This window comes from Pantherophis guttatus, chromosome 6, assembly GCF_059756535.1.
Source record: "Pantherophis guttatus breed Tessera chromosome 6, ASM5975653v1, whole genome shotgun sequence".
In the NCBI taxonomy this organism is placed as follows: domain Eukaryota; kingdom Metazoa; phylum Chordata; class Lepidosauria; order Squamata; family Colubridae; genus Pantherophis; species Pantherophis guttatus.
The window spans coordinates 70,362,128-70,607,855 of NC_142068.1; the positions used below are offsets into that span (position 1 = coordinate 70,362,128).

A 245,728-nucleotide genomic window follows, 5' to 3' on the forward strand; every position below is an offset into this window, starting at 1 on the left:
TAAAGAGTGTGTCACGTACCATTTAATGCCCAAAGTAAATATGCCAGGTGGTGACTAAGGCCTCAACGGTTACCTGTTTGGCTATATTGCATTGTGCTTTGGTCCAAATAAACATTTCCCCCCCACTTTCTGCAACCTAAAAACTCTTGTCAGGATAAAAACATTTCAGAATGGGGTTCTTTTCACTTTTAATTTTAAAAAGGTGCTGAAGTGCCATCTAGTGGAGGTTTCTTTGTCTTCTAATTTAAACTAAGCCAGAGAGACCCAGACAAAATCATTCAGTCGCAAATTCAATTGCAGAAACAAACATCAGATCTTATTTGATGAATAATCGCTTGAGTTAGAACTCAGGATGAAGCAGGGCCACCAGCTCAGTCTAACAGCTAACTGTGCATAGACGCACTAGCTCAAAATTGGAACTGTTAATTACCTAATACTAATTATTTGCCAAGCTATTATTCAATGCTGATTAACCCCCTCTCTATAGAAAGACAAAAGGCATATTTAAAATGTATTTGTTATTGTTAGTTACGAAGTCGTATCCGACCCATCGCGACCCCATGGACAATGTTCCTCCAGGCCTTCCTGTCCTCTACCATCTGGAGTCCATTTAAGCTCACGCTTCAGTGACTCCATCAAGCCACCTCGTTCTCTGTCGTCCCCTTCTTCTTTTGCCCTCAATCGTTCCCAGCATTAGGCTCTTCTCCAGTGAGTCCTTCCTTCTCATTAGGTGGCCAAAGTATTTGAGTTTCATCTTCAGGACCTGGCCTTCTAAAGAACAGTCAGGGTTGATCTCCTCTAGGACTGACCGGTTTGATCATCTTGCAGTCCAAGGGACTCACAGGAGGCTTCTCCAGCACCATAGTTCAAAGGCCTTCTAAAGAACAGTCAGGGTTGATCTCCTCTAGGACTGACCGGTTTGATCATCTTGCAGTCCAAGGGACTCACAGGAGGCTTCTCCAGCACCATAGTTCAAAGGCCTCAATTCTTTGGCGCTCAGCCTTTATTATGGTCCAACTTTCACAGCCATACATTGCAACTGGGAAAACCATAGCCTTGACTATACACACTTTTGTTGGCAGGGTGATGTCTCTGCTTTTTAGTATTAAAAGTATTAAAATGTATTAAAATGTATGCATAAGCAGAATTGAAAGAGCAAGCTAGAATAAGGCAGAGGGATGGCAACCAACTCAATGGCAAATTCATCTAACAACTGTGGCAAGAAAGGTCAAAAAATGGGACAAAACTCACTGTTGTGGTCCGCCGGTGGCCTGCGGAGCTGGCAGCAAAGTCGGACAGTGAGGAGGCTGATGAGGAACATGGGCCAATCCTGGAGTCTGGGGAAGGCTCAGACGAGGGCTCTGCATCAAAGGCAGAGATGGGGCCAAGGCCATCTGGGAGTTATGTGCGGACTCCAGAGCCTCCAGAGTCGGACATTAGCGAGGCAGAGGAACAGGGGGAGCCTGTTCCCAGTGCGTGCATGCGCAGAGCTGCCAGAAGGCAAGAACAGTTAAAACAAAAGGGTCGACTCGGGAGTAGGGCTTAGAGATGATTGGCCCTCCCATAAGACATAAAAGAGGAGCAAAGGCATGTGGGCTTTTGCAGGAAGCAATTGTTGTTCATGCTGGCCTGTTTCAAGACTGCAGCTCCGTGTTGATTCTGTGTTCCATGTGGCCTTGTAAAGTTAATTGCCAATTAGGCCTTGGCAGCGTGTCAAGGGAGATAAAGGTGGGTGTTTATCAGCCTTATCCCAAAGAACTGTGGCAGACTTCTGTTGGACTCTTTACAACTATTTGGGACTCATCTGTGAATGAACAGATTGAGAATGAACACGCTCTGAATGAGCAGAATTCACAGCTATTGAAATAAAAAGAGGGTTTTTGGGACTCATTGTGTGCTTTTACTGTATCAGGAAGCCTAGGTCAGAACACTCACTGAACAACTTTTTCGCTTAGCAATAACAGAAATTTTGGGCTCAATTGAGGTTTTCAATCCAGGTAAAGGCCCAGGTCCTTATAATGACAGGAATGTTAACAGCAGTAGTTCCCCCAGGACCTATTGTCAAGTTTAACAACTCAAAGTCTAGAAACATGGCTTGTTTAAAAAATCTTTCCAAGGCAAGATCATGAAGATGCTAAGTTCCACAACCAAAGAATATTTGGGAGCATTTATTTATTTGATTTACCTTTTGCTTTTTATTCAGGAGTTTACGGTAGTATCGTAATAGCATATAGAGCACTTCCTCCTATCTTTCTTACAATATCTCTGTGAGATAGGCTGGACTAAGACAGAGTAACCTGCCCAACATCATCCAGTAAGCTTTTGTGATTGTGTGTGTGTATGTATCTTTGAGTCAGTTTTTGAGTCCCTGCAGTTTTTTGGGGGGAAGGTTTTTCAGAAGTGGTTGGTAAGTGCCTCCTTCTTATGGCTGACAGTGATTGACTGGTCCAAGCCTGGCTTTGTGTCTAAAGCAGGGTTAGAACTCCTGATTTCTAAACTAATGTCTTAATCACTACACTAAATTGGCTCTCTTTGTGCTTGAGAATGGACTAAAATCAGATTCACGCCAGTTCTACCCCAACACCTTAATCATTATACCACACAGTTAAAATAGCAGATTCAGACTTGTGTAAAAGGGCTTCTGAAGAGACTACATATTAAAACAAAAAAAGACCATGGACTCTTCAACATATTTTAATTTCCCTTCGCTCATTTTTACAGTAATATCAACAAAATCTACACCATAATTTTGAAAAGTAGCAGTTACCGCATTGATAAGACCTATGAAACAATTCATTACAGGGTTATCCATGAAAATAATATTGCTATTTTTTTTTCATTCGGAGCCGTCGTTTGATGATTTCATGATCGGTTTCCTTTTGATCTTCAAAGATCTAAAAAAAAAAAAATATGAAAAAGTTTTCTATCCGATCAGGTACGCAGATACTACTTGGTCAAAGTGTAAGAATCGGAGCAAATAAAGAAGGAGAAGCTAAACCTCCCAAGTTTACAAGAGCTTTCAAGTTAAAGAGGCCAGCGATCAAGTAACTTTGGTTCTCAAATAACAGCATGATGAAGGCCACAATATCTTATATATTTATTCTTAGGGCACCTTGGTGATGGTTTCAAATCTCACCAGGCTCAAGGTTGACTCAGCCTTCCATCCTTTCAAAGGTAGGTGAAATGAGGACCCAGATTGTGGGGGCAATAAGCTGACTTGGTATAAATATACAAAAGTATGAAGGCTATTGCTTAACGCATTATAAGCCACCCTGAGTCTCCGGAGAAGGGCGGCATATAAATTAAAAGCAAAATAAATAAATAAATAAATAAAATCCTGAGCTGCTCTAGATCTGATGCAAAGTAAAGAAATAATTCAGTGTTCAGTACTTGTCCAATTAGAAGCCAAATGATGTGGGAAAGTCCTTACTATTTTAGAATACAACCTCTTAAGGCTGGTTAGCAATCTGAATTCATGACTCTTAGATGACTAACAACAGACCTTGAATAAAATAATAAAACAAATGGTTTTAGCACCAAATGCTAAGCAATAATGTATTTTGGTTTTCTGCTAAGAATATCCTTAGATCAGGGGTGGGCAACTGTGGTCCTTCTACAACCTGTGGACTTCAACTCCCAGAATTCCTGAGACAGCTTGGCTCAGGAATTCTGGGAGTTGAAGTCCACAGGTTGTAGAAGGGCCACAGTTGCCCACCCCTGCCTCAGATTATGCTTGCTGACTCTCAATATTATCCAAAAAAGATAAAAGATTCCCACTTGGTCAAGGAAAAAAAAATGCCTCAAAATTCTCACCATCTTATTATTTTTAGATAATGTTTATACTTTTATTTATTATCATATGATGGTATTCCCCCATTAAACAAGTTTAACATGTGTAATTGCAATTATTACGGTTTAGCGTTATATGCACACTAGCTTAGGACTTGTTTCAACAAAACATAGTTAAAGACTGAGATAACTGAATTGCTGTGAAACATTAACCTGTGGTTTAATTGGGTGATTATTATCTGTTTTATTTGTACCTTGAACAAACCAGAAACATATCCTCCAGCACAGTTTATAAGACATATCTGGATACTGGAATCAATAAAGCTTCTAAACCAAGATAAAGTATCACTAATCTCACCTAAAGGTAATAAAAACAAGCCGAATCCAAATACAGGTGATGAACTTTGCTTGCTCTTCTCGGCTTTATTTATGATTTAACTGTTTACTTTTAATTTGGATAAAATGCTGCATTCCGGTTGACCCATATCAGGAGATTTTGATTTTGTATTAAATCTTGCAGTTGAGAAGTGGGGCAGGACATAACCTTAAGACTTATTGAATAACTAATATATAACCAATACAACTTATTCAAGCCAAAATAATGACAGCTTGGAAGGCAAGACAGACGTAGGAAATGGTGATTTTGCTGAAATCCTCTTGTTGAGGATAAAGATTAAACCTCTCAACATATGCACATTTACTTTGGACAAACCCACTGGACTGTACAGACTTCAGTTAAGTAGAAGTATATAAAATAAAACTAAAGATAGAGAGAGTGTTAAGGAGAACAGACACGGAATGCAATAGGAAATGCATCTTTCAGTTATATTCCCAGAAGATGGTAGGGATGGGCCAAATAATAATGGAAAAATTAAAAAAATATATCCTAAATCTATGATGTCTCAGTCTATACCAGTGATGGCTAACCTTTTTGCCGTTACATGCCAAAAGCGGAGGGAGCATGGGGGGATTGCGTGCGCACATGCCTACACCCATAATTCAATGGGCCCTGCCCCCGTGCATGTGCACGTGACCCTCCCCCTGCACTCCCCACACTTTTGGCATGCGATGGCATGGTGGGCCTGTTTTTCGCCCTCTGGAGGGCCTCCGGGGGCTGGGGAAGGCCATTTTCGCCCTCCCCAAGCTCCTAGAAAGCATCTGGAGCCTGGGGAAAGCGAAAAACGGGCCTTCCGATCCCACCGGAAGTTGGCAAACGGACCGTTTCCAGCCTCCGGAGGGCCTCCACGGGGGGAGGGGGAGGCCATTTTCACTCTCCCCAGGTTCCTAGAAAGCCTCTGGAGCCTGGGGAGAGCAAAAAACGGGCCTTCCCCACCCCCCTGGAAGCCCTCCGGAGGCCGGAAACAACCTGTTTCCTGACTTCTGGTGGGCCTGGAAGGCCCAAAAATCAGCTGGCTGGTGCACGATTGCGTGCTGGAGCTGAGCTAGGGCAATGCTCGCGTGCCCACCGATATGGCTCGGTGTGCCACCTGTGGCACGCGTGCCATAGGTTCGCCATCACGGGTCTATACAATATACCCGTATCATATTCTAGCATATCTACCCGTCCCCTATTTCTCTGCCTTTCTTTCAGAGAAACCTGTAAAATTGATTTAATATACAGGTAATCCTCAACTTACAACTGTTCATTTAGTAACCGTTCAAAGTTACAACGGCCCTGAAAAAAAGTGATTTATGACCATTTTTCTCATTTACAACTGTTGCAGCATCCCCATGGTTACGTGAGCAAAATTCAGATGCTTGGCAAGTGACTCACATTTATGACCGTTGCGGTGTCCCACGGTCATGTGATCCCCTTTTGCGACCTTCTGACGAGCAAAATCAACGGGGAAGCCAGATTCACTTAACAACCGTGTTACTATCTGAACAAATGCAGTGATTCACTTCACAACTGTGGCAAAATAGGCTGTAAGGTGGGGCAAAACTCATTTTTTTTTTTTTAATTTGATTTATATGCCGCCCTTCTCCAAAGACTCAGGGCGGCTTACAATGTGCTCAGCAATAGCCTTCATCCTTTTGTATATTTTATACAAAGTCAGCTTATTGCCCCCACAACTGGGTCCTCAATTTACCTACCTTAGAAAGGATGGAAGGCTGAGTCAACCTTGATCCTTGGCGAGATTCGAACCCTGCAGTAATTGCAGGCAGCTGGTCTTAATAACCAGCTTAATAACAGGGTGCCTTAAACCCCTGTACTACCAAGGCTCTTTTTAACAAATGTCTCGCTTAGCAACAGAGAGTTTGGGCTCAATTGTGGTCGTAAGTTGAGGACTACCTGTTAGTAGAAAACTCTAACGCATCCCAAACAAAAACATGGAAAATCCTGCCATTCCCCTCATCTTTGACCTAACCTTATTTCTTCTGAGCATCATGAGCTTTTTTTATAACTTTTTTTAATAACATCTTTCCTATAACATCTGTTTCCCTCCCCCCTTCCTCCCCCCCCCCCCAAAAAATTAGGTAGTTTCCAGCTTTCAAAAAAGCTGTACACTCTGAATTGGTCAAAATGCTTTGTGGAATCACTTACTACAGGCCCAGAAAATTCAACAGGAGTAGAAATATTGGTTGAGTGCAGCTTCCGCTTAGCTTTCTTGGGTCTGTCATCATTTTTCTGAACAGTTTCTTCATCAGTAGATTTGGGAGATTTCATTGTTGCCATCAGCTTCTTTGCTGGAAAGGGAACAGTAGGAAACATTTTTTTTTAAATTCAAATCAGTCCAATTCTATCTCATTATTTGTTCTATTTGTATCTAGGCCGGGGGTTTTCAAATTGCATTCTATGAAACTCTAATACATGGAGTTCTCTGAGAGATGCTGGTTTAGACCATCAGTGAATCAAACAGTTTAAAGACTAATCTTTCTCAATTAAATCTCTTCCTTTCTTCTCCTGGAAGTCGTCTTTAAGAAGTCATGATCCATACAACTGAAATTCATTCAACAAACAGGAAAATCTTGAAAGCAATGTTTTGGAACAATGATTTTCAACGTTGGCAACTTTATGACAGGTGGATTTATCCTCCCAGAATTCCCCAGCCAAGGGAGGGAGGTACGGAGGGAGAGGGGGGGAGAGAGGGAAGGAGGGAGGGAGAGAAGGAGAGAGGGAGAGGACAAATTGCCAATACATGGTATAAGTACTCTGCCCCCCTATGTTGAGCATTACTGGTTCACTCACCCAACTGCATTTTCTGCCTTCCTTATGCTTACCCTTATAAATAATTGCATGTACATTTCGTTATGTATATGCAGTCCAGCACATTTTCTTTAATATGCTGTTTATTCTCGGACTTTATTCTCTGACTCATTTTATCCTAAGCAAACTTATGACACAAACAGTGTGACTTTTTGGTGACTTTATAGCAGTTACGTCCAAGTGAGAATTTGAAATGGGATCTTCCTTGTTTTAGTTCAACAATTTATCACACCCTATTTTTAAGCTTTACAGAAGCTTCCAAGAGGCATGCAAAGCTTCTGGATTTAAAATTGTTCAAGCTCAAAACAGACCCCTCTCTCAAACAATCTCAAACCTTCTGGAAGAGTCTAAAGTCAAAATGACACTGTTTTGAATTCAAAATAGGGCTGGCTTTGACACTTCCAGAATTGTCAAAGCAGCATTGGAAGGTTTCCAGTAATTTTGGAACAGCTGATTCAAACTCAAAAGAGAACGTGTTGAACTTGAAATACTTTACTTCTAGTATTCTTCTAGAGGCAATCATTTCAGGAAAGGGAAGCTTTCCAGTTAAAGACCTGTCTCTAAATGAGGTGAGGCCGAAACTAATTAAATTACAGTTTCAATGTCCCTCCAGCAAAGTATTACAAGCAATTTTTTAAAAACCCCAAGAACGCAAGTGATGCCCAAAATGGATTTCTTCAGCTGTGTAGTTTAAATACCAACTGTCCCTTTTAAAATATGCAGTATTTCAGATGGAACAACAGAAATATCTCCTAATTGCCTCATATTAATGGAACAGGCTTCTTGGTTTGGCTGCTTACCTTTAGTTTGTATGATTGTAGGGGAATTCTGCAAGAGATTGCCAAATTTGTATAGGGTTCCACCTGGGGATGCTGTGGATTGTATATTTAATGCATGTTTATTTCTTAAGGAATAATTCTTTCTGAGAGTGGCGTTAGGAGGAGGAGTCTAAAGCAATAGAAAACATTAAAACATATATTTGAAACATTTTATTCAGGAACTAAAGACGTTTGCTAAATTATATTGTCCTTTATAAAAAGTATACCTGCATCAGATTATTACCACGTTTTGAACATTAAATATTGAACTTAGTTCTCACACATATTTCCAATATCTTATACATCTCTACTCAAAAGTATTGGAGTTCCTTTGTGTAGTCCTTGTCTTATTCCTTAGTACCTCTAAGTTGCCTAGATCAGGGGTCTCCAACCTTGGCAATTTTACGACTTGTGAACTTCAACTCCCAGAATTCCTCATCCAGCTTTGCTGGCTGAGGAATTCTGGGAGTTGAAGTCCACAACCTGTCTGAGGAATTCTGGGAGTTGAAGTCCACAAGTCTTAAAGTTGTCAAGGTTGGAGACTCCTGCTTTAAAGCACTTTGCATATGTACTTTGGAGAGGAGAAAAAGAAAATTAGTTGCTAGAAGAAAAGGAAGAGCCCATTACTCTGGCCTAAAGCAAGCTAGCGTCCTTTACAATTTATCTCCTTTTTAACTGCAATATAACAGAACGTGTGGTTCACATAATTGCTCAAATCAGGAATGTATGCAATCTAATAATTAAATTATTATATCATCGAAATAAAGCTACTCTGTGTCAAACTACTGCCACAGCATTATATTATAAAGTTATTAATTCACATACCTTTTTTCCTTGTCTCCTTAATGAATCAGACCACCCATTCATATTAGCTGGCAATTTTACGTTCTTTTCATTTTCATTTTTCAAGGCATCCTTAGAAAGAGAAAGATGTGTTTAGTACTGAGCTACAGTACTGGATTGTTAAAATTCTTTTTAGAGGGAAATAACCAAGACTGCCAATCTTTTCACACATTGGACAGAGTATGTTATCACAGACATTAGCAAAATAACATTTTTTAAAAAGCCAAACACTTATGAGATCTCATGGGAAGGGCATTTACATCTCATTATGCTTTTCCTATGGTTAATCTTAAATTCAAATTAAATCCAAGGCAGTTTTCCACTAATCATGAATTATTCCATCAGGGACAAAGCAATCTGTGATTTTCTAGATGTTATAACCTCTAGGGATTTCAGCAAAGGAAGAGAAATACTGTCAATTTTATTTTGACTGCATTTATAATTCTGTCCTGTTCTGTATTAATTCCATATTGTTTAATCTGAGAACATGAAAAAAAAAACCCATCGTTCTGAATTAAGCTTAACTGTTCTGCCATTTTTATCCACTTTATAAATTATTCTATTATTTTTTCGCAACAAGGAAAGGTTTTTTTGCTTTGTATTAAATTAGTTTTTGCTTTATATTAAACTGGACACCATTCCAATTTTAGAATGAAAGACTCAGGATCAGCCCCAGGTCTCTGGGAGAACCTTCAACAATTTCTCCCTGAACACCATCTGGATTCTGAGGGCTGAGATTTTTCACTAAGTATATCAGAATGGCAGGATTTTGATCTAATATATACAGGCACTTCTTAAGCAAAAATGAATACTTGCAATCAGTGCGCAAGCATTAGTTTGTGCTTCAGACTGAATTTAGAGATTAGCATAATATTTTATTGCCCATTACAGTACATTCGTCATGAATGAGAGAGTGTCTAAATAGGAAACAGGGTGGATAAAAATCAATGATTTTTTAAAAAAAATCAAAAAAATCTTTTTTTTTGGTTTAAATCATATTTTTTTGATTTTTATTGAATTTATTTTAATAAAAAACTTTTGGGGTAAAAATCTATCGTAAGATAGTTTTCTATTTAAGATACATAAATAATTTAGCTTATTCAGCATGAAATGGAGCTTAGTTATGTAGCATGAGGCTGTATATTCTGCAACACTGGGACTATCGGTGAGTCAACAGTGGGTCAAAGGAGTAGCAGAGATGACAGTTGCTCTTTAAAAATTATGATTTAAATCGAGTTGATTAAAATCAAGCCTTTTTACTGGTGATTTAAATCATGATTTAAATTGTGATTTAAATCAACTCAATTTAAATCAAATCCACCCTGATAGGAAGTTAACAAAATCAGTCGCTTTGATTTTCGTGGCCCTCCCTGGGGTCCAAGTAACAATGATTGAGAAGCCTAGTTCTGCTTCAGGGGGTGAGCTCAAAAAAGATTGGATGGATGGATGGATGGATGGATGGATAGATATGGAGGAAGGGAAGGATGGAATGACAGGATAGGATAGGATGGGGAATGGGATGGGATGGGATGGGATAGGATAGGATGGGGAATGGGATGGGATGGGATGGGATGGGATGGGATGGGATGGGATAGAATAGAATAGAATAGAATAGAATAGAATAGAATGGAATGGAATGGAATGGAATGGAATGGAATGGAATGGAATGGAATAGAATAGAATAGAATAGAATAGAATAGAATAGAATAGAATAGAATAGAATAGAATAGAATAGAATAGAATTTTGATATATTTTTTAAATGCCTGCTGGCTGGGACCAACCCGCCTTTGTATTTTGTGCCAGGGGCTAATGAGGAATGAGAAAGACCTGTAAGGGTGGGAACCGTATATAGATTTATTATACATGTGGTGAAGTTCAATTCACTGTTCAAAAACTACCACTTAATTGAGATATTATTGTTGTGGTTATCTTTTATTTTATTAACATTTTCTCTCAATTTCTCTATATCTTGTGTGATATTTGCATACATACAATTTTGGTTTTTCCTCTTTTTATTATTGTATTAAAGCAGTAAATAAATAAAACCTGTTTAAATGAAATTTATTTTCAAACCCACAGGATTAAGATTACCATGTCTCAAAACTATTAATGGATATGAATAAATAATGGCAGATTTCAGTTAGTTAGCAACAATTCTGACCAAAAGATAGATACAGTAAAATCTCAATTCACAGATTCTAATTCAGTGGACTTGATATACTGTGAACAAAATTTTGCTTAAAATTTTACCCTTAAACAATGAACTTAGCTTCCAAAATAGTAGAGATCATTTATAAAAACATGTTACTTGTATCTATTTCCACTTACGCATTTAAGCAAATGCTATAAATTGGCATAAAATGACATGATTTATATTTAATACAAAAATTCAAATATAATGGGTATTCAGTTTACTGGATACCTTTTTCTCTTCAAAATAGTCTGTTAAATTGAAGTTTTACTGTATATTGGAAAAGCAGGTTTGATTACAAGAGATGGTAAGAAATAGTAGATGAAAGATCAACTGTGATAATTGTTATAATATAAATGTGGTATTTGGGTGAAATGTGAAGAAGGATTAAAGCAGCAATCCCCAACCTCTGCGGCTTGGCGGCCCAGCTTGTGGGAATGAGAGGGGAACTAGGCCACACGAGTGGTGGGATGGCGCACATGAACATGTATGCACATCTTGACTTCTACGCACAGCCCGCCACTCACACAAGTTGAGCTGTACATATGTGCACTGGCCCGCTGCACGTGTTCCAAATAGGCCCTGGCCTGGTAGTGGGCCGCGGCCTGGGGGTTGGGAACCTCTGAATTAAAGTATTGTTATCTACTTGTACTTGTTTATTTATTCCGTAAGCTTAAAGAGATTCAGTACCTGATTCACATCAGAAATACCCTTATTTCTAAGTTTGTTTTTCCAGAAACTTGACAGCATATTACTCTTGAAGGAAGCACAGTTCAGAAGAGAAAAGTTATTTTTCCATGCAGTCACCCCTAAGTATTCATATACAAATTTCAAATCTGAAGTTAAACCGTCCCTTTTAGAAATGTGACTTTTGAAAAAAAAATAGTATTAATGGTTAAGAAATGGTTTTAACGTTTGAGGGCACTGATCAAGGTCAGATCTTAGCTACACATTCAGATTACCCTGAGTGGATTTTTCTATTTTTTAGGGGGCAAAGGAGACACGCTTGATGTACAGGCTTGTGTTTCTCACCTAAGATTTAGTCATATACAGATGCCTAGAAAACTAGAGTTACATCTGCAGCTCATATTATTATTATTACTATTACTATTACTATTATTATTATTATTATTATTATTATTATTATTATTATTAATTGAATTTATATACCGCCCTACTCCCGAAGGACTCAGGGCAGTGGACAGCCAAGAGATAAAACACACATATTACAAACGTTAAAAAACCAGTTAAAAATACATTAAATGCTTGGGCCCACAAACAAATTTAAAACACCCCAATTTATAAGACAAATTTAAAACAATTTAAAAGGGAGGTTAGGCCAGACCAGCCTGCTGGTATAAGAATGTTTTGAGGGCCCGGCGGAAAGTGCGCAAATCCAGGATCCTCCGTATCTCCGGCGGGAAATTGAAATTATGGCATTTCAATTCTATCATAACTTCGGGGGCAGCTAGTCATGAAGAACACATTAGTAAAAAAAAACCCGAGACTTGTGATAAATGTTATTTATTTATTTATTTATTTAATGTATTTATATGCCGCCCTTCTCCAGAAGGATTTTCTTGGTGACAATTATTTATTTATTTATTTATTTATTTATTTATTTATTTATTTATTTATTTATTTATTTATTTATTTAATGTATTTTTATGCCGCCCTTCTCCAGAAGGATTCAGGGTGGCGAACACAAGTTAAAAACATGTACAACAAAATCCCATTTTAAACCAAATTAACTAATAAATAATAAAACCCAGAATCAGAGTCAGCCTATTTGCTTAAACAGCCAAGTCTTCAGGCCCCGACGGAAGGAGTGGAGATCAGGAGCCGTCCGGAGCTCAGTAGGCAACTCATTCCAGAGGGTGGGAGCACCCACAGAGAACGCCCTACCCCTGGGTGCCGCCAGACGACATTGGCTCGCCGTCGGAACCCTGAGGAGAACAGCCCTATGCGAGCGAACAGGACGGTGAGAGGCAAGCAGGAGAAGGTCCTGCAAATATCCCAGACCTAAGTCATGTAGGGCCTTATAGGTGAGAACCAGCATCTTGAAGCGGACCCGGAGAACCACTGGTAAAATTAAAGCAAGGTGTAGCCTTATTTTGGCACCAGAGTAATTGCCTACCTAGATCCGTGTTTCTCAACCTTGGCAACTTTAAGACATATGGACTTCAACTCCCAGAATTTCTCATGCTGGCTGGGGAATTCTGGGAGTTGAAGTCCACGCATCTTAAAGTTGCCAAGGTTGAGAAACACTGGCCCAGATTATAAAGATAGAACCAGATGCATCCAATTCCTTAAAAAAAAAAACCACATATAACTGTATAAGCCAAATCTTTAAGAAACCATGTATAATTGTACATTTATAAGGAAGTGTGTCCTATTGTATCCAATGAGACTTATTCTTTGGTTTGGGATTACATCCTTTGGTGATTTAACAATCAACTTTTTAGATTTCTTTCAGAAGTCCTATTTTGAGAACTGTATAAGAAACACACTTAGAATATTTGCTTTCTTCCAAACATGGTACCTCATCCATAGTGCAGCTCTTCCTTTTTCTTGTCCTGGGCACCTTAAGAGTCACCGTAGAAGGACTTCCTTGATGCTTTATTTCCATTTTATTGGGCTGCAAAGGTGAAAACTGAATTTCCATTTCAGATTTTGGAAAGCGACTAATTTGTTCACTCTCAGAAGACACTTCATAAGAATCTAAGACAGCATCTGGTTGGTCCTACAAGTACAATAACATGACATAAAATAGAAAGCAGAAGAAAAAACTATTGCTTTGCCCTTAAAATGAGGAGGAAAACAATAAGGTGAGAAACTGAACAGAAATCTCTTAAGAAAGTGACTCTGTTGCATCCACTATGTCATTGTTCAAATCTTCGCAGTAGGTCTTATAGTGTGATATCAAAAACTTGTCCTATCAAAGGAGAATTCAATGAAGTACAATTTTACTGGAGGATAGAACATTGAAAAGCAACATAGAAGTGCATCAATAAACCTAAAGTGATTTACTCCCAAAAGACCAGTTTTATATGAAAACTAAACATCTTTCAGTGTAGCAAAATCCAAAACCAAGAAGCAGAATGCTTTGGACCTCAAATATATCTAGGATTAAATGCTACTGAGCAAAATGCTACTGTCGCTGGATGGGCCCTTTTTTTAAAAAAAAATATCTTGGAATCATTTTTTGACTCCTGCTAACCGTGTGAACTAATCTCTGCAGTTTTCTTGGCAAGATATTTGGAAATGGTTTGCTATTACCTCTTCCCTAGGGCTGAGAGAGAATGACTGGCCAAGGTTAGCCAGCTGGTTTTTTTCCTAAAGCAGGACAAACTCACAATCTCCTAGTTTCTACCCTGATGCCCTAACCACTACACCAAACAAGATGAGGGGATTACCTGAACATTATCTCCTGAAGATTCCTTGCTAGACTTTTGCAGTAAGGAGCCATTTGACAAGTTGCAACTTGACAAGTTAGTTTGTTTTTCTTTAAGCTGTGGAAGAAAGAATTTCATGGGATTTTAAGATCTGCATTGTTCAGAAATACCACATGATTTTGTTGCCACTAGTGGTGTAACAGGGCAAGATGAGGAACCTGATTTCTACCATAATGGTGACCACATGGTGAAATATCTTCCTAACAGAACAGCACTTAATTGCAACTTTATTTCCTGCTCCAAGTGCCTTGTTTTGTCAATCATATTAATAATATATGCTGCTTTATAGAATTATGGGCTATGTCTGCTTGAGAAAATGGCACCTGAATGTGTCAGGCTATCTGGAAAGAAATAGATTTTTTTTAAAAAAAAAGTTTTACGGCAACTTGAAGTTTGCTGTATGAAAAGAACCAGATAAAGCAACCACTTTCTTCTAATAACTGCAAAAATAGTCTGCATAAGCAACCGGCATGATTGCTAAACTGCACGTGACTTCCCGTATTATGCCAGCCGCATTCAGCAAAATATAAGTCATTTGGGTGATAATATTATTTTTTGTCTTGGGTGGGATAAGGATTGGGAAACTTCTGGAAGACAACGCCTCCATTTCTACTCTTATTCTTCCCCAAACAACCCAAAAAATTGCAGGGCCAACATTTGGCTACTGTGATGCTCAAATGTGGCAACACAATTCTGAACCACTGGAAGAGATCAAAAATGTGAGCAGTTTGCCTCCAAAACTATTTACTTTGTTTTCTCCTCTCCAAAGTCTCCCACTAAAGGAAAAATTAAAACATAAATTCAGCTATACCCTTTTAGTGACATTATATATGACTTCCCCAGTTGATTGCAGGAGTAAATTGGGACCCTCAAAGCAAAAAAATAAATTAAAAAAATGGTGGGCATTGTTTTTCTCTCACACACACACTAACCTACTACTAATAGACTTTAATTCAGGAATTTAACCGATCTAAGAGAGTACAGGCAAAGAACAATTGCTAAAGATCCTAAAGAAAGAAGTGTTGTGCTGATTTAATCCTTTCTAATCCTTCTCTTCCAAACTAAACACAGTTGAAAGTTAACCAGACTAAAGTCTTGTTCAATTTAGAGAAACTGTTCCAATATTGGATTTTTAAGCTCTGGCATGCTTAGCTAAACTTTAACTAATAATTCATTCTGGATCAGAATACAAGTAGTACAAGATCAATATTCCATATTGTATATATGTGAGGGTTCGATCCTCAACGAAGATTTATTTTGCCCATTTCAGAAATAAGCCAGTTTCTGGAAGACAGGAAAAAATTATCTTGATATTTGCAACTGTTAAATTGCCTCCTGATTTGCCTTCCTGCCAATAAGTTCTCTTTTCAATTTATTTATAATAACTCTTTCCCTTTTTGTGCATTACACTTTTTTTGGAAAGGCTTTATGAAACAAAAAGAAAGTTTGCTGCAGGATAAGGAAAATAGAACCACCAGATTCCAGTTTTAATCTTCTAAGGAGTTCCCCTGTAACACCTCTCCTGCGCGAGCTGCACTGGCTCCCGGTGGTCTTCCGGGTGCGCTTCAAGGTTTTGGTTATCACCTTTAAAGCGCTCCATGGCTTAGGGTCTGGTTATCTACGGGACCGCCTACTACCACCAATAGCCTCCCACCGGCCAGTATGCTCCCATAGAGAGGGGCTCCTCCGGATGCCATCGGCCAAACAATGTCGACTGGCGGCCCCTAGGGGGAGAGCCTTCTCTGTGGGGGCACCTACGATCTGGAACGAGTTTCCCCCGGAGATACGGAGGATCCCGGATCTGCGCACCTTCCGTCGTGCACTTAAGACTTTTTTATTTCATCAAGCTGGCCTGGCCTAAATCTTCTCCCCTTTTTAAATGTAAATTTTAATTTGTTTTTAAATTATGGGGTATTTTAAATTTGTTCAGCCAAATTATTTAATTCGTTTTTATTCTATTTTAAATTTTTGTATTTATGTGTTTTATTCTGTGGCTGTTCACCTCCCTGAGTCCTTCGGAATTAGGGTGGTATAGAAATTTAATAAAATAAATAAATAAATAAATAAGGCAGGGGTCTCCAACTGTGGCAACTTTAAGCCTGGCAGACTTCAATTCCCAGAATTCCCCAGCTGGCTGGGGAATTCTGGGAGTTGAAATCCGCCAGGCTTAAAGTTGCCACGGTTGGAGACCCCTGTTCTAAGGCAAGGGTCTCCAACACTAGTCTCCAACCATGGCACTGGGCCATGGCATGCCAGAAACTGGGCCGCACAAACAAGCAAAACCCTCGACTTGCAACAGTTCACTTAGTGACCTTTCAAAGTTACAACGGCACACTGAAAAAAGTGATTTATGACCGTTGCAGCATCCTCATGGTCATGTGATTTACATTTGGATGCTTGACAACTGACTCGCATTTATGACGGTTGCAGTGTCCCAGAGTCATGTCATCCCCTTTTGAGACCTTCTGACAACCGAAGCCAATGAGGAAACCATCTCTGAACAACCGCATTACTAATTTAACAACTGCAGTAACAACTTAACAAACGTGGCAAAACAAGTCGTAAAATGGGACAAAACTCATTTAACAAATTTCTCAGTAATAAAAATTTTGGCCTCAATTGTGGTCGTACGTTGAGGACTACCTATATAGCATACTAAACCAGAGCTGCTCTTAAAGGAATGGAGAACTTCGGGATATAATGAATACAAAGCCAAAATTGCCCCCTTCCTATCTGAGACCCACAATGATAGTAAATCTGCATGCACAAAACTTTCCCTGGGAGTCTATAGAGATTCTTAGTCATCCAGGTCATGGTAGTCCCAAAGGTGCTTTTTCAGGAGGTAACTGGACTTTGTTGTTTTTTCTTTTGAAGACATTTTGCTTCTCATCCAAGAAGCTTCTTCAGCTCTGATAGGATAGTGGGGAATGGAAAGATTTATATTCCTTGCAGACAGCTTGCAGTAATTGGAGGCAGCTGAATGTTAATAACAGGCTATTAGTCTGCTGCGCCACCAGGCTCCTGAATCTCCAAACAGATTACTAGCTGTTTGCAAGGAATATAAATTCTTCCATTCCCCATTTATCCAGTCAGAGCTGAAGAAGCTTCTTGGATGAGAAGTGAAATGTTTTCAAAGGAAAAACAAGAAAGTCCAGTTGCCTCCTGAAAAAGCACCTTTGGGATTACCATGGGATTATTAGGATAGATGTGCTCCCGCCTGCACACTTTGCTTTACCCTAAGTTCTTCTTCAAAATGGAAGAGAAACACACAACTCTTTACCTGAGGGTAAATCGTGCTGGGCTAAGAAGAACTCAAATTGTAAACTACCATTACCTGCAACTGCTTACAGTCACTGGACTCTTCCACCTGATTTTTTTCTGCTCCATTCGAAATCGTCAACACTGCAGAGGCAACATTTCCACATCCAATCTCAGTTAGTTCCTTGGAATCATCATCTCGTAATCCTTCAGCGGTAATTTTGTGCTTCTTTACAGGGTGAAAAAAAAAGACATTGTATATTTAGCTAAATAGATTCAGACAGGATCAATAAGAAGACAATTTAAAATGCAGCGAAGCGTGGATCAATATGGGGATTTCAGTACATTTTCTGTTCAATAGTATTTAATTTAAACATATTCTTTATTCATTGAATCTGCAGCCTGGTTTTCCTTTGGGAATTTAAGATGATATTTATTTATTTTAAAAAATTATATTGCTTCCTATTTGCACATGGCGACTCAAGGCATCTTACAAGGACATAAAAACACAATATAAAAGAAATAAAAATAATAAAAAAGAAAAATAATAACCCCCCCACCCCAGCGACAACACACATTCATAAAAGGTAAAGATAAAGGTCCCCCTCGTACATATGTGCTAGTCATTCCTGACTCTAGGGGGTGGTGCTCATCTCTGTTTCAAAGCTGAACAGCCAGCGCTGTCCGAAGACGTCTCCGTGGTCATGTGGCCAGGCATGACTAAACGCCAAAGGTGCACGGAATGCTGTTACCTTCCCATCAAAGGTGGTCCCTATTTTTCTACTTCCATTTTTTATGTGCTTTCGAACTGCTAGATTGGTAGAAGCTGGGACAATTAACGGGAGCTCACCCCGTTACGCGGCACTAAGGATTCGAACCGCTGAACTTGTGAACTTGTGTCTCGCTGAGCCACCACGTCCCCCCACACACATTCATACTAGCCATTTAATGGGCCCCATCCTGCTCTGGGTTCCCCAGGCCTGCTGGCAGAACCTCGTCTTCAGGTATACGTGCATGGGGATCTCTCCTCATTCTCTCTCAAAATTTCTTTTAAATAAAATATGCCTACTTGGTTATTTGCAATATTTGTAAACTATCCCAATTAGTGGAGATTCTGAGTAGTGCACAACGAAGCAGAATAAGATTCTTTTTCTTTTTTTTTTCTTTTTATTTGATTTATATACCGCCCTACTCCCGAAGGACTCAGGGCGGTGAACAGGCACAAGATAAAACACATAGAATACAAAAATTTAAGAGCAGAAGTAAAATCGAATTAAATCAATTTAGCCCAAGACAAATTTAAAACCCTAGGTTAAGAATAAATTAAAATTTACATTGAAATTTACATTAAAAAGAAAATGGGAGAAGTTAGGCCAGACCAGCCTGGTGAAATAAAAATAAAAATTAAATATAAAATTAAAAAAAAAAAAAGACACAAAGCACACACTCTGCTAGTTCACTTGAGGATGGTCTCTAGCACAAGTCCAAAAGCTAAGAAGACTAAATCTGAAGTCCCAGGGACCGACCCAAACTGAATCCTTATAAAAAGGATACTAATTAATTTAAGTGGTGCTCGTTATAATTCAAGGTCAAAGGCAAATTGAAAGATTTTAATGGTCTCACAGGTTGCCCCGGAGGATGGAGTCAACTGTACTTTCAGGAAATCTGTTACACAGCATGAAGGCTATAAATGAAAAGGCCAGCCACCTGGCTCACATCATCCCCTACACACCGTTTTAGGGAGTGGGGATTGGTAAGAGGCTCTTCCTAAACATTTGGACTGGATGGAGGGTTTAATTCTGGCAAGGCAGCTCTTGACATTCTGTGCTAGGCTATGCTATGGAGGATTTTATCGATAAATGTTATAGATAAAATGGAAGTCAGGTAGAGAGTAAAACAATTCATTTACTGTTCAAATTTACAACACTGAAAACTTGATTTTGGACCAGAGTTTTTGTTGAACTGCAACATTTTAAAGGGAACACTTGAAACTTACACGTTCCCCAATCAATTTTTTGCCAAAAATTTATGTGGCAAATTGGATGCGTTAAGTCACCACAAAACCTAAAATATTAGTTTGGCCTTTAAATGTTCTCCAATTATGTTAAAGGAATCAAAAAAAATATCCACCTAACCCTAGAGAAAAGGCTGTCTGCATTTACATTATTGTTTTAATTGTGAAAGTGTTGATCTTTGAAATCAGTCTGTGTTTAAAAGCTTTGGAAGGCCTTTTGGAAAACCTGCCTATGGGTAATCCTCGATTTACAGCCACAATTGGGACAGGATCATCAATTGTTGAATGAAGCAGTCGTTAAGCAAGATGCTCACGTTGCTGCCGTGCTCAACAACTGCAATCCCAGAACTGCCAGTTGCGGTCATTAAGCAATCTCGCCATTAGGACAGAGTGAAAAAGTTGGCTGCCGGAGAGTTTGAGTTCCACCCAGAGCTGAAATCTTCCCAATAGGCAACTCTTTCAGCCATACCCCAGAAACGAGAGGCTGGCAGTCCTCTTGGCTGGCAGCCACAGCTTGCAACCTTCCTTGTCTTAACTGCTTTCTGGGAAAGCCAGCAAAGAAGATTGCAAATGGAGATCACACGATCATGGTGAGTTTAGCAATTGGTCATAAGGATAATGGTTCTCAATCATCCAGATCTCGATCATGTAATCAGGAGGTGTAGGCAACTTTTCGCAACACTTGGAAGTGCTTTACACATCATAAAGCATCCATCCCAAGGCTACCATTAATTTGAACCATTGTTAAGCAAATGGTTGTAAATCAAGGACTGTCTGTATCAGAATAAATTCATGATTGTCGTTATTATTGGTTGTGGCTGTGACCTGATAGTTCCAAACCAGCCTATGCTGTGGAAGCACTTAGAATTGGGGAGAGAAGAAAGATACAGACTGGTGGTGATTTTGTACCTTCAAAGGTCGCACTAGATTCTTGTGAACTTTCAGTCAGCAACTTTAAATATCAAGAGCTTGGCCTGCAGCCAAAGGATGTGGAGAATGCAGTGCTTAGCTATGTAACCTACAGGGCTCTGTGAAGCTACTGATAATTTCTTAAAAACAACCACAGAAAACACTAACCTTGTGTCAGGGCTGGATTAGAACAAAAATCCCCATTGCTTAACCCACCATCTTATTTATTTCAACATTCGTCCCTTGGTGGCCACCCAGATGTAACTAGGAATTTCTCTCAAGGCCATTCCCCAGAAATTCTTCCTCAGAGAGTCACACAATGCAAGTGTGATTGACATCAGTCCTTCTAGTTGTGCAACCATGTAGGCTATACTCATCTCTGCATAAGGCAGATGTTTCCTAGTATCATGTTAGTTGAAATAGTGTGTCTATTTTCCTGACAATCAATGAGTGTTTTGCCTCCAAAGGTTTCCTTGTGAAGGTAAAGTTGTTCTCCAGGCCCTCCACAACTCCCCAAAAGGCTTCCACAAGACATGCCCTCTGGAATGAGGTTTCCTCCACTACCACCATCCCAAAAAAACCTGGGTGGTTCCCATCCTACTGGCATTTTGGAGGGCCTTGAAGACCTGGCTCGTCAACCAGGCCTTTAGTTAAAATGAGTGTAGCTACTTCCAAGGAATAGATATGTGTTTTGTTGCTGCTCAGTTTTCCCATCTCTCTGCTTTCTGGGTTATCTTCTTTTATTGCTACATTCCTTTATTCTTTTATAATTCTCCTGTTTTCTTATAAGCTGTCACTGGAAGTCAAGTGACGTGTACATCAATTAATCAATGTTGTGAAGTGGCAAAAGGAAGACATGAGTGTTCGTAGAACATGCCAGATGGTCACCACAGCAAGGAAATCAATATGCATGTATGTAGAAATCAACAGGCCTTTGATTACCTTGACAAGAACTTTGTCTTCTTTTTTTTTTAACCACACCTGTGCTCCCATGGTAGGCAAATTGAGAATAGCGGAGAAAAAAGACTTCTGAAGGATAGTTGCAATACTATACAAACCTTCCCAGAAGATTGCGGTATCATCTTTTTCAATTCTTCCATTTCTTTATCTTTCTGTACGTTACTTGAGATTAGAGAACTCAGCTGAACTTCCAGAGCTGCCACCAACTGGTCTCTTTCTACCCGCCATCTTTGAAGGTCATGGTCTTTTTCTGCCACACGGTTTTCCTGGAGAGAAAACAGAGATGATGATGATGGATGTGTTGTGTTTACCATGAATGATTCTTTGTAGTTTACAAACATAAAAACAAAGTAAAATAGAAAAGCCGATTAACAACAGAAACAACCACGAGACATAAAGTGGTAAATAGACATAAAGTGGTAAATATAAGAGTAACCATTCCTCAATGGCCCTTGGGAGCAAATCTGTTTTTAACTCCGGAAGGCCAACAATGAGGTGGGTGTGTCCATAGATATGGTCAAAAACGTTATGATGGTACAATGCAATCAAAGCTTTGACTGCTTTTTAAGTGCAACATACTGTTGTGGCCGCCATCTTGACATTTCTTTTACCATATCCCATGGATACCCTTGGCCAACAATGAGAGTGCTAATGTGTGCTAAATCTAATATAGAAAAGAAGATGTTGAAAAACCTTGGAACTACCTCAGAAAGCATTGCTCAAAACCCTAACTTTTTTCACCTTCCTTATTTGGGGAACCATTGAAAGGTCCATATTGGATAAGTGGAGGATGAATTGAGAGGACTAACTTAAAGCAAAGGAAGGCTGTCTTATATAAATACCTTGGTGCCAACAAATATCGGGATAAAAGACATATAGGTCAAAACCAACATTTTAGATTGCATTCCAAAACGTAACCAAAACAGAAAACCTAAAAGTGTCATATGACTTTTGAGCCTGGAATGTTGATTGCAAGTTGTTTGCAATCATAAGTCAAGGCACCCTGTGACTGCTTCATTCAACGACTGCAATAACGGCACTCCCAATTGTGGCTGTTAAGTGATTGAGTGGGTCATTAAGCAGAGCGAGCTTCAGGGGTTGCGGGAGGCCGCCCTGGCATGATTTGGAAAAAGCACCTTCTGAATGACCGCAAGAATGGCACTCGCTTGCAGGATGACCCAATGCAGCTTTGGTAGGAAAGCCATGTCTCACATCAGCTGGGCATGCCCATAAGCAGCTGCAGAACAACCCAAAAGTAAGGGGATAAGGATGGAGGGGGCAAGGCCTCCGGACTCACTTTACAATTGGTGAGCCAGCTGAGCATCTGAGATAGTGAGAAGAAATAGCGAGTGGGAGCAGTTGCAATGTCCCTGCAGCCCGTCGTAAGGATGGGTGGATTGCCAAAGGCCTGAATTTTGATCACATGAGCATGGGGGCACTGCAACAGCTATAACTTTGGACAAGGGTCATACCTTCATTCAGCACCGTTGAAATTTCATGAATTCATTTCGTGCCAACTGTCATTTCTGTGTAATTTTTAGAGGCAGTCTTGCATTGGGTGCCCAGTTAGAATTTCTTAGAAATTATTATGATCGGTCACAAAGTCAGCCCGATGTTTAGACTATTACAGGCAGTCCTCGACTTAACAACAGTTTGTTTTAAAAGTCTGTAGAGCTTCTCAGTCATCCAGGTCATGGTTGTCCCAAAGGTGCTTTTTCAGGATGCGACTGAACTTTGTTTTTTCTTTGAAGACGTTTTGCTTCTTATCCAAGAAGCTTCTTCAGCTCTGACAGGATACCATTCCCCACTATCCTGTCAGAGCTGAAGAAGATTCTTGGATGAGAAGCGAAACATCTTCAAAGAAAAAACAAGGAAGTCCAGTTGCCTCCTGAAAAAGCACCTTTGGGACAACGGTTTGTTTTGTTTAGTGTCCTTTTGAAGTAACAATGACACTAAAAAAAACCCTGATTTATGATCAGTTTTCACAATCACGACCGTTGCAGCATTCCCATGGTCAATTCAGATGTTTGGCAACTGATTCATATTTATGATGGTTGCAGGGTCCCAGAGTCATGCAATCCCCTTTTGCGACCTTCTGACAAGCAAAGTTGATGGGGAAGCCGGATTCACTTAACAACCGTTTTACTAATTTAACAACTGCAGCGATTCACTTAACAACTGTGGCAAGAAAGGTCATAAAATGGGGCAAAATTCATTTAACAACTGTCTCACTTAGCAGCAGAAATTTTGGGCCTAATTGTGGTCGTTGAGAACTCCCTGTATTGCTCTTGTTGAAGGAGTTTCTAGTTTTTAAAGCTGAAGCATATTATAATGTGTACGTGTGCGTGCGTGATCTTACAGAATTTGTCTAGGCACACATGTATTTTTCAGATATTATATGCTCAACAGTAAGGCACAAGATAAATTGGAAGACATTCATACACAAGTCTTTCTCTTTGATTTTTTTCAGAGATACAAAGAACAAGCAAAAATTCACTTACTGCTTCTGTGAGTTGCTTGGCATAATATTCTTTATCTCCAGCAAATTTTTTCATCTCCTTGTTACGGAGAGTTTCCGCTTCCTTCGCCTGAGTTATAAGGAACGTATTTTCTGCCAGCCACTTCCTATGATCAGTTTCATGCTGTTCTTTGCCTTCCTGTTTTAAAAGGAATCAGAGTTACACCTTTTCTTCTAATGGAACTGAAAATGCTCTAGAGACAAAATCATTGAGATGTGAAAATCTCCGTTCCCACTCTCCAAATTCCTCAAAGCATGCCTGCCTTCCTGTCAAAAGAGCATGTGTTTAAATATCAAATTTACATGTAACACTGAACTCTAGCAGACAAAGGAGTACGTTCTGCGTTTGTGAGCTCTCTCTTCATTTCTCTCATCTTGTTTCATCTGAATTGGAGAAACACAGACTTTGTACAAAGCTAAGGGAGCGTCTCATGAAAACTGTTTCTAATCAAAGAATCACCGGGGGGGGGGGGGGGGGTGTTCCGTTCCTGATCATTATTTGTTGTAAGATCACCTCTTTTGTCAAGAGGCAAGATGGAACTCTAATGGTGTGATTTCAGGTTTGTAGGCCCAACATAGCTAGAAACAAGCAGAATTTTGATTGCACCATTGTACTGCCATCTTGAATTTGTTGACCCCACCCTGCTGTATGTGCCTCCATTCACATGTATAGGGTGCCTATATATTCACTTTTTTGATATACTGGAAAGGGAAACAGGTTTTATTCCATCTCCAATAATATTTGCCTTGAATCGGCTTCTGTTTTCTTTCATGAGCCTGTTCACAGACTGAATAGTTAGCTGAATAAGATTAAAGAGTGGGCATCCCAGTCCTTTTTACCAATTCTGCTCAAAATGGTAGCTTCCTTTTTGCCATTAGCATTGGATTACAATACATTAGTACAAACCAAATAAGCCCTTCACTTTTAGAGCTGACAGCATCTAAGGAAATATGTTTTCCCATATAGTCCTACCCAGGGGTGAAATCTAATTTTTTTTTTTTTGCTAACAGTTCTGAGGGCGTGGCTTGGTGGTCATGTGACCGGGTGGGCATGGCCAACATGATGTCACTCATGTCACTCACTGTTAGAGTCAGGAGCTGCACATTCTGAAGCACATTCTGCCTTTCTGAAGCCCCCAACGCTTTGAGTTTCCCTCTGGCTTGACTGCCTCGGAACCTTCTCTTGCCCTGCTTCTTCATCCCGGAGGGCCGCACATCCTCCCCCCCGCCAATGCTCCGTACAAACCGCCTGCCCCGTTTCTGCAAAGGCAGAGCCTCCCCCTTGCATGGTGATCCAAAGAGGGGAGGGAGATGCTGCAGAAAAAGCCGCCTTCCACCCGGGCCTCCTCCTGCAGCCAAATGCACCCATCCTATCTGCTCAAGCAGCGGCAGGGCCCACGGGAATCATACCTGCCCCTGGGCTGGCTGCTCCATCCCCACCGGTGGCTGGACTATGATGTGCACGGAGCATTGAGCGGCTGTTGGGCTTGTGGCTCTTTGCCGGTGGCCAGCCCAGTGAGGAAGCGCACAGCCTCAGCTTTGCACTTGAGGAAGCGAGGGGGAGTGGCGTGACTGCCCCGCTCAGCCCCGAAAGCTATGCATCCATGGTGCCAGCACCAGCATACCGAGAGAAGCAGAGAAGATCACCGCTTGCAAGCAGACAAGCAGAGGTAACAAGCGTATGCCGCGCCGTGGGAAAAATGAGAGGCCCTGTTGTCCCGCAAAGCCTGCCACTGGTTGAGTGGGGGGGGGGGAAACGGACGAGGAGAGTAGGTCAGGTGAGTCTGGCTGACTCAGGGCTGCTCAGAAGCCACCCCCACCGCTGCCAGAAGTTTAGGTGCCTCGGCTTCAGATCGCTGCCTCCCTCCCTCCCTCCCTCCCACACACAAAAACAGGTTGGAGAGCTCTCTTGCTCGCTCTCCCCAAGTGCCCCATGCACAGCCCATTTAAGGAAAGGGCACGCATGGCTGGGTGCGTTTGGCTGCAAGAGGAGGCGCGAAGCAATGGGGTTCTTTTGTTCACCGCGGTGATGCTTCGGGAGGGCAGGCGGACGTCTGCAGCTGACAACTATAATGAATATGTCCACCTACCCTCCCGAAGCACCATTGCTGCCGTTCGCTTTCATTTTGCGGCAGGAGACGGAAGACAGCGAATGGCGACGGCGCGGCAGTGCTCCAGGAGGGCAGGTGGACGGCTGCAGACAGGCAGGGAGGGAAGGCGATGAGAGCGGCGGCGACAAGAGCAGCGGTGGCGGCCCCTTACAAGCGCAGTGCACGGAGGCGGCGGGACCGGGCAACCGGGCGGGTGGGGGCGGGGCCACCAGAGATAATTGCTACCGGTTCTCTGAACCAGCAGCCGTCATTCATACCGGATCGGCCGAGCTGGTCCAAACCAGGAGCATTTCACCCCTGATCCTACCCAAGAACCTAAGTGTAGTTAGTGGGGAACTGAAATTTGTAAAAATTAGAATCATGCCGTTTTGATCATACTGTTATAAAAATCCTTGGTCTGTCAAGACTACCAATGCCAAGTTTATTAGCTCTTTTTTTTTTTTTTTTTGGAGAAACAAATTAAACAAGCACATGATCTTCACAAGTAGTTTGGCATGAAGTCTCATATTTGCCACTAAATGTGACAGGATCTGATGCATTACCTCTAATTTCTCTTGCAATTGTTTTAATTGTTTGTGAAGCAAGTTGGTGTCTTTTTCACAGCCTTCATTCATGTCCTGTGGCCTCAGATCATTCTTCTGCTCCTTTAGCTCCTGGCATCTTCTCTCCCATTCTTTCAATTCTACAGCAAAACATGTGCATTAGCAAGATGACATACAATTGCAAGAGAGCAAATGAATCCCATTAGCAGCAACTGAAGACAGTCACAATTTGCCTACAAAGATTGCAAGATGAAACTTCAAATGATCAAGAGACTAGATAGGTCAAATTTCCTGGCATGTGAAACAAAGGGTGCAACTTTCATGATTAAATTCTCCCTCAGTTGTTAAATGAAACAGTGCAGTTGATAAGTTATTAACCCGGTTGTTAAGTGAATCTGGCTTTCCCATTGACTTTGCTTGTCAGAAGGTCACAAAAAGTGACCTTGGGACACAGCAACAGTCACAAATATCAACCAGTTGATCACCTGATCATGGGGATGCTGCAAAGGTTGTAACTGTGAAAAATGGGCATAAGTCACTTTTTTCAGTGCCGTTGTCACTTTGAACAGCCACTAAATGAACTGTTGCAACTCGAGGACTACCTATTGTTGAATTCTACATCTCAGCTTCAAAGGTCGCCTGGCATTTGTGTAAGGGAGCATAGGAATAATGCATATTTATTTATTTATTTGTTTGTTTGTTTGTTTGTTTATTATTCATTCATTCATTCATTCACTCATTCATTCATTCATTTGTTCGATTTATATGCCGCCCGTCTCCAGAGACTCAGGGCGGCTTACAATGCGTTAAGCAATAGCCTTCATACTATTGTATATACCTGCTTAGTAGGGCTTTTGCCCCCCCCCCCCCCCAAGCGGTGTTCTTTTTTATACAAAGTCAGCTTATTGCCCCCACAATCCGGGTCCTCATTTTACCTACCTCGAAAGGATGGAAGGCTGAGTCAACCTTGAGCCTGGTGAGATTTGAACTTGCACTAATTGCAGGCAACTGGTGCTACTTAACAGCACTTTAGTCTGCTGCGCCACCAAGGCTCTTTTGTGGCTTACCTGTTTTGTGGCTTACCTGTTTTACATCTTTCATTCTCTGCTAACGTGGCCTGAAGAATTTGATCTTGTTCAGACTGAGTCTGTTCTTGTTCCTCTAAGGTCAGTCTCATGTCGTCAATGGTCTTCTCTTTGCAACGTACATCTAAAGTTTGAAATAAAAATGGCTACTCTTGTAAACCTTCCGTGCAGTCCTTCCAGTGAATTCTTTGGGGAGCAGGGAGAAAATGGCTGTGGGCCTCAGGACCACTTTTCTAACCCGAGTGATTCCCTGCTTCAGCTTCCTGCTCTATGCAGAAAGGAGGCATGCAAATGTGAGGAGCAGGGGTTTTATTGATATAGTACTTCATATCAACACCATATATAGATTAGCAAAATGATAAAATCCAGAGAGAAGAAGCAGAATCATTTAGAACAGTGTTTCTCAACCTTGGTAGCTTGAAGATGGGTGGATTTCAACTCCCAGAATCCCCCTGCCAGCAGCGCTGGCTGGGGGATTCTGGGAGTTGAAGTCCACTCATCTTCAAGCTACCAAGGTTGAGAAACACTGATTTACAACATTCAGAAGCATTGTTACATACCTTCACACGATTTCTGGTACTGCTGTAAAAGGTCCTCCAACTTCTTACTTAGATCATCCTGATTTGGACACAAAAATAAAAACATCAGACATAGACACTAAACATTTTGTAAAAGTTTTTTTAAAAAAAAAACCCATAAAAACTGGGTAATTCTAAAGTCAGAATCACTGTGCTCAGTGGCAGGTAGCAGTCCTAAATACACAGAGCAGTAAACCACATTAAATTCAGTCTGTCTTTGAGTGGATCTCTCTGGACCTTCACTGCCATCACACGCAAAGCACCAACTGCCTTCATTAGAAGATTCGCACACAAAGCCCCGTCTTCACAAGGAGTTTCACACGTAAACATTGATTGCCTTCACTAGGAGCTTCATGCGCAAAACCCTATCTTTACAAGGAGTTTCACATGCAAAGCATGTGTCTTTTGAGCTTCACGCGCAAAACTCCGACTGTCTTCACAAGGAGCTTCACGGCAAAGTACCGACTGTCTTCACTAGGGGTTTACGCACAAAGGACAGACTGCCCTAAAAGAGCCATGTTACTGAAGTCATCTTCAATCCTTCCCCCTACATGTTACCCAAATTGAAACTTTCTGTGGCACCTTCTTAAATTGCTGGATCGTCCGCTGCTTGAGATCCAGCTCTTCAGTTAGCTGGCCTTTGGCTTTCTCAAGTTCATTAACTTTACTCCGCAGCAATTTCTCTTCAGCACGCATGCTGCTCACCTGTAAAAAGATTCAATGGGGATACATTATACCCAGTTGGAGAGAGAGTGCTACTTTCCCCACATATCTGGGTTGCAATTTGAAATACAGAGAAGGAGGGCAAATCAAGCATCGATGTGAGCAGAGAGATGACGTCCAGCAGGAACATGTGTCATCTTTTGAAAGCAGAAAAGGAACATCTAATAGCAAGGAGGAAAAAAAATCTTGATCTGGATAAACTGCAAGGAAAAAAAGGAAAGAGCCAGAAAAATCTGGGAGTTGATAGTTTTGTTACACCAGTGGGAATGGAAATTGCCCAGTGATGTTGGCCTAAAGAGGCTTTGAACAAAACTCAAACAAAAGTTTTGAGGGGGCCTGGTGGCTCAGCAGACTAATAGCATTGTGATTAACACCAGCTGTCTGTAATTATTGTAAGTTCGAATCTCACCAGGCTCAAGGTTGACTCAGCCTTCCATCCTTTCTAAGGTAGGTTAAATGAGGACCCAGTTTGTGGGGGCAATAAGCTGACTTTGTATAAATATATACAAAAGGATGAAGGCTATTGCTTAACGCATTGTAAGCCGCCCTGAGTCTCCGGAGAAGGGCGGCATATAAATCAAATTAAAAAAAAAAAAGATATCCACCACCATCAATAAACTTTCAAACAAGGTTCTCAACTGATGACCATGGAAGGCCAATCTGTTCAGTTTCTTCCTGGAATGCTTCAATTTAATCCAATTTTACATCTTCAAGCATGACTAACCGAATTAGAAGTACAGGCAGTCTTCGACTTAACGACCACAATTGAGCCTAAAATTTCTGTTGCTAAATGAAACATTTGTTAAGTAAGATTTGCCCCATTTTACAATCTTTCTTGCCACAGTTGTTAAGTGAATCATTGCAGTTGTCAAGTTAGCAATGGCGTTGTGAAGCGACTCTGGACTCCCCATTGACTTTGTTTGTCAGGTCAAAAATGGTGATTATGCCACTCTGGGATACGGCAACCGTCATAAATATGAACCAGTTGCTGAGCTGTAATGGTTGTAAGTGTGAAAAAAGGTCATAAGTCACTTTTTTCAGTGCTGTTGTAATTTTGACTGGCCACTAAACGAACTGTTGTAAGTCGAGGACAACCTGTAAGTGCAGAAGACAAAAGTAGAGTTACATACAGAATGACAGAAAAAGAAATTTTTCCCCTCTTTCAGACCTGTCTTTGAACTTGTTCAATCTGCTTTTTGGTATCAGCCAACTTCTCCTTCAAATCTGCATATTCTTCATCTTTCTGCTGGATTTCTGCTTGTAGACGGGAAGAAAGATCAGTACTTTTTGATAGCTCTTCTTTCAATCTGAAAGAGAAACAAACAACAACTGTGCGTGAGTGCGAGAAAGACAGAGTGAAGTTTTTTAGAAATAACTCCCTAAGCGGCAGAGATCTAGTTTAACAAATCAGGAACAGAGCCAAGAGTCAAACGTATTTCAATAGCAAGATACAGGTAAAATGGCTCCATCTCTATTTCTTACCTTGAAAATATTCTTCTCGGATAGGAATGAGCAATTATTTGTGCCTTTTAATTTTTCAGGTTGGTCTTTGCTTCCAAGAGTCCCAGGGCATTTGGGGCCCACTCCAGTACCACAAAGTCATGGCAAGCAGTGACCCTTGCATGGGCCTAAAATATTCATCTCCAATTTTATAAGTTTTGTTAGTTATGTTTCCGGGGGTTATTAAAAAAAAATAGACAGGAGAAACTTAGCATACCTATTTGGTATATGATCAGGAAATAGAACAAAGAAATAATGTTGTTTAAGGATATTTAGGGAAAGCCAAAAAGGATCAGAAAATATATGTAGATTATCTATGAGGTATAAATTGAACTAAAGCTATAGACTATCAACCATGACTAACAATAGTTAGAAAAAACTCACCAAGGACAGTAATTTAGATTTCTATAGAAATCTTCCATTTTTCTCTTTCACAAACACCACCGCTTTTGGATTCCAAGCAGTGTTACATGAGAAGTCCAGCCAAATCAACCAAATTTGCAATTTTGTTATCGCTACTTGTGTTCCATGCAGTTCCATAGAGATCTTCTCGCAGATTCGGTGTCTTTCCAGACAGGTCTGGACATGTTCCTATTGAGAAACAGCTTCTCTAAAATTGCCTAAGCCCGTGATGGCGAACCTATGGCACGCGTGCCACAGGTGGCACATGGAGCCATATCGGTGGGCACGCGAGCGTTGCCCTAGCTCAGCTCCAGCATGCAATCGTGTGCCGGCCAGCTGATTTTCGGGCCTTCCAGGCCCACCAGAAGTCATGAAACAGATTGTTTCCAGCCTTCGGAGGGCCTCCAGTGGGGTAGGGAAGGCCCATTTTTTGCTCTCCCCAGGCTCCAGAGGCTTTCTAGGAGCCTGGGGAGGGTGAAAATGGCCTCCCCCTTCCCCCCCCCGGAGGCCCTCCAGAGGCCGGAAATGGTCCTTTTGCCAACTTCCAGTGGGATCGGAAGGCCCGTTTTTCGCTTTCCCCAGGCTCCAGATGCTTTCTAGGAGCTTGGGGAGGGCGAAAATGGCCTACCCCAGCCCCCGGAGGCCCTCCAGAGGGCGAAAAACAGGCCCACCATGCCATCGCGTGCTAAAAGTTGGGGAGTGCGGGGGGGGGGGGTCCTGTGCACATGCACGGGGGCAGGGCCCATTGAATTATGGGTGTAGGCATGTGCGCACACAATCCCCCCATGCTCCCCTGCTTTTGGCACGTAACGGCAAAAAGGTTAGCCATCACTGGCCTAAGCTGTTCAGGGATTTTAAAGTTAAAACTAGCATCTTAAATTATGCAGATGCAACAACTAGCAACCTTTAACTTTTTTTTTAACATACCTTAGCGGCTAGCTGCCACAATTTGCATTAATGGCTAGACAATGGCCAGAAGCAGAATGCATTAATTTTCTCTTCTAAATACAAACATCCTCCCCCATTCAAAATGTGGCACACTGGTCTCTTTTTCCAGATTAAAGAACATGGCATTTGTCAATCCATTTCTCTAATCTAGCAAGATCTTAACTCTATTTTGTTTCTGTTTTGTAAGGCATTAGCTATTCCATAGAGCTTTATACCCTCTTCAGATCTGGTATGCATCCCCTCACTTCAACATTCAATCATTAACAAAAATATTTTTAAGATTACATGTATCAGAAAACCTATTCAATACCTTCCTCCAGTTGAGGCAAAATCCATTCATGAGTATTATTTGAGCATGAGTTTTGATCTTCTTTTATGCTACTTATTTAATTAGTTTGCTAAGCATGATGTTCTTGTAGAGGGCAGAGGCACCTTCTGGGACAGGAGGAAAAACCACCAACAAGGCACAGTTGGGGGGAAAAAGAGGGTCTGAGCCCAGGTCAAAAATGTAATGTAACGTATTTAGGATTGACTAACATGATTAGGGGACTGGAGGATAAAACATATAAAGAACAGTTGCTGGAACTGGGTATGTCTAGTTTAATGAAAAGAAGGACTCGGGGTGACATGATAGCAGTGTTCCAATATCTCAAGGGCTGCAACAAAGAAGAGGAAGTCAAACTATTCTCCGAAGCACCCGAGGGTAGGACAAGTAGCAATGGGTGGAAACTAATCAAGGAGAGAAGCAACCTAGAACTAAGGAGAAATTTCCTGACAGTGAAAATCAATCAGTGGAACAACTTGCCTCCAGAAGTTGTGAATGCTCAAACACTGGAAGTTTTTAAGAAGAGATTTGTCTAAAATGGTATAGGGTTTCCTGCCTAAGCAGGGGGTTGGACTAGAAGACTCCAAGGTTCCTTCCAATTATTCTGTTCTGTTCTGTTCTGTTCTGTTCTGTTCTGTTCTGTTCTGTTCTGTTCTGTTCTGTTCTATTCTATTCTATTCTATTCTATTCTATTCTATTCTATTCTATTCTATTCTATTCTATTCTATTCTGATAAACCCCTCCTTAGATCACACATGAACAAAAACAGAAGCACGTTTAGACCTGCAAGGTTTTGTTTCTAAAGCTTTACAATAAAGGTAACAGTGATGTACATGGTATTTTTTTTCTTAGCCTGGTCTACTTGGAAGGGCTGCCACTTCTATAGCATTTTGTCCAAAATAAAATATACAACCCATTCCCAAGTTGCTGTTTATTGAGAAGCAACCCCTATTATAGTGCATGCCCCAAAGCTACTGGGGCATGCAAGCAGCTTTGCTGGCTTGTGTTTTGGTCCTTTATCACTATTACTAGTTATTATACTCATTTTGGCCACTTTCATTCGTTTAGGCCACTTTCACGTAAGTTTTAGAAAAGGGTTCAGAGATGACCAGGAGAAATGCGGTTATTTTTCTTGGTCTTTTGACACAGAATCAAGGGAACAGGAAATTGACCAACTTCTATTAAGACAATAGATCAGTCAATGACTTTAATTACGGAAGCCCAGAAGTGGGAGTTCAACTCCTAGAAAACATCCGCTTGAAAATCTATCCTAGATTAAGCATTTCTTGGGAGAAAGGAAACAGTATGTAGATGGTCTAATTTCACCCAATATTTATATTCGTATCCATGTATTATTTAGCAGGAAGATATAATAAAAACTTACTCTTTCGTGACTTGCTTTAACTCTTCTCTCTTCTCTCTTTCAACTTCATTCAATCTCTTCAGGTCTAGAACTTCCACTTTCAGTTGTGATTCCTGATCCATGAATTTTTCTATTTTAGCTTCTGAAAGGCCAAGCTTCTCCTCCACGTCTTGAACGGACTGTCTCATCACTAAAATGGCTGAATCTTTATCTTTCACCGTTTGCTCTAAAGAAACTATTCTGACATCTTTTGTCCTACACTGTTCCAAGAAGTCCTCATTTGTTTTTATTCTCTCAACTGCTCTATTTTCCTCTTCCTTACATTTTTCAGCATAAAAAGCATTTTTCTGCTCTAGGTCCCTCAGCTGATTAAGGAGGGATGTCTTCTCCTGTGCAAACACATCTCTCTGACTTACAGTTTCGCTCAGTTTCAACTTCAGCTGAGAATTCTCTTTATCGGCCTCGGACGTTTTCCTCTGTAACCGTTCAACCTGTTGCATGAGGTCTGCAATGCAACTGCTTTTTTGAGATGAGGCATTAATCATCTGCTGGCTTATTTTCCAGATGCCTTCAATGCTACAATGGAATGAGCTCTTTTGATCAGCATTAATAATACGACTTGGCAAAGGCTCGTCTCTTGACAAGTCAATATCTACCACAGGGCAATGTGACCCTAACCTGTTCAATAAACCCAATTCTGCTTCAAGTGTCTTTACCTGTGATTTTTCTTCTACAGTGATTTGGCTATCTCTTATTTTTTGAAGCAGAATCTGAATTTTCTCCTCCTGACTCTTATTTCTCTCTTTCAGCATAGCTAATTCAAGTGTTGCCTGCTCTTGAATTGTCTGCTGTTGCTGGAGCTCCCTATTCAAGCCAGAAACTCTTTCCTTTTCTAAAGAAAGAGCTTGAGACAATCTAGCAATTTCACTGGAAAATCCCTCCTTCTCGTTTTCCTCTTTTTCTAATTTTTCTCTGAGTGAGGCCCCCTGAACTTCTAGCATTTTAATTTTTTCCTCCAAGGCCACCATGTCTCCCTTTTCCTTCAAAGGGCTGGGTTGTGTTTCATCAGCTTTCTCTGAGACTATGGCATCTTTAGAACTGTGGTGAATGAATCCTACAAAAATTAAAAAGATGAATTTTATTCAACTGTCAACTGCCAACATATTTGTAACAACCTTTTTAAAAAATTGCCCCATGAATAAAGGATCTGAAAATGGTATTTTAGAGATCATTTTTAGTTCCTTGTTTCCTTCAAATCAATTTTTGGAAAACCAGACAGCTGACTTGCCTTACATGTCTAGTCAAGTCTAGTCTATTAACTATCCTTGGGCAACTATTTAAAAAATTGACACTGTTGTGCATTCTAGCTTATCTGCAGTGATAGCACTGCTTGAGGCAGAAGTCTAAGTGAATATACAGTTTAGACACCATAAAACTTCCTGAAGTCTTTATTTCCTTATTTGTTGCTGTCAAAGAAATAAAACATTATATAGTTATTTGATTTTTACATAAAGAGTCGTGGTGGCGGCACAGTGATTAGAATGCAGTACTGCAGGCTCACTGCCAGGAGTTCAATCCTGAATGGCTCAAGGTTGACTCAGCCTTCCGTCCTTCTGAGGTCAGTAAAATGAGGACCCAGATTGTTGGGTGCAATATGTTGACTCTGTAAACCGCTTAGAGAAGTCTGTAAAAGCACTATGAAGCGGTATATACCAGTAAGACTAAGTGTTGTTGCTATTTTTATCTTACTGTAATATACTTTCAAATATATTGTGTTCTCTATAACTTTGGGGGGCGGGGAATTTTATAAAACATTCTACTGGGTTTGCAATTACATTAATAAAAACATTAGCTGCAAAAAATAGCAACTTTAAATCTCTACAGACCAAATGTTAATAGCATAAATTGCAAAAAGGAATCTGTAGTGTTTTTATATAGCAGGGCAATATTGACCCACCAAAAAAATTTCTTCCTACTCAAGGAGAATAATGTGGATAGCCATTCTAGAATAGAATAGAATATAATTTTTTATTGGGCAAGTGTGATTGGACACACAAGGAATTTGTCTTGGTGCATATGCTCTCAGTGTACATAAAGGAAAAGATACATTCATCAAGAATCATAAGGTACAACACTTAATGATAGTCATAGGGTACAAATAAGCAATCAGGAAACAATATCGATATAAATCATAAAGTCCGAAGTAATCACTAGTAATTGAAACCTGAAATTGCTAGTCCAGATATAGCCAAATGGTATTTAGCACACATCTGAAAAGGAATGATGAAGAAAAACATACAAAGGCACATACACACACACAACCATTAGATTGTATTCAATGACAAAATAGAGGGACAAATGTAAGTCTTTCCCCATAACCTTTGTGCTTTCAAAAGATTGATATAGGTAGTCCTTGACTTACAACAGTTCATTTAGTGACCATTCAAAGTTATAACATCTCTGAAAAAAATGATTTATGACCGTTTTTCACACTTAATGACCATTGCAGCATCCCCATGGTCACGTGATCAAAATTCAGATGCTTGGCAACTGATTCATATTTACAACGGTTGCAGTGTCCCGGGGGTGGGGGTGGGAGGCATGCGATTCCCTTTTGCGACCTTCTGACAAGCAAAGTCAATGGGGAAAACCAGATTCACTTAACAACGGTGTCACTAACTTAACAGCTGCAGTGAGTCACTTAGCAATGGTGGCAAGAAAAGTCGTAAAACGGGGCAAAACTCACTTAACAAATGTTTCACTTAGCAACAGAAATTTTGTGCTCAATGTATGTTGAGTCCTTATCATAAGTTCTTGCTTTAGGATTTTTGACACTCTAGACTATCATCTACATGATAGTCTAGAGTAGACCAGTGATTTTCAATCTTTACAAATGTAAGATGTGTGGACTTCAATTCCCAGAATTCCCCAGCCAGTAATAGCTACAGATTTAGGGACTTAAAGTCCATACAACGTATAGTTGCTAAAGTTGAGAAGCACTGATCCAGATAAATGGGGCAGAGATTAGTCAATTCATATACTTGGCATGTACTACAAAGTAATAGGTCTTATTCTGGTGACCTTTAAAGATTCTCTAACAATGATTTTTTTTTGGGGGGGCTGTATGAATTCCAAACCAAAAACATTAACTACCATGTAAATTGCTAACTGGGGGGAAAAAATGGGAAGAATAATTCAGATGGAAAAGATGCAGGATTCTTGCACAGCAAGCCAGCTCTCTTACTAAAGGAAGCATAACGTTTTTAATAGACTCACAAAGATAGGATCTTGGAATTTCCATTGACTAAGTTCATTAGGAGAATCAAAATTACATGCATATGCACAGAGACACACACTTGAGTAGACCCAGCAGATTCACAAAACAGAAGATGGATCACGACATCAATTTGATGAGAATCACACATATATATTTTTGTCTTTTAATGACCCCGTAATCCCTTGCATCGGGGTGGAGTCGGGGCAACTGAATGGAGCAGTGTTTACTGGCCGGATGCCCTTCCTATCGCCAATGCGGAGTCTGCTGCAGATATTTTCTCATTGTGCCCAGAGAGAGAAATATCAGCCACTACCTAGGATTGAACTCAGTCTCCTGATTGTGAGTCGAGAGCTCCACCTCTAGGCCACTGCACCACTCTGATGAGAAACGCACATACTACATGGAAAAGGCGATGTTCCATTTAAAATTGTTTATTTCTGATTTTTACAAAATAAAAATAATAAGAGTTCATGCAAGATGCACATCTGATGTGACAGCCGTCTTCTGGTTTTCAATATTTAATTCTGTACTTTATTAACTTTTCATTTTGATATACAAGTAATTTTTGACCTCAGCAGCCTTTAGGAATATGCAGAAGAGGAAGTGATACCTTGCTTTGAAGGGGGGCCTTCTTCATCCCTTTCTAAATATCGTTTCCTTCTTGAGCCAACGCTTTTCTCCTTGGATTCACTGCCGTTTTCCTCCTCCATCTGCTGTTTTATAGTTGCAATGGCGATCTCCTGCATTAAAATAAAGAAGCCAATATTTTAAGGTCAGAATCATTAACAATTCACCTGCTTTGCCATTTCTAGTTTAAATGAGTCCTACAATAAAGAAGATAAATAGGATTTTTCCCCCTATTGCTACTCACGGACACTGGAATGTAGCATTCCAAACAATGTTTGTCAAGATCACTTATTTTAGATACTCTGCTAAGTTTCACTAACTCCTTACACCTTGGGCGATGAGGTGGCTCAGCAGTTCAGACACTGGACTTGTCGGCTGGAAAGCAAACAGCCCATGTTCGAGACTTAAGCACCGCACGACAGGGTGAACTCCCATTTTCACTCCAGCTCCTGCCAACCTAGCAGTTTGAAAGCATGCAAATGCAACTAGATAAATAGGTACCACTTTGGTGAGTAGGTAACAGCATAACAGCACTCCTTGATGTCATGCTGGCCACATGACTGCAGAAATATCTTTGTACAGCGCTGGCTCAACAGCCTTGAAATGGAGATAAACACTGCCCCCTATGGCCAGCAATGATTAGTGCAGTAAAATTTGCAGGGCCTCCTTTACCTTACCTTATCTTTGGTAGGGTCACCAAAACTATTATTTCTGCATAGAATATTAGTGACACTAATGGATATAGGGACTGAGTAAGTATGATAACTTCTTAGTAATTTGGCAATTGCTCCCTTCCAATACCATAAGAATGTTAGTGCTCTCATCTCAAACTTGATGCGGACAAATAAGAAAAAAAGAACACTTTATTCCCTAGATTGCTCCCTGTTGTGATGCATAGGATCAGATAACTTTTATAGGATCTTATGTGGAAAATAAAAACAGAGTTGGCTGTGGGATCGAGTGTCCCTACGCTCCTATAATGGGTCCCACACAGTGGATCTATATATAACCTCACCTCTCTTCTATAATTCTTTGTCTTTTCATTATCATAAAATATTTTCCTTCAGATTTTATTCATAAAACATAAACACTGTTTCCAATTATCTACTTTGAGGAGCAGGCTCAACTTTAGATAACTGCTTTACATGGTAACACCAAAGATAAACAGAAAGACTGTTCTTCAAAACAGCGGTCACCAACTGGTGGTTCGTGGACCATTGGTGGTCCGCAAGAACATTTTGGTGGTCCGCAGAAAAATTATTTGCATTTTTTTTATATTGCACTAAATCAGGGGTCCTCAAACGACGGCCCCTGGGCCAGATACATGCAATGAACATTTGTGTTGCTGCAGAGAGTCTCCCCCTTCGGAATCTTTTTGTGTGGGTTGGAGGGAGGCAGAAATTCCGACTCGGGGTCTGCTTCAGCCTCCTGGTGTGGGGCTTTGGGTGAAAGCTGGAGGGAAGTGCTGCTGGTGTCAAGGAGCTGGAGGGCCTCGTTCCAGTGGGACTGAATCATGGCCTGGAAATGGCTGACCATCTCAGCCCGCTGAGCCTCCAGGCACCGCTACCTGGCCTTGCATTCGTGCAGGTCTTCCCTCTGCTTGGAAAGCCTATGCTCATAGTCCTGAGTGAGGTGCTTCTGCTAAGCCTCCTTCTCGGACAGATCCAATTTGAACTGAGCTGTTTTACGAACTCTTTCTCGTGGTGGCTGCTTAGCTCCAATAACTGCTTCCTGTTGGGGTCCTAAGGAGCCCGGGTAGGGAGGTGAGGAGTAGCTGGGAGGAGAGGGGTGAGTAGAGGCTGGTGAGGCACCCTTCAATGTGACATCAAGTTGGCCATCGAGTTGGCCAGGCCCACCCAGTCACATGACCACCCAGCTACACCCACCCAGCCGGTCATTAGGCAGATCAAATTAGTGGTCCATGGGATTTAAAATTATGAATGTAGTGGTCCCTGAGGTCCGAAAGGTTGGGGACCCCTGCTTCAAAAGGTATGAGACCTCTCCCTCTCATGGAAGTTGCTCTTTGAAGGTTTAAATCATGTATGCCGGCGGTTCTCGCACCTTTTCTTCACCATGGACCCCCTTTCAATACCTTTTATGGCCACAGATCCCCAAGACCTAACCACCGATGTATGCTATTAGAATGAAATCAAGAGAACATCGACTTGCCTGGGAAAACATTTCTAGGTGTGATCATCAGCCTGTCTCCACACTTCCCACGCTGCTTAAGAAGTTGCTCCCTAAAGCTCCTTATGTTTTAGGAACAGCTTGTATAATGACATGAAAAATGAGGACGCCTACAACAGGGTTTTCTTCCTACACAAGGCTGTGTGCCTTTTTGAATGAGGCCTTAGTTTGGATCATTTTGTTATTGCTTTTAAATCTCTGTACCTCAACGCACATATTTCAATGGGACTGTCTGTCAGGAGCTGCTTCATTGAATTCTTTTAAGTTGTAGTTTGAATCATACTAGTGATAGTATCTATCTGGCTTCTTTGATTTTTTTTTTTCAAACTTCAGGGTTTTCTTCATTGACTCTGGCCTTTATGTACCAAAACTATTTAAGCTTTAGCTTGATTATTACGGCTTCCAATTAACTCTCTGGATTTATTTCATCCAGTACTGATTTAATTAGATTCTATCTAGTCGAAGGTATTCTGAGCAATCTTCACCAGCACAATTCCAAAGCATCAATTTTTTTTCTTCATTACTTTTTTCCTGATGGCTCAGTTGCACAGCTGTACATTACAATTGGGAAAGCCATGACATAAGCAATGTGTAACTTTGGGGACATTCAATTTCTCGGCACATTAATTGTCAGAGATGCCACCTCACGGTCTGACATTAATATTTTGACCATGTTTCTTGCTGATTTTCCCCCAAAACAAATTGTAAGCCGTGCCCTGCTGGATCAGACCCCTGGGCCATCTAGTCCAGCACTCTTTCACACAGTGGGCCAATCAACCCCACAAAGAAACCCAGTTAGTCTTCTAGCAGGTGGCCTTCAGAGGTGGTCACACTGCCATCAAGGCTAAGAGTCACTGATCCCCCTGACCTCCACGAATTGATCCAACTCTTTTCTGAAGCCAGCCAAACTAGTAGCAAGCACCACATTTCATGGTAAGCATCTCTCTAACTTCACCTTCAGGCACAGTTTTTCTTTCATTTGATTTTTTTTTTTCATTTCAGGCTTTTGTTGTTGGTTTCAACTTAAATGATGCCACATATTTCAATCCAAAGTTCTTCAGGCACTTGACTTGCCAAATCAAAGCCATTAAAGCAATTATTTGTGCCTGCCAAAAATAAAGGAATACTGCTGAAGTAATATCTTCTTGGTCAAGTGACTTCGTGTCCTTTAGTTTCAGTTATAACCTATAGAGGTTGTATCCGTCAACTCTCAAAAGGACTCTAGCTGAAGCCATATTTTTTCTTGCTTCTTTCTTAGTTGCCATGCTTATCGGGGTGGGGGTGGGGTGGGGACTTATGGAATGTAGAATGTTTTCCTCCAATGTGCCAGACATAACAACGATAAGGCTCCGAGAACGAAGGCCAGATCAACGTGCCCTAGCAACAGCAGGAGGGAGCGCTAAGAAGTTAATCACTTGCATGGTGGACTAACATGACCCGTGACACCAAGGGGGATGGGCAGTATCTATTCTTTAATTATACCAAAGCTCGGGAATTACCATATTTTTCAGAGTATAAGACGCATCTTAGTTTTGGAGGAGGATATTAGGAGAAAAAAAATCTGCCTACCAGGTATTCATCTGGCTAGCGTCCTTAGTCTGGTCAGCTTCAGCACATTAGTTTGCTGGTTTTGAGCGTGCGCAAGTGCTTTTTATCAGCTTCTAAAGCACAGCTTCTAAAGCACAGCTGATTATCGGAGAGAGAAGCAATGAGAAAAGCAGGGAAACAGAAGATGGCTTCATTCACTAGTGCCTCGTTAGGGCTGAAAAAAAGCTTCTAAAGCACAACTGATTGTCAGAGGGAGCAGCAATGAGAAAGCAGGCAAAGCGGAAGATTCACTCGCTAGCACCTCTTTAGGGCTGAAAAAAGTTTCGAAAAAGCTAAATTCGGCGTTTAAGATGCACCCAAAATTTCAGCCTCTTTTAGGGGGAGGGGGAGTGCATCTTATATTCCGAAAAATACGGTATTCAGTGTTGGTTTCACATTTGACCATGCCAATATGATATGCCCAATAAACAAGATTTTTGGGGAAGCCACGGCCTCAGTCTTTAATTGATTGGTAGCATTACTTGGAACCAAGATAGTATCGGGGGCTCTAACTTTGACACCTTTTTTTGTTAATGATGCCTAGTCTATAGTCTGATGCTTCTTTGAGGTGAAGCGGTACATTGAAGTCTGTCTCAGTTTGCTGGCTCCCAGAATATCAATCTAAAATATTGACATTTCTACCCTGACATCAAATTTGTTGTGGCACATGGATCTGATGTTTCATTTACCAATGGTGTGCATTTGTATCTTTACAGCATCAGTCTTTCCTTTTGGTATGGCCATGTAAACTGACATTTCAACATTGCTCCATCTACAACATAAATGCTCATACTTGGTCTTTGCTTTTTCTCAGTGGCTTTTTGAATACTTTCTGATCTGGAGGGCTCATCTTCTAATCTCATGATGATATCTTAACTGTAAAGTGTCCATTTGGTTTTGGCACACTACTGGAGGGAGTTGGGATTTCCCTCTTCCACAGATCATATTTAGTCTAATCCTTCTTTGTCATGCCTATGGATGACTCCATATTCTGATAAACACTGTTAATGGTGTAGCTCCTTGAGTTACTGAAGAAAATAAGTCTCTTCATCATTATCATTTTCCCCAAAGGAGGATTTATCATAAGGGTGCATGCAAGCTCCCAGTCACATGGCCATTATTAAGGCATTCCTTAAGGTTAATCTGTGAGAAGATGGATAAAGTATTGTTTCTGCTTATGATACAATGGCAATGATCAAGGGGCTGGAACTGAAGAGGCTTTGTTTCATTTTGCAGATGATTTTATAATGTAGAAAAGCCTATTTGGTCAGAGCAATCTTTGGTTTCACTGAATTAGAAAATCTACAAAGAATGAAGCTGACACCCTCAAACTTAAGTCAATTGTGCATCATCTCAGAGCTGTGGTGATGCAGTGGTTAGAATGCAGTACTGCAGGCTATTTCTATTGACTGCCGGCTGCCAGCAAAATCTCACCAGGCTCAAGATTGACTCAGCCTTCCATCCTTCCGAGGTGGGTAAAATGAGACCCCAGATTGTTGGGGGCAACATGTTGACTCTGTAAACTGCTTAGAGGGCTATAAAGCACTGCGAAATGGTATATAAGTCTAAGTGCTACTGCTAAGTGCTATCTCAAGAGCCGGGATGGGATGTATAGACTGCCTCTAGGAGAGCAGACATTTTTTTGTTACATCCAACAGCAAGTCAAACATTACTTTTCTCCCTGCAGTTACATTCCTTACAGGCAAAAAAAAAATCCGCAGGAAACCAAGTAGTAAAAGTAGGTATTCGTCCGCCTCAAGTTGCATACCTTTCAAGAAAATAAACAGCAGGCCCTCTTTGCTTTATCATACACTATCTTCAAAAGTCTTTGTCTTAATAGATTGGAAGCGCAGAGGCTGACTTTTACAAAGAAAATAAAATTCCAAAAGTTGTCTTTGGAGCTCAATTCTAACTGACTTTTGGATTACCTCTAAAAGCTTAGCAAATCTTGACCTTGGCATTAACAGGTGACACAGCTGTGTCATGATCAGGGAGACAGATGAAATACTCACAGAATCTTTTATGGTAGCTTCTAAGTGACCAACCAGAATTTGTAGCTGACTTATTTCTTTGTCCTTTTGTTGCACAGCTTGGCTCAGCTCCTGAATGTGTTTGTTCTGTAGAGCCATTTTCTTAAAAAGAAAGAGAAAAAACCTTGAGAAGAGATGTGTCTGCGCACAGTTGGCAACTTCCAACAAAATATCGTCTCAAGCTGGGTTGTGCTAGCTTCATTAAGTCCTGGTTTAGGAAGTTACAGAAGATTGTCCCAGATCCTCTCCAGATGATCCCTGATGTGAGTTGGAGTTTCCTCCTCAGTTTGAAAGTCTATTTCTCTACAGACCCCTCACATCCTGGACATAAATTGTTTCAACTGCTACCCTCAAAAAGACGCTATAGGGCACTGCACTCCAAAACAACTAGACACAAGGACAGTTTTTTCCCGAATGCCATCACTCTGCTTAACAACTAATTCCCACAACACTGTCAAATAATTTACTAAGACTGTATTACTATTATTCTTCTCTTCCTTACTAATATCTATCTCTTCTCACTTATTATTATAACATGTGCTTTGTATCTTTCAATTTATATTGTTTTTACTTGTTTCCTAGTACAATTTGATAGCTTATTAGTAACCTTGACTATCACTAAGTGTTGTATCTTTTTATTCTTGATGAATGTATTTTATTCTTCTTATGTACACTGAGAGCATATACACCTAAGACAAATTCCTGTGTGTCCAATCACACTTGGCCAATAAAGAATCTTATCCTATCCTATCCTATCCTATCCTATCCTATCCTATCCTATCCTATCCTATCCTATCCTATCCTATCCTATCCTATCCTATCCTCTGTATGCCAATATTCACTGACAAAGTGCCTTCTAAAAACAATTTTTCATTAATGATTTTTCTGAGCTTTTTCTTTTTCTTTTTTTTTTTTTGGCAGGGGTGGGAATGCTGTGGGTGGATGTGAGAAAGAAAGTGAAAGCGATTTTATTGTCTCCCCATTTTTCTCTCTATGGCCCCATCTACTTTTCTTGTTGTGCTTTTTGGGACAAAAGAGGCTACCTTATTTGTTCCTGATTTGAATGTAATGAACAATCTTTACCTCAGTAGCATCTTGAAGGACTTTAGTAGATTCACTCAGTTTATCTTCTTGCATTACCGCTGCTGGAATGTAAGCAGTTTTTAAAATATTTTTTAAGTACCATGAGAAGAATTACTTTGTTTAGAAAACATTTTTTTAATGAAATTTCTTGATACCTTTACTTTTTGTCTTTTTGGTAAATTGGATAACATCCATGTAACATTCAGTACTACTCAATTAAATTGGTTAGGAAATAACTATCTAATCCGCTATTAATGAACAAGCAATCATTTCTGTAGCTTCTTTATAAACAAACCCTTAAGGTAAGTAAAATTATTAACTGGTCAAATGGCAAAGCATTTCCTGCCACACGGCTAGACTCCCCTGTAATTAAAAATCTATTTTTCATTTTTTAATTAAACCCAAAGGATATAATTATACTAGTGCTTATGTTTAACATATCTTTAATATTCATCACTGGTTCATTTTTATTTTCAAACAATGAAGAAATAGACTTAATCTACATAGTGATTTATAGAGCGCTTTTATTGAGTTTTAGAGTTCCTTTGGACCTGGAACCAAATTCATTTCCAGGCCTTGATAGTACGTACAGGCAGTCCTCAATATATGATTACAATAGAGTCCAAAATTTCTGTTGCTAAGTAAGACATTTTTTAAGTGAGTTTTGCCCCATTTTACAACCCTTCTTGCCACAGTTATTAAGTGAATCACTGCAGTAGTTAAGTTAGTAACCCAGTTGTTAAGTGAATTTGGCTTCCCCATTGACTTTGCTTCTCAGAAGGCTGCAAAAGGTCCCTCAGGACGCTGCAACCGTCATAAATAAGAGTCAGTTGCCAAGCGTTTGCATTTTTATCACATGACCATGGGGATGTTGCAACAGCCGTAAATGTGAGAAATGGACATAAATCACTTTTTTCAGTGTCGTTGTAACTTCAAACGGTCACTAAATGAATTTTTGTAAGTTGAGGACTACCAGTACGTATTTTTCAGAGTATAAGACGCACCTTAGTTTTTGGGGAGGAAAATAGGAAAAAAAAAATCTGCCTACCAGGTATTCATCTGGCTAGCGTCCTTAATCTGGTCAGCTTCAGCACATTAGTTTGCTGTTTTTTATCCTCTGCTTGGGGATAAAAAAACAGCTTCTAAAGCACAACTGATCTTTGGAGAGAGAAGCAATGAGACAAGCAGGCAAACCACGGAGAGCTAGCGCCTCGTTGGGGCTGAAAAAAAGCTTCACAGCTGAGAGTTGGAGGGAGCAGGCAAAGAAGGGAAGCGGAGATTGCTAACGGCACCTTAGGGTTGAAAAAAAGTTTCAAAAAAGCTACATTCGGAGTATAAGACGCATCCAAATTTTCAGCCTCTTTTAGGAGGGAAAAAGTGTGTCTTATACTCTGAAAAATACGGTACTGAGGAACGCTAATTTCCCTTTTAAATTGCTAAAAATTAAAGACAAGCTGAAATCACTCCCTCCACACGCATTCCTGGCATGCAAAACTGGCTGCATGCTCCTTCAGATTGCAGCCAATACAAGTAGTCCTCGACTTACAACAGTTCATTTAGTGACCATTCGAAGTTACAACAGCACTGGAAAAAAGTTTACTTATGACCATTTTTCACACTTGGGACCGTTGCAGCATCCTCATGGTCATGTGATTTACATTCGGATGCTTGACAACTGATTCACATTTATGACGGTTGCAGTGTCCCAGGGTTATGTGATTCACCTTTTGCGACCTTCTGACAAGCAAAAGTCAAGCGAGATTCACTTAACCGCCACGTTATTAATTCAACAAGCGCAGTGATTCATTTAACAAATGTGACAAGAAAAGTCATCAAAATAGGGGAAAAACTCACTTTTAAAAAATTATCACTTAGCAACATAAATTCCGGGCTCCATTGTGGACTACCTGTAGTTTTATTGGTTTTTTTTTTTTTTTTTTTTTGCTCTTTGTGTACCTTCATTCCGGCTAAAAAGGTCCTCTCGAGCGTGGGCGAGCTCCGCTGTAATGTCAGCCAATTGCTTTTCAAGTCGCTCAATGGTCAGTTGTGGTTCTTCTAAAGCATCAAGCATGCCAAACGCCACTTCTGCCTGTTGTTTAATATCAGCAACGTTCTGCTGCAGTGACCCCACCATACTGGGAAGGTCAGCCACGCTTCCAGGTTCTCCATCTTCACTTCCCTTCTTGCAAAAAAAAAAAAAAACCCTCAACAACAAAAGACATTTAAAAGCGGGAAGGAAAATAAAGAGGGGTACATAAAACATGCAACTACGTTGAAAGTCTCAGAAGCGCAAATTAACGGCATTATTGAAAAACTCCCAATCTATCTGGGAAAGGGAAAAAAAAGGAAGAAAGGAGAACAGGCCTAGGTTCAGAAATCAAAATTAAGCCATGGCTTGGTTCAAGCATTGCTCGCTGAGAAGAAGCCGAAGATGGCAGCTTCATTGGCCGTATCTCAAAGCTGACAGGCTGACCTAGCAGGAAGAGGTAAATACAGGAAATCCTCGTTTAACGACGTTACTTGAGGCTAGCAACTTTGTCGCTAAACGAGGTGGTTGTAAATCCTGATGTCACATGGCCATGCCAATTTACAGCAGCAGACTCGGCAATTTGTTGCGGTACTTGAGCGAACACGATGTGCTTAAAACACGATGTCACGTAATCCTCATTTCCCATGCACTTTGCCAGTCAGAACCCGAAAGGAAGGTTGCAAATGCCCATCACATGACCACTGCTACCGTCGCAATTGTGAGCCGGTTGCCAAAATCATCGTCGTGCGACCATGAGAATTCTGCATCCTCAAGGACCCACTGTGGCCTTGAGGGTGTTCAGTGCTGTCTTAATTTTGAATCGATCTCTGAACAAGGGGTCATTAGCTGAGGGACTACCTGTTAACACAATTGCTTACGTTTGCTGGAACAAAACTTACCGCTTTTTCGTCTTTTTTTAGCGTCTCTTCTGCTCCTCCTTTGCCATCTGGGAGTGCGATACAGTCCTTCACCAGGTCCTTGTAAATGTTCATCCGCTCTTCACACGTGGTCGCCATTATTTCTTCTTTATAGCTAAAGAACTTCCTTAATGGATCAGGAAGAGAAATAATTCATAGATTTCTTAGAAACAAATCATACCAATCGCACTATACCATTAATTTATGTAAACATAGGATTTTAATTGATGAACGAGGGTTCCAGTATCACACCATCCAATTTGCAGTATGTCTCATACAATCAAATCAAATCAAATCAAATCAAATTTTCCTTATAAACTTCCTATTTCTCCATAAATAGGGTAGAGCAGCAGTCCCCCAATCTTTGGGGCTTGGTGGCCTGACCAGGGGCGGGAGAGGGGGGCAGAGGGGAACCGGGCCACACAAGCAGTGGGCCAGTGTGCGTGCAGCTCAACTTACGTGAACACTAGGCCGGCGCACCTGTGCATGTACATGGCCCCGTGGCAACTAGGCCATGGCCCGGTAGTGGGCTGTAGCCAGGGGGATTGGAGACCCCTGGGCTAGAGAATATATCAGGACATTTCATCTGCCGGATGCCATTTTATGTAATTACATAATCAAAATCTATTACACATTTGGTCCATTTTGTTAAGTACAAGTTTATAATGAGAATGCTATTTATCAGTAGTATACAAGTAAACAACTTTTAAGTGGCAATCTTAAATGTTGAGAAGTATCTAAAACCTTTTTCCAATCCTTGTTTTATCTAAACATTCACAAGGAATAGCTCCATCACTGTTAAGTAATTTGCTGTCTGATTTAAGCAGCCTGATCTTGACAAACTCTGAAACAATATGCACGCACCTTTGTTGTATACTAGAAAATATCCTAAAACTCCCCAGATGTACAAAAAACCCCACCAGAAGACTTACTTGAGGTCACTCTCTTTTGCTCTGAAGTACTGGAAACATTCTTGAGTAACTTCTTCACGAATTTTTAGCTCCATGTACAGTTTAGCTTTCTTTTCCTCTATCAACTTATTCTTCAATTCTTCTATTATATCAAGTAACTTCTAAACAGGAGAACCAGGAATAAATATTATGAGACTTTGTATGTTATGACATGCAAGGTGAGCTTCTGTAGACTTGATGCTATACTCTAGTAATCCTGTCTCTTAGGCAAAAGATGCAGTACAGAATAAGGCAGTCTTCTAGGAAAGATGGACCGCTTCCTAACTCACAGTACAGCCCATATTATCAACATATTACATTCACGGTACAACCCATATTATCAACAGACGTCTCCTGTATAGCTATTCCCCATTTTCTTCTTTACCCATTACAGGTAGTCCTCGGCTTACGACAATTGAGCCCAAAATTTTTGTTGCTAAGTGAAACGTCTGCTTAGTTAATTTTGCCCCATTTTATGACCATTTGTGCCACAGTTGTTAAGTGAATTGCTTAACAACTGCAACAGTTACAAGTGTGAAAAACTGTCATAAGTCACTTTTTTCAGTGCTGTTGTAACTCTGAATGGTCACTAAATGAATAGTTGTAAGTCGAGGATTACCTGTATTATTGATTTAATGTTTCATTCAGGAAATGCCTGTAGTTATCTAACCCTGCAAGAAAGCTTACGTTGGAGGAAGCTGCCTCTTTTCTCCAAGAAAACATGAATGGGTAAAGACAGCCAAATTGCGCTTCCCACACTTCCTCTTGAGTCATATAGCAAAGAGGCACCTGGAGGTGGCTTACAGGCATATAAATTGGGTATCCACGCAGCATCCTACACTGGGTTGCATCCTATTAACATCCCTGGCTCATCTATGGATTGCTAACAATTTAATTGTGAAGCCACCCACTTTAGGACCGGACCTAGTCAAGCTAGAGTAGGAAACTGGGGTCATGCAAGCCAACACTGAATGACGGAATCTTGCAAGCTTGAATGTGCTTCTCCCCCCCCCACTTTATTTTTGTGATAATGAGGGAGGGCCTTATTTGAGATGCTTTCTCGGATACAGTTCTGGCCTAAGTTCTGATTTCTTTTATCCGAGCAGAGTTTTGGTAGTGGCTCTTTCGCTTGGTCTTCAAGGTCATTGGTTCTGACCATTACAGGCAACAATAATTTGCTCAGCACCTAGGCAATCCTGCTGCTTTCCTTCTACAGCAGGGGTGTTAAACTGGATTTCTTGGAGGGCCAGATCAGCACTGTAGTTGTCCTCCGTGAGACGGCCAGGTGGGGGGAAGGAGACGGGACGGCCGGCCTCCTGCAGCATCCTGCTGGCCAAAAGGGGCGTGGGGAGCCCACGAGCGGCCCTGTTTTCACTAGCAGAGGCACCGTGCGCTGGTCCTTTGCTATTTCCAGGCCAGCTCCATGGGCCAGATCTGAGCATCCTTGAGTTTGGCACCCCTGTTCTACAGCATTTCTTTCTAAACTAAAGAACAGGCACTCCAAAAAGACAAATCGGCTGGAATCTCTCAGGATCTGGTTAAAAAATCCAAGATAACAGCCACAATGTGCAATCGAAGCTCATAAAGAAACAGGTGCAGCTTTGATTATACTATCGCAGCCACCACATTGACTTGTTCAATTGCAACCCATGGATACAAAATACACATTACAAAAAAGATATTGAGACTTTGGAAAAAGTGCAAGAAGAGCAACTAAAACGATTAAAGGCCTGGAGATTAAAACATATGAAGGGTGGTTGCAGGACTTGGGTTTGGCTAGTCTAGAGACTGGGGGGGGGGGGGTTGGGGGGGACATGATAGCAGTATTCTTGTATTTGAGAGGTTGCCACAAAGAGGAGGGGGGGTCAACTTATTTACCAAAGCACCTGAGGGCAGGACAAGAAACAATGGATGGAAACTAATCAAGGAGAGAAACAACCTGGAATTAAGGAGAAACTTCCTGACAATGAGGACAATTAAGCAGCGGAACAACTTGGTCTTTAAGAAGAGACTGGACAGTCACTTATCTGAAATGGTGTAGGGTCTCCTGCTTGACAGGGGGTTGGACTAGAAGACCTCCAAGATCCCTTCCAGTTCTATTCAGATGGATGGATACCCCTCTAACTTACTTTCTGCCGGACTCCCTTTTATGTCTAAATTCATTTCTAAAAGCAGCCTGATTTATGATATTCTTTAATTTGCTATCTAACAGGATGGCTTTTATGACATTTTTATATTTCATTTTATTTTTATTTTCGTTGTCAAATTAGAGCGTTGGAAATCAACTTTGAATATAGGTTGTTGTAGAAAAGCAAGCTACAGATATGCAGGATAAACACAAGCTAGATTTGCTTTCAGATATAAAATTCTGCTTTTTGGTTGCTAGGCAAAGGCCCCTTTGAGTCCAGCTCAGTTCCTGTTACTGCCATGGAAGGAACTTGGCTAATAAAGGGAACTATATTAAGCAAGCAGATGATGCAGGCAGAACAAGAGCAAGGTAACCTCAAAGAAAATGTCTTTAATCTTCGAAGTTGGCATAACCACTTTATACCTAAATTAAACAGAACTGGTCCTCATCGACAGCTAAACAGACTGCCTATACTGAATGCATGTAACAATGCAATCTTCTGTAGCTATTGATTATTGATTAGACAAATATTAGTTAAATGTAGTTTATGTTGGAGATATATTGATTTTATTAAATGCCTTTTCTCTTTCTGGAGAAGTGCTCAATGTTTGTCCGTCCCCGTCTCCCCACCCCTCATAATATACCTCGTTGACTCTACTCCCCCTTGTTGGTTGTTCCACTTGGGGTATCTCCCAACATTATTCAGCTACTTCTGTGTAATTTTCTGAGCAAAAATTGACATCAATTTTTCCAGATTTATTTTTTTTGTAATCTTCTCAGTCTAGTCAATGTCCCATATTCTTACTAAATCAGCCAAGGCCAGGATATGACTTTGTTGTTTGAAGGTAATCTATCTTCTTCGCTAGACTGCAAAGAAACGATGTGAAAGGAAGCAGGGTCCATCCATCAATCCTGATAAAATACCCACTCTTAATGAACTGCATTAATTCTAACAGGAACTGATGCACAAGCTTCCTTTCTTCTTCTTCTTCTTCACTACCCCATCCTAATTTTTTATTTTCAATTTATATATTTTTATTTTTCAATTTATATACTGCCCTTCTCCCTGAGGACTCAGGGCGGTGCACAGCCAGAATTAAGAACATGAAATACAAATATTAAAAACAATTAAAATATATATAAATTTGGCCCAAAATTTTAAAATCACAAACCAATTAAAACATTTTAAAAATTTAAAAATTTCTTCCTAAGCCAGCCCGGCTTGCTGGAAAAAGTGGGTTTTAAGGTCACGGCGGAAGGCACTGAGGTCTTGGATTCTCCTTATCTCTGGGGGCAACTGATTCCAGAGGGTAGGTGCCCCCACAGAGAAGGCTCTCCCCTTGGGGGTCACCAGCCTACATTGTTTGGCTGATGGCACCCTGAGGAGGCCCTCTCTGTGGGAGCGCACGGGTCAATGGGAGGTCGTTGGTAGCAGCAGGCGGTCTCGAAGATAGCTAGGCTCTATCTATCTATAGGCCCTATTTTAATTTGCCTTGATGCTATCCATGCTCATTAGAGTGTCTTTTTGGTTGAAGATTGGGACACATGGACACCAGCAGAAGACATACCGTACCTGATATTCTTCTTTTTTGATAATGATATCACTATCTTCACCTTCAAGTTGACTTTCCATCTCATTGGTTGGGTCAGCTTCCTCCTGGTTTTCTTTGGTACCTTCTTCCACCAGCTCTTCTTCATCTTCCATCACATCTTCCAGGGTCCCCTCCCAAAATATAGTTGCTCTTTTCGTGGGTAAATGGACACCATCATCAAGGATACTTTCGGATTCTGATTTGAAGGACAGCTGGTCAACTCTCTCTACTTGGGGAGACTCAGGATCCAGCACAATGACCTATTCAAAGTGGACGTCACAAAATGTGTTTAAAGCCACAATTAACGGAATTGTTTTAGCATTTATGAATATTTTATCCTCATCTTTATCCATTCCCCGCCCCAAAATCATAACTGTTATAGATGCTCACTGCATATGTAAAAAAAAAAAGAAAAAACTCTCCAAAGACACTACAGGTAGTCCTCAACTTATGACCACAATTGAGCCCAAAAATTCTGTTGCTAAGTAAGACATCCGTTAAGTGAATGTTGCTCCATTTTATGAATTTTCTTGCCACATTTGTTAAGTGAATCGCTGTAGTTGTTAAGTTACTACAGGGTTGTGAGGTGAATCTGGCTTCCCCCTTGACTTTGCTTGTCAGAGGGTTGCAAAAGGTGATCACATGACCCCAGGACACTGCAACCGTCATAAATATGAGTCGGTTGCCAAGCACTTGAATTTTCATTATGTGACCACGGGGATACCGCAAGTGTGAAAAACGGTCATAAGTCACTTTTTTCAGTGCGGTTGTAACTTTGAACAGTCACTAAATGAACTGTTGTAAATTCAGGACTGCCCGTACAGTATTTCCACCATATTCCTGTAGGAAAGAAGAAACAGAACGAAACGGAACCTAGCTGCAAAAGCAATATGATTTACGACCATATTGCTTCTTATATATGCGGATGTAATCAGTTTTTGAAATATCGTGAAGATTACACATCCTTGTTTGTTAGATCCATAGCCCTACCTTTCATTTGAGAGTCATTCAAGAGATCCTCATGTCTAACTATCCTCACAAGAATCCGGTGGGGTAAGGAGATTATCCTAAAGTGACCCAGGAAGCTTCCATTGCTGAGGGTGGACTTCAATCTGTTTTGTTCTGGATTTACTTCAGTGGTGAAATGTTTCAAAGTCTGCTACTGGTTTGCTGTTGCGCGTGTGTGTGGTGCACACCAAATGCGCACCACAGGCACTACCGCACAGTGCTGAAAAAGGAGGCTTTTCTAAGGTAAGTAGAACAGCGAAGGGTGGGGAACAGCTATGTCGCGCGATTTAGATTCGCTACAAAGCAGGATTTCCTGCTTTCTAGCGAATAAAAATCACGCGGCACAGCTGATCGTCAGAAATACTGGTTCATCTGAACAGATAGCATTTTTTTTACTACTGGTTCACCCCGATTTACTTCAACACTTGTTTACCACTACCCGGCACTGACCTTTCTACATTTTAAACTGCTAATTAGCACATCTGAGAGATGAAGACAGAGGTAAGGAGGGAGACTTCTGTAATTTTCATTTGAGAATTGCTCTCAAATGAACTAGTTGTTTCCCAGAGGCAGCAACAGATTCATTAAGTATCTGTTAGCTCTAAAAGGAAGGGGAAAAAAACTAGTTTAAACTGCAGTGCAGACCTACTGAAAAATTTTGACTACTTTGCGCTACTGTGAACAAATGAACAGTGGCTTCATTCTTGTCTCCAGTAAAGCTTCTCATCTAGCCAAATCGTACCTCAGAAGCTTCTGTCAAAACTAGCCTAATACTGAATGAAGTTTTAAGTACAGGTCATCCTCGACTTACAACCACAATGAAGCTCCTGCATTTATGTTGCTAAGTGAGAAATTTGTGGAGTTTTGCCCCGTTTTATGATTTTTCTTGTTACCGTTGTTAAGTGAATCACTGCAGCTGTTAAATTAGTAACATGGTTGTGAAGTGAATCTGGCTTCCCTGTTGACTTGGCTTGTCAGAAGGTCGCAAAAGGTGTTCGCATGACCCTGGGACACTGCAACCGTCCTAAATATGAACCAGTTGTCAAGCATCTGAATGTAAATCACATGACCATGGAGATATTGCAATGGTCGTAAGTGTGAAAAATGGTCCTAAGTCACTTTTTTCACTGCTGTTATAACTTCAAATGGTCATTAAACGAGAGCTGTTGTAAATCGAGGACTACCTGTATCCAGAAAGCTGAGATTTATGATCAAATCTCGGTATGAAGTCTGACAACCTGAAAGTTTTGTAACCCAGTAATTTTGTCACAGGCATTCGTTCCCAGCCACTAATCTTTGGCACACATTTACCTTTTGAGCAATTGCAGAGAACTTGAGCACATTGAGAGTTTCATCGTACGCAGAGGGACTCTGGCTGACATTAACTATCATGCAAACTTTTCCTTTCCCGCTGAAGAAACCTTGGAAGAAGTGAGTGAGCTTGCTTTCCCGAAAAGGAATGTGCTGTTGCAGCCTGGAATGAAGCACGAGAATATTTTTTTTAACATTGCAGCAAGGTTTAAAACATATAGAAAGTTAGCTGCAAACTTTTACTTAAAAAATAAGTGCAAAACTTATCCCTACTTATAGGCTTAGGGTTCATCCAACTTTGGTTCTAATGAAATACATGTTTCCTGGTTAAACAAGCAAAAACTAAACTTGAATTCATAAAAGAAAATGAAGATAAATGGTGGACAAAGACAATGGATGGAGTTCTTTCTAAGCAGCTATCCCAGAGTTAAGAGGCTGTGCAGGTAGATGGTGACTGAAACAAGCTTTGTCTGCTATTTTTAATTTAAGATTATTTACTGTATTTTTCGGAGTATAAGACGCACCAGAGTATAAGACGCAGCTTAGTTTTTGGGGAGGAAAATAGGGGGGGAAAACTGCCTACCAGGTATTCATCTGGTTAGCGTCCTTAGTCTAGTCAGCTTCAACACATTAGTTTGCTGGTTTTTTATTCCTTGCTTAGGGATAAAAAACAGCTTCTAAGGCACAGCTGAGAGGAAGCAGCAATGAGAAAAGCAGGCAAAGCACAGGAGGTGAGGGGAGAGATCGCTTCACTGGCTAGCGCCTCGTTAAAACACAGCAGAGAGTCAAGGGAGCAGGCAAAGCTGGGAAGATCGCTCGCTAGTGCCTCTTTAGGGCTGAAAAAAAGCTTCGAAAAAGCTACATTTGGAGTATAAGACGCACCTGAATTTTCAGCCTCTTTTAGGGAAGAAAAACTCCTTAAAATACGTTAGTTTATTGTTAAAGTGGTTTTAAAGCTTGCTACATCAACATAGAGAACTAGCAAGAAGAAAAATAGTCCAAACACACGTAGCCCTGCTATTTAACTTTCAAAATCAAAAGATTACATCTGCTTGGAAACTGTTTTTCTGATAAATAAGAGACCAATAATCTTGCCACAATTAACAAAAGAGTATCTCTAGAAAATCAATATAGAACAGGGGTGGGCAACTATGGCCCTTTTATGACTGGTGGACTTCAACTCCCAGAATTCCTGAGCCAGCCATGCTAGCTCAGGAATTCTGGGAATTGAAGTCCACCAGTCATAAAAGGACCATAGCTGCCCACCTCTGACATAGAAGGAAGATCTTGTGGAAAGGCTGCAGAGGCCTACGGTCAACTAAGATCTGGAAAACAGGTAATCTTTCGACATTTACAGCAAAGGTCAACAACTTTTGAAAAAAATTATTCAAATGATTTAATGACAAGGATTGCAGAGTGGAGAAATCATTACATCAGACAAGACAGAGACTGTTGTTTGTTCCAAAGTAAATTCAGGAAGAGGCGTGACAGTTTTAAGACTTCATGCCTTTCATAACAGAATTTTATTTTCCTGGATAAGCAGACATTGCAACTTTGAACCTCAAAACATATGGTCCTCAGCCTACAATCACAATTGTTAAGTGAAGTGGGCCCAATTTTACAACTTTTTGCCACAGTTGTTAAGCGAATTACTGCAGCTGTTAAGTGATTCAAGTGATTGTTAAATGAATCCAGCTTCCCCCATTGACTTTGCTTGTTTGTTGCAAGCTGGCTGGAAAGGTCACAAATGGTAACCACATGACCCCAGGAAATGGCAACCATTATAAATATATACCAGTTGCCATATGCCCAAATTTTGATCCTGTGACCAGGGGTTTGTTGCCGCAATTGTAAGCGTGAAGACCGGCCTCACTAAATGGGGAACGCATAATTTCTATATTTTTTATAGTCAGAAAGAAAATTAAGAGAAGTCAGGAAGAAGGTAAAAGAAACTTTTCTCTCCTGTTTAGCATTTCTTTTCCCTTTCTATAAATGGGTGGCTGAGATGTCCCAAGCTTTTGCCTATTCTGAAAAAAAAAACACACCCTCCAGTCCTTACTTTGTTTGTTGATTGGATTTCAAGGCACCGATGCATTTGCCTAGAATAAGCAATGAAGTGTTAATGTTTCCGCTCTCTTTTAATCTTTCCCCTTCGTTGCAGGTTCTCGTGCAGCGCTCCGAGCCAGCAAGATCACAGAGAAATAACCTAGAAGAAGAGAATAGCGCACCCATTCAGCACAGACACAGATCGCACGATGGTTTTGAAGAGATGGTGATTTCCTGAAACATTAAGACCGCTTACTCATTGACTTGCATCACACGCATGGTTTCCGAATCAATTTTTAGCATTTTCACGGTAAATATGCTATGGCTGTAAGAGAAAACGAAAATGTTACCTCCAGCATCTCTGGGTGCAAACGGCAGTTTTCTTGCTGGTATGTATCTCAAAAGCCAACAGCTTCAATTCTTACATAAATGTAAAGGATTTCCGTTCTCTAATTTTCTGATACATGTAGTCCTTGCTTAATGACCAGCAATTCCATTGCTAAGTGAAGCAGTCCCATGAGCAAAATATCGCATGACTGCCTCGCTTAGTGATGACAGTCCCGGCAGTCCCATTACAGCTATTAAGTGAGTTAATCACATGACTGTGATTTGTGACCTCCTGCTATTTCCCCATTAGTTTTGCTTGTCAGAAACTGGCTGGGAAGGTCACAAATGGTTGCAACATGACTATGGGAGACTATGACTGTCATAAATATGCAATGATTGCCAAGCACCCAAATCATGATCACATGACTACAGGAACACTGGACAGTCTTTAAGTGTGAGAACTAGTTGTCACTTTTTCAGTACTGTCATAACTTTGAATTGTCACTAAATAAATTGTGGTTAAGCGAGGACTACCTATACTTCTGTTTTCAGGTAAGTTACACCCAGTTTGCTACCAGCCAATAAATAAATTCATCCACTCAGCCAATATTCTGGTTGCAATTGCTTGTCCGTGAAAAGTAACTTCCTTGCTCTTCAGAGCAGATAGATTCCAAAAATCATTCCATTCTAGGGTTCAGTGAGACACAAATCATTCTAGCATCCCAGGATACACTGACATTCCCAGATATGCTCACAACTACAAATTTAGAAGTTTTTACTTTTGATTTTCTGTTGCTTATTCATGGATCCACAGCGTTAATCATTGCACTGATTGCTGGCTGTGACATTCAAAAGCTTGCATGATTCAGTTCCTGGATATCTCTGGACAAGAATATCTGCCTCTCCAATAATATCAGTTTCTTTTTGTATGTCTTTGCCCAGACTTTGCCCACATCTAGGGTTGTGGAAGCATACCTTGCTTGTTCCGTTTGTTTGGGTACAGCATTCTTTTGGGCATTTGAATGGTGCCCTCCTGACATTTCCAAAGACAGCTATTCAAACTATTCAAGTCCTGGAAAGTTGAATGAGGTATTTGCCCCTCTACTAATTGAAATACCATACATACATGAAATAATGGGGGTGGCGTAAGGGTGAACTGTAGCTAATCCGAAAAAAACTATTGTACTTTTATAGTTTTGTTTTCATTATAGTTTGCTGTGTTTTAATCGGAGCTAGAGAGGAAGATTTGTAGGCTGCTAAGAGTTCATTGTGATTGGAGTGGTTTATAAGCTCAATAACAACTTAATAGGTCTTAGCTAAATGGAAGGTTTAAAGATTGTCTGAACCAATCAGCTATTCATAAGGCAAAAACAGGTTGATCTGAAATGAAAATGACAGCTTGTAAGCTCCACCTTGTGGTTGTTTCATAGAAGGAAACATACACAACGAGAATATTTGTGTTGGTAGATCAAGAAACATTATAAACAAGAAGCATTTGGGAGCATTAAGCCTGGATTGGATAAGATTTCCAAATTAAATACAAAGCAGACATTTGTCTGTTCCATACCAAGCATTTCCTGTTTTTACCTTCTACTGGAGTTGGCATTCAGTTTTGTGGAAGCATAGCTCTGATGTCTCAAGCCTACTTTCATAAGTTTATAAGCTTCTTTTGAGTTTGAAACTTGAATCCATTGTAGATCTTTCAAGAAACAAGAGCACTTATTAGTTATGGAACAACAACAAAGCCCTACAAGATATATAACCCTACCAGATAAATGTAATTGGAAAAATAGAATTCAGAAATAGATATCTGATTTAGCAACATTTTGCCTTTGAAATTAAGTGTTACTTCATACATTGGCTAGTTCTAGATTAGACATATATGGGGGATATAAATAAGATTCAAGAACAGGAACTTTCCCCCACATAGCTAACTTCAGAGTCCCCGCGTTGGAACCTCAGGTGTATGTGACTAAAATCTTACACTTTCTAAAGAGGAAATAATTGTGGAGGAAAATTAGCAAGAACACAAGATAGACTTCCATGCCCATCAAGACACCATAAAGGCTCGTGCAAAGAATACTGATGTTACAAAATATATGTCAATCTGCATGAATTTTCTTGGAATCTTCTCTTTGAAATCAAGTTGATCAAAAATTATTACATAAGCAGTGACCTAATAAATGCCAAAGACTTAATCATTGTTAGTAGAGATACTTTTAAGATAATAGCATGCATCTCTGAATTCCTAAATAGCAAGATTTGGTTAAAAAATGCAACAAATTAAATCTACTCATTATATAAAGAAATTCCAAATAAAGTGTTTAAACAAGTGAAGGTAAAAGTCAAAGAATGAAAATACTACCCTGAATCATATTATCCATTTTACAATGACATACATACATACATACATACATACATACATACATACATACATAATTAGATGCATTAGTCAAAGAAAGCCCATCTCATATTGAAAAAGGACAGTATTTGTAAGTTATTGAAATTATGGTCAATTGCTAAACATTTCATTACCTTTTACATAGGAGTAGCCTTTTATGTCCTGGGCCAGGCGCAGCATTTTTCTCCTCTTTTCATTAGATATTGGAAGCAATAAATCATAAATGCACTCATTGTAAATTTCACAGAAAGAGACCCACAGGGAATACTTTACATCTCTCTGCTCTTCCAGGTCAGACTGGTCTGCTTCTTTTTCTGGTTCTTTCTTATCTGGCAAAAGATTGGAATAAGTTATAATGTAAAACTATATTATTCATTAGCGGGCAATTGGTATGGAGGATACAACCACAGCTTGGATGTATCACAGAGTTAGCTCTTAAGACTTTGCTAGCTACAGCAATGATCTCAACAATGTGACAACTAGCAACATTCACTTTTTAAGTAATAATGCTTGATTTGGGTTTAACATGTTATGCAGACCCAGACTTTGTGGTTGGCACAGTACAATATATGCAGAAATTGTTTGGACTTTGTTCACTTCTTTGTCTTGATTCTTCCAATCCCTTGAAGAATGGTCCCATCACACTATTCCAAAGCCAAGATGGCCTTGGTGACACTAGCTGAGCATTATTTGTGAACCCAACCCTCTTCAGTAAACAATGGTTTAGCAAATGAGTATGAACTGCCTAACTTACCTTCACAATTATCTGCTGTTCTACTACTGTTGCTGTGGCAATCTACCTGAAAATTAAGTCAGGAACAAAATTTGGATTACCACAAATATTTTGTCAGAGGTTTCTCTCCATCATCCCTTGTATCTTAATATTCTGCAATAACTAAAAACAAATAAAATCAGATCACAGAGCATTCATCTAATATGTACGGTGTCCGTGAATTGTAATGTAACCCCTGAACATCATCCAAACTGACCAGGGGGGTGGGGGGGTGGGTTATATGCGTTAATCCAACGATCGGGCAATATTCTATTTATTCCTTGTCTTTACATTCCATTAAATATTTCCTTATTGTCAAACACATGATTTTTCTGGCTTTATTCAACTAAAAAGCTGCTTAAAAAGTTTGCTTTGGGGGTTTTTTTTGAGTCACAATACCTCTTTCAGTAGGCGAAGCAATACATTTTTTGCAGATATTTCTTCTCGCACTTCTTCCTTAGACAGATTTCTATAGTCTCTACATCGATGGGGCTTGAGATTCATGTCTGGATACAGTTTGTTTCCAATGCTTTGAAATACCATATCCAGAGTCCTGGGGAGAATGCCTCTATCTTCATCTGTACCTGGTATATAGAATTTAAGAATTCCAAGTTGTTGGAGCAGAGATAAAGAAAGGCTGAACTTTCTGAACTATTGTATTTTTTGGTTTGCTCCAAAAAAGAAGGTGAAAATCTGGGTGCGTCTTATACTCCGAATCTAGCCCCGCCCAGCTTCTCAAACAGAGGTTTCAGAGGCTGAAAAAAGCACCAGAAACAAAGCTTCAGAAAAGTCCCCAAATAGAGCCTCAGAGGCTTTTTTTTTCTGAAGCTCTGTTTCAGAGGCTTGAAAAACTTTTTTCTGAAACTGAGTTTCAGAAGTTTCAAATGCAGAAAAAAAGCAAAAAAAAAAAAAAAAAAAGTAAGGCACAGAGCTCACAACCAAGGAACCTGCTGCTAAAATTCCCCTCTGGGATCAATTCCCTGGGAGTTGAAGTCCACAAGTCTTAAAGCTGCCAAGTTTGAAGACCTCTGCCTTAAGGCTTTAAAATTGCTACAAATGAAATATAGAAAAGTCTGGACTTTTCATCTTCTCAAATCTAAATATCCCCAAAAGTAACAGCTGGAACTGTGTAATTATTGTGTGCCACCAAGAGAACAATAAGCAACCTTAGTTGAAATGTATAGCTTAAATAAATCAGGGTTTTGTCAGATGTACCCCGGTAGGTGTGGGTTTTCCCAGCATTTGTAACACCGTAAGTGAATATTAGCCGACTGTGTCCTCTTAGGAAATCTAACGTAGGCTGCTTCACAGCACCATCGAAGAGTTCTTCTTGTGTTGTTATGGGCCCAAATACCTAAGAAATATACAAGAAAGGTCTTTGAGTTTTCAATTGTAAAAACTGCAGAAAATATGTTGAGTCTTCACTTTTAAAAGCTTTTCTAATTGTTTAATAATTCTGTTAAAACATGCATAACATTTTCATATGACTGATCAGGAAGCTGGACATACCTGGGAAAAAGTAAATTTCTGCACCAATTGCCGCAGGTTTTTTTCACTAAGGCGAAATGTCTTGGAGCCTTTAGGAGCTTTTAATATAATACTTGTTGAGTCAACCACAGAAACACAACCCTATAAGAAAAATTGAGGGGGGGGGGCATCCTTTAGAGCCAGGCAGATAGCATAATTTTAATGAAGTTTTGCTTTTAGCTCTTTTAGCTGAATAATACCTGAGTATCATGTTCTTTTTCCAACTCTAAAATTGGTTTGACCCGAAGGCAAACATGAATTCGTTCTTTGGATTCCAGGCTCTCTCTCTAATTAAAAGAAAAAGTGATAAAAATCTGGTTCGTGTCCAATGATTTTCAAATGCCCCAAACTTACAACTGCAGAGAACATTTTTCCCCTTAGTCAAGCCTTTCCCCACAGTCCTTTCTCTTCATCTCTCTCATACACAGAGAATAAACATTTCACTTATTATAGCAAAGCCTTGTCAGTTCTTCATTATGATAAAGCCCACTAGCTATTCCTAAATGCACCGTATTGATATATTTCATTTTTGTGCAACATGACAGCATGTAAGGTATTACTGTCAGCTGTTTTTAAAAAGGACGTTACATTACTGTCTCAAGATTTTAAGTCTTTTGAATTTAGCTCAAGACTTGACCACTGAAAATGACAAACTTAAATTTAAGGGCAGATGAAGCTCCCAGTTCCACATAATTTCTGGAGTATGTTATTCTACTCCTGATTTTTGCTGCCATATTTTCAAGGTGTATCTTTTGCACCAGCAAAACAGTAACTATGTGCCTTAACAACAACCTTAACAACAAACTTAGCATATGAAGCCCTGAGAATCTACTTAAACAATAATTTAATCCCCTGTAATCCCCTGTAATCTCTATCCAAAGTACCTCGAAGTAACATTGGACTGTATTCTCTCCTATAAGACTTTTTAAAAAATAAAGATTCAAACTGTGTTAAGTTTGCTTAACTGTGTTAAGAGTCTGCTGCCAACAACCGACTAGTTAGATCAAACTGTGGAATCCATACTACCACATTTACTCAAATTTCCTAAGCCATTATTTCCCTAGTTATATAGTTAAGATTTTTCTTTAAAAAATCTTCCTCTCACTGTGAAACAGGATCTTTGACCAAAAAGGAGATCCCGTGTGTGTTAAGAGCCCGTTTCCAGATTATAATAACATCTATTGATTATAATTTTTCTTGGCTGCTGTATATACTGTATATATTGCATCATGTTTGCAATTGATTTTAATTGATTTATGATTTTAACTGATTTATGATTTTTCATCAGCCCAAAATCACTTGTTTGATCTGGGTGGTCATAGAAACTGAATAAATAAATTTCCAGTGTTTATTCTCTTACCTGGCTTATATTGAAAGTTGAAGAAAAATCATTGTATAGATTTTTTTTAACATCAGTAGCATCCAAAGGTCCAGTTATTGGGGATAGTTCAACTGATGAAAGATAGGAAGGTCTGGAAACTGTTTGTTTATCCAGATTTTCATCCATTCTATTAGAATACAAAAAAGAACTTGAAGGTAGTTTCCCAAGGCACTGAAAAGTTGACAATTATAGCATAGATGCAGTTGTGGGTTTCAAAATTTTTTACTACCGGTTCTGTGGGTGTGGCTTGGCTTGGTGGGCGTGGCAGGGGAAGGATACTGTAAAATCTCCATTCCCACCCCACTCCAGGGGAAGGTTACTGCAAAATCCCCATTTCCTCCCAATCAGCTGGGAATTGGGAGGTAGAGAATAGATGGGGGCGGGGCCAGTCAGAATTTTTACTACCAGTTCTCCGAACTACTCAAAATTTCCGCTACAGTTCTCCAGAACTGGTCAGAACCTGCTGAAACCCACCTCTGCATAGATGTATTTTTACTAACAACTCAAGGGGGCAAACACATGCTACACATCTTCCCCCTTATTTTTCCTCACAACAATCCTAATCATTGGCAACACAAAGAGCAGGTATAACAACAATCATTTATTAAACTTCTATGCTGTCCCATTCTGAAAAACAGTGCATAACGTAATGTGCAAAACAAGATTTTGATGGAAAAAGGGATAGAGTGAAACTCACAAGAACTGGAAGGAATATATTCGGAAAACGACTGGCTCATCTTATCAGAAGGCCTTTAAACTGATTTTTTTTAAAAAAGTTTTTTATTTTTTAAACAAACAAACAATACATCATTAATCATTCAATGTATCATCTGAGTACATATTTTGTGTCCTCTTCTTCCTCCTCCATCATTTCTATCATATCTTTATATTTTCATTTAATTTTTTACATTTTCCCCAAAGTTCTTGCATTTATATTAATTCATTTTATATTTATCAATTTTCATCTATATCTCTTCTCTAACCATTGATAAAATTCCCCCCATACTTTAAAATACTCCAATTCTTCCTTTTCTTTAATTACCAATGTTAATTTATTCATTTCTGCACATTCTAATATTTTCTTAATTACTTCTTCTTCTGTTGGGATCTTCTCTGCCTTCCATCTTTGCGGAAATACAATCCTCGCTGCAGTTATGACACGTATATATTTTCTTTACTATATTTCTCTGTTAAGATACCCAAGAGGAATAGTTCAGGTTTTAAGTCAACATGTTGTTGTATCATTTCCTCTACCCATGTTCGAATTTTAACTCAATAATTTCCCACTTCTGGGCATATCCACCACATGATAATATGATCCTGGTATTTGGTAGCATTTCCAACATTTAGCTGATTTATCTTTAAACATTTTTGCCAATTTTTCAGGTGCCATGTGCCATCTATAAAATATTTTATATTGATTTTCCTTATATGCTGTGGTCATTGTTAATTTGTAATTTATTTCCTACAATTGCTGCCATTTATCTAACTCAATTATATATCCAAGATTTTTAGCCCATGCTAACATCGTTTCTTTTACCTGTTCTTCTAACTTAATACTAAGTAAATAATGATATATATTTTAAATCATTTTTTCATCTGTTCCTGTGAGTATCTCATCCAGTTCTGTCATTTTTAAATAAAAACCATATAATTTAACATCTTTTTCATATTGCCTTTAAACTAAAATTGAAGGAGGAGGGGGGCCCAATCTTCAAAAACTTTAGAAACTAATTCCAAGGAAAAATCACTACCAATTATACAAGGAAGTAGGGAGTAAAGAGAAAAAAGAAAAAAAGGAAAAACATAATGAAATAGAGAATGATGGGAAGGATGGAAATCCCAGTTACAAAGTAGGAGATATATGAAGCATACCCAAGACCCATAAAGGACTAAAATGCCTATACTCGAGTGCTCAAAATTTAGGGAACAAACAGGGTGAACTTGAAGTATTAGTACAGGAAGGCAGATACAATATAGTTGCCATTACTGAAACTTGGTGGGATGAAACTCATGACTGAAATGTACTGACAGAAGGATACAAACTATTCAAAAGAAACAGAACTACTGGTAACCAAAGAGGAGGTGGAGTTGCATTATACCCAAAAGATCACTACATCTCTACAGAAATCCACAAAACCAAGGATGAAAACCTCCTAGAATCCATATGGGTCAATATAAAAGGAAAAAAGAATGACATTGCTATAGGCGTACACTACAGACCACCCAACCTAACAGAAGAAACAGATGAACTTTTTGCTAAACAACTGACAAATGTATGTCGGAAACATACCACAGTAGTAATGGGTGACTTTAACTACCCTGGTATCAACTGGGAGACGAACTCTGCAGCTAGTAGGAGATCAAACAGATTCCTAACCAACCTAGCTGACAACTTTGTCATCCAAAAGGTAAGGGAGGGATCTAGAGGAAAAGCTACAGTACACTGGACCTAATTCTCACTAATTGAGAAGAAGTGATAGAAGAAGTTGAAGTTGCCAGAACTTTGGACGAGTGACCACATCATATTGGAATTCAATATAATGCAAACACAAGCAACAGAACATAATCCAGCATCTTAAAACTTTAAAAGGGCTGATTTTAATAAACTCAGAGAGAGCCTAAGAAAAATTCCATGGATGAAAATCCTGAAGAGGAAAACAACTCAAGAAGTGTGGGAAACTGAAAAATATGATAATAAAAGCCCAGCCCAGCATAAGAAAAAGAAATCCAAGAAGAAACCAGCATGGTTGCCCAAAGATCTCTCTGATGATAAACTGAAAGAAAAAAAAAAGGACAAGTACAAAAAAATGGAAAAAGGGAAACATAATTAAGGCAGAGTATCAGGAGATAGCCTGAATCTGCAAAGATGAAGTCAGGAAAGCAATCAGCCTAACATTCTTCTCATCCTTCCGATTACCTGTACCTCTCTCCTCCCACTTATGACTATAACCATGTTGCTTGTATTTTTACAATTTATATTGTTCTGTTTGTTTCCTAGTATGATTTGATTGCTTATTAGTAACCTATGACTATCACTGTGTTGTATCTTATGATTCTTGATGAATGTATTTTTTTCTTTTTTCTCCCCTTTTATGTACACTGAGAGCATATACACCAAATTCCTCATGTCTGTCTGTCTGTCTGTCTGTCTGTCTATCTATCTATCTATCTATCTATCTATCTATCTATTGTCTGTCTGTCTGTCTGTCTGTCTGTCTATCCATCCATCCATCCATCCATCCATCCATCCATCCATCCATCCATCCATTCATCCCTGGGAAGATACTGGAAAAGATCATCTAAAAACAGATCTGCAAACATCTAGAAATAAAGTTATAACTAAAAGGCAGCATGGGTTTGTTAAAAACAGATCATGCCAAACCAATTTTATTTCATTCTTTGACAAAGGGACTAAATTAGTAGACCAGCGAACTGCTGTGGACATAATAAGTATACTTAAACTTCAGCAAGGCATTCAACAAAATAGGTCACAACCTACTTCTGACAAGAGCTTATTTCTGCTGTGCCCATAATGTTGCCTTCATCTCCAGCCCATGAGTGAGACAGGCTTAAGTATCCCTATTCAACTGTGCCAATAGTAATAACTATTAGTTAACTATTAGTTATTACTATTAACTATAGTAATTTACTATTATTTACTATATAGTAATTTACTATTTACTGTAACTAAATAATTAGTTAATGAGCTAATGAGGTTTGCACACTAAGGTCCCTTCCTCATTGCTGAGTGGAAATGCTCGCTACCCACCTCTTACTTGGCAGCACTTTAATAAGAGAGTTGTTGTTGGATGCTACTCAACTCTCAACAACTCTATTATTATTATTTTACATGGCAAATATTCTTTTTAATCATGTGCTTTCCAGCCTCCACGCCATTCCTGTACCTTAACACATTATACCTTATTATTTCACCAGGCGGGCCTGGCCTAATTTTCTCCCTCTTTCATAAAAGATTTTTAATTTTTAAATATCTTTTAGTATTTTATACATTGAATTTTAAAATTGGTTTTAAATAGTTCGGGGTTTTAAATTTGCCGGAGCCAAAATTATTTAATTTGATTTTATTCTACTTTTAAATTTTGTATGGATGTGTTTTATTGTTTGGCTGTGCAGCGCCCTGAGTCCTTCAGGAGTAGGGCGGTATAGAAATCGAATAAAATAAATAAATAAATAAATAAATACATCATTTAGAACTATTTACATTGGCTATTTTTAAAACCAAGATAATTGATCCAACTTTTAAATCTAGAGGTATAAAGTATATCTTCATATGTCTAATTTCCCCACTCTTGTACATCAAAATACCTTGGAGTGTGTCCGTGTAAACACATACACACAATACACATGAATTTTCACTGTGTTTAAGTATACTGCTCAAAAAAAATAAAGGGAACACAAGCAGAAGACATCCAAGATCTGAATGAATGAAATAGCCGTATTAAATACTTTGTTCTTTCCATACAGTAGTTTATACACTGCTCAAACTAAAGGGAACACAAAACTACTGTATGTAACGAACAAAGTATTTAATAAGGCTATTTCATTCATTCAGATCTCGGATGTCTTCTGCTTGTGTTCCCTTTATTTTTTTGAGCAGTGTATTTTTCCCTTTTCTCTCTGTCACATTCGGAAATAACTACAAATTGCAGAACACTTGTAGCTAGATGAAACTAAAGGCTTTTTAAATGCCTGTGAGTCGATACTGCAGAATTCACAAGGTTCAGCATGAACGATATATAAATTTAAGCAGAGGTGAACAATTTGTTTTGCATCCACATTTTGTCCATATCTTACATCTCTTTTTTTTTCTTCTTCCCAAATATCCAGGATTTGTGTTGCATGGCCCAGCCACCATTACATACAGAGTAATCAACAACTCTATTATTAAAGATGTATTTCTCCAACCCCCTTTTTAATACCTACTAAGCATTATTGCACATTCTCTTCAAGACCATAGCGATTAGGAGTAGAGGCATAGAATCAGGGCAGGAATCAGTAGTGGGGGAAAAACGTCTTGTACTATATTGGGTTAGTTTTCTGCCAAGTAAGAGGTGGGTAGAGAGTGTTACTACTTAGCAAAGAGTGAGGGAGCTTAGTTTGCAAACCTCATTAGTTTGGTTTATAAATCGGTTGGCTTATAAGTAACTTTATTGTGCAAAGTTAATGAGTTTGGTTTAGTGGTTAGAAACTCCAGGTTAGAAACTGGAAGGTGAGCAATTTTGGGCCAGCAATGACCTCTTAAGGCCTAGGAAGAATGCAATTATTTCTGAAAATACTTGCCAAAAAAACTGCAGACTCGTCCAGGGACTAGCCATAGACTCGAAGTCCCCCCCAACCCACTCCCCCAAACTGTACAAACTTAAAAGAGTGTTAAATCGGTAATATTATTTATTTATTTATTATTTATTGGTTCGATTTATATGCCACCCTTCTCTGGAGACTCAGGGCAGCTTACAATGCATTAAGCAATAGCCTTCATACTTCTGTATATACCAGTGGTTCTCAACCTTCCTAATGCTGCAACCCTTTAATACAGTTCCTCCTGTTGTGGTGACCCCCAACCATAAAATTATTCCTAAAACCATTGAAAATATGTGTTTTCCAATGGTCTTAGGCGACCCCTGTGAACGGGTCATTCGACCCCCAAAGGGGTCCCGACCCACAGGTTGAGAACCACTGGTATATACCTACTTAGTAGGCTTTCGGGGGCCCCCTAAATGGTGTTCTTTTTTATACAAAGTCAGCTTATTGCCCCCACAAACCGGGTCCTCATTTTACCTACCTCGAAAGGATGGAAGGCTGAGTCAACCTTGAGCCTGGTGAGATTTGAACTTGCAGTAATTGCAGGCAGCTGGTGTTACTTAACAGCACTTTTAGTCTGCTGCGCCACCAAGGCTCTAACAAAGGAATTTATTTCCTCAAAAGAAAATATTCCAAGATTGTAATATGCAAATAGATTATTTTCAAATCGATTATACAATATGGTTTCAAATATTGAAAACAATGCGTGTGTGAACCTAAAGGAGGGCGAGGGAAAAAAAAAAGGATTCAGGAAAAGTTTCGACTCAGTTTTGGACTTCATAAAACTGGACTGAAGGCAGTGAATCCTGGCTGGATCTTTCAGGGAGGCGAAAAAGAGCGTTTCGTTTACTTACTTAACTTCCAGATCTATTGGAGTGACCGGCGAGAAAGAGGATCGAGTCAGGAATCTAGGGTGGGGGCTCCGCGTTCTCCCCACTCTAGAAAGAGGAAATCACGTCCGGGATCCTTTGAGTCCCATTACAATCCACCCCTTTTCCCCTCGAGAAGCCACGATAAAGAAATTCACCGCTGCAATGCAATGCACGCTTCAAACCCGTGCAAAAGTCAGGGGCACAGCAGACACACACACACATACACACCCCTCCCCACTTTCAAAGCCACCGGCTCAGCAAACGCGTCACACTCGCTTTAAGGCACCTGAATCGCGGCTTTTTCAAATCCAGCCGCAAAGGCTGATGGGAGCTAAACGTCTACGCCGAAAAGGATCCTGGGAAGGGTAGTTTTATTTTTCTTTCCCCCCCCCTTTTCCTAAACTGAGGTAGAAGCCTTTGCTTTGCTTCCTCTGCGGTTCGTGGTATATGAACGTATTCGTAGATGAATGCGATGATTTTAAGGACTGGCTTGAAATTATTTTAGACAGTATACATAAGAGAGTGGGGAGAGAAAAAAACCCGGCGTTGGACTTTAACCAGCGCAAGACGCTTGCTTTTACTGAGTGGAATAGTTCGGCGGTTCGAATCCCTAGTACAGATCTTCTGCGAGAACGGGGTTAACTAGATGACCTCAAATGTTCCTTCCAACTCTTTTACTGTTACTTCACACACACACACACACACACACACACACACACACACACACACACACACACACACACATGTTGGTTCTTGCCAGAATTTTCCCCAGAAGGTCTTTGCAAACAGGTGTTTGCATATTTGGAAGTGGTTCCTGGGATTTGCTTCTCAGAGAGGCTTTAATGCAGGGTTAATTGTGAGGCAACCCCATGTTGAAATTTAGAAGCATCTATTCAAAGTAAATATGAGGAAATTGAGGAGAGACAGAAAAAAAAATCCTCCTTATGTACAAGGGGGGTCAGTTCCCATAACATCAAGCAAATGTAGGAAGTTAAAACCCACCCCTCTCCTAGAAAATGAAATATTTTAGGAAATATTAAATATTAACTTCCTGTGCAAATACTATTTATAATATTTATTTATAACTATTATAAATAATATTTATAATAGTTCAAATATTTTCCCTAAAAGGGAGGCAGAAACTCAGCCCCTTCTCCCCACCTTTGTTAATGGGCCATTAAGGCCTGGACCAATCTATTCTACATAACAAAGATCTACCTCCTTTTGACAGAGCCATTTAATTGCCCTTCATTGCATCACCCAACAAAATTCAACCAAACTTAACACACAGACAACCTAAAAAGCAACCAATCAGGATAGGCTTCATATCCCCCAGGAAGTTCAAAGCCAGAGAGGATATAAAACCCAGGGACTTTCAGCATCTCTTCCCTGTTTTCGCCCAAAATCTCCAAGGCATGTGATCTTGTTCTTCAATAAACCTTCTTTCCAAGCAACTACCATGAATCAAGTGTCTTTTTCCCCACTTGGAACTGAACCCAGAAGGATATTTCTTCCAACACAAGCAAGCCCCATCTTGTTTTGTTTCAGTCTTTAACCTTCTCAATAGTAATCTAATAAAATGAACATTGCATCAGAATCCCAGTAGGCGGCTCAAAACATTGGAGAAATTTCACAGATTATAGGTTGGCCAGTAAAGTTGGCAGGTCTTGCTAATGATGTACCAAACTCAACATATTGTATAACCATTGGTACAAACAACACACTCACTTCATCTGTGGAGAACTCAACACACATTTTAAGGAGCCACAGTACCAAAAAAATTTGAACAATCCCACAATAGGTTAAAGCAGGGATCCCCGAACTCTTCTGGTCATCATTCCCATCATGAAGTTTGAGATCTTCATTGATCACCAAACATTGATTATATTGTGTCTCAACCTTGGCAACTTTAAGATGTGTGGACTAACTCCCACAATTTTTCAGCCTGCAGACCGTCTGGAGAATTCTGAATATTGAAGTCCACACATCTTAAACTGGCTAAGGTTGAGAAACACTTATATAAAAATGACCTAAGTACATTAACTAATAGTATTACAAATAATAATTATTTTTGAAAAAATATTCTATCAGTCAATTGCAAAAAGCCACGCTGATTGGTTCTACGGATATACTATACCAATATATTAATGACACCCTAGGTTCTTGGGAATAAGTCAATGAATATGAAGGCCAACACCAGTTAAAAAACTTGGCTGCTGGGATTTCACATTGTTGTGTATACACCAAGGGTCGGCAACCTTAAACACTCAAAGAGCCACAAACGTCCTGACCAGAAGGCCTCCATTCAATTCTGGAGCCGACCAGAAGTCCGACCGGGAGTCCTAACCCTAACCAAAAAGTCTCCTCCTAGCGTGGCATCCTTTTTCCTGTACCTGTCTTAACTGAAAGCCCTATCAATTGTGGACCTGACCGGTGACAGGGAGCTGCAGCAGAGGGATGAAAGAGCTACATGTGGCTCCAGAGCCGCGGGTTGCTGACCCCTGATATACACCAATAATAGAGACAACTCAAGGCCACTAATGCTGGGAGGTGACCATCCAATACTGGGTAAAACTTCACTTTCAGGATTAGGGACTGGCATGGAGCTCTACAGGGGTGGTGCCAGCTACCCCAAAAATGTAATTAACTCCAATCATTTATCAGCCACTCATTGACTGGTCCCCTTTTCACCTCCAATCATTTATTGATCCCTTGGGCAGTCCCATCAACTCTTGGGGCCAATATAGATTACATTTGGGACCCCTGAGTCCTTGAATATTCTTAACTTGAATTTTGCAACTGAAAGTAAAGGAATCAGACACAGCAATGATCTCTGAACGGCATTGATGATTATGACTGCGTAGCAGTGGTGGGTTGCCCTCGGTTCACACCGGTTCTATAGAACCGGTAGTAAAACCGGCCAGAAGCTCCGCCCACTGACCCTGACATCATCAAAACGCTTCTGTGCATGCGCAGAAGAGCACACAAGCGAGCAAAGTGAGCGCGTGTGCACGGCCCCGCTGCGAACCGGTAATAAAGGTAAGTAGAACCCACCCCTGCTGCGTAATTCTTACATCCCGAATTTTATTCCTCACTGCCTGTTATCCTGGATTCATCTTGGGCTACGCTCCATTACTAATCATTCACACAGCAGGGATCTTATTTGTTCCCCTTCGCCATTGTATTTCCTATGTATTTCAAAACGCTTCATTCATTGCCATTTACCAACTTTGTATACTTAAGAAGTTGATCTGACTGTTTTTGCCACCAAAAGTTTTCCACAGGCTTTAATTTCAGGAAGGTAAGGTAACACAAATCAGTATCACACAGCTTCTGCCTTGATATTCATTCTGATTTCCTGTTATAAACATAGGAATTTCCTTTTAATTCTACAGCTGTTTATTTATCGCATTTATATCCCGCCCATGTCTTGTTATAGATAGGATCACACAAGGAAGGGGTAAGCCCTGTTTCTTCTCATAACACTCCTGCCCAGTGGTGAAATCCAATTTTTTTTTTACTACCGGTTCTGTGGGCGTGGTGTGGCTTGGTGGGTGTGGCAGGGAAAGGATACTGCAAAATCTCCATTCCCTCCCCACTCCTGGGGAAGGATATTGCAAAATCTCCATTCTCACCCCACTCTGGGGCCAGCCCAGAGGTGGTATTTGCCGGTTCTCCGAACTGTAGGAAGAAATATCCTTCTGGGTTTAGCTTCAAGTGGGGAAAAAGACACTAGAAACATGGAGACTGCTTGGAAAGATGGTTTAATGGTGGACAGGATCACATGGTTTGAGTTCCTGAACAGAAAGAGCCGAGATGCAGAGAGTCCCTGGGTTTTATGCCCTCTCTGGCTTTGAACTTCCTGGGGCCCCGAAAGAGTATCCTGACTGGTTGTCAGACTCCTGGGGGTGGGGGTCTTAGCCAGCCTTGCTGGCTGATGTAATCTTCCCAGGTGCCATGTGGTGAGTTTCTGTTGCTAGATGGGTCCTATTGTGTTAGTTTCTGTTGCTTGATGGGTCCTATTGTGTTGCAGATGATGGTCCATTGACAAAGATTGAGTTGCTGCCTCCAGCCCATTGACAAAGGGTGGGGGCTGGAAGATGGGAGCTGCTTTGTCTTTAAAATATGCTTCTCTATTTCTCATCCAGGAAAACATAATATTCTGCCTTTTTAATATTTCCCAAAATATTTCATTCCTCTAGGAAAGGGGTGGGTGCTACTTCCTACAGAACTATTCAAAATTTCCACTACTGGTTCTCCAGAACCTGTCAGAACCTGCCGGATTTCACCCCTGCTCCTGCCTCTCTCTCCACCGCCACATACCTCCTGCTGCTAAGGGAAGAATGAATCTGCTCCTTTAGAGAACTTTCCACTTTTCTTCCGGCTTGAAAACTGTGCATTTCCTTTAAGAAAACTGCAAGAGGAGATAGTTCTGTCATCCTCTTCTTTGGTGAGATTCTGTTCAAGATTGTGGATTCCCTGCCAATATCGCCGTGAGAAAAACCATGTGTTTGTGCCCTTCCAGCCTCTGAACTGGAGGGAATGCTTTGGGGGTTCACACAGTTCAATTTCACTTGTTCAAGGGCATGCTTGCATATACAGCTGTTGGACGAAATTTCCTTCTGGGTTCAGTTCCAAGTGGGAAGAATGACACCGGAAACATGGTGGCTGTTTGGAAAGATGGTTTTAATGGTAGACAGGGTCACATTCCTTGATGATGTTGGGTGAAGAAGTGGGGCAGAGAGTGCTCTGGTTTTATGCCCTCTGTTGGGCCCCACCTTAGAGTTTCCTGTTCCTGTACAAGAAATATATCTCATTGGCTGTCAGACTCCCAGGAAGCGGAGGTGGGGGTGGGTCTTAGCTAACTTTGTAGGTTTGCTGGGTGATGTAATCTTCCCAGGTGCCATGTGGTGAGTTTCTGTTGCTAGATGGGTCCTATTATGTCCTGGCCTTTTGTGTTGCAGATGAGCTGGCTCAGATCTTAATGGCCCATTGACAAAGCGGGGGAGGGCTGAGTTTCTGCCTCACTTTTAGGGGAAACATTCTGCCCTTTTAATATTTCCTAAAATATTTCATTTTTCTAGGAGAAGGGTGGGTGCTAACTTCCTACACAGCCATAGTTTCTCCTCCCTTCCAATGCCTGATGGAGTACAGCAAGGTTCCCCAACCCCAGGGCCCTGGCCCCTTCAGAATTGGGATGCACAAGTGGCAGGCGAGGGTGTGAGCAGGCAGCTCCATTTGCATGAACGGCAGGGGCTCTCACTTGCATGTGGAGCTCCATTTGTGCAAGTGGAGGTTGCACACTCCTGCCACTTACACAGAACCATTCTCTCTCTCTCTCTCTCTCTCTCTCTCTCTCTCTCTCTCTCTCTCTCTCTCTCTCTCTCTCTCTCCCTCTCCCTCTCTCCCTCTCTCCCTCTCTCCCTCTCTCCCACCCCACCAAGCTGGAAAGATTGGGGACCGCTGGATTATAGATTCTGAACGAACTGCAATTGGTCTCAGACATCAGAAAGATCCAGTTTGCAATTCATTTTTCCATTCAGGAACTACCATGAGGGTTTTGGTTTCACCAAAATTTCATTTGCACAGAGAACTAGTCAAACAGTGGATCAAAGAATGCCCAAGGGTTTGGGGAAGCTTATCCCTTAGAACTGGCATCCTAAGGGCTTTCCCCTTGGAGTTGGCATCCTAAGGATGCTGATGAAGGCTAAGAAGTAGCAGCTGTCTTTCTTGAAGGGATTGTCAGCCTTGGAAGCCATATTAGGCTGAAAGCTTCAATGCTGCCACCTCTTCATGTGTGGGAAAGTAGGAGGGGGGATTTAGGAGAGGGCAGTAGGTGTGGCGGTTCCCTTGCTGCAGACGAGACACCTGCTCAGCTCGCCTTCCTGCAAGAAAGCAAGCAGTTGATAGGAAAATTCTCCACCAACAGAATTTGGTGGAGAATTTGAATGATTTCAATTTCTCCAGGGCCTTGGTGGCGCAGCAGACTAAAGTACTGTTAAGTAACACCAGCTGCCTGCAATTACTGCAAGTTCGAATCTCACCAAGCTCAAGGTTGACTCAGCCTTCCATCCTTTCGAGGTAGGTAAAATGAGGACCCGGATTGTGGGGGCAATAAGCTGACTTTGCCCCGAAAGCCCTACTAAGCAGGTATATACAAAAGTATGAAGGCTATTGCTTAACGCATTGTAAGCCGCCCTGAGTCTCCGGAGAAGGGCGGCATATAAATCGAACCAATAAATAAATACAATAAATTTACTAGCAGAGCTCTCAGAGGCTGTCAGATCCTGCAAATATCAGATATGGTGCCTGAAGAAAGAATTTGGCTAATGGGAGCCATCTATCCAGCAGGGCCATGCCACATCACAGTGACACAGACAAGTGTTGGCACCAGGGAAAAACACGCTTGGAAGATGCAGGGTCAAATTCAGACCCCGATTTCTGCAAAAACTAATTTCACATGCTTGCATGCTTTTCATGACATCCTTGTTAAAAATTTTAAGAAGATATAAACTAATAGAAACTAATACAAAGTGAGAGGAATAAATGAAGAACTAAAAGTGTTAAAAAAAAATTTTTTTGTTATGCTTTTTGTGATGTCTAACTTTGTGAGGTTTAGGTCTCTGCAAAACAAGGGCAGTAGGCCTAATTGTTGCTGCTAAATTTTAGCAAGGAGCTGTCAGATAAAGACAGGATGCACCCAGCCTAATTTGAAATACAGGGAGTCCTTGATTTATGACCACAACTGACCCCAAAATTTACATTGCTAAGTGAGAAATTTGTTAAGCGAGTTTTGTCCCATTTTACAACCTTTCTTGCCACATTTGTTAAGCGAATCACTGCAGTTTGTTAAATTTGTCACACGGTTGTTAAGTGAATCTGGCTTCCCATTGACTTTGCTTGACAGAAGGTCACAAAAGGGGGTCACATGACCCCAGGATACTGCAACCGTCATAACTATGAGTCAGTTGTCTAGCGTTTGAATTTTGATCATGTGACCATGGGGATACCGCAACGGTCATAAGTCACTTTTTTCAGTTAACGGTCACTAAACGAACTGTTGTAAGTGCAGGACTACCTGTACTGCATTTCCTCCCTCCTAATTGTGAAATATAGCCAATACTTTGGTTTGCGTAGGGCTAACATATGTGGTTGGCTGATTTATGTTGGTTAACAGTAACAGAGTTGGAAGGGACTTTGGAGGTCATCTAATCCAACCCCCTGCTCACCCAGGAGACCTATACGAGGGATTCGAACCGCTGAACTGCCGACCTTTCTAATTGATAAGCTCAACATCTTAGCCACTGAGCCACCTAACTAGGTTTGTTGGGCAAATCCAACCAGACACAGCTTAATATGTTGAGCAAATCCTAGCAAGGCTTAGAAGACATTTGATGGGTTCATTGGGAGCATCACCTCTAAAACCGAACAAAATACTTTTTCTAACTACCCATTAAAAGGCTGCAAATGTTATTCTATGCTTTGGTTTACTTATTTATTGAACAAATTACATATGGCTGGACTCCCACAACATGGTGAGCTCTAAATTAGATCAATGAAACATTTTGAGAAGAATTACATTGTGGTTTGGTGTAAACACAGCCACTAAAGACTTGAGGAAATTCTAACTTACCTTATCTTTTCACAGAGATCTGGCAGTAGGATTCAATACAAAATTACAGTGTTTACCGAAGCAAAGTGGTGATGAGTAAATAATTAAAAAAGGATTCCCATTTAATTGAACTTTTGCTTTAGGCAAGCTGCATTAATTCAGCCTCTTCACCCATATTATCGGAATATAAATATGGACTTGTTACACAGGATTGTTTTAAGGTAATTGCAATGTAAATGCATGTGAAACACTTAGGGCTCCACCCTCTCTCACAGTGCTACAAGAATATTAATATATATTTAGGCTGCACCTACTTCCATGCTGAAATGACAATATGGGAAATATGGGAAAATAAAGTGAGCCTTCTCTCAACATTCTTTGGTAGGGGAGCATCTAATTATACCACTCTCCTGTCTGCCAATGCTGTTCTTGATGTGCTATATTTCACACATAGCCCAACAGTAAATTTTCTCATTAAAATTCTCCCTCTTGACTTGAGCCAATGAAATTCCCATTACAATATTTGTCCATTAAAGTGGAGCCTTGTAGATTAATTTTGTCGGGTAAAGGTAATGCTTGAATCGAGACTGATTGTTAGTGAGTAATATTGTGAAACATTCTTGCCAGAAACCACATTGTTGCTACAAGAGACTCTGAATGAGCCAATTGATTGGACTAAGTCGTATTCAGTGGTGCGTTGCTACCGGTTCTCCCCGGTTCTTGCGAACCGGTAGTGGAAATTTTGAGTAGTTCGGAGAACCAGTAAATACCATCTCTGTCTGGCCCCGCCCCCAATCTATTCACTGCCTCCCGAGTCCCAGCTGATCGGCTAGAAGGAAAAAATCAGGGCTCACTTGACAAAGAAGAGAGAGAGAAAAAAAATAAGACACCTTAGCTTTAAATTGAAAAGCCAAGAAGCCTCCCAACTGATCAGCTAGAACCGATCCGCTCCTTGTAAACCACTCAGTGATGGTAGATTGGCAATTGAGGCCAAGCTGCCTGAAAGTGGTTTCCGATGCTCTCAGTGGTGGCAGAGAGGCAAAAAAATGTTTAAACTCTTGCCGTGGTGCTTCAATGGACTACTCTACAGCTGATCAGCAGTAAAAGGCAGTGTAGTGGTAGACCAGTGCGCTCCAAAAACAAATGAGTAGACCGGAATGCTCCAAGAACAAATGGGTAGACCAGTACGGCTCTGCAAGCAGTTAAAAGCCTGGTAGACCAGTACCTCTGCTAAATCCTAAAGAATTGTTTGTCACATGACCATCAAACTACACCCACAAAATAAGCCACGCCCACAGAACCGGTAGTAGAAAATTTTAGAACCCATCCCTGGTCGTAATGTAGGTTTGGCTTGGCCTCAGCCCTTGTGCTGTATTATGCAAACCCACCTACTGGTAGTTTGTTGAACAAAAATAAAACATGACTTAGTAGTGCATGGCGAACCAGGCTTCCTTGCAGTCATTCTATTTTTCTTGGTAGCCTTTTGATAATTTATCTTCAACTCCTGTAAACTTCAACCAAGCAAGTGAAGGTCTTGATCTCACTGTGTCCATGTCCTTTCCCCATCGTTGTGGCAAGCTGTGGAAACCTATATGGTACACCTATATATATAACCTCACAAGGAAGGCAAAGGCTCAACTAAATATATCTGTTGGAAGAAACAATCCATCTAGTCCAGTTCCAAGCTGGGAATAAAATGGAGACTGCTTAAGAAAGAAAGTTAATTGATGAACAGAAGCACCACACACACAGCATGTGGTTCTGGGACAGCTGATAAAATGGAGTTGAGAGTGGGCGGGCTTTTATACCTTCTTTGGGCTTTGTATTTGAGATTCCTGTTCCTGTGCAAGAACATGTCCTTTAATATTCTAATGGCTGTTGTCAAATTCCTATGGGGTCATGGCTGGCTCTATAGGCAAAAGGGGAAATGCAAATCCTAGTTGTCCCTCTGAGCTAATCTTTGGTTTGCCTAATCATGTTGCTTATCTGAAGTCTCTGTCTGACCCAGTCTTTCTGAATGGATCACCAAATCTGCATTTCTAAAAGCTGGCCTCCTCAGTTTCTGCTAGAGGCAGGGAGACTGGGGCTGGTTTCTGCCTTCCTTAAGATTTTCCCCCATTTTTCCTTTAGGGCAAATATTCTATCCTGCCTTGTTAATATTCGCCAAAATATTTTATTCTCTAGGAGGGTGGGTGGGTGGGTACTGACTTTCTACATATCAATAAACAGAGAGCAAATAGACATAAAAATCAGAAGTAGATGCTTTGCTGACTTTAGTTTTATATTGAATCCTATTGCCAGATCTCTATTAAAATGTGGGCCAGCATCAGTAAGCAGCTGGGCCTTAAAAGTCATGAGGAATATAGGCCATCTCCATCACAGTTAGTACAAAAATAGAAGTGGTGACTAGCTTCTGCCTGGCTGACTCATTCTCTCAGGGAATTAATTAACAAAACTAAGCAACTCTAAAGCTGACAGGTGTTGGTGATTTTTTTCCCTGCATTTTACTAAGACAGCTGTTGCAAGTTGGCATCCTTGGGGCTCACAAATTAGGGCCTAGACTGCTGAGATATGCAAAAATCTTCCTTGTTGATTTGATGGGGGGGGGGAAGGTTCGCTAGACAATTTCTGCCAGTTCTCTCATTCTTTTGTACTCCCCCCCCTCCCCCCGTTGTTCTTAGTGCATTATTTATAAAAAGTCATGTTTTCTGAAGATGTGCTTTTTGCGTTTCTCTTTCTCCAGGCCAGATATCCATTTTTTGACAAGGATTATGGGAGATACATTCACAACTCCTCCTGAAATATTCATTGCTGGTGGTTCTACTCATTTTGTTAGTAGAAGTTAAAAAGGAGCCGATTCTCATTGGCTTCCTTGCCTTTGCTGTCAAAACTGTTCCCATTTCTTTCCTTACTTTTGTTCGCCACAGTCCAATTGTAGCCAGTTTCTCTTTGGGGAAACTATGGTTCCCTTAACTGCCCATCTCCCTCATTACAAGTAGTCCTCGATTTACGACTTGCAATGGAGCCCAATATTTCTGATGCTAATTGAACATTTGGTAAATGATTTTTGTCAAACGTAAGTGAAACTCACACCTGCCCTATACAATTGCAGCTATATGGCTGTCCAGTCTTTTCTTTAAAACCTCCAGTGTTGAAGCACCCACGGCTTCTGAAGGCAAGCTGTTCCACCGGTTAATTGTCCTCATTGTCAGGAAGTTTCTCCTTAATTCCTGGGTGCTTCTCTCCTTGACTAGTTTCCATCCATTGTTTCTTGTCCTGCCCTCTGGTGCTTTGGAAAATAAGTTGTCCCCCTCTTCTTTGTAGCAACCCCTCAAATACTGGAATATTGTTATCATGTCACCCCTAGCCCTTCCTTCTTAGACTGATCTTACCCAATTCCTGCAGCCGTTCTTCGTATGTTTCACAGAGCGACTTTGGGTGGTGTACAAATAAATCATTAAAAACATAAAAACTGAACATAAAAATTGAAAAAAGAAGTAAGAATAGTTAAAAGTTGAAATTAAAAGTTAATTAAAAAGTAGGGGAAGGACCTTCAGGGCACTCTATAGCCCCAGCAGGGGTGCGTTCTACTTAACTTTACTACCGGTTCAAACGAGAAGCTTTTGCGCATGCGCAGATCGCCGATGATGACATCCGGGGCAGGGGGCGGAGCCTCCCTCTGGTTTTACTACCGGTTCTTGCGAACCGGGGGCAACCCACCACTGAGCCCCAGGCTGTGTGCTCTTCAATAAGTCCCAAGTGAGTTGGCAGAGATGCACTGAATACTGTATATACACCCTTCTGCTTGTACAATCTCAGTGGCTTCCAACAATTAAAAGTACAGAATGTGCCATATAACAGTTATGTAAACAAAACTTGAAAGCCAAAATTTAAAATTTATATTATAATAACTAATAAAGCCTTGGTGAAAGCAATGGATATTTATAATTTTCCTAAATACTGAAAGAGTGGAGATGTATTTCACAGTGTGGCAGCCACAATGGAGAAACCCAGTAGCCAAATATTTGACCTGGGCTATCTCAAGGCTGACCTCACTGGAAAATTACATGACCTTTGGCAACTATATGGATCAAACACAGAAATCTTTAAGTGGCCTGCAGGTTTGGAAAAGGATGAGGTACTTCCATGGATCATTATTATTATTAATATTATCAAAAGACTTATCGGCATAGTAGATTACTTTGATAACAACCATAGTAGCAGCTAGAAATAATATCAGTAATTGTTATGTTGCTGCAAAGTTTATAGGCATGGCCAAATTTTATTAATGGCATTAACAGTTTTAGTGAATTTAATTAACAGCTAAACATCAAAACAAAGGATTGCCTCAGCTATTACTTAATTATTGTGTTGGAATAAATGCAGATATTGCAAGCAGCTGGAGCTAACAGCAAAGCTCTACCAGTTGAACTTGTTTACAATTTTTGTTTTACCTTGTCAAGGAATGGCTGCAAGGCATCCAAAACAACTTTGAACATAGCCAGCAAAAATCTCAGCATTGAACTGAGAAGAGGAAAATATTGCCTTGCACTCAGGGATTGTACAGTATATTTGCCTATCTGAATCTTACTGGAAGAACATGCATAAGGACAAACATGGAACATTCCATTAATTGCCTGATGCATGTTGCAGACTTTCTCAATAGGGTTTGGTTAAAACTACTGTGGCAATTAAGTTTGTTAATCTCTTCTCAGATGTCAGTGCCATGAAATTAGGAAAGTTTGCTTGTAGATAAATGTGTATGAACTTGCAAGCTTTTGTGGAATGTTGCACAGCTACTAGAATGATAAATCAACCGATGCAATTGGCAGGGATAATGCTTTTAAATGATTAAAGCTACCTCCTGCAGATTGATTTTTTTTTCTTTTTTAGTAAAATAATACAGAAATCCTATACTGGATTCTTTTTCTGGGCTTGTCCTCGAAACCTTCCTGTTCTTGGATTAAAGTTTCCATTGTCTCCCTGATTTTGTTCAACCTGGTGTGAGGTGGTGATCATTCAGAATATCTGGAGAATAACAGATTAAGATCAACATGAAACATGAGCTGGGTTCACACATTAGGCTAAGCCATAAAATGTTTTTTTGAGATTTTGCTCAATGCTTTATATAGCTTAGCACGCTATGTGAACCTAGACAGTTTATTTAAACTTATTTAAACAATGGTTATGCAAACTATGTTTTTGAACAATATAGAAACTTGGCCATAAAGTTTGCTGTTTAATTCTAAGAATAATTCACCAAAGTATTGGAGTTATGGTAAGGATTCATGGCAAAAATCCCCGAAAAACTGCTTTATAGCTATTAGGAACTTTTTCAAGATTTTGAAATTAATTATAAGAATCCTCCCAATAGGAAAATGCTGTAGTTTTGAAAACTTAAAAAAAAAAAAGGACAAGACTTTGAAAATTGGACACTAGAGGAAACCTGAAGGAACTAAAGATGACAATTAAAGGAGAATTTGACTTATCAATATAGAATGGAGCAAAATCAGTGGTGAAATTCAAATTTTTTTACTACCAGTTCTGTGGGCATGGTTTGGTGGGCGTGGTGTGGCTTGGTGGGCGTGGCTGGGGAAGGATACTGCAAAATCTCCATTCCCATCCCACTCCTGGGGGAAGGATATTGCAAAATCTCCATTCCCTCCCCACTCCTGGGGGAAAGATATTGCAAAATCTCCATTCCCACCCCACTCTGGGGCCAGCCAGAGGTGGTATTTGCCAGTTCTCCGAACTACTCAAAATTTCCGCTACCGGTTCTGCAGAACCTGTCAGAACCTGCTGGATTTCACCCCTGAGCAAAATACTTTAACATCCAATGTAAGGGTATTTATGAATAGTGGACCCAGAAGTTAATTTTAAAAGAGTCTGCCATTACAGATGTTTAAAAGATGTTATGGAACAGGAACAAGTTTTATCCAGTAAGACTGATTGGGAAGTGAGTTTAAAAGTAACAGACCAGAAGAATGATATGGAAACAGATGCTAATTTTGGAGCGACACTGCCCTAGCCAGGAGGAGAAATGAAGTGGGGAATTAATCTGGAATCTCTACGTAGGCACAAGCAGGCAAGGTCCACCAAACCCCATCCATTGAATGCCGTGGAACCTTATTTAGTCTGGCCCACATGCAGACCACCAGTCTGAGAAGATTCCTGTGGAATTATAGAGGGATGGGTGGATGTGGTTAACTCCTTGGGATTGAAATTCCAACTCGTTAATTAAAAGTATGAGGTGATCTATGTATTTAATTGCATTTTATAAGAAATTTTAGGAAATAATAGTGACAAATGAGTAAAGAGTAATTTACAGCAGGTCTGTCAGACTGGCGGCTGTGGGCTGGATGTGTCACACGGCTACGCCCACCCCAGCTCCACAAAGGCAAAAAATGTCACAATACATCACAATACGTCACATGACGTGATCGAGTTTGACACCCGTGATTTATAGTGATGTATTAGAAATATCTCACTAAGAATCTGAAGGGATGGCCAGGGTTCTTGAAGGGACAGCAAATGCTGCTTCCATGTGTCTTCCTAGCCGGTGATTCAGGGGTGAAATCCAGCAGGTTCTAACAGGTTCTGGAGAACCGGTAGCAGAAATTTAGAGTAGTTCGGAGAACTGGCAAATACCACCTCTGGCTGGCCCCAGAGTGGGGTGGGAATGTAGATTTTGCAATATCCTTCCCCCAGGATGGGAGGGAATGGAGATTTGGCAGCAGCCTTCCCCTGCCACGCCCACCAAGCCACGTCCATAGAACCAGTAGGGGAAAATTTTGGATTTCACCCAAATATACTGTATGATATCATTGGATATCATACAGTATATCATATCAAGGCCTGGTTTGCATAACAAATTAATTTAGTAAGTTAAAATTCATCAAATTCACCCAACATTCTGAATAATGCCTGTCACTTAGCGTCCTCAACACACTAAGCAAATCTTGCTGGAAAATCTTAGAGAAAATATGATAGGGTTGCTTTGCTGTAGTTTATTGTTAGTAAAACCGCAGGAGACATATGGTAACACACACAACCTCACACAAACACACCACCTTTTGACTAAGTTTCCAATGTAAACCTAACCCTACAATAATTTTGACTTCCACTGATTAGTACATAATTCATTAACCACTGGGGCTTTTTTATATTCACTTAAGCTTTCGACTGATCAGCTTTATCATAATAATAAGATACAACTTTTTATTTCTTTTCGAACATTTTTAAAAAATTTTATCAAGTGTAGATTTATCTCGTACGTTGCAATAAATCATGTTTCTTTCTTTTTTTTTTTTAATTTGATTTATATGCCGCCCTTCTCCGGAGACTCAGGGCGGCTTACAATGCGTTAAGCAATAGCCTTCATTCTTTTGTATATTTTATACAAAGTCAGCTTATTGCCCCCACAAACTGGGTCCTCATTTCACTCACCTTAGAAAGGATGGAAGGCTGAGTCAACCTTGAGCCTTGGAGAGATTCGAACCAGCAGAAATTGCAGGCAGCTGTGTTAATAACAGGGTGCACTAAACCACTGTACTATCAAGGCTCTCTTTAGGGCTTCCGGTTTGCTGTTCGTCGCTGCCAGACGTTCCTTTGGGATCGTCAGCTTCCACTGCCTGTCAGAGCCGCCTTCACAACGGAATGGCGGCTCGAAAAAACTCTGTTTCCATGAGGATACAGAGATAGAGCCGGCAGGGGTGGGTAGAACTCTCTGCGGAGTCCCAAAAGTTTTTCCTTTACTTTTGGGACGGAGCGGATGAGATGCCCCGCATCTCCAGCCACTGCTCCGGGCTTTGGGAGATCTCTGCTAATGCAGAGCTAGGCGTCAAAAGCAAGCCTGCAAATTTAACAGACTACTCAAAGAAAATGTGAGCTGACCTGTAATACTGAACCACAAGTATTTTACTGATTTTTTAAAAATTACTTAAGAGAGAGGAGGAAAAGAAAGAGGAAAAAAAAGCCTTTTAAAATGGCGTCGGCTGGAGGAGAGGCTGAAAGGGAAAGTCCTTCCGTTTTCTATTACTACAATGTAGCGGAATAAATACCACTGGCTACATTTGTAGACAAAACTTCGCTCCTGTGTCTTTTTCTCTTTTTTTCCCTTGGAGACTTGATATTGTTGTTGATTGGAAAGAAGTCTTTTTTTTTTCTTGCTTTTTTTTTAACAAAGCCTGCCTGGGCGGAAACATGGCACTGAGACTCACAAAGTCATAAACAAGAATGGGGGGGATTCCCCCACCAACAATTTAAAGGAACAAGGTTTAACTCTTCAGTCTCAGAAACCTGATTTTAATATAATAGAATTTTTTTTAGAGGAGATTGAAAGAAGGGAGGAGATTGTGAATCAGCAATTTGAAAAATTTAAGCAGGAAATTAAAGAATTGGTGAAATCTAAGTTTGATTTTTTGGAGAAAAATTTTTCAAAAGTGGCTAATGGTTTTTCAGAATTTATGATACAGTTGGACACAAATACTAATTTACTAGAGTCTAAAATGGAAGAAATTCAAGATAAATTGGACAATAGAATTCAAAAAATTGAAAATGATTTGACAAACATTCAGGATAATAGCTTAGAAGAAAAACCTAAAATGGATGCTGATCAAAAGTCTGGTAATGCAGAAAATCTGCAACAGAAGATTGAAAAAGAGATTTTAATGGTACAATATAATTTCACAGAATATGCGATAAGATTAAGAGGTTTGCAGGAAAATAATAGAGATGATTTAAGGAAAATATCTTCTGAAATTCTAGCAGGGATTCTAAAGGTTCAACCTGAGGAAGTGTTTTGTAGGATTGACAGAGTTTATCGAATAAACTCCTGGATTGCCAAGCAAAGGCAATTGCCTAGAGATGTGGTGATTTATTTTACAGATAAAGAAATTAGGAATAATATCGTGCAAAATTCCTTCAATTCTAATTTGCAATTGTATGGAAGAAAGATTTGGATTTACAAGGAACTCCCACCTAAGATATTGATGGAAAGGAAGAAATTTGGTTTTCTGGTGAATGAGTTAAAAAAGAGAAATATCCCATTTAGGTGGGACGCCCCAGTTGGTATTATAGTCAGATATCAAGGAGAAAGATATCAGCTAAATACTGTTGAAAGAGCGGAAGAATTTTATCAAAATAGGTTGAAAATGAACTTAACATCTTCAGGTATAATACAGGATAAGCAGAAGGAGCTGGAAATAAAGGTAAAATATCGAATTACAGAGACTGTACCAGATGAATTGCCTTTGGATTTATTGGATACCCCAGCTGGACTATCTACAAATTTGAGAGAAGTGGCATCTAACCTTAATGTGATGACTTATCAAGGCAAGGATAAGCATGGAAACCAATTAGGGGATATACAAGGGATAAAAAAGAAATATGAGATACAAAAACAAAACCAACAAGACCAATCTACAAAGCAGAATAAAAACCGACCAGATGATACACAATTTGTAGAAAGGAAACTAGGATGGAAACCAAACCCACAAAAAGAAAAGAAAAAAAGAAATAGGTGGCATAAAAATAGAAATTTCTAAGTCAAGCAACAGTGAAGCCAGTGACTTTAAAATATGAATGATTATGTGTAAACACAGAAGAGGCGACGTATTGGTTAATATCATCCTGAGGATTGTGGCAGATCTCTGCATGGCCGTAATCTGGGGACGTGAAACGAGCCTTAAACTGATGGATTTGAATTATCCACTTTGGAATTTCTTTTTGTGTTGATAAACATATTATATTTATCTTGAATCACAAGGCAAGAGAATTATGCTGGGGCATGCAGAAGATCGGGTTGTTACCCACTACGATGATGGGAATTAATAATCCTGATGAAACCCACAATTATTACTATATGGAATATAATTATAATGTCACTCGGGTGGTTGTTTTTACCTTTATACATATAAGAAGATATTTACTACTGATGGGGGCAGATATGATTGAAGATCCTGAATAAACTGTTGCACCAGCAAGCTATGTTACCCGATTATGGATGTTGGTTTTACCAATCCAGTGGAAAGACCTCAAAGAAGATATTATATGGATTATAAATTTAAAGTCATTGTCTTTTCTTTTTTTTTATTATTTAGATATAATGGAAAATATAGACATATATTTTTAAGTAGTGTGGGCAGTGAATTAAAGATATTAAGAAATGTTGTGTATGGTAATTTTGCATGATAGTGGGTGAATAAGCTAGTTAGTAGATTGATTAGTCTAAGAAAAGGGATTTTTAAGTGATATATTTAGGGGAGTGGAGGAAATGGATAGAGTGGAATAAATGTTAAACTAGATTTTATGGGGAAGGCCGCTTTGAAATGTTATAGTAATATATATAGAAGATTAAACGTTAAAGTAGGAATTATCGTATAGTTTTAAAGTGGAGAAGTTATTCTATAATGTTATAGTATAATGTCTTTTTTTTTCTTTCTTTTCTCTTTTCTGAAATGGATGGATAAAGGGGGATGTTATAATATTAATAATATTTTTAGTAAGTAAAGGTCAATATTTAGAGGAGGGAGTAAGTAATCTGTTATGAATTAGGTTTTTCTTTTGTTATGAAGAAGTCACAGGGGGGGATGGGTGGGGAGGGGGGGTTAGGGAAGGGGAGGGAGAGGGGAAAATAAAAAAGGGGGAAAAATTTGTATTTGAAAACTTTTTCAATAAAAAAAAAAGGCTCTCTTTAACTGGAATGTTTGAATAAGGGTTGGATTTAATTCATTAAACAAAAAAAAAATCCTTCCAAATGAAAATAAGTCATTACATCTCACAATCCCAAAGGCCGGCCAGCCAGTGGTGAAATCTGAACCGGTTTGCTACTGGTTTGCTGGCCGTGCATGCGTGCTGCGTGCTAAACGCATGGTGCATGCACATGTGCAGTGTACAACATACACACGCTGCACGTGTACCAGTGGTGGGTTGCCCTTGGTTCGCACGCATCAAGTATTGATTGATGTTTTCTTTGTGATAACTTCCAAGGTAATGGTTAATCCTTCTCCTCCACCTGCCTCCTCCTCTGCTTAGCAGTTCTTGCTGGGTAGCTGTGCTTATGTCACAGATTGGCAATGAAAAACTAGCTGGACGTACGTGCCAAACATTTCTTGAGTGTTTACTCACGTCTTGTACTCAGTGCAGGGAGGCAGGTGGTAATGTGGCAATGTGCTACTATAGACCTGAATGGCATTGATGTAAGAAATGGATTGATGCAACATGAAATAATGACTGACAGAGGCGGGAGGTTTTCATTGCTTTTAGGTTTTCCCATAAGCAGTGCCCTGTGAACTCTCAAATAGTTGGCAGGAGAAAAATCAAATAAATTATGACGCAGGACAACAGCCTCCTTCTTGCTGGCCATCAAGGACTGCAAACATGAATGCAGTGTGTTACCTTGCTGGGACTCCCATGGTAGATTGTTTAGTCAATATGTATCATGCTATCTGGGCATGTTCATAAAAAAAAAAAAAAAAGAATGTGGCAAATCATTTCTCAGAACAAAGGGGAGTCACGAAATGCTGGAAATATAACCAGACACCAGACATATATTATCACATGTGGTGGACATGTGTGAAAGCAAAGAAATATTGGACAAAAATACATACATGGTTAGAAAAAATGTTAAAACTGCATATAGCCAGAAATATTTTTGTTAGACATAATACCAGAAAAGTACAAGGGGAATTTGTATTTAATGCTACGTTTTGACAGCAGCAAGGATTGTATTTGCACAGTACTGGAAAAATGAGGAAACGCCGAGAGAAGAAGATGTAATTAAAAAAATATTAGATTGTGCAGAAATGGATAGACTGACATTAAAGATAAAAGAAAAAGAAGATACAGAGTGTTTTCGAACATGGGACTTATTTTATAAATGGTTGGATAATAGATGCAGAAATTACGAGCAGGGAAAGTATTATTATGTAAGCAAATTGACCCAGACAATACACTGTTCACAAAGCACTTATGTATGTTAAATGAAAATGTATAAATAAGCTGTTTAAAAAAAGAACAAAGGGGAGTTTTAAAGAGCTAGAGAAGAGAAATTGAAATGCTAACGCAAGAAACGTTGTTGTGATTACAATATAGTACATGTTCTTTAAATTTTTTTTTTATATGGTATAAAACCCTTCCCAGTGAACATCAAACTAAGACCAAACCACAGGTAGTCCTCGACTTACAAGAGTTCATTTAGCGGCCATTCAAAGTTACAACGCCACTGAAAAAAAGTGATTTATGACCGTTTTTCACACTTACGACCATTGCAGCCTCCCCATGGTCACATGATCAAAATTCAGATGCATGGCAACTGGTTCATATTTATGATGGTTGCAATGTCCTGGGGTCACGTGATCAACTTTTGAGACCTTCTGACAAGCAAAGTCAGTGTGGGATTCACATTCGTTTAACAACCATGTTGCTAACTTAACGAACGCAATGATCCACTTGATGATTTGGCAAGAAAAATCATAAAATGGGGCAAAACTTGCTTAACAAATGTTTCACTTAGCAACATAAATTTTGGACTCAGTTGCGGTTGTAGCTTGAAAATTACCTGTAGTAGGAAATGCATGATTAAGAAGGAAAGGATGAATTAGAAATGAAAGTAGCATGCCTGTTTCCAGTGTAATCGTAATAGCAATAGCCAATACCACTTAGACCGCTTCATAGTACTTTACAGCCCTCTCTAAACCGTTTACAGAATCAGCATAGTACAAGGTAAGCTAGTGAATATTGAATTGCCTGTTGTTTTTAAGAAGTAGGAAATATTAAAGAAGGCACATATTTCCACCAATGGTGGACCTGCCGAGAGGCAATGAAATTTTGAAAGAATATTCTGAAGTGGCTCAATGAAATGTTGGGGCAGCATATACAATTGCATCCTGAGGTATTTTTATTAGGGATAAGACCCGAAAATGTTAATAGAATGACATGGTACCTGCTGCTACATATAACAACAGCTGTAAGATTGGCATGGGCCCAATACTGGAAGATGGATGTTAGCCCACCCAAACAAGTAGCATAAAATAATGAATTGTGCAGAATCAGATCGGCTTACTATGATACTGAAAGGACGAGGGGACACAGATTATTATATATCTTGGAGTCAATGGTATAATTGGATGTCAAATCGAGCTGCAAATAGAGGTATTTGATAAGCATGTCACTTGATATATGTAATAGACTTTTGTTTATTACATATACCCTATATATGTAATGGGACAATTTTATTTCCTTCTCGCTTATGATGTAGACTTTATGATGTAGACCGCTATAGATTTAATGTTTGTTGGATGTATAAGATAAAATGAAATGAAATAAATAAGAAGTCAGAAATATCTAAAAAAGAAAGAGTAAAAAAAGAAATGATATTTAATTTAGTGGACAGTACCAGTAGTGATTGATGTCTTTTTAATGCGTAGCATAATCTAGCCACTATATGTATTGGATAAGGCGTTGGTTTAAAGATATTGGTGAGCTGCACAATCAAGTTCAAACTTGACCATGGATTTCATTGTGTGACTTAGCACCAGTCATGATGTCTCTGAACCTGAGGATACGATTAAACTGTAAAACAAGGTGTAAATCAGGGGTGAAATCCAGCAGGTTCTGAAGAACGGCTAGCGGAAATTTTGAGTAGTTCAGAGAACCGGCAAATACCACCTCTGGCTGGCCCCAGAGTGGGGTGGGAATGGGAATTTTGCAATATCCTTCCCCTGCCATGCCCACCAAGCCACGCCCACAGAACTGGTAGGAGAAAAATTTGGATTTCACCCCTGGTGTAAATCCATTACATGTGTTCTTTATTACCAAAAATGCCATTTAGGGGATTCTCCTTGTCTATAGAACATTTTCTTTTTGATTCTAAAATTACAGCGTCTCCCCTTTATTCACGGAAGATACAGTGGTAACAACTGTGATTGCTTCCTTCCCACGTGAGCTGATGCGTTATTTTTGCCCCTAATTCTTATTTTGTTGTGAAACTCCAATTCACCTTGACTCCAGCAAAAATGAAAAATGGTGAGGAACCCTGGAATTAGTAGTTTCACCAAGGTTTAGATGGAAGGCCACAAATTCCTCACTGTTGGTCCAATGGAAAACAGAAGCACTCCAACACTGGAGGTTTTTAGAAGAGATTGAATAACCACCTGTCTGAAATGTTATATAAGATTTCCTGCTTCAGGTTGGACTAGAAGACCTCCGAGGTCCCTTCCAACTCTATTATTCTGTTATTTGTATATGCTGTACACATAACGCAATCTGTGAGTAATTGTACCAGGAAACTGATAGCAAGAGGAGAAATATTTCAGATGGGACATAGCTATTACTTCCTCGCTTTTTTTCTAGAACCTGCAGTTAGCTAACCTACTTGCTTTTTAGATAGGATTGTGTAAGAATAATCTACATGAAATGCCTTGGGAAATATTTTTGATACTTGTGTTCCAAGTATATGTTACATCTGCTAATGCCTGATTCAAAGAGAGTACATCAAGCAATTGAACTGTATTGCAATGATTTCTGAAGGTTTCAAAGCACTGGGTGTAGCCTATTGCTGAGAATATCATCTATTATTAGACTGCCATCTTTAAAATCTTTGGTCTGAAAGGACTTTGGAATTGCTTCAGTTCTTCTTAATCTGACTTTATTAAGAAGGGACTGTTCTTGTTTCAAAAAATCTTGTCAACATCAACACTTCGGATAATGAATGTCATATGAAGGCTGTAAGTGAATAAACTTCAGTTAAGGTAACTGGAAAGTAGAGATGCAACCGAATATTGACAATAATGGAATAACTACATGTAAGTAACATGAACTTTTAAATCAGGACTTGTGAATCTAGAGCTCGTATGTGGTTTCTAGGCATACAGCATTTTTTAAAAATTCCATAATGTCTTTACGATCTTAGTGTTCTTTGGATACTCCAAAGCCTTTATATTGTAATCTGTATCGTAACTGGTTCTTCGTGAAACTGGCATGCTTCTGAATAAGTATTTTACTGTACACTTACAATGTCTTACTCATGGGATTGACTGGGAGCAGAAAAGTATAGGAACAATGTATTTTACTTTAATCCATCCTGTGTTTCCCCACCATTTTTTATTACCACAGAAGGCCACTTCATTTGGGAATTATGGAAGCAACCCCGTGGTGGGATTCAGCCAGTTCGCACCATTTCAGGAGAACCGGTTGTTAACTTTCTGAGCAGTTTGGTGAGCTGAAAGAGATCATTAGGGCAGAGAACCGGTTGTTAAATTATTTGAATCCCACCACTGAAGCAACCTCAACATTTTTGTGTTCTAGACCTTCTAAATATCTAAAAGTAGCTTAGCGTAGTCCAATAAATTCTTTCATTTCAAAGCCATGGAGCAGTAACTTGCCCAAAATAAATTTAACACGGTCAAATCCAACTGTTTGTCAGCCCATCTCTGACCCTTTTCTATTTATCAGTATTTCCAAAAAGCTCTCAAAAGATTTTTGCTTGGTAAGATGGAAAAGAATCTTTTCCTTCAGACCTAAAAAATAACAACATATATAGATTTCCTTTTTGGAACTTTTTTAATTCCGTAAAAGTAGTCAACACAGCAAAGCCCAAGGTGAGTAGACAGAGAGGATGGGTGATTCATTTGTGCTCCTCCCCATGAGGAGACTGCAGAACAGGAATAGCAATTTTGCTTCACCACAGTCCATGACTTTCAAAGGACACTGCATCTGCTAACCTCACTTTTTAATCACTTTTGAATAGTTGCTTATTAACTATTATCAAACTATTAAAGACTTTTGAAATGAGAAGTTTGAAAACACCAGGAGAATTTGCCTTCAGTCCTAAACGTCTATGGAGATTCTCAGTCATCCAGGTCATAGCTGTCCCAAAGGTGAGTTTTTCAAGAGGCAACAGTACTTTCTGGTTTTTCTTTGAAAACATTTCACTTCTCATCCAAGAAGCTCTCTCTCTCAAAAGGGGGGGAGGGATACGACATCATCTGTCTCCAGTCTGCAGCACAATCCTTTCAACAGTTGCAAGAAGTCTGCACACCAATTTACACCACCCAGATAAACCTCTAGGTGACCTTAATGACTCGCTAAAAGAGTGCAAATGACCAGCTGTCTACAAGAGCTATAAATCCTTTCATTCCCCACCATCCAGTCAGAGCTGAAGAAGCTTCTTGGATGAGTGGTTTGACACAGTGGTGGGTTCCTCCCGGTTCGATCCGGTTCGGCCGAGCCGGTAGCGGTGACGATATGACATCACCGAACCGGTTCTCCCCCCCGCCCTCCCACCCCCATGTTATTCTTACCTTTTATTTGGTCCCACCGCCCAATCTATTGCTGCCTCCTGAGTTCCAGCTGATGACTAGAGGGAAAAAAACTGTTTAAACTCTTGCCGCGGGGCTTCAAAGGGTCGTCCTACAGCTGATCAGTGTTAAAAGCAAACAAATGAGTCGGGTCGTAAGTGCGAGGACTGGTCGTAAGTGCGAGGACCTTCCAGAAATGACTCTGACCAGCTAGCCACACCCACCTAGTCACATGACCTCCAAGCCACACCCACAAAATAAGCCACGCCCACAGAACCGGTAGTAAAAAAATTTAGAACCCACTCCTGGTTTGACATCCCAAGGCATAAGACAGTGTTGTCGGAATTAGTTGTTTAGCAGAGTGATAGCATGGGGGGTGGGGAACTGTCTTTGTGTCTAGTTGTTGTGGCGTGCAATGCCCTATTGCAGTGATGGTGCCCAAACCGGAATGTGTGCGCACACTCACCGGAGCACCAGAAACCCGAAGATCAGCTGGCTGGTGTGCGTACACCTGTTTTTTAGCTGGTTTTGCTTGTTTTCTGGGCTGTTTTCAGGCCTTTTTCAGGCTGTTTGGGGCCATTTTTCAGCCCAAAATGGCCTATTTTTTGCCCATTTTCCAGTGCCCATGAAAACCAGCTGGCTGGCGCGCATGAGAGAAGAGCAGCTGGAAATGGCACGCGTGCCCACAGAGAGGGCTCTGCGTGCCACCTCTGGCACATGTGCCACAGGTTCGCCATCACGGCCCTATTGTAATAACCAGATAATTATTGAAATGCACCAGGTAATTATTGTATATACTGATTATACATAAAGATGTCCCCAGTGCACTGGTATTTTCATAGTGTTTCATCAAAACACTTACCAAACCTTCTTTCTACATAAGACAGGTTCTCTCCTATTCAAAATTCTGTGATATTTTCTATTCATTGCTATACCGGTTTTGACATATCTGGAAACAACACCATATGTGTAAGTTGTGAAATGTTTTAACTGCCTTATTTTCATGCAGAAAATAGCAACAACAAACCTGATACTGTTAAAACACCCAAACATTTACCAAATGAAAGTCTTATTTGTGGATTTGGGTGTTTGCAGTTTAATAATACAGGCATTCAAAAAAAAAAACAACACAAAAAAAACCTAGTAAAAACTTGTACTGGAACTGATTTCCTGAAATGACTTTCAGACATATGCAGCAAATTGTGTGTTTGCCACAGAGGAAACAAAATCACTGATGCAAAAGACTACTGCTTCATTGTACAGTGTGTATTATCTGTAGCAGGAGACCAAAATAAATAGGAAACACAAATATAAATTTGGAAAGAGGGACAACAATAAGGATTTGCATGGGCTTTCTACAACTGATATCCAAAACTCTATGTAAAAAAATCCTCAATGGATTTTATATTTACTAAAACAAGTATACATTCATTCATTCCAGGGGTGGGTCCTACTTATCTTTACTACCTGTTCACAATGGGATCGCACGCACGCGCTTGCTTCACTCGTGCACCTTGCTTCTGCACAGATTGCTTCTGATGACGTCAGGGTCAGTGGGCGGAGCCTCCCGCCAGTTTTACTACCGGTTCTATAGAACCGGTCTGAACTGGGGGCAACCCACCACTGATTCATTCCCAAAGAAGTCAAATTAACATAGGAATTAATACAATCAAAAGAAGCAATAAAATAAAATTTACAGTGAGGAGAGGAACCCAATCTTAATGATCACAAGCAACTAAAATACCTAAAATGATCACAAGGATATTAATTGTCCCTATTCATATGAAATATACTATTAGATTAAAAAATATGAAAATATAATAGTCTTGAGAAAATAAAGTGTTTGTCTAAAGCAGGGTTATCAATCAGAAAAATGCTGAAAAGGCTTATATAGAAGGAGTCACTGGATAAGTTAAAGCATTTTTAATAACTTAGCAACATCACACCACAGAATTTATTTATTTTTAATTTGATTTATATGCCGCCCTTCTCCGAAGACTCAGGGCGGCTTACAATGCGCTAAGCAATAGCCTTCATCCTTTTGTATATTTATACAAAGTCAGCTTATTGCCCCCACAACTGGGTCCTCAATTTACCTACCTTAGAAAGGATGGAAGGCTGAGTCAACCTTGAGCCTTGGCGAGATTCGAACCCTGCAGTAATTGCAGGCAGCTGGTCTTAATAACCAGCTTAATAACAGGGTGCCTTAAACCCCTGTTACCAAGGCTCTATTCTTCCTTTATTGACAGAAAGGGAAAAAAAACAATAAATGGCCCATCAATGAGGAAACTGTTTTGGGAAATGTTAAAGATTAGCAACAAACTGACTATTTTTATCTTCCCTGTTTCCCCAGGGAGACATTTATGAAAAATAAAATAAAATAGCCTTTTCCTACTTCAGTTATTACTAAGTTTATCCTATCTTATCCTATGTCTACACTAACTTCTATATCTATGTGTATTGCTTATTCCTAAACAGTTTCCCGAAGGTCCTTTTTCTAAAAGATAACATGACTTCCTTGTTTTTTTCTTTCAAAACATTTCAGTTCTCATCCAAAAACCTTTTTCAGTTCTTACTGACTGCTGGTGAACAGAAGGAGTTGTAGGAAGCCACCCCCTCCCCAGATTAAAATATTCTTTATTCTTAATATTTTAAAAAAAGGCAGGATAGAATATTTTTTCTAAAGGACAAGTAGAGAAAAATCTTAACAAAGGCAGAAAGCAGTCCCAGTTTTCCTGCCATAGAAAAACAGCCTCAAGCAGAAGCTTGAAGAGGCTCCTCTTTAGGAATAGAGATTTTGTATCCATTCAGGAAGACTGGGCCAATCTGTTAATAAGCAAAGAGACTCCAAATAAGCAACACAATTAGGCAAGCCAAAGCTGACAAAATTAGCTCAGACAAACACTGAGGATTTGCATTTCCCCTTTTGCCTGTAGAGCCAGCCATGACCCTCTACATGACCCCATAGGAATCTGGCAACAGCCATTAAAATACTAAAGGACACATTCTTACACATGAACAGGCATCTCAATCACAAAGCCCCAAAGAATGTATATAAAACCCACCTACTTTCAACCCCATTTTGACAGCCACCCCAGAAACATGCTGCTGTCACTACTTTCTGGCTACCAAATAAATACTTTCTTTCTGGCAGCCTGCTTCCATTTTATTTCCAGTGTCTTTCTCCTGGATTGGAACCGGACTGGATTTTTCTTCCAACAGAGATATATTCTTAGCAATCATTTGGTCCTTAGTTCTTTGGGGAGGGGGCAGGTGTCAGTCGTTAGCACTCTTGAGAGTTGTTGAGGCTACTGTGTTATGCCATGCATTTGTGACAACAAGCTCATCAGGACAGGATTCAGCAATCCATCTGCATCTTAAAGGCAAGGTCACTCTTTTGAAGACAGCAAAGTTCACATTCTGGACAGAGAGGACCATTGGTTTGAAAGAGCTCCTCTATGTTAAAATTGAACAGAGCTCTCTCCTCAGAGGGGGAAGGATAAGACAACACAACACCTATCTCCTGTTTACAGCACAGTCCTTTTAGCTGTCCCAAGAAGATTCCCCACCCATTTGCATTCCGATTCAGGTGATTCTGTGGATACAGATAAACCCCCAAGTAGCCTCAAAGACTCCAATGACTGACCTTCAGATGGCTAGCAACCAGATGCCTGCAAAGAATACAGTACAAATCCTTCATTCCCCACCAGTTAGTACTGAAGAAGCTTCTTGGATGAACCCAACCAAGTCCAGTTGCCTTTTGGAAAAAGCACCTTTGGAACAGCCGTGATCCTGGATGACTGAGAATCTCCATGGACATTTCCTAAACAATCTATTCTTCTTTCTTGTTTGAGGTTGCACCAAAGTCTTCAGCCATCCATGCATCCACTTTCAAATTGACTTCTATTGCTGTCAGCTGCTGTTCTAAACTGCTGACAAAACATTGGCATTTCAATTTCTCAGTCTGCACTGGCAAGAGAAAGGAAAGGTGCATCTCTAATTGTTGGCTGGCTTAGAGTTTCTCAGTATTGATATTGGAGTGGTGAGAGCTGCTGCGCTCTGCTTCTCCTTTCAGCTTGTCCACTGCTGGTTTGGAGAAGTCAGTTGTCTGTTCAGCTGATGGTTAATCCACTCCCTTGGCTGCAAAAGCTTCCTTTCTGATCTCCACACAACACAAATCTTCCTCTACACATCCATTCTAGTGCTCTCAGGTTCCAACCCTTTTTTAAAAAACCCTTGAAAATGGTGGGTGTCCTGCTCTTCAGGCTGCCTTAGAGTCCCAGGGCAGAAAACAAAGAGAAGGAAGAACTCATGCTGGCCATTGCAAGGTTTTCCCTCAATACCATCCATTTGGAATGTCAGAAGATCATCAAGATCTGGTTCTTCTGCAAGAGTTCTGCAAGGATGACATGGGTGCATGAAATCTGTGACTCTCGGGACTGATGCATGGTTGCCTAGTGGATTAGTTTTCTATGCAGCATCTTCTTATCTAATTACAAATTTAGAATGAAGCAACATAAGAGCTCCAATAATAGAGGCAAAAAAGAGCGAAAATGTGTTCAAACACTTATTTGCCCCCATAGAATAATACTGGTCAGTCTTTCCATTATATTAATAGTTAGTTCATAAGCAGAGAGTATATAAATATACTTTCTACTACAGTAGAAAGTATGGGATTTGAAATCTTGGACTGATGGTATATATATATATACCATCAGTCCAAGATTTCAAATCCCATACTTTCTACTGTAGTAAAAGTAATATTTTGCCATTGTAGGAAGCCCCCTGTCCCCAGATTAAAATATTCTTTATATACCATCAGTCCAAGATTTCAAATCCCATACTTTCTACTGTAGTAAAAGTAATATTTTGCCATTGTAGGAAGCCCCCTGTCCCCAGATTAAAATATTCTTTATATACCATCAGTCCAAGATTTCAAATCCCATACTTTCTACTGTAGTAAAAGTAATATTTTGCCATTGTAGGAAGCCCCCTGTCCCCAGATTAAAATATTCTTTATATACCATCAGTCCAAGATTTCAAATCCCATACTTTCTACTGTAGTAAAAGTAATATTTTGCCATTGTAGGAAGCCCCCTGTCCCCAGATTAAAATATTCTTTATTCTAAATAATAAAAAGAGGCAGGAGAATAGAATATTTCCTCAAAGGAGAAATGGAGAAAAATCTTAACAAAGGCAGAAAGCAGCCCCAGTCTTCCTGCATAGGAAAAGACTTTGAAACTAAGAAACTTGAAGAGTTTAGGACTTCAGATTTTGTATCCATTCAGAAAGACTGGGCCAATCTATTCATAAACAAAACATCTTCAGCCATAACTGCAGCTGATGGGGTTAAGAATGTACATTCCCCCACCCAAATTCTAAGCAAAGGACAGGACCTTTAGGACATAATAGGATTAACTCTCCACCATTGAAATAGTAAAAGACACAAGGCTCACTACATTGCACAACCCCCTGGAGCATCTCAATCACAAAATCCCAGAACCCTATAAAGATCCATCCACTCACTCACTCAGCCATTTGGCCAGCCATCCCAGAAACATGCTGCTGTCACTGAAGTTTATAAAAACTAAATAAACAGAGACCTTCTTTCCTTGTGGCCAGCCTCCATTGATTTTTTTTTCCTCCTGGCTTGGAACTAGACTGGATTTTTCTTCCTACACTATGATGAGTACAGTCACAATTCTTCATATGATATTTATACTTATTTCGAAATAAAACCTAAGATGACATTCTTCTGTGTAAAAAACTACTTGCAGATGAAAATCCTAAAGTTACAAAGGGAATAGCCAGGTTTTTAACTAAGGCTTTAAAAAAGTTTTTAGTAACCAATCAATGACTTGGGATTTTAAATTATGCAATATGTATTAAATATGTCATTTGCTAAATTGTTTTATCTAAGGCCAACTTTGGATTGCATTTGTAATTTGCTTTTTGGCTCTTTGGGCTGTAAACAAAATCAGTTGATTGATTGATCGCTGCGCATCAAAAGTAATGTTTTCTGATATGGCTGAGCATAAATTGTATCTTATTCAGCACAAATCCCATCACTGTGCTGTGTTGGTACAGCCTCTTCCCCTTTAAGTCACTAGATGTTCTTTTTTAACAAATTCACCAATGGAACAATGAAATTATGGACCTGTTCCTCATTTAATATTTTTTCAATGAAGTGAAATTAATGAGTGTCATCACTTTTCTCTTACTAGAAAAAAAACATTAAAATCACTCATTTTTTTAACCAGTACAGTAGTGAATGCACTAGCCAGAAATGTGTCAAGTACAAGAAGAATCATACTAATGATGTGTCCCACATAGGCTTGGTTACAAAAAAAAACCAAAAAAACCCCAACCCCACAATATTATTGCCAGCTTCCCAACAGCAAGAGGTGCAGTGTACAGTATGCATTATTGCTTAGCCTGATGTATCACCTGTGTCTTGAGTGCACTGTGGGAAAATGGGAAGGATGGGACCACAGTAAAGAGATAAACAAGATTCAGTGGGTCTATGCTTTATAGTGGAAAATCACCAATTGCAAGCGTTCCAGATGGATATATTCTACCACATCTCAGTTTCAAGTTTCAAGTTTATTAGATTTCTATACCGCCCTTCTCCCGAAGGACTCAGGGCGGTGTACAGCCATATTAAAACACATAGATTTATAAAATTTAAAACCAAATTAAAATCAATATATAAAATTGGCCCGCAGATTTAAAACACACATACACCCATAATAAGATTCATATTAGGCCAGTCTGGCTTGCTGGAACAGGAAGGTCTTAAGGGTGCGGCGAAAAGTATGCAGGTCGGGGCTAAGACTGAGCTCTAGGGGCAGCTCATTCCAGAGGGCTGGTGCCCCCACAGAGAAGGCTTTCCCCCTGGGTGTCGCCAGTCGACATTGTTTGGCCAACGGCACCCTGAGGAGCCCCTCTCTGTGGGAGCGTATTGGCCGGTGGGAGGTTGTTGATGGCAGAAGGCGGTCTCGTATATAACCCGGTCCTATGCCATGGAGTTTAAGAAAAGGTGGCCCAGGTGACCTAATGCAGCAAAAACCAAGACAGAGAAAATGGAAAAAATGGTTACAGATGGATGTAAATAGCAATTACCTAGAGTAGATTAGATGGATTTTTGTACCTTAGTAGAATAGTGGAACCTGAACTCATATTGGACATTAATACAATTGAGCACGTCCAGAAATATTTCACAAGAAGAGTCCTCCACTCCTCTGCTCGCAACAAAATACCTTATGCCACCAGACTTGAAATTCTGGGTTTAGAAAATTTAGAACCACGCCGCCTTCGGTATGACCGAAGCATAGCTCAAAAAATCATCTGCTACAATGTCCTACCTGTCAATGACTACTTCAACTTCAACCACAACAATACATGAGCACACAATAGATACAAACTTAAAGTGAACCGCTCCAAACTCAAATGCAGAAAATATGACTTCAATAACAGAGTTGTTAATGCCTGGAATGCTCTACCAGACTCTGTGGTCTCATCCCCAAACCCCCAAAACTTTAACCTAAGACTGTCTACTGTTGACCTCACCCCATTCCTAAGAGAAATTCTTAGGAATTTCTGTAAGGGGCATGCATAAGAGCACCAGCGTGCCTACCGTCCCTATCCTAATGTTCCCTTTAATGCTTATACCTATATATATTATCTAATATGTACTTGACAAAATAAATAAATAAATAAATAAATAAATAAGAATAAGAATTACTCACCATGGGAAAATAGATTAAGAAATTTGCAGAAGTATAAATGCTGATAGAATAGTTATCAGGTAATTTGTAGTTTGTTGGGAGAAATGAATGTTTGCCAAGAGAAGCAAAAATGACCGCATACAAGAGAATTTCTGTCTATTTTGTTATATGGGAGTGAGAGCTGAGTACGCCAAGAGAAATGGAACAGTAGTTAAATCAGTGAGAATTTAAGAAGGGCGTATAAGAGGAGATAATATCAAGAGTATCTGGATGCCAAACACAGAAACCAGTACAGTTTGCCAACGAGTTTCGTTTTAGAGAGAGTGAATGAGAACCATTTGCAAACTATAGGAAGGAAGAGGGAAGGGGTGGAAAAAAAAGGTGGAAAACTGAGAAAGTGGTGGTTGTTTGAAGTTGGTAAGCTTTGGAAAAAGTCTATAGAGATTCTCAGTCATCCAAGTCATGGTTGTCCCAAATGTGTTTTTTCAGGAAACTTCCTTGTTTTTTCTTTGAAGACGTTTCGCTTCTCATCCAAGAAACTTATTCAGCTTTGACTGGATTGTGGGAATGGAAGGATTTTATATTCCTTGCAGACAGCAAGGATATAATTCAAGGATTTATATTCATTTGCATCCTTTTACAGAGTCCTTGAAACACTTGGGTCACCTGAGTAGTGCTCCTGGTTCCTGGAGTCTGCAATTTTTTCCCCCCTGGAAATCTGTGCATCCTTGAAGTGTGTTCATCCCATATTGGATAGCTAAAAATGTATAGAGATTCTCAGTCATCCATGATTGTCCCAAGGGTGCTTTTTCAGGAGGCAATTGGCCTTTCTTGTTTTTTCTTTGAAGACATTTCGATTCTCATCCAAGAAGCTTCTTCAGTTCTGACTGGATGGTGGGGAAGGGTTTTTATTTGAAGCAAAAGATCTTCAAAGGAAAAACAAGAAAGTCCAGTTGCCTCTTTTGGGCTAACCTTTGGAAAGAGAGGGGAGAAATTGAAGGAACAAAAGGTAATCTAGCTGTAAATCAGGGGAAAGGAAGATGGCTTTGCCAGGATAGAAACCTGGATGCCAGGATGGAGATTTACAGTAAATATATTTTTTTTGTTTTCTTTGTTTGTTACATTTCCTTTTCTTTGCTCCTGCCTTTCCTTTGGCTTACAGTTGCCTTCTCCTTTACTAAGTTCCGCCCGGGAACAGCAGCGGGATGCGCATTGGCACATGTGTGGTTTTCTTATCCTGGATAAGCAAAAGACACGGAGTATATAGAGATTCTCAGTCATCCAGGTCATGGTTGTCCCAAAGAAGGTGCTTTTTCAAGACTTTCTTGTTTTTGCTTTTGAAGACATTTCGCTTCTCATCCAAGAAGCTTCTTCAGCTCTGACTGGATGGTGGGGAAGGGAAGGATTTATATTCCTTGCATTTTTCAGGAAGCAACTGCACTTCCTTGGTTTCCCCCCCCCCTTTGGAAGACATTTCGCTTCTCATCCAAGAAGCATCTCAGCTCTGACAAGGATTCCCCTTCATTCCCCACTATCCTTCACTGTCAGAGCTGAAGAAGCTTCTTGGATGAGAAGTGAAACGTCTTCCAAAGGAAAACAAAAAAGTCCAGTTGCCTCCCGAAAAAAGCATCTTTGGGACAACCATGACCTGGATGACTGAGAATCCCCACAGATGTTTAGCGACGCAATTTGGGATGAACACCCTTGGGATGGAGTGGGAGTAGGAATGGATTTCCAAAGGAAAAATTGCAGACTACAGGAACCAGGAGCACTACTCAGGTGACCCTGAGGACACAGATAAACCTCCAAGTGCTTCAACGACCCTCTAAAACAGTGTTTCTCAACCTTGGAAGCTTGAAGATGGGTGGACTTCAACTCCCAGAATCCCCCAGCCAGCAGCGCTGGCTGGGGGATTCTGGGAGTTGAAGTCCACCCATCTTCAAGCTACCAAGGTTGAGAAACACTGCTCTAAAAGGATGCATATTATCAGCTGTCTGCAAGGAATATAAATCCTTCCATTCCCCACTATCCTGTCAGAGCTGAAGAAGCTTCTTGGATGAGAAGCGAAACGTCTTCCAACCAAAGGAAAAAAAAACCCCAAGAAAGTCCATTTGCCTCTGGAAAATGGGGCTCCTTTGGGCCACGGAGCTTTAACCAAGCTGGTTTCACCGAAGCTCCTGGGTGGGTCGGTCGGTTTGCGAGAGCCCGGCTCCTTCTTCTTTCCTCCCGAGAACGAGGCCCTCACAAATCTCCTCAGGCGGGAAGGCGGGCAAAAGCTCCCGCGTGCGGGGTGTGTGTGTGTGTGAGGAAGCCGGTGGTTCACGCCCCAAATTCGGGAAGGAGCCAAGGCGCTCTGCGGCTCTGCTACCGCCCCCCTTCCCAGCAATCCTTCGCCCGGCGTCCCTTCCTCCTCCTGCGGTGGGCAGGACGCCTGCGCTTGGCGCTGCCTCGGGAAGGCGGCGGAGGCAGCGTCCCGGCCGCTGCGGGAGAGCCAGCACGGGGGGCGCCCCGCGGGACTCTGCCCTTCGCCTGCTTCGCGGCGGGGAGAAAGGAGAGACAAAGGACGAGCGGCGGCCTCGGGGTGGCGGCTACAGCTGTTGCCGGCGCCATGGGGGACAGACTACGAGGCCAAGCCGGCGTCTCTTCGGCGGCAGCAGCAGCAGCTTCTCCCACCCGCTCGCTGCACAACGGGCTGCCGCTGCACAACGGCTTCCACCCTCTGGCCGGCAATGGCGAGGCTTCCCACCCGTTGCATTTTCGTCCCGAGCTGCCGCTCTCCAGCCACGACTCGCCGACGAAAAAAAGCAGGGCGCGCCGGAGGATGGATTCGGGCAGAAAGAACAGGCCGCGTAAGTCAAGGCTGTGGGTGGAGGGTCCGATTCGGAGGGGTGCGTTGCAATGGGATCGCAACGCATCGGGAAGGAACCCGCGTGCAAACAAAAAAAAAAAAGGGCCCCTTGCAAGCGAAGAGTTTGCACCGGGCGCATCGCTGCAAGGCGGTTTCCTTCCACCACCACCACCACGACCGGTCTCGGTTGGCGTGGCGCGGCTGTTTCGTTAAAAGGAGGGGGGTGGGTGGGTGGAGAGAAACTTAAATCTGTGAATGAGACCGGCGGGCAGGTTTGCCCTGGCTCACGTGTCTGTGTGCCATCGGAATGTTTCCAAAAGCGTCATTCACGTGATGAAAGAGGCAAGACGAGGGCTTGGCGCAGCGGGAGTTCATTGCGTCCCTCGCTGCAAACGCGAATGTTATTTCGATGCAATAACGAAGAACAACCCCCTCCCCCCCCCAAAAAAAATTCGAGCCGTTGCTATATCTATCTGTCTGTCTGTCTGTCTGTCTGTCTGTCTATCTATCTATCTATCTATCTATCTATCTATCTATCTATCTATCTATCTATCTATCTATCTATCTATCTATCTATCTATCTATCTATCTATCTATCTATCTATCTATCTTATATATACATATTTATTATATATATATAATATTTGCCGGTGATGCCGTTTCTGGCTTCAGGATCTGATCGCGCTTTCCCGTTTCAACTCCCCAGGAGCGGCTCCGGCGTTTCTGACTTGCGACGGGCTGCTTCTTGTTCCGCCGCCCAAACATCAGTTCATTAAATACCGTCTCGGGCTCAGCCAATAGGGGCGCGTTGTCCGGATGCACACCCACTGATCCCACGTAGGCCGGTCCCGGGCTTGACCAATGAGGAGGCTGGGAAAATGTGGGCTGGTCTCGTGTCTCCCTCTTGTTCTGTACAGAGCGCTAAAACAGAGATTTTCTCAGTGTGGATGGGGTTGTATAAATGTGCCCTTGATAAAACGCTTTGCCAGTTTTGGGGATGTAAAAAAAGTCACACTGACTTGTGTGGATTGCCTGCTTCAAGCCAACTGTTCCTTTTAGTAACTCAAAATGAGGCTAATCATTGACAAGAAGCATTGTAAGTAGACGGGACTTGTGTTGTTAAGGCTACCCTTGTTTTCATAATCAGCATGATTTTCTCTGCCATTGGTGGCATCTTTATTAAGGAAAGAGGGAGAGCTTGACTAGATAGCAGGATGCTATCTGAAAATTACTGGGTTTGAATAAAAAAAATTCTCCTACTTGTTCAATTCTATGAAATTCAATATATTTCTCAAAGATCAGTCTCACTAACATGTATTTTGGAGTTATTTGTGTAGATGTAGCAAATTCTTTAATGTTTAGAGCAGTTTAATATAATACTCAAAAATAATAATTAGAAATACAGAATGTTGAGTTTTGTAAATAGATTCTAAAAAGGCTGTGTGCATGCTGCTAAAACAATGACATTCACAACTTGATTCAATTCTTAACTTACTTGGAAGTCAGACCCTGTTTTATTCAATGTGACCCTTGAATCAGTATATTTAGATATAACCGGTGGTGGGATTCAGCCAGTTTGCACCACTTCGGGAGAACCAGTTATTAACTTTCTGAGCAGTTTGGTGAACTGGTTGTTGGAAGAAATTATTAGGGCAGAGAACCGGTTGTTAAATTATTTGAATCCCACCACTGGATATAACTCCACTGAGCAGCAATATATCCTATAGTTTTGATGGCTTTTTTTGGTTGGATTTTGAGAAAGATAAACCATTTTTCCTAAACTAGCTGAACCAGAAAAAATGTTCACTCATTGTTTCATTGAAATGTTTGCCGTGTTATTTTCCCATTATATTCTCTGATAGATTGGGAGGTAAGAATCTTTTCTTACCTTTTACGAGGTAAGAAGATGTTTGTTTTATTTTAAAAGAAAACAGTCCAAAGCTGGATAAAATAGGAAAAGGTTAAAGAAAGCAAAGTACCCATTAAAATGATGCATACATGAAAATTTTTATTTCCATCAGAAGTGTTTCTAGGAACTTTTACATTTATTAGAAATGTCTACAATGTGGTAGATCATAGAAACTTGGTGTAAATCTAATTCACAAATGATTGTATATGGTTGTTGACTTTGATTTTTTTAATTAGTTAATATTGTGGTATGCCATCTGTGGTGATTACTTCTGCACATGACAGAACCCCACTGAAATTAACAGAGCTCTAGCCTTACATAACATTTTTCAAAAAGCATTGCAAGACTTTAAACATGTTCACCTTGGAGTGAGTTCTTTGGAGAAATGTAGCAATGTAAATCTAAGAACCAAAACAAGGATGCAATTCTTGCAATTGCAATTTAGAGCAATTGTTTATTCTGCATCAATTTAATTAGTCATTTCAGTGCCAACTAATTTTTTTGTTATGTTCTAATTTTTATGCACATCCATAATAGTTGTTTGTACTGTTAGTAGCTTGTTTTTCAACTGTTCAAACAATGACAGGCTACATTTACTTTATTTTTCGGACCTTAATGTGCATTATTTTAAAAACCTTAATATTTGTGGCTCTTACATTCAGCTCTCAAATCTTGGTTGCCATTAGGCATCAAAGTTAAAAAGAGCCTTTCTGATATCTCCAGCACTGGAGATGTTTAAGAAGAGATTGGATAACCATTTGTTTAAACTGGTACAGGGTTTCCTGCTTGAGCAGAGGGTTGGACTGGAAGACCTCCAAGGTCCCTTCCAACACTCTCTTATTCTGATTTTATCTTGTACAGTTGCTGGTCATGTTACCTTTAAATCCTGTACTTAAGAATAATAATATGCAGTCTTGATCTTTGTTCTATTATCAGCAAATAGTGTTTGCTTACTGATATTAAACCTGATCTACAGTGAAGACCAATAATAGTATGTGAAGAATATTTTACAAAGAATAGCTTGAAAGCTCCACAGTCAGAACTTTAATTAGGAAAAACATAGATTTAAATTAAACTTTTCTAAGGAGAATAAAATGAATGAGGCGGAGTAAAGAAAAATGGTGATAAAATGTCTAAACTGAGATTCCTAGAAGTTTTGGACTGTTTACATTGAGTAACAAAATAAGGAATTTTCACTGAAGAAGCCGGTGTAAAATACAATACTGAATAATCTGGTTGTTCTGGTTTGGCAAGATTATTTAGAGGTCAGTGTTAAAAAGTGCTTATTAGTTTTGTATGTGAAAGTGTACTTTACAAATTGCATGAGGTAACTTGTGATTGTAGCTTAATAAAGAGAGGACCTGAAACCTGTACTTGGAACTCCAACTTTATTTACTTATCCTTTGCAATATACAAAAGATAGTTATAATTTTTTTTAAGTCAAGAATTGTTCCATTTACATATGTAAAAGTCTCTTCAGGTTTTATTTGGTAATACCATAGAAAGCATCTAACAGAGAGCTAGCTTGGTGAAATAGCTGGACTAGAAACCAGGAGATTATGAGTTCTAATCCTCCCTTAGGCATGAAAGCTGGATAGGTGACTTTGGTCAGTCATTCTAGGTTGGCTAGCCCCACCCTACCCCATAGGGTTGGTGTTGTTGATAATAGTAGGTTGGGAATATTATGTATGCCACTTTGAATTATACAGCAGAAAAGCAGGGTATAAATCTAATAATAACAGACAACTATAGACTGTTGTGGAAATAGTGTTAATTGCAGATTATGAAGGGAATATTATCTTCTGATTTATGCTTAAGAAGTTAAGAAATGCTTGCTTCTGGTGTCAGGACTGAAATGGCCTTGACAGTTGTGTAGGCCAGGTGATTGTTATGGAAAACAAATGCTTTTCCAGGTGATTATGCCCAGCTTCTTAATTCAGATCAAAGTTTGCCCTCTTGGTAGTTTTCTAGGGAATGGTTGCAAGTTAATTATTATAGATGCAATCTGCAGTCAAATGTGTGTCCCAGAGAGGAAAAAGAATGAGTAGCTTCCACATCTTAGAGCCTTATTTTCAATGAACTACTAATCCCTTGCACTGCTCAGTGTTACCCCTCAAGCTTTACGCTCTGTATACAAGAGAATGCCACCACGAATCTAAGGCAAACAAGACTCAGCATCATGTTCCACATTGTGAACCAGAGCAGGGGTCTCCAACCTTGGCAACTTTAAGCCTGGCGGACTTCAACTCCCAGAATTCTTCGCTGGCTGGGGAATTCTGGGAGTTGAAGTCCGCCAGGCTTAAAGTTGCCAAGGTTGGAGACCTCTGAACCAGAGCACTTATGGCTGATGCCTACAAATTGACCATATCTGTTCCAATATAATGTTGGATCTGGATCTATCATGCTTTCCCCCAAAGACATTTTTTGAAAGGACCGCATTGGGACCACTTTTTTTGCTCAACTAAAGAAAATATCACTTTTAAACTTTTATATGGAAAGTTAGTGCTGGTTACTGAGCACAAGACTTCAGCAATTTACTTTAGAAGAATGCTCATTAAATTTTGTTGCAGTTTTGGACATCTGTTTTTCTGGTGTTGTATCCATATATCCAAATTTAATTATTATTTACGGTACGTAAACAATCATGTACTCTGGAGTAAACTTGTGCTGAAATCGGCATCAGAGGTTTGTGGTCTCAGTTACATCTTTTTAAACTATGTTAATTAATTGAAGAACTATCAACTTCTGATTAATTCCAGCTTTGGCTTTCAACACAAGTATTGACATCTATTAGAATTCCCTTTTGCCATGCTACATTAAAATAAACTCCTACCTGTATTTTGAAAAACAAAAAGAATAAAAGCATTAATAAAACATATGTAGTTCATTAGTTTTTGGCAACACTTGGACTTGTCCAAAGGTAGGCTCATAAACTGTTAAAGATTCTCTTGTCTTGTCCATTAATGAACTTTCCTCTATATAGTTCAGCTGTTAGCATTCATCAAGTTAAATGACCCTTGTAATGTTTTGAATTCTTTCTGTTTACTTAGACCTTGTTGTGATAGAGATTGCAAATGTATGTCTGGGCTGTATAATTTCAGATGCAATTATGCTCCTATGATTAAATAGAAGATATTTTTAAGCAGAGAAAACTTGATATTGGGGAAAATATTTTTGTCTAGTCTACCTTTCTTCCTAAACTTCTTTCCTACATATTAGATTGTTTTTTCATAATCAATAATTGCCATCCTATGAATTCTGTCCAACAGTCTTATGCAACACCAGTTAGATCCAGGATTATCATACCAATGTGTGAAGTGAGTCTTAGTCCATCATTTTCTTTGTATTAATAAAACACAATTTGGATTTCTAATATATTCTAGAGTGATGTTGAGCATCATATTTCTGCATTGTGTCAGTTAATACTACTAAATTGTTTTAGATGTAATCGGTTAGAATCTTCACATTACATAATTAATGTTATGCTATCCTGTTTAAATAGTGTAAATGTGTAGAACTGGATTGTCTTGCACCAATACAGGCTTTATATCTGATAAAACAGTACTAGTGTTGAATTTCCTCTCCTCCCATTGCTCAGAGTTGTATTAATATTGTGTAACAAGGTTGGTGCGTTCCAACTAATTCTTCTGAACAAAAGAAAATCAGCTTGATATGTTGCCATCCTAGAGTAACGATTCAGGATTGTGTTAAAATGCAATTAAAATAGTAGGAAACAGTTGCACCTTTTGCTTTATTTTACTGGGAGCGGAAATACTAATTTCTTCATAAAAGGGACACTTTTAAAAAATGATAAATAACAAAGGGGAAGAAATTTCTTTCCGGCTTTAGAAGACTTGCTGTTTTAAAGACTTCTGCCTAGTGCTTTATTTCTTCAGAATAGTGGATAACGGCTTACAACAAGGATTCCCAGATTTTTGATTTTCTGTTATTCCCAAGAGTTAGACAAATGAATTGGAGAATATCAGGTTAGGGTGAACTGAAATAACCCTAACGTCTGGTTTGTTATGAACATAGCTACACGACGGCCAGACATGAAGAAGACAGGAGAAATAAAAATACCAAGACCAGCTTTATCATCCTCTTGTTCATTTTCCTTGGCTCAGATCTGGGTATTACTGCAGTATAATTAGAATTGGTCTCGTGAACTCTGTGGTATTCCTTTTTATTATGTACCTTGTTGAATAATTCCATGTTTGGCTCATTAGGATGGAACTTACCGGTATTTATTTATTCATTCATCAAGTTTATATGGCTGCCTATTTCATGAAAAAGTAATTCTGGGTGGTGTATAACAAAACTCTAAAGCAGTTAACATATAAAAACAATTATTATTATTTTTTAAAAAAATCAGAAAGGCTAAATGAGGACAGCAGATGTTAACAACAATGGAGCTAACTCTTTACCTCATTGGTCCCCTACGGCCCCCAGCTTGATGGTATAATCAGGTTTTAGGGATTTCCAAAAAACCAACAAAGATGGAATCAATCTCACTTCAGGGGGGAGAATAGTCCATTAAAATGGGACCTTCTGGAAGTAGAAATGGAGGAAGAAGTAGTGAAAGGATGCATGATTGCATGGGGTCAAAATATTGGACACAACATAAAACTATCAGACTGGGAGAATATATGGAACAGAAACCACAAACTAACAAAATCAGCAGCATATAAAGAAAATGCATATAAAATGTTCTACAGGTGGCACTTACCCCCTTCGAGATTAGCGAAAATATACCCTAAAATGAGCCCCATATGTTGGAAATGTAAAAAGAAAGAGGGAACATACTACCATATGTGGTGGTCCTGCCCTGAGGCTTGAAAATATTGGCTTAAAATTAAAGATTGGCTACAGGAAATTACTAACAAACAATTAGATTTAGAACCGGAACTCTTCCTATTGGGGATCTTAAATATATATATATATATATATATATATATATATATATATGTATATATGTATATATGTATATATGTATATATGTATATATGTATATATGTATATATGTATATATGTATATATGTATATATGTATATATGTATATATATATATGTGTGTGTGTGTGTGTGTGTGTGTGTTTTTCTTCTAGCCAGGTTTTCCCTACGTAGCTAAGGTTTTTTTGTAGCTCTTTGTAACCTTGGCTACGTAGGGAAAACCTGGCTAGAAGAAAAACACACATAAACCCTACGAAGAAGTAAGAAAATTTATATATATATATATATATATATACATATATATATATATATATATATATATATATATATATATATATATGTATATATATATATATGTATATGTATATATATATGTATATATATGTATATATATATGTATATATATGTATATATGTATATATATGTATATATATATATGAAGAACACAAAATATCTAGTACTACACATATTAACTGCTGCCAGGATTGCCTTCACTCAATGTTGAAAACAGCCATGCCTACCCACAGAGAAACTTGTCATACAAAAGGTCATGAATTGTGCAGGAATTGACAAATTAACGCTGAGTTTAAAAGATAAAGAGGCATCGATATTTTACAATGTGTGGGAACAGTGGTATAACTGGATAGAACGGAGATTAATCTATCTAAGATAGATAGTTATTAAGTACACTGCTCAAAAAAATAAAGGGGACACTTAAACAACACAATGTACAGTATAAGTAATAGATAAAATAAGAACGTAAATACGCACAATTTAATTTTTGTAAATAACACACAAATTACTGTCACAAGAAAAACACCATAAATAGCTGTTGTTGAGTGATATAATTTTTTATGTTTTTAATGTAATAAAAGTTTAATAAAGTGTTTTTAAAAAAATGGGACCTGCTACTTCTGCTTGATCTGATGGGATGGGTAGAGTAATCTGGACGAGTTTATTCTTTGGATAACTCAGCCCCATGCCATGGACGGCTTTGAAGTTCAAAACCAGTACTTTGAATTGGACCCAGGAGTAGAGTAGCAACCAATGGAGCACACATAACTGCCCATGCTACTGCATTATGCACTAGCTGAAGCTCTCAGTACTCTTCAAGGGCAGCCCTATTACAATAGTCCAATTGGGAGGTGAATAGGCATGAGTGACCATGAGCAGAAGCTCCCAATCTAGGAATGTGCACAACTGGTGCACAGATATGAAGTTGTGCAAAGACTAGCCATGACTGCTACTTGTTCTTCATGCCGGAGTCAGGAATCAGGAAGACTTCCAGGTTGTGTAGTAGGTCTGTTTGGGACAGTGCAACTCCACCCAGCACCAAAGATGGCCTAGCCCTAAAACTGGCAAGCCCCAGTTCCTAAGCCACTCAGTCTTGCCAGGGTTCAGCTAAAGCCTATTATTCCTTATTTAGACCCTCATAACCTCCAGGCACTGAGATAGGATGTCCACAGTCTCATTCAAATTGCCAGGTGCAGAGATGTATATTTTATACCTCATCCCATGGCAACTGATGAACTCACCCAATGACCTTATGTAGATACTGAATAAAAGCGAAGAAAGCATTGAACCCTGCAGCATCCTGCACAGTAGGGCCAAGGTGAGATCTCTCTCCACTCCCCCCATTACCAACTAAAATTGACCATGGAGATATGAAGTGAAGTAACCACAAAATGCCACTCACTCCCAGTCTTTTGAGCTGATCCAAAAGGATACCATAGCTGAGGGGTGTCAAACTTGATTTCATTGAGGGCCACATCAGGGTTGTCTTTGACTTTGGGGGGGCAGGGGGGCGTGACCAGCTCAACGTCATTCACGTTGGGCACACCTGTGGTGGACCGAGAGCTCTGCCAGGGAAAATAGGCCCCCGAGCTGTATTTTCACCGGTGAGGCACCGCGGGCCGGTCCTTCACTGTTTCCAGGGCGGCCCCAAGGGGCCAGATCTAAGCCTTGAGTTTGACACCCCTGCCATAGCTGATGGTATAGTTGCAGAGAAATCAAGTAGAGCAAGGGTGGATGCACAACTAGAAAGTTACTTTTATCTCCTAAAATGGGTCTCCAACTTTGAAGGTTTCCATCTGTTTAAGTTTCTAGATAGATAATTTGGTTTCAGTTGAATTTTTTGCTTGGTGCAGCATACCAAATTAATCTCTAGCATTTTTCTCTATTTTTGTTTGCTGCTTACCAAGGACCCTGTGTGTTTTGCCCAAGGCAAAAGACACATCTGGGTTGCAGCCAATTTATCTGTACTCACCAAGCAGTATCTGCCATGCACCTGAATCATTGTAATCTGATTCATGCAGCATTTAGGAGCAATGGATTACTTCACCAAGCAATCTACGTCATGTACTGGATCTAAAATGTAGAGAATATGACCCAACATTAGATTTAAGGTGGACTAAATATTGAACTGGTTATTTATATCTTCCCCTGCTAATATAAATAAACATTTCTCAAGATCTTGAAAGATGGTGGATTCCTTAATATCTTTTTGTTTGGCCTGGTTTCTGATCCTAAGCTACAAGAGTGCAGAAATTGACTCTTTCTTCCTTGTTGAACAAACCAAAACACTGTAGTGTTCTTGAATATTGACTTTGTGCCAGAAAGACAGGTCTCCTATTGCTTTTTAGCTGTTGTGAACCATAAAACTATAAAACATAAGGAGACAAAAGTGAACTCCAGTACAACAGTATTCTGAATTCTCTGGAAAACTTTGACGATGGAAATACAGGTAATCCTTGATTTACAACCATTTGTTTAGTGACTGTTTGAAGTTACTAAAAGTGACTTCAAAAAAGTGGCCGTTTCTCATTCTTATGACTGTTGTGGCGTCTCCATGGTCACGTGATCAAAATTCGGATGCTTGGCAACTGGCTCATATTTATGATGGTTGCAGTGTCCTGGGATCATGTGATCTCCTTTTGTGACCTTCTGAAAAGCAAAGTCAATGGGGACTTAACAAACTTAACAATTGTGTTATTAATTTAAGAACTGCAGTGCTTCGTTTAACAACTGTGGTGAGAAAGGGAACAAAATTCTCTTTAACAATTGTCTCGCTTAGCAGCAGACGTTTTGGGCTCAATTGTGGTTAGAAGTCAAGGACTACTGTAATACTGATCGTCCACATTTTCATAATTCTTCAACTTCAAAGTACATAGTCCTCAGTGTAGGAAAAGGTTTGCTGAATTGAAAGGTCAGGGTATGCTAACATGCTATTAGCAAAGGTGGTAATGCCATGTCCATAAAAAATGAACCAATTAACACAACTGCAATACCACTGTGCAGTTGTCATTTGTGTACCGTAATCTTCTCTGATGTCCTCATGTGGACTTAACAGCTTGTTTGCCCTCTGTAGGTCATTCGTATGGTTTCCTCTCCCTGGGTTCAGATTCCTTTGGCTTGGTTTGGTTTCAAGTTGTATTGTACATAACACAACACTGACATAATGAAGTGTGTTTGCTTATGCTGATGTTAGCATAACAAAATCTGCTTCTTTATGAGATTGGGAGGGGCAAAGCACAAGTAATTTTGTATGCCTATCCCAAGTGAGGGGAAAAAAGTTTGCTTTTTTTTTTTTTTTTAAAAAGAGAGGGGTGGAAACCCTGTTTTATTTCCAGCATTTCCTGAAAAGAAACACACACATTTCTTCCTATAGCATAATGCTTGTTCTCCCAATTACAAAATAAAACCCTGTTTTTCCATGATTGCACAGGGAACGTTATTTAAATGCTCCATTTATTCTGTGAACATTTCTAATATAGTTCCTTACGTGAGGTGGTATCTGTGGGCAGCTTCCATGTCACTTGCCAGGCTCCCTAATTTATAGTGGTGAATTTTCAGTATTTTTGTGTAAATGTGAGCTAAAATGTGATGTTCTTCACATACATCCTAAAACTAGATAGAGCACTCAATGAAACACACAAGTAAAAAAAAACACACATTCTATTTATTCATTTGTATGGAGAACAGATCAAATGTCAGGCCTTATTATGACAAAATACTGAAAATTCAAAAGGCTTCACAAACTTTTAAACACCTCTGTACCTAATTATGTAAAAAGATTATACTGACTAGAAAAGAAAAGCACAGAACATTACCTTCTAGGACAGGGATTTTGAAATTTTTAGGCCACGGAACCTGTTAGATTAAAAAACAAAAGCATTGGATAATGAGGCAAACTTGCAATGATGGAAAATTGGCTTCATTTAAATGATTTTTTTTGGTGTTGCTATTAATACCATAAACCCCATTACATTCTAACATCATTCTTATTTACAAGAATATCTCGGGGGCCCGCATCCATCCTGCATGAATTTTTAAAATATAAAAATAACAACTATTTTCTGCTGAGTCATTTAGGAGAAAAAAAAATAGAGAAGCTATATAATCAGAGCACATCATACACTAAGGTGAATAATTCTTACCAGGTGGTCATCCGGAAATGGATTTCTGTGATTGGGCGTATTTATTAGACAGCATTTTGTGATTTTGTACGTAACGGTTTACATTCTCATCTATTGAGAATGTTGTAGACACTCTCAATCTCAAACCGAGCTAAAACGTTTTTTATTATTGCCCTATTTTGCTTGACTTATAGTTCTCTTCCAAAAGTAATATGGACACAGACTAATGTTTGTCTCATCAGTCTTCTGTAATATAGGTAGTCCTTGCTTAACAACCAAAGTTACAATGGACTAAAAAAGAGTACTTCCGACCCACCCTCAAAGTTACATCTGCCTCCCCCCCCCCCACATACACCATGATCATGTGATCTCATGTCACCTGCTTGGCAACAAATTTGTATTTTTGAGCAAAGCTTTCCGCAGTCACGTAACTGATTTGTGACTGTTTTGGCTGCTTTCTGGCAGAAAATGGCAGCATTGGATCACTTTACGGCCATCACAAAAACAGTTGTAAAATTGAATCAGATTGATTTATGACCAAAATTCCAGACTCAATTTTGGTCTTAACTCAAGGACTACCTCTAAGCTGAAGGTGAATTTTGAAAATCCCAGTGTAATAATTAATTGTGCAGAGGTTGTTGTGAGGTACTGACATTATGCAGTTATTATACATTTCCATCCCCAAGTAGTAGTAGAGATTTTTCACACAAAGCCACAGAATTTCAACAGATTAAAATCAGAATGAGCAACAAGCAACTCCTACACTACACACTTCTTATAAATGCTCCTTTTATGTGGCTTTCAGATATTACATCACTGAAGTTTTGTACTCCTGGTCTAATATGGAGACATGACGTTCGGTTGATTTTCTGCAAAGGACCGGCCCGCGGTGCCTCTGCCAGTGAAAATGGAGCTTGGGAGGGCCCCAGTTGCAGGAAGATCCCCCTGGCCCCGTCTGGGCCACCACAGGTGCCCCCAACAAGTGACGTTGAGCTGGCCACGCCCACCCAGCCCCCCAAGGTCAAACACAACCCTGATGCGGCCCTCAATGAAATCGAGTTTGACACCCCTGTCTTAGAGTAACCATTCCAGTTCTTGACTTTCAATGAATGAGACGTCTGATATGCCCTTACATGGAATTTCAAATTTCTTCAACCTTATGAAATCTTACAAAGTGGATGACAAATATATATTGCACTTTTCATTTTGGTGAATAACTGTTGCAAGATTGTTTTTGTGTGAGCTAGTGAATTCGTGCTTGACTGTATTTTGAAATCCTAATTAACCTTCTAGAAACAGATAACTCTGATTTTTGCATGTATTATGATAAAAGCATATAATTAGTGATATCTACAGCTGAACAAATAGGATTCGGATAAACCTGTAATAAAATTCAGTCTATGGGTTTAATGGGCTGTAATACAGGATTGCTGAGGTCTGTTTGACTTTTGCAGTATTTAATCAAGATATTTTCCCCTGTCATCTGGCCTTGGAATTTTATTTAACATTTAAGAGGTAAGCCCCTTGGTCCAATCCATGATGTTACATACAGTATGTCCTTCAGACCATTGTTTCTCAGAAATTCTAAACAGAAGAAAGGGTATTTTAGCTCTATAGTTGTTGAGAAGGAAAAATGTGTATAATTAATTTTTTTTCTCTTCTGAAGTGGTGAGAAGATCAAGAAAATGTCCAAATTCAAAAAGACACGATTAGAAATAATTACATTTGCTTGTTTTATTGTAAAATGTTTCAGAGTTTTGTTATAGGAAGTAGCATACAAATATTTAAGTGACGTTACAGACTAAATCCTCTTTTACCTATGTTGACTTCTAGATTAGTTTCCAGTTAGGTAGATATCAGCATTTACTGTGTCAAGATAATTATTATGGAAGCATCAACAGAACAGAGAAAAGATAAATCTGTAAAATCTTGAAGATTTTGGCCTGCCAAATTAGCAAGAATGATCCTTTCACAGCTGTGTTTGTTACTGCCACTCTTCCATATTGAAACTCTTATCGATAAAAATTTGGGCCAAGTATAAATTCTTCCAGATTGACCAGAATGTACACTATCAATAATCTGGACTTTGCAAAATTACACAAATTCAATGATTGTAGTATTGTGACATGAAGCTAGGCCTTAGTTTTTATATGAAAACATACTTTAATGTTTTATCAACATAGAAAACATATCATTTTGAATGTGTTTATATCTGTTTGTAGAAAACCACTGATTCCAAAATACAAGATTCCAAGATACAATCCAGTCTTTATATACTCCCTTTTTTGTACAAATAATTTTGTTGCAGACTTTGAAATTTCTGATACCCTGTTTCCCCGAAAATAAGACATCCCCTGATAATAAGACCTATCGGGCTTTTGAGCGCATGCGGTAAAATAAGCCTCTCCCCGAAAATAAGCTCTCCCCGAAAATATTTAAATGCAGGTAAAACAGCAAGAGGAGCCCCATCTTGCTCCATGCACCCCAAAATAATAAGACCTCCCTGAAAATAAGGCCAAGCACTTATTTCGGGGTTCAAAAAAAGTATAAGACAGGGTCTTATTTTCAGGGAAACATGGTACTTCATTCTGTAAATAACTGATGTTTTCTGCAAGACTTTAACTTTGTCTTTCGTTCACCTTTTGCTATCTCTTGTTGACTAAATCCAGTTGATAAGAGGGTATGTTGAACTATGGTTTTGTGTGGCAAAGGGTGAGAAGCCTTCTGCTGAAATCTGCAACTGTCTGTAGTTTGAAGAGGATGTAATAACTTTTGGTTTAGAGTAGGCTAGCTTTAACCCTATCTATTCAGGGGATTAAATCAGTCAATCCTAAAGGAAATGAACTCTGACTGTCCTCTGGAAGGGCAGATACTGAAGCTGAAGCTCAAATACTTTGGCCATCAAATGAGAAGAGAGGACTTGTTAGAAAACACCCTGATGTTGGGAAAGATTGAAGGCTAAAGGAGAAGGGGACGATAGAGGATGAGGTGTCATCGACATAGTGGATATGAGTTTGGGCAGATTCAGGGAGACAGTAGAAGACGGGCGGGGGGGGGGTGCTGGTGTGCTATGGTCCATGGGATTGCGAAGAGTCGGACACAACTTAGTGACTGAATTTTTATGTTAAATTTATATTTACCGACAAAGAAATAAAGGGAGACTAGTAGATCTATTTTAAGCTATTTAGCTCTCGTCAGCTAGCCATACCTTTCTGGGATTCAAACCCCTTTATTTCTTTGTCAGTAAATATAAATTTAACACAAAAATTGTTTGCTGCGAAAGTTCCTGGATTGGGGCTGAAAGGCAAAAGTGGAAGCAGAATGCTCTGTCCCATAATTGGGTAGACCAGGTTGCCCTGATAAAAAACAGTGACTGAACAAATTCAGGAGATTCTTGGGTGATCATACTGTATATATACTTTCCCTAAATGGGAGTTTTAAACCAAAGGTGCAAGTTTTTATTTATTTAATCAAATTTATGTCTGCCCATCTCACCAGAAGTGACTCCGGACAGTGAACAGTGACAACAACAAAAAGCTATACAACACTAAACATGAAACACAGTCATTAAAAAAAGAGTTGGAAAATGTTTTTATTTTTCGATTCGGTGCAAAAAGTGGAAAAACTGGATGCCTTGAAATTATTCACAAACTTTGGATTTTTGCCCATAAGAGAAGATTAAGACTAATTTGTTGCCCTAGGATACCTTGCTGCTTTTTTACTCAATTCTGATTTAAGTGCTACTTAATACCCATTCTCCTATTTCAGCTGGCATTGGGAGCATGGTGCCATTGGAAACCCTGCATTTTCCCCATTTATGTAACAACTGCACACTAGTGTGGGTGCAATGTGCTATTCTGCTGCATGTGGCATAGAGATTAGTGGGTATCAGAACCTTTTCAACTGGGTGATCATAGGAATATATAAAATAAATTGCCTTGTATTCAGTGCGGTATGCCTCCTAGTGAATGCACATAAAATTGCAATTGGGAGTTTTATATATCCTATGGCAGTGATGGCTAACCTTTTTGCCGTCACATGCCAAAAGCGCGGGGAGCGCAGGGGGATAACACGTGCCCGTGCCCACACCCATAATTCAATGCCCCTGTGCCCCACCCCCCACGCATGGACCCCCACGCTCCCACTTTTGGCACGCAATGGCAAAAAGGTTATCGGTGGGCCCGGTAGGGCTGTTTTTCACCCTCCCCAGGCTCCAGAGCCTTTCTAGGAGCCTGGGGAGGACGAAAACATCCTCCCCCACCCGCCCAGAGGCCCCCCTGGAGGCCGGAAACGTCCTGTTTCCCAACTTCCGGTGGGACCGGAAGGCCCGAAAATCAGCTGGCCAGCATGCGCATGCGCACTGGAGCTCAGCTAGGGCAACACTCACGTACCCACAAATATGGCTCCGCATGCCACCTGTGGCATGCATGCCATAGGTTCGCCATCACGGTCCTGTGGGATGTGTGATCATGGATTGATGGTTTTTTGGCCTCCTAGATATAGCACTGACTTTAAGTTACTGTACTTTGGCACTAATTATATACAGTTATTATGTAAGTGGAATGTACAATACTAATGCAAAAATATTTTGATAAGAGGCAGATATTTCCATGTGATTGAATGTGGAGCCATTGCTGCATTCCCCTACAACAGTTGTATTGGGGGTGCCAAAAATAGAAGAACAGGGACTATTTTGGGACTGTTGTTTCCTAATGGACAGAGACTAGGAAAGAGATCACAGAAGTGTGGCTGACTTGTTCCTTTCCTTTTTCCTTTTTAATCATGCTTCAGTAATTTAACAAAAACAAAACAGAATCATTGGTATATTGTTGCTGTGTCAATATTTGTAGAAAGTTAGAAATAAGCTTTGTGATAAATATGTTATTTTATATTTGCATTGATCATTTAAACAAAAGTAGATTTAATTGAACAAATGTGGTACTCCTTGAGCCCTGGCATCTTTAAAAGTTGAATAATGAATATATTCCAAAATAAACATATTGAGATGCTTTGTTGCCTGTAGCATCAAGCAAGAATATTTTCTATGGCCAAATTCCATTAGAATTTGTTCTAATGGAATTTGTTCTCTATGGCCAAATTCCTATTGTTAATTTCAAGATCCAAGCAACTATTTTGTTACCAAAAAGAAGTTATCATAATGCTCATGGACACTTGTTTTTTCAATCAGTAAATCCAATATTTATTTGTATTTTGGTTGTTGATTGTCATTGCATTTGAATATAATAAAAGAAAAGGAGAGATTCCTTTTTCAAGGAGTCTCTGGGAAGGAGCCTTCAATCAAAGTTTAAAAAGGGATTTCTGAACTTTGCTGGTATCGTTGCTGAAAATATGGTGGCAAAAAGCAAGTTGTCACAGTAATATAAAAAGAAGAGAAAAAAAAACCTATTCAGGCAGGCATCCGAAGGAGATAAAACAGGTTATCTTGAGGTCAAGAGAATTATTTCTGGCTGAACATATACTCTGAATTACTTTATAAACAATTAAATGAATCTCTGTACTAAATATGCATGCCATAGGCTGATTCAGTTGCACATTTAATCATTTGACTTGGCTGATAACACTTGTTGCTGTTAAAAGATGGAATAGGCTTTCCAGATATGCATTTGAAATTCCATAATTTCCAGTCCTTTGGAAGCCCATCATTATCGAGATTCTAGAGTAATGGTCTCCACCCTTTCTGGCTTGGCGGACCAGTGGGGGCAGTGGTGGTGGGAGGGGAGAGGGGATGGTTACGCGCACCCCCCCTCCAATGGCCCAGTTCTGAACACCCCAGTTCAGCCTGGGGGTTGGGGACCCCTGATCTAGAGAATACTTGGTTGGGGAAGTTTTGTCTAGGTCAGGGGTCCCCAAACTCCGGTCCATCGACCGGCACCGGTCCGCAGCATGCCAGAAACCTGTCTGCACAAACAAGTAAAGTAAAGTGCAGGCAGCACATGAAACCCCGCCTCCTCTGGTCCACGGAAAAACCTCTCTCCATGGAACTGATTCCTGGTGCATCTTAGTAACTATATATTTTGGCAATAATTTGGTGGTATAATAAAGGCCTTCTAACTATTACATTTAATATCTAAAAATTCCGTGTTTCCCCCAAAATAAGACCCTGTCGTATATTTTTTTGAACCCTCAAATAAGCACTTGGCTTTATTGCCATGAGCTCAAAAGCCCGATTGGGCTTATTATCAGGGGATGTCTTATTTTGGGGGAAACAGGGTATTGTTTAAAGCATTCCTGCAGTAACCTTTATTTCCTTCCTTCCTTTAGCATTCCCATGGTTTGGCATGGACATTGGTGGGACCCTTGTTAAACTGGTATACTTTGAACCAAAAGACATTACCGCTGAAGAAGAGCAGGAAGAAGTGGAAAACCTCAAAAGCATCAGGAAGTATCTGACTTCCAACACAGCCTACGGTAAAACAGGGATCCGAGATGTCCACCTGGAACTGAAAAACTTGACTATGTGCGGACGTAAAGGGAATCTCCATTTCATCCGTTTCCCAAGCTGTGCTATGCACAGGTTCATACAGATGGGCAGCGAAAAAAACTTTTCAAGCTTGCATACCACGCTTTGTGCCACTGGAGGCGGAGCCTACAAGTTTGAGGAAGATTTCCGAATGGTAGGTGAATTTACGTTCAGGAGCATTCCTACTCCCTGTGGTAAAACTGCCAGATCAAATTCAGGGAAGTCCTCTTTATTTTTTAATCACATCAAACCCACTTTTTAGCTTAAACGCATTCATTAAGAGGAACATTTTACTGCATTCTCTAGCGTTTGGCGTTGATACTGTAAGTGGGTATATTTGGCTCAGGCTTCACACATTTAGATGGCAGTGGGGCAGAACGGTGCTATTTTGTCATGTCAGCGTTTGTGCTATACTGAGACTTTTAAAACATTATTATTTGCATTGGAATTGTGGTAAATTTTGTCCCGCTAAACTCTACAGCTATCAATCTTGCAGAAGTGCTGTTTTATAGCAGGCTAAACATCTTTGTTTGCATCTCTTAAAGCAAAATTGGGAAACCTCTCTGTTTCCTGCTTGGTGATTCAGAAGTCACTTGGGTGAGCTTACAAATATGAGCTACATTTTAAGAGTGGAGTTTTTTATTATTATTATTTCTTTTACTTTTGGTTAGGTTGCTATGCTTTTTTTCCCCAGAAACTGAGTCTTATTAACCTGTGTTAAATGATTTATCATGCCTATACAGGTAATCCTGGATTTACCACCACAATGGAGCCCAAAATTTCTGTTATTAAGTGAGATAATTGTTAAGTGAGTTTTGCCCCATTTTACGACCTTTCTTGCCACAGTTCTTAAGTGAATCCCTGCAGGTGATAAGTTTGTAATCCAGCAGTTAAATGAATCTGGCTTCCCCATTGGCTTTGCTTGTCAAAAGGTTGCAAATGTGATCCCATGACCTCGGGATGCAACAACCGTCATAAGTATGAACCAATTGCCAAGCATCTGAATTTTGATCACATAATCATGGGGGATGCTACAAAGGTTGTAACTGTGAAAAATGGTCATAAGTCACTTTTTTCAGTGCCATTGTAACTTTGAATGGTCACTAAATGAACTGTTGTAAGTCGAGGACTACCTGTACTCTCATTTTAGAGAGGATGATAGCTTTTGCCTCTTTCACCTAAGAAAAAAGAATTCCCCTTTGTGGTTGCAAAAGTAAACATTGCTTGTAAGAAAAGCTATTGTACAGGTAGTCCTCGACTTACAACAGTTCATACTTATAACATCAATGAGGAAACCAGATTCACTTAACAACCAAGTTAATAATTTATCAGCTACAGTGATTCAATAACTGAGGTAAGAAAGGTCACAAAATGGGGCAAAACTCCTTTAACAAATGTTTCACTTAACAATAGAAATGTTGGGCTCAATTGTGGTCATAAGTCGAGGACTACCTGTATTTGGGTATTTCTTATACTGGTAGTCCTCAAGTTACGACCACAATTGAGCCCAAAATTTACTAATATATGACTAGTATACAACTATAGAATGTAATACAGGTAGTCTTCAATGTACGACCACAATTGAGCCCAACATTTATGTTGCTAAGTGAGAAATTTGTTAAGTGAGTTTTGCTCCATTTTACGACTTTTCTCGCCACAGTTGTTAAGTGAATCACTGCAGTTCTTAAATTGGTAACATGGTTATTAAGTGAATCTGGTTTCCCCATTGACTTTGCTTGTCAGAAGGTTGTAAAAAGGGGATGACGTGACTCCGGGACCCTGCAACCGTCATAAATACGAGTCAGTCACCAAGTGTCTGAATTTTGATCATGTGACCATGGGGGGGGATGCTGCAATGTTCGTAAGTGTGAAAAACGGCCATAAGACACCCTTTTCAGTGACGTAACTTTGAACGGTCACTAAGTGGACTGTTGTAAGTCGACGACTGCCTGTGTTTGCGTTGAAGTCATCAGTGAGAAATCTCTGGTTCTCCAAACGGTGCTGCTGAGTCCTGCATCTTAACATTCTTCACCTCTGACCAGTCGCTTCCTTTTCTCATTCTGCCTTTTCATTATTGTCCGTGAGATTCCTTGAAACAGGGAATGAAAAGTTACAGTGAGAACTCAACACTGTGTTGAGTTGTGTGCCTTTTGTGGAGTATGCTAACAGTTTACACAGTATTCAGTCAGTGGTGGGTTTCAAAAATTTTTAGTACCGGTTCTGTGGATGTGGCTTGGTGGGCGTGGCAGGGGAAGGATACTGTAAAATCTCCATTCCCACCGCACTCCAGGGGTAGGATATTGTAAAATCTCCATTCCCTCCCCAATCCAGGGGAAGGATACTGCAAAATCCCCATTTCCTCCCGATCAGCTGGGACTTGGGAGGCAGAGAATAGATGGGGGCGGGCCCAGTCAGAATTTTTACTAGCGGTTCTCTGAACTACTCAAAATATCCGCTACCGGTTCCCCAGAAGTGGTCAGAACCTGCTGAAACCCACCTCTGTATTCAACGTGTTTCTCATACTGGCTGTTTGGCTTGAAGCATAAGGTGAGGCAAGGCAGGTAAGGTGAGACATGTATACAGTATATCTTTTGGGGTGGGGTGTAGCATGGGGAATAGGTAACACAAGCACACCCACTTCCTCCCCGCATGGCTGGGTTTCATGCTTCAAGCATTCACAGGCAGCCTTGTTTGAAATAGAATCGCTTAAATCTATCAACACTTTTTTAAAGCTTTTATTAATCGTCTACGAAAACCTTGCCATGGGTTTCAAATGGTCCATAATTCATTACTGGCAATGGAAAGAGCCCTCAACAGTAGGGAATAGTAATAAGAGATGTGTAACTGAAGCCACGTACAGAGTTGTGTTTTTTAAGAAAATCTTTTGCTGAATCTATTATTTGTCATTTGTATTATGCCTTTAAGCTCTGCAGGTAGTCCTCGACTTGAGTCGAGCCCCAAAATTTATGTTGTTAAGTGAGACATTTGTTAAATGAATTTTGCCCCCCTTTTACGCCTCAGTGTTAAGTTAGTAAGTGAACCTCTTAGTAAGCGAACTGCAGTTGATAAAGTTAGTAAGTGAACCTGGCTTCCCCATTGACTTTGCTTGTCAGAAGGTCGCAAAAGGGGATCCCATGACCCTGGGACACTGCAACCGTCATAAGTATGAACTAGTTGCCAAGCATCTGAATTTTGATCACATGATCATGGGCGATGCTGGAAAGGTCGAAACTGTGAAAAACGGTCATTAGTTACTGTTTTCAGTGGTGTCGTAACTTTGAAGGGTCACTAAATGAACTGTTGTAAGTGGAGGACTACCTGTATAAGATGTAAGGGGTAAGAAAAAAGCACAGGAATCTGAAAACAAACCAATTGTGCCTCTTGCTATTTTATTTATTGGTTTTAAATAATTTTTGAAGTATAACCTTCATCTAATGGTAATGTTCCAATCAAGACTGGTAAGTCCTTCTGCTGCTCAGTATAACTTGTATTTAGAAATGCCATGTTTCTAACACAGGTCATTAGGAAAATGGTTAAAAACTTGACTATATAACCCAGGGGTCAGCAACCCGCGGCTCTGGAGCCGCATGTGGCTCTTTCATCCCTCTGCTGCAGCTCCCTGTCGCCGGTCAGCTCCACAATTGGTAGGGCTTTCGGTTAGGACAGGTACAGGAAAAAGGATGCCGTGCTAGGAGGAGACTCTATGGTGGGGGAACCGGACGGACTTCCAGTCGGCTCCAGAATTGAATGGGGGCCTTCTAGTTAGGACCTTTGTGGCTCTTTGAGTGTTTAAGGTTGCCGACCCCTGATATAACCCATTGACCAGATATTGAATTTAGCATATAAAAGAATTAGAAATCTTTTCGATTTTACAGCCCTTAAAAAATTATAATCCAAATTTGGGGAAAAAAATAGTTTCATTTGATGAAATCACGCTGGAGGATTATAACAGAGCTTCCTGAAATGTTGTTAGCTGTAGTTATGTTGAAAATAAATTGTTATGCAACAGCAAATTACAAAATTTGGTTAGGTTTTCACGTTTAACAGACTGCTGATGTTAACCACAACTGCATGTTGTAACTGTCTGTTTCTAAGAAAAGAGCCTTGGTGGCTCAGCAGACTAAAGTGCTGTTAAGTAACACCAGCTGCCTGCAATTACTGCAAATTCAAGTCTCACCAGGCTCAAGGTTGACTCAGCCTTCCATCCTTTCGAGGTAGGTAAAATGAGGACCTGGATTGTGGGGGCAATAAGCTGACTTTGTATAAAAAAGAACACCGCTTGGGGGGGGGCGAAAGCCCTACTAAGCAGGTATATACAAAAGTATGAAGGCTATTGCTTAACGCATTGTAAGCCGCCCTGAGTCTCCGGAGAAGGGCGGCATATAAATCGAACCAATAAATAAATAAATAAATAAATAAGAAATGATTTGAGGATTTTTCTATAATACACACCTTTTTTTAAAAAAAAATAAATCTCATCACTACTTGCAAAACATGTTGTGTAAGTTTTTTTGAAATTATTGATCACAGTTAAAAGTTGAAAAAGAAGAGTACAGGTAGTCCTTGACTTACAACAGTTCATTTAGTGACTGAAATTACAACAGCACTGAAAACAGTGATTTATGACCATTTTTCACACTTATGACTATTGCAGCATCCCCATGGTCATGTGATTTACACTCAGATGCTTGACAACTGATTCACATTTATGATGGTTGCAATGCCCCAGGATGACGTGACCAATTTTTGTGACTTTCTGACAAGCAAAGTTTTTATTTATTTATTTATTTTAATTTATATGCCACCCTTCTCCGGAGACTCAGGGTGGCTTACAATGCGTTAAGCAATAGCCTTCATACTTTTGTATATTTATACAAAGTCAGCTTATTGCCCCCACAAACTGGGTCCTCAGTTTACCTACCTTAGAAAGGATGGAAGGCTGAGTCAACCTTGAGCCTGGGGAGATTCGAACTTGCAGTGATTGCAGGCAGCTGAATGTTAATAACAGGCTACTAGCCAGCTGCGCCACCAGGCCACAAGTTAATGGGGAAGCCAGATTCACTTAACAACGATGTTACAAATTTAAGAACGTCAGTGATTCACCTAACAAATATGGCAAGAAAAGGCATAAAATGGGACAAAACTCATTTCACAAATTTCTCAGTTAGCAAGATAAATTCTGGGCTCAATTGTGATCGTAAGTCGAGGACTATCTGTATGATCCTTCTTTCAAAACATCTTCAATTTTTTTTTCTACTGTGACCTGAATAGTGGGACCTCGTCAAAAAATAATACCACAGAAACCTTTTCTCCTAATTCTCAGAAAGTTAGCACATCCTGACAAGGTAAACACATGCTTGTTGTCAGGCAGACAGCATACTTGGCTTGACACTTCCTGTGTAAATAATTATTTAGTACTCAATGTGTTGATCTATTGGGTAATTCAAATAGTACAAAGTCTTCGACCCTGTTATGTTTTCAACTTTCTGCGGATTTTTCTGCTGCGTTGACGAATGTTCATTTATTAACTTCTCTTCCAGATTGCTGATCTCCAGCTTCATAAGCTAGATGAGTTGGATTGCCTGATCCAAGGTCTTCTGTATGTGGATTCTATCGGCTTCAACGGCCAGCCCGAATGCTATTATTTTGAAAAACCCTCAGACCCTGAGCGGTGTCAGAAAAAGCCTTACTGCCTTGATAACCCCTTTCCTATGTTGCTAGTTAACATAGGCTCTGGAGTCAGCATTTTAGCAGTGTATTCCAAAGACAACTATAAGAGAGTTACGGGGACCAGGTGAATATACTATCTTCTTCAAAGAACTTTTTCCTGATGAAACCTCTCTCAGCTCATTCTAGAGGTGGGAATTGGGATCCCACAACACAGTAGCTGAATCTAAGATTTGCATTTTGGGTGTGGCTTTGGCACGGTGAACAACAATATTCATATTTATTATTTTTTTATTTTTTATTGAATCTGTGTGCAACCCATCTCACTAATACCATCACTCTGAGTAACCTATAATAAAAGAAAGTGCAAAAAGAAAAAAAAACATACATGGATATTAAAGAAAATGTACTTTTGTGGGATAGATGGAATCAACTATTTGGGTTAAGACCCCAGAACTGTTAGCTAATATAATTAAGCAAAGCTTTTAGAGAAATATGACCCCCCCCCCCAAAAAAATCCAAAAATCACTGAAATCAACAACTTGTTATACTTTCATACTCAGTCCCTGAAAAATATATTCTCCCCAAATTTCAAACTGGTTACCTTCCCTAGTCTGTGTATTCCGAGTAGGTGCTTTATAAAACAAGTAAAAATAAAGATTTTTTAAAATTAGATGATGAGGTTGATAGGGAACAGAATCAAATGGCTAGGAGCCAAATAATTTTATTTTAAATTATTTTTATTCAAAACCTGTAAAATTATAAGTAGTATCAGTATTCAGACTAATCTAAAAAAAGATTCCATCAGACACAGTTGTCCAACTTCCCAACTTTTATGATGCTGTATACCCTTTTACCTGTTTATTGTAATCCTTCGTTGGATTAATAGTAAAAAAGAAATAATCTTTTTTCATATGTATTCTTAAATCCAGATGGTTGATTTTAATTATGTTTGCAATGCCAAATTCAGTTTGCTGTTAGTTGTTATTAGCTTGTATCACACAAATTGGATGGACTGCATTGCTCTTTTCCTTTCTTCAAAGCTTTCCTCTTAGCATCCCAGTTTCTATTAGGATTTTTTTACATAGATAGATAGATAGATGATGGATGGATGGATGGATAGATAGATAGATAGATAGTATTGGGGACTGCATGCAGGACATGGGTGTCTATACTCTAAATCATGGTTTTAACACAGGAATTAGTAGTAGTAAGCCATACAGTGGTACCTCAGTTCTCATTGTTAATTAGTTCTGGGAGGCATGATGTTTTAGTACTCAGCGTTCATCCAGGAACCAAAAACAAAAATAGTTTTTGGTTCCGGGCGGTGCGATGAGTACCAATCATTTTTTTCCCATAAGGAATAATGTAGTGAGTCAGAAGGAAGCCAACACCGACAAGTTCTAGCTTGTATGTTGAGTACCAACAAACGATGATAGTAGGATGAAATTTTTGTGTCAAAATGCGTTGAGTACCAAATTTGATGAGTTTCAAAGCAGTTAAGTATCAAGGCACCACTGTATACCAGTGCTGAAAAAGTAACTTTGTGACCAGTTCTCTCATTTAGGACTTTCTCAGTTCTCTAAAGTAAAGCAATAGCAATAGCATTTAGACTTATATACCACTTTACAGTGCTTTACAGCCCTCTCTAAGCGCTTTACAGAGTCAGCATATTGCCCCCAACAATTTGGGTCCTCATCTTAGCCACCTCAGAGGGATGGAAGGCTGAGTCAACCCTGAGCCTGATGAGATTTGAACTGCCAAGTTGCAGGCAGCGGGCAAGCAGCAGAAATAGCCTGCAGTACTGCACTCTAACCACTGCGCCACTATGGTGCATTACAATTTTACTTCAGCTTTCAAAGGAAAGCTGAAGTAAAATTGTAATGTTCCATTTAGTGGCCCAATTGTGATCACTAAATGAGTTCTATATATATGACCTCCAAGAAGAGATTGAAAAGTTCTACTATGAATTAGAAAGTGATTAGAACTTCTTGTGTGATCTGAACTTCAAACTGAGGCATGCAAGTAGAAAAATATAAAAACCAATTTTGATTAGTTTTCAAATAGGAAGTGGATGTATTCCACCTTTTAATGGTTCTGCAAAAGAAATGGTCAAGCTTGCTTTGGTTTTTCTCATCTAATGCTAATCTAGTCTGGAGTTTTTTAGATGTTCCAGATTACCCACAATCTTTTCCATAGGAAATACTGATCAAACTGACAGGAATTTGGACTAGTTGGTCCAAACTAGAGATCAAATTTACTGCTCTGGGTTTAATTGTATGCCTAAAAAAGGCTGTTTTCACTTCTTTAGACTTAAGGAATAGTCCCTCCCAAAATATATAACATTCAGTTCTCTCCTTCCGCCTGAACGATTGTTGGAATAATAGGAACAGAGAAACCCCAACTCTTCTCAAGCATATGAAATGATATTTTTTGCTTTCTAGTCTTGGTGGTGGTACATTCCTGGGTCTGTGTTGTTTGCTGACTGGCTGTGAGACCTTTGAGGAAGCTCTAGAAATGGCAGCTAAAGGAGACAGCACCAATGTTGATAAGCTGGTGAAGGATATTTATGGAGGAGATTATGAACGGTTTGGTCTTCAAGGATCTGCTGTTGCATCAAGGTACGCATGGACAAATCACAACACAAATTCTGTGACTTCTATTTATACGTGTATTGTTCAACAGTAGCATATTGCTTCATGCTACCCTAACTACCATCTCCATCCATTCCATGATTGTCAGGTTTGACAGTGAAGGTTGAGGTGAATAACAAGATGATGACAAAGTGGGCAAGGCCACATGAAGAGGAAAGATGGGATTTGTGGATTGGGGGATAATTTTTCAATGCTTCAATTGTGCATTCTAAACCTCCAGTAAAATGCTAGATTTTTCAGCATGCTCTAGAAGTTACAAGCAAGCATTTTAAAGCTTTAGATCAGGGGTGTCAAACTGGACTGTGTCGCAGGCCAGATCATGACGTATCGTGACTTTTTTGCCTTTGCGGAGCCGAGGTGCGTGTGGCCTCCATGGGCTGTATCCGGTCCGCGGGCTGCTAGTTTGACAAGCCTGCCCTAGATGGTCTACAGCTAATTAACTTCTGTCATCAGGATTGATAAATATAAAATGAAATATAATGGATTTTCACATTGTAAAATGAAATCAGAAAATCAACCAGTATCCTGAAAATACCTAGTAAATTGTATTATGCACAATTCAATTTATCAATGCTATTGCTCAAATTAATTGCCAATCATGCAAGAATGATTTACTGTAGGTCTGGTACACCCACTTTCCAGACTTATTTATCATTCCCCCTACAGCTGAATCATGATTACTGTTATGTGATTTAGAAACCCAATCTGTGTACAATAAACCCAACATATCTTAGCTTTATCTGAGAGGGCTGGAATAAACAAACTTCACCCACATTTGTTCATAAGAAATATACTGGATCAGAGCCAAGGCGCATCTAGTACAATGGCCCTGTTGGTTTTAAAAGAATAAAAGCAAGATAATTGTGACCAAGGGCTATATCCTACTAAAGTTAATCCAATTCCCTTTAGAAACCAGTCAGATTAGTGGCCATCGTATCTTGCAATAGTACATTTCAAAACCTGACAATGCACCGTGAAAAGTAATACTTTTAAAAAATCACAACCTAGATGGCCCCAAGTTCTGTATTCTGGGAATATTTCCCATGTTGCTTTCTTTCTGTCTTGGTCCTCTGTTGAATAACTTTTTTTCTTAAACTGAAGCCCCCCCCCCAATGTTGTAAGCATTCCTTATTTTATGCTCTTTAAATCCTAGATCCTTTTGACTTTTCTGTATTCTCGATTGTTTTCCAATATCCTTTTTAAAAGTTCCTCTCTGAGAATACTAGAAGTTAGCGAGCCAGGACTCAGTTTTACAAAACAATGTTGATTCTTCTGTGGTAACTTTTATATGCTTGATAAAATTATATTTAATGATAGTATTAGCTATAATTGGAATTGATCAGTTCTCTATATTTGTACGTGAGCGTGTGTTTTGCTTCCTGAATGAATGACTCTGTATATCCCAGACAAATTCTTTAAAACATATTTTTAGAAACCTTGGCCTTTCTGAAAAATATAAGAAAGATCACATCCTCTAGTATTATCACACAGTTTCGGCAACATGATGAGCAAAGAAAAGCGAGAGACAATCAGCAAAGAGGATCTGGCAAGAGCAACATTAGTCACCATCACCAATAACATTGGCTCCATTGCTCGGATGTGCGCCTTGAAGGAGGTGAGATCATTTTAATAGCAACCTGTTTTGGGGTTACTAAGAAGATTGGGGTTATTGGTTTATATACCTTCTCCTACCAATGAAAATATTGAACAATCCTTTAAAGCAGGGGTATCACACCTTGGCAACTTTAAGACTTATGGACTTCAACTCCCAGAATTCTTCAGTCAGCATGTCTGACTGAGGAATTCTTGAGAGTTGAAGTTCACAAACCTTAAAGTTGCCAAGGCTGGATACCCCTGCTTTAAAGTATATTATTCCATGATATGAACTGGCTCTACTGTTTTTCTTTTTAAAAAAGACTAAAATGATAGTTTTATATAGATAGTGTGTCTATCTATAAAAGCTATCTCTTCCTAAATTGTTAAGAACTTCACCTAAGTAGAAGGATCACTATTTCTGAGACTTCTTTGAGCCTGTAAGTGGGATTCTGGTTTTGCTCAAGATTTACTTTTCAGATGTGATGTTTAATTTGAAGCCTCCAATATTTATACTAAAAGCATATGGACCCTATTAACTTAATGGTAGTGTTGGGTCATTATTGAGGCAACATATTCAGTATGATTTGCATATGTTGTTTGGTCCAATGGTCTGAATTATTTCCAATCTACATTTTGGAAACTGGTATAACAACAATTAGCAAGAGCTATATATCTTTCAGTTTGTATTTTAGCCATAGCAGAGAAAAAGTACACAATCTTTTAAAGGTAAAGCTAGAAGAATACCTGTTTATGCGAGTGATATAACCTGATTTGATCATGACTATATCAGAGTACTTAAAAGGTTGGGAACCTTCATCATCTGAGGCTGCTTTCCATCCTCCCAAGTCCTCAGATCTTCTTCATTGAGGACTAGCTCAAAACAGGTTTTTCCCTGCTCCTGGTGCCTAGAGGGAGCTTGTCCCCAGGAGCCTGATGATATGTGCAGGAGAGAAGAAATTGGAGCCTGGTTTTCTCCTCAGAGATATCACTAGCATCTGTTATAAGTGTGGTATCGTTGCTAGAATGTTGAACTTGGATGTGGGGGTTTCAGCTATAAAGACCAATAGCTCTTCAAGGAAATGGGCTTGGCATAACCTATCCCAGACAGTGACTGTTAAACCTAAAATAGATACTTTCTACAATTTCAACTTATCTTACTGCTCACTGGTAAAACCTGTCAGCATGCAGGTTCAATATATTGCCTCTCTATGCCATGTTTCAGGTCAAAGATAGTAAGAGAATATATGACAAGAGGAAGGAAAACAATGGCGTATTGTCAAATAGTTCAATGTCTGAATAGGTTAGGTGAAATGCAATTAGTATATCAAACCGAGGACCTGTTTCAGTTGCTTCTATGTATTGGTGACCATAATTTAATATTCCTGAATATTTTACATAGGAATATCAGTGGAAGCCTCTGCAATAATAAGTGGTCCTGAACTTCCTCTTTGCTTTCAGCTTCTTTACAGTGTTGCCTTGTGGCATGGAGTTCAAGCAGCATTGTACAGGGCTATCAAAGCATAGAGAGTTAACTGCAATAGCAACGCAGCTTTATAAATATAAAGAGACATAGGGAGAATTCTTTAGCTTTGAAAGTTGATTATTGTTAATGAAGGCTTGCAAGAACATATGTGAATGGGATTCTTTATATTTCAAACAAATTATTTATTTCTGTTACTATCTAATTTCTTGTCTTACAGCAGAAATTGACTGCAATTTTTAGATATGCGTTCTGGTGATCTGTGAATCCCAGCAAATGTTTGCAAAAGTCTAGAATTCATGAGATTTTTTGCTCATTTAATACAATCTTTTGAATTTTGGCCTTTGAGTTCTGGTCTAACAATTTGCATCTGCTTGCATAATAATCCATGAACAAGTTTAATATAATACTCAGGTTAGCAAATTGGGAGCCTTTTCAAAGAATAGTTTCTGGTTTTGTAGGACAGATGGAATTTTGCTGATTTTGCAGTTGTGGCAGACAGTAGCTTGTTCTTACAATGGTCTGTGATTGATTTGATTTGGTGGTTAAAGTGAGACTGTATAAAATAATGGAGGAGAGTGCAAATGAGCACGTGGCTTGAGCACTGATTTTCCAAAAATATTGGGAGAAATCTAAATTAAGCTTATGCCTTACAATACATAGTTCGAGTCCATAACTGTGAAAATTGTGAGAACCTGTCTGTGCAGCATCTTAATTCTATAGTTACTTCAGTTCAAGAAACATCAACTGTGGTCTGAAGTCAAAGGCACTGTCTTGCATGTTGCAGTTGTTTTTCTAGTGCATCCAAATAATGAATCCACATAGAAATATCTCATTAGACTCATTAGACCAAAAATGGTGACTGATTTCTTAACGTATAATATTAAAATGTTCAGAAATATTAGTAATAACATTCTTATTCTCATTGAGCGTGGGGCCAGCGGTCAGAAACGGTCTGATTGGGACCAGACACATTAATTTGAGCTGCCCAAATTTCAACCAATGTTCTCTATTCTTCAGACAACAAAAGGGAGAGAATTTCCATCTAGCTCCCACAATCTTGATAGAGCTCTCCAGCATGAAGGATCTAGTGCCCGAGCCCGCTGAAGGCCGCTTGCGGCGACAGGGGGGCTGGGGGCTCCCAGCCTCTGGTTGAGCCTCCCTCCCTCGTGTTCAGTGTGAAGGGCTCACGCCCGAGACCTCTGGAGATAGCCGGATGCCATTGGAAGCCTCCCATCGCTGGTTGCAGGCTTCTCTCGGCCTTCAGCGGGCTCAGGCACTAGACCCTTCATGCTGGAGAGCTCTACCAAGATTGTGGGAGCTAGATGGAAATTCTCTTTCCCTTTTGTTGTCTCAAGAATAGAGAACAGCGGTTGAAATTTGGGCAGCTCAAATTAATGTGTCTGGTCCCAATCAGACCGTTCCTGACCGCTGGCCCCACCGCAATCAGAAGGGGTGTTCAGGTAAGACAACGCCCTTTTAAAGAAATCTGAAACAATATTTTTTCTGTTTTTATAGTAATTAAAAATTTAAACCAGGGCTAAATTAAACTGGATCACAAAGGCCCACTTGGTTGACAAGGAAGACAAGCTTAAAATATGCATGATTAACACTAAGCTTTATCATGTTAGCACCTCCAACATTTCAGAGCAAAAATAACTTGCAGTAATTACTAAAAGAGCTGATGCTTGTTTAGCTACAAGCTTGAGTGATAATTAATTTTTCCTTCTTTAAAGGTGAAACTGTATTATCAAAATAAGGATTTCACTGCAGTTGATAGCTCTTTCAAATGTTGGTGAATTTCAGAATAGCTTATTATAGAAGCAGAAGCGAATAAATATATTTTTGATGAGTAAAATACACAAGAGTAAATAGTGATGATCCCAAAAGGTGCTTTTTCAAAAGGCAACTGGACTTTGTTTTTCCTTGAAGACATTTTGCTTCTTATCCAAGAAGCTTCTTCAGTTCTGACTAAATGGTGCAGGGTGGAAGGATTTATTTTCCTTACAATCATCTGGTCGTTAGTGCTCTTTCTGAGAGCCAGAATGTGGACTTGGCTGTCTTTTTTTCCCCTTTGCTTTATGCTGTACAAATTAATATCCTTGCCATGGGTAGCGATGGAACCAGTGGTGGGTTGCTACTGGTTCGCCCCAGTTTGGGCGAACCAATAGTGGCGGCGGCGGGAGGCTCCGCCCACCCTCCCAGACATCATCATCAAAAATGTTTTGCGCATGCGCAGAAGCACCGCGCACTCCCAATAGTGAACCGGTAGCGAAGAAAATTGAAACCCACTACTGGATGGAACTTATTTCTAGGCAGTCTACTCCAACCTGTGCCCCTTTCAGAATTCCTCAATTCTAATGGCCAATTGCAGAAAATATGGATAATTGGGAGTCTTGAAATCTGGAAGACACATAGAGAGAGGAAGGCTATCATAAGGTTTTATGTGTATTTGTGGTGGTGATGGTGGTAGTATATTGAAATTCTAGTAAATGCCTGGATGTTCCTTTCCTTCTTTACTGTCAGCCATTTTCTGGTCGTTTCAGCGATTAGCATCCCTGCCAGCAACAAAATTAACTTTAATGTTCCATGATGAGAACAAAATTATCTCTAGACAGTTTCAATGAATTGCACGGAGTTTCTGTGGTTTGGTAAATTTAGACCTTTACACGATGTTTATAACATTTCTTTAATACTTGGGAAAATACATTACTTCAGTGCTTTAGCTGTCAGGTGCAAGAAACAGACACAGCAAACTGAGCAGAGAAGAGTATTTATTGCTACTTGCCTATTTAAAAGAGTCTCACTGGACTAAATGCACTCTGTTGAAAACAACCAGATAACGACCCAAGGGATTTGGGGGAGAAGGAGTCATGTCTCGTTTACTGACTCCCCCCCTTCATGGAGACCACACTACCCAGATTCTTAACTCCTTCTCCCATTTCAGCTACAGTACATCAACACAGATATGACTAAAAAAATAGTTGTTTTATTTTTATTTGTTTGTTCTAGAGAAATAAACATTTCTCTAGAATGTGCTAAATTACATATTATTTACATGACCCACTATATATAGGGACGAAAATTAAGTGCTTCCTGGATATACATGGCCAGAATCCTTTCCAGAGAACCTATAGCAGAACATTTATCAATGAAAAAATAATCACCCCATGTATGGTTATTTAGAAAGAAATGCTGTTCATTGATATGCTAGAGATTATTTTCTCTGGATTTTTTCTTTTAAAAAGAAGTATGTAACAAACAAACAAATAATGTATTTGCAACGTGTCACTGAATAGAATGAATCTTCAATAAATCTGAAAAAGCAAAATATTGTAACTGTATACATGTCTTTTTGTTGTTGCTTGGTTTGCAGAAAAATATTATTTAGGATCAATTGTGTTATATAACTAAGTTCATCCATTTTGGGTTGTCCGTCTGAGGTCTTACTGTCCAAAACACCAAAGGAATATTGCAACTTTAAGCACTGTTGAACATTTTCCAATGTATAAGGTTGAAAATAAGATACTTTTCACTGCACATAATTCACTTAATTTACTTAAATTTTACAGAATATTGATCGAGTGGTGTTTGTAGGCAACTTCCTGAGAATCAACATGGTTGCCATGAAGGTACTAGCTTATGCCATGGACTATTGGTCAAAGGGACAACTCAAAGCTCTCTTTTTGGAACATGAGGTAAAAATCATTAAAAAAAGAAAGCATTATATTTGTTAATATGGTAATGAATTTATTTATTTATTTATGAAGTTTTTTTGCCTCCTATCTCACTGCAAGGCGACTCTGGGCTGCTTACAACATCAATGAATTCCTGTCATAACTATCATTATTGGTCATTTTCACTCTAAATCAGAGGTGGGGAACAATGGCCTCTTTATGATGTGGACTTCAACTCCCAGAATTCCTGAGCCAGCCAGCCATGCTGGCTCAGGAATTCTGGGAATTGAAGTCCACAAGTCATAAAAGGGCCATCGTTCCCCAGCCCTGCTTTAAATCGTGAATGGAAAAACAAATCAATGTCTGTTGTATAAGGCAATATCTGAATAAGGCATCTGTTTTAGTAAAGTTGTGAGGGCATCTAGGAATATTAGACAAGAAAGAACATCAGGCTTCATCTCATTGGGTCCTTCTGCTGATGAAAGAGTATTTGACCCAGTAGAGACTATAGAAACAAACTCCTATCAGAAAGCAGTAAGGAGGCTGCAATTAATCTGCTTGTTTTAAAACAAGTCCCTTTTCATTCTGTGGGACTTCTGAGTGGATGGGTAGGATTGTATTGCTAATTTTCTGCCTTCCCTTTGTTTAAAATTGTAAGCTGCCCAGAGTTACATTGACATAAAATGGGTGGCCAACAAATTTCAGAAATAAATCAGTAACTGAATTCTATTAGAAGTCCTTACCAGACTAATTATTGATGTATCCTGTACCGCATAGATAGCAGCGGCTTGTTTGTACTAGAACTCTGCAGAATCATGCACAGATGACATTGTGTAGCCGTCTTGGCAGAAGTGTGTTTTGTGCAAGCTCAGTATGCAATAGCCTTGCTAAGCCCTTGAAGGGATGCACTGTTTTGATACTGAGCTTCTCAGCAGACCCACAGAATGACCTTCTGAATGATTTTGCACAGCCCTAGGGTATATGGGGAATTTTAGCTTTACCACACACACTTTTTTTTCCCTGCTTGAATTATTCTGGAGAAAATTATCATTTGCTACATGTTAAACTTGGGAACAAGGTTGTGTTGCTGTTTCGGGTTGAGTGTGTAATGGTCACCGGCAGCAAATTTGCTAAAAAACATGAGAACTGAAATCTTTTAATGAATCAACTAAGATTTTGGTTAAAAATAAGAGGGGATTTTTTTTTTTAAGAATAACCCCTTTGGGTTCTGTATACCTATTTGTCACATCTAATATTTACTAAACAGCTGGGTGTATAGAAATTAGCTAATGCTAATACTTTTCTCTGTGATTTTCTGTATATTCTTTTACAGCCTTAAAAAAAAAAATACTCCCAGTGTTAAATTTGTTAAATATTGCAATAATTTAGTTTGGATTTGTTTTTGCTAACTCCTCCTTTTCAATCATTTTGAAGGGTTATTTTGGTGCTGTGGGGGCTCTTCTAGAACTGCTCAAAATGACTGATGATAAATGAGGAAGCTTCTAGAAGCCGAGGGAACCATCAAAGCTGCTTGAAGGATGACAGCTGCTAGGAAGATGGGAAAGAAGCCATGATGGCTGTCCTACCTGCTGGATTTGTAAATACTGTAATAATTTAAACTTATTTTAGCTGATCTTTTAAATTTAGGGATGGACGTTAACTTCAGACTTTGTACCAGGCATTTTTATGGGGATACAACATTTTTAAGATAAATGAAATGTGCGGTGTGGCCAATTTTTATGGATTGTGTCTAAAAAATAGGCACCGACTAGAAAAAGGACCTAAATTATAAGACACTGGTATTATTATTGTTGTTATTTTCTTCTGGGGTTTACTGATCTAGTGTGATAATGATTCGTTTAGTAATCGCTCTAGGAGATTTTTTTTAAATCTTTCATGACGTTTCATGATCGCTGTTGGTTTCAAATGAAACTGCAAAGCTGGCATTTAGTGTGAACACTAAAATAATGAATCTTGCTGCCTTCATTCTATTAAACTATGTTCATCTCCTTCATAAAGTAACTACTTTGTTTAGCTGTTCATGTCAGCAGTAGTAAATAGTACTTTTAGATGTGTCATCAAATCTACTGAAAAGAAAGAGAATACCTCAATTTTTCTTATATTTACATCTTGTGAAAATTCAGTACTTATTCACTGTCGTTTGAAAATCCTTATTTCTGGTTCCCTTAGCCGAACACATGTGATTATTGAATAAAAGAGGTCAGAGTTGTCTGGAAGGGCAGTAAATGACACGTGTGTGATGATATCACACAAATTATGCAACTTATGCAAATGCATCATGTCATTGCATAAGCCCTTCATTGGTACAGTGACTTCATGACCCATCTGTCTTCCTTTTGATGTCATTGCAACTTGTAATGGATGCTTCTGGATGAGGTATTTAAACATGTTGTGACATTGAATGATCTTTCTCCAGTGGACATAATACCCCTGGATTGCATATTCAAACTGCTGTCTCTGTAAAACTTTTTTATTGCAAAAGAAAAAAAAAGAAAAAAGTTACTATCATATACTGTAACAATCCAGAAATAGGCTTACTTCATCTTCATTTGCGAGAAATCAACTCTGAAGAACAGTAATTTTTATGGTAAATAAATGCACACATTGGAAGTCTTGTTATGCTACATTTTTAATTTATTTAAAATGTCAGATATGTCATTTTTTTTGTCCACTGTTAAAAAGCCACATCGAAATTAGCCAATGATTGGTTGTATTAAAATTATAAACACAGTATTATTTACTGTATTAATCTCTATTTTTTGTTCTGCTATCACATTCTACAGGGGCCATTAAGGGAGAATATAGTTTTACTGAGTAAATATCCTCTAGTAAATTGGATTGTTTGGAATAGATATTTGATTTCTTTACCTTGAAACTTTCAATACATTAAAATACATTCGCTTATCTGCCTGGAATAAAAGTACATTATTACTGTGACGATTTGCATTGTATTTGTGGCCTTCAGTAGAAAGAGTAATTACACTTTTAAATATTGATGTTGGAGAAATTCCTGAGAATTCTAGTGATATAGACAAGAAAACAAACTAATCAAAGCAATACAGAGTTTTCACTCGAGGCACAAATAACCAGGCTTCAAATTAAGCAAAGTGCATAGACTATAGATAGTCCTCAATTTAACAACTATTCATTTAGTGACTATTACAATGGCACAGGGGTGAAATCTACTTACCCTCCTTACTGGTTTGGAAGTGCATGCGCCACGCGTCAACGTGCGCTCGCCGACCCTCTGCACATGCACAAACCCTTCTGCGCATGTGCAGAGGGTAAAAACCAGGTTACTTCCTGGTTTTAATGACGACTGGGCAGGTGGGCGGAGCCTCAAGCTGCTATTACTACCGGTTCTCTGAACCACCAGCCGTCATTGCTACCGATCGGCCAAATCAGGAGCATTTCACCCCTGCAATGGCACTGAAAAAAGTGATTTATGATAATTTTTCACACTTAATAACCATTGCGATATCCCTGTGGTCATGTGATCAAAAATCAGACACTTGGTAACTGGCATGTATTTTTGATGGTTGCAGTGTCCTGGGGAGTCACATGATTACCTTTTGTGATTTGACAAGCAGAGTCAATGGGGAAACTAAATTCACTTAACAGTCATGTTACTAACTTAACAACTGCAGTGATTCACTTAACAATTATGGTAAGAATTTATGATTGTAAAATTGGGCAAAACTCATTCAACAACTGTCTGAGCCACAAAACCTTTGGGCTCAATTGTGGTTGTAAGTCAAGGACTACCTGTATAGTGATGAGGAATAAACCTTTGGAAGACCTGAAGGGACAGTTTGGAGACAGATCATCCTGGAGAAGATCTATCTATGTAGCCACTAAGAGTTAACATTGCTTTTTGTATAATTTTATGAAGGATTATAAGGCAAAAACCTACTACAAAAATACATTTAAAAAATGAAATATTTAGAACGTGAAGAATCCCCTCCTTAACAAAAAAGGGGGAACAAAAAGAAAATATAGGAAACTTCTCCTTCACTCCTCAAAAGTATATTCAACATTAACAGCTTATTGCTGTCTCTTGCAAGGCAACCAAATACTTCCATTCCATACTTCACCCCATTTTCTATAAACTCATCTCTAAGTCTTCAGCTCTCTTTATTAATTGCCAAAGATCCAATAAAATTAAGAGGTAGCATTGCTTGATGGAAATTTATTGATTGGCCTCAAGTGGCTATAGATTTATCCCTTTATCCAGTGGTGGGATTCAGCCAGTTTGCACCACTTTGGGAGAACCGGTTGTTAACTTTCTGAGCAGTTTGGCAAACTGGTTGTTGGAAGAAATCATGGTTTTCTCCCCAAGCTCTGAGATAAATTTTGGTGTGTACATCGGTATGCAATATTTGTTCAGTTTGGGCATGTTTGTTTCCTCCTGGGATTTATTGTGTTCATTTCTGTTAACCGTATTTAGGTATTGAAAATGTTTTTAATCTGCATGCTGCTCATGGTAAATTTTTCATTGGGAAGCCTTACAAATGCAGTTTGTTTTATTTTTGCTTCTTAATATTTTCTCCAGAGAATATAAACACACACACATTTTTCCCATCATTGTTATTCAGGGGCCATTTTGATCACACACTTCACTTCATGATTTACTAGTTCTTAGTTTTTGCTGTCAGAGCTTCAGAGAGAGATATGTGCGTAATCAGCTCAGTGTTTTCATAAAATATTACGAACACATCTGTCTCTCCTAGGAAATGACCATCAGGTTGCTACATGGTTGTCAATTTCCTCCTTTACAAAAACACCTTAAGGTAATTTTTATGACTTGAGCCAAAATATTATTTGACAGAAGAAAATAGTTCTCAACAAGGATTAGGCCTACACCCCGTCTCCAAATTGGGACAGTTTTGCAAGGTCTCAGATCAGAATCTCCTGGTAAGAAAGCTATGTATGTGTTTAATCAGTCAATTTATACAGTCATCCTCCTCAGCACAAAACTTGGGACAACATACATCGTCCATAATGGAAAAAATCAATACAAGCTACATAATAAAATATAAAAATTCAAACGGACGACAGAGAACTGAAAAAGCTTTTTGGATGAGAAGCAAAAGATCTTCAAGGAAAAATAAAGTCCAGTTACCTTTTGAAAAAGCACCTTTGGGACAACCATGACCTGGATGATTGAGGATCTCCATACAATAAGATCCGATTCTTGGGGGGAAAACTTGGTCTCTAAAGCTTTTTGAGAGGCAGGCATGCTAGTTTAATGGGATTGTGGAGGTGTAGGGAATGATATTCTACAGGGTAAAAGCAGCAAGAGAGACAGCAGAGAAGGTACACTGTTGTGAAGGGCCTTCTACAGCAGGAAGAGACATCCAGCTTATCCAGGCACTGGTGGGGGAAAAGGCAGGTTTCTCAGGAAGCCCATTTATATTCCAACCAGGTATCTTGTATTTTTGCCTTCTAGAACTTTAATTTCCATGAGCTCTCCTTGTACTTCGACTTTTTGAAATGGGAAGAAATCCCATCTCCTCCCACAGAAGTCAACATCAGAAGACTTTCTAGCTCTCCCTCCAGAATTAGTGGGAGAGGTACTCACTGTGCTATAGAAAAAAAGATCTTCCATATAACTCCAGGATCCTGCTCTGCTAATAGCTCATGGAATAATAACTCATGCAATATTACCCTCAAAAGATTTAAGAGCATTAATTAGCACATTCAATCTAATATGTTCAGTAAATTAATTGAAATAGTAAAACCCTTCCCAAGTCATCAGTTTTTTTTTCAGATTAATTGGATAATTAGAAAACAATGAAGCTCATTTATAAAAGTCCATTTCATGAATTGTTTCATACGTTTAGTTTTTTGTTATTTTCCATGCTCACTTGCTTACTAATCTTAGTAACTGCATTCGCTACCGTTATTTATTTCCAACTGCCAATTTTGCTGCTTTTGCTGAGTTAGCTGTGGGTGAACTTTCGATATTTGGTAGCAAAATGTTCTGCCAACCTTGTTTTGAATTTTTGAATCAGTCTTTGAATGAAGTTTACTTCTGAGCAGAGGCCCAATTTCCAACTCTGCTTCGATGATTACTACTGATACTGTTACTCTAAATCAGGGATGTCAAACTGGATTTCTTCGAGGGCCGGATCAGCATTGTAGTTGTCCTCTGCGGGCTGGCGGGGGATGGGACGAACGCCTCCTGCAGCACCCTGCCAGCCAAAATAGGGTGTGGGGGCCATGCACACCCCCATGCCCCGTTTTGGCTGGTAGGATGTTGGAGGCCGTCCAGGCTGAAAACAGTGGGGATGGGGAGCTGTGCATGGCCCCCTGCGCCGTTTTCATTAGAAACACCACGGGCCGGTCCTTTTGCTATTTCCAAGCCGGCCCCGTGGGTCAGATCTAAGCACCCTGCAGGCTAGATCTGGCCTGTAGGCCTTGAGTTTGACATCCCTGCTCTATATGTTCTGCAATATGGTTAATAGCAAATGCTAAAGTGGATCATGGGTTGCGTTGGATGAGAAGGCTCTGGAAAGCACAGTGCAGGTCCAGGTCCACCTTACCTGAGCCTCCCAAGGCCTCCTCCACTCCTCGAGGCACCGTGTGCCCCTCAGAGTCCCCACCCCAATGGCCTGCTTCCCACCTCAATGCGTCCCACACCTTCTTCCCTACCCTGTCATCCATCAATCACTTAACTTTTATGGTGGATCTTCTAGAAGCAGCCACTGCACTGCACTGCCTTCCTACACAGCAAAGGCTGCTTGGCTGTGCCCCAGAAGTGGTTGCCAAATTAGGAGAGAATGAATTGTGGCCACTTGGAAATGGTGCTCATTTCCAAGACAAGAGATACTTGGCCTTTTTGAGGTTCTACTGTAACCTCAAACGGTTGCTTAGCAAACAGTCGTAAGTCAACTACTTGTATTATTTTTTTATAAATAACTCAAGATGCTGAACATATACAGTATAATACTTCAAGATCCAATTTGGGACAGTCACCAGGACCAGAGGTTTAGTCTTCTGAGCATTTGGACTCATGCTTGAGCCCATCCTCAGGGAAATTCTCTCTACCAGAGTGTGTGCTTTGGGCTATTCTATGCACCATATTTATGTGATGCCTTCCTATTGATTGATGGTGTATTGATGGCTGGCGATTGGCGGTTGTTTCCTTGTGCTGCCAAGTCCTCGGCTCTTAAGTAACTAAGTAACTATTAAACTAAGTAACAATTTTAATTAGCAATTTTATGATGTTTGTGTGTCTATATTTTTCTTCACTGTACACCGCCTTGAGTCCTACGGGAGAAAGGCGGTATAGAAATATAATAAATAAATGAATAAATAAATAAATAAATTAAGTACCTGATAAGCTGGAGATAAATCAACACTCCTGTTGACTGACAAGAGGCCCTTTCCCAGGCTTCAGTCATTTCCCTGGCTATCTTTGTGCCTGCACGACCAACAATCTTTGTAGCTGCAAAATTGAATGTGCATAATACTCCTTCTTCCTCTTACTTTCCCAATAACAATGACCCTGTGAGGTGAGTTGGGTTGAGTGAGACTGACTGGCCCAAAGTCACCATCAGGCTTTCATGTAGGACTAAAATTCTTGGTTTCTAGCTTGGTGCTTTAACCACTATACCAAATCAGCTCTCTAATTATTAAGGCTATGCATAAAAGGGGTGTTTGGTTTTGTTGGAATTCTGAGCAAAAACTTCCCTTCAAGTTGCTTCTTTTGCTTCTTCCATTGAGAAACAGTGGTTCTTGTGTATTGTCATATACTGTACATCTCATGATTGTCCTGTCATTGATTAATTAGCTTATTTTTTTGTCATTACATATTCATTTGTTTGATAAAATGTTCTAGAATGATTAAGAAGGCTTTCCACATTATACTTTTCATTACGGTATCTCTACTACAAATATACTCAGTTTGATTACTGTAAATTGACCAGCTTAATCAGAAGCAGGTAAATTTTATGTTCCATATTTAAAAGTGATTATATACATACAAATATTTGGATTACTACAATACACACTACATGGGGCTTCCCTTGAAGACCAGCCAGAAGCAGCAACTACCATGTTTCCCCAAAAATAAGACTGGATCTTATATTAATTTTTGCTACAAAAGACGCATTAGGGCTTATTTTCTGGTTAGGTCTTATTTTCGGGGAAATATGGCAGTAAATGCATCCATCTGACTAACGATCGTAAAGGGTTTATTTTTGGGGTAGGGCTTATATTGCAAGCATCCTGAAAAATCATGCTAGGGCTTATTTTCTGGTTGGGTCTTATTTTTGGGTAGTCAGAATGTAGCAGCATGAACAGGATTCACCCAAGTAACTGCACTGTTGCATGAGCTACATTTGCTTCTAGCTACTTTCTAATGGCAGTTCAAGGTGCCTGGTTATCATCTTTAAAAGTCTTATATGGCATAGGGCCAGGTTACTTGCAAGACTGCCTGTCTACCGTGTTACCCTGGAAATAAGACAGGGTCTTATTTTCTTTTGAACCCCGAAATAAAAGCTTGGCCTTATTATTGGGGGGGGGTGTCTTATTTTGGGGGTGGAGGAGGAGGCGAATGTGGGACTGGATGTTCCGTCATCGCTGCTACCTCCCCTCCCTGTTCTTCATGCCGGCCGAGCAGCTGGCCGCTGCTGCCCTGACGTGTCCCGCCACTGGCACTGCCTCATGACTCTGCAAGGCTTATTGTGCCATTGTACGCACGAACAGCAACACTGCCACAAGCTTTATCATACCAGCACAGCTGGCATCCTGCCACTCACGGCTGCCCCAGTATGTCAAACCTCACGGCAGTGCTGCTGTTTGTGAGTGCAAGGGCAATCGAACTCGTGAGAAGTTTTCTTTTACAACGTGTTTCCCTGGACACAACAGCAAGGAATGCCATGGAGCTTGAAAGGTAAGACGCGGGTCCCGCTTCTTGCCTGCCCCACTTGCCATCTCCAAATTGCATCCCTAAAGGAGGCGGGTGGCTAAGCAAGGGGCAGGAGCCCTGCCATGCCCGGTGAGTGGGGGGAAAAGAGACGGCAAGGAGAGCCATGTCTCGCTCCACGCATCTCGCTTCTCCCCCGCCCCACATGTCAGAAATGAGTCTTTGTGAGACTCATCGCACTGCCGCCTCGTGGAGCAGGACTCTGCAAGGCTTGTGCCCTTGCATGCACGAACGGCAGCACTGCTGCAAGGTTTGACATACCGGCTCAGCCACGAGCGGCAGGTTGCCAGCTGTGCCGGTATGATGAAGCTTGCAGCGGTGCTACTGTTTGTGCGTGCAATGGCACAACCATCCTTGCAGAGTCCTGCTCTACGAGGCAGCGGTGGCCAGATGTTCGGCCGGCACGAAGAATAGGGAAGGGAGTGTTTTCCCCCTTTCTCCCCCCCCTCCAGCTTCAAATCAACTTGTTTTGGTTGCACGGCAAGCAACCAGAGGAAATGGCGGGACCGGCTGTGCATGCGTGTAAGTAGTTGGTGGAGGGCTTATTTTAACGCATGTGCTGAAAAGCCTGATTGGGCTAATTATCTGGAGAGGTCTTAGTTTTGGGGAAACACGGTATCTGTCCTACTTTATTATGTAGGGTGGGCATGTTTTATGTCCCCTTCCTTAAATGTTGCCACCTGACGGGACCTTGGACACCTGCCTTCTCAGTGGTCAACTCAGTAGTCCACCCTTTCAGCCTTCCAGAGGGCTGTGAATACTTGGCTCTTCCCCCAAGCATGGGGCTAGATTGGGGGTTGAGTTGTGAGACTGTTCGGTCTGGCACCTGGGGGAAGGCTACCTTTGTTTTTAATTATGTTTTATGGATTGTTCTGAGCTGTCCAGAATCATTGTATGAGATAAGGAGCCATGTAATTCTTGTAAATAATTAAATAAATTTGATGAAATAAAAATCTTTTTCTGCTTTATGAATTAAAATTATTTTTGCTTCATGCTGTGTATTTAGTTTTGATATGGATTGTCACATTAATAAAGAACTGCATACTTTTACAGAATTTCACTGGGAAACATCATTGTTCAAACTTTGTTATATCTCTTCTTAAAATGGGTGCGCTTAAAACTTTGCACACACTCTTTAAAACTTAGAATTTAAAGAGATTCATAATATCTTAAGGGATATTTGCTTTGCACAAGCTGCAGAGACTCTTTTGAGATATGAGAAAATATCCTGACAGCTTAGTTATTTCTTTGCAAAATAAAACTTACTTAGAAAATTATATAACATCATTATTTCACCTTTAAGTTTTGTTAGAGTGTTTTGGAGAAGGGAAGAAACTAAACAGAATTTTTAAGTATTTATGCCGGGAGGAAAATGTCATTATCTATTTTACAGGATGCTCAAATCTCTTACTAACATTCCTTAATTTCCCCAGTAGATGGCAGTGTTAAAATGGAGTTAAAGGTTCCACAGCCAATAGTTTACAAAAGCTATCAAAATATTTTCAAATAATAATAAACATCTGGAGCATCCCTTGAACATCACCAAACAACAAAATCTATCTATTCCAAGTTTTTGGGAAACTCTCAATAAGTGGATAAAGCTGCCAAATCCAGTCTATACATGTGGATGACTGTGCGACCAACCATAATAATGTCACACTTGCTCTTTTCTAAAACACACATATTTTTTAAAAATTCAGAAAATGTATCCAAAACAGAGAAAAAAATATATTTCTTCCTTCTTATGAAATAAAACCAAATGGAAGAAAGACAATTCATTGTAAAATCTGCACCCAGCACTAGCTGAAGCCTAAAAATCAGATTAGAAATATACCATTAGATCAGGGGTGTCAAACTCGATTTCATTGAGGGCTGCATCAGGGTTGTTTGACCTTGGGGGGCTGGGGTGGGTGTGGCCAGGGTGGGTGTGGCCAGTTTGACATCACTCATGTGGGAACCTGTGGTGACCCAAACGCTCTCCCAATGAAAACGGAGCTCGGGGAGAGCCGCGTGTAGCCCTCCCAAGCTCCGTTTTTGCCGGCAGAGGGTTGCAGGAGGCTCTCTCAGCCGAAAATGGAGCTCAGGAGATATGCGTGTGGCTCTCCCGAGCTCCATTTTTGTTGGTAGAGGCATCGTGAGCCAGTCCTTCGTGGTTTCCAGGGCAGCCCCGTGGGCCAGATCTAAGCACCCTGCAGGCCAGATGTTTGACACCCCTGCATTAGATGGACAGTTGCTCAATTTATAAGCTGCCCCTAGAAAGCCCATTAATCAGTGAGTCAATAACTCACCGATCAGTTATCACTGAATTTAAAAAAATCAAATATTATAAAACTTAACATAATACGGTAACTGTGTAAAGAGCACAAAACTCTAAAGGTAAGCAGAGGGCTCAGGGACTAAGGAGATGTATTTTAGAAGATAATTATGGCCTCTGTGGTTGAGACCATATGAAAGGTGAAGTCTTCTGATCTGAATATATCCAAGATATCCATGAAAATATCTCCATGTTCCACTTTTTTTCAGAAGGATGATAGGAGGTTTTTATTTTTAGGGTGGGGGAGAGGACTGCAAGAGATAAAGCCATACCTCTCTCCAACTCTTAGACTGATGGGCCTGAAGTCTTCCAGGGCCACAGCAGTTGTAAGGATCCAACCTAAAGTTTTATTTAAAAAATAATAATAAAGAGAATAGAATCATGTTAAAGATGGCACTGATGTACCTCTCTTGGTAGGACATTCTGTGCTTGAGGCCGTATTGTACAATTTAAAAAGATATTTAGTGCAGACGTTCTCAAGCAGAGCATACGAAAGAAAGAGAAGAGGGGGGGGGGTTATTCTAGAATTAACAGCCAGAGAATGCTGGTTCATTTGGGGTTTCAGGTTTGTTTTGAACATTTACTTCATGATGTTGCAAGTTTAGTAATCTTGATTACCTTAAGGAAAAGTCAGGGAGCAAAACACTTAACTGCTGGGAGCTCTCATTCCTTTGCTTCAGGAATGTGATATCGAGGAGCAGAATAAAGAGTCTGGCAAATCTATATTAATCAGGGAGAAGTTTCCTACATTGTCCCCTGACCCAAAGGCATACTCCAGCTTGAACTCTGAATCAGCAGGCAGCTGGCTGGAACATCTGGTTAGCAATACCGACTTCCACTAAATGAATGCAATGTTCTCTGCCAACCTAATTCAAAGGAACCTGGTGTTCAAAATAGGACAAACACTCCCATGCCAGGTTTCTGTAATATATGCCAAATAAGCATTTTCATTTAGAATGAAGTCCAGCATAAGTAACGTTTTCCCAATATTGGGCTGGTATTAAAAAAATAAGATTTTTGAGCTGGAAAGCCTACCATCTCCAAAAGCATTTCTTTTCTCAGAATAGAATTGGAAAGAAACACACACACACACACACACACACACATTAAGCTTGTTTTCGTTGCCCTGTCCGGCATCGTTCACTGTTATTTCTGCTCACCAACACTAATCTTGAGGATTTGAAGCTTTTGATCCCTATTTAGTGTTTCCAGACTTTTTTTTTTTATGAGTAGCTTTTATTAACAGATTTTACAAAAATTTTAAAAAACGGTATTGAAAAAGAAAGATAGGGGGAAAAACATTATAAAAAAGATAAAATAAAAAGTGGCAACAAAAAAGCAAGAAAAATATATCTAAAGAAGCAGCGTCCACTCTTTGCTGTCGCAATTCCAAACATTACATACCGTTGCCATATTTCCCTAATGCATATCATAGTTGCTCTTCTTCCTATGAACAAAACTTTTTAATCAATAAATTCCAAAATGAGCAGTTCATTTTTATCCATTTTCAGCAAAGAGTCCATACGAGTAGTCATTGACATACCATAATTATGCACATAGGACTGCCCTCCTCCGGGTTCCATCGGCCAGACAGTGTCGGCTGGCGGCCCCCAGGATGAGGGCGTTCTCTGTGGTCGCACTGACCCTCTGGAACGGTTTACCCACTGGGCTCCGGACGGCCCCCGACCTCCATACCTTCCGCGCCGACCTAAAGACATGGCTCTTTCAGCAAATTCCCTGATCTGCCGTGCATTTTAATTTGGGGGATTTGGGGTTTTTAAATCAGATTTTAACATTTTAATTCTATTTATTTTTGGGTTGTTTTATTCTGTGAGCCACTCCGAGTCCCTCGGGAGAAGGGCGGCATATATATATGACAATAAATAAATAAATAAATAATTGAGCTTGCCCAGTATGGTCATATGTCATAATATTTGTACAATGGGCTGGTCACATGACCGATCCAGTTTTAGAATGTTTCCTGCAGCAGTCCTTAAGCAAGCATGGTGGTCATTAAACAAACACCAAGGTCATTAAGCAAACCAGTGCTTCACTATGAATGTGCTTTGGCTGAAAACTGACTTGGATAAGCAAAGTAAATGGGGGAAGCTAGATTCACTTAACAACTGCAGTGATTGCTTAAAACTGTCAAAGAGGACATTAAAAAAGGTGTGTGATTCAACCGCCTTACTTAGACATTCTGATCTCAGTTGTGGTCATAAGTGGAGGACTACTTATACTAGAAAATCCCCAGAATTCTGGAGTCAGGTTGGTCTGGAAGCTACACTCTTTGACTTGGTTGCAATTTTAAATTGTGTGAGACAAGAACATTAGTACAATTGCAGTAAGACCAGAAGGCCCTCAGCAGAGTCAAGACATGAGTGAAGTAACAAAGGTCAAGCAGTATGCTGACATTCAGATGAAGTTGGATTATACAGTTCCTCAGAGGCTTTGTGAGGGCAGCAGGCCAGAATGAAGAGGGAAGGAAAAAGAAGAGAAGAGAAGAGAAGAGAAGAGAAGAGAAGAGAAGAGAAGAGAAGGGAAGGGAAGGGAAGGGAAGGGAAGGGAAGGGAAGGGAAGGGAAGGGAAGGGAGGGAAGGAAGGAAGGAAGGAAGGAAGGAAGGAAGGAAGGAAGGAAGGAAGGAAGGAAGGAAGGAAGGAAGGAAGGAAGGAGAGTATAATGAGAGTAAGGGAGAATCTGAGGGAAGTCCTACCTTAGCACTTGGCCGGGTGCCTTAGCACAGGTATCCCTCCGAAACAAGTCCTGTGTCACGTCCACGATGACCATGTCCACCCCTGGCCACGCCCACCCTGGCCCTCCGAGGTCAAACACAACCCTGATGTGGCCCTCAATGAAATCAAGTTTGACACACCTGGGCTAAACAGAGACAATCAACCACCCCAAAAGGGAACAAAAAGACCCAAGCATCTCTCCACCAGTAATCAGCAACCAGATCAGCATAGATTAACTCGGGGCCAACAACCAAACAAGCAATGCCCCAATCAAGAAACTGCCAAAAAGCCATCAGTAAATGAATCTCTAAGACCGTTTCCACCCACCCACCCAGACAGGCAAGTTGCCAAAATATAAACTGACAGCGAACAGTACTCCTTACTAGTATAGCATTGAACCTGTTGCCTATTTAGGGCAAGAAAACAAGCAAGCTCAGAGAGCACCAAGGACCCCTGATGGGGGTATACTTGAGCGAGGGGAAAACAACAAAGAACAGGCACAGATTTTGTCCCACAGGTTTTGAGTAGTTGTGCTACAGATATTTAAACACTAGAATTCAATTAAGCATACATTTCAGTTCTTCAGGTGGGCCACCGTTAGCCCAATTGAGTTGAGAATAAAGTGGGAGAGGCCACCATAAACACTGAATGCAGCGTTATTTGATTAGGACAGTCAAAAATTCCAAGCAGGAGCAGTCTATCTGAGTACAGGTAGTCCTCGACTTAGGACCACAATTGAGCCCAAAAGTTCTGTTCCTAAGCAAAACAATTAAGTGAATTTTGCCCCCTTTTATGATCTTTTTTTTGGCCATGGTTGTTAAGTGAATCACTGCAGTTGTTAACTCATTTTTTTCAGTGCTGTTGTAACTTTGAACAGTCACTAAATGAACTATTGTAAACAAAGGGATACTGTACTAGTAGTAAGAACTTACTGAAATTATTTTATCTCCTGGGTCAACATACTGCATTTAAACAACACTGAAGCAAAAATAAATATGCTCAGAGACACTTTGTTCCTGGAAAAAGAAGATCAAGCGAAGCGAGAACCTGAAGTGAATGAAAGGTCTGCTTTTTAGCCTGTACAGCTTTGTACAGGTGGTCCTCGATTTACGACCGCAACAGAGCCCAAAATTTAGGTTGCTAAGTGAGATGGTCGTTAAGTGAACTTTGGCCCATTTTGCGACCTTTCTTGCCACACTTGTTGAGTAAATCACTGGTTGTTGAATTTTGATCACCCGACCATGAGGGATGCTGCAATGGTTGTAAGTGTGAAGAACAGTCATAAGTCACTTTTTTCAGCGATATTATAACTGAATGGTCACTAAATGAACTGTTGTAAGTTGAGAACTACCTGTACTGCATTTCCACCATATTCCTGTAGGCCAGGGGTCAGCAACCTGTGGCTCTGGAGCCGCATGTGGCTCTTTCATCCCTCTGAGGCGGCTCCCTGTCACCGGTTGGCTTCACAATTGATAGGGCTTTCGGTTAGGATAGGTAGAGGAAAAAAGGATGCCACGCTAGGAGGAGACTCTATGGTGAGTCTCTATGGACTTCCGGTCGGCTCCAGAATTGAATGGGGGCCTTCCAGTTAGGACCTTTGTGGCTCTTTGAGTGTTTAAGGTTGCCGACCCCTGCTGTAGGCGAAAAGAAAAGGAACCTAACTGCAGAAGAATATGCCCTTCAACAGTGTCAGAGAGTCACAAAAGGGGAGCACATGACCCCAAGGACCCTGCAAGTCATAAATATGAATCGGTTGCCAAGCCTTTGAATTTTGATCATGGGGACCATGGGGGCTCGGTCGTTAAGTGTGAAAACCGGTCACAAGTCACTTTTCTCAGCGATGCTGTCACTTCACCGAACTGTTGTTAAGTCCAGGACGACCTGTCCTCTTATAAATAGATGGTCGCTCTACTATCAGACTTCCTTCCCGGCCCGCCCGCGCAACGATCAGCCCGACCCTGTGGGAACACAAATGCGCAACTGAACGCGATGCAAGAGCCTTTTAGGATCAGTTCGGGAGTTCAGGCTGCAGTTTGTGAACTCAGACGGAGCCTATCAAACGAGCTCCACCCGAAGCCCTAAGGCGCCCTCCTAGGAGCTTCTCCCCAAACGCCCTTTTCGCAATTGGGTTCACCCCCCCCCCCCACCGTCCTTCCCGCCCTCGATCCGGATCCACGCTCGAGTCCCATCTCTGCTATTCTGCAAATCCCTGCCCCCGAATAAGCCTAGCTGGATACAGGGAGGGAGGGAGGGAAGGAAGGAAAGGGCCAGCCCTTCGCACTGTTACTTTGATCCCGCGACCCCAGACGGTCGGCAGCTGCTTCGCAGGCGCCTCCAAGGTGGAGCCTCTTCCTGAGCCTGCCGGTCTCCCCCCCCACACTCCCTTCCCAGCGCAGAGACGGCCGCGCGGCGCTGCCGAAGGCTCGACGGAGCCGCTGCAAACGAGGCTCCGGGTGCGCCTCCCAGGTAGGGCGAAAGTAACGCTTGATGGGGCGCTTCGTAAAAGGCGGGGGAAGGGTCGCTTCTCTCGATACCAGCGGGTTTCTCCTCCCTTCCCCCCTCCCCCGCTTTTAGGATCAGGCAGAAACGCAACAGGTGCAGCATCTCCCAACAGGTGGTCGTGACCGTGAAGGGGACATGCCATGGTGGGGGACGGGGATTGATGGCTCTAACGTGCTGAAGTGTTGAAGGAAGCCAGGCAAAATGATTGATGGGGGTGGGAGTATATATATACAACTGGGATTTGTTTAAGTTGCAAGGGAACTAGAGGAATGCTAGTGGTCTGTTGCAGAGGGAGAAGTGAAAACTTTTCCTCCAGCTTGCCTGCCACACAGTTTTTGCAGAAGTGAGTGCAGGATGGTGGTATGATAGCAATAGCACTTAGACTTATATACCGCTTTACATCCCTTTCTAAGGGGTTTTACAGAGTCAGCATATTGCCCCCAACAATCTGGGTCCACATTTTGCCCGACCTCAGAATAGAATGGAATGGAATGGAATGGAATAGAATAGAATAGAATAGAATAGAATAGAATAGAATAGAATAGAATAGAATAGAATAGAATAGAATAGAATAGAATAGAATAGAATAGAATAGAATTTTTTTATTGGCCAAGTGTGATTGGACACACAAGGAATTTGTCTTGGTGCTCTCAGTGTACCTAAAAGAAAAGATACGTTCATCAAGAATCATAAGGTACAACACTTAATGATAGTCATAGGGTACAAATAAGCAATCAGGAAACAATATCAATATAAATGTAAGGATACAAACAACAAAGTTACAGTCATACAGTCATAAGTGGAAAGAGATGGGTGGTGGGAACGATGAGAAGATTAATAGTAGTGCAGACTTAGTAAATAGTGTTGAGGGAATTATTTAGCAGAGTGATGACGTTCGGGAAAAAACTGGTCTTGTGTCTAGTTGTCTTGGTGTGCAGTGCTCTAAAGCATCGTTTTGAGGATAGGAGTTGAAACAGTTTATGTCCAGGATGTGAGGGGTCTGTAAATATTTTCACAGCCCTCTTTTTGACTCGTGCAGTACACAGGTCCTCAATGGAAGGGAGGTTGATAGCAATTGTTTTCTCTGCAGTTCTAATTATCCTCTGAAGTCTGTGTCTGTCTTGTTGGGTTGCAGAACCGAACCAGACAGTTATAGAGGTGCATATGACAGACCAGGGGTGAAATCCAGCAGGTTCTGACAGGTTTTGGAGAACCGGTAGCAGAAATTTTGAGCAGTTCGGAGAACCAGCAAATACCACCCCTGGCTGGCCCCAGAGTGGGGTGGGAATGGAGATTTTGCAGTATCCTTCCCCCAGGAGTGGGGAAGGAATGGGGATTTTGCAGTATCCTTCCCCTGGAGTGGGATGGGAATGGAGATTTTGCAGTATCCTTCCCCTGGAGTGGGATGGGAATGGAGATTTTGCAGTATCCTTCCCCTGCCATGCCCACCAAGCCACACCCACAGAACCGGTAGTAAAAAAATTTGGATTTCACCACTGTGACAGACTCAATAATTCCTCTGTAGAACTAGATCAGCAGCTCCTTGGGCAGTTTGAGCTTTCTGAGTTGGTGGAGAAAGAACATTCTTTGTTTTGCTTTTTTGACGACGTTTTTGATGTTAGCTGTCCATTTTAGATCTTGAGATATGGTAGAATCTAGAAATTTGAAGGTCTCTACTGTTGATACTGTGTTGTCTAGTATTGTGAGAGGTGGAAGTATGGAAGGGTTTCTCCTAAAGTCTACCACCATTTCTACGGTTTTGAGTGTGTTCATTTTCAGATTGTTCCGGTCGCACCACGAGGCTAGTTGTTCAACCTCCCGTCTGGAAGGATGGAAGGCTGAGTTCAACCTTGAAGCGGTTCAGGATTGAGGGAATTGAATGATAGTTTGAGTAGCTTATGAAGAAGTTTGCTTATGGAGGAGTTGTCTGGCATTCTTACTGGATGGACTGAGTTGCTGGTGCTACAAAGTTAAGATCTGCCTGTGTGAAACCTACAACCAAGGATCCTGGTTAAGGTTGCCAAATCTGATATGCAGCAATCCAGATGAGCCCCAGAAACCATCCTGCTGTGGTAGCCCTTCTCTAAATTTCGAGCCAAAAGGGGCTCTCCCTCATTTTCTGAGACAGTTGGTAAAGCGACTCCATCCAGTGTTGCCAAATTTTATCTCCCAGCTATCCCTCCCTCCTATCTATCAGGTAGGTGATTACAGATTCCTACCCAGTTTATCTTCCTCTTTATCTTTCAAAAGGTCCACTACAATTGGCATTGACTTAGTACAACACTCTAGAGTATGTAAAATGAATCTTCATGGTCTGGTTTGGCAGGTTATGGGAACTGGCATCATTATTTTATCTTATTCTAAAAATGAATCCTGCCATCATAGTTTATTTGGGGGATGTAGTAATTGTGTTTTGTTAGGCCACATTTAGAGTTCTAAGTTACCTAATATGTAGTTAAGAAATAAGCCCTAACCCAAACTTTAGTGTCTGTGTTCAAAGGACTGCAGCAATAAGATAGAGTAGTTGCCATCACTTTTAATCAGCAATAAATCATTTAGAATTAATGAATAAAGACTGGAGGTAGTGTTTCCTTGATTCCTCCTCAAATAAGCTTAGAATAATATGAGATTTGAATCAACTACAATATGTGTCTCAAATATTACACTAGAGGTATGAATAATGTAAAAGATATTTGAGTGACCAGCTTAATCCCTACTCTTATGAAACACTCCTCGAAGGCATAATGTGACTTGTTTGTCTTATGTAATCTATGATTGATCGATTACATTATGATTTACCATTATGTGTGAACTCAACCTGTGTGACTTAATTGGGGAGAATGAGCCTTGATTTTTTTTATTCTGCTTTACATATTAAGATTTTATGCTTGACCCAATAGGATAAGATAAAGCTTGAATTCTAAGTTTATTTTGTTTGTATCCTGCCTTTATTAGCTTTGCCAATAACTCAAGGCATCAAATATGCCTCAAGGCATCCTTCTCCTGTTTTCCCCACAACAACTCTGTGAGGTGAGTTGGGTTGAGAGTGAGTGAATAGCCCAAAGACACACAGCTGGCTTTCATGGTTACGGTGGTACTAAAACTCACAATTTCCTGCCTTAACCTCCAACCAAACTGGTTCTCAGTTTTAATGGGTGGCATGGAACTTGATAATAATTAGTAATATATGGCATATTGTTGCATATTGTTACTCTAGACTCCCCAAAGCCACAATCAACCAAACTCTCAGCTTATTTAGAAGATAATGAGAGTATCTTCTATGGAAGATAGAAGATAGCTTTATATGGAAAGCTGCTGTAGATATTAAGACATAATGCTGAAATGCATCTTCAAAAAAAAAAATCTCATTAGTTCTTCTTGGCTCACTTGGACAATCCTTTCACACATGAACTTGAGGTGATTAAAGAATGGTATAAGATGGATGTACTTTTTCTATTCATGGAAGAAAGATTGCACCTTGGGAATTGGAAGCAAGCGAAACTTTTGTTCAAAATCTCCTCACCTGATACATATGATCTACCCACTGGTGGGACTGCTGGGAATTCATGCTGAAGGATTCTGGGAGTCGAAATCCACACAACTTAAAATTGCTGAGGTTGAGAAACAGTGGTATAGACATAGCTGCTATATTTTGTTCAGAGGGAACTTTCAACAGTACCACAAACTCTCAGTACTTGGGACCTTTAAGCAACATCTTTAAGTTGCGAACTAGTGATAAGAGTTACTGCCCTGAACTAGGGAATGCTCTGGAATGCAAAATAAATAAATAAATAAAAATGGATTGATTATGTGTCAACAAGTTAATATCAACTCTTGATACAAACTTGATTTTAGAGTTTCTCCAGGACAGTCTATGCCCAGACTGGTCCTACAAATTTCCAAACTGTTTACTAGACTTCCTAATCGGCTTTAAGCAAACATGCATTCCTGGATCTCTTTCAAGTAAGGACTTAGTGAGGTTTATTCCCCCAGGAAACATTTGCCTTGACTGCCTTGCTTGACTACAAAAACTAAGGCAGCCTTAGTTTTAGACTGATTTATTAACAATTGTAAGATTTGTTTATGTGTTTGTTTGTTTTTGTGTGTGTGTGTGTGTATGGATGGATGTGAATGAAGAATATCAAGGAAGCTACCCTGGGTTGAGGATGCAATATGATAGAAGCCTTCTTTGTTTATAGTCAAGAATTTGTGCCTCACTCACACTCCCCGCTGACCACCCTTTCCTTCCCCTTCAAGCATTCTTGCTGTCTGAGCAAACTTCAAAGAGAGAACCAGCAGGATGGACGGAAGGCAGGGCCACTTTTGTTTGAAGAAAGGCATGGAGAAGGAGAAATGGTTTTCTGAATGTTGTTCCACACAGAGGAAAGTCAGGACTGGCCTGTAGGAGGATCATAGGCAAGCAAAGGAGGATGGCTCTTCAAATCCTGTCTGTAGTTTGGCCAAAAAAGGAACATTGCTAGGAACAACTTGCAGAGGTCTGCATGAAAAGCTGGGGGAGTATCAATCTTCTTCCTTAAGGCATTTGTCAAAGCGAGAGGCTTCCTTTGCTATTGTTGAGGAGGCGTATTGGGCAGAAAACAGAGCTGAGGCCGGTCTGTGACATATATTTTTATGCAGAAAAGCCCCTGCTGCAGTTAAGAGCATCGTGAAACTGGTAATGGAAAACCTTTTCTTTGCAGCTGTTCTAGTACTGGAGGTTGTCCTCAAGATGGACAAATTAATAACTGACCTTTCAGAGGCCATTGTGCTCTTCATACAATGTTTTCATCTTATCAGTATAATTTCACAAAAATAGGGACAGAACGTACCTTCCTGTAAAGTCAAGGGGCCTATCCAACTGCATTTGTTTGGCTCGCACACAAAAGAGACACCACTTGGGGATTTTGTGTTTGATTTTGAAAGGCTTAGGGCTGACCTTTTCCTGCATTTTAGTTGTGTTAATTAGACTGAAAGACTTGATTTTTTTTCTGGGAAGGCAACAGTTTCCTATATTGCATTAAACCAGGAGTCCTAGAACTGGGTGGCAGAAATTGGGGCAGCAAAGAGATTTAGAAAAATCTAACTCTTTGTTGCCATCTAGTGGTTCTCTGGGTTTTTGTAAGCTAAATTTGTTAGCTCTACATTGAACTAGAAGCAGTAAACATTTCTACAACTGGGGCCTTAGTTTTCCATTTTTAAAATTTGTAGGGGACTCCAATAGCCTCAGAGGGTGTGAATGTTATGTTCATAATGTATTGTTTATATATTATTATGTATTGAATATAGTGTATAGTTGTCAGTTGAAGTTCTCATTCTGGTCCTTTATGGGAGTGGGAAAATACTATCTTCTGATTGGTTGTTTGGCTAATCAGTTCCCTATAAAAGGAGCTGTGTCAGCCAGTAAATTCAGTTGCCTCACAGGCAGTTTTGAATAAAGAGCTGTTAGAAATCACTCTGGCCTCACCTCCATTCTTCGCCTAGACCTTAACAATTATGGGGTTTTTTGTTTGTTTGTTTGTTTGTTCTCTGTATGTGTCCTGGGCAGCTTTTTGATAATGAGGCGATATCAAAAAGTCTATATAATCATTGAAAATGAGACTAAATTGTACTTGTTACATTTTTAAGGTGATTAATTGCTCAGAAAGAAACACAAGTAGAATTATTCTAAAAATTTCATGAGAGCACTTGAGTGACTTTGCTGGTACAAAGATGTTTACTGTAATGATTTGATTGGAATAACAAGCAGGCCGGTGTGGATTACCTTTTGCTACTAGTTCGGTACATTATTTCTTCCCTGCGGAGTCAGTGAAGGAACACTGCCTTTAATGTTGGCAAATTACTCAAACAATGAAATTAATGAAGCCTGACAAGATTAAAGAGCTGCTCTAAAAGTCATTTGCCTTCAATCCACTCTTTGAAATTTCTGAAAATAAGTCCCTGCTTTACAATATTTGCATTCATAATTATTTTATAATCAACTTATTTTGCAAAATTAGTAACAGCTGATGATTTACTGTTGTTATTTAGAGGCTGCTGTGTTCTAAATGCTTAGCCATACCTCCATAAAAGGTGCATTTTTAAATATATAATGCATCCACACACCCATGTTATGACAACACAGTAATATGAGGCTTTGAAAAACATTTTTAATTGATTCTTTCCATCTCCCACCCTCATATTTTGGGAATGTTTCTGGAAATCAACTCTGAATTTTTTTCATTTCCGGGATAAAAGAAATATGCCTATGCAGTTCTGAAAACAATTGCTTTCATAAGTCACAAATGGGGTGTGTTTATTCCCTTGCTTGTTCCAAAATACGCTGTACAAAAATATGATGCAGGATGACTTACAATAAAAAGTGGTCATTTCTATATATAAATGTATAGAAAAGGGATTTGCAAACACTCCAAATGCAACCTGCCAACGTGTCTTGTAATTCTTTCTCAGTTCCAGCTCGATTTTTAAAAAGAAGCTACATTCTTTTGGTGAGAATTGACCTTGCATCACAAAGCAGTCCTGTCCTTTCAGGGGTGTTCTCTGTTTTCTCAAACCACAGAGTGGTTGGGACCCAGAATTTGTGTAGAGGAACTGTGGTGGCGCAGTGGTTAGAATGCAGTACTACAGTATTTCAGGCTAATTCTGCTGACTGCTGGCTGCCACCAGTTTAGCAATTTGAGTCTCACCAGCTCAAAGTTGACTCAGCCTTCCATCCTTCTGAGATCATTAAAATGAAGACCCAGACTGCTGGAGGCAATATGTTGACTCTGTAAACCGCTTAGAAAGGTCTGTAAAGTACTGTGAAGCGGTCTATAAGTCTAACTGATATTGCTTTTGCTATCAATACAGAATGGCTCAAGTTTGAAACATCTAGGACTCTCCAGAACTATAATTTGGGTTTCATGCAATGGTGAAATTCAGCCGGATCTATCCGGATTGCGCGATCCGGTAGGGCCAGTGGCGGGAGGCTCCGCCCACCCTCCCAGATGTCATCACTGACCCTCTGCGCATGTGCAGAAGGCTCTGCACATGTGTGGAGGAGACACGCGCGAGCTCACATTTGCAATCCGGTAGCGAAGATAAGTGCATTTCACCCCTGGTTTCATGGGATATAGGGCAGCAATAGGCTGTAATTATTCTAAAGCTTGCTAGTACATTTATTTGGATATTTCCCACTTTTGGAAATCTGATGCTTATTTTTAAAGTCAAAATTCTTATGCAATTGCCCAATTGGCAATTGCACAAAAACAGAAGAACTTTCTATTTGTGCCTGACATAAATAGTGTGAATCATCTCTCTCTCTCTCTCTCTTTAAGTTAATGAATAGGAAACTCCTGTCTTTGCTGCTTATTTTTCTGGCCTCCTCTATACATGAAAGCTGTGGGAATGTTAAAGAGAAAGCAAGTTTCAACTGTAAGTGTTTTTTTTAATATTATGATTGCACATTGCTGTAGTCATGAGGTAATGGAAGGGATCCAGGGAGTTTTTATTTTATTTATTATTATTTTTTTGTTAAAGTAATGATGGAACAAAGCTAACTGCATTGACCTTAAACGACTTTGCTTCAATTTTTGCTTCACTGCTGAGTGTCTTCCAAACACCCTGCCTTGATTAGTTTCTGGAAACAGATTAGGAAGCAGCAGTGTTCGTTTATGTCCTGCTTCAACTTCTGTACTATGGAAGCTTTGTGTTGTGTGCCTCTGTGAGTCTGCATGTTTGTGTATGTACAGGTAGTCCTCAACTTACAACCACAATTGAACCCAAAATTTATGTAGTTAATTCAGAAATTTGTTTGCCTCATTTTATGACTTTTCTTATTATTTATTATTTTATTTTATTAAATTTTTATACCGCCCTTCTCCTACTGGACTCAGGGCAGTGCACAGCCAAGAATAAAAACATCCCAATACAAAATTTAAATTTTTAAAAAAGAATTAATCAAATTTTGGCCCAAAATTTAAAACCTCCCGACTAAAATCCATTTACAATTAAAAATATCTTGGGGGGGGGGTGTTACGTCAGCCCAGCTTGATGAAATAGAAAAGTTTTGAGGGCACGGCGAAAAGCACGGAGATCTGGTATCCTATGTATCTCCGGGGGCAGGTCGTTCCAGAGGGCAGGTGCTGCCACAGAGAAGGCCCTCCCCCTGGGGGTCGCCAGCCGACATTGCCTGGCTGACGGCACCCTGAGGAGTCCCTGTCTGTGGGAGCGAACTGGCCGGTGGGAGGCTATCGGCGGCAGAAGGCAGTCCCGTAAGTACCCAGGCCCAATGCCATGAATAGATTTGCCGGATTTGTTCAGTGAACCACTGCAGTTGTTAAATTAGTAACACAGTTGTTAAGTGAATCTGCTTTCCACATTGACTTTGCTTGTTAGATGGTTACAAAAAAGATCACATGACTCCAGGACACTGCAACTGTCATAAGTGTGAGTCAATTGTCAAGCATCCAAATGTAAATCTCGTGACCATGAGGATGGTACAACAGTCATAAGTGTGAAAAATGGTCATAAGTCACTTTTTTCAGTGCCAGCGTAACTTTAGTCACTAAATGAGGTATTTCTATTCTATTCTATTCTAGTCTATTCTATTCTAGTCTAGTCTAGTCTAGTCTAGTCTAGTCTAGTCTAGTCTAGTCTAGTCTAGTCTAGTCTAGTCTAGTCTAGTCTAGTCTAGTCATTATCCTTGTTTGATTTTTCAATGTAGTTTGTCCAAAAATCAGCAAAATGCAAGGAATACGTGCCATTCTTCTTGTTGCTCCAATTTCCTACAACGTTGTGTTAAAGTTGTGCTAAAGTTGTGCTAAAGTAACTCAGCCTTGCTTGAGCCTGATGTCATCCAGCTGGAAATTTTTAGAGGTGTAGTCTAAACATATCTAGAAGGCTCCAGGCTAGAAGAAAACCAGGGAAATTTAGGACTGTGTTTTATTAAAGTCATCAAGGACAGAGGCTTCAGACCAAATGTTGAAATATCTTGAGAAATTAACACAAATGAATACAGTCGATGGCAAAGGCAAAATATGGACTCAGTGTTTGTTGTTGACTATTATGGTGTATATAAAATGAATTTTTCATCTTCATCTTCAGACCCATGAAGAATTACCCATTCTTTTCCCATATGGGAAATGGGGCTAGCATAATAAAAGCCAAGCTCATATGTGAACGGGAGGGAGTAGGGTTTCAATCTTCTGGTCCCAGAAATCCTCACGGCTTTGGTCCATCTCTCTGTCTTGAGGATCTACCTTAGTAATTTATGGTTGCAACCACTCTGTTTATTCTGGAAATGTCTTTATGTGACACCGTCCCCTTAACTGAGAATGATGATAATAAAAAGGATGTTTATTAAGGAGAATGAACTCTGTCATGCCAAATTCTGCTCCTTTGACAGAAAAGCTATGATCAAAGAGCTGGAACAAAAGGACAAAAGGACAATTTCTTTCTTTCTTTTTTTTAAAAAAAGAAAGGTGATAAAAAGGTAAATGTAAAATTTATTTTGAGCTTTTCTACCAAAAAGTTGTCACACAAGTCAGTTACAGGAGAATAAAATAAGGCGTTTAAGTTTAACTGAATGACAAATAACCTATTAAAAGAAATCTCTTCTAAAATACTGTGAGACATAGATCTATATCAGAGGTGGGTTTCAGCAGGTTCTGACCAGTTTTGGAGAACCAGTAGCAGAAATTTTGAGTAGTTCGGAGAACCAGTAGTAAAAATTCTGACTGGCCATGCCCCCATCTATTCTCTGCCTCCCAAGTCCCAGCTGAGGGAATGGAGATTTTACAGTATCCTTCCCCTGCCATGCCTACCAAGCCATGCCCACCAAGCTACACCCACCAAGCCACACCCACAGAACTGGTAGTAAAAAAATTTGAAACCCACCACTGATCTATATGGGTAAGATCTGCTGCCCAAAGATCACAAGATCTTAGTTTAATATTTGTTGCTTTGCCTAGCATAGATACAGAAATCTCAGTCAGGTAGTAGACACACATTCAAATTAATGAAATTCTGAGGAAAAAATTCTAGCCGAACTTGCTTACATGAATCTGACATCCTGTCAGAAAATTGTGCAGCCGGATGTTCAAATGGAGTCAGAGACGCTGATAAGAACTTGCAATTTTATATCCTCCTCCTCCTCCTCCATCATTTTAACTCTTTGTCTATCCATGGCAGGATGAAGGCCTCTTCCGCATATTATAAATAAATATATTTACAGTAAATAAGATAGGAAAACAGGAGCATCGTCAGGTAAATCAACATAGCAAAAATATCATGAGGTAAATCCCAGAGAGCACACAGAGGAAAAAGGCGGGAAACAAGGAAACGCCCCCTTTCAACCAATCACAGCTCAGATTTCCTCATGCAGTTGCCAGCTCTCTTCAACTAATTAACTACAACTGTGTGTTCTTACTCATTGTCCAATCCTTCACTGTTCCAGCTATTAAATTTTAAATACCTTAACACGTCCTTTCTGGTTAATATTACTTTTGACTTGCTTGTAACTTTTCTGGAATGTCCCAGCTCACTCTTGGGGGTTAGAGAACAGCCCCACGTATCCTCTGCATCTTCACAATATTCTTTTCCCTGCCGTATTCTTCCTCCTCCTTTTTAATTTAATTATTTTTTTTTTTAATTTTTGATTTATATGCCGCCCTTCTCCGGAGACTCAGGGCGTCTTACAATGCGTTAAGCAATAGCCTTCATACTTTTGCGTATTTTATACAAAGTCAGCTTATTGCCCCCATAAACTGGGTCCTCATTTCACCTACCTTAGAAAGGATGGAAGGCTGAGTCAACCTTGAGCCTTGGAGAGATTAGAACCAGCAGTAATTGCAGGCAGCTGTGTTAATAACAGGGTGCTTAGACCACTGTACCATCAAGGCTCTTTAAAGCTTGGATTGAAAAATGTTAATTTTTTTTCTTTAGAAAGAGAAAAGTCTTAGGGAACTCTATGCTGCATAGACTACTAGAGCTCAGATGGCAAGATCCTACTAGAGGCAGAGGAATGAGACAGGAATATTGACTCCATGTCTGGGAGTTATCATTCTTCTGATGGCTGAATGACATCCTAACTGGAGCTTATCAAACAAGATTGAAATGAAACGATGGGAATCTCAGTTATAATATATGGCATGCTATATTGGTCCAGGTCTTCAGCCCCTCCATCTTTCTTTTGACATTGGTTTTTAATTTCCCCAAACTACCAGGCAGCTTTCTTCAACCAGTGATCATGTTCCATCATGTTTTCTTTTGGGGGGGGGGCTGTTTTCAATTTTCTGCAAACATTTGATCTCCCCAAAGCTTTTTATCTTGTGTGTGGATCGTACTTGTTGACCTCTTAAGCCCATAGCTTGTAGTCGTATCCTGAGGCTGCATTCATAAAACACACATGAAACATATTAACATAACACAAAGCGATGCTTAGTAACTACAATTTATTGGTAAGCCCACAATATTTGATTTGGGGCATGCATACCCCATGTCAACAAACCACACCATGCCTTAGGATTTGTATGGCTAAGTAATGCATTCGAAAATCAATAAAATGGTCCTGAGCTTCAGAGTGTATATGAGAGACCATCTTCTCCTATCTTGATCTGCCCAAATCCCAACAGAATTTTCTCCTCATTGAGATCCAGTCTCATCTTTCTCTGAGAGGTCCTTGGTGCTCTCTGAGCTTAGTTGTTTTCTTGCAAGGTAACATCATCAGTGTTAAGTTTTCTTGGTTTCAGCAGATCTGTTAATACCTGGCTTTTCCTCCTAGCATAGGAGGAAGACCTGTTGCAAGGTGAGGGTTGTAATCTGAGAAGTGCATGACTTCATATTTTTGGTTTATTATTTTGATGTTTCCATGTGGTTTAGATCATGAATGGGTTTATTAGTTTTTGGGTTTGAGGGGTAATGCTGGTCTTTATTGTTAGCCATCCAAAATTTTAGAACATCTCAATACATATCCTCAACAAGGTTTTGGCCACAGCAAGAACTTGTCTTTTCCATTACCATACTTTTTTTAAATGAAAGATTCTAAATTACTTATGGAAACTGACATGTTGTAAGTCCTCTCTCCATAAATTCTTCATGCTGAGCAATATTGTGTCCTTCACGTGCAAAACACAGTCATTAAATATTGCATTGATGACTTGATGCCCATCTTGAATGGGGCTGCAAAAATCCCATCAACAACCAGGTGTCATGGAGTTAACATTACTTCCTGCCATTTAATAGCTTTCCAGTTTCTGCAGCCTAGATCTGATAGTCTAACCCCTGCACAATTTCTTGTGTGTTACATTTCAGCCCATCAAGATAGCAGCATTAACTAATTTTGGCTAATCTTGAAAGCTGAGCTGAGTTGTTTTTTTTAGTGATTGCATGGGAGACTGGAAATAGTAGGAGTAGACATTAGATGGAAAGTCATCAAAACATCCTGGAAGAAATCAAAGCCAATCGCTTCCATGTTGGTGCCAAGAAAATTACACAAACTGTTCATAAATGCAGCAAGAGACAAACTTGTCTGATTCAATATTTTTTTCTATTTATGGGAATATTGCTGTGAAAAGTTAAATAATTGTATTGCAGTATCCTTTACAATGCCACACAGGTCATGCTACTGCCTCTGAAGTGTGATGCCAGCAGTCCTGGAAGTTTATGAAACTATTGTGGTTTAGCATCTGGTTAGGACATAGTTAGGATGCTGGGCTGATGATTGGCAGATTCGTGTTCAAGACCCAGTTGCTGCTGTGTGGTGGAGTGAGCTCTTGTCACTTGCTCCAGCTCCTGCCAACCTAGCAGTTCACAAGAGAGCAACTGTGAGTAGATAAATGGTTACAATTTTGGTGGGCAACTTAATGGGGACAGAAAAGGCACCCCTAATTGGGTGTCCCTCAGTCCACTGTGATGTTACTAGTTTAAGGTGACCAGATTTTAACATTGGTAAAGAGGGACATTGTGGGCGTGGCTTATTTTGTGGGCGTGGCTAGCTGGTCATGTGACTGGGTGGGCGTGGCTAGCTGGTCATGTGACCGGGTGGCCATGGCTATGTATATAGGGTAAGGTGAACAGATTTTAACATTGGTAAAAAGGACACCATTGTGGGCGTGGCTTATTGTGTGGGTGTGGCTTGGAGGCCATGTGACTGGGTGGGTGTGGCTACCTGGTCATGTGACCGGGTGGCCATGGCTATGTATATAGGGACTACTCAGAGGGCTGAAAAGTCATTTCTGACAGGTCCTCACACTTTTGACTGGTCCTCACACTTATGACCATCCTCACATTTATGCCCGTGCAGCATTCTTAACAACCATGTCACTCATTTCACAACTGCTTCTCTTCAACAAGGTGACAAGATAGGGCAAAAATGTAAAATGTGAGGACAGTCGTAAGTTCGAGGACTGGTCAAAAGTGTGAGGACCAGTCAAAAATAACTTTTTCAGCCCTCTGAGTAGTCCATATGCACAAAAGGACTAACCAGAGGGCTGAAAAAAGTCATTTCTGACAGGTCCTCGCACTTTTGACTGGTCCTCACACTTATGACCATCCTCACATTTATGCCCGTGCAGCATTCTTAACAACCATGTCACTCATTTCACAACTGCTTCTCTTCAACATGGTGACAAGATAGGGCAAAAATGTAAAATGTGAGGACAGTCGTAAGTTCGAGGACTGGTCAAAAGTGTGAGGACCAGTCAAAAATAACTTTTTCAGCCCTCTGAGTAGTCCATATGCACAAAAGGACTAACCAGAGAGCTGAAAAAAGTCATTTCTGACAGGTCCTCGCACTTTTGACTGGTCCTCACACTTATGACCATCCTCACATTTATGCCCATGCAGCATTCTTAACAACCATGTCACTCATTTCACAACTGCTTCTCTTCACCATGATGACAAGATAGGGCAAAAATGTAAAATGTGAGGACAGTCATAAGTTTGAGGACTGGTCAAAAGTGTGAGGACCAGTCAAAAATAACTTTTTCAGCCCTCTGAGTAGTCCATATGCATTAAAGGATTACAGCAATAGAGAGGGATGAAGGAATGGAAATTAGAGTAGGAGTGAGGGTAAGAGAGGGAGGAAGAGAGGAGGAGAAAGAGAAAGAAAGAGGAAGTAGGGAGGAGAAAAAGAGGGTGGGGGGAAGAGAAAGTAAGAAGGAAAGAAAAGAGAGAGGTGGTAGGTTTGAGGAGAAAGATTGCTGTACAATAAAAAAGATGAAAGGGAAGAAAGCCAACCCCAAGCAAATATAAAGATATTAAGATAAAGAATGAATTGTTAAACTTTAAAGAATAAAAGAGAACAAATATGAATAAATAGCAATAATTAGAAACACACATACAAACATACAATGTATTTTCTTTGAACAGAATATTTGGCTGGTTCACAAATTTAAACAGCGTTTAGTCATTTCAATTAAATTTACAATTTCTATATTTCCTTTTTGCTATATTTATTCCTCATCTATTTTTTAAAAAAACCAATATTACCCTTCATCCTCATCTCTAATCTTAATCAAATTCAATTTTTCCCTTCTATTCTATATTATACCCCTTCCCATTGTCATCTATTTTTATATCCATCCTCACATTGTTTAATTATGTAATTATGTAATACAGTTGTTTAATACAAATTCAACATTTTAATATAAATCAATTAGTTATAAAACTATCTTTTTTGTATATTAATCAATATGAACATGAATATTCCAATTATTTCCATGCAATCCAATTTCTTACAAATCAATTAATTATATTTACCAATAATAATAAACCAAATAATTTCTCCCATATATTCCTCCGAACAACTTAACCATTTCTGCTTTCAACACAATATACAATTAATAGTATCTCAATTATTACAATTCCCTAGTTAAATACAGCTTTTTTTCCTTTGTGTTTTAAAATCTTGAACTCTCCTCCTAAATTTCCCATTGTTTGCAGTTTTTCACCTACCTTTTTTGGGGAGGAAAAATAAAAATAAAAATAAATCTCTCTCTGCCTCATTTTGTCACGCTGCACCAAAGACCCTGGTTTCGGTTTCGTTTCTGAAGCTTAGCTAGGGGGAAAAAAAACTGCTTTACACTGATTGCCTGTAGGGCGGCCCTTTGAAGCCCCGGGCAAGAGTTTAAACAGTTTTTTTTTCTTCTAGCCATCAGCTGGGGCTCAAGAAAAATCGGGACTTTTTTGAAACGCCGCGGGATGCGGGACAAATTGCTCAAAAGCGGGACTGTCCCGCCAAAAGCGGGACGTCTGGTCACCTTATTAGTTGATCCTTTCACCATGAAAGCGTTTTGGTGCTTCTGATAAGGATGAATAGCAGTTGTTCTGTGATGGTGATAAAGTTCCTTCTAAGATGAACATAGAACCTGCCAGGGTTAATGTCTGCTTGTAAAGATTAATTATTGAATAAATGTAGGATATTTCTGATGATTTTGAAATAAGAATGTAAAGACAGACGTAATGGTCTATAAGAAACACTTCATAATACACAACAAATTCTTTAAGACCAACCAAAATGTCATAAGATAGGAAACAAATGTACAGTAAGTTTTTCAGAGCTTTTTACCTGGCTGCATATTAAGGAGAATGAAGTCTGCCTGTGATTGCATATAATTCAGAGCTACAGCTTGTTTTATGTATTGTCTGTTAGGTTTGTCAGTACCAAATAAAACATTTCATTTCAGTCACTCTGTTCCTTCAAGATAAAGCTAACTTCCTTGTTCCTTCTCTTCTTCCTCCTCCTCCTCCTCCTTGACATCTGTCTTGAGAGTCAGTTTAAAAGAACTTAAAGCTTTGCTTTTCACCATTGGCAATGACAGTGAAAGCATTATCCAAACATGTTTTTTGGAACTCTTGAAATTAGAAATGGTAACTTTCCAATATTTGCATTGCCCTCTTTGTTTTCCTCCAGATTTGATAATTGAATACCTTTAAGATTCGTTATCATTCCAGGACAATTTGAGTGATCTGTTTCATCCTGTCTTTATGAAAAGAGCCACGGTCAGAAGCTTGTTGCTTTCCATCATATCAGAAAAGGACTAACATATTTAGGAAACTTTTGAAAAATTTCATCAGAGTGGGATTATTGCAGACAGTGACAATTATGTGGCAGACAAGATGTTAGGCTTACTAACATTACTCTGTTTCTTTCCTGTTAGATATGTTTCTCCTCCTACAAACCCCTAACTTATTTGTCTTCTAATATAATACAAATTACTTGAAAGTTTAACATATTTTGTGTTTTCTGAACGTCATTCATCTTACTTTTTTTAATTTGCCACTTTTAGTGTTCAACTTGATATGAAGCAGTTAAATTGAATAAAACACATAGTAATATTTTCCTGAGAACTGCATTATGAGCACATAAGCTATGTGCAGTAAGGCACTTCACTGACATTCAGCTTTAGTTTTTTAGTGGCATGATGGGTGGATTAAATGGCAAATGGCAGTAGGTGCCATCATGGAGAAAAACTATGTGTTTGCTAAAAGTTGATACTGACTTGATGGCACATGTCAATTAATACAGTGGTTCGCAACCTTTTCTTTACTATGGGCTTCCTTTAAATACCTTTTGTGGCCACAGACCATGGCCACAGACTCCCAAAACTTAACTCAAATTTTAAATCATAACATTTCTTCAAGCCATCACAGAACTCCTGTGATGACATCACACCCCGCAGAGGTCTTCAGACCCCAGTGATTTATTAATCACTGAATTAATAAATCTATACATTCAAGTCTCAATTTAAAAACTACAGTACTGTTACTGATTCTAAATTATACTTGAAGATAACAAAATTGTAATAAACTTTAAAAAATATATATATTGAGAAACAGCATGACAGGCTGAAAAAGGAAACCCAGAATAATCATCCATAAAAATACACCATAAATACTATTGCACAGTAAAATAAATTTTCCATTGCAAAACAGGATTTCAAGTGGGAATCAGACAGAGGCAAGGGCGAAGAAGGCAATGAAATCCCTTGGATGTAGTTTGAATTTTTCCAGGTAACCTGAGATGGGAATCTGATGAGACAATAAAGTTGACACTGGTGACACTTTATCGAAGGGAAAGTTGGGCTTTAAAAAAAAAAACTGGGTAGAAAAGAATATTGACACCTTTAAACCCTGAGATTGGAGAAGACTCCTGAGAATACTGTGGACAGTGAAACAAACAAACGAACGGATCATTGAACAAATTAACCCAGAGTTCTCACTCAAGGCCCAAAGAACCAGGTTCAAAGCAATGGTGAAATCAATTTTTTTTTTACTACCGGTTCTGTGCGCATGGCTTGGTGGGTGTGGCAGGGGAAGGATACTGCAAAATCCCCATTCCCTCCCCACTCCTGGGGGAAGGCTATTGCAAAATCTCCATTCCCACACTACTCTGGGGCCAGCCAGAGGTGGTATTTGCTGGTTCTCCGAACTACTCAAAATTTCCACTACTGGTTCTCCAGAACCTGTCAGAACCTGCTGGATTTCACCCCTGGTTCAAAGTATTATATTTCAGACGTATTGTGCAAAGGCCAAGCTCTGTTGAGCATCTCTATTGCTGGGAAAGGTGGAAGGAAAGAAGAAGAAGAGGATGACCAGCAGCAAAGTGGATTGACTTAGTTACAATGGCAACAATTGCACCATTAGAAGACCTGAAGGGTCAGATTGTCATGGAAAAAGATTATGTGATTGTTAAGATTCAACAGCAATTTTATGGCACATAATCATATATCAATTGTACGAATCTTCTTTGACCCTCCCCCCCCAAATTTCTAAAAATATTTTCTTTTTTTGCCAAATAAAAAAACAAAGCTAATATATCCACAGTTATCATGTTGTATAAAAATATGTAAAATATTGATAAATGACTAGTATACAACTATAGAATGTAATACAGGTAGCCTTCAATGTACAACCACAATTGAATCCAAAATTTATGTTGCTACGGGAGAAATTTGTTAAGTGAGTTTTGCCCCATTTTATGGCTTTCTCTTGCCACATTTGTTAAGTGAATCACTGCACTTCTTAAATTAGCAACACAGTTGTTAATTGAATCTAGCTTCCCCATTGACTTTGCTTTTGAGAGGGTCACAAAAGGGGATTATGCGGTTCTATGGGCGTGGCTTGGTGGGCATGGCTTGGTGGGCATAGCTTGGTAGGTGTGGCAGAGGCAGGATACTGCAAAATCCCCATTACCTCCCCACTCCTAGGGGAAGGATGTTGCAAAATCTCCATTCCCACCTCACTCTGGGGCCAGCCAGAGGTGGTATTTGCTGGTTCTCCAAACTACTCAAAATTTCCGCTACCGGTTTTCCAGAACCTGTTAGAACCTGCTGGATTTCACCCCTGGTTTTAAGTGTGAACAACGGTCATAAGTCACTTTTTTCAGGGCTGTTGTAACTTCAAACGGTCACTAAATGAACTGTTGTAAGATGAGGACTACCTGTATAGGCACGATAAGAGGTGTGCTAATTGGTTTGTTTATCTACCTACAGCTGTCAGGTTATTTAAGGGAAGAGTTTGATTTGTAATAGGAGAAAGCAAGACTAAAAATCTGATTTCTTTTCAGATATTTGCCCCTCTGTTTTGATTTTCAGCCATTGTTTGGTCAGTAGACCTACTCAAGGATTCTCACAATTTCCTCATCACTCATCCAACGTATCTGTCCAAATGAAGCTGCTGGCATAGACTTACCTCTTTTAGTCCAATTTTCAATGGAAGGATTTCACATAGGCGTGTCATTCATAAACATGGCAAAGGTGCAATACCACAGCGTTAGGCTTGTGTGGTCTCATATAATCTGAATCATCCAGCACATGTGCCCACAAATGTCTGTGCAAGTGGGCGTCTTGAAAGAGTTGAATAAGTTCTTGAAACAGGATATTTATAAAGCCCTGCCTAAGTGATAAGTGAGGATCATGTTACTCCAGTATTGCAGGGATGGGCATGGCAGCTCTGTTTCGTTCCCAAACTGATTTATTTTTCCCAAAGTCAGATAATACAAGTAGTCCTCGACTTAAAACAATTTGCTTAATGATAGTTTGAAGTTAGGACACTGAAAAAAGTGACTTAGGACCGCTTTTCACACTTTCATCCGGGGTGGGTTCTAATTTTTTTTACTATCGGTTCTGTGGGCGTGGCTTATTTTGTGGGCGTGGCTTGATGGTCATGTGACAATTCTGTAGGATTTAGCAGAGGTACTGGTCTACCAGGCTTTTAACTGCTTGCAGAGCTATACCGGTCTACCCATTTATTTTTGCAGGCATGTCATATCGTCACCGCTACCAGCTTGGCGGAACCGGGCCAAACCGGGAGGAACCCACCACTGTTATGACCTTTGCAGCATCCCCATGGTCATGTGATCAAAATTCAAATGCTTGGCAACTGACTCATATTTGTGACAGTTGCTGTATCCTGGGGTCATGTAATCTCCTTTTGCGACCTTCTGATAAGCAAAGTCAATGGGGAAACCATTGATTCACTTAGCAACTGTGTTACAAACTTAACGACTGCAGTAATTCACTTAACAGCTGTGGCAAGAAAGTTCGTAAAAGGGGAAAAAACTCACTTTAACAAATGTTGGGCTCAATTGTGGTCGTAAGTGAAGGACTACCTGTGTGAACAAAAAAGGAAGGCTATGAGCTTTATACTGGCCTGGGACAGGTTCTCCTGCTACCTTTCTCCTCAGCATTGCATATGGGTAAGAAGCAACCAAACATCAGTAATAAATAAAAGATTCCAGTTCCCAGCATTCATAGGAGAAAGTTATACCAATGTATAAAATTATTGGCTTAATTTTTTTGAGCCTCGGGTTACATGGAAACCATGATATGCAATTAGCTCATGACTCAGATAAAAATTTGCCAGGAATCCTGAAGTAGTGTAGCACACCCTTGTTTGCCTCTGTTGCAAGTTTCTTATTGGCAACTGTTGGCTGTTAAGTTGATATACCCACAAAAGAACATCGTTGACGATTCAGACTTGTAAGTAAAAACAGAAGGAAAAGAAGGAGACTTCATCATTCTTTTGTTCTTCTCTGTCCTGCCTTCTGGAAAAAGAAGAAATGACTGAGAATGATCTTTAACACATAATGTTGATGTTTAATGCTGTTGGAATAAATCTGAATGAATTTTGGACTGGAAGTATTGGGTTCTCTTCAGGGTGGATAAAAATCAATGATTTTTTTAAAAAAATCAAAAAAATCAGATTTTTTTGATTTAAATCGGATTTTTTTGATTTAAATCGGATTTTTTTGATTTTTATCGAATTTATTTTAATAAAAAACTTTTGGGGTAAAAATCTATCGTAAGATAGTTTTCTATTTAAGATACATAAATAATTTAGTTTATTCAGCATGAAATGGAGCTTAGTTATGTAGCATGAGGCTGTATATTCTGCAACACTGGGACTATCGGTGAGTCAACAGTGGGTCAAAGGAGTAGCAGAGATGACAGTTGCTCTTTAAAAATTATGATTTAAATCGAGTTGATTTAAATCAAGCCTTTTTACTAGTGATTTAAATTGTGATTTAAATCAACTCAATTTAAATCAAATCCACCCTGGTTCTCTTTCTGGCTGGGTCCTTCCTTGAACAAAGTTTGGGTTCACACATCACCCTATGCCAGTTTTAAAACCTATTAAAATGACCAGGTCATGCTTGGGTGACTTTACACCAGCGTTGAAATCCAAATTTTTCTACTACCGGTTCTGTGGGTGTAGCTTGGTGGGTGTGGTGTGGCTTGGTGGGCGTGGCTTGGTGGGCGTGGCAGGGGAAGTATACTGCAAAATTCCCATTCCCATTCCACTCTGGGGCCAGCCAGAGGTAGTATTTGCCTGTTCTCCAAACTACTCAAAATTTCCGCTACGGGTTCTCTGAACCGCTTAAAATTTCCACTACTGGTTCTCCAGAACTTGTCAGAACCTGCTGGATTTCACCCCTGCTTTACACAGCACATAGAAGTAACTCATGGATTCTGTTAAGCCAAGAAACTACACTAGGACCGAATGCAACGTGTCTACCAGCCCCAAATCTGATAAGTGTAACAAACCAATTTCAAATGATGGCTATCATTCCTTTGCTTATTTTACAAAACCACCGTTGATATTGTTCTTAAGAGAAACCATCGTTCATTGAACAGGGCAGATATTCTGAAAGAGAAAAGAGGTTGGAGCACACAAACATGTCTCCTGCACATACTATTAAGAAGAATTAGATTTACCTGTGACCCAGGCCAGTATACTGACCTTTTCCATGTGATGGAAGATAAGAAAATATCTGTTGAGCAACCTGTGGTCTTCAGGACGTTATTCAACTAAAATTTCTAGCTTCCTCACTATTAGCATGCTGGCTGTGGGTGCTGGGAATTGTAGCCAGAAACGGCTGGAAATTCACAGATTCATGCTTTTCTTTCCCCATATGCTTATTTTGCCTCTAGCATTATCATGATGAACCGATTGTTTATTCTGAATGGAATCCTCTCACTTGATTTCCCATTATTGCTTATAATGCTGGAATTATTGAAATGAGGGGAATAAGTGATTTAACAATAATAAACAAACTGGAAATTGAGATAATACTAATGATCAATTTTAGTCACCTTTCCCAATCATTTAGACTTCCAGTGGCTCTGCGTTCCCTGAATGGATGCTCCTTTAGGAGCTCCAGCCCCGTGATTCCATTTGCCACTAGAACAGCGAAAATCAGCTGTTCTAGCGGCTCGAAACTCTCCCCCAGGGAAAAAGGGTGAGAGAAGAGCAGAAGGGTCTAGGTAGAGCTCCCCTAGACCCCCAGGCTTTTTTTTTTTAAGCCTGGGGTTTGCAGGGTGAGAGCTCCCTGAAAGCCCGTCAGTGCTCTGGATCCGGGATGATTCTGTTCTAAGCAGAACAAGGGGTCGCGACCACACCAGCAGCGCAATTTTAAGGACTAAGAAAATTCGAACCTGGATGCTGGCAGAGCAAATCAGGAGAACAGAAAATGCAAGTATTAAACTTTAACTCTGTTTAAAAGAAAAAGGAAAAAAGATGGTGCTTAAGGGCGTTTAAAACGAAACTTACAAGTGAAAGTGATCGTTAAAGCTGCAACATTGTAAAAGCTACTGGATTACGCGGCAAGAAAAAGATTTAAAGTGCTAGTGAAATGAAAAAGACTATAGTATTGACCTTAACTACTTTATACTTCTAAATTGTGTGGAAAATTATTGGATTTATTGACCTGATAGCTGAACAAACTTAAACTGGGAATTGAAATATGACTGACATCAAGGATGGAGGATTATTATTATATGAGCCAGCAAATTCACAAGTTGTGACTGTAGAGGTTTTACAAGAACTTTTAAATTTCTATACTTCTGCTATACTGGAATCAGTTGAAAGGACTATTCAAAATTATAATCTGGAGAACAAAAATGATTTGCTGGCTGGAAAAGAGGAAGAAAATCAAACTAACTTGTCTTTGGAGCAGGGAAAAGAGACTGTCAGGAACACAATGGAAGTTACCACATTGAAAACAGAGGTTTTGGCAGAGGCTTCTATGCAGTTAATTGAAAAGCAGCAAATAGACTCTTTCCTGCAGACTGATAAACTTTATCATGACAATTCTTGGTTTTATAGACAGAATCAACTTTTAAGAGAGAAAGTGACTGATTATATAAGCAGGGAGAGTCGAAATGGAGGTTTCAAAATGAAGGAGATAACTTTTAGGAGAGAGCGATCTTCAAAGATGCATCAGTCTCAAATCTGCATTCAAAATTTTTTGAAAATAAAAGCAGGGGGAGGAGCAATGCTGAAGGAGAAAGTATTATTGAAGATGAAGGATTGGAAAAAATATAGAAAGAAAGGGAGAATTGAAGATTAATTTCTTTTGGGGAGGATTTTAATAATAAATTTGAAAAGCCTAAGTTTCATTTTTAAACAGTTTAAAAAGCAAACTAAAATGTTACAAAAGGAACCCAAACACTGATTTTTGATCATGTGCTAACCACTGGCTGAAGATATGTATTGTGACCTAGGGTTCCTGAGTCATTACAAGACACAATTAGTCCCAAATAAACCTATTTTATTGTAACAGCTAAGAATTATGTTCATTCCCAGCTGTGTCCCAATTAGTTGCAAAACAAGTCCTTTGGAAGAAGTCCTTTGGGATAATCACCAGCCTTTAACTTCTTTGATACCCTGCCAAAGGCCTTACTTGGCAAAGCCCCACGAAGTTCAGAAACAAACAAGAGATGCCGACTGGAAACAGAGTTAGCAATGTTGCTTTCCTGCAAAAGGCCCAAGTGCCTTTGTTTCTCTTTTAAGCCTTATGGGAGGGGCCAATCATCTTCTGGCCTTATTCCTGAGTCGTCCCTTTTGCTTTAGCTGCTCTTGCCTTCTGGCAGCTCTGCGCATGCTTGCACTAGGAACAGTCTCCTCCAGTTCCTCTGCCTCTCTGCTGTCCAGCTCTGGAGGCTCCGGAGTCCATGCATCACTCCCAGATGGCCCTGGCCCCATCTCTGCCTCCGATGCAGAGCCCTTGTCCAGGCCTTCCCTAGACTCCAGGACTGGCCCATGTTCCTCCCCAGCCTCCTCACTGTCAGATTCTGCTGCCAGCTCCACAGGCTGCTGGCAGACCACAACAATATGCAAGAATTCTCTAAAAGGCGCCCTACCCCTAAGAGAAAAAGGAATTGGAACAGTATACCCCCAAGAACATTAAGATGAATGACAAAACCTTCTTTAAAAATAAAGCAGGAAATGGCAAGCAAGACCTTTGATGTTTGTGTAACAAGAGCATTAATTCATTAAACGCGATTTGTTTTAGACTCTACTAGAAAGCTGGAGGCTATGAGTTCTAGTCTCTCCTTAGCCATGAAAGCAAGCTGGGTGACTTTGGGCCAGTTGCTCTCCCTTAGCCCAACCACCTCACAGGGTTGTTTTTATGGGGACAATAGGAGGAGGAAGTTTTATTAGATAAATTGACTGCCTTGTTGTTTGTAAAAATAATAAAGAGGGGATTGCAAATTAAATAAATAAAATTACCAGTGTGTTAAGGGAGTGGAAAAATGCAGAGATATGTCATCAGTTGGTTTTTTCTTTCCTGTTGGATTGTAAAGCAGAGCTGGCCTTTTCGGAAGAACTAGTTGCACTGAGACTACTTGATGATGGGTAAAATTTTGTCATCCATTTTTGGAGGAAAGTTTAAGGATTGGCAGTAAATAGAGGCATTTTGGAGATCAGCAACGGAGACAGATTTCATGCCGAGGTTGTTTTCTGCCAGTCTGAGAATGGGTGGAAAGCACTTCAACTTGCCCGCAGGGAAGGGATCAATGTTATTGAAGTTTGACTGGCAGTTGTCATGCATTCCACATACAGAGAGCTATATGAGCAACCTCTGTGAAAAGAGCCACTTGTAGATTTTCTCCACTTTATGTAAGATCTGAGATCATTCAGTGCTAGAAATTGCAGTTGTGGAATGTCCTCACCTCTTCTCAAGGGACAAAAAATCCTGGTCCTTTTGGAGAGTCAATGCCATCCTTCACATGTTCTGAGTATTTGTCTTGGTCCATGACCCTTCTTTTGCCCTGAAATTGGCACAACCCTTGATATAGATAGATAGATAGATAGATAGATAGATAGATAGATAGATAGATAGATAGATCTTGTTTTGCTTATAACAAAATATTTGTATATTTGTTTTCGTAGACTTTCACGGGTACAGGTATGCAAGTCTTGGCGTATTCAGGTCTTTTCCCATGTAAGATTGAGAGTATCGTGGCGACGTTTCGACGAGGTCCCACTCGTCATCTTCAGGCTGGTGTCTTCGGCTTCGTGCCTGTGCGAGCAAAGCTTTGCTCGCATAGGCACGAAGCCGAAAACACCAGCCTGAAGATGACGAGTGGGACCTCGTCAAAACGTCGCCAAGATACTCTCAATCTTACACGGGAAAAGACCTGAATGCGCCAAGACTTACACAGATTATGTACTATAGAAAGTGTGACTAGCCAACAGGATCAAGTGACATGCATATCCTGAGAACAGACTGCCTCCAATAATAAACTGAATTTCATCAGTTTAGCCTTCCTTGCTAAGCAGATTTATTAAGCTAATCCAGCATAGTTTTTCACATATGAATACATGCAAACTGTTAAACACACTAAAGTGATTATGTGATAATAGATTATTGGCATTCTGCAAGCAGTGAAGTATGGTGAAGTTTCTGGGGTGCCAGCTGAGGCTGTCTGAGCCTGCTGATCCAAATCTGTATTTCCAAGAGGGGTGAGAAGTTGATTGATTTGTTTAATTTAATAGACTATATTAATATGATAAAAGTTGGATTGCTATTCACTGCTTACCTTCAATTAGTACTTGTTCTGACAAGCTTTTTGTGGTGTCCCAGATAAAATTGATTCACATGGATCAATAGTTTTGCATACTTAGGCAAAAAATATCTTGCCTTATCATTGCAAAATCATCAAAACAGGCTTTCACAGACCCAGAGAATGTGATGCCTAAAGGGATATGTTTTATTTGATTTCTCTTCTTTCTCTTCTACCATGTCGTTCATCTCCTTTGCTCCAAATTATCTGGAGTCTGATATGAAGCAATTGTACTATAGTGCATTGACTAACCATGATCACAGGAAGCCTTGATTCACACACTTCACTAAGCCCTAGTGAGGAAAAAGGAATTGATTTCAACTTACAATATAGAAATCATCTGTCAAATTATGGCTTAATAAACTTTTCCATGATTTTAATCAACTTTTATTTTTCAATGAATCTTGCCTTAGTGTCATGTGTGAATCAAAACACAACCTCTAGGTTGCTAGGATGATCATGGTTTCAAATCTTAAATGCGTGTTGGAATAGCCCTTGCTAATATGTTATTTTTGTTCTTGGAACACATTTTTATAAGAATTGGGTGTGTGGATCTTTGATAAGTGGCTATTACATGTAAATGTGGAAAGAAACTTATAGGTTGCCAAGTTAGTTGATAATCCATTTCCAAAATTATTTTGAGCGTGTAATTCATGGATGACTGCATAATCAAAACTGCATCCTTTGTTGTTCATTTCTTTATAAATCCTCTTTAAAAATAGCAATCTTGTATTTATTTCTTTACAGAAGTATCCTTCCATCTCTTTGCTTTGATCTGCAGATGAAGACCTATCTTGGCAGTTTCCAATTCTTTGAGGTAAAATGTTTGCTTTATTCCTTCTTTTACTAATGTTGCAACATGAAATACTGTATAGAAGCTTTAGAAGCTGAGCACTAATGTATTATGGTTTCTAGCAGATTCTACAAAACACATCACAATGTTCAGCTAGCTAGCTGTAGCTCACTCAATATAGGCAGTTCTCAATTGAGCCCAAAATTTCTGTTGCCAAGTGAAACATTTGTTAAGTGAATTTTGCCCCATTTTACTACCTTTATCGCCACAGTTGTTAAGTGAATCACTGCAGTTTTTAGGCTAATAACACGGTTGTTATGTGAATCTGGTTTCCCCATTTATTTTGCTTGTCAGAAGGTTGCAGAAGCTGATCACATGACCTCAAGGCATTGCAGATACGTCATAAATACGAGTCAGTTGCCAAACATCTGACTTTTGATCACGTGGCCACAGGGATACTGCAAAAGTCGTAAATGTGAAAAATGGTCATAAGTCACTTTTTTTTAGGGCCGTTTGAACATTATTAAATGAACTGTTGTAAATCGAGGACTACCTTACAATATTTAAGGCTGGCCTTTTCTAGCATGGGGTCATCCAGCTGTCTGTGAGTATAGTGACTACAAGACCCAACAACACAAAGTCCCTTGAGGTCTGGGAGTTAAAGCACCAAATTGAAGAAGAATATTATCAGTAGTTTGGAAATATTATGACATGATTAATTTTATTTTTATAATCTAGCACCTAAGTTCTCATAATGGTCATTCATAATGGATATCATTTTTAACCTTCAGAAAACCTTTAGAAATTAACCACAAATTTTATTTTTGATGAAAAGCTTTGACAACTTCAGGATAAATAGAAGAGAATCCTGCATAGGAATTACACAGAGAATTGTCACACTTAACAGTAATTTTCAAGCAAGGTGATCTCATAACTTGGTTAATAGGAATTCTGTCAGTGTTATGATTTGTTCTTGCATTGTTGAATCCACCATCCAATCAAATCTTATAATTATCGTGAAAAGTTTGTCAATATCTTTCAAATAGAAGGTCTCCAACCCAACCACTCTTCAAACATTCTTAAGCATTCTCACCTCAGTGATGATAGTCAAGAGAAGGTAAAAATCAATATGTGACTTGGCTACATACTTGGCATTGCCCATTACCAAAATACCTATTAAGTTAAAAATTCCAGAAAGGACTGGTTGGACTCTTATCAGGTTCACAAGGAAACTCTTGATGTTAAGTTTATCCCAAAGGTGCTTTTTCAAAAGGCAACTGGACTTTGTTTTTCCTTGAAGACATTTCATTTATCAGCTTCTTCAGAAGAAGCTTCTTGGAATGAGAAGTGAAATGTCTTTAAGGAAAAACAAAGTCCAGTTGCCTTTGAAAAAGTATCTTTGGGAAAATCACATAAACTTAAAATCAAGAGTTTCTTCGTGAACTTGATAAGATCTGGATGACTGAGAATCTCCATAGACATTTGTATGATTTTATTCCTAGAACATGAATCTCACTATGGATATATCTGATCTGATACATAATGAGTATTTTTTTGGGGGGGGAAAAATCAGATTTTCTTGCCTCACGTTCAAGTGCTTTTAGTTCAGAAAAGGTGGTGAAATTTAGATCTCTCCCTAGGCAGGTCCTGTTCTCTGACCTGGAAGTTTCTCCCCTTTCATCCCAGATATATTGGAGAAATATTTGGTTGCTATTTAAGATTAATTCTAACATAGATTGTGTGGGAAGAAAGTTGAGCATTCTAATTCCACCAAATTTTTACTGCTATCAACATTGACGTTAAAGTCCATCTTCTTTCGTTTAATAATCTGAAACAGAAAAAACTCCACACCAAAATATGAATGTATGATTCCTATTCAGAGTTATGTATAGTGATGGCAAATTTGTTTTAAATACATCAACCCAATATCTGTAATCTATCAACATTGACAATATCTTTCCATTACTCTTGTCAACTGGAGCTAAGAAAGAGAGATCTTGGTAGCTGGCAGTATTCTAAGATCAGATAAGATCAGTAGCCAGTGAATGTTAGGCTGTCTAACTGTCAATTAAGACAATATCTGTCTTGGTTGTAACTAGGGCCTAAAGTAGCTCTTTGGATTTTGACCGAAAACATTTCTGAAGACTCTGAAGTACTCGTAAAGCCATTCCTAGATTGGAGCTTTGCAGTGCTCTCTTCAAGTAGGTGTTCTTTCTAAACCTGAGCTGCTAATTTCTGAAAGAAATAGAAGAGAAGAAAATTCTTTATTGGCCAAGTGTGATTGGACAGACAAGAAATTTGTCTCTGGTGCACAAGCTCTCAGCCTGTACATACAAGCGACAAGTGATAAATCATTATCATAATCATAAAATGCAATAGTCATAAATCATAAGATGTAACACTCAGTGATAGTCATAGGATGCTAAATAAGCAATCAACATAAATAATTCTAGGATGCTAAATAAAACAATATAAATCATAAGATACAAGCAACAAATTTACACTCATAAGAAGATAAAGACATAGGTAATAGGAAAGATGAAAAGAAAATAGTAATATACAATCCTACTAGGTAGTTTGACAGTGTTGTGGGAATTGTCAAGGCGGGAATCAGCTGCCTTGAGTCTTCGGAGAAGGGCGGCATACAAGTTGAACAAACAAACAAACAAACAAACAAACAAATAAATAAATAGTTTAGCAGAGTGATGCATGGGGGAAAAATTGTCCTTGTGTCTACCGGTAGTTGTTTTGGCATGCAGTGCCCTGTATTAGGGTCATCTTGAGGGAAGAAGCTGAAACAGTTTATGTCCAGGATGTGAGGGGTCTGTAGATATGATGTGAAAGCTTGTACTTATCCATTTTTACATTCTGAAATGTATCTGTGAAAAATAATTTCTGGGTATGATAACAACTCTTACGGTTTAGAGTCTGGAAACAGAAACAGATCTTTGCACACGTATCCTTTTATGTGCGTTCACATATTATCATGCTTTCAATTTCTCCGTCCCCATCCCATTCCCGGAGGTTCTTGGATCTTTAAAACATGGGAGGACAAAATATGGGCTTCATTTTTTGCAACCCTCCAAAAAATCATGCTAACAAATACCGAAGTGATAAAACACAAGTTTTTAAAATATAGCAGTAGTTCAATAGAAATGGTTGAACTGTGGTTGTTTCATTTGTTCCGTATCAAAGAGCATCCTGCATTTCTGACCTTTAGGGAACAGTTAAAAATCACAGATACCACCTAGAAAAAAAGTTCCCCTTTCTCTTTTGTTTTGCAGTTGCCTTGAGCTAATACACAGATTAATCTTACTTTTGTTTGCGTACTCATCTTGTTAATTAACACCAAAGGGAAATGCCTGACTTAAAGATGATTAAGGTGTGTCTTCTTTCACTGGGTTTGATACAATGAGATTTCCAAATGACCAAAGAACTTAGTACTTGCAGTGCATTAATATAAGGCTAATACATTTATAGTGGCATTCTATGGAATGGCACCAATTTCTCCAGATGCGTGAAAGGTAATACTAAATTCCTGACGTATGTGGTTGAACGGATTGTAAACACTGAGCTCAAATAGGAATAAAATGTAGAAAGGATTCTGTCAGCTTTCTCTCATGAGTCACAGTCATTCAGAAAACACTTGGTTGGTGCCAAGGTAGACATGTAGGCACTAGTGAGCTGACTAACTCAGTGAGAGTTAATAATAACAACAAAAGTGTTTGCATGAACTGAAGATGAATATGGTTGATAAACAAATTCATTTCAACCATTTCAGATTGAAATCTGTCGGTGACGTCCTTTATTCCTTTGTCTAAGTTCAGTAACAGAGTTTCCTGGAAAGTTGCACTGTCTTTCTTGCGGGATGCTAAAATAATTCTTAATACTGGATTTGCGACGAGTTCTGCAGGAGCATAGTTTTACTCATCAGACTGGCCTTTTTGCTTTTACATAGTTTGTTGAGAAAGTAAAATTATTGGAGAAACATCTGATGAAAATGTTTAAATTTTAGCAGGTGAATCCATCTAAATTGCAGCACCGAATTCCTGGCTTTGGTTCCATGTCATGGATTTGGTAGTACGCACTAGGTCTGTAAACTTCAATTGGATAAAAGACTCCATCATCTTTTGAAAGGACACGACAGGGTCTAGCTTGCAAGAGAGGGCCATGTTTCATAAATATATTTAATTAAACAAATTATTTAATAACCAAATATTATTAAGACACATTTGTACTGACCTTTCCCTCCCCAATTCTTAAATCACATTAATGCAAATATTTCTTTTCTTTCTCCATGATGCTGATTTGGTTATTGTCCACTTGGGTATGCTGTTGAAGGATGGGATATTTACAAACATAAAAGAATCTTAGCTAGGAATTTGATTATGCAAATATGTATGACATGTCATATGCATAGCAGATGTATTCATAGCAAAGCTATATTAATAGCGAGTTAAAGAGGTTTAGGGCCACAAGTTTATGGAGTTGATAAAAATCATTTGTTTGGGGGGAAGTTTTCATATCAGGGCTGAGAATTCTTGGACATGAAACAGCCTACTTCCATCCTGGTTGTCCTTCAAATTTATTGGGACCATAGCTCTCTGGATACTACCTAGGAATTCTGGTTGCAAAAGGTTGGCGCAGTCCATGTAAAAATACCATAGGATCTGGATCTGGTTTCTCTATTATACTTTGAATGAAACATGATTCACCATAACTTGAAAAAACAAATCATATAACTTGGAAAACAAGCTGTTTTCCAAGACTTGTCTTCTCCCTCAAGGCAAGATTATGTTGTAGAAGGGAAAGTACATGGGCCCTCTATTGGTTAACCACCTGCTACTATTAAAAAAATATATGTCAATGCCTAGGGCTAAGATGATTTGTTTGCTTTCTTTCCAGGGAGATGTACATTGTGCAAATGTAGGTAGTAAACAGCCATGATTCGGTGCATCTCTGGCTAAAAAGGAATGTAGGAACTGTCCTAACAAAATTCTACAAAGAACTCTATCCAGTTCTGTGATATCTCTTTATTTCAGCCAATGGTAGATCGTGAGTTCAAGTCCCGCCTTAGCCACGAAAGCCATCTGTGTGACCTTGGACAAGTCACTCTCTCTCAGCCCAACTCACCACTCAGCATTGTTGGTGTGAGGAAAATAGGAGAAAGATGTGTTGGATATGATTGCTGCCTTGAGTTATTTGTAAAAAACAAAACAAAACAAAGGCATGAGATCCCTACCTGAAACTTTGCCCAGAAATGGCCCAAAACCCAATAATATCCAGAAAGATGGAATCACACTGAAAAAAGCAGTGGCATTCTGGGGATGTTGTTGTCTTTTTCAATTGTTAACTCCAGGAGGATACTGAACAAGGAGGTTTTTAAGTAAGTTTCTTGACAGATTTTCTCCTCAAACTCCCTTCCCCTATCCCAACCTGGAAGAAATGTCAGGAAAATAATTGGAAATATGTTCTTCTGAATGCAAGTTGAAGCTTAAAAGGTAAAGATAAAGGTTCCCCTCGCACATAAGTGTTAATCGTTCCTGACTCTAGGGGACGGTGCTCATCTTCATTTCAAAGCCTAAGAGCCAGCGCTGTCCGAAGACGTCTCTGTGGTCATGTGGTCGGCATAACTAAAATGCCAAAAGCGCACGGAACGCTGTTACCTTCCCACCAAAGGTGGTCCCTATTTTTCTATTTGCATTTTTTACATGCTTTCAAACTGCTAGGTTAGCAGAAGCTGGGACAAGTAAGAGGAGCTCACCCCATTACGCGGCACTAAGGATTCGAACTGCTGAACTGCCGACCTTTCTATCGACAAGCTCAGTGTCTTAGCCACTGAGCCACCGTGTCCCTTAAGATGAAGCTTATTTCCCTTTAAACTATTGTCAGAGTAATGGCTAAGATTATTTCCATGAAGTTTGCGTCATCATCTGTTCATTTGGGAATCTGTTCAGTTGGGCAGGTTGGGCAGCCAATAGTTGCTTTGAAAATTATAGGGCTTCTGGATCAAATGAACAATAAACAGCAAAGAGTGGGCATTTTCTTTACTGCCCTCTGCTGGTCATCTGGATTTTTGCAGCCCTGATCCAGAAGGTAAACTTAAAAGTAACTGCTTCAAAGCAAGTAATGGTGTTTCCGACATGTCAACATTTCTATGCATTTTAATCTTCAAAATCCTGTTAACATGCCTTGCTTTCTCCCCTAACAAATGGGTAGTAAATTGCATGTATTAGCATGTCTATCCAACTGGTTTTTATTTATCAAAAATTGCAAATGTGTATATTTAATCCAAAATCTATGGAGATTCTCAGTCATCCAGGTCATGGTTGCCCCAGAGGTGCTTTTTCAAGAGGCAACTGGACTTTCTGGTTTTTCTTTGAAGATGTTTCTCTTCTCATCCAAGAAGCTCCATGTTGTTTCCAGCATCTTTCTCCCAGCTTGGAACTGGACCAGATGGATTTTCCTTTCAACAGGGGAAGCCAGATTCACTTAACAATTGTTAAGTGCAGGGATTCACTTAACAATTGTGGCAGGAAAGGTCATAAAATGGGGCGAAACTCGCTTAACACCTGTCTCGCTTAGCAATCAAAATTTGGGGCTCCGGTGTGGTCAAGGACTACCTGTAATTGCTTTAATAGTTTTGTGGACCTATAACTTTCCACATACTCCGCTTTTTTTTCTTTATGTCTACATTGAATGAAGAATGATTGGTTCAGAGTCATCCAATGAGCTGCATGGCTATGGGAGGAACCTGAAACTATGTCTTCCCAAGTAGACGCCAGCCATACAACCATTATACCATTATAATTTCTTCGCAACTACCTGTATTCCATACCAGGATAGTTTTAAAAGAGGAAAGGCTTCCTTTGAGTTGAGCTTAACTGCTGTGACATCATGGACATGAGTTTTTCTTGGCAACAAGAAGGGTGTGCCATTGTCATTTTTCAGGGTATTTGTTTGGCTTTCCAGCATAACCTACTTTCCTGGAAGTCTCTGAGCCAACTCTCATCAGGCCCAATCAGTCAAGGTTGTCCAGGTCCTGCCCCCTGTATAGAGGTATTGTGGCCCATACACGGTCTGTGCAGCTAGTAGTTGATTCAGACACCGAGGTGTCTGGTGTGGTGCTGCGCCAGCAGCCTGTGCAGCTGGCACTCGAGTCAGACAATGAGGAGGCTGGAGAAGACGTGGTGCCAGAGGCGGGAATTCAGCCAGGGCCTTCAGAACCTCCAGAAGCTCCCTTAAATGAAGAGGACAAAGAGGAGGAGCCTCTTCTCGATGCATGGGCGTGCAGAACTGCCAAAAGGCAGGAGTGGCTCCTCAGGAGGGGGTCTCCTCGAGAGTAAGGCTTGGGGCTAATTGGCCACTCCCTTAGCCTATTTAAGGAGGAACGCCGACAGAAGCAATTTGCAGGGAACAACTTAGTTCACATACCTTCATGTCTTATCTTGCTTATCTTATCAGCTTCCTGCAAATTGCTTCTGGGCATTCTGCCAACCACAGTAAGCTTTCAGTTATTATTCTTTGAATTCTTGGCGGCTGTTTAATGCAGTTAATTAACAGCCGTTGTTGTAAAAGACTGATTTATTTAGTAAACCAAGGTTCGAATGGACTTTGTGTGTGCTGCGTTCTTTGGGGTCCGTAGCTGGGGCAGAACAAGAAGTATGGTTAATACTGTGTTCATACCAAAATGTTGCAGAAGGCTAAATGTACATTAACAAAGGAATTGTGTCTAAGAGTAATGTATAAAATGTCAAGATTCTGCAAAAGCTAATCCTTCCAAGAACTGATGTTGATTATGATTTTTTTTAAAAAAAATATTTACTTCTTTTTTTAAAAACCTTTTAGTGATACACACAAACGTTGTGTAGGTTGATGGACTGCAACAGGTAGTCTGTGGTTGTCTTAGCAGTGTCATTAGAGGCTTTGCCAACTCCACTGGAGGCAAGAGTGCCATGAGATTCCCCCACCCCCACCCCACAGCATGAATATATTATCAAATTAAATTGCTATCAGCTAGTCCTTGAGTGGGGTGAAAACTGGTCAAAATGTTTACATTTTTAAGAAAGGTAAAAAGGTAAAGGAGTCCCTGCGGATTTTATTCTGCTGGTCATTGCTGACTATAGTGGACAGTGCTCATCTCCATTTCAAGGCCATTGAGCCGGTACTGTCTGAAGTCATTTTCATGGACATGTGGTCAGCATGATATCAGGGAGCAAGAGTCATTCTGTCCCAAAGAACCTATATTTGCCAGGATGCCCTACCCAGTTTGGCTTGCCACAGAAGCCATATAGGCTAACTTTGCTGGCACTCCACAGTACAGGTAGTCCTCAACGTACGACCACAATCGAGCCCAAATTTTCTGTTGCTAAGTGAGACAGCTGTAAAGTGAATTTTGCCCTATTTTACGACTTTCCTTGCCACATTTGTTAAAGCGAATCAATGCAATTGTTAAGTTAAAAACAGAGTTGTTAAATGAATCTGCTTTCTCCGTTGACTTCGCTTGTCAGAAGTTCGCAAAAGGAGATTACATGATCCTGGGACACTGCAACTGTCATAAATGTGAGTCAGTTGCCAAGCATCTGAATTTTGATCATGTGACCATGGGGATGCTGCATTGGTCATAAGTGTGAAAAATGGTCGTAAGTAATTTTTTTCAATGCCATTTAACTTCGAACTGTCATTAAATGAACTGTTGTAAGTTGAGGACTATCTGTACTCAAGGACAAAGTACCCTCATATTTAAGTCAGTTGTCACTTACCAGTGTCGCGGTAAGGTCAGTTCTCCAGAAATGCAAATGGGAAAAAAAAGAGCTTAGTTTCTAAACATTTTTTTTAGGTTTTTAATTTTCAAGTTGAGTTGGATGCTTTCCTCAGTGATTCAGCAAATGGTTGGCCATTTCAAGGAGAAATTTGGTAGCTCTGCTGCTGACCTTCCGTTCACACTGCTATCTCTGCTTGTAAATTGCTGAGGAAAAATGCCTGAAAAACCTATTATGTGTTGAAACCTCGACAGAGTCAAGATAAAATTAGATAAATGTCTTGCATCATATCTATTTTCATTCCGTTCCACCCCTCAAAGGAAGCAGCTGCACTGTATAAATGCTTCCCTATGATAAGACAAGATTAATTTGTCCTATTTCAGACAAATTGCAAAATGTCAAATTGAATTGCTTTCCCCTCAAACTGCACACTCAGATTGGATCATTGGATGTGCCTTCTTCGATTCTCACATTTGTAACTGGAATTGAATCAGGGCTGGTTTATAAACCAGGAAATTTCGGGAAGTTAACTGCCTACACCCATGTATACTCAGAGGAATTTTCCACAAGAATGTCCATCCAAATGAAGTAAGGGCTGGTGTCTTCCAGTCAAAGCACCCCTCCAAATGATTTGTATGGCCCTAGCAATCCCTAGCATTTCTCATTATTCTAGAACAGGGGTATCAAACTCAAGGCCCGTGGCCAGATCTGGCCTGTGGGATTGCCCTGGAAATAGTGGACCAACCCACGGTGCCTCTGCCAGCAAAAACAGAGCTTGGGAGGGCTTTCCCGCCTGCCTGTGGCCCTCCCTAGCTCCATTTTCATTGGCAGAGGAACAGAGCTTGTGAGGGCCACATGTGTCCCCCGCCACCCCTGAGGTCCCTTTTTACTGGCAGACGGTTGTAGGAGGTTGTCGCAGCTGAAAACGGAGCCCGGGAGCTCATTTTCACTGGCAGAGCATTCGGGCCCCCACAGGTGTCCCCAACACAAGTGATATCATGATGGCCACGCCAAGCCTGGCCACACCCCTTTGACCCCAGCCCCCCGAGGTCAAACACTAACCTGATGCGGCCCTCAATGAAATTGTGTTTGACACCCCTCTTCTAGAAATAGTCTAGAAATCTCATGCCAGCTTCTGAGCCACTCACCCTTGTTTTCTTTTTGGCAGAAAATTGTACTATAGAAATGTGACCATTTTGCCACCTTATGCCACCTTACGTTCATGGAGAGCTTTGAGGGCTGCAAATGGTGGTGGGGGAGGGGCTAGGAAGCATCAGAGTAAATCCATGTTGTCCAGCCAATATCAAGCATATTTCAAAATACTAGCATTAAGGGATCTTCTGTGTAGTATCCAAGAATCCAGTCAAACATTTACAGTTGATTTCTTTTTTTAATGGGTGGTAGCTCCGATGTGGCAAAGGCCATAATGTAAATAGAATAGAATAGAATTCTTTATTGGCCAAGTGTGATTGGACACACAAGGAATTTGTCTTTGGCGTGTAAGCTCTCAGTGTACATAAAAGCTATAAGTGATAAATCATGATCATAGTCATCATAAAAATACATTCATCATAAATCTTAAGATACAACATTTAATGATAGTCATAGGATACTAGATAAGCAATCAACGTAAATCATACTAGGAGACTAAACAAAACAATATAAGTCATAAAGATAGAAGCAACAAAATTATAGTCATAACTTTCAAATTAATTACCAACATATGGCCTGGTTTTGTGGGAAGCTCTTATAATGTGTTGGACAATCCTAGTATGTACTTGGTAATTATGATGTAAGACCGTCTTCGATCAGTGCTAATTAGAGATGTTGACCTGCAAATTTCTCTTAAGTTACTTTTGATTGTTTACAGAGAAACCGGTCTCAGCCTAGATGGTATCAGATGACATTTGATGGGTCAGCCTCTGATTCTTGTCAGCGTGAATACTGTGTGTGCAATAGCTAATTAGACTGCAGCTGGGCCATTTTAAGTTCCTCTCCAAGAAAAACTGAAACACATACCAGACAGTTTTTTTCTGAAATCTTAATTTAATTCAGAAGGTTGCAGGGAAGGGGTGGAAGCTATATAACTTTCAACGGTTTTGTGAGCTATTAAGATAAATGGCCTAAAAGGATTTTCTGCATTTGCTGAGTCCATGGGGGTGATTAAAAAAAAGGGCACTCAAAGCCCCGCCCCTTTTTGGCTGCCATCTTACCTTTTTGGGATTCCCCTCCCCCTCCCATTGCGGACACCTCTGAGCTTCCAAAGGAAAATTCTGAAAGAATGGACACCAGGCTTCAAGTCTGCCAAGGATGGTATTCTTTGCTTCAGACATTGTTTCTCTTGTTCTAAGATATATTTTAGTTATTGTTAGCAGATGAATTGAGGAGAATTTTAATCAGTTTATCATACCTTTTCCTGGAAAATTCTGGGGAATGCAATATTGTGAGTGTTTGAGAATATATTCTGACCTGCTCCCCTTTCTCTACCAATTTCTTTGTATACATGATGTACAATGACAATAAAGGCTATTATTATTATTCTTTAGCGGTAAGAAGTAATCATAGCATCAATCAGATTACATCTATACAGCATGCTAACCTGGAAAATATCATTTTTGTTTCCAGTGTAGGTCATGGAATTGCTGGGGGTTATGATCTGGAGATTAGAAGCTGATGATACCCAGATTTATTTGTCCATATTTTCTTCAGATAATGGCCAAGTTCCCCAAATGCCTTTCTGCAGGCAGGAATGGACTAGATGAGAGATAACAAAAGGACATCGAATCCAAGTAACACGGTGTCTCTTGTGAACAACTTCAAAGATGTGGTAGATCTCTCTGTTCTGAATGGACTTGAAGGAGGAGGTATGCATTTTTTTAAATGTTTGTGGATCCAGAACTCTAGATCAAAGCAATGGACTGGAATACCTTTGATCAGCTTTTCTGGTATGTCAACAGCATTCCTTTCTGGAAGATAATAACCATAAAACTATGATGCATGTGCTGCCATCTTCCAGGGTAGACTATAGTAATGAGATTTACATGGGGCAACAGAATAACAGAATTGGAAGGGATTTTGGAGGTCTTCTAGTCCCTCCCCCATCCCCCGCTCAACATTTGTCTCTTATCTGGAAACTTCAACTGATAACAAAAGGTTGGTTTTAGGAAGGATGCAAAGAGATCATATGATCCCTATGCTTAAAGTCCTGGTCATTATTTTAAAAATCCTCTATTACTTAATTTCAGGTTATTTAGCACATAGACTTATATACCGCTTCACAGTGTTTTACAGCCCTCTCTAAACGGTTTACAGAGTCAGCATATTGCCCCCAACAATCTGGGTCCTCATTTTATAAACTTCGGAAGGATGGAAGGCTGAGTCAACCTTAAGCAGGTCAGGATCAAACTCCTGGCAGTGGGCAGAATCAGCCTGCAATACTGCATTCTAACCACTGCGCCACCACAGCTGTTTTAAGAAAAGATATGAACTTCCCTGTTTACTGAGAGTATTTGTGGACCACAGTTATGATTACCTGAAGCTCATCTGACAATGACTAGAACTCATCCTTCTCTGTTGCCATCCAAGCTCATCTGAAAAGCTGAGAGACATAATAGTTTCATTAGCTTTTAAATTAGCCATTGGAACCCCTATTTCATGCAGGCTTTTAGATCGTTTTAACTCTTGATTTTAATTTTTTTTTTTTTTACTTACTTGCATTTTTCACTGTCATTAAAATTGTGACCTTAATTTGTTTTTTGTAAACCACTGAGGTTCTTCAGTAGTTGATATTATGTCAATTTAGATCAATCAGTAAAATCAGACATTTTAGATCACTGGGTGGGATTCTTGATTTATCTAGATATCTATTTATCTAGATTTATCTATCATCTTCCAACAATGTGTAGAATTTATATCTTGCAATCCTTGGAGCTAGAAGTACACCTTAACCTTTGAGAAATGCTTTTTTTTTAGAGAACAAAAATGGCTGCCTTTAATTTTTTTTTTCTTTGTTCTCCTTGTTTCAGATGTCGAATAATCCTTGTAACAGGTAGTATTCCCTGTACATTCTGCCTTCAACTGGCAGTCATCTTTTTAAACTAACTTTACCTCAGTTTAAAAAGCGGTAATTCCTCATCGAACTATGGCTGCGGCAAAGAAACGTTCAAGTACCTCCCCTCCCGATGGCGGATGGGGATGGATGATTGTGATTGGCTGCTTCCTTGTTACGATCTGCACTCGAGCTGTGACCAGGTAAACCTTGGGGTTCATGAAACTTTGCTCTATTTTACTAATCTTGTCCTTTGCTTCAAAGTTGAGGGTGAGGATTTCTAACGACCGGGATGAAAACAAAGAGAAGTGGACAGCTTGTGGGTTCTTTATTTGTAGGAATATCTTTACATTTCTGCTGGTCAGCTCTCCTTGTAGTTTAATTGAAACGTTATCATGCAGATGTAAGTTTTGAACTGCAGTTTCTGCTGCCTTTAGCCAGGGTTCACGAGAACGATCAATTATTGATTTCACGGTCTCCAGCTCTACTTGGAATTTGTTAATTTGAGCTTTCATTGTATTCATATAATTTCATGAAACGAGGATGCGATGTTTAAATCCAGAGCGGGAATATTTTAACTATTATGCCAGTATCTTTATGAACCTAATTGTCTCATAATTTACCATAAGATTACCTTACAACCATAGAATAATTTACCATAAAGCCAGTTTGGTCCAGTGGCTAAGACACCAGGCTAGAAACCAAGACCCTGTAAGTTCTAGTCCTGCCTTAGACATCTGGGTGATGTCTAGCCATCTGGGTGACTTTGGGCCAATCACTCTCTCTCAGCCTAATTCACCTCCCAGGGTTGTTGTGGGGAAAATAGGAGGAGGAAAGCGTATTATGTAGATTTGCTGCCTTGAGATATTTATACAAATAATAAAGGCGGGATAAAAATAAATAAATGAAATAAAAAATAGGGTTACACATTGATTGTAATTTATCTACCGTTTGGGTGGAATTGACTAATCTTGAGGATTCTGAGCCACAGATTGAATTAAGGTTGACCATACTGGAGGCATTTCATCTTGATTTCCAAGAATCTCAGCAACAGGTACAGTTTCATCTTGAGGACAGACATCAAGAGTAATTCTTCTAGAGGGAAAGATCTGGTTATTTCCTCCTCAGCTTTTTTAAGCCTTCATTTTATGAAGCATAATTAACATTTCTCTCAAAAAGCATACAAGGCACTTATCAAAGCAAAAAAAAAAAAGCAGAACAGTAGAAGAGGTTCACTTTTACTCCACCAAATTCACTCCAAGTAAAGTACATTAAGGTGGGAGAGGAGAGGATTGAACAAAGAGCATCTCAGATCTACATACTATCAAACCTCAAACATTTATTCTGTTTAAGTTTCTTATCTTGTCCTTGGCATGAAAAATCTGGATATTCTCTGTCCTTGGCTATTAATGTATTTTTCAGAGTATAAGACGCTCCCGACTATAAGAGTCACCTACCCTTTTTGGTGAGGAAAACAAGAAAAAGAAATCTGCCTCTGCTTCCCAGCAATTTTGCCTTGTTGCAGCAAATAGCAAATAGCCTGCTTTACTTTCATTTTCGTTTTCAGCATAGCTTGATTAGCACAAGAAAAAAAAATCTGCTCCCAACAATTTACCTCCTTGCAGCAAGTAGCAGAGGCCCGCGCAAAACAACTAAGAGCAAAACAGTTGAGAGTTGGGAGGCTGATCCAATCAACTTGTGCTAATTAGGCTGTGCTAATTAGCACATATATTACATGTATGATAACATTTATTATCAGACCTTCCAAGTAGACCATAGTAGGAATCCAATACCATTTATTACTTTTTTGCTGTAAATTATAGTAATGGAATCTGAATGGGCTTCCTCCATCTCTCCCTTTATCTTTGTGTGAATTAGGGAAGATAGTTCTATGCTCTCATTACTTCTTGTCTCTGGCTCAAACTCTTTTATCTGACCATTGCCTTGATGATGGCTCTTCCTCCTGTTCTTCAAGGCGATTCTGTCTTTCCTTCTACTGAAATGACCGGTGTAATTGATTATTGTCAGTGATGTACTGTATACAAACCAGAACCTATCTGCAGATCTAACCTGGGTGAGGGAATACACTTGGTAGATTGAAGATGGAAGATCATCCTCAGTGTTTCCTGAGTAGCAGGGAGCGTAAGGTTCTTTTTCTCTCTTCTTTGTATTATACTCTTTGTACAAACTGTATTTTATTGCTTCTTAATTATATATTTTCTGAGTTGTATTCTATTATTTTTTCTTGCTTCTCATACCGCCATGGAATAAAGTTTAATTATCCATACTATTGTACTTACTGCTGCCAAATGTGAAAATACTTGTAGCTGAAACACTATACAGTGCTCAGAATCAAGCAGTTAAGACTATGACTGATTCCTTTGCTTTTCAGTTTCCAAGTACTTTTCCTATACTGGTAACAATATTGTTTAGTGTCTGGTTACTATTCCACTTGAACACAATAACTACTGTGACTATAATTATTTTCACATGACTACTGGGTAATGTTGCGAGGGTAAACATTATCTGTCAAGATCCCAAACCCAAATAAATCAGAACTCTGAGGCTGAGGTTTTCCTCCAAGAACTTCTTCATTGGGTACATCATATCCGCACGATCAAATGGAAAACCAACTCTAAATGTTTCCCGTGGTTTCAGTGTAATTAAAATAGGAAATAACTCCCTCCCCAAAAGTCACAGGTCATGTTGACCAATTAGGTTAATTGGTGGGCTTTCCAGGGACTCCTTCCCCGTCTCTATCCACCATTGTAGAAATGACCTTGGTTACCACGAGAAAGTTCTGTGTTTTGTCCAGCAACGTATTTCATCCTCCCCCCTCCCCCTTCTGTGTGGCAACTGAAGAATAGAAAAATGGCTTCTGCCAGGTTCAATTCGAAGTTGACAGTATTATTATAGAACTTACCACTCCAGTGTAAATTCCTCCAAATTGGAAAAACAATGATGAAGTCTAAACTGTGACAATTGCTGTTTTTTAAAAAAAATATATTCTCCAATCCATAACACGTGTAACTTTTAATTTGTCAAATGGCAGGATTGGCACTTCCTGAATATGGAAGATGAATTCCTTTGCCATTTGTATTCCTCACGTTACTCCGGTCAAATTTTGACTTTATCTGTTCTTTTCTTATCATAGCTCTCCATTCATATTAATTGATTCCATTTATTTATTTTGTATAATTATAACATTGAAAACAAGGCCTCAACCTCTGTCTTCCCTGCTAATGACAGAAATCTCCCAGCATTGTATAGTTTCATCATTATAAGCACTTCCTCGATTTACAACCATAATTAAGCCTGGCAATTTCAATTGTTAAGTGGGTCATCATTTCACTGACTTGATTTTACAACATTTTTTTTGTGATGGCAGTTAAGCAAATCTGGTTGTAAAACAAACATGGCAGTCGTAAAGTGAATCCATTGTTCAACTACTGGGTATTTTTTGCCGAAAACCAGAAGTAACCCTTGTTCTTAAATTTACATACGCTTGTTCAATCTGTGTGAAAATAATTGCATTTAGAGATATGTTTGTTGCTGCTGTTATCTCAAGATGATGATTGATATGGAGGCTGGATTTGCAGATATTGTACACTGCAAGATTTGTATGCTGAAGAAACCATCTCCATATCGTTAAACATGCATATCTTTTTAGAGATTTTGGCTTAGTTCTAGAATTAATAGATCTTCGGTCAATTTCTATCTAAACTTTCACTCTGATGGTACCGTATCCGATGATAAGTTTTCTTTTTTTCCTTTCCTCAGATGTATCTCAATATTTTTTGTGGAATTCCAGACTTATTTTGCACAAGATTATGCCCGGACAGCTTGGATCCATTCCATTGTAGACTGTGCTACTATGTTGTGTGGCAAGTATTTATGTACTGTACAGTATTACATCAGTGGTGGGTTGCAACCGGTTCTCCCTGGTTTTTGCGAACCGGTAGTAGAAATTTAAATTCCACCTCTGCCTGGCCCCGCCCCAATCTATTTGCTGCCTCCCGAGTCCCAGCTGATTGGCTAGAAGGAAAAAAACTGTTTAAACTCTTGCCACGACACTTCAAAGGGCCGCCCTACAGCTGATCAGTGGTAAAAGGCAGTGTGGTGGTAGACCAGTGCACTCCATAAACAAATAGGTAGACTGGAATGCTCCAAAAAGAAATGGGTAGACCGGTGCGCTCCAAAAACGAATAAGTAGACCGGAATGCTCCAAAAACAAATGGGCAGACCGGTACGGCTCTGCAAGCAGTTAAAAGCCTGGTAGACCAGTACCACTGCTAAATCCTAAAGAATTGTCACATGACCATCAGACCACGCCCACAAAATAAGCCACGCCCACAGAACCGGTAGTAAAAAATTTTAGAACCCACCCCTGTATTACATGGCATATGATGCAATCCGCCATCCAGTAACACTTATATTTCTGCTGTTTTGTATTATGTATAACCTCCTTATGCTTAGTCCCAAATAACTAGAACCAAATAGACCCAGCTCTTGATTTAATCTTTCCTAACTCAGTGTTTTAGACTTCAATTCCCAGAATTGTTAATTGGAAATTTGGGGAATTGCAGTTGGAAAAGGCTAAAGCAAAATGAATTATTGTGGACCTGAGAGAAACCTACCTCCTTGACTTACATCCATTCATTTAGTGGCTTTTCAAAGTTACAACAGCATTGAAAAAAGTGACTTGTGACCGTTTTTCACATTTATGACTGTTGTAGCATCCCCATAGTCACATGATCAAAATCGGGATGCTTGGCAACTGGTTCATATTTATGACAGTTGCAGGGGTCTGCTTCTGATAGGCAAAGTCAATGGGGAAGCCAGATTCATTTAACAATCATGTTAGCAACTTAACAACTGCAGGGATTCACTTAACAACTGAGGCAGGAAGGGTCACAAAATGGAGCAAAACTCACTTAACATCTGTCTCGCTTAGCAATGGAAATGTTGGGCTCAACTGTGATCGTAAATCGAGAACTACTTCTACTTGCTTTATGAATTACAGTTAGAACTTGTCTTTCCTCCAGGAATTCAGTTTTTGTGTACCTATAACTGTCTACACACACTATTTTTTTCTTTATTTTTACATTGAATGAAGAATGATTGGTTCAGAGTCACCAAATGAGCTGCATGGCTATGGGGCAATGGTGAAATTCAAAAAAATTTCCCTACCGGTTCTGTGAGCATGGCTTGGTGGGTGTGGCTTGGTAGTCATGTGACTGGGTGGTCATGGCTTGGTGGTCATGTGACTGGGAAAACCAACTATCCCACTTTATACAAAAATAACACAAAAGCTACACAACTGACTCACACACAGTGCAAAAGCAGCTGGACTTCACACAAAATGGCCCCTGCAACAAGCAGGAACCTCACAGAGTCACAGAGAGCTCAAAAACAAACTATCACACTTTACACAAAAATACCAGTTCGGGCAATAGGTAGTAAAAAAAATGCTTTAAAAAGTAAAAAAAAAAGTTCTAACCATCGAGCGGCACAACTGATTGTCACAGCTGATTGTCAGTTTTTACTTTTTTTAAAGCATTTTTTACTACCTATTCGCCCGAACCGGTGGTAAAAAAATGCTAAAAAAAAGTTCAGACGATCAGCTGTGCTGTGCGATTGTTGGAACTTTAAAAAAAAATTTAAAGCATTTTTTTTACTACTGGTTCCGGCGAACCAGTAGCGTTTTTACTACCGGTTTGGGAGAACCACTCCGAACCAGTAGCATTTCATCCCTGCTATGGAGGAACTTGAATCTGTGTATCCCCAGATAGACTCCAGCTATACAACCATTATGCCCACCTGGGATAGGTTTCTATGAGTCACTTTGTCTATGTGAAACTAAAGCTTTGCCAGTATTCTCCAATCATCTTGAAATTAAACTTCTGAAAGGTGCTCTTTTTAAAATTTATTTAATATTAAACATAAGAATTATATTTCTCTGCCCATTTGAATTTTATGGAAAAGAGATCCTCCTCCTCTTGGAGGAACAAAAAAAAAATTGTTTAAAAATTCCAGCAGAAGGTAAAGGGGACAGTTAAAGTAAATGAAGCTTTGGCACGGCTTTAAATGAAATAATTTTTTTTCTGGTATGAAAGTGGCACAGTGGTTAGAATGCAGTACTGCAGGCCACTTCTGCTGGCTGCCTGCAATTCGGCAGTTCAATTCTGACCGCCTCAAAGTTGACTCAGCCTTCCATCCTTCCGGGGTCAATAAAATGGGGACCCAGATTGTTGGGGGCAATATGCTGACGCTGTAAACTGCTTAGAGAGAGCCGTAAAGCACTGTAAAATGGTATATAAGTCTAAGTCCTATTGCTATTTCTTTTCATTTCAAGCTCCTCTTGGGAGTTTCATCAGCAATCATGTCTCTAGCCAAGTGGGAATCATGCTTGGAGGACTCCTTGCATCTGCTGGATTTATCTTGAGTTCCTTTGCCACCACCTTGGAGCATCTTTACCTTTCCTTGGGCATTCTTACAGGTATTTTTTCTGGCACGGATATAATTGTTTACACATGCATTAATGAGAGTTGTTGTTCTATTATCTGCAGTATACAATGCATGGGAGTGTAATCCTGTGCATGAATTTAGGATACAATCAAACTGCATTCAGCAGAATTTACACTTGAATTTATTTATTTAGGATTACAGCTTGATCAGGGGTCCCCAATCCCCAGTCTGTGGACCGCCAGCAGTCCGCAGCATGCTAGAAACTGGGCCACACAAACAAGCAAAGCCCCATCCGCGGAATGCAGGCAGTACGCAAAACCATGCCCCCTCTGATCCATAGAAAAACCTCTCTCCACTGAACCGGTCCCTGGTGCCCTAAAGGTTGGGGGCCACGTCATTAGATATTTGAATTAGGCTACTGTAATTTCCCTGTTACAGTTTGGGAATTGAGTAAGAGAGAATGTTTATACAAAGCCAACCAGTGGGAGTTACCTTCAAGAAAATTATTTTAGATATTTAAAATCTTAAACTTATAAAATTAGCTGTAGTCGTATCATGTTTTTGTCATTTAGCCTAGTGATCAAAAAGTAATGGCACAGTTGTAATTTTACTCTTCAAAGCTTTTTTTTGCTGGTTGATTGCAAAAAAAAAAAAAATGGTATTTGACTTGACATCCAAGAAAGAATTTAAAGAGAAAAGAGATTTTATAGATACTTTGAACAAAACCAGCAAAGGAATATAAAGAAACTTGGACTGGAACTAAAATTAGGTCTGGAAAATAATACTCACATTTGAGTCGTGACAAAATCTTAATTTTGGAATTTAAAATTTAGGTTTGCTGTTTTTCATCTGGGTATATGTGAAGGCTTAACATTTAATGGTTATATATTTACTATATTTACTTGTGGCAGACTGTATTGTCCAGAGTCTCGTTCCCAATGAATTGAGTCCTTCCTTTTAAAAACAGAACAAAACTAAAGTTTCCCATTGTTCTCTCCCAATTCAAAATGAACATTTCCCAATAGAAATGTTTACGCTAAAATTGCTGACTTATTCAAGCCTGCATTGTAGCTGTAGTGATGTGAGCTTACTGCTTAGACCCCTGCTATCTAATAACAATTTTGCAGAAATATTGCACTGAAATGCTGCCAAGAGCCTGTTTATACAAGGAACAAAAATCCTGTGTTATGATGGATATTTGATGTGTTGGGCCAACACCTCTCCATCAACCTTGGTTGGGAGCATTGTCTGTAAATGCATCTGTTCTTTTTATTGATGACATTCTAAAATATCCATAGAGCAGCGGTCCCCAACTTTTGTGTCTTGCCAGCCTGGCTGGAGAGGAAGGGGAGAGGGGAACCAGTCCGTGTGAGCGGCAGGCTGAGGTGCACACATATGTACACGCATCTCAATTTGTGTAAGTTGAGCTGTGCATGTGTATGCATGCACCAGCTCGCCACACATGCAGCCCGGTTCTGTATAGGACACGGCCCAGTAGTGAGCCGTGACCCGGGATTTTTAACGGGATTTATTATGAGAAACGAAGTATTTATGGAACCCAAAGCTTGCTTGCTTGCTTCCTTCCTTCCTTGCTTGCTTACTTGATTGAATTTATATTGCCGCCTATTTGGCCATGGCGACTCAAGGCGGATTACAGAATATAAAACCGTATTTAAAACAATAAAAACTAACAAAAAGAATCAAATAAATTAATATAGTACAATATAACAAAATCACATTTAGATGTATTAATGATTGGTATCTTAGATGAACCAATTAATAGACGATAGATGGAATAGTAGGTTTCAACTGTGATGTATAAGTTGGAGGTTTAGCCTTAGGTATAGTAAACCAAAAGAAAACATACTGCCTTCCTGCTGGTTTTTAAGATTTAATGTTGGCAAAACTACTAGTTCACTCTTCTATTTCAACTCAGTTGTCATAAAGATATTTTAAAAGGCAGATTAATACAAAATGAGGACCCGGATTGTGGGGGCAATAAGCTGACTTTGTATAAATGTACAAAAAGTATGAAGGCTATTTCTTAACGCATTGTAAGCCACCCTGAGTCTCCGGAGAAGGGCGACATATAAATCAAATCAAAAATAAATAAAAAAATAGGAAGGATAATTTTTGAGAAACTTAACAGATTTGTACAGTGTTTCACTACTCATTCCCTCTTGATTGCTGCAGTTAATCTATCTTCTGAATGTTGTGTATGTGTGTGTCATTCTCTTTTCAGGATTGGGGTTTGCTCTTTCGTATTCTCCAGCCGTAGCAATGGTGGGCAACTATTTTCACAAGAGAAAAGCCCTGGCCTATGGAATCGCCATGTCAGGCTGCGGCATTGGGACCTTCATCCTGGCTCCTGTGGTCCAGCTTCTGATTGAGCATTTTTCCTGGCGCGGCGCCTTGCTCATCCTGGGCGGTTTTGTTTTGAACCTCTGTGTCTGTGGTGCCTTAATGAGGCCAATTGCTGGAAAAGAGGACCAGAAGAACATGCTGGAATTCTCTGAGCTTGAGCTGGAAGCGCCAAAGCCAGACTTCAAGCAGTGGTCTTTCTGTTCCCCCGTGATCAAGCTATGGTCTCACAAGTGGGTGTGCCGCTGCTCGCAGCAGGAGTACAACTTCGTACTGACCCCAGACTTTGTGGTGCTTGCAGTGTCCATCTTATTCATGGCTTACGGCTGTAGTCCACTTTTTGTTTACCTGGTGCCTTACTCGTTAAGTGTCGGAGTCAGCCACCAACAGGCGGCTTTTCTCATGTCTATCCTCGGAGTCATTGACATCATTGGCAATATTACTTTTGGATGGCTGACGGATCAAAGGTAAGAGGGCTGTGCAGGAGAAGGAGATGGTTCAAGGCAATAAGCACTTGGATGCTCTCCTTGCGTGCCAGGAGCTGTTTGCAGAAGACATTTCTTTGTGATGCAGCCTTTGTATTATTCTCAGATCCAACCTATAGTCGTCCCCAACTGCTCTCTCCTTCTAATGTAAATGTTTCCCATCTTCTAAAAGAACCCTGAGGGTTTGAATGCTCTGTGAAGCATGTCTGCACAGTGACCTGTCACTCAGACAGCTTAAAAATTGATTTAACACCTCATCCCAGTCACCCAGCTACCCTCACCCATGCTTTAAGGGGCATGATCTGTGATGGTCTCGCTTACAACCTGATGCAGTTACTGTATTTTTCAGAGTATAAGATGCACTTCCCCTCCCTAAAAGTGGGTGAAAATTTGGGTGCATCTTATACACCGAATGTAGCCCCGCCCACCCACCAGCCCCCACCCTTTGGCCTCTGCCTCCCAGCAATTTGCCTCCTTGCAGCAAACAGCCTGTTTCAAGTTTCAGCTTCAGCACAGCCTGATTAGCACAAGCAGCTGATTGTCAGTTGGATCGGCCTCCCAACCATCAGCTGTTTCAGGCTGCAGGGATTGCCATTGCCTATTGCCACATCTGTGTGCCCCATTTTTGGCCTCCTCTGTTTGCTGCAAGGAGGCAAATTGCTGGGAGGCAGAAGCAGATTTTTTTCTTGTGCTAATCAGGCTGTTCTGAAACTGAAACTGAAACAGGCTGTTTGCTGCAAGGAGGCAAATTGCTGGGAGGCAGAGGCAGAGGCAGATTATTTTTCTTGTTTCCTCCCTAAAAAAGGTAGGTGCATCTTATAGTCCGGGGCATCTTATACTCCGAAAAATACAGTAATTCCTTTTTGTTTTTCTTTGCTCTCATACTATTATTTTTCTTTGAAGGCTCAAACCATCCTTTTGATGGGTGTGGGCTTTATGTGTGCATATAGTCCACAGCCAGGGCTGAAATGTGGAATAAGAGAAGCTGCAGTTTTCCCACAAATCAAATGTTCCCTTTGTCAAAGTAGGAATCACAGTTTCCTGAATTAATGATCACATAAGGCTCTGCATTTGGTTTCCCTTCCAAACAGTAGCCATAAGTCAATCAGCCGTTGGAACAGAATGCATTCAGTAGGAAGAAGGAAGTCAACCCTTTGCAATGACATTTCCACATTTAGTTGGCAAACTGTAGGCAGTGACCATCACTGATGATGGTACCTAATTTGAATAATGAAACATCTGCAAGAGAACAACCAAGCTCAGAGACCTCCAAGGACCACCTCTCATTTCGATCTTGAGCTACAAACATTTTTTAAAATCCTCATTAACCAAGTGTAAAACAGGACATTAGAGATAAGCCTAATGTGTTTGTGGGATATCAGAACTCTCTCTCAAGCATGACCACAAGAGTCTTGTTAGTGCTAGGCTTTTTATGAACTTAGCATTTACAGACCTGTAAATTGTTTTTACTAGAATACTTTGGTTCTTTTAAACTTTCCTGTGAGCCTCTTTTGAAGCCTTTTAGACTGCAAAAAGGGATACCAAACATTTTGTTTCAGCCTTCCCTAGCCTGGTGCCCTCATGATAAAATAAGAGATTAAATGTAATATTCTTAGTCAGCACTGATAGTTGGAATTCTGAAAATTGCCGACCCAATACTAATCGGACAGGTTCTAGATTTGGGAATGCTACACAATGAAACCCATTAAATTTATAAAGGAAAAATGAAAGATCAAGCAGCAGCTAGGGAGGAAAGTAGGCAGAACAGGAAAGGGACAGAATTTTTCCATGATTTTTTTTCTGGAAGAATGGCAGCATTTCCACAAGCTACCAGACTGATTTTTCCCCCCAAATCAGTTATAATTCTGATTTTATTTTATCCCAGAAAGGAATAAAGCAAATGGATAATGTTTAATTTCTAAAAATAGATGCTACAATTTAGTGAGTGGCATGATGGCCTAGGCCTAGAGTGAAGATGCTTACCTCCCACTCGGAAGGTTGAGAGTTCAATCCTAGGCAGCGACAGATGTTTATCAGGGAACAAAAAGAAACTATCTGTTGCGAACTCTGCGTAGGTGTCAGGAAGGGCATCCGGACAGTAAACATTCAGTTCCATTCAGTTGCCCTCACTCCACCCCAATAAAAGAGTTGTAAAAAGAAAAAAGACACTGCAATTTGTGTTAGAGTATAACCTGAAAAGCAGCTGTTGCTTTTTATTTGAATGAAATGATAGCTAGCCTGTCAGAAGAAAAAAAAATCTGTGTAAGCCAAACATAGGAAAAAAGAATAAAAGGTGGAACCACAAGACCATCAAGGACTCCCCCTCCCACCCCTTTGAAGAAAGAGGTTCTCATTACAACTAACTCTCTCCTTTCTTTTCTTGACTCTTCCCTCTCAGGTGTTTGAAGAAGTACCGTTATGTTTGCTACCTCTTTGCAGTGGCAATGGATGGTCTCTGTTGCCTCTTCCTTCCGGTTCTCCAAAGCTTTCCACTCCTGTTGCCTTTCTCTTTCACCTTTGGCTATTTTGACGGAGCCTACATCACTCTAATTCCTGTGGTGACAGCAGATGTTGTGGGGACTGCTTCCTTATCCTCCGCCCTTGGAATTATTTACTTCCTTCATGCAGTCCCTTACCTGGTCAGCCCACCTGTTGCAGGTCAGTATAGAGGAGTGAATCAGAATAATATACAGATCTGTTTATATACACCTGTTGAATATGGTTTCATTCAGTTCTGTCAACCGTATCTCTCCTGGATTAAAACCGTCGGTTTATCTCCATCAGTGCATCTTCAATCACCACTAGAGCTGTCTAAATCCATTTTAGCCATTTCATCTGCCAACCATCCCCTTCATGTGCAAGCTTTCTCTTCCCAATAAACTCCAATGAAAGAAAACTGCGAGGCTTGAGTTTCCTCAAAGTTACATTTTATTAGAGATGTCATATTGGCACATCTGGGAAAACCCGAATCTGAAAGTTTTCAGGATTTCTCCACCCAAAGAAAAGTTCAAGTCCCTGTCCAACACCCACAAGTCCATCACATGATCCAACCAGAGACACTGTCCCACCTGGAGATGCCTCCTAGCTCCAGCCTTCCAGGTGCAGGGCAAATTGTCCTTGACTTCTTGAGAAAGAAATGTTATTATGACTATATATCACCCATACTCAACACAATCCCCCCTCCCAGTTTCCCACAGTAGTAAACGTGGCAGGTCTGAAGGCCTAATACAAAAGATGGCTCCAGGGCTGACACCCTCTTTCCTAATCCGACATCTGCTATTCTGCCATTCTTCAGTGAGCACCCAGTTGAATGAGAATTATACCTATACCATTTTGGACAAATGGCTGTCCAATCTCTCCTGAAAAACCTCAAGTGATGGAGCACCTACAACTTCTTAAGACAATACATTCCACTGGTTAATTGTTCTCACTCTCAGGAATTTTCTCCTTAGTTCTAGGTTGGTTCTCTCCTTGATTAGTTTCTATCCGTTGCTTCTTGTCCTCATGAGACGTAGTCAATACAGCTATCTAACTGCAAAACAGATTCCCAGTCAAGGTGCTGAGATACTGCCATATAAACTATGGCATGGAAGAAAGCCCAGCTTTGATTACAATACACGAGAATATTTGGTTCTAAGGTTTTCCCCGTGTCCCATAAAAAGAAGAGAATCAAACTGAATTACAGATGTGAGGATGGAGTGCTGGTTGGATATTTGCTGCATACAAGAATTGTTGATCTCACCACCCAAATTATTCAAATATGCAGCATTGCTTATTTTGATGAGAGGGAAAACCCAAATAACCTTGAAAGGTCAGATCTTGTTGCACATGTCGAGATGAGCAAAGAAGGAATCAAGGTCAAGGTGATCTGTGCCTGAAGTTAGATGGTAGTCAGAGCCAGAAGGAGAAACTGAACGCTGCAGGCATCCAGAGAGACTCAACAAAGGGGATCCACTCCTAAGGCCTTGCCAAGAGAGAGCAAATGAAAGAGCCCAGCTAATGGGAAGGCATGTCATCTTCTGAATGTAAGGAATGAAGAAAAACTTGAGAAGAAAAGATTAAAGCACTCCATAAGGATCACAGGTACAAGCTCCTACCCAAAGTCAGAAGGACAAGGCAGGAAACTGCCACATTAATTGGAATCCTATGTAGAACGAGGATTATACCGGTAGCATCCGAGAGCCTGAGGCAGTTATATAATATATGAAATGTGATTATCATTCTGCACACCTAGATTTCAAACTGCCAGCCAACAAGTGCCCCAGACTCAGGGGTGAAATGCTCCCGGTTCGGACCGGATCACCCGATCCGGTAGCGATGAAGGCGGGTGGTTCGGAGAACCGGTAGCAAAAATCCCTGCCCCCCGCCCATGCCCAGCTGAGCCGCACAATCATCAGAAGCTTTTTTTTTTTTACTTTTAAAAGCATTTTTTCTACAACCGAAAAAAATGCTTTTAAAAGTAAAAAAAAAAGCCTCTGATGATCGCGCGGCTCAGCTTGGATCGTCAAAGGCTTTTAAAAGGAGAAAAGCCTTTGCTGATTAGGCAACTCAGCTTGGATCGTCAGAGGCATTTAAAAGAAAAAAACCCTTTTTTAAAAAAAGAAATTGGCCATGCCCACCCAGTCACATTACCCCCACCACCGCCAAGCCATGTCCACAGAACCGATAGTAACAAATTTTAGATTTCACCACTGCCCAGACTATCTCTTGGACAGAGAACAGGTGGTAAGACCACAAGTGGACAGAGTTCCTGTAGACAGGTGTGTGTACAGGATGGGTGGGTGGGGGAATCAATTGAACAAGTAGAAAGAAGCCAGTTCTGTTTCAGTGAACAATATTTGTATATGCAGGACAGGTGTGTCACAGGTTGTGAGGCTGCATCAATAGACTTTGGGATTGATGAACCAAAGCCAACAGTGTTATTGAAGACAATCAGGATGTGTCCAACTCTCCAGATGGAGAAGACTGAATCTAAAAATAAAGCACGTGGAGACAACATAACACTATGTTTGAGTTGGTCAAGAAAAGGGAGCATTGCCCCTTGGAAAACCTACTGGACTGACAACCTTTCATCAAAACATTTTGAGATATGATGGGAGCCCTGCAGGATGACCATGATCAGCACATCAGCCAACGAGAAGCAGTGCTTCAGACAGGACATCAGTTCTGCCAGTGGTCTAGTACCTCACAATCTACTGTCCACAAGGAAGAATGTCTTCCAGATCTCTTCCTTATCTCTCTTTTTGATTCCTCTTCTCCAAGATTGCTGATCCCCAGCAAATAGATTATTTCGTTGAACAAGCACTATAATGCGTCTTTTTAAAGGGGAAAAGCTTGTCTACTTCAATATCCCCATCTACAATCTTCATTGGTTGTTAGTCAGTTTCTGAATGCAGTTCAAAGGGCTAATGTGATTAACCATTTGAGGCTCCCTCCGAACACAAATCCTTCATTTTGCTCCGTTTTTCAGAGTTTGTTGTTTCAGGTTCCCACCCTGTTTAGAATCCAGGAGGCAGATGTTCTCTATTGTGGATCCACAATTAGGCAAGATCAGCCTCTCAAGGTCAGATGGGCCACTGGCTTTTTAGAAATATGGTCAACTATTTGTCTTACATTGGATCTTTAGAGATTTAGGCTGTTGGGCTGCCTGGTTTGGTGTCCAGATTGGTTCATTGTGTTACATATATATTTATTTTTGGTTTTCTAGCTAGTAAGGTAGATTGTAGTGATTGACTGATTTTACTTTATTGCTCTTATTGTAAATCGTTCAGAATCTTGGAACGGTGGGATAAAAATGTAACACTGTTAAGTTAAAAAAGTAAAAATTAATGTGTTTTGGTATAGGCAAGTGCTGTATTGGTTAGAACAGTGATGAAAAATGGATATCCAGTCAGGATTCAGATCTGAGTATGGGATGGAAACACATTGGTCATACTCATGGATGATCACTGGCATGGGATATTGTGCATCCATCCTTGCCCTTCTTGACCTCTCAGTGACTTTCAGTAACATCAACCATGGTGTACTTCAGAGATTGGGGGTGGGGAATACGGTGGATCACTTCCTTTCCTGATGGTCGATTCAAGTTGATGATGATTGGGGTGGAGAGATCCTGTCCTTTGCCCCTATTATGTGGGGTACCACAGGATTCAATGCTTTCTCCTCTCCTTTTTAATATCTTACATGAGGCAACTTGGTCAGTCTATACATCCCCCACGAGTGAGATATCATTAGAATGTTGTACATCTCTATCCCCCATTGAATTAAGTGATGCCATGAATGACTTATCCCATATTTTGGGGGACTAAGAAGGAAAAATTTCTTTCCATTTTCAACTATGTAAAGTCAACTTGAAAGGATACACCACAATTCCATCTTTGATTTTCACCAACATACTGAGAGAGTTTGGAAGGCATTCTGAACATCACCGAAGGACCTTTGTGGAGCTCATGAATCTCTGAAGCTGCCTATATGAATATATTAAGGGAATCTTTAAAATAATACACAACTGACTGTATGTATAAATGAACACACATGAAATAATAGATCCCAAAACAGATTGATGCCCAGTTCTTTGGACAAAATCAATCAAAAGTGTGATTTTTCATAAACTCAACACTAGAGGGCAGAGTGTTCTTATCTCTTCTCCAGCCGCCTGGAAAATATGGGAAAGGAATTATATGCACTATCGTTGCTCTTCTGTCAGCAGTACTTTAAGGACTTTGATGAATTTGAAATATGACGAACAGTTTTATTACTTACTACCATAGTTTGGCTCTGTTTCACCCTTTCATTGCCAAGGTCATTTTCTGTTTTCTGAATCTATGAACTCCTTTTTAAAAAAAAAGTGGAACAATCTAGAGCAGGGATCCTCAAACTTTTTAAACAGGGGGCCGATTCACAGTCCCACAGACTATTGGGGAGGCCAGACTGGGTGGGTGGGCGTGGCTAGGTGGTCATGTGACTGGGTGGTCATGGCTAGGTAGTCATGTGACTGGGTGGCCGTGGCCAATTTAACAGTCCATTTTTTTGCCTTTCTCCTTCCTACACTCCTGTTTAAATTGTTTTCAAAGACTTTTAATTTAAAGCAGTACTTTACCATCCCAGAGCTGCTTTTCAAGGCTGCACTGCGAGATCACCCCTCAGCTGGCCGACATGGTGAGGGACGGGGCAAGGGGCGGGGCTTAATCACACCACTCCGCGGGCCGGATACTTTGCATTGGCGGGCCATATCTGGTCCGTAGTTTGAGGATGCCTGATCTAGACCAGTCTATCTCCAAATTGTTAAAGTAGTCAAGTCTTTTTTAATGGCTTAAAAAGCTGCTTCAAAGCTGTTCCTGGTTGTCTCTATTTGTTTCTGTGTGCACCACCACTTCGCTTCATTCCCCCCTGCCCCAGGACTTGAAAGCCACACAAGTCTGGAAGAAGACCCATCCCCATTTTTTATTATAAAAGAGGAGAAGGGATTTTGTATGTCTCCTTTCTTCATAATCTTTTTTTAATGTTCTGTCCAGGCTTGCTGTACTGTATGCCTTCTTTTCTTCCAAAAAGGAAATTGCGCCAAGGCCCTGAAACATTGCCAAGATAATCAGAAGTATGCATCACACTTAAATTATGTTGAATCAGCAGGTCCTTTCCTGCTGTTTATGTTATATAAGAAAGCATTTAGACACAGGGAGCAGAATCGGCAGACTTTTCAGGTACCAATCAGCCGTTTCCAGAAAAGCATGCTCCTTGTGCACATGGTGCACTGATGAAGGATGCTGGGATTTGTAGTCCTAACGAGACATCGACGAGAAGGGTCAGCAGAAGCTGTGGAAGAGGTAAGGTTTAAAACCAGCAAGATGGAGGACAGACCTTGTGATGGATTCTCCATTTGAAAGGATATACTGCAATCCCATCTCTGCTTGGCACCAGCAGATCTGCAAAAGGACTGGCTCTACATCACAATGCTATGTCCCCCATTCTGCCCACTTAAACATGGACACCACTGAGAACGGTTGCTTTTTTTTCACCCACACGCATCACCTTATATGCAGCATCTTATACTGGGTGATTTGATCCCAATTTCTAGAAAATTCAACACTAATAAAGCTCTGCAGGAGAATAAATAGCCTGACTAGGTGGCTCAGTGGTGGTTTGAATCCCTAGTACAGGTCTCCTGCGTGAGCAGGGGGTTGGACTAGATGACCTCCAAGGTCCCTTCCAACTCTGTTACTGTTAACTGTTAGCTATTGGGCCATCTTAGTTTCCCATCTTGGGAAAGTCCAATACGCCTAACATAACCATCTGCCTTTGCAGCTGAAGGTTTATTCCCTCCTGCTCCAGAGAGATTTTGTCTCTTATGAATGTGAAGAAATCTGGTGGAATGGAGAAGTGAAATATTTTGATTCTGCAAGGATCACCACCTGGTGGCGCAGCAGACTAAAGTGCTGTTAACTAGCAGCAGCTGCCTCCAATTACTGCAAGTTCAAATCTCACCAGGCTCAAGGTTGACTCAGCCTTCCATCCTTTTGAGGTAGGTAAAATGAGGACCCGGATTGTGGGGGCAATAAACTGACTTTGTATAAAAAAAGAACACCGCTTAGGGGGGGCCAAAAGCCCTACTAAGCAGGTATATACAAAAGTATGAAGGCTATTGCTTAACGCATTGTAAGCCGCCCTGAGTCTCCGGAGAAGAGCGGCATATAAATCGACCCAATAAATAAATAAATAAATAAATAAATAAATAAATAAATAAATTCAGTCATTAATTTAAGCTCTTCATAAGGCTGCTCAGCTTGCAAAAATGAGGGTTGGGGGGGACAGCAATAAAAGTAGAATATAATAAGTCCCACTGAAAGGGAAACAAAAGTCCCAACAACATAACATTCTTTTTGGGGGAGCCCCAGAATATACCATACTTTGCAGGACATGCTCATCAATACTCTGGCCCCAACATCCAAGAGAATATCCATCTTAAGTGCCTCTTAAAGAGTAACAGGATCTAAGCCAGTTGAATGGATGTGTAACTATCCTTTGAATTTGAATGGATGTGTCATTTAATAACCTAGGATAGAGTTTTGTTGCAAGGGTAAACGGTAAGGAAACTTATATTTTCAAGAGCTGCTGGCATGCTAGCCATGAGCCATGGTGGTGCAGTGTTTAGAACGCGGAATGCAGACTAACTCTGCTCACTGCCAGGAGTTTGATCCTGACTGGCTCAAGGTTGACTCAGCCTTCCATCCTTCCAAAGTTGGTAAAACGAGGAACCAGATTGTTGGGGGGGTTGTATGCTGACTTTGCAAACCGCTTAGAGAAGGCTGTGAAGTGTTGTTAAGTCTAAGTGCTATTATTATTTGTACGTCATGGATTCTAGCGTAAACTGTAAGCGTATTTCCATTGTATAAACCCAGCTAACTGATTGCCAATGAGCCCTGATCCACAAAAGTATGTGAACTAATCCAAATATGTGAATTAATCTTTTGTGTTCCCTACAGGTTGGCTTGTGGATACAACTGGCAACTACACTGCATCTTTCCTGCTTTGTGGGTTTTCTATGGTACTCAGTTCGACACTGTTGTGCTGCGCACGACTGGCCAAGATCACACCCACGTCCCCAGGACCAGGGAGCAGAGACACTCGGGCCAAACAAGAAAGTTGGACAAATGGAACCATAGTTTATCTGGTAACTGGAGAACTGGATCAAAGAGATGAAGAACTGTTGGCTGGGGAGCCAAACAGCCACAGCAAAAGATGACAGATGTGCCAACACTCCCCTTTTGCCTAAAACAGATGTTGCTAAGTCTGCTACACAGTTGTTGTTGTTTTTCTCCAATAGAGGGAGGGAGGAATCACAGAATTTTCATTCAGAAACGTTCTGTCTTCCTAGCAAATTAAAAAGCCTGTAGTGAACAAAGGCTTCAGTGATCATGATGATTTTGTAAATTGTGATGGGATTCCAGTACTGTAGTGTGAAGCAAATGAACTCAAAGTTAGAAACAACTTGTATTCACAGGGAAAGGAAAGAAAAGACACTGAAACAGGATGCAGAAATGGTTCAAATGATGTGGTGCAGTTAAGCTCTCTAATGTCATTTTTTAGATCTCTAAAAATTCTGTCGAGATGCCTCAGCATTGTTTGCAAGGAACTGTTATGAAGATCCATGTTTGACAGTGTGACCTGCCTCCTTTTTGTTGAAAAAAAAAACAAAACAAGCCTTTTACCTAGATTTGGATATGCAGATTGAAAACGGACATTGGAAGGCTGAAGCATCTCAGAGGTTTCCTTTGCAAAGCATCTGAAAATAATTTGTACTAGTGTGACAACATTGGAATGGAAGATCATTCAAGCAATTTGGTACCCCATGGGCGAATCTATGAATCTAAGTTCCCCCTGGGCCTGAGCAGCCCTGGAATTCTGCTGCAATGATTTATTTCTGTTCAAAATTCACTTTCCTGTCTCGAAGTCACAGAGTTGACTGTCTTTTATGTGGTTCATAGAGGCATGGATGCTGGCTTGTGCAATAATGTCCAGAACACAGCTACCATATTACTGCTCTTGCTGGGGAAACATAAGTTAGTAATAAATTTACACCACTTTTATTGGCAAGAAAAGTCTGTAATACTCACATATATTTTATATGGTGATTGGGATTGACTTTTATCTGAGTGTGGTTGTTTTAATTCTTGCTTTATATATAAAGAGGTTTATAGTAGAATGTATATGTATGTGTGTGCATATATCATGTACATATACTCACACCTACACAGTTAGCAGCTCAAAGTTTGATTGTGATAGGGTATTTTTTTTTTAATTTGATTTATATGCCGCCCTTCTCCAGAGACTCAGGGTGGCATTCAATGCGTTAAGCAATAGCCTTCATACTTTTGTATATTTATACAAAGTCAGCTTATTGCCCCCACAAACTGGGTCCTCAATTTACCCACCTTAGAAAGGATGGAAGGCTGAGTCGACCTTGAGCCTGGTGAGATTCGAACTTACAGTAATTGCAGACAGCTGGTGTTAATCACAATGCTATCAGTCTGCTGAGCCATCAAAAATTAATTCATTGGGTAATTAATTAGTTGGACAATTAATAACTCCTGGATGAGTTACTTGTCTAAACTACCTGGAAGAAACTACAAAAATCTTCAGACATGTGATATATTAGAGTCCTCCATGTGCTTAACACAGAAAAACAAGCAGTGTCCATTCCAATAGAAACCGATTCTGCTCCAGATTTTACCTTCAGCGTGGAAAAGTTTAGTTTCAGTTTCCACTGAAGGCTGGGGATTTCTTAAGTTTCCTTTTCTTCTCACCAGGCTATGCAAACTAATGGATCTCTTTGTTTTAAGAGAAAAAACAAAACAAAAAACAAAGCAGTCAGTAATTTTGTAGGAAAAAGAAACCCAGTTGCTTTCCATTCCACACCTCATACCAGAACTGCAATCATAAGGTAAGGAATTACTAAAAGTGTGTGGGTGGGTGGGCGTTGTTACATTTCTGGCTTTGATTGTTCATCACAACAGATACAGAATAACAGAGTTGGAAGGGACCTTGTAGGTCATTTAGTCCAACCCTCTGCTCAAGCAGGAGACCCTATACTTAGTGTGTCAAACTCACAGCCCGCGGGCCGGATGCGTGATGCGCTGGCCATGCCCACCCCCAATTTAGTGAAGGGGAAAAAATTATGATAGGTCACGGGACGACAATGTGACACCGTGAATTTTACACTCCTGCCCTATAAAATTTCTGACATGTGACTGTCCAGTCTCTTCTTGAAAACCTCCAATGATGAAGCACCCACAACATCTGAAGCAGTGGTGAAATGCTCCCGGATCGGGCCAGAGCGCCCGGTCCGGTAACGATCTTGGCTGGTGGTTCAGCGATCTGGTAGCGATGATGGAGAAAAACTCTGCCCACCCGTCCGGGTGTCATTACTTCCTGGTTTTAACCAGGAAGTAATGTGTTTTTTTACCTTCTGCACATGCGCAGAAGGTTTTGTGCATGTGCAGGTCTGTGCGCACACATGCATGCGTGCACAAGCGAAGCGTGCGCACACATGCGTGCATGCACAAGCGAAGCGTGCGCACCCACAGCACATGCGCTTCCAAACTGGTAAGGAAGGTAAGTGGATTTCACACCTGGTCTGAAGGCAAGCTGTTCCATTGGTTGATTCTTCTCACTGCCAGAAAATTTCTCTTTATTTCCAGGCTGAATCTTAATTATCAGTTTCCATTCATTGTCTGTCAAGATCCATCTGGATCTTGAGCCTATCATCTATGGCAGGGGTGTCAAACTGGTGGCCTGTGGGCTGGATGTGTCATGCACAGGCCATGCCCACCCCAGCTCTATGAAGGGGGAAAAAAAATCACAATATGTCACATGATGGCAACAATGTCGCAAGTTTGACACCCATGATCTAGGGCAGTGATGGCTAACCTTTTTGCCGTCACGTGCCAAAAGTGGAGGTTACGCGGGGGGGGGTCGCATATGTGTGTGCCCACACCCACAATTCAATGCGCCCCATCACCCCCCGCACCTGCATGTGCGACCACCCCATACTCCCCCTGTTTTTGGCACGTGATGGCCTGGTGGGCCCGGTAGGCCCGTTTTTCGCCCTCCCCAGGCTCCAGAGGCTTTCTAGGAGTGAAAACGGCCTTCCCCACCTGCCTGGAGGCCCTCTGGAGGCCGGAAATGGCCCATTTGCCAACTTCCAGTGTGCCCGGAAGGCCCGAAAATCATTTGGCCTGCGTGCTCATGTGCACTGCAGTTGACCTAGCGCAATGCTTTCGTGCCCACCGATATGGCTCTGTGTGCCACCTGTGGCACGCGTGCCATAGGTTTGCCATCACGGATCTAGGGTGTTGGCTCTTCCTTCCAATTTAATATCATCTGCAAATTTGGCAAGTTCCCCTTCTATTCCCTCATCTAAGTCATTTATGAAGATATTGAAGAGTACTGGGCCTAAGATGGAACCTTGTGCTACCTCACTGCTTACTTCCCTACATGTAGATGTAGTACCATTAAGGGCTACTTGTCGAGTACGATTTGTCAACCAGTTACAAATCCATTTGGTGGTGATGCTGTCCATCCTACATTTTTCTAGCTTACCAAGAAGTAGGTTGTGGTCTACTTTGTCAAATGCCTTGTGAAGTCTAAGTATACTATGTCCACAGCATTTTGCTGGTCTACTAATTTAGTCACTTTGTCAAATAATGAAATAAGATTGGCTTGGCATGATCTGTTTTTAACAAACCCGTGCTGGCTTCTCGTTATAACTTTATTTGTTTCTAGATGTTCACATATCTGTTTTTGGATTATCTTTTCGAGTATCTTCCCAGGTATTGATGTTAAGCTGGTTAGCCTGTAGTTTCAGGCTTAGCTGAGCCTGCAGCCGTACTCCAGGCATCACTAGCGCTTTGAACTTCTAACCTATTGCATCATCTTCCTTTAAGTTGCAACATCACCAATACCGATTCAGACTAAAGAATGCTCACAAAAATTAACATGACTTAAATCACCACCACCACCACAATCACAAGGGATCGAGTGGTTGCACAAGTAGCTAAGCTCCCCCTCCCTGGCAGCTGGTCTTCATGGACTGCCAGTGGTCTTCTGTCATTCATCATCGTTCCAAATCACGATGATGCCATGCAACAAAATGTATATCGGTGATGACAGGCACCAGCATTGCCTTCAGTACTTGTATCACAACACTGCACAACTACATAATAGGAGAATCTGTGCTGCCATTGTACTCTTAAAATTGGTCTTCCTTTCAAATCTTGCATGCATGCAAGAACACCAAATGATGATGTTTCATCTTTTCCTGACCAAAACTCCTTGTGGAGCATATTCTTCATCACAAATTTCCATAATTTAAAATTTGGGACTGTTTAAAAGGAGTCATTTTTACAAAAGCACGTGGCCTTTAAAATCAGTCAGAGACCGCGGATCTGTACATGTGGGGCCGAGAACAGGAAGACCCATTCCAGTGAAACTCCCTGCCAGATCTACCGCACAGGATTCTTGTGGGATCTAATAAAGTTAAATCTCACATCAGCTGCCTTGAAGTCTGGCACAAAAGATGAGATGCAAATCCAACACGTATAATAAAAATAAATCTATGAGCATATCAAAAGAGCCATCTGAAGAAGAATGTAAAGTTTAAATTTAATTTAAATTCAATGTGCTGGAAGAAATTTAGGGCCAGATTTCCCAGAGGAATTAAATTTGAATCAATATCAGTTTCCAAGAGGTAGCGTTTATTGAGTGGCCACGGTTCCAAAATAAGGTGTGTCAAAAAGTTTAGAGACCTGTTACACATTTTTTCATGCACATGTGCACAACTACCTGTTTTACAATCCTTTGGATATATAGACAATCAACCCTCTTCCTAAGCCTCCTTTTTCCAAGGTCTTCTGTTTTCCTGTCTCCATTAGGCCTAATAAGAGATTTCTGGGCAAGCATTTAACAGAATAACAGAATTGGAAGGTACCTTGGAGGCAGTGGTGGGATTCAAATAATTTAACAACCGGTTCTCTGCCCTAATGATTTCTTCCAACAACCAGTTCACCAAACTGCTCAGAAAGTTAACAACCGGTTCTCCTGAATTGGTCTGAACTGGTCTACTGAATCCCACCACCGCTTGGAGGTCTTCTAGTCTAACCCTCTGCTCAAGCAGGAGACTTCATACTATTTCAGATGCGTGGCTACTAGTCTCTTTTTAAAAGCCTCCAGTAATGGAGCATCCACAACTGCTGAAGGCAAGCTGTTCCACTGGTTTATTGTTCTCACTGTCAGGAAATTGCTGATTAGTTCTAGGTTGGTTCTCTCCATGGTTAGTTTCTAGCTATTGCTTCTTGTTTTGCCTTCTGGTGCCTTGGCAAATAGGTTGACTACAGTGGTGAAATTCAAATTTTTTTTACTACCGGTTAATGGTTCTGTGGGCGTGGCTTGGTGGGCGTGGTATGGCTTGGTGGGCGTGGCAGGGGAAAGATACTGCAAAATCTCCATTCCACCCCACACTGGGGCCAGCCAGAGGTGGTATTTGCCGGTTGTCCAAACTACTCAAAATTTCCGCTACCGGAAATTCTCCATAACCTGTCAGAACCTGCTGGATTTCATCCCTGGTTGATTCCCTTTTCTTTATGGCAATCCCTCATATATTGAAACACTGCTATCATATCACCCCAGTCCTTTTTTTTAACTAGACATACCCAATTCCTGCAACCGTTCATATGTTTTAGCCTTCAGCCCCTTAATCATCTTTGTTGCTCTTCTCTGGACTTTCCCCAACATCTTTTTTTATATTGCGGTGACCAAAACTGGATGCAGTATTCCAAGTGTGGTCTTACCGAGGCCTTATACAGCGGTATCACCACTTCACGTGATCTTGATTCTACCTCTCTACTAATGCAGCCTAGGATTGCGTTGGCTTTTTTAGTGGCTGCAACACACTGCTGGCTCATATTTAATTGATTGTCCACTAGGACTGTAAGATCCCCCTCACAGTTAGTACTATTGAGCCAGGTTTCACCTAATCTGTACCTATACATTTGTTTTTTCTTGCCTAAGTGTAAAACTTTACTTTTCTCTACACTGAATTTCATTTTGTTAAATAGGGCCCAGTGTTCAAGTCTGTCAAGATCCATCTGGATCTTGAGCCTATCTTCTGGGGTGCTGGTATTCCTGCTAGCTTGATGTTGTCTGCAAATTTGATGAATTCTGTTCCCTCATCTAATTCATTTATGAAGATATTGAGTACTAGGCTTAAGACAGACCCTTGGGGTATCCCACTACTACACTTCCCTCCATGTAGATGTAGTTCCATTAAGGGCTACATATTGAGTGTGGTTTGTCAGCCAGTTACAAATCCATCTGGTGGAATGCCATCTATCCCACCTTTTTCTAGTTTACTAAGAAGTAGGTTGCGGTCTACTTTGTCAAATGCCTTACTGAAATCCAAGTATATTTTATTGACAGCATTTCGCTGGTCCACTAATTTAGTCACTTTGTCAAAGAATGAAATAAGATTGGTTTGGCATGATCTGGTCTTGACAAACCCATGCTGGCTTCTGCTTATAAATTTGCTTGCTTCTAGGCGTTGTTTGATTACAGTAGTGTAGGGAAACAATAATATAGAATATAAAATACTGATATACTAGATTTAGTAAAAGCTTGTTATTCTGTAATCATTAGGTTCCTGTAACATATATATTGTGCTTTTGTATCACATATATTATTCCTTTCTATTTGTATCTCCTGTTACAAACATATTGTCATTAGGCCTCTGAAATGTATCTGGTATTTGTCAAACGTATGTCCCTGCCATTTGACCTGCTCATATCAATCTCTTTCTGTGCCACCTAAAAACATGGTATGTATCTGTTGGAACTCCAGCCATCAACAAAGGGGTAATTTACATCTCAATCCTAATTTATGCCTGATCTGGATAAGATCTGGTCTTCAGGAGCCAGGGGCTAAGTGGCCAATTAAGTAAACAAAGATAAGACTAATTGGAAGTTTAGATTCCTTTGCAGGGCAACAAAGAATACACAAACATAAATTAAGGGGCCAGAATTGGGGATCTAACTGATGCTTTAAAGGTATAAAACGTGGTTACATCTTCTCTGAAGATGTGAACCCTCCCATATACATATCTCTTTGTATGTGTTTGGAATGGTTTTACCCAGCCTTTTGTCTTTGATCAAAGATTAAATGTTGATTCTTATTCAAGCCTCCGTTTAAGTCTTTCTTTTTGGTTCACTGAGAGCTTAAGCGTATAGCCGGACCTTACAGTAGTATTAGTAGAGTAACAGTTAAGTGTTATACCTCTGGGTGGTGTACAAGTATGGCTTTAAATCTAACCTTAAGACATGGAAAGTCATTAAGAGACATAATCCACCTCCCAGGAACAGCTTGGGGAGGGGGCGGAATGTAGAAGAGAGAACTGCCTGGAAGAAAAGCAGAATAGAAATCTTAAGATTTCTGGAGCCATCCAAAAGGTTATTTAGATTATGCACCCTCAAAAAAAGAAACATCTTCAGCCATATTCCCAGATGTGCAATGCAATGCAGTGTGTGTCCCCACCCCCACCCCATGTACTTAAGACAGAAAAATGCAAGCAGCGTCCATTCCTTGAACTAAGAGAGTGTCGTGTATTAAGCTAGACCAGACTTATTCGCCAATCTTGACGTTATTTACCCCAAACCATGAAAAGCCAGCCTGTCCTGTCCGTGATCCCCTTAAACAGCGATTAACAATGACGGAAATCAGAAGAAATGGAAATCGATTCCGCTCCAGACTTTACTTTCAGCAGGGCAAAAATTAGTTTCGTTTCTCCCAAGTTCACTGGATCGCCTAAGTTTCGTTTTTCCTTTCTTTCTTTCTGAGCAGACGGGAGGCCGTGTGGAGCAACCGATCCTCTCCTGTTCCCTCTCCTCTTTCTGAAATTTAAAGAAAACCGGGATCGTCATTCCTTTAAGAAAAGGAGATTCCGTCGTTTTTTCCCCTTCCCACGCCTGATAATAAAACTGCAATCATGAGGTAAGGAAACGGATAATAATAGAGGGACATTATTTCTTCTTCTTCTTCTTCTTCTTCTTCTTCTTCTTCTTCTTCTTCTTCTTCTTCTTCTTCTTCTTCTTCTTCTTCTTCTTCTTCTTCTTCTTCTTCTTCTTCTTCTTCTTCTTCTTCTTCTTCTTCTTCGGATAATAATAGAGGGACATTTCTTCTTCTTCAATGGATAATAATAGAGGGACATTTCTTCTTCAATGGATAATAATAGAGGGACATTTCTTCTTCTTCTTCTTCTTCTTCTTCTTCTTCTTCTTCTTCTTCTTCTTCTTCTTCTTCTTCTTCTTCTTCTTCTTCGGATAATAATAGAGGGACATTTCTTCTTCAATGGATAATAATAGAGGGACATTTCTTCTTCAATGGATAATAATAGAGGGACATTTCTTCTTCTTCTTCTTCTTCTTCTTCTTCTTCTTCTTCTTCTTCTTCTTCTTCTTCTTCTTCTTCTTCTTCTTCTTCTTCTTCTTCTTCTTCTTCGGATAATAATAGAGGGACATTTCTTCTTCAATGGATAATAATAGAGGGACATTTCTTCTTCAATGGATAATAATAGAGGGACATTTCTTCTTCTTCTTCTTCTTCTTCTTCTTCTTCTTCTTCTTCTTCTTCTTCTTCTTCTTCTTCTTCTTCTTCTTCTTCTTCTTCTTCTTCTTCTTCTTCTTCTTCTTCTTCTTCTTCTTCTTCCTCCTCCTCCTCCTCCTCCTCCTCCTCCTCCTCCTCCTCTGTTAGTTCCCTGTCAGTTAAAGAATTCTGACTGGGGGGGGGGGTTTTCCAAAAAGAGAACTTTCTCTGCCGTTGCTCCCCCCCCACCCTGTGAGGTGGGCCCCCATTCTTCTGGCCTTCCAGAAAGGTGTACATGCATGGCTCTGCAGCCTTGCTTGGCACTCGCATAGGAACATGCAATGGGATTGGCTAGTGCCCTGAAAGTCATCTTCACCCTTCTCTTTTAATTAACTCTTTAATGTTGAATTTTAATCATCTTTGCCTTTTAAAAATTTGTTTCATCTGTATACTGCCCAAGAGTCCCTCTGTGAGGATGACGGGCAGTTTTAAAATTTGTTCTTAATTGTTGATGGAGAATGGGAAAAAAGGTAAGAGGAATTAATAACAGTGTGTACCTTAATATGTTGTACCTTCGTGGTTACCTTATAAATTAGGTGTGTTAATGAAATCCTGAATACACAGGAAAAAATACTGGGGGAGAGGATTGTGACTATGCAGGCAACTACCATCTTTTTGAAGTTGCTTTTGACCTAAAATCTCAACTCAACAGTCTAAACCGCATTCATGGCAACAACCACAACAATACTCACATTCACATATTCAGACTTTTGAGTTTTGAAATACTGATGGGAAAGTATTTTACCAAGAAGACAACAGATGTTTTGTGGGTAAAGATAATTATAGGTAATTTTAAAAAATACTATAATTGACCTGGAAAATTTTATACTTTATAAAGAAATTACTTCCTCTTTATACGAGTATATTCAATTTTAATAATTTATTGCCTTCTTTTAAAATACAACAAATGGTACCTTCTTCCCATATTTTATCTCCTATCTATAAACAAATCCTCAGAGCAGAGGTGGGGAATGATGGCCCCTTCATGACTTGTGGACTTCAACTCCCAGAATGTCACTGCGTTTTTTTTATTTACCAGCTGAGCTCTCATTTCTGGACTATCAGACTTTCCGTAGCTTGCCAAGAATCCTTATCAGTAAGCTAAACTGCGCATGTCCAACCCACATTTTTTCACTCACCTCCCTTTTGTTCTCTTGCCAGAAGTCCGACTGCTGAAAAGCAGCTGGCATGAACTTTTATTCAAAATGTAACTTATTAGATCAGTTAGGTGTTTTATTTTCTTTATAACAAATAAATGAGTTTTCTTAGAAAATATCTTTGGGTTTTGTTTTCTTAAAGTATACTTGCAAGGAAAGGTCTCGATCCGCCCCTCGTAATCAGGTGCGATTATCCCAAAAGCAGAATGGGATTAATCAACGCCCTGACACAGAATTCCCGAGTCAGCCATAAAAGGGCCATTGTTCCCACCCCTGCCTTAAAGCCTTGTCATTTCAACCTGATCAGCAAAGTCCCTTGAGGGTTACCAGAGATACCCATATTTCTATTTTAACAATGATCAAATAAATCAGCTTTGAATTCCTTTTACAACCTTGAAATAATGCCCTAAATTTTGATTTCATTTTTTTTGTCCCTTCACACAAAGTTCTTCATTTCAACAAGCCCCTTTTGGAAAACCAATATAGGAAATTTTCCAGAACATTCCATTTGTTTGTTTGCATATTCTTTCTTATTAAGACATTAGCCAGTCCTTTTTCCATATCGTTCTTGTAGCGGATGTATCACTTTTAAATACACTTCCAGATCAGTCACAATCTTGTCAGATAAAACTTGTTCCCCCTTCCTTAACAACTTTTAAACAGAGTCTATCTATATAGGCAGACATCTTAAAGTTAATGTCTGGGTCCATTGTTCAAAGATACCTTTCAATATATGTCCAGTGTTAAAATACTTTGCTTAATTCTGTGTAAGTCAAATTTAAGTGTTCTTCTCCTTTAATTATAAACTATAATTTCTTCGAGTTTCCTCTAGTGTCCAAACTTCAAAGTCTCATCTACGCTCTTTTAAACAATTCAAAACAAAATCATTTTCTTACGGGAAGGATTGTTATAATTAATTTCAGAATTGTATATTAAATCAAATACAATCAAAGTTCTAATAATCTTTGGCTCTTTATTCCCCAAATGTGCATTTTTAAAAAGTTTTTAAACTTGCACTTAATATTTCTTCCACTAAGGATTGAAGGAAACTCACCGGGTACTTTCTGACTTGTGGAACCAAAGGTTCCTAATAGCTAAAAAGTGGTTAACAGGCAATTCCCAAAAGTTTTTAGAAAAATAAGTATGCATACCCAATGTCTTTAAAGGCGCAAACTGGATTTGAGAAAGATGGCTTGTCTTCCAGTACTCTAAACAGTTAAAGACTGATGTTTTGCAGTCTCATTAGAAAAGCATCTGTCTGGAGCACTTTGTGGATGATCTCCAGTGCTCTATTTTTCTGTTCTCAGGCTCTTTATTTCACAGTGCTAAAAACACAGGCATCTTCAGATTAACATTTCTTCTCTGAAAGACCAATACTGCAAATACTACCGTATTTTCCGGCATACAAGATGACTGGGCATATAAGACGACCCCCAACTTTTCCTGTTAAAATATAGGGTTTGGGCTATACTCGCCATATAAGACTACCCCTCTTCCAACGCACACCAAATAAAAATTAAAAAACATCAACTGGCTCACCCACAATGTAAAAGCTGCTGTGCTAGACCCAAAATGGCCCCTGCAACAAGCAGGAACCTCACACAGCCACAAAAAGCCCAAAAAACCAACTTTCACACTTTACACACACAAAATTCCACATACAGCTTTGTGAGATTTTGTGTGTTTGTGTAGTTAGAGTGAAACACTACAGAAATACACTAAATCTCAGAAAGCTGCACAAATATTATTTTATTTTATTTTTATTTTTATATGAAAGCTAAATTTAAAACTTCCTAAACTTTAAATGGCTAGGTCTAAAAAAGAACAACTAAAAAAACCCCCAATTAACTATTTTTTTTAAAGCTCCCAAAGGGGGAAAAAACTTACCCAATAGAACAGGGGTCTCCAACCTTGGCAACTTTAAGACTTGTAGACTTCAACTCCCAGAATTCCTCAGCCAGCTTTGCTTTGCTGGCTGAGGAATTCTGGGAGTTGAAGTCCACAACTCCCTGCCTGCTTGATTGCAAGCAGGGAGTTGCTTGCTGATGGAATGGATTCAGGCAAGCGAAGCAAGGCAAGCGTTGCAACTAGCAGCTAAGGTAAGCATGCTGGAGGGGGGAAAAGTTTTTTCCTTTTAAATGGCTCTGGCAATCACAGCTGAGTTGCCTGATTAGCAGGCAACTCAGCTGGGATGGTCAGAGCTTGACTCGTCAGAGCCATTTAAGGCTCGTCAGAGCCTTTCGGGCTGGTCTGCTTGGTTACAGGAGAACGACACCCGGCGTATAAGACGACCCCCGACTTTTGAGAAGATTTTCATGTGTTAAAAAGTCGTCTTATACGCTGGAAAATACGGTACTAATTGCTCTCTACCAGTATATTTAACTAATATTTAAAAAGTATAAAAATCCATCACTAAATTCAGTTTATTTTTTAAAGAAAATCTCCCATTATCACAGATAATAGGACTGTTTCTTATTTTCATAATGTAAATGTCTCTCATTCTCTTTCCTTTTCCAGTCCCCTCTCCCAGGAAGGTTTAAAGGAGATTCTCCAACAACTTGAATGCCATTTTACATGGGAGTTGCAGAAAGAGCATATTGATCCTGATGAATTGGAGGAAAGAATTGCTGAGCAGATCCAGTTCTTAACCAGCAAATCCAAAGTTCGAAATTACAACCTTCTTGCCTATGTGAAATTCCTGAACGACAAGAAGGACGAAGCCCTGGAAAACCTGCAGAAAGCTGAAGAGGCTGTGCCCATAGAATACCCTGAGGATGTTGAAAAGAGAAGCCTGGTCACCTGGGGCAACTATGCCTGGGTGCACTACCACATGGGCAACCTTACTGAATCCCAAGCCTACGTGGAGAAGGTAGAAAACACCTGCAAGCAACTTGGAAGTGAATTTCCTTATAAGATGGAGCTCCCACAGATCTTCTGTGAAAAGGGTTGGGCTCTCCTCAAATTTGGAGCCAGGTATTATGAAAAGGCCAAGGAGAACTTTGAAAAAGCCTGGGATAAAGAACCTGAAAACCCAGAATTTAATTCAGGCTATGCAATTACAGTATACCGCCTGGAAGATTATTATGCAAAAAAATGTTCTGGAAAAGGCTCTTCACTGGAACCTTTGAGGCTTGCAGAAAAACTGAATCCCAATGACATGTTTGTGACTCCTCTCCTTGCATTAAAGTTACAGGAAACAAACAGAGTGAAGGAAGGAGAAAAATACATTAAGGAAGTGCTTGGAAAACATCCTGACGTTCCATATGTATTAAGGTATGCTGCCAAATTTTACAGAAAGAAAGGAGACATAGAGACATCATTGCAACATTTGAAGAAAGCATTAAGCTTGACTCCGAACTCTGCATTCCTGCACCATCAAATTGGAATATGCTATAGAATACAGTACTTTGTCCTGAAAAAAAAAGTGTCCAAGGACCAATTCCAGTCTGTTCTAAAGCAGTATGAACTGATGAAACTTTGCATTTTTCATTTCCAAAAAGTGGTGGAGCGTAAAACCAAGTTTGTCTATGCTTATATTGACCTTGCTAACATGTATGCCGAAAAAAAACAGCTACGGGAAGCGGATGAAACCTTTCAGAAAGTGTTTGCCATCAGCAACCTAACTGCTACAGAGAAGCAGCAGCTCCATTTTAATTATGGACGTTTTCAGGAACGTCATAGAAAATCAGATGTGAACGCTATGAAACAGTACCTGCAAGGGCTGAAAATTGAAAACAATTCGTTTGAACAAAAGAACTGTGAAAGAAGCTTGAATAAATTGGTAGATAAGACAGTTAAGAAAGGTCTAATATGTGTTGAGTTATTTGAAAGCTTAGGATTCACCTTCCAACGCCTTGGATTAAAAGAAAAAGCCATTGAAGCCTACGAATCAGCCCTGAAAATGGATCTTGGGAATGAAGAGTATCTGAGTGCAGTTATGAACTTGAAGCTTTCCTTGGAAAGCTAAATGTTTGCTATGTTTGGAAAGCATGTGGTTTCCAAATATTTTCACCTTTGTGTTTCATGCCATGTCAAAAACCCAAACTTTTACAGCATTTACAGTTGCCTTGAGCTAGAGTACTTACATCTCTGCTGTGTGTGTGTGTGTTTTTTTTTAGAAGAATATTAGCTTCTAATAAGGCCTTCTTAGAATACTAAAACTCAAAACATTAAACTGAACAGCAAGCAAGATTAAAAAAAGAATCAATGTATATATGGGGTGGAAGTGGCATCTTACGATGATGCTGTGTGGCTTCAAGTCCTTGCAGAAGCTGCAATGACTCTGTGCATGTATCCAATTTACCACTGAGCCATGGTGGCGCAGTGGTTAGAAGTCACTTTTGCAGTGCCTTCTAACTGTCCGCCAGCACTTTGATTCTCACTGGCTCAAGGTTGACTCAGCCTTCCATCCTTCCACAGTGGGTAACATGAGGACCCAGAGCGTTGGGGACAATTCGCTTACTCTGTAAACCACTTAGAGAGGGCTGCAAAGCACTGTGAAGTGATGTATATAAGTCTTAAGTGCTATTGCTATGTCATCTGCTTCAATTGTGAAGAGAGGCAATGGGGCAGTTCTGCTTCTGTTAGAAAGGGAAGGGCTCCTGTCATGTCATGATTTAGCTTTGGGGATGGGACAACACTTAAATATTATCAAACTAAAACATTGCATAGGCTAATCTGCAGGCAACCTCAGTCTTATGTTTATCCTGCAGTTCTATATATTAATTGGTTCCCTAGGCAAAGAAATTTCAGTCCCAATACATCTGCAGGGTTAGACTTTCCTTTGTCAGGACAAAGTAGTGGTTTGTGGTTTGTGACATAGATAGAAATACAACTTAGCAGCAAAAGCTAAAATTTTCAGTATAAGAGCTAAAATTTACCTAGTATATGGAATTTGACAACTACTCATTCTCCATGCTCTTATGACTGATACTGCAGCATTGGAAAGATAAAGGTATGGCCACATTCACTCAACAGATTGAAGAGCTGTCCTCTATGAGTGGATTGCCTATAGGTATACTGTGTGTGGACAAGCATAATGTACTCTGTGACACATTTATACTCAGTTATAGATGCGTATTAAATATATATGTCTTGAATAATATATTTTTTGCTCTTTTGTATTTTTTAACCTCTTAAAGTAATCTGTTACTTTTCTTTGATAATGTAGCTTACTGCTATCATAATTACCTTTGTAAATACCAAATAAATTGGCCTTACAGGTCTCTTATGGCTATTTAAAAAAAAAAAAGGGGGGGGGGAAATACAGTAATTTTTTTATTTTTTATTTTGGCTTTTATCCTGCACAGTGATCTGTGAAATATCTGGCTCTGCTGAATAAAAGTAAAATATCCTGACCTTTGCATTCTTCAAGGTATCACCTGCAGAAAGTTGTAATTGCTGTAACTAAAAAGTAAATAATCTGGACAATAGCTTTAGGGAAACTCCTGTTTAATTGCTGGGTTGTTCATAAATGAAGATGCTATCACAAATAATTGAGGTAGCTGGCCCAAGTTCAATTTAATTCAAGTTCAGTTCCCAGTTACTTTATTAATCATGTGGTTTTCTTTGAAACTGAGGAAGTAATCTGCCATTGGTACTTCTGGAATGCTATTTGACTTCTGAGTCTAGCCTAGTCAGGAAGCTAATGAGAGTAGCCTCCCATTCAAATACCAACCAAATCTTGTTTTATCATTTTGGGATTAACCAAAGCCAGCCACAGATCTTCGTCTGATTGATGATTTCCTTAGCAAAGACATCACAATTGAATACGGGTGTGTACATTTTTTATTTATTAACCACATTAGTCAAAATTATCTTGTTTCTCATTGCAAAAAATCTGAAGTAGTTTATAATAAAATTCATTAAAAATGAGAGGGGAGGAGGGTTGGTGGATGGAGAAAACCATCCTACAAAGAAAAGAGTTATATATCTACTCTGTTGGTGTTGGATCTGGCAAATTGCAAAGGGGAAGTCATTTTACAGGGTGGCAGCATAGCAAATCATGAAGAGAATGGCAGTTCAGTTGGCGGTGTTTGTGTGTGTGTTTGCTTCATGTTACTAGAACAGAATATTCCTAAAGTGAATGTTTGGTACTAAGTTAAGACCGTTAAAAAAATACACAGGTATAACATGCATCATTCAGGTGTACAACAGTTGTACCAGCATTTTTAAAACATGTCTTATTTGCAGTTTTCACATCATACATATTTTGTGGACTGTGTATTGATTGGGTGAAATCTTTTTAAAATAACGCTAACAATAATAATGCAAATAAGTATGTGTAATCCTAATCTTCCAACTTCAACAATACTATTCTCTCTTTATAATTCTTTTATCATTTTCCCCATTAATTCATTTAAACATAGGTAACATTTCTTTGCGCCATGTATTTGTTATCCCCTACTAAATTACTAATATTTAATATTTTAAAAATTACTCATTATTCCACCATAATTTCAATATTCCAAATGTGTAGGATTACTAATAAAGCCAAATATTAACAATATTATTATTATTATTATTATTATTATTATTATTATTATTATTATTATTATTATTTGAATTTGAATTTGAATTTGAATTTGAATTTGAATTTGAATTTGTATACTGCCCTACTCCCGAAGGACTCAGGGCGGTGAACAGCCAGATAAAATACATATAATACAAATATTAAAAAAGCATTAAAATACAATTAAATAATTTGGCCTGGAAAATGAAATTTAAAACACCCCAAATTCTTAAGACAAATTTAAAATTAAAGAATTTTAAAAGTTTAAAAGAGAGGTTAGGCCAGGCCGGCCTGCTGGAAAAGAAATGTTTTGATGGCACGGCGAAAAGCGTGCAGGTCCGGGATCCTCCGTATCTCCGGGGGGAGCTCGTTCCAGATGGCGGGTACCCCCACAGAGAAGGCTCTCCCCCTGGGGGCCGCCAGTCGACATTGGCCGACGGCACCCTGAGGAGCCCCTCTCTATGGGAGTGTACTGGTCGGTGAGAGGCTACTGGTGGCAGAAGGCGGTCTCGTAAATACCTCGGTCCTAAGCCATGGAGCGCTCTAAAGGTGGTAACCAAAACCTTGAAGCGCACCCGAAAGACCACTGGGAGGCAGTGCAGCTCGCGCAGGAAGGGGGTCACATGGGAGCACCCCGTCGCTCCCATAACCACCCGCACGGCTGCATTCTAGACCAGCTGGAGCCTCCGGGTGCTCCTCAAGGAATCCTGCAAGTGTATCTCAAAATCCCCACAATTTCTAATCTGTAATATTTTAAATTCACAATATACTTTAACACACTATTAATGTTGATAATACAATTAGATTACCTAATCCTAAATTTCCATCTACTAAACTTAACTTATTTTTAGTTATAGTAAGTTGTATTATCTGTTAATATATATACTACTATTTTCTCTATTTGTATTTTTCTATTTTATTATTTTATTTTCTCATTATCCATCATCTCTTAACCTTTTTGAAATTCCATCATTTATTGACTTTTTAGTCAGCCTTTTATCTCTCTCTCTCTCTCGGAATCTTGTAGCTCTTTTTGATAGATTTGCGCCTACTGAACATTCCCTTTGGGTGCCCTTTGTTTCTTTCTCCTGTATTATTTGAACACCCATCCACAAGACTTCCTCTTTTTTTTTAAGAAAAGAGATTTTTCTTTTTTTCCTCTAAACCTTTCCTTTTTTTAAAAGAGATTTTTCTTTTTCCTGTCTGTTCTATTGTAAACTTTTAAGGAGTTATTTAATTCAGGGGTCTCCAACTTTTTGGACCTCAGGGACCACCAAGTTCATAATTTTAAATCCTGCGGACCACTAATACGAATCCAGCACGCCACTTGCTGAAGCGCTGGACTCCCAGTGATGGGATGGGATCCTTCAGGCACTCTCCCTCCTCTCTCCCTCCCTCCCTCCCTCCCTCCCTCCCTCCCCCCCTCTCTCTCCCACTCATTTTCTTTCATTTTCTCTCTTTCATTCTCTCTCTCTCTTTGTCTCTCATTCTCATTCTCTGATTCTGTCTCTCATTCTGATTCTTATTCTCTGTCTCTTTCTCATTCTCTCATTCTGTCTCTCATTCTCATTCTCTCTTTCTTTCTCATTCTCTTCTGTCTCTTTCACTCTCCCCCTCTCTCTGTCTCATCTCTCTCCCCCTTTCTTTCTTTCTCTCTCCCACTCTCATTCTCTCTCTTTCATTCTCTCTCTGATTCTCTTTCTTTCTCTCATCTCATGGGCCAGCCAGTGTCTTGAGGCTGAGAGGAAGTCAAGCGTCTCCCTGAGAGATTGAGGTACATGGAGCACCAACAAGGGCCAGAAGAAATGCTTTGCTCCCACTCTGGAATATGGAGCAAATCTCCATCCCCCCCCTTCCCTTCTCAGGCCAGGTGAGGAGTGACTGGAAAGGGAGGGCAAGGGGCGGGAATAGCCACTGGTGGGTTCAGCTGACAGAAAGGTACAGCAGGGGGAAGAAACAGCCCGGGGTTCCCGCCACCCATTACTTTGGCCTGCCTGCACTGCAACCCCCCCTTGCACCTCATTCCAGCCAGTGAGGGCTGCGCTACAAAGTTGCAAGTTGCATGAATCTCCCTCTACAACGAAGATTTACAGCCCCACCATGAGTTGCCTGGCCAGTCTCATATTCCAGAGCTCTAGTCACAGGACTGGCCATTGCTCATCCCAGAGCAGCTCCTTCACCTGGGTGCACCAGAGACCACCAAAATTTTCTTGCGGACCACCATGTCCGCAGACCACCGGTTGGTGACCACCGATCTAATTGATTCCTACTTATTAATCCTTTATCTTTTAGCTTCTTGCATCTCATTTTGATTTTCCCCTTCTACTGCTTCTTATTTCTCATCTATTTCCTGAATATAGTGTTGCTCTTTCCCCACCAATTGTTGAGTGACTTCTACATTCATTTCTGTGTCTTTAAACAATCCCCTTGTCTCCTTATTGTTCTTTATAGTTTCAGGCACACTTTTTAACATCAAGAATATTTCTTCGTATGCCTCTATCATCCCCTGTAAATCCATTTTATAACAATTTAATAAAAATTACTCAGTATATTTCTATAGTTCCAACGTCTCAATATTTAAAAGCTCCTATTTAATAAGATTTCATTAATCCCATAATTATACCTCCAAAACCCCTATGATCTTTAAAATTCTTTAGTGCTTTACAGCCTTACAATTTTCCAATTATATATCTTCCCAATTATCCAAATTTTAAAGTCTTATCTAACTTTCCTTCTTTTCTTCTATCACCTTTCTTCTTTTGTCTTGTAGAATGCTCTGTTAAATAACATTAATAGTCCAAATCCAAATTAATTCACTAGATTCCTCCAATCTTTCAGATCCATAATCCTATAGCAAATTTTAATAAAGCTTAGTTATTTGCAAGTTAGTTCCTTTTAGAAATCTTCAGAAGAGAAAAAACCCCTCAGTATTCTCAAAATATCCAAGTTGTCTTCTAACAGGAGTTGTTTCCTAAAGTCAAGGTCAGGCCACCTTCCAGATGTTGTTACTTCTATTCTGTGTATTAGACTTTGTGTGTATTGGGTTCACTTTCACTGAGTATACTGCGGCTATGGTGCTGTAGTACTTCTCTTCTTCCAGTAGATGGCTCTCTTGTTCCCAAATCCAACATTAAACAATCTGTCAAAAACAGCTGATTATCAGATAAATCCAGGGGGTTTAGAAATACAAGTAAACAGGACAGTTTCTCCTGAAAATCACCTTTCAAAATGTTAAGTTTTTTTCAGACTTTCTGTATTTTAAAGCTTCCATTGGGCTTCTTTCACCTCTTGATTTTCAGTTTGTTTTTTTTTCTCTGTGTATTTAATCGCTGCTTTCTTAGGCTTGGAGGTTATCTTTTAAAATTCTTGTACTTAAATCAGGTCTCTAGAGTAAAAGTTGGGAATTATCTCACCCAGTTTCAATGCTCGTGTCCATGATCTGCTCCAGCAGAAATCTTGCAGTCCCGGTCTCAGCTTTGTGACTGCCAAAAATGGCCATTGTCCCTGCTTCCGTTCCGGAGAGCTTGGTTCAACCTAATGAGGAAATTGCGAGATCCTCGTGGTCAGCGAAGCACCTCTCCTTCCTTCACCACCCCTACAAAGTGGCTATGACCCTGTAGGGTCTCCTGACAGCAGCTACTGGTTGGATTTTGCAGGGCTTGGCGGAGCCCACTATTTTCCAGCCATTCTTGCCACGACGTCAACCGGAAGTCACATTCCATATTCATGGAGCAGGTTTAGAATAGATGTTCTTGGCTCTGAATGAGTGTACCTTTGAGGTTCCTTGAAGGAAAGAGTGTCAGGGTTCCAAGTAACACCCCCAAAAAAGAAAACTTTGAGGCTTGATTTTCCTCAAAGTTACATCTTATTAGAGATGTTATATTGACACATCTGGGAAAACCTGAATCTGAAAGTTTCCAGGTTTTCCCCACCCAAAGAAAAGTTCAAGTCCCTACCCAACACCCGGAAGTCCATCACATGATCCAATCAGACATTGTCCCAACTGGAGATGCCTCCCAGCTCCAGCCTTCCAGGTGCAGGGCAAGTTGTCCTTGACTTCTTGAGAAAGGAATGTTACTATGACTATATATCAGCCATACTCCACACAATCCCCCGTCCCAGTTTTCCACAGTAGTAAACATGGCAGATCTGAAGGCCTAACACAAAAGATGGCTTCTAGGCCTGATGAAGAGGTTGTAGTAAGACCTGAGCTCCCTTGTGTAGTTTTTGCAGCCACAATTGTGGAATTTCTCCCACAGGGTTAGATACCAGCATCGCTCCCCAAACTAGAATATCCAGATCTGGGTGCTAATTTATTGCTTGTTTTCCTTGTTGGTGGCCTGTCTTCTTCAGAATCATGGAGAAGGGCCTTTATTTCTCTACCAAAACCACTACTTGATGAAAGGCTGGTTTGCAGGAAAATGTTGACAAGGAAGAGATAATCTGATGGATCTGGTCAGGGGCCCATTACTCAAATGGCCATCTGTGGTCAGATCAATTGTTATTATCTTCAGTCAATTGACAAGTTTCTCACAGGAAAGCTCTAGGGAGGATCCTTGAGGTGTGTATGATATTATTATACTTCAGGTATCATAAACAAGCTTGTAATCTCTTGTAGGAAATTAATTGAGTGGTTTGGATTTCTCTCTCCATCCCTATGGGTAGCTAGGAATAAGGACACTATGGCAGCGGTGAAATCTGGCCAGATCTATCTGGCTCGTGCGAACCGGTAGGGCCTGTGGTGGGAGCTCCACCTACCTGCCAGGACGTCATTATGTCCCATTTTTGACCCACTGCATGCGCAGAAGAGGCGCGCGCACGCTCACATTTCCGAACCAGTAGCGAAGGTAAGTGCATTTCACTGCTGCATTATGGTTCATTTTTCAACATAGCTACAAGACTTTGATGCTACTTGTGTTTATTTTTTTATCTAAGGTGAAGGAACAAAAGTCTTTTCGTGAGACTTAATGTAAGATTAGGAGAAATCTGCTGAAAACCGTAACATTGGTTGCATATGTGGACAATTTTGAAAAAGAGAACTCCACACCTTTTTAAGAAGATGCAGTGACAGTTTGGTGCAGTAGTTGAAGGTGCTGTATTAAAAGTGGGAACCATAAGTTATAGACTTTAGACATGAGGTCTGCTTTGAGTCAGTCATTCTCTCTCAGCTCTAGAAAGAAGGTCCTGGCAAGCCACTTCTGAAAATGTTGCCAAGAAAACTGCAGGAACTTGTTCTAGCGGTCTCCAGGAATCAGGGCTGTCTTAATGGACCATAAAAATAACAATGGCATCAATGCTCGTGAATCATAAGCACCACATAGAATCTCTACACCAGGCAGTGAATAGAAACTTTCCTGGAGGTATAGGGGACTTAGTCTTAAGAGTTTTGTTTCTGATTTCTGTTTAGACATTTGATCGTCCTCTGAAGAATAGGTTGGCGTTTATGGAGCTTCACAAACCCAGTTTAGTAGCAAGCACATCTTGCTTTTTTTGTATCAAGCAAAATTCCAAAATCTTCGCATCGAACATCTGTTGTATATGTATGTAACTGCTGGAACATCTGTAGTTCTTTCTGGCTGGACAAATTTTATACTTAAGCTTTCCTAACTCTTAAGTAGCTACTGGTAGAAGTTCTAGAAGTACAGATGTTTTCCTAGAATTCATTTCTTTTGGGCAATTAATTGTGACATATTTATAAGTTAAGCCTATTGAGGAATATAAATGTATAAATAGACAGTAAAACTACTGGGCAATGGGTGACCTGAATACTCCTGAGGAAGGCTGGTGCAGATGATCACATATTAGGCCTCTGTGACAAATTTGCAAGGCATTTGGGGAAGAAAATTGCTTATATTCACATATGTTGGCTGGGCAGATCCATTAAGAGATGACAGAAGCATTCATTGGAGGTGGTTTGGCCTTGTCAATCCTGAGCAATCTCTGTGGCAACTGGTTTGCTGCCACATTGGATTTCTCACTTGTCAGGGAGGTATAGAGATTGCGAAAGGGCAGTGAATAATGTGCCCTTGGGTAAAGGAGTGCTCCCATCCACCTTGAAGGAAACAGAAGTGCATCTTTTCCAACTGGGTGGGATATCTAGCAGCTTATCTTCTCACTTTCAATGAAGGTTGTTAAGCTTGCAGTTATGGAGAGGAACAGGCGAAGTGGACTGTCTAGGACTATGTTCTTTTCAGATTGGTTTCAAGATTTCATGGGTTGACCTTGTGGATACCCTGTAGGTGGCCAGCATACTTCCTGATCCTGCTGGATCGCCTGGCTTCCTTCAGTACTATCATTAATGGTAATCCTGGACTTTCTGTGAGACAGCTTTGATCCTTGATGCACTTGCATGTCCTCATGCAGAATAAATCTTCAAAATTAGGAAGGGAGCCTGAGTTTTTAATGTTGGAAATGCAGATTAAATGGTAACCAGGAGGACCTTTGCAAAGCTCCATCTTGTGCATTTGTGGTCACCATTCTCCAACTTGGAGGTCTATTGCTGGTCACTAAATTAACAGATCATTTCAATTCACTCTACATGGTGCTGCCCTTGAAGACCATTCAGAAGCTACAATTGATCAGGAAGGCAGTGATCGGAGTACTAATGAGCACATCACAATTTCCCCTTGTTATCCCACAGTTTTGTAAGTCCAGCTGGTTGCCAGTGGACTTCCAGGTTAACTTCAGAGTGCTGAACTTTAAAGCTCTACATGGCTTTAACTTTAAAGCCTCACATGGTGCAGGATCATAATGAAAAGACTACATCAATCTTTTCAGGTAGGCAAGATCAGGAAACTGCATAGGTTTGACTTGAACTGCACTTTATGGAGATACAGCAACAAAATCCTGAAACCCAGATTGAGTTCACCTCTCTTATACCCCATAGAATTAGGGTAGAGTCAATCTGAACCTCTTTCACTGTTTCCTGGGGTTAAAACATGGTTTATTTAATCATCTGTGCCTATTTTCTCCAGGGTCATGTCCATGGTTCTCTAATCTATTGACAGAAACTGGTCTCTCTTCATCTCCTTGTATTTTTTTCAAGCCAGCTTCTCTCTTATCACTGGTAGGGTTTCAGTGATCCTTGGGTTTATTTATCCAAAATATACTAAAATATAGATAGGGCAGCTCACTAATGATCATTTTTTGTACTCTCTAATTCAGGGGTGTCAAACTCAAGGCTCGTGGGCTGGGATGCATCATTGCTAGCCCTGCCCCTGCCTGGTTTAGCAAAGGGGAAAAAATCCCAATACATCACATGATGCCACTGTGACAATGCAAGCTTGACACCCTTTCTCTGGTTGAGGAGTTGGAAGGAAGATCTGATGATCTCATCATTCTGAGGTCCATGGCAAATCCCAATCTTGTTCTTTAAAGACAGAAAGGTCAGCAAGATATAAAACATCATCTTCATACATTTACCATGCTTTAAAAACCCTTTATATTCCTCTCCCTCCCGAAAGAAGGATTAGTATAGCAATTTGTATGGAAGCCAAGGTAGCACTGAGATGTGGGTTAGAGCAATGAGCACAATCTGGAGGTCATTAGAATTTTCCGTTCCCATGTAGACTACCTACAAATAATTGGGCTGCCTAATTAAAAGGAAGAGAAGGACATGTATTCCCATTGGCGCCGCTTGCCTTCCTATGCAGGAAAACCAGCTGCACAAGTAAAATAAATATTTTGGTATTACATCAATTATCTGAACATTAAAATATCTTTTTAAAGTTTTTGACATTCCTTTCAGATAGAGGCAAGAGGATGTAGGAGGAGCAGGTCTATATAATAATTATGTTGGTTAATATAATTATGGTTATGGGAGCGGCGTGGCGCTCCCATGTGACCCTCCCTCCTGCGCGAGCTGCACTGGTTTCCGGTGGTCTTCCAGGTGCACTTCAAGGTTTTGGTTACCACCTTTAGAGCACTCCATGGCATCGGACTGGGGTATTTACGAGACCCCTTCTGCTACCAATAGCCTCTCACCGACCAGTACGCTCCCATAGAGAGGGGCTTCTCAGGGTGCCGTCGGCCAAACAGTGTCGACTGGCAGCCCCCAGGGGGAGAGCCTTCTCTGTGGGGGCACCTACCATCTGGAACGAGCTCCCCCCAGAGATACGGAGGATCCCGGATCTGTGCACGTTTCGTTGTGCTCTCAAAACATTTTTATTTCAGCAGGCTGGCCTGGCCTAACTCTCCCTTTTAAAATTTTAAATCATTTAATCTGCTTTACAAATTGGGTGTTTTAAAATTGTTTTCGGCCAAAATATTTAATAATTTTAATGGACTTTTAATGTTTGTATTATCCGTATTTTATCTTGGCTGTTCACCGCCCTGAGTCCTCCGGGAGTAGGGCGGTATAGAAATTTGATAAATAAATAAATAAATAAATGTTTCTAAAAAAATTAGGTGTACTTTTAATGGCTACAGATCAAGTCACAGATTGGGAAGAAACCAAAGTCTGGCTGTGTTCTATAACATGATATGCAATGTTTGTTTTCTCAAAATACACGAAGCTTCAAAATATCCATCATCATCACTATTTTCACCGTCGTCATCATCACCACAGACTCATGAGTCTACAAACACATAAATTGCTATAAAGCATTATTGCTGAACAACAACAATCATAGTAATAAATTAATATGTTTCCTTCATTAATGTGCCTTTCTATAAACATGTTTTTCTCCCATCATTTTTTCTTCAAGGTTGTTTAAAGTCCTGTGCTTATAATGCTTCTATTGTCTGCTTTGGTTTTGCATGATTAGCTGCTCATTCTTCTATAGATGCTTGGTTTCATTGCTTTTCAGTATAACTTCCTTTATTAGGGAGTCATTATCAACCTTAAAAACTACTTTTATGATAACAGTTATAGTAACAGAATCTTATACAATGGTACCTCAGTACCATTTATTTTATCTTGAATTTATATACCGCACCTTCTCCCGAGGGACTCAGGGCGATGTACAGCCAGATAAAAACATAGAAAATAAACCTTAAAAAACAATTAAAAGGATATAAATTAATTTGGCCCCAATTTAAGATAACAAACCAATTAAAAATTTAAAAAAATTAAAAAATATGTTAAGCCAGCCCGGCTTGCTGAAAGAAGAAAGTTTTAAGGGCACGGCGGAAGGCACCGAGGTCTTGGATCCTCCTTATCTCAGGAGGCAGCTGATTCCAGAGGGTAGGTGCCCCCACAGAGAAGGCCCTCCCCCTGGGGTCACCAGCCTACATTGTTTGGCTGATGGCACCCGAGGAGGCCCTCTCTGTGGGAGCGCACAGGTCGGTGGGAAGTCGTCAGTAGCAGCAGGCGGTCTCGAAGATAACTAGGTCCTATGCCATGGAACGCTTTAAAGGTGGTAACCAACACCTTGAAGCACTCCACGCACTCGTGGAGTTTCCATCGGCTCTTTCTTGAACTCAAAAGAACCAAGATGGAGCAATCTTGAATTTCTTTCCCACCTGTCTTCCGATCGAAGTTGACATTTACTTAACTGTACCTGTATTCCTCCTTCAAGGTTATCTCCATATTCCTCTACGAATATGCATAACTTCTAGATCCCACAAGGTGGCACTGCCTAATAGAGCATGCCAGACCAGAGATAACAGTCACATAAGATAAGAGAAGACAGAAACAGACAGAGATAAAGTTTAAAGGAAATTAGTTCTAGCAATGAGGAGGATGTGGGGGAGATAAAATGATTAACTCAGCCCTGAGAAAATAGTGTGAGAAAAAGTGTCAGAACATCCCCACATTGACTTTTGTCCTTTAAAAAGAGACAGTGGAAGCTTTGGATTCCGGCAGGGGAGGAAGGATGGGGGGTAGGTAAAAAGTCACTATTGGTTTCTGACTCTCACACGTCAATGTGAATTGTTAGGATAAGTTCAGCACAGTGATGGGATTCAAATTTTTTTACTACTGGTTCTGTGCGTGCTTAGTGGCCGTGGCATGGCATGGCTTGGTGGCCGTGGCAGGGGAAGTGTTAGGGTGTGTGTAAAAAGTGTTTGTTGCTTGTGCAACGAGCAGAGCAGAAACACACAGGGAAGGAGATAGACGTGCAGCTCGTGTGAGAAAAATACTTTATATACAAGATAATAAGCAGTCTCGGTGTAGGTAAAACAGTCCAAGGTCATAAACAGTAATATCAGTCCAGTAAGTATCTTCCCTTACCAAAGCAAACAGACTTTAGTAACTCTTGGTATACAGTACCATATAACAATTCAGTCTAACACCAATCAGCAGAAAGATGCAGGAAGCAACAGGAACAATCAGGAACAACGAACGCTTCTCTGCGCTGCTTATTTATGCACTGTAGTCTAATTACAGGGTTCAGCAAACCCTGATTACGTGGCTCAGTTGTTTCTTAAAGAAACAGATATATTGCCTGACCAACAAGTTAGGAGTAAGCTATAAGCTGAACCTAACAGGAAGGATACTGTAAAATCCCCATTCCCAACCCACTCCAGGGGAAGGATACTGTAAAATCTCCATTCCCTATTTGCCTGTATCTAAGGTTACAATAAACCTCCTAATTGTCTGAAGCACACACCGTCTTGGTGCTTACACTATCCTTGCACAAAACTTTGATATTTTGGTTTGCTTATCTGATTAATAAACATCATCATCTGATTATGGACTCCCTTGTCTACCAGGAACATCAAGAAATGACACTGGATTACCAGGAGTAAACAAAAGATTTAAAAGGGCTAAGATGATTACAATTTTTTCTTAAAGTGTAAAATATATTTATGAAATTAACAAAATAGGCTGGTGGATGCTTAGAAGACTCCTTTTAAATTTCAAAAGCAATGAAATATTAAATCCTGCAGGAATGATTTAAAGATCAAGAACATGCAGAGAAAAGAAGAAGGAATATAAAGTTGGCCTATTTGACTAGAAATAAACGATTTGTTTGATTTTTTGGTAATTCGTAATGGACCTTCTGTTGAACATTGATTATGATGAGTGAATGAAAGATTTCTGGATTACGTATAAATAAAAGTTAGGCTATGGGGACAAAAGTTTGTTTATTTGTAACTTTAAAGGTAGATGAAAAATTACTAAACACGTAGTCCTTGACTTACAACAGTTCATTTAGTGATCGTTCAAACTTATAACTGTACTGAAAAAAATGACTTATGACAGTTTTTCACATTTATGATCATTGCAGCATCCCTGTGGTCATGTGATCAAAACTCTTGACTCTTAGCAACTGACTCATATTTATGACAGCTGCTGTGTCCCAGGGTCATGGGATCACATTTTTCAACTGTCTGACAAGCAAAGTCAATGGGGAAACCAGATTCACTTTACGACCGTGTTACTAACTTAACAACTGCAGGGATTCATTAACAACCGTGGCCAGAAAAGTCATAAAATGAGGCAAAACTCACTTAACAAATGTTTCATTTAGCAACAGAAATTGTGGGTTTGATTGTGGCCATAAGTCGAGGACAACCTGTATTAGCTTATGCCCAGTGTTATGAAAGTTGGAAGCCACTTTATTTGTTTAAATATTTATTAAATTTAGAAACCAGTCATGATCTCCCTCACAAAGGGACTGGGCGATGTACAAATAAAACATTAGAATATAAAAACTGTATATAAAATTTAAAAGGAGGCAAAGATTGCTAACATTCAATATTAAAAGTTAATTTAAAAGTGGTGCGGGAGCCTTCAAAGCTAACCAGCTCCATAGCTATGTGCTTCTCTATGAATCCCAAGCAAGACAGCAGCATTATTAATATCATCTTTATTAACCTTTTTCTTTTCTTCTTTCTTCTTTTCTTTTTTTCTGAACCTTTGGGACACTTTTTTTCTAGTTTAGTTCATGTTAGTTTTTACTATGTTTATTAAAATCTCTATAAAATTATAACAAAAACAATATGCGTTGAACTAAGGAGCTCTAGTTACAATCCCAACCATAAATATGATGGTACTGCAGGGCTTTGCAATTCCAACTCAATCAATAATTTGCATCAATATCAGTGGTAAACTTCAAATTTTATTACTACCGGTTCTGTGGGCGTGGCTTGGTGGGCGTGGTGAGGCTTGATGGGCATGGCAGGGGAAGGATACTGCAAAATCTCCATTCCTACCCCACTCTGGGGCCAGTCAGAGGTGGTATTTGCCAGTTCTCCAAATTACTCAAAATTTCGACTACCGGTTCTCCAGAACCTGTCGGAACTGCTGAATTTCACCCCTGATCAATATCGAAGGCTGTTTAGAGAATATCACAAGCTACGTATGATTTGGAAATTCTGGCTTTGCAGCAAGAACTATCCTTACAATTTTCAGAATCCATTACAATAATCTGCAACGCTGACAGTCTCTGAACAAAAGGGCAGTCTATGATATAATTTCGGGAGTTCTCAAAGCATGTTCTTAATTTTTTTTAATTCCATGTAATATAAATGTTTCTTACAAGCATAGCATTTCCTTTGTTGAGATGACATCTAGCTTAAAATGAACTGATTAATTTGTGAGCTCTTCACCTCAGGAATCTTGTTTTTTATTGCTATCCAACCCAGACCACCGTATCCAAAGGTGTGTGGGGCACGGGGTGGGGGCAAGATGAAACTTGGAATTTCACTGTGCAAGTTCTATCCATTTTGTACATGTACTGATGAGCCTCGTGGTTTCTGGAACTCACTGAATAACAAGTCACAAGATGTTCCCTGTAGAAAACCAACAGGAGAAGATTAGGCAAAAACGTTTACATTGCTGTTTATTGGATTCATATCCTACCTGGTGAGTCTTGGTGACGCCGTAGTTAAAAGTATACTATTGCAGGCAAATTTTGCCCACAGCCTGGAGTTCAATCCTGATAGGGCTCAAGATTGACGCAGACTTCCATCCTTCCAAGGTTGATAAAATGAGGATCTAGATTGTAAACTGCCAAGAGAGTTCTGTTAAGCACTCTGGAGTGGTATATAAGTCTAAATACTATTGCTACGGTAAATGCTATTGCTAACTTTTGTTCAGCTGCAGACAATATATGCAGCACTGCCTTTCCCATTTCCCACACACAACAGCTGCTCTGTAAGAAGGTTGGAGCAGGTTTTTGAGTGTCATAAAAAGATCCACCAATACCTATCTGATGGGAGGGTCAGACTGTTTTTACAGCTACTTATAATAGCAGGCAAATCAGTCTTTAAAATGAGAAGCAAGGAATCTGTTCAGAGTGAGCATTTGCCTGTGGGAAGATCCAATAAGTAAGTTGCATTCAAATCCCTTTTTTTAAAAAAGAAAACAAAATGGTGTTGCTGATAATTTTCAACTGTTGGAGGAGAAGTAAACTGTAGGGAAAAGGGGTCTATCCGCTGAATATTAGAAATTAACATTTTGTAGATATATATTGGTAAATATAAATGAATATAAATGTGTAGATAAGAACAAATGAATATTATAATGTGTGTGTATATATATATATGTGTGTGTGTGTGTGTGTGTGTGAGTCTCCGGAGAAGGGCGGCATATAAATCTAAATAAAAATAAAATAAAAAATAAAATATAACATTAATGGTAATTTTACAGCATTTCGTATCAACTTACGTACTTTGCTTTTGTAGTTCTCTATTCTATCATTTCTATTTATTACTCAATAGTAGAATAATCGCATTACTCCTATATATATACTTACATAAACTTACATAATATAAATATATATATTTACATAAATATATAAACATAAATATAAACTTACATAAACATATACATATATATATGTGTGTGTGTGTGTGTGTGTGTGTATGTATGTGTGTGTGTATATATATATATATATATATATATCTTTTTCGTAGGCTTTTATGTGCATATTCTTTCTAGCCAGGTTTTATTTGTTTTCTCAGGTTTTCGCGGGTGTTTGTATGTAGGTCTTTGGTTATTCGGGTCTTCTCCCACGTAAAATTGGAAGTGTCTTGGCGACGTTTCGACGAAGTCTCATTCGTCATCTCATGCTCCTGGAAGCACAAAGCCGAGAACACCAGCCTGAAGATGACGAATGAGACTTCGTTGAAACGTCGCCAAGACACTTCCAATTTTACGTGGGAGAAGACCCGAATAACCAAAGACCTACATATATATATATATATATATATATATATATATATATATATATATATATTTATTTATTTATTTATTTATTTTATTCGTAGGTTTATATGTATAATACTTTTCTAGTCAGGGTTTTTTTCCTACGTAGCTCAAGATGTTTGTAGAGCCATAGTTGGGTGATATCTCAAATCACCACTTTCAGGCTTTATCAGACATTTTGTGTTGTCTGTTGTGAGACTTAAGGGAGACTGGGATAGTACTGTTTCTGTCTTATGAGACTTCTTCAGCCAGCCACACCCTTATTTTATAACTCCTCCCTGTAAAGGTCAAATATTTATTTTTATTTTGTTCTTTTATTCGTAGGTTTATATGTATAATACTTTTCTAGTCAGGGTTTTTTTCCTACGTAGCTCAAGATGTTTGTATAGCCATAGTTGGGTGATATCTCAAATCACCACTTTCAGGCTTTATCAGACATTTTGTGTTGTCTGTTGTGAGACTTAAGGGAGATTGATTTGAGATATCACCAACTTAGTTTACGTAGGTGGAACCTGGCTAGAAAGAATATGTGCATAAAAGCCTACGAAAAAGAAAAAGACACATTGTACCTTTACAGGCAGGATACTTGGGAAGAGGGTATGGCTCACTGATGACGCCTTATAAGGCAGAAATAGCTATTTGAGTCTCCCAAATTGCAGCACAGAGTTGTTGCTTTTCAGCAGGATAGAAAAAGCCCAGAAACTTGTGAATGAGATTTCACAGAACTAGGGCTGTGGAACAACTTAGCTTACGTACGTGGAACCTGGCTAGAAAGAATATGCATATATATATATATATTGACATGATAGCTGTAAGATCTGGCAGACAGACAAAGACGGAGGCTTGGCTGCAGAGAACACCAACTTTATTGTTAACACATAACACTAAAAGAACAAGGCAATTCCGCATAGCGGCAACAAGGACAACTCTTGCTGTCTGACAGCTGCTTAAATAGCGAGCTGTCAGACGGTGCGAACCAATATGCGAACAGGGATTTCCTGCTAATTTAGTTGCTCGCGTCTTAACCAATCTACAGCGGCTGGCAACACAGCCTGTGTGAGTGGAGTTGTAACTGTGAGGACTCAACACCAGCAGTATTTCAATATCTCAGGGGTGTTGCCATAAAGAAGTGGGAGTCAAGCTATTCTCCAAAGCATCTGAAGGCAGGACAAGAAAGAATGGATGGAAACTAATCAAGGAGAGAAGTAACCTAGAACTAAGGAGAAATTTCCTGACAGTTAGAACAATTAATCAGTGGAATGAATTGCCTGCAGAAGTTGTGGGTGCTCCAACACTGGAAGTTTGGAAGGGATTGGACAACCATTTCTTTGAAATGGTATAGGACAGTGATGGCTAACCTTTTTGCCATAGTGTGCCAGGAGGGGGGGGATCGCGTGCCTGCATACCCACACCCATAATTTTATGTGCCCCACCCTGTGCATGCACGCATGACCCCCCTGCTTCCCCCCACTCCTGGCACATGATGGCCCAGTAGGCTCATTTTCTCTCTCATTTGGCTGTAGAGCCTTTCTAGGAGTCTGGGGAGGGCGAAAACGGCCTTCCCCACCCCCATGGAGGCCAAAAATGGCCAGTTTGCCAACTTCCGCAGACCAGAAGACCCGTTTTTTGCTGTCCCCAGCCTCCAGAGCCTCTCTAGGTGTTGGGGGGGCAAAAATGGCCTTCCCCACCCCCCTCTGGAGGCTGAAACAGCCCATTTGCCAACTTCCTAAAGAGGCTCTGGAGGCTGGGGACAGCAAAAAACAGGCCTTCCCCACCAGCCCCCAAGGCAGGAAACAGCCTAATTTGTGCTGGAGTGGAGCTCGCGTGCCCACTGATATGGCTACGCGTGCCACCTTGGCACGCGTGCCATAGGCTCGCCATCACAGTAGAGGATTTCCTGCCTGAGCAGGAGGTTGGACTAGAAGACCTCCAAGGTCCAACTCTGTTATTCTGTATTTTATCCACAACACACATCATTGCTGCTATCATTTTAACTTTGTGCCTGTGAACACTCCTGCAAGTAGACATAAGACCTCGTCCTGTCTAGATGGACTAGAGCAGTGAATCTCAGCAGAACAAAATAAAATGCTTGCATCGGATAGGCAGAGTGTAATTATTCATTTTTGCAAAGCAAGCTACTTCGGATTTCAGTAACAAGAAGTCTTATAGAAAATATGGAGGCAGTTTTGAAAGGATCTCTAGGACGAACAGATCTGTGTATATTTAGATGGTTAAATATTAGCTAAGAGTGGATTCTCACACACACTCTTCATCATCATCATCATGACCTATGAAGAGCACATTGGGCAGCAAATATTTTCCAGTGGTTTCAAACATTTGCAGCATCTTGGCATTGTGCAAAGGGACATTAATAATCTTAAGATCTGAAGAAGCTTCTTGGATGAAGAGCAAAACATTTTCAAAGAAAAACCAGAAAGTCCAATTACCTCTTGAAAAAACACCTTTGGGACAACCATGATCTGGATGACTGTATAATGTATAATGTATAATTTCACCAGGAGGCAAATTTTAATAGTGGAACATGGGTTCAATAGGTGTCAATGTGTTTCGGCTTTGCATAGATGTTTTATGTGGGTGCATTTAAATGGAGTCACTCATCAGTTGTAAACACTTGATCATTGGGCTTCTTTGGAACAGGGATTTAATGGAACACAGTGTGATACCTTTCTGCTACACAACATAGTGATGCGAAATTCCTGTTCACAATGTACCCAGTGATTAGGAAATATTCTTGGTTTCATTATTTATTGGTTAATCTTTAGTGAAATTCACAGCCTTTGAGGCTGGTTAATAGCTCAGCAGCTCGAGTCCTAACCAAGGACCTAGGAACTGTTAAGGTATCGTCGGAGGATGTAAGCTGTTCCGAGTAAGGTGGTTTTTTGTAGAGTCAAAATGTTCAAGTCCGGCAAATTTAGAATTTCTAAATAGCGGGGTAGCCCTTTGGGTATTGCTCCGAGGGCTCCAATTACAATCAGGACAACACACGATTTCTTTTTCCACAGTCGCTCAACTTCAATTTGTAAGTCCCGGTACTTTGTGATTTTTTCTTGCTGCTTATCTTCAATTCGTGCATCACCAGGTATTGCAATGTCAATGAACCATACTTTTTTCTTTTCAACTATTGTTATGTCAGGTGTGTTGTGGACCAAGTGCCTGTCAGTCTGAATCCTAAAGTCCCACAAGATCTTGAGTTTCTCATTCTCTAAAACTTTCTCAATCTGATGTTCCCAGTGGTTTTTGCTGTACTCAAATCCAAACTTCTGGCACAATTTCCAGTGAATGATTTTAGCAACATGGTCATGGCGTTGTAGGTAGTCAGTTTGTGAAATTTTGCTGCACCCACTGATCAGGTGGTCAACTGTCTCTTCTTTTTCATTGCAGAGGCGGCATTTGCTGTTGGTGGTAACATGTTGAATTTTTGCCTTCATACAGTTTGTGGCTAGGGCTTGTTCTTGAGCTGCCAAAATAAAGCTTTCTGTTTCTTTTTTCAGTACTCCTGATCTTAACCAGTTCCAAGTTAGTTTCTGGTCAGCTTTGCCTTCAATACTTTTCAAGTATTGGCCATGTAGAGCTTTGTGTTTCCAATTTTCAGCTCGCTGCTCAATTACTTCTTTCTTATATTCTGCTTTTGTTTCAGTTGTCTTTAAAAGGCCTCCTTTATTTACTTCCTTAATCATTGGTTCTTCACTTTTCTGGATGTAACCATTCAAGCTGTGTTTTTCTTCTTCCACAGTCTGCTTTACTTGTAGGAGTCCTTGACCACCCTCTGCTCTTGGTAAATATAATCGGTCAACATCACTTTTAGGGTGCAAGGCATGATTCATTGTCATAAGCTTCCTTGTTTTTCTGTCCAAATTGTCTAACTCCATCTGGGTCCAGTCAATTATTCCCGCAGAGTATCTAATCACAGGTATAGCCCAGGTATTTATGGCTTTTATGATGTTTCCTCCACTCAATTTGGACATTAATATCTTACGAATTCGTCGAATGTACTTGGCTGAAGTTAATTCCTTGACTTTATTATGCATTAAGTCAGAGGTTTCTAAAATTCCCAAGTACTTGTAGCTTTCTTCTGATTTTACTGCCTTTATCATTTCTTCATTCTCTAGTTCTATTCCATCCTCTTCTATGATCTTGCCTGCTTTTGTTGCTATTGTTGCACATTTGTCAATTCCAAACTGCATACCAATGTCTTGGCTGAATTCTTTTGTGTTTTCAATTAATAAATTCAGTTCAGCTTTTGTTTTACCAAACAGCTTCAAATCATCCATGTACATCAAGTGCGAGATTTTCAGTCCTTTCTTTGCAAGTTCGTATCCACAGTTCATCTTCTTCAAAATGATTGTCAGTGGTAGCATTGAGAGTATAAAAAGTAGGGGTGAAAGGGAATCGCCCAGGAAAATGCCTCGTTTAATTTCAACTTCACCCAGTTCTTCTTCATTAGCCATAAGTTTTGTTTTCCAGAGGTTCATTGAAGATTCCATGAATTTTTGTATGTTGCTGCTGATGCCTAATATTTCCAGGCATTTCTTGATCCAGCTATGGGGAACTGAATCAAATGCTTTCTTATAGTCTATCCAAGCCATGAACAGGTTGGTTCGTCTTTTCTTTGAGTTCTTTAGGATTAGCTTGTCGATCAGCAATTGATCTTTTGTTCCTCTTGAGTTTTTGCAGCATCCTTTCTGTTCTACAGGAAGCAAGTTATTTCTTTCCAGGTATCCATAGATTTGGTTTGCAATGATACCAGTAAGAAGCTTGTATGTTGTTGGCAAGCAGGTGATTG

At 40.0% G+C, this 245,728-nt stretch overlaps 4 protein-coding genes across 13 annotated transcripts; 3 read left to right on the top strand and 1 right to left on the bottom strand.

Annotated features, from left to right (window-relative positions):
* Positions 1-2,678: 2,678 nt before the first annotated feature.
* On the bottom strand, positions 2,679-69,261 carry KIF20B (kinesin family member 20B). Of its 5 annotated transcripts, none has more exons than XM_087871729.1 (35): positions 68,901-69,261; positions 62,701-62,848; positions 61,541-61,627; positions 61,323-61,442; positions 61,029-61,167; positions 60,213-60,397; positions 59,796-59,841; positions 59,176-59,370; positions 58,228-58,339; positions 56,570-56,638; positions 56,327-56,473; positions 54,268-54,430; positions 51,930-52,208; positions 48,211-48,350; positions 47,261-47,405; positions 46,289-46,511; positions 44,333-44,394; positions 43,232-43,351; positions 37,429-37,558; positions 33,563-34,655; positions 30,172-30,310; positions 28,863-28,985; positions 28,263-28,320; positions 27,701-27,826; positions 26,618-26,757; positions 23,948-24,103; positions 21,545-21,712; positions 17,640-17,792; positions 14,267-14,362; positions 13,393-13,593; positions 11,541-11,606; positions 8,641-8,730; positions 7,798-7,945; positions 6,335-6,477; positions 2,679-2,894 (listed from the first exon to the last, which is right to left on the bottom strand). In XM_087871729.1, exons 2-35 carry the CDS (start codon positions 62,845-62,847, stop codon positions 2,826-2,828), a joined length of 5,478 nt encoding a protein of 1,825 aa, XP_087727855.1. In that variant the 5' UTR covers position 62,848; positions 68,901-69,261; the 3' UTR covers positions 2,679-2,825. The 5 variants fall into 5 exon arrangements, with proteins under 5 accessions (XP_087727855.1, XP_087727854.1, XP_034286266.2 ...); XM_087871728.1 differs by having other exon boundaries at positions 46,289-46,514; XM_034430375.3 differs by lacking the exon at positions 11,541-11,606.
* Positions 69,262-102,877: 33,616 nt separating this feature from the next.
* On the top strand, positions 102,878-139,189 carry PANK1 (pantothenate kinase 1). Of its 2 annotated transcripts, none has more exons than XM_034430372.3 (7): positions 102,878-103,404; positions 120,959-121,311; positions 126,698-126,951; positions 129,269-129,445; positions 130,970-131,093; positions 136,127-136,252; positions 137,666-139,189. In XM_034430372.3, exons 1-7 carry the CDS (start codon positions 103,164-103,166, stop codon positions 137,723-137,725), a joined length of 1,335 nt encoding a protein of 444 aa, XP_034286263.1. In that variant the 5' UTR covers positions 102,878-103,163; the 3' UTR covers positions 137,726-139,189. The 2 variants fall into 2 exon arrangements, with proteins under 2 accessions (XP_034286263.1, XP_034286264.1); XM_034430373.3 differs by lacking the exon at positions 102,878-103,404 and adding an exon at positions 104,310-104,499.
* A 13,073-nt stretch (positions 139,190-152,262) lies between these two features.
* SLC16A12 (solute carrier family 16 member 12) lies at positions 152,263-211,674 on the top strand. 4 transcript variants are annotated; one of them, XM_034430368.2, is made up of 10 exons: positions 152,517-152,697; positions 160,047-160,143; positions 178,809-178,878; positions 190,326-190,480; positions 191,642-191,867; positions 195,445-195,548; positions 198,020-198,163; positions 200,375-200,960; positions 203,377-203,636; positions 210,458-211,674. In XM_034430368.2, the coding sequence occupies exons 5-10, from the start codon at positions 191,758-191,760 to the stop codon at positions 210,715-210,717; spliced, it is 1,464 nt and encodes a 487-aa protein (XP_034286259.1). In that variant the 5' UTR covers positions 152,517-152,697; positions 160,047-160,143; positions 178,809-178,878; positions 190,326-190,480; positions 191,642-191,757; the 3' UTR covers positions 210,718-211,674. The 4 variants fall into 4 exon arrangements, with proteins under 4 accessions (XP_087727857.1, XP_034286261.1, XP_034286259.1 ...); XM_087871731.1 differs by lacking the exon at positions 160,047-160,143 and having other exon boundaries at positions 152,263-152,697; positions 190,242-190,480; XM_034430370.3 differs by lacking the exon at positions 160,047-160,143 and having other exon boundaries at positions 152,263-152,697.
* Positions 211,675-212,265: 591 nt separating this feature from the next.
* Positions 212,266-225,543, top strand: LOC117673167 (interferon-induced protein with tetratricopeptide repeats 5-like). 2 transcript variants are annotated; one of them, XM_087871733.1, is made up of 2 exons: positions 212,266-212,415; positions 222,836-225,543. In XM_087871733.1, exons 1-2 carry the CDS (start codon positions 212,285-212,287, stop codon positions 224,283-224,285), a joined length of 1,581 nt encoding a protein of 526 aa, XP_087727859.1. In that variant the 5' UTR covers positions 212,266-212,284; the 3' UTR covers positions 224,286-225,543. The 2 variants fall into 2 exon arrangements, with proteins under 2 accessions (XP_087727859.1, XP_087727858.1); XM_087871732.1 differs by lacking the exon at positions 212,266-212,415 and adding an exon at positions 218,361-218,510.
* The last annotated feature ends 20,185 nt before the right edge of the window (positions 225,544-245,728 follow it).

Excerpts from the sequence above, each read along its gene's own strand:
- KIF20B (XM_087871728.1), bottom strand. The coding sequence starts at position 62,847 with ATGGATGAAAATCTGGATAAACAAACAGTTTCCAGACCTTCCTATCTT. Across the intron at positions 61,628-62,700 it reads CAACTTTCAATATAAGCCAG|AGAGAGAGCCTGGAATCCAA; the intron begins GTAAGAGAATAA and ends TCTTTTAATTAG. Across the intron at positions 7,946-8,640 it reads TAAGGAGACAAGGAAAAAAG|ACTCCTCCTCCTAACGCCAC; the intron begins GTATGTGAATTA and ends CTATTGCTTTAG.
- LOC117673167 (XM_087871733.1), top strand. The coding sequence starts at position 212,285 with ATGCAAACTAATGGATCTCTTTGTTTTAAGAGAAAAAACAAAACAAAA. Across the intron at positions 212,416-222,835 it reads ACCAGAACTGCAATCATAAG|TCCCCTCTCCCAGGAAGGTT; the intron begins GTAAGGAATTAC and ends TTCCTTTTCCAG.
- SLC16A12 (XM_087871731.1), top strand. The coding sequence starts at position 191,758 with ATGGCTGCGGCAAAGAAACGTTCAAGTACCTCCCCTCCCGATGGCGGA. Across the intron at positions 200,961-203,376 it reads GGATGGCTGACGGATCAAAG|GTGTTTGAAGAAGTACCGTT; the intron begins GTAAGAGGGCTG and ends CTTCCCTCTCAG. Across the intron at positions 203,637-210,457 it reads GGTCAGCCCACCTGTTGCAG|GTTGGCTTGTGGATACAACT; the intron begins GTCAGTATAGAG and ends TGTTCCCTACAG.
- PANK1 (XM_034430372.3), top strand. The coding sequence starts at position 103,164 with ATGGGGGACAGACTACGAGGCCAAGCCGGCGTCTCTTCGGCGGCAGCA. Across the intron at positions 126,952-129,268 it reads AAGAGAGTTACGGGGACCAG|TCTTGGTGGTGGTACATTCC; the intron begins GTGAATATACTA and ends TTTGCTTTCTAG. Across the intron at positions 131,094-136,126 it reads GGATGTGCGCCTTGAAGGAG|AATATTGATCGAGTGGTGTT; the intron begins GTGAGATCATTT and ends TAAATTTTACAG.